Source organism: Monodelphis domestica, chromosome 5 (assembly GCF_027887165.1).
Source record: "Monodelphis domestica isolate mMonDom1 chromosome 5, mMonDom1.pri, whole genome shotgun sequence".
Lineage (NCBI taxonomy): Eukaryota > Metazoa > Chordata > Mammalia > Didelphimorphia > Didelphidae > Monodelphis > Monodelphis domestica.
This window is the reverse complement of record NC_077231.1, coordinates 25,412,713-25,638,058: the sequence shown is the minus strand read 5'-3', so window position 1 is coordinate 25,638,058 and position 225,346 is coordinate 25,412,713. Positions and strand designations below refer to the sequence as shown.

Genomic DNA, 225,346 nt, shown 5'->3' with positions numbered 1-225,346 from the left:
ATCTCCGGCGCAGACGGCCCCCAGGCTGGAGGACGGCCGGCCCCTCCCCCACGAGCCTCCTGGCCACCCCCTCCCCAACGCTAGCCCCCAACCCCAGACTTCTCCCTCCTGCTGGAGTTGGAGCTAATTTTATCCGCCTCCAACCCCTGCCCAGGCGTTAATTGGCGGCAGCTTCATTAACAGCTCTCCTCCACCCAAAGCCCCCGTGCCCTGGGGAGCTCCAGCCAGAAGCAGCAGGCAAGCTGAGGCGGAGCCCCCTCCCCGCCTGGCCTTGGGGCCCCAGGGACTCTCAGATTGGGGGAGCCACCCAAACCCAGAGGGCCAGCTTGAGAAGGAAAGGACCTAGTGCAGACCCGAGCTCCTGGGAGGGGAGTCAAGCAGGAGGAGACAGCCAGACCTGAGCTTCCTAGTTGGAGGGCTGTGAAAGTCCCGTCCCCTGTAAGGGTGGGGAGGGCCAAGAGATCTAGCATTGTGAAGAGGAGAGGCAGAGAGAGAGACAGAGACAGAGACAGAGACACAGAGAAAGAGACAGAGACAGGCACAAAGACAGAGAGAGGTACAGACATGACAGGCTCTTTGTATAGCTTTTTTAAAAAGCCTCACCTTCTGTCTTAGAATGGATACCAAGGAAGGGTTCCAAGGCAGAAGACCTATAAGGACTAGGTAATAGGGGTTGTGACCTGCCCAGGGCCACACAACTAGGAAGTATCTGAAGCCCACATTTGAACCCAGGACCTCCCAGAAAATTTACCCAGTCCCTGCCCTCAAGAAACTTGCAGTCTGATAGGAGAAGGTAGCTGCTCTCCCATAATGATATAAATCCCAAAGTGATTGGAGAGAAGACAAGCTGAGAAATTTGAAAAAGGGAAGAATTACTTTTCCCTGCAGGGAAGGGGCCCAGCATCTGAGGCTCCTATCCCCAGTGCCTCCTCCAAAAAAATCCCCATCAAAGCAGGAGCTTGTTCTCTCCACCCCCCCCCCTTTCCATGCCCCACCATTGTTCTTTTATTATTCCTCTTCCATTTTCAGGCTCCCTTTGATGGTCACAGGACCTTTGATGGTAAGAGAACTTCAGAGGCAGAAGAATCACAGAATTCTGGAGTGAAAGGACCTCAGGGGTCACTGAGTCTACTGGTACCAGAAGCATCGGCTCCCTTCTACAACATCCCTGAAAAGTGCTTTAGCCTTTGCTTGAACACCTCCAGTGATGGAGAGTTCATTACTTCCTGAACAAGGCATTCCATTGTTGGGCTGCTCTCTAGACTATCCCAGTGGAAAGGAACAGGAGAGATCATCTATTCTGACCCCATCCTTGTATGGATGAGGAGGCCCAGAGAGAAAGGGAGACAGCCTGATGCCTTGGAAAAGGGATCACCAAGTGCCTGTCTAATCAATCAAACAACTGGAAAAGTGGGCCTTAGCTGAAGGAAGTCAGGCAGTGAAGTGAATACTGCAATTCTGAGTTCAAGGCTGGCCTCAGATATTTGCTAGCTGCATAACCTGGATCCAGTTTGCCTCAGTTTTGAGGTCAGTGGATAGAGGCTTAGTGGATCTATCTGGTCCTTAAGTCAGGAAAACCAGAGGTCAAATCTGACCTCAAACACTTACTAGTCACTTAACCCTTGTTACAAGGGAATCACTTTAAAAGACTGATATATATTAATTTAAGGTCGCCAAGGAATCAGCTATGTAATTCCTAAATGAAAAACTCAAGTCAGCCGTCAGCCTTTTTTGGAGTTTAATTACAATAGGAGTAAGAAAGGAATTAGAGATAGAGAGAGAGAAAAACGGAGAGAAGGGAATAGGGCTTAAATACCCCTTCTGTTTAGGCTGGGCCAAAAGGCCCAAGCCCTTAGATAGCTGGGGCAAAGAAAAGAGATCAGTCCCTATTACTCACGTGTCCAAAATGGAGAAACAGTCTCAGAGGCCCCCACCTTCAGCTTCCTTCAGAGCAAGCCTTCTCAGAGCCCAGGAACCACACCGACCAAAAACCTCCCACCTCTCTCAGTCTTCAGACCCCCTATCTTTAAGGAAACCCTCCAAGTTGCCTCCCCTCAGTCCTCACATCTACCAATCACTGTTCATCAATTTCCCTCTCAATGGAGGCTCTAGCTTAACCCAGGACCACCCAGAGGTTTCTGGCTTTTGCACATGTCTGTTGAAGGTCATATTTTCAAATGATTAAATCTTTACTCCTTTGCTACAGCCCTTTCTAAATCCTGTTAACCTGAGTAGGGTAGATATTGGAATAATTAAATTTTGATCTAGGCTGCAGCCCTTACTCAATCCTGTTAGGACTGAATAGGGTGGAGATTTATTCCAAGTATCTCCATTGTATCAATTCTAAAATCAATCAAGACTCAAAGAAATTCCTGTTCTATGCTTAAGCATAGGTCAAAGTCCTTTCCATTGTTCAGCAAAGGGTTTCTGTCCTAAAGTAATCTTAAGAAGGGAAGAGAAGGAACCTCCCATGCCAATGGGGTTCCCATTCCAAAAGACTATCAGTAAGAAATTTTCCAAGTATGAAATATCCCAATGGTGAAATTTCCAACATTTATAAGTCTAAGGAAATTTGAGGTTTACACCCTGCTGGCCTCAGTTTCCTCATCTGTAAAATGATCTGGAGAAGCAAATGGCAAGCCATTCCAGTATCTCTGCCAAGAAAACCCCAAATGGGGTCCAAGTCAGACCTGATAAAAGCAGGTTGTCTAGAAGTTTATAGTTTAGCTGAGGGTGCTAGCACTATAAGTATAGAGATGTCTACAAAATCTACACAAAGGAAAATTGGGAGAGAGAGGCACTAGCAGCTGGGGCAAAAAGAAAAGTTTCCCAGAGAAAGTAGTATTTGAGTTGAATCCGGAAGGAGATTAAGGATTCAGAGACATAGGTGTGAGGAGAAAGGATAGACCATTGCAGAGATTCTGAGGTGGAAGATCAATCATGTAAGAGATAAAGAGGCTCATGTAAGAGGCTCCAGTTGGCTTGGTCCATAGAGTTCCCGGAAATGAGCAATGTGTATTAAGGTGGGGAAGGTCATTTGGAGCCTGGTCCAGAAGGGTTTTGAATGCCAATCCAACACATTTCCATTTGCTCCTAAAGAGATTAAGGAGCTGGTGGAATTTGTTGAGTAGGGCATTGGTACTTACAATCAGACTGGAACTTTGGGAAAGTCACTTTGGTAATTTGGTTGAAAGTGGTTTGGAGTAGGAAAAAAGATCTAAGTCTGGGAGACCAATCGGAAGGCTCTCCCAAGGTGGATGTGATGAGGGGCTGCCCTGTGAGTAGAGAGGAGGGGAAAGATGTCTGAAGTGTTATGGAGGGGAAAAGAATAGACCAGGCCACTGAACAATCCTGTGGGCTGAGCAAGAAATGGATAAGTTCAGGATGACCCCAAGACTGCCAACTTGGAAAGATGCTGGGAATATGGCGGAACTCTAAACCTAAGGAACAAGTTCAGAAAAGGAGTGGGTTTGGGGCAGGGGGTTAGATTTAGAAATGCTGAGTTTGAAGGACATCCCATTTTGAATGTCCAGTAGCAAATGGATGGTGCAAAATTTAAGTCAGGTTTAGAACCCAAAGAACCTGAAAAACGGCTTAGTTCAGCTCCATCATCTGTAGATGAAGAAAAGGAGGCCCAGAGAGGTTTGAGACTTGAGAAAAGTCATACAGCTAGCAAGAAGCTGAGGTTGGATCTGAACCCAGGTCTTCCTGATTTGGGGCACCCTAAGAATAGGGATTGGTTAGGGCCTGACCTGTGATTTTATTGGGAGAGGTGAGCTCCTAATCCATGAGATGGTACTGAAATAGAGATCTGGGAGACATCAATAGAGAGGAGAATTAGAGCCGGGGGTTGAGAGAGAAAGAGAGAGAAACAGCCAGAGGCAGAGAGACAGAGAGGAGGGCCCAGGAAAAGCCTTGGGATAGACCCCTAGATAGGGGCTAGGACATGGATAAGGGCCAAAGGGAGTCTGAAAAGGAGAAATTCTATGTGGAGGAGGAGAGCAAGAGGCCACCAAATCGAGAAAGGCTGGGCCCGGCGTCGGGGAGGTCCTGAAGAAAGAGATTGGCCAAGGAGAGCTCATCAGTGATGCACGAAAGAGCAGTTCCCGCTAAGTAATGAGATTTGAAGCCCGCCAGCAAGAACTTAAAAGAGACGGAGAAGAGAGAAGAACGCACACAACAGGCAAAAGGCCAGGAGCCCTTTCTTAAGAGTTTCGCTAAGAAAGGGAGAAAAGACAGAGGATCATACGGAGTTCGGAGGGACCACAGCTTCTGGAAGGTCCGGGTTGGATTTTGTGAGGATGGGCAACACTCTAGCATGTTTATAGGGAGCAGGTAAAGAACCCTGGTCGGAGACCCCCTATGGAGAAACTGAGGATGGGGGCTGGCCGGATAGGAGAAGATGAGTGGGGGGAGGGAACGCAAGATCTATCTCACACACACCCTAATCTGGCCCCCCACAAATTTCGAGTTTGTCTAGGCTGGAAACGAGAACGGAAAATGTCTACAAGACTACAACTCCCAGAAGGCCCTAACAGATCTCATTTGCGCAGGTGCAAGCACCGCCTCGCCTCTAAGCCGGGAGCTACGAGAAGGTCTATTTCTGGCGCATGCGCTACAGCATCCCTCCTCTTCCGAGCTTTTGGCTGCCGGGGGCCGGGGTGATTGGCGGGACTTGCCGAGTCTCGGAACTGCGATGTTACCCTTTCCCTTGCTCCGTGCATTCCGGGTAAGGCCAGGGGTGGCCGGGCCTTGGAGGCAGGTGGACACCGCACACACATTTCCCTCCCCCTGGGAGGACCTGTCCCAGGCCTGGGGCTTTTGCCCCGCAGTTTTGTAGCACATGGCCCGCGGGCTGGGGGGGGGGGAGGGGAAGCTCCGCGAGCGGGAGCCCCCTCATCCCACGAACGTGCATCGTGGGGTCCCGACCCCCCCAGCCATGGTCACGGGGCGTGGGGGGAGAGGAGTACCCCAACTTTTAGACTAACTAGGCTCGGTTCTCCCTGTTCCTTCTCACCCCGCACTCAGGAGTAGCGGATGGGTGAGGGCACTGCAAGGTTACAGGTGTCTTGGAGGGGCTGCGGGGAGTGGGGAGAGCGGGGAGAAGGGATCAGGAATTGGGTCTTCTCCAGGGCAGACTTGAGATCCACCCCCTGCAGAGTGCCCCATCCCCAGCCGTCCAGGGTCTCGTTTGGCCCCTCTGGCCCAGTACCCCAGGGGGACCCCCCTGAGCCTCCGGGAATGGGAGCTGCACAGTTAGCTCAGCCCAGCAGCAAAAGTAAAACACCAGCCCTGGACAGCCAGATGATGCAACTGGCCCCTGCTGGTTGCATCAGGGAACCCCCCTCCAAAAGAAAAGGGGGTGGAGGGTGGGTGGGATGTAACCCCGGTGTGGCCCCCTTGGCCAGATCCCCAGGGTGGAGCCTGGGCTCAGCATTGCCAGGCTCTCAGGGCTGGAGGAGACTTCCCTGGGCAGAGTCTTGATTTCCCCAGGGGGCCCCCTTCTCCCTGCCCCCAGCTGAGTAGAAGAGGTCAGCTCAGAGCTACCCCCCGGACTCTGGGCTGAACTTTGGCCTCTAAAGTGTCCTCAGGAATGGCCAGGCTGAGCTGACCTGAGCCACTGGGGGCAGGGCCGAGTGACTGCTCTGCTCTCCCTCTGCCGCAGCCCCTCCACAGAGGCAGCCCGCTGTTCCAGGTGGCTCTTCGGGCCCAGCATGGGGAGGCAGCCAAGGCCCAGGCTGGAGAGACGGCCAGAGGCTGGACAGGCCAGGAAAGCCTGTCTGACAGCGACCCTGAGATGTGGGAACTCCTACAAAGGGAGAAGGATAGACAGTGCCGGGGCCTAGAGCTCATTGCCTCCGAGGTAGGAGCACCCGGGGAGCAGGGAGGCTTCAGGGTGGGGGCCGGGAACCCTGGGCCTGCTCTGACTTCAGGGATGCTCTCATGGAAGTGGATCCAGGAGCAGTTGACTCCTCCGAATTAGCATTATCTGTGCTGCATTTTAATTGATTTTGTTAAACATTTGCAAGCTGTATTGGGGAGTGTTGCTAGCCTGAGTTCTGGAGGACGAGGCTCTGTCTGATGCTAGGCTCCAGGGGTAGGGAGGACCACCGAGCTGGTCTGGGACCGGAATTCCAGGGAACTGGGAGGAGATGCGGGGCTCCCTATATAATACCTCCCAATATCTGTCATTACCTTCATCTCAGAACTTCTGTAGCCGAGCAGCCCTGGAGGCTCTGGGATCCTGTCTAAACAACAAGTATTCAGAGGGCTACCCTGGCAAGAGGTGAGATGGGGGTGCCAGGGCCAAGAGGAGGCTGGAGCTGTGGGAGGGAGGATGGAGTGAACCTAGCCTTTCAGAGCCCACCCCTCCCCATTCTTTCTGTCTCTCTCCCTCCCCTCCCTTTCTTTCCCTCTCCCTTCTCTTTCTCCTTTTCCTCTCTCACTTCTTTCTCTTCCTCTATTTCTTTCTCTCTCCCCTTGTGTTCCCCCTTTCTTCTCTCTTCCACCTCTCATTCTCTGTCCCCTTTCTCTTTCTCCTTGCTTTCTCCTCACTTCCCTTTCTCTCTCCTCTTTGCTGTCTCCTCTCACTTTTTTCTCTTTAGCTTCTTTTCTCTCTTCTCTCACTTCTCTCTTCCTCCCCTTCACTCTTCTCTATCCCCCTCCCTCTCTTCTCTCTTCTCTTTCTCCCTTTCCTATTTCTTCTCTTTCTCTTCCTCTATTTCTTTCTCTCTCCCCTTGTGTTCCCCCTTTCTTCTCTCTTCCACCTCTCATTCTCTGTCCCCTTTCTCTTTCTCCTTGCTTTCTCCTCACTTCCCTTTCTCTCTCCTCTGCTGTCTCCTCTCACTTTTTTCTCTTTAGCTTCTTTTCTCTCTTCTCTCACTTCTCTCTTCCTCCCCTTCACTCTTCTCTATCCCCCTCCCTCTCTTCTCTCTTCTCTTTCTCTCTTTCCTATTTCTTCTCTTTCTCTTCCTCTATTTCTTTCTCTCTCCCCTTCTGTTCCCCCTTTGTTCGCTCTCCCACCTCTCATTCTCTGTCCCCCCTTCCTCTTTCTCCTTTCTCCTCACTTCCCTTTCTTCCTTCTCTCTCCTCTCACTGTTTTCTCTTCTCTCTCTTCTGTCACTTTTCCTCTCCTCCACTGTCTTCTCTTTCTCGCCATTTCAGTTGCAATTGAAGAGTACTCTAGGCACTTTGTGGCGTCCATTTTTAACCCTTTCTTTTCCTTCCCCTCCTCAATGACAGATACTACGGAGGAGCCGAAGTTGTGGATGAGATTGAGCTGTTGTGCCAGCGCCGTGCCCTAGAGGCCTTTGACCTGGACCCTGCCCGATGGGGAGTCAACGTCCAGCCATATTCAGGGTCCCCGGCCAATCTGGCTGCTTATACCGCTGTCCTGCAGCCCCACGACAGGATCATGGGATTGGACCTGCCTGATGGAGGCCAGTGAGTGTGAGGGAGGAGGGGGGAAGCCGCCCAGGCAAGCACACCTTCCTGGCCAACCCTGGGCTCAGAAATGAGATCTCGAGGGTTTAGGCTCTTGCTTTGGCTTCAGTGGAATTCCCCTGGGGTGGGGAGAGGGAATGGGGGGACCTGAGACCAAAGGAACTGGGGCTCCCCCTGAGAGCTGCTCGGCGTGTTTGACCCTCCTTCCCCAGCCTCACTCATGGTTACATGTCCAATGTCAAGCGGATCTCAGCCACGTCCATCTTCTTCGAGTCGATGCCCTATAAACTCAATGTGAGTGACCCGGGACGGGAGCAGGGCCATCGGAGGCGGGGGAGGGCAGGGAGGAGGAGGAAACGCGATTCTCCCCCTGCCAGAGCCTCAGTTACCCCTTTGTCCATCCCTTCAGCCTTCCACTGGCCTCATCGACTACGAGCAGCTGGCCGTCACTGCCCGGCTGTTCCGGCCACGTCTCATCATCGCGGGGACCAGCGCCTATGCTCGCCTCATCGATTATGCCCGCATGAGGGAGGTAGGTCACGAGCAGCTCGGCCTGGGGGGGCTTCGCCACCCCGCCCCCACCCCGCCTAGCCGAGCTCCTGTTCTCCTAGGTGTGTGATGAGGTCAAAGCCCACCTGCTGGCTGACATGGCGCACATCAGTGGGCTGGTGGCCGCCAAGGTCATCCCTTCGCCGTTCGACCACGCAGACATCGTCACAACTACCACCCACAAGACCTTGCGGGGGGCCAGGTCAGGGCTTCTCCTCTCCACATTCCAGACTCCCCCTCTGGGGGAGGGATGGACCACCCGACTCCCTCAAAGCGCTGATGGATGGTCTAACGGGGGCGGTATTAAGAGGCTCTCCTTGGGACCTGGGAAAGGGTCTGCCCAGAAGATTCTTATTTCCTCTTCCCACCGGATACCTTCTTCCTGGGCTCTTCTGTCCCAAGTTCTGAATTCCTAAATAATGCCCCTGTTCAGCCCCCCGTCACTGGCTGGAACTGCTCCCCTCAGCCCCAATCCCGTCGTGAGTCTCCCCTGCCTCGAAGACCAGGGCCCCTCGCCCCATGTCCTCCCTTCCGTCTTCTCCCACAGGCTGGGCCCCTCATCTCCATTTCTCTCCTCTTTTCCTAGGTCAGGACTCATTTTCTATCGTAAGGGGGTACAGTCTGTGGACCCCAAGACTGGCCGAGAGATCCCCTACACGTTTGAGGACCGAATCAACTTTGCTGTGTTCCCTTCCCTGCAGGGGGGCCCCCATAACCATGCCATCGCTGCTGTGGCAGTGGCCCTCAAGCAGGTAGGGGGGCTGGTTGGAATGAATGAGCTCCTCGTGCCTCCCTGGAATGGCCAGCCTGGGGAGAGCGGTAGGGAGAGGCAGGTATCATGCTGGAGCCAAGGACTGATTGCAGCGTTTGTCCCAGAGGGGCCTCCAGGGAGCAGGGAGAAGTGTGGAGTGCATCTGGGGGGGAGGCCTGTAAGCTGGTGGTTCACGCCCGACTCTGTGACCCCCTTGGGGGTCTCCTTGGCAAAGACTCTGGGGCGGTTGGCCATTTCCTTCTCCAGCGTTCTTTACAGATGAGGAAACTGAGGCCAGCAGGAGGAAGCGACTTGGAAGCCATCCAGCTCGGAAGTGTCCGAGCTCATCTTTTTGATTCCAGGCCCGGCACTCTCTACAGTGCCAGAGTAGGGGAAGGGGCTCTGGCCCTGGGGGAGGCCTTTGGGACCCTAAGGCCAGGGCCTCTGGGCTTTATGGCCCTCCTCTGAAATGGGGGAAGCCCCTGGGTCCATCTCAGCACCTGTTTTTAAGTGCTTAGAGAGTTCAGAAGCATCTGGGAGGTGTGGGTGACTCCGGGCGTCCCCTCTGTGCCCTCTCCAGGTCAACACCCCAATGTTCCGCGAGTACTCCAAGCAGGTCCTTCGCAATGCCCGGGCCATGGCCGATGCGCTTCTCCAGAGGGGCTACTCCCTGGTGTCCGGTGAGGGGTCAGGGGTGCGGGGAGGGGGGGGCATCTCCTAGGAGGACATTAGGGACCCACTCCTGCCCCTCTGCTCTCCTTCAGGTGGCACCGATAACCACTTGGTTCTGGTGGACCTACGACCCAAAGGGCTGGACGGAGCCAGAGCAGAGCGGGTCCTAGAACTGGTGTCTATCACTGCCAACAAGAACACCTGCCCAGGGGACCGCAGTGCCATCACCCCGGGGGGCCTCCGGCTTGGTAGGTGGGGAGGAGGGGCAGGCCCACGGAGCACAATCCCATCGGACCAGCCTTCTAATCCTGCTTTTCTGGCCGACCAGGGGCCCCGGCCTTGACCTCCCGACACTTCCGGGAAGACGACTTCCGCCAAGTGGTGAACTTCATTGATGAGGGCGTTCATATCGGGCTGGACGTGAAGAGCCGGACAGGTAAGGGAGCTCCCTGGTGGGGGGCGGGGAGGGCCAGGGCTCCCCCCTCCTTACCATCCCGCCCCCCTTTCCAGGGAAGCTCCAAGACTTCAAATCATTTCTCCTGAACGACCCTGAAACGAGACAGCGCCTGGCCGACCTCAGGCAGCGTGTGGAAGCCTTCGCGCGGGCCTTTCCCATGCCCGGCTTCGAGGAGCGATAAGGGCCGTTTGCCACCTGGGGGCGCCCCGCCCGTCCTGCTGAGCAGACTTGGGGGACCAGGAGCCTTCTTGCTGCCCCTCTTTGCTGGGGCCCACCACGAAGTTTGTAGCCGAGTTTTCTAACTCCCCGGAAGTGGGGGCTGTTTCCGGCCCCCTCTCCACCGCCTTCCTGCCTCCTATAGCCCCTGTTTGTATCGAATAAAGCTGTTGCCACTGGGCCTCGCTTGGTGTGTTCCTCCCCCGGGGGCCTGGGATGGCCAGGGCCGGCCTGGGCTGCCTCCCTTCCCTTGACTGGTGACTGATCAGAGCCTGGAGCCGACACCAGGCGTGATTAGCGGGCGCAGCAAATTCAATTTGTTAAATGAAATTGTATTTTGCCCACGGCTGCCTCTGCTTGGTCCCCCGAGGTCGGTCATGGGAGGAGGGAGGGAGGCATTGTGGGAGCTCTCCCGGCCCAGGTTGGGGCCTCCCCTGCATGGGGAGCGGCACGTCCCGGCGGACCAGGGGAGGGTGGGGCCAGCCCAGCCTGAGCCCATGCCCAGGGGAGACGTGGAGTCGGCCCGGCCTGGGCTGCACGTCTGACACGCCAGCTTCTGGCCCCGTGCCCCGGCCCGGGTGCTTTCGGGTGTTCCCCGCCTCCTCCCAGGGCCCCGGGGTCAGAGGTGCTTCCGCTGTCCGGGACGTGGGGGGGGGGGAGGGGGAGGAGCCCCCCAGAGCGTGGGAACAGGAGCGGTCTTGGCCTTTCGGGGTGTTTTATTAGAATGGAGCCCCCGGCTGCTGCCCCTCCCTCCTGCGCTCCCACTTCAGAAGTCGGGCCGGTCCTTCTTCAGTTTCTTGTAGTCCATGGAAACGGCCAGGAACTGCGGGAAGGACGGAAGGAGAGCCATTCGCCCTGGGCCACTGCCCACCCGCCCCCCCCCCCCAGCTCCAAGGGCTCAGGGAGGGAGCAAGAAGGGGCGTGCTGGGCCGGCGTTACCTTGTACTGGTCATTGGGGCTCAGGCGGTTCCAGGGTTCGGGATTGTTCTTCCTGTCCCAGCTGGGGGGGGGGCGGGGAAGAAGGGGGCTGGGTAAACGCAGCCCCGGGCGGAAGCCCCCTCCTCGCCCTCCCTTTGCCTCAGGCCTCCCTCCCTGGGGATCTGTGCTGCCGCACACTGATGTACGGGGGTGGGAGAAGCTGCCAGGGAGGGCGCCAGGCGGCCCGTCACCGCTGTCAGCATGGGGCTTCGGCTGACAGCTCAGTCCCCCGGCCGCCCCCTCCCCCTCCCGGCTTCAGGGGCTACCTCTGGCCCTTCTTCGCCGGGCCTCGGTGGCCACGTTGGGGTGGGGAGAGTAGTGCTGGGAATTTAGGGGATGGCTTGGAGGGCTGCCTGGAAGGGTACAAGGCTTGGAAACGGGCCCAGGAAATGGGCTGCGGGAGCCCTCCGCCTGCTTCCCGGAGTGAGGAAGGGTCCCATCCCCCGCGGCGGCAATTCAGCCGTCAGCCCTAACGCCGGGCCGCGGGCAGAGTGGCGTCGCCATGGCAACCGGGCAGGGAGCTCAGCGCGGTCACCCGGACCACCTGAGCTGGGCCCAAGGCTTATTATGTGGGATGCAGGGGACGGGGGAAGGGCGCAGGGAGAGCCGGGTTCGAGTCCTAAGCCTGACGCTTGTGGGTGGGTAGAACTGGTCGAGGGCGAGTCTGATCCAGGGAGCCCCTCAGCTGCTGCTCCCTGCTGGGTGCCAACACCCTCTTCCCCACCTCAGCTCGAACCCAAGCCTCCATAGGCCCTTCCTTACCTGACATCGGGGCTGCGTAGGGCAAGTCTAAGCAGGTAAAGGGCAGCGCTGCCCATCCCCAGGCCAATGAAGCTGATCAGTGGGATGAGCTGGGGGGGGGGGGGGGTCAATGGAAGAGCTGTTCAGAGGCAGACTCTTTCTCCCACCCTGGAGGAGAGTCAGGCCCCTTCCCTCGTCCTCGAACCCCGAACTTCCCCCTGTACGTACCCCAACCCCCCAAGGCCTCGATTCCCAGAGGCCCCTATGGGTCCCGGCCTCCCCATTCAATGGAAAAAGAACCCAAGGGACCCTTTTCTGCTTCTTTCTCTAGATTTCTTGGGCCCTACCCCGCTAGGGCCCCCACCCCAGTTAGATGGTTCTCCACCCTTGGCAGCATAGGCCCACTTCCCACAAGTCCGCTTGGGCTGCAGCAAAGGAGGGGAAATTGAGGAAGACTGGAGAAGAGGGCCAGTTCCCAGAGGACTCTGGAGCCGGCAGGATCAGAGCTGGGGCCCCGCGGACTGGAGGGCTACGGGAGGAGAGAAGCAGATCTGGGGACCCACAGCGGGCATGAACTCACTCCGGGGTTTCTCTTGACCTGTCTGATGAAACGGTCCCAAAATTTGGTTGCCAACATGTTGCTTCAGCGGTCGCCGGTGTGGTCCTTCTCCTCCGCTTCCACTCTCGCCTCTTGGGTCCCCACCTCTCCCCCACCCTGTTCGCCCAGGGCTCTGGGAGGGGTCAGTTCAGCCCAGCCCCGAGTGCGCCTCCACCCCCTCCACTTCGCCTCCTCTCCTCCCGCGAGGAACTGGAGCTAAGCTTGGAGAAGGGCTTGGGGGCTGGCGTCGCCAGGGAACTGCCCTTCCCGCCCTTCCCCTGCAGCGTCCAGTCTGAGCAATGGGGCGACGACCCTCCTGAAGCCTTCCCCCGCCTGCCGACGGACTATTTTTGAGTTTGGGGGACTAGGAAGAAGTTGGGGTGGAGGACAGGATATCCCTGTTTTTGAGCCGGGAAAACCGACAGGAGGAGGTGGCACTGGGGCGGAGATAGGTTGAGGCTGGAATCCAGGGGTTTCTGCCTGCGTCAGCCCCAGCTTCGGACGGACCCAGTACACAAGATCTGGGGTCTCCCCTTGTTTTATGTCCTGTCCCCCTTTGACAGCTGGAGAAACCCAGGCGTCCCTTCTCAGAACAAGGCTTGGGGCTTTTTCATCCCAAACTGACAATAATGGCGGACTTGCTTTCCCCTCCGAGTACGACCTCTTGAAATCTCCCCAGGGACTCCCGAGGGTCCTGGACCCCAGGCTGAGACTCTCTGGGGGGCAGAAGGTGGGCCTCTGGGCCAGCAGTAGCCGAGACTGCCCAGAACTGAAGCCCAGGCGGGAGGTCCATGACAAGGTCCGGACACCAGCGGCAGGGCACGGAAAGGCTTTGGAGAGCTTCAAGCCTTGGAAGGCTGGGGACCACGCCTCCCCCCACCTCCAGTCCGCGGCTTAGCTCCCCTTGCACCCGCCTTAGGACGCTGGAATGGGGCCCCCATCCCATTCGTTAAAGTAATTGCGCGGCAACATAGGCACCAGAGCAGAGCTTCCTTCTCCTTCCAAACTTTCCGAACCCCGTCCTAAGAACTTAGTGGGCAGGGGGCTGCCCGAGAGTGGCAACGGGAAACTTCTTTCAGAGGACTGAGTCCCAGAAAGTAGAGATTCCGGAGAGTCCCACTCGAAGGCTAGCTGGGGTCCGGCGGGGTCCGGATGCGAAATCCGGGGCGGCCTCGGGGCCAGCTTCAGTTTAAGGATCGGAAGCAGCCTCTTCTCCAGGGCCAGGGATCGGGCAGCGACGAGAACCGGCCATTCTCGTACTTTAGTGAAGATGATGGGGAGGGAGAGGAGGAAGTCACTAACAGAGGAGGGAGAAGAAAGGCGGCCCTGCGGAGAGATCGGGAAGGCAGGAGGGGGGAGGGAGCCCAGGGGCAAGAATTCACACTAGCACCTGGGAAGTAGACACAAGCTTAGAGGGAAACGGGCACGAATGGGGCCAGAGACACCTAAGGACAACAGCTTTGTCTCTGGCTGGCAGCAGGCCACCCATGGGCGAGTGCTGGGGCGGGGGGACGGGCAGAGAGACACCCTTCCCTCCAGGCTCTGCGTGTTCCTTGCAGATGGCCCTTGCAGCCGGGGATAGACAGACGCCTCAGTCCGGGTTGGCTGGCTGTTAGGGAACATTCTGCTATGGGCTTCCCCCATTGGAGCCAGGGATCATGCCCCGAAGGTCGGCAGTGTGCTCTCCAATAATCCCTTTTCGCCAGGGATCCCTACCACCCTCCAGACCCGCGCCAGCCCGCCAGCGCCTGCTTTTCCTCACCCCCACACCACCTGCAACTCTACTGACAACTTCCTTTCGTCGCCCCCCCCCCCCATCAATGACAGCAGCTAGGCTAGTAGGTAATTAGGCTGCGGGGTCCGGTTCTGTGAGCCTCCCCAGAGGATAATGAGATAAAATGTCAGAGACACAGAGAACAAAGAGATGGGGGGGGGTGCGGAGAGAGAGGGAGAGAGAGACAGAGACAGAGGAGGCAGGGAGAGGGAGAGAGCGAGGGGGGAGAGAGAGGCGGAGTGAGAGAGACAGAGGGGGAGAGAGTGAGGTGGGAGGAAGGGAGAGAGACAGAGGGAGAGGGGAGAGGGATAGAGACAGGGAGGGAGGGAGAGGGAGAGGGGGAAAGGGATAGGGACAGGGGGGAAAGAGGGAGGGAGGGAGGGGGAGAGAGGAGAGAGGGAGGAGGAGGGAGAGAAAGGGAGAGACAGAGATAGAGAATGAGAGAGGCAAAGAGAAAGAGATAGAGGGGGAGAGAGAGGAAGAGAGAAAGGGAGAGAAGGGGAAAGGAGAGGGGAGGGAGGGAGGGAGAGGGAAGGAGGAGGAGAGAGGAAGAGGGAGAGAGGAGAGAGGGAGAGACAGAGTGAGACAGAGAATGAGAGAGGCAAAGAGAAAGAGATAGAGGGGAGAGAGAGGAAGAGAGAAAGGGTGAGAGGGGGGAAAGGAGAGGAGAGGGAGGGAGGGAGAGGGAAGGAGGGGGAGAGAGGAAGAAGGGGAAGAGAGGAAGAGGGAGAGAGGAGAGAGGGAGAGAAAGGAGGGGCAAGGAGAGAGTAGGAGGAAAAGAGTGAAAGCAAGATGAAGGAAGGAGAGAGGAGGGAAGAGAGATGGGAGGAAGGGAGAGAGAGAGTGGGAGGAAAAGAGTGAAAGCAAGATGAAGAAGGAAGGAGAGAGGAGGGAAGAGAGATGAAGGGAGAGAGGGAGAGGGAAGGAGAAGGAGGAAGAGAGGGTGAAAGAGATAGATATAGAGAATGAAGAGAATCTCTTTATATCTTGGCCTTTGTCTTCTCTGATTTTAGCCTCCAGAGGTCGGGATAAGGAGTGGGGTTGAGCTCTACAAGGGCTCTCTCTCAGATCAGATGCCCCTGCTCAGTTTATTTCCTCCCTTCCCTCCCTCTCTCCACCCCCAACCTCACATTTGAGAAGGAAAAAAAAAATCAAACACTGCACTTCTGTCTGGGCCACAGCTGGACTGCACATCTGGTCCATCCCATAGCTGGGGGAAGGGCACCTATGTGGGGGAGGGGGTCCCCAAAATGTGTACTTATCCCCTCACTTCCTATCATGGAAGAGGGACTTGGCAAAATGCTCAAATAAAAATGTGGAGGAGACTGTGTTGAGCATTGAAGGAGGAAAACCACCACTTATTCTAATTCAGGGACAGAATATGATGAAGCCAGCAGGGTCCAGGCTGCCCAAGTCTCCTCTCCTGCTCCCCCTTTCTCAGTTGTTGGGTTTGGGGGATCCCATTTGATTTTTCCTTTAGCTTTGGCTTTTGCCCCCTCCTGGTCTTTCTAGTCACTCAAGGTCCCCGAACTGGTCGCTTTTAGGTCCCTTCCATCTCTGCAGCCATCTTCCCTTCAGCTCTATCTTTTCTTCTATTTCATTTTTCTATCTTCCACCTGTCTCACAGGAAGCTCTGGCTCTTGTTCCCTCTCCCATACTTTCTGATTTTCTTTGCCCATTCCTCTGGCCCTACCACCCGCACACGCTCCCCCCCCCCCCCCCGTTTTTGTCTATTTGTCTTTGACTCTTCTTGACGGGAGTCTTTCCCCCCTCTCCCCTGCTCTCGTTCTAGCTTCTCCAGCCTCTGCCCCGTCGGAGCCAGTCTTCTCTAGTCTCTCCCTTCCTCTTCTCCGGCTCTCTTGACCCTTTCTTGCTTTCCTTTGTCTCTGCGGGCCTTCGGTTCCTTTCCCCTTTTATTCTCGTCTCTGACCCTGGGGTCTTTTTCTCTCCCTGGCCTCAGGGCTCCCAGCTCCCCCCCCCCCCCCAACTCCAGCCCCCGGGCGCAGGTTGCCTCTAGGAGCCGGGACTTGGTCCAGAGGAGTCATTAGTTGTGGATTAGCTGGGAAAACTTGGGAGGGAGCGCTCGGACAACTCAATCTGCCTAATTAGCAGTGATTGGGGCTGCTCTAATCCACCCAGTCCTTCCAGCTCCGTATTAAAATTAGCTGGATCCGGCGGAGAGGTCCTGAGGCTCCAGGACCAACACAGCCCGGCTCCCCTCTCTGGCCTTTCCTGGTGCGCTGTTCAGCTTCCGGAAAGTCTGGGCAGAGCAAAGCCTCAGAGCTCCACCTGCTGGTCCAGATGGAAACTGCCCTCCAGGAGGTTCCCTGCATCAGAAAGGGGCGAGGCCCAGGGGCCCAGGGGCCCAAATTCTTGACAAGGACTAGAACAAGGCCACTCCAGCTGTCACCCACTCCTGTTCTTTGGGTGGTGGTGGGGTGTGTGTGTTTCCTGGGGCCTGGAATGGCAATATAGGAATGTGCTGGGGACTGGCCCTGGCACTGAGGGGCAGGGGCTCCCTGGGCATCGGAACCAGGACACTGGCCTCGTCAGCCTTGACCAGTTCTGGCCAAATCTGTGGGCGGGGAGGAGAGGTGGGTGGTAAGGGAGTTAATGGAGAAATGATGGCATCGGGGTCTCCCCCCTTCGGCTCTATACCGCCCCCCTCTAGGGCGCGCCCCAAACCACCTCTGAAGCCCCTCAATCATGCTGATTTCCACCTTTCGCGTCTCTGCCCATCGGTCTGTCTGTCTTTCTCGCTCTCCTCCCGCCCCCATTCCGCCCCCAGGATCCCCGAGTGGCAGCCCTCCCACGAACACCCCCTCTCCTTCCTCCTCTCAGCCCCTGCCTGGGCTGCTTTCCCCGCCGCAGCTGGAGGGAGGAGGTGGTGTCCAGGGAGGAAGACAAATCAGCATCTGCTCGGGAGCTGCTCCCCCCGCCCGCGCCCCCCGCCGTCCCCCTCTCCCTGACCCCCCTCTCCCGCTATTAAGGGAGCTGGGTCCCGAGGCTCCGAGATGTGCATTATTGCATCAGCCAGACAGGAGCGGAGACGGAGAGCGAGAGAGACAAAGACATCCGCACCATCTGTTTATGCAAAGCGCTCTCCCGCTGGGGGACCCAGGCATCCCGGCCCGCGGGCCCGGCCCTCCTCCCCTCCGGCTCGGGGCGCGAGGTCGTGAGCTCGATTCCCCCTTGCCCACGCGGCACGTCTTTGATCCCCCCTAACTCCTTGACTCCCCCTTCCCTGGTGAGGGGCTGCGGCGGGGGCGGGAGAGGGGTTGTTGATGTGATTGGAGCGGACACGGCTGTTTCTTCAATAATGGATGGAGATGATGGAGGCAGCGGAGCCGGGAGCCAGGCCCGGAGAGGAGACGAATAGAGACGGGGAGGAAGAGGGGGCGCCACACACACACACACACACACAACCGTCACTCTGTCACACGGACATAGGCAGCGCGTCTCACACCCAGGCACACGCCCACGCACTGTCACTGAGACCCAAACACGCCCGGAACGCTCAGACACACGCGCTCCCACGCCGCCACGCCGAGCCACACAGACAAAAGCCTTCCTCACCCCCGTCCCCCGTCCCCGCGCGCGCGCGCACACGCACACGCGCACACACTCACACAGCTAGCCAGCCAGCCCCGCCGGCCCACATCGCCAGGAGACCCCGCAGAGGGGGGCAGCCGGCCGGGATCCCGGGGGAGCGCGGCCTCGTTAGCGGTCTAATGAGGTCGTGGTGACATGAGGTGCCTCCGGCTGTTGACTTAACCGCTTCCCGCAGCCCCGGCTTAGCCCCGGGTCCCTGGGGGTCCCGGAGGAGCGGAGCCACACGAGGAGCTTCCCCTTGGTCTCTGGCAGCGGCTTTGGGGCTTCCGCGTGGGCTCTGCCTGGCGTGGGCCTAGGGCTTGCCTCCTGAGCACGCAGGGCCGTAGCTGCTTCCCAAATGTCCCCGCGCCCCTTCCGCACCCCCCACGAGGCAAGATGCAGATGGGGTTTATGCAAATGAGGAGCCTCCAGGGAGCTTGCGGGAAAGGCCCGTGGTCTCCGCCGGGAGGGGGAGGAGCATGGCAAGCCCCGGGCAGCTCTGGCAGGGGCCAGGCTCCCTAACTAACTTTGCCGAGTCTCGCCGCTCCGTTTTCCTTAAGAGAGGGGTCCGGGGTGACGACCCTGGAGCCCAGCGATGTCGCAGCTGGAAGCCAGCTTAGACTTTGTTTCCCGCATCAATTTGATAACAAGGGCTCTGGGGATCCCGGGTAGGCCTGGGATTCGAACTCGGTTTCCTGACTCCTAATTCCAATGCTAGCCTAGGAGGGAGGGTGGGACTCGTCGGGCCCCGCTCGGTCCAGGGCCTTGAGGACCCAATCTGCCCACCCTAGCCCCAGCCTGTTTTCAATTCAGTCCGCTTTCTGGGCTAGACTTCTTGACCTTTGCCGGAGGCGGCATCATTCATCATAAAGTGGGAGGTCTGGGCCTCACTAGAGGCGCTCCTCTCCGTGCCCCTTCGGGGGCCCCAGGCCCTCGGGACGTGGGAGGGGGCGCCGCCCCGCAAGAAGAATTGGGTAGCGGTTCGGAGTCAATGGACCGTTGAAACAGGTACGGTGAATCATGGTCCAGACTGCCCTTCCTCCTTTCCTTCCTAGCTTCTGCAACTGACCTCGAAGACTTTACCCCGCCCCCCCCCCCCGCACGCTCCTCCCCTCCCCCTCCCCTCTGCCTCTCGGGCCCTTTGCTTAATTTCCTATTAACTGCTGATAAATCCAATTAAACCTCCGCTCTAATTAGGGACAGCTGCTGGCTCCAAGAGGGGAGCGCCCCACCCCCGTGTAAGTGTAAGGGGGGGACTGCAGAACAGCAGCCCTCCCGGGTTTCCCGCCCCGCCCCGCCCCCCCCCCCCCCCCCCAGCATCAGAGCAAATGAGCCGGCAAATTGGTTTCGCTTCGGTGTGGAGGGGGCGGGAGTCAGCTCTCCCCCTCTACCGTTCTCCAGGACTCCCTTTGGGTCTGCTCTGACTCCCACAAAGGCTTCACCGCAGAGATAGCAGCAGGCCCAGGAGCTGGTGTGGAGGAGGGGGCCGGGGTTGGGAGAAGCAGTGACCGGCCGCTGTCATTTCCACTTCCCACGCCTTCTCCCAGATGACCGAAATGGAGCATCCTCTGGGCCTCTCCGCAGTGGGAAACTGGCCTGGGGCACTTCGTCGCGGGAGGCCAGCCTTCTCCGAGGTCCCTCTAGCCTCATCCGGACAGTCTAACGGGACGGGAAGGGAAGGGAAGGGGGTAGGGCGGAGCCTTTCTCAAGACGTTTGCCCTTTGGGCTCCCTCCAGTGGGGGCCCGGTTCGGTGCAGAGGCCTCTGGGAGCCAGGCCCCCAGACTCCACTGGCGACACCCTGGTCCTCTCCTCACTTTCATTCATGGCTGGGGAGGAGCTCCCCAAACATGTCCCAGGATCCCCTCCTCCAGCCCAGCTGAGCTTCCTCCTTCCCCGACTTCCTCACCACCAGCAGCAGATGGTGCCGAGGCTCCGGCTGCCAACCTTGCCAAGCAATGCCAACCTCAGGCCTAACAGACTGGACAGAAAAGGCAAGAAGTGGCAGGCAGACCCCCCCCACCTCTTTTTTCCTAGGCCTGAGACCCCTCCCCAGTACTCTGAAGTCTACCTCATTCTCCAGCATCCCTAGCCCCAAATTAAATTCCTGGCCCCCCTCATTCTCTCCTTACCTTTCCAGTCCCTGCCACCTGCCGCTGTGACCCGGCCTGGCGTATTTGCATATTTGCATATGCAAAGAATAACATTTGCATACAGCACTCGGCGGGAGGAGGACCCGCGTGGGCACACAATACACAGACACAATCCAGGAAGGTTTTGGGGTGAGGACCAGGAGAGACCTCCCCCCCTTCCGCCCTTCAACTGCCCCTGGCCAAGCTCTGTTCTTCCCTCTGGGCGCATCAGAGCGGTTGCTATGGAAACAGCACGCACCCCCGCCCCTTCTGCACACACTTTCACATCCACCCGGGGTCTCAGTACAGTACGCCTCGCTCTCCATTCCCCCCCCCCCCACCAGATCTTCTACCTCCCCCCGGGCAGCCTCTCCCGGGTAAGGTGCGGGGCAGCCACCACGTAAGGACCAGAGATGGGCAGCCCTCCCACGGCCGAGCCAAGCTGAAGGCGCCAGGGCACAGCCCCAAAGGCTTTCCATTTACGCTGCCAGGTCAACTTGGGAAAACGGTTTTTAATCGATTCTTGGTTTTACACTCCATGTCAGAAGAGCCTTCTTTCTCCCTCCCAGCCCCCCACCATGGCTGAAAAAGAGGGGCGCCCCTCATCTCCCCGGCTTTCCGTGGGGCTTCTCTTGGGAGCCCAGCCCCACAGGAGGCCCTCCTGCCTCTCCCCCACATCGTGGCCAGGGCAAGCTGGGGGAATGAGCGCCTGCTGGGGAGGGAGTTGAAGGGGGGAACCAGCCCCCGCTAGAAGAGCCCCGCGGCGCTGGAAGGGAGCTGCCCCCGGTGCAGCCTGGGAGCATCTTGGACCGCAGGGACTGTTCGGCTTTCCTTTTTATCGTCCCAGTGCCTGGTACAGAGGCGGGGCACGGGAGGAGATGCAGGGAAACTGCTGAAGCCCCGCCCCCTAGATTTCCTCCAGGAAGTCAGTGGGAAAGAGCCCCACCTTCCGCCCCGTGTAGACTTTCACGTAGCCGCCAGCTTCGTCCCCTTTCTGCACCACAATCTGGAGAAGACAGAACGGGATTAGGGAGACCGGGATAGGGGGAGGGGGTGCGGGGAGGGGGCCCAAACTGGAATTCGGGCGCCAGGGCTGGAGGGAGGGTCACCTGGTCCTTCTTGAGCGTTATCTGCCCAATCTCTCGGTTTCCCACAAAGGATCTGGTCACTCGGTGTACCCGCTCACCAGCCTTGACTCGGATGATGAAGTTTTGGGGGAAAAATCCCACTTTCTCCCCAATCTTGCCCTGAGGGAAAGAAGAAGCAGAACTGGGAGGGGGTGGAGGTGGGGCCCAAAGCTGGAGAGGGGGAGAGATGGGAGTATCCCCAGGTCCACCCCCCGCCCCCCTCTCACCCGCCACCACTCCTCATTGGAGTCATCGATGACTGTGATCTTCTCTCCAGGTCTAGAATAGACCAGAAAAGCCTGTAAGCCAAGGGGCTCTGCTGCTTCCAATGGCACCCTCATGACACCCTATTCCAACCTCCATCCCAGGCTGATGAGGGCACCCCCCACCCCCTGCACAGAAATGTGCAGTTTTCTCTCTCCCCTCCTTTGCCCTCACGGGAAGTCCAGATCATCCTTTTCCAAAGCCTTGAACCGATAGAGGGCCACAAAGTAGTGAGACTGCTGGAAGCCGGGCTGCTTGTTCTATGGAGGAGAGGACAAAAGGCTGTAAAGTATTTTCATCCCTCAGCTCCAAACCAGGGCTCGACCCCGCAGCAGCAGCCTCCAGAGTCTGGGGGTTGTGGGTGCCAGGGAGAAAGGGCAGGACTGAAGTGGCGAGATGAGGGCAAAAGGGGGGCCAAGTTGGGACAAGAGCAGACCCGGCTAAGGAGGGACAGAGAAAGATCCTTACTTTATCTTCGGCTGTCTTTCTGTCAGTCTTCTTGTCTCCCCCGGGATTTCCTGAAGCCGGACACAGACATCTTGAATACAGGAGAGCCTGGCCCTTTCAATCTGGTGCCAACCCCAATATTTCTTCCCATTCTGCCCCCACAGCCCGGTCCCCAGTGTTGGACCCCCCTCCCTCAGTGCCGTCCTTACAGAAGGGGCAGGGGCTTACTCACTGGCCTGGGGTTTTCCTTCCTCCGGTTTGGGGGCTTCTGGCTCCTCCTCCATCATGGCCGCTAGGGGCTAAAGGAAGAGAGCCCCAGAGTGAAGGAGTGAGTGAGGGGGGGCACGACCCTTACCTTTGTCCAGGACCTTGAATGATATTCCCAGTCTGTGGGGTTCCCCATAGTGAGGCCATGTTGGGAGCGCAGCCCATTCTGACAGGGCTGGAAATTTTCCTCGAATCTCCCTCTGCCTGTTGCCTCTCGGACCAGAATGGTCTCCCAGGCCATCTCCTGGGTCATCTTCCCAGGGGGCTCTGGCACCCGTCATTAAGCGTGTAATGAACTGGCAGTGCTATGGCTGCAGGTGCTGCTCCCCAAACTGTCTTCATTCTTTACCCTGGGAGCTCCCCTCCCACCTCCTCGGCCCTCGAGAAAGGGTGACTGCCCTCCGCCTGTTGTCTCCCAGACCAGAATGTAGGTGCCTTGGGGGCAGGGACTGTCCCAATTTTGTATCTGTATCCTGGGACATGGCTGGCACGCAGTAAACACTGGAACGCTTTTCATTCATTCAGGATTCTAGTTCTGTCCATCCTCCCCACGACAGTCAATAATCAACTACGGCAGTTCCATTTTCTAGGCCTTGGCCTTTCTAAGCAATTGCTCCTCATGTGACATCGCTTCAAGACCCCTTAGTCAGAATAACTGGCATTTACGCAGCACTCTGAGTTTTGTGAAGGGTTTTATGTTAACTCATTTATCCTAAAAACAACCCTCTGAGGTAGGGGCTAGGATTAACCCCCATTTTCAGATGAGGAACCGGAGCCTGGGAGGGGGTTTGCCCAGTCACCCAGCTATTCACCGGCAGAGGCAGGATTTGAATCAGGCCTCCCTAACCCCTGGGACAAAACAGGAACTTGGTTCATCTTAAGGGCTCTCCTTTTACCTGGAACCTTCCCATGAGGCAAAAGAGGAAAGGATGGGGAAAAGGGAATGGAAGAGAGACCTAACCGGAGATATGCATTCCTCTCCCGTCTCATCTGTCTCTGCCTAAAGGATGCTCCTAAATGATCACTCGACGGGTGGGCCCAGACTGAAGACGGAGCGCTGGGGCACTTGACAAAAGCAATGCCCTGCTGAACCGAAGACAACATGCCTGATCTCTTAGTCTAGTGGCCTTAGCAGAGAATGCACTTTCCTGGGGAAAGCCTGCTAGTCTTGGAGTTGGAAGGATCCGAGTTCACATGTGACCTTAGATACCTAGCTGTGTGGCCTGCCTCTGTGCCATCTACTAGACTAGGGTGATGATAACACTATCAAAACAACACGGGGGGGGGGGGGGGGGGCTCACATTCTTCTTGTCAGCTTGCCCCTTCTTCCGTTCTTTGTTGGCCATAATCACTCCAGTTCGAAGTGTCTCAAAAACAGGGTCATTTCGGTTGGCTAAGAGCAAAGGGGGCCAAAAACAATTAAAAAAGGGAAGCATTACTGACGTCAAGGAAGGGCTTATGGGAAAAGTACAAGATGGCAGGACCGAGTGGCTGGGGGGGGGGGTGAGAACAGGGTCTGAGAATGGAGGGGGGATGGAGGGGTGGAGCTCAGACCCTCTACCTTCTACTTAGCCCAGGGGTACTTGAGCCTAGATGCATAGGGCTGATGGCCAAGATGGGTGGGAGTTCTGGAGGAGAACCAAACCAGGGGTCTAGACCTTGGGCACCAACAGGCTTCTAAGTCCTAAGTTTCTGTTGCCCAAGTCAGGAGCAGGGCAGAGGCGGGGACCAAGAGGCTTCCAGACTGCAGAGCCATCAATGTCCTGGCAGATCGGCCTCAATCCCAACTCCTAGAGCCCAGCTAGGGCAGAGGAGCGAAGGAAACTCACAGAGTGGGTCCTTGACACAGGCATACTGCTGGTCGCTGTAGAGGGGAGAACTGTAAGCTCGGTGGAACCCAGGGGGCTGTGGGGGAGACGGGGAGGCGAGTGAGACAGGGCTCCTGTCTGCTCCCAGGAGCCTTCCTCCTTTCCTTATTCAGGGAGGTCTCTCCCAAGACTGGGCCCCTGGCACAGCGGCCTTCCAGGGGTTAGGGTCCTCCACACTTCCCTCCACCCCTGTGGGGCCACCAGACCCAACTCACAATCTTGCCGAAGCATCTCTGCATCTCCACAAAGGACTGGCAGTGTTCATGGATGTTGGTTTTGCAGTTCTTACATCGTAGCCCAAATTTGTTGTTGACTTGGTAGAGGGAAGAACATGGGGTGAGAGCCTGCCCCCTGCGGCTAGAATCGTCCCCTCACCCGGTGACTCCCCTTTTTCTTAGACCTCCTCAAGACACCCAGGTTTCTCCAACTCCACCTATCTGCAGTCCCCTCCCTCGGCTAAACCCTAGCCCCTCTGGGCCACAGTCCCGTGACACCCTCTACACATGCCATCTTCCTCCATTTCCCAGACTCACGAACAATCATTCTGGCACAGACATCACAGAATTTGGGCTTTTTGAAGAAATGATCTTTGAACTTGTGGGGCTTGTCATTGACAGGCTTAGGGGGTTCCGGGGGGGGCTCCTCCTCCTCCTCCTCTTCCTCCTCTTCCTCCTCATAGATGTAGTAGATGGGTCCCCCTTGAGCCCCCACTGCCTCCCCATTGGCCTGGGGCTCAGGGGGGAGCTCCATCTCCTTGCTTTCTACAGTCTCCTTCCTGAATAATTGCTTCAGCTTCTGTAGCTAGGGAGGAGCAGAGGGAAAGTTCACACAACAGTTCTACTTTCATCAAGCTAAAGCCACCTGGGAAGCGATCTGGGTTGGGGGACAGGATGTTGCCTAGAGGGGCGAGGGAGTGGGGGGCTGTACCGTAAATGGATTACATATAAACGAGATAAACCCCACAGCTGCTGGTTCTTTTCCCAGAAGGCTCTAGCACGCCCTCTCAGATATCAAAGCCCTGCATCACAGGCTCAAACTCACCCCACTCTTTGGTGTCCCTACTGGGAAGGATTTGGGGGAATCCAGCACCTCTTTTTCGGTCATCCTGTTAAGAGTGGGGGTCCTACTGTAGATTCTCCATTCTTCCTTGCCTTCCCCCCTCCCCTTCTTACTCCCGGAGACTCACCTTGTAGGGTGGAACGAATAGAGCTTTGGGAGGAAGAGAAAATTGCCGGGCTCTTAAGCTGAGAGCCTTTACATAAAGAGGGCCTCCATTCCCCTTTTCCAGAATGAGGGACTAAACAAAGGCGACTCCCCAAAAGGACCCAGCCTGGAAGATGACAGAGGCCAGCCTACAGAAGACCACCTATGCAAAGGCTGTCTCCATGCCTGGTGGAAGCTCCATCGAGGCAGACTTCTCACTTTAGTCTGGAGACCTAACACTTTGGGGCAGAGGGGCCAAGAGGCCTGGCCTCCAGCTCCTCTCTACACCACCTCCATGTCAGGTCCTGCCTCGGCCTGCCCTGGGTCTTGGCTATTTTTAAGTTTTCAATGTAATATGACCTCCCTTCTCTACTTCCCTGTCCCCTGGACGTGAATCCCCCAACCTCTTCCTGATCCCGGCCCTTTCTTCGGGGAAAGAAGTGCCTGGCATCCGTACCCCCAAAGTCCTTAACCGCCCGTGAGGCAAACGGGAGAGGCGACTGGCTAAGGGCTGTGGGAGCCCACGCACGCCACACTGGTAACCAGCAGGAAAAGGCAACTTACGTTTGGCATTCCCTAGGCCAGGCCAGTCAGTGGAGGAAGGAGGATGCCAGATTAGGAGGTCTGGTGGACGGGAAGGGAAGAGGAAGGCTCTGTCCTCCTGCCCAGGGGGCTTACACCCCCAAATACCCTCGGTGCTCCCGTCTCCCCAGCGGGTGTGCAGACCTCGCCTCTCCCAGCAGCGTCACAGCTTAAGTGACAGGCTAGAGGAGAGTGGACAGCTGAGCCACACAGCTGACACAGAGAAATTGGAAACTAAAAGGCCCAGGGCAGGGCTGGACCCTGCCCTCCCTCCCCCAAATCTCTGCAGCCCAGCTGCCTGCCCTCACCCCTTCCCCCAGGTTCAGCGTAGCGCTCTAGTTAGGCCTAACCCCATGCTTAGAGAAGGCCAATTCTGCCCGAACTCTGGGCCTTCTGGGGCTGACTGGCGTCCCCTGCCCTGTGGCCGCTTTGAGAGGGAGACGCTTCCGGGCCCACCCTTGGAAGCCCCGGGCTCCTGCCGCCATGAGCTGCCCACCATCTACTTTCTTCACGTCGCCGCCCCCAGGGCTTCGAGGGCCCCTACATCCTGAGTACTGAGGGTGGAATTTCGTACCTTGGGATGGAACTGTAGGTGAGGAACTGGGAGGGGGGAGTGCTGCAGGGTTACAGCTCTCTTTTTTAAAGAACCCTTATCTTTGGTCTTATTAAAATCCATACTAGCTCTTCTAGCGGCAAGGGCTAGGCAACTGTGGTTAAGGGACTCGTCCAGCCGCCCCGCTAGGAAGGATCTGAGGCCACATTTGAACCCAGGACCTCTGACTCCAGGCCTGGCTCTCTCTCCACCGAGCCACCTGGCTGTGCCTGCAGGGTTACTTTACTTCTCAACCAGACAGAGCTGCTTCCTCCTCCCTGGTGAGGGGAAGGGGACAGCCATGGAATGGGGCCCCCTTGAGTCATCTCTGGATATTCCCCCCCCCGGCCTCCCAGCCCTTCTACGCTGTGAGGGTGACCGAGTGTGACTGGCCCTGAAGGGGGCCGAGACCCATGTGTGGAAAGGACGCTACGGCAGAGTGCCAAGAGCGACCACCCCAGGACCAGGCCGAGGGAGGCTGTCTGTCCGTTTACCACAAAGCGCGAGAGAGAGATGGAAAACAGCATCCCGACCGGTTTATCCTGGGGCCTCCCGCACGCCTCTCGCCGATTCTCAGCACCCCGATCGCCCCCACCTCCCACGCTTGGACGCCCCGAGGGTGGGCTCAACACGGCCACTTTGTACCTGAAGCGAGTTCCACGGGACCAGAGAATAAGAGATTTCCAAAGCGGGAAGAGACCTGAACGGTCATCTATTTTACAGACGAGAATACGGATTCCCCGAGCCACGGAGATGTGCCCAAGGACACCCAGGAAGGAAGGAGCAGAGCGCGAGTCCAGCCCAGGGCTCTGGCTGCTGCAGCCGCCTGCCTTCTTCTACCTGTCCGGGTGGGGACGTGGCTGGATGCAAAGCTACTCGCAAGTCATCAAGGGTTCCAGTTTACCTCTCCCATTCGGACACCTCGAAGCTGGATCGGCCTGGAGGCTCAGCCAACACCCCAGCAGAGAAGCCTAGCGCCAGGACAGCTCCCCAGCCTGTTTGTGTCCTGTCCTGTGGGGGCCCCAGTGCAAGGTGGAGCTACGTCTAGGCACCTGGGTTCTCAGACATCTCAACACCGAGGCACAAGGGCCCCAGGGGGCACCTGGGGAGCCGGCACAGGGCTTTTCCACACCTCTTCTGCACGTAGGGAAAGGGGTTGCTGGAGACTATTCTGGCTGATGGAGGGAGTCCAAATCCCCCAGGCTCTGCAAATGCAGCTTCCATTTCAGGGGACACTTACTGCCCTATTACCTGCCAGCCCTGAATGAAAAAAGGCTTCAGGGGAAAAGTGGAAGCCAGGGTTGGGCCAGAAACTCAGTGGTGCTCGTGTCCTCACTCCATACCTGCCCCATCAGGACCCTGACGCAGAAGGTTCAGCCACCTACAGGAACGGGTGGAGGATGGAGGGGAGACTCAAGATGGCAGCAGGATCACATCCATCTGGAAGGCAGCCCCACTCTTCTCTATCCCAAATCCTTCCCTGCAGACCCCACCCAAGGGGCAGGAACAGAGAAACCAGGCCCGACGTCCAGTGACAGACGATTTTTTTTATATTTAAAAACAAAACAAAAATAAAATAAAACCCCCCAAACATCCCCCCAAAACAAACAAAAACCCAGATTAAATAAAATTTACAGTGAACATACCCAGCAAACATCTGTATGTGCAATTAAATACTGTGTCTGTTACTGCGGCACGAACCTCAAACAAACAATATACAAGTGTTCTGGGGGGCCGGGGTGGAGAGAGGAGGGGTAGGCACAGGTTTGAACTTATGGGATAGGGGAGACAAGATGGGAGGAAGTGAAAGGAGGGGGAAAATCAATTTATTTTTTTCTTCTTAATTCTGTCCATATAAATATATTCATAAAGACCAAAAAGAGGAGAGGCGAAGGGGTGGCCGGAAAAGGGGAGGAGTGGGGGAGTGTAGGACCCCTCCATGCCACCCCCCCAAAATGAAAGAAATGCACTGGGAGGCCAGGATGGGGGAAAGGGATATTCAAAAAAGAAGGGAGAGGCCTGGAGGCCGAGAGGAGAGGAGCCAGCCAGAGAAAGAGCGGAAAAGGTGGCAGAGAAAAGCCCGGACCGCGTCCGGTGCTTGCGTGTCTGCCCGTCTCGCTGTCTCGGTGGCCTCGGCCTCCCTAGCTCTGTCGCCGTGTGTTTCCACGTGTCGGGATCAGCGTCTCCGTCTGTGCTTTTCCTGCATCCCTCGCCCACACCCCCGTCCCCAACCCATGGTGCTGGCCTCTTGCCCTCCTCTGCCTACTGGGAGCTGGCCCGCTCCAGGATCCTTAGGTCATAGTTCTTTTTGGCCACTCGAAGTTTGAAGCGACTCACGGAGTTGTTGAGGCGGAGGGAGGCATTCTGGGCCGCCAGAGGGCTGGGGAACACAGCTACGATGGTGTATAAGGCAGCGAGGTCTGTGTGCCGGCCATTCTCGGCAGTCCCGTTGTTGTCCCCCCCGCCCCCCCCACTGCCCCCGCCCCCACCGCCTGGCAGCCCCTGAGCGTCCTTGAGCCACTGGATCTTGGCGCCGGACATGGCGAGCTGCGTGAAGAGTTTGTCGGCCTCTGTGCGGGTGATGCCCTCAGGGAGATCTGTCACCTCCAACACCCGCCCCAGGACTGGAAGGGGGAGAGAGGACGTGGCTGAGAGGGGTGGAGGGGGCAGGAGGAGGCGGGGACTGGACAGTGTCCTGGCAGAGAAGGATCCAACTGACCAAGTCCACATACACTGCTCCTAGAAGCCCCACCTCCCCCTGCCCTTCCTCTTGGCCCTCCCACCTTCCTCGCTCGGACTAGGGCATCGGAAGAATAAGATGAAGTCAGTCAAACCAGCAGGCCCCTTCTCTCCCCCCGCTTAACAAGGTACGGACTGGCATGGGCGCCCCGGGCTTTAGCTGGGGGACCCTGGTTCAAGGAAACGTAAGGAGTTTCTTTTTTATTCCTTTCTGACAATCTGGGGCTCTCTGGGGCACAGGCAGGCAGTCTACACCTCCACGTACACTGGCTGCTCTTAGGAGGAAGGCCACAGATAGGCAGAAGCCTCCTGGCCCTGCCCAGGGAAGGGCTTTCTTTGGGCCCCTTCATGAATCGGCCACAGCGGCCCTCAACGCCGAGAGCTCAGGCGTCCCGGGAAGGAAGGGGAGGACACCGTCCGGCCCTCTCCTCCTCGGCCTGTCCCGCCACCTTTCCTGGCGACTAGGTAAAGAGGGGCACCGAGACCCTCGTCTGTCCCGTCTCCTCCCTCCTCCCGGGAGCGCGGGGCCTGTGAGGGTGGGGGGCCGGCCACACGGACACTCACCGACATCCGCGGTCCCCAGGTCGGTGGAGGCAGACTTGAGGGCCTGCCTCTTCCCCCGGTTTCCGTGCTTCATTCCAGTCTGTCCCTTCGATAGTAAAAAGCCCATCAGTATTTCAGGCAAACAGCTGCTCCCCCACCAGTGTTTACAGGGCCGCGGGATCGGCACCTGATCCTGAGACCACCCAGCGGACCCCTCCAGCCCCCCCAAACCACGCGAGCTCGGAAGATCCCATTCCTCACGGCTGCCTCGGAGCCCGGGGAGACGGGGGAGGCGGGGGCCGGGCGTGCAAGGGAGGGGAGAAGTGAACCCACCTGGTGTGCTGAGTAAGTGGACTGGCCATGGAGCAGGGGCGGACAGATGGACAGATTGTACTGTAATGGCTGGCCCAGGAGGGAGTAGCGCCCATCACCTGCAGGCAGGAAGAGCCCGTTTTCTGGAGGCTTAAGGGAGGGGGGCTACATCTGCCGTGACTTCCTTGGGAGTTGGCCCCACTCCCCATACACTCCCTGCTCCCGGTTACTGACCACTTGGGCACTAACTCGGACGGCTGGCTCTGCCCTGGAAGAATTTTTACTGGGGTGCGGGCAGGGACAGGGGGCACGCCCAATTTCCCTTGTGTCCCTGCCCGCAGCTCTGGGGGTACATTCTTCTAGTCCAAGTGGGTCGGAACCATAGCCTGAGAAACGAGCGGGGAACGCTTCTGTTCCTTGGTCAATTCAGCTTCCTTATCCCATCTTCGGGCCAAGGCTTGCACAAGACACTGTGAAGGGGCACCAAGGAGCTCCAGGATGGGGACAAAGGCCCTGGGCCTCGGCAGGGACACTAGGATCCCAGGATGGGAGGGTGGAGGCATCCAAGAGACAGACGCCCAGGTGCCGAGAACGAGGGGCTGCCCAGAGTCCCCGAGGCCTAAGGACGCAGGGCACGCAGATTCAGAGGCCCTGCCTCGGAAGCCAAACCTCAGCTTGGGTGAGGAGGATGGCTGAACCCCACGGCCCTGTTCCTTACCCTGAGCTGGGCCAACAGGTCGGGGGAACTGTGTGAGGACGGGAAGAGGGCCGAGTCCTGTGCAGACGCTGCTGAGGCTGGTGACGGGAGACGGTGTCGGGGACTGAGTGGGCGATGTGAGAGGGCTAGTCATCTGGGTGTTGGCCTGTGGGGGAAAGAAGAGCACGTCCGTCGCGCTCGGGCCCCAGGCGGCCCAGGACACGGCCAGTGTGGGGCAGGCCCCCCACCCAACATCCCGCTTAGTGTTCTTCCCTGGTCTCATGAACGGGCACAGGCTCAAACGCTGCAAAGTCGCCTGGCCCCGCCGCCTTCCTGGGAGGCCAGAGTGGCAGAGCTGGGATGTGAGTCCAAAGCCAGGCTTCTCTCCCTGGGCCGGGCTTTTGAGGCACAGGTCCCTCCCGCCGGGAGCCCGGGCTGGCACCTCACCTGGGGGCTGCTCTCAGGGTTATACAGGTCTCCGGGCTTCTGCCCCCGCTGGTCCATGCTGTAGTATTTACAGTGACTCCACTGGACCATCGACGGGGTCTGCGGGGCCTGGGAACCATTGGGAACACTGGGGACGTTCAGCTGCATGACCACCACGCCTGGTCCAGATGGCGACACTCCTGAGGCAGGGAAGGCAAGTGGCTACCCAGGAGAAGCTCCCTGCTGGCCCTTCTAGCCGCTGCCCGCCCCAGGGCCACTCACGGAGCCGGAGGGGACCAAGGAGGAAAAGGCTCTACCGGCCATAACGGCAGGGTGACGTGGGTGCTCGGCCCGCCACAGGCAGCCCAAGGCTGGGAGGGCCTTCGGGCGCCCTGGACTGGCCCAAGGATGCCGCCAGAAATACGCCCCCATGCATGCGAACCCTTCAGACGCTGCTCTAGTCACCTACGGTTTCTAACCACCAGGAAGCTCCCTCCTGTATGCCCTACAGAGCAGGGCATCTTTAGCTACGGGGGAGAAAATCCAGCGTCAGTTTTTAAGCAGCTCGGGGCCTTGGCCTTTTAAGGGAAGCAGGGTGGGAGTGGGGGTAATTCTCAGCAGAGGCTTTAAAGAGGGGAGGGGCACCTGGCAGACAGGCCTAGGGACCCCCAGGACCCCCCCACTTGAGGTCATCCTGGGTGAAGGCCAGAGCTTCCTCTGGCATGATGGACGGGCCACGAGGGGGGGGGGGTTGGGGGAGGCTAAGAAGTGAGTAGAGAGGAGTTATAAGGCTGCCATTATCATGGCTCAGTGCTCTGGGGCCTGCTGCTGCTATTGCCATCACATCTTTCTCCATGACGGAAACTGCTGAAGCCTCTGCCCCAGGCACCAGTCATGCTGAGAAGGGAATGGGAGAGCTTCTTGGGTAGCTTTAACCAAAGCAAGGAAAAGGAATTGAGCAGAAAGGCTCCCTCCCCTCCTGGGCCCACCTAAAGAAAAAGCCAAAGAATTCAGGGACTGACGGATTTGTGTCTCCCTCAGACTCCCCCCAGGGGAGGGAGCCGACGTTGGGAGGAACCAAAACCGCCTCGTGTGCTACAAGGAACCCCCCTTGCCCCAGGAGCTCTGGGGATTTCACATTCCATTTGAAACTCTCCTTTCACCACTCTCCACCTGCTGACAAAGTGACAAGTGACCTTAGTCCAAAGGCCTACTGCGACCCAAGGAGCCAGGGCAAAGACTCTGACCTAGGGCCTTTCGGGGAGGAAGGCTCATAATCTGTGCTGAATGCCTTAGGCCAAGAGAGGGAGTCAGAGACAGGGACAGAGAGAGAGAGAGAAAAAGACAGAGACAGAGATGGAGAGAGAGAGAGACAAAGAGAGGAGGAAGAGAGGGACAGAGAGACAAAGAGAGAGAAAAAAGGGGGGATGGGGGAAAGGAGAGAGAGAGTCAGAGAGAAAGGGGAGAGAGGGGGAGAGAGACATACACAGAGGGAAAGGGAGAGACAGAAAGAGAGTCAGACACAGAGAGAAGAGAGGGAGAGAGGAGAGAAAGGGAAAGACAGAGAGGAAGGAGAGGGAGGGAGAGATAGAGAGGGAGGCAGAGACAGAGAGAAAAGAAAGGGAGAGACAGAGAGGACAGAGAGATGGAAGAGAGAGAGGAGAGGGAGAGACAGAGAGACAGACAGAGAGACAGAGTGTGTGAGTGTGTCTGTATGAAGGTGGGAGAAAAATAGGGCGAGGTAAGCTCTTCCCACCACCAACCTGAAGGCAGGAGATTGTTATGAAGGAAAAGGACTGACTCATATCACACGCAGAAAAACAAAGTCAAGCTTTTCAGTGGCTGCCTCTGTCCTGTGCTCACCCCCACCCAGAGCCCTCCCTCGCTAGCCCCAAGCATTGTTCCTTCACTCAGCCGAGGACACAGAGGCCAGCTCTGCTGATGAGCTGATTTTTATGCTTCCCCTCCTCGAGCCAAAAGCAGGTGGCATCCGTTAGCGGCTGAACTGTCGCTACTTCTTAATGGACATGGCAATAAAAAAAATAAAACCCCTACCGCCAAGCTACAGGATCTAATCGAGTTGGAAGAAGGGGTCCAAGGGAAGCTCAATGTTTGTGTGTGTGAGGGGGGAGGATAGGGAAATCAATTTCAGATTGAAAGCCCTGATAGGAGAGAGGACATGTGAATGGCTTTTTAAGTGGCATCATTAAACGCGGGCAGGAAGGTCGATGGGGCAGAGCAGGCTGCATAAATACAAACAGACGACGTTTATGTTTGGTGAAATTGGTTCCAAAAAGAAATCACTAAGATGGCAAAGCCCCGAGATGAAAAGGTTTCTTTCCAGGCCCCAGACATTAAGCCCATAGTAGTAATGCCACACAACCCACTTAAACCCAGAGGCTATCCTCCTAGCCATACCGGTCTGGCCGCCCCCATCTGCTTATTTTTGGTGTGTCTATGTTGAGGACAACAGCAGTGATCTACCCCCCAGCTTTGGTACCAAAGTAAGAACCTAGGAGAGTGCTTTCCTGTATTTGTGTCTTCCTCATGGACACATTGCTCTTGTCATACTACTGATGTGTCTGTGTCTACCCTTCCACAATTACAGGGCAACAACAGGAAGAGAGACATTCCTCCAACAGCACAGCAAGCATCCTTTCAGAATGGGAGAACAGAGAGGGACGGGGAGGGGGGAGGAGAGGAAGATCCTAAGACCCAAGGAGTGAAATTACCTGAGATTTCTGAACAACCCAAGCTGGATATATTCAAGTGAGTCAATCCTAGTTCCTGACTTTACTGTTACACTTGAGAAAAAGGAGGTGAGAGGCAGAGGGGAACTCTGGGGCCCACAATTCCTTCTACCTGCTTGAAGAGTTCCATGCTTAAAAGGAATTGTTTGAAAAATAAATGGAGAGAGCTATCAGAGATGTTCTACTGAGTACCCGCAGCACTGACTCATGGAGGTGTGGGAGGAGAGCAGAACTATCTGGTAAATAGTCCAAGTGGCCAGAAGTCAAGAATCAGGGCAAGGGAAGGAATTTCCAAGAGAACTAATGGGGCACTGCCATTACTTCCCTGAAAGGGTTGCCTGTTTTTGCCAGGCTGACTTGAGAAGGAGCTTGGTTTGAATCTTCTTGCCAATTCCTAGGTGTCTTCTGATGCCACCCACTAGTCTAGTCCAGTTCTGGTAATATATACTGCAGCAAGCACTCAGAAACACTTGCTGGATGACTGAGTTTGTTCCTAATCACACACACCCATCTGCAGACACACAAAAGGACCCCCATTCAGGGAGGCAGGCCAGCTTGGGTGTTCACATACCTACAAATGTTAGCAAAGAGGAGAGGAAATGCCCTGAGGTTCCAGGCACCACCACAGGCTACACTGGCTCCCAGAGTAGGTTCTTCCAATTTCCATAACCCCACTGGGAAATTTGAGGCCAAGTGCCCCTGGCTAACACTCAGGAGAAACAGCTAGTGAGAGCAGGAATGGAAAAAGGGGAAACACTGGGGGAGTGGAGATCTCCTTGGTGTTCATTTGGGCAGTGCATTACCATGGGAGGGTTCCCAGAGAGGCAGGGCCCATGGGGAAATGGGCAGACTGTGGAGATGCCCCCCTCTCACCAGAAGAGGGCACTCTCTGAACATCCCTAAAATGGAATGGCATGGGAAGCAGGTGGGCAAGGCTGGATGGGAACAAAACGAGGTGACATTCAACATGGAGAGGCCATAGTGGCGGACATGTAGAGAATGCTTTACAAAGATCTCATTTTATTCTCAGAAGCAGCTATTGTTATCCTCCCACTTTACAGATGCTAAGTAAGGTGAGATCTGAACTCAAGTCCAGCATCACAAAGCTGCCTCTCATTACCATCTCTGCTCATCGTGGCATGAACTTCCTTCACTTATGTTCTCTATCTCCCATAGTGAGACTTGGTGTGTTTGGGGGAAGGAGTTCCAAGAGAGAAGGGGAAACCGTGACAGCAGCTGCCTGGAAATGGACTTCTTTGTGAACAATTTTCAAAGCCTCCTCTTTCTCCTTTTAAAAAAATCCTTACTTTCTCCCATAGTAAGAACACAGAAGGGCAAGGGTTAGGAAAACAGGGTGAAGTGACTTTCCTAAGGTCACCCAGCTAGGAAGTGTCTGAGGCCAGATCTGAACCCAGGACCTCCTGTCTCCAGGCCTGGCTCTATCCACTGAGACACCTGGCTGCCCTAAGTCTTCTTTCCATTCCAAGGGGAGGAGACTTGGCAGGCAGTAAATGAAGTCTGTGCCTGCCTGTCATACCAAAGCTCGAGTGGAGGGGAACAGCAGTATGTTCACACTCACAGTTCCCTTTAGAGTGGATGCTTTCTTCACTGTAAGCATGGTGGAGAAGTTGTACGCTCAGCTTTCAAAAGAAGAAATGAAGGCTCAGAAGGTTAAATATGAAAACGAGTCCAAGTGGAAGCTCTCCTGGTCTGGCCTCCCATCTTCAACCTTCACCTGAGCTCCATGAATGAGACGCGGCCTCAGGAGGCCAAGTGCCTCTAACACGGGTGGCCTAAGGCCCTCCAAGCCCCCTTCTCTTACCTGAGTACTGTTGTGGCATCTGTGGCGGGCTGCAGGGGGAAGGAGACTGAGGCATCTGGTACTGCTCCGAGCCAGGGGGCTGCAGAAACCCCACCGAAGGGCTGCAGAGGCAGAAGGGAGAGAAATGATACGGGAGAGGGAAGACGGCTCCTGGCAAACAGCTGCTATTCCCTGATCCGCCCCTCTGGGAAGCAGCAGCAGCTCTGAGCCAGCCCCACACCAATTTGCCATGCAATTTCTAAAATCACTCATCAGTTCAAAGTTAATTATATATATTTGTACTTGATCATCTTTCAATTAGGAGGCTGCTAATCAGTGCTACAGATGGAATGTTAGCGACACACGCTCTTCCCGGAAGCCTGGAGTGATGGAACCATGGCCATCACACGTACAGAGATGTCCCCCAAAGCAGTTAGCCATTTGGAGACAGTGAGAAGGACAGGGCTATACCCAAACAGATGATCGAAATCTAGACAGACAGACAGACAGTGCTCTATGCAGAGAGAAACAGAAAGAACCCAAGAACCCAGAGCTGGACATCCAGGAGACCCAAGTGCTGATCCCGTCATCTTTTGGAGAATGGGACCCAGGCAGAGAACATGGCTCCTGCCCATTCGTCTCCTCTCCTTCTGACCCCTCCGACAAATACCCAGAATTCAAGAGTTCAGCCCCACTCTCCTGGACAATCTTGCAATGCCAACCCCCTCCCAAAGCCCTTGCTTGTCCCCCCAGGGCTCCACCTTGTGCCATTCTGCTGAGCTGGTGGGATCACACTGTAGTACACAGGCACACTCCCTGCCGGTAAGCCCCCCTGGACTGATTGGCTGGCAGGGACCAGCACAGGCTGCTGAAAGGGCTGCTGGACAACATTCTGGGACTCATTTCCCACTGGAACCTGGAGAAAGATGGGATTAACTGTAATCCCTTTGTTACTCCATCTTCCCCTCCAGGCTCCCTAGTGCTAACAAACTCAGAAATATGTACCCCAAGTGTCAAATGCTACTTTCTCCACCCTCCCCGCCCCCCCAGACCCCCAGGGCCACAAAGGCTGGACCCAGGAGGGAGAGAGAAGCAGAACTCCCTGCTTCTTTGAGGTCCACTGACCTGCCTTTGGGGAAGACCTAACAATTTGCACAGGAATGAAAAAAACAAAGAAGGATTGAAATCCACTCTAACAGATGATGGGATGATCTAGACTAGATCTTATCTTGAAAGGAAGACCTAAAAAGGACAGAGAGTGGTTAACATTCTAGTGAGGAAGCTCTGTGGACGGCCCTGGGGAAGACTGTCCTTTACCTCTTTCTGAGAAATGGAGACTGGTTATCTCTCCTTCCCCAGAGTAATACCTACTTGGTATGAAGACAGCGGAGTATACTGGACCACGAGGCCTTGCATCTGGCCCCCCATGCTGTTCCTCTGGTTGCTGAGAAGGCCTTGGTTCTGTGGCTGCTGGATCCCCATCAAGCCCTGGTAAGCTGCCTGCTGCTGGTTGGACATTATGGGCTGTAACCCTACAAGGCAGAAGAGGTGGTTAGGGTCAGTGTGGCAGACCTGGAACAGCAACTCTTCCACTTCACCTCCCCGAGGGACCGAGGCTTCCTTCAGACTCATCTGGCTCTGGCACCGTCGAGGGAGAAAGGGCTCTCCTGGTCCCAACCCCACTCCTCTTACCAGGCTGCTGGGATGGCTGAGGCAGCTGTTGACCACGCTGGGGGCTGTAGGCCACCGGGTGAGAAAGAGGTCGGTATTGCTGGTTGGAGTTGGGGTACTGCCCAGGAGGGTAGTAAGAAACCTGTATCTAGAGAGAGAATGGGCACCTGAGTAGACTTTTCCCCTCTCTCCCACATTTTCCCCTATCAAAAAAACTCCCAAGCTCCAAGCCCAACTAAATATGCAACATATTGGGACTGGGAGTCAGAGAGTAGAACTCACTTCTATCTTTGTGTCTCTAATTGGAGGGTCAAGCACCTGCCTGAAGTTGGCTTTAAATAAGAGCAGATTTATAGGATGGCTCTCAGGGATGGGAAGCGATATTGGGGAAAGTGCTAGTGAGGCTAAGAACAAAATTTATCAATAAAGGTAAGAGGACTGGCTACTGACAGCTTTCTGGTTGTCTATGTGGAATGGAGAAAGACAAGAGGAAAGATTTTAAGCCTATAACAGCCTAAAAGATCCAAACTAGGACAGGAGGTTTCCTACCTGTTGTGGGGGCTGCATGTAGCCCTGGGGCTGCAGGACTTGTTGGCTTGGGGGAGCATGGCTGGAGGTGGAGTAGTTGGAGGTGGGAAGAGGCTGGCCCGTGGAGGCCATGATGAAGCCAGGTGGTTGAGGGTGTTGGGAGAGGAGGGGGGGCTGGAACAGGGCGGAAGATGGATCGGCTGCCTCGGCGGAACCTTGTCGGCTAAGGCTCATCTGCCCAAAGGGGTTGCTGAGATCATCCGTCTGTGGAGACAGTGGTTCACCCAGAGACTTGAAGCCAGGCAGTCTTTCTTCCCTGGCTCAAATAAAGACAAAGACAGACAAACGCACACAGGGCAACCTCTCCTACCTCCCTTCTTTTACAGACTCTATAAAGGACCATGGTTCTGTGTTTTATGGATCCCTGAACCAGTCCTTGGACCCTCTCACAGAGCTGGAGACATTTTGAACTCTTTTAAATTGAAAACTTGATGTTTAAGGAAAAAATTGATTGCAATTAATACTAAGAACCCTCAACCCTAGAGCTACTCTTTCCACTAAATATCCAGCAACAATAACCACAGAAGCTGCAAACATGGCAGAGCAAACAGAAATTGGGGCCCAAGGTAGAAGGTTGCTGGAGATTTCCACATGTGGTGAGAATCAGACCAACTGATGCTGCTGAGAGAATCTAATAGTCCTTCCATTTCCTGCCTTCCTTCCCCCAGGCAATTCTTCTGAAGGCTGCCATCTTTAACACCATCTCATTGACTCCTTCCCTTCTGGCTTTAAAGCACTTCCACTGCCCTCAGCTCTGCCAGTGTCCTGAAAGGGCTGTCAGATGCTTTATTCCAGCTGCCCTCTTCCAAGGGGTCATTTCCACCTCAGTTTGCTGATTCTGGGTGATGGCTTTCTTGCCCTTCAGAAGCCACTTCCAATTCTCACCTCCGAAAGGAGGCCAAGGCCAAGTGGCTGAGGTGGGGGTGGGGCCAACATCTAAGGACTTCATCTCTAAAGTCTTCCTTCCTAAGCAGCAAGGGCAAGAGCATTTCATCTCTCACTCCTCACGTGAAAGGGCAAGGGCCACTCTCTCTTCTCTTTTGTTCCCTGGAGAGAAGACATCTACACTAACACATGCATGCACACAGACACGCACACACAGAGCAAGATAATGAACAAAGCAGGAGGTCTCTTGCAGAAGAAATCAGGGGATACCAAACGTCAATGCCCTCCCCCTCATCCCATCTTTTCAGATCCTCAGCTCAGCTGTCTCACTCTCCCTTCCACCTTCCTCTCCTTGGGCCACATTATGAGGAAATGGGCAAGAGGGTAAGATGGGATTGGGCAATAGTTTGAGGTCTGTGTCCCAGGACTTTTCAGAAGGCAGGTAGAGGAGAAGAGGTAGGTAGAACAGAGGGGATCCTGGTGAAAAAGCAGAAATATGGGATTAAAATCAGGGTCAGACTACCCCCATAACCAAGATGGGGAAAATCTGGCAGAGTGCTCAGAGAGCCCGGCTCAGCAAAGGGCTACTGGAAAACTGGTGGGAGCACTTTGTCAGGGATGCTGACCATGCAACGAAAGAAGGATGTGAACTACTCTCAGATACCCTCCCCCCCCCAGAGTCTCAGGAATAGAGATCCGAGAGTTCCCAGGGATCCTGGACAGGAACACCAGCCAAGACCTTCAGTTAGTGACTAGAAACAGAGAATGAGGCAAAAGGAAAAGACAATGTGAGGCAGAGTTGAAAATTATGAATTTTATTTTTAATCTTCTAGTTTGGGCTCGGTTATTTTGTGAGCTGTCAAGCCAGATCCTCCTTCAACTACTTCAGATTCACCATTTCAAAGCAGCATTCCCTAATGCTTTTTTCAGTAATCATGCACTTATTTTTTGTACCTCCCTCACTGACAAGAAGAAAAGTAAAATATTTGTAATAAATAAGCATAATCCAAAAAACAAATTCCCATTTTGGTCCAAAATGTGTTTTATTCTGCATCTCACTGACTGTTCCTTCTTAACTCTGATCATCCCTTTACTGTCTCCTCTGAATTGATGGGCTCAGTTTGTACCATATTCCTTTAAAATTTTTAACTCTTACTTTCTGTCTTAGAATTGGTTCCAAGGCAGAAGAGCAGTAAGGGCTAAGCAATTAGGGTTAAATGTTTTGCTCAGGATTACACAGCTAGGAAGTGACCCAGGATCTCTTGTTTGTCTCCAGGCCTAGCTCTCTATCCACTGAACCGCCCAGCTGCCCTTATTATAGTCAATTGTATTTGTTAATGTTGTTCTTTATTCTTGAGTAATTCTGTGTGCTTAGAAATGGAGCTAAGGTAGACTATAAGGGCATGTTCTCTCTCTGTGTCTGTTACATGGTAGGGCCTTAATATCAACTGACCAATCTTAATTACATTTCTCTGGTACTTTGCCACAAATTATAGTGATGTAAGATATAAAAGCAATGGGCTCTTCAGTGGAAAGTTAACAGAAAAAATCCACAGTTAGGCCTTTTCTCTAAAGAAATAAAGGGATGTTGTGTCCATGGGAGTTCTTGCCTTTGCCCTCCCAGAAATGGCTAGAAAGGGAAAGGGAGGTGCCAAGACCTGACAATACACTAGATTCTCATGGCTGGAGGAGGCTGGTCCAGAATCAGACCTCTTTTCCTTTCTCATATAGCTCTGGGGGTCAAATTCTGTTTCTCACTGTCACCTCAACAGAAGAGTCAGGCTGATTGGGTGGACACTGGTGGACAGCCTGGCCCACATCAATTCCTCAAGGGGACGTAGCTTTGGGCAACACTGCTGGACAGAAAACACATTGTACTAACAGCCAAGGAGATGCACACGCATGAATCTGTACAAGAATCCTGAGGCTAGCACATGGACACAGACATGTTCACATACAGGTAGGGACGAGAAAAGGAAACAGGGTATACCATATTGTACTGCTGGGGCGGAGAGACTGGCAGAAGGACCTGGGGACAGGAGCTTGGAGAGTACTGAACAGGCTGCGCAGAGGGCTGCAGAGCTGAGACTGGCTGTGGACCAGCAGAGAAGCATGCAGAGAAGGAGAGAGAAGGGCACAGGTTGGAGTGGAGAGAACACAGGGAGGGAAGAACAAGGTTAATCATAAGTGAAATTGCAAATGACCAGCAAGGGTACTGAGGAGGCAGCAAACGGGATCAGGGATGGCCCCTGGGAGCCATCTGCCTCTGTGACCAAAGGCTCATTTTACCTATGAGAAGGAACCTCTCAAAGGATGCCCAACTCTGCTGCTGGGGCAAATGTTTGTCTCCAGGTATCATCAAGTGTGTCCCTTGGGCCAGAGGCCAATTTGCTCTCTTACTATGGATGTTGCTTGCTTTCTCTTTCCCATACACTTTCTAAGCAAACAATTTCTGAGGAGCATTGCTGCCACACTTCTAGCTTCCCAAGTCTCCTCCAAAGAGGAGAGATTCCTATTTGGGCTGTCGTCACATGGCTGCAGGGAGCCTGATAAAGGGGACAGGAAGGGGGTTATTTGGAGTCTGGCCTGTCTCCCCCTGCTGTGTTCCCAATTTCACATCCCATCTCTCCTAAACAAACTGTTCATTCACAAAGATTAGCCCCCCACCCCTTTCTGAGAACAGAGAAGAAAAAAAAAACCACCCATTTAATGCTTGGATCGGGCTGCTTCCTTCTTTCTCCATAGCTGCCCTGTGCTCCAACTTGGGAGGTTAATATGAAAGATCCCCCAGTACACAAGCAGGGATCTAGGAATAAAATACAAAACAGCTTTGTTGAAATCAAACAGCTTTTGTTCCCACCGCACCTTTGCCGGCTTAGAATCAGGGGATTTGTTTGTCAAGGACAGATTATATTTCCAAACCATTTCTTTAAGGTTGGCCCTTTTTTTCTTTCCCTCTTTCCATCGGCGAGCTCCAATTATTTCTTCAGTTTCTTTAGCCACAATCTCGGGTAATGCTGGCACAGAGTTTGGAGAGATCAGGGAAGGCCAAAGGGCCTAAGCAGGTAGAATTCCCATGTCCCACACTCTTCCTACCCCAAGCCTCTCTCAGCAGAGGGTAGCATTTGGACACTGCAAACATTTCAGGAAGCTGGGCCAGGAGGACGATGGCGGATTTCAGAAAAGAAAAGATCTCCCTAGGCTTGGTACTTAGAATCTGAGTTGTGTCAAAGTGGCTAGGAAGGAATTCATCTGCTATATGGCCCATATGCAGTTTAAAGGCAAAGCCCACCCATTTCCTAACAAACATTGTGAATGCAGGCTCAGAAGCACGGAGTGTGGCAAGTGTGAGAGCCTTTTGGTGCAAAATCCTTTAAATGAACATTCTCCTCCAACTCAGCCCTAGTGGGAAATTTTATTTACTTATTATGACTGTGAACTTTGAGGTGGAGAGGAACACAGGGGAATCCTCTCATCCTGACAAAGAGAAATGGCTTCTAGTACCCTGCCTCCTTTTCAGAAGAATTCAGGTTCCCAAATCGTGGGAATCTGAAAAGCAGTCGGAGAACAATCCTGCCACCTTCTGGGGAATCCTGGTCAATGCCACCAGGTGCCACCTGTAACTGAACAGGACAAGGCTCCCCCTTCAAGAGCCCAGCACTCCTTCAGCACTTTGGCTGAAGTCCCTCCTCCTAAGCCCTAGCCAATGGGGCACTGGCACATGGTACATGGGTCCACTCTCCACCACCTTCCCCAGCATCCTGGGCTCCTAACTATCTCTCCACGCCCAAGGCCTGCCAATTTCACCTTTGGGCCATCTCCCAATACCCCCCAAGGCAGTGTGGGCCCTGGCCCCCTCACACCCATGCTGGGCCTGCCTACCTGTCTCCAGTCTCTCCCTACTTCCGTTCATCTTCTGTTTAGTCAATGCTTAGGAAGTGAGGCCATACACCACAGGTGGCCCCGGGGCCCAATGGGCTCTCTATTCCTCTGGGGTAAGATATAAAACTTTTTGACTTAAAAAGCCTATGAAGGCCTTCCAGGTTTCTTACACTTTCCTCCCCTCCACTATACTACAATTCCAAGCACAAGACAACCCCTCACCTGACTTCCTTCAAGTCTCAGCTAAAATACTACCTTCTGCAAGAAGCTTTTCCCATTCTTTTCTTTCATAAGTCCCTTACCTTCTGCCTTGGAAGTGACACTAAGCATCAGTTCCAAGGCAAAAGAGTGGTAAGGGCTAGACAATGGGGGTTTAAGTGGCTTGCCTACGGTCACAAGGCCAGGGAGTGTCTGAGGCCACATTTGAACCCAGGACCTCCCATCTCTAGAGCTGGCTCTCTATCCACTGAGCCCCTAGTTCTCCTTACCCATCCTGATCCTTCTTAATACTAGTGCCTGCTCTCTGAATGATCTCTAACTTACCTGCAGATAGTATGTGTGTTTATAATTGTTTACATGTGGTCTCCTCCATTAGACTCTGAGCTGAGGAGCAGAGATCAATCTTGTCTTTCTGTAACTCCAGCACACTTAATAAATGTTTGTTGACTGCACTCATGATTGGTGGGTAGTGCCCCCCCGGGAAGAACTATGAGATCTGCATGCAGGTCATCATCCTCATTTCATCTCCCACTCCTTTGCCTTATCTCACCTAGACCTCCAATGTACTTCTTGGCTACCTCCACATCATGGTCTCCCTGGAATTCCTCCCCAGCTCCTACAGCTCTCCCCTTTGTCTTGTGTTGTTCTATCCCATTAGATAGATGCCCTGGGATGGCAGACTATTTTAGTTGCTTGTATTTGTTTTTGCTTTTATTTTTTTGACAACTTTACCTTAGGTCTTTGTATTGGCTCCAAGGCAGAAGAGCAGTAAGGGCTAGACAATGGGGGTTAAGTGACTTGCCCAGGGTCACATAGCTAGGAAGTGACTGAGGCCAGATTTGAACCCAACATCTTTAGCCTCCATGATCTAGCCACTGAGTCATCTAGCTTGTACCACTAGGATTTAATCAAATCACCCAGAGAGAAACTGCTTTTCCTAAGACTATGCTATGAAGTCAGTTGGACAATTCATTGAGATGGCCTATCAGTACAGATATCTTGGGAAAGATGGACAAATGAACAAGGTCCAGAACTGGGCAGAGGAATGTGGGACTGAATTGAAGACACTGCCTAGTGCTTTTAATGAGCACAAAGCTTCTCCCTAAAACAGAAGTCACTGTCTTTAATAGTGAGATCATTTGGAGGTTGCAGTATGGGGACACATCATGGAAAACAACAATCTCCAAAAAATGAACGTCAGAAGTCAGCCAGAAGACAATGAGGTGTGTAGTGGGTGTGCCTGGGATGCAACATAAAATCAGCTGATGGTTCCAGAGGCAAATTCATTTCTCACTAGGGAACTTGTGTCGACACTACCACATGGAAAAAGGAGGCAGAGGCTGGCCATGCATGGAGAGCAAGGGAGAGCTCTTAGAGAGGAGATGTGGAGAAGGGGCTCCAAGGGAGGACTTACAGAGGATACACACACGAAGCCTGAGAACTATAAATGTTCTAGGACTGTGAGGAATACAGATATTAATAAGATCATTGATTCACTGAAGCACTAGATTTTACATATTTTGAAATCTATTCTTGTGAATGGAAGTAAAAATAAAGTTTCATGTTAAATAAAAGTGTCCCCCTACCTTAAGCCTGAGGAATTGTGCCCTTTCCCTCAAGAGTCTGCAATCTTGTACATGTGGCAGGCTAGGAACAATGACTTATTCCAGGGTCAGCAACCACTTTAGCTCTGGGTGTCACCAACAATGTCATATGATGACTTGGCACACCAGTTGGGGGGGGGGGGAGGAAGAGAGTGGGTGAGATGGAAGGAAGATGGGAGAAAGGAAATGGAGGATATATAAGGAAAAGTGCTAGGACCACAGGTGCCATCCAGAGGCAAAATTCCACAGGCTTTTTAAGCCTGATTTTACAGGAGATTTCATCTATCCCAGCTAGCATTTGTGAAATACCTACTATGTATCAGATCCAAAGGATATCAAAACAAGAGAAACAATTGTCCCTGCCCCTAAGGAATTTACATTCTGTTGTGAAGATACATTATATAAACAGATAAATATATACGTGAAAATCTGAGGAATGAATGAACACTAACAGCTTAGGGAAGTTTCTGGTGTTAAATGGCACATAGAATGAGCTGGGAGGGGAGCAAAAGGCCAGGAGAAGGCAAGGGAGAAATGCATTCCAGGGCAGCCTGAGCAAAGGGACAAAAGAAACAAGTTTGGAGATTGTGAAAGAGGTCTAGAGAACCTGATGTGCAAATCTGAGTCATCTGCACTGACGTGATGCCCACAGGAGTTGCTGAGATCAAAGCTGCCCAAAAGCTTGAGAGGGACCCATCCAACAGGAAGGCAGAGATCCATGACATAAGTGTTCTAAAAACCCAGGAGGGAAAGAATATCTAGGAGGACAGGGGAATTAACAATACTGACTGATTTGAGAATGGACCTTCCTGAGTGCAGCTTCAGCAGAAGTGGTGGTGGTGGTGGTGGTGGGGAAGGGGGAGGGGGGGGACAGAAAGCCAAATTGCAAGTTGAGGAGTGAGGAGAAGGTGTAAAAGTGGAAGCAAATGAGTGTAGTCTTTTCTAAGAGTCTGAATATGAAAGACAGAAGAAATATAGGAAGGTAGCTTGAGGGGTCTAAGGGAAGGTTTTTTTAAAAGGTTGGAAGGGAATCCTGCTGTGTCTGTAAGCCCAGAGAAGGAGCCAAAGGAAAAGGAGGGATTTAAAATTTGGAACAAAGAAAAGAGGCCTCTTCATCAGAGACAGATGCAAAGATGGAAAGGACAGAAAATAATGTTTAGGTGATTGGAAGTGGGGAACTGGAGAGAAAAGGAAGGCCATGGATGGCCTAAATTGGAGGGGAAAGTACATGGCTTCAGAAGAGAAGAGAAAGTATGGAATCTCACCAGTGGGAAATATAGTAGAGTCAATCAAAGACAACTCAATGCACTGGAGTGTAGAATAAGGACCCAGTTGGGAATAGATAATGAAAGTCTGTAGTGGACCCAATCAGCACAGCAATATGACTTCCTCTAGGTTTTCAGCAGGAGTAAAGAAGGTGGCTGTATGAGTAATCTAGGGTTAAAGCATGAAAAAGATAATTAACCTTGATCATATATTTATATACACACATATATGTATGTATATATAAATATAAATTATATCTATGGAGAGGGAGGGAGGGGGAGGGAAGGGGGGAGAGAGAGAGAGAGAGAGAGAGAGAGAGAGAGAGAGAGAGAGAGAGAGAGAGAGAGAGAGAGAGAGAGAGAGAGAGAGAGAGAGAGAGAGAGAGAGAGGGAGGGAGGGAGAGAGAGAAGGAGGGAGGGAGAGAGAGAGCGCAGAGACAGAGACTTTAAAGTTTGTAAAGCACTTTGTAGATATTTTTTCATTTAGCCTCACAACAGCCCTAGTAGGTAGGTAGGTGCTATTATCTATCATCTTCATATTTGAACCCAGGACCTCCTATCTCCAACCCTGGATCTCAATCCACTGAGCCATCCAGCTGCCCCCCTGCGGCCCCCCCCCCCAATCTATTTTGGCAGCTGTGGGGTATAAAATACCATGCCTGGAGGGGGGAGATTCAATGCAAGTAATCTAAACAGAAGGCCACTGCAGTGGTCTAGATGAGACTTGATTAGAGTAGTAAACGTGTAGTGGAAAAGAGACAAATCAGAAAGTGAAGGTAGAGTGAAGGCTCGGTAAACATCAACAGATCGATTCAGGCTCCGAGGACTGGGCTGGGACAGAACTTGTACAGAGTCGACATTCGAACACTTTCTCAGACCCAATACAGATACTCTCTCTTTTTATGTCTCCCCATCTTCTATTTAAAGGGATGGCTGGAGGCAGAAGAGAGGATGAAGTTTCATCAAAGCACACATTCTGAATGAGATTACACAAACAGAGAGGAAGATGAGCAGGGATGGTGCTGGAAAGAGTAAAGACTAGAGAAAAATGGAAGGACTGAAACCACCAGCTAACAGACATCCACATAAAGGAGGAGAGAAGTTTTTCTAGATAATCAACTTCCCAGGCTTGGGCTCACCGACAGGAAAGCCCAGAATCCCCAAGCTGGTGGGGCCCTCGAAGGTGAGACTCTCCATGGCCTCCCTCAATGGCAACTGAGTCTCCACTCAAAGACTTCACCTGAGAACTCTACTTCTAGTTATCAGCTGTGTGGTGTTTTTTGTTTGTTTTAATAAAACCCTTACTTTCTGTCTTAGTATCAATTCTAAGACAACAGAATGATAAGGGTTAGGCAATGGGAGTTAAATGACTTGCCCAGGGTCACACAGCTAGAAGTGTCTGAGGCCAGGCGTGAACCTATGACTCCAGCCCTAGTGTCTACCTGCTGTGCTACTTTGCTGCCCCCTAAGTGTTAGTTTTTCCTTATACTAGGGACAAGTTGTGCTGGGGCCAAGCAAACCGGGCCTAAAGGACCGCAGAGTATTCCAGCTCTAGCAGGGGGAGGAAAAGAGCTTCTGGGGTTTGCCTTTAAGTACCTAGAGCAGATATGCATGGCATCTCTGTCCTCTAGACAAGTTTCATTTTCTTGAAAACGGGTTCTTGGCCTTGAGAAGATGGGAGGAATGGGAAGCCTGGGAGATGAAAAGGAAAAACTGTCCCAAAGGAGATGTAGGCAGCTGCTCTTGGCATCTGGAAGGCCCTAGTGTGAATCCTGCTCCAGAAATGCCCTAGGCAAGTTACTTCTCATTTCTCAACCTCTGTTTCTTTCTATACAAAACAGAACGGTTCCAAGGAACGATTGAGAGAATGTATGGAAAGCACTCTGCAAGCCTCAAAGCCTGGTGTAAATGCTAACAGACACAAGAACATCCCACACCAGGGAGAAAATGGCAGCAGAACACGGCAGGCAGGGTCTTTGGCCCCAGACACTGAAAGTGTAACAGATGCTGGCTGGCCTCGGTACAAACATTGGGGGGCATCTACAACACACAGCAGATCTGGGAGAGCCTCAGGGGACGAGTGGGTCAGAGAGTCAGAACTGCAGGGGCTCCCACTGGCCCCAATGACATCCTAATTTAACCCCAGATTTGCCCAAGAGGCAGAGTTCAACCCTTCCTTTGACAGAAGCTGAGGCCCAGGGAGCTGAAGGGGTTCAAAGGCAGTGTCTGGGGTGGATCTGAATCCGAGGCCTCCGGCCATGCTGCCGTTACTGTCCCATCCTCCTAGGGGCGGAGGAAACAGAGAAGGAGAGAGAACACACAAGCTGACAAACAAAGGGAAGCGCCACCCTACGAAAGGCTGGTCCAGGGCTCGGAGAGCTGCCAAGGTGCCACAGGCTTCTCTCCCAGGTAGTCCTGGGGAGGCTCTGAGCCCCTGATGGGAGGGGGAGGCTGGGAGGAGCCCAAAGGGAGCCTCACCTGGGAGATCATGTGATTGCTCAAGGGTGGCTGCTGTTGGGGTGCGGGTGGGAGCGCCGGATGCTGCTGTTGCTGCTGCTGCTGCTGGGGGGCGCAAGGGAGGAGGCCCCGCACGGGCTGGGAGGAGGCAACCTGGCCGCACACTTCAGGGGCACCTAGGGTAAGACCTGGAGCACAGAGAGACCCACTCATTCACAGATAGAAATCAACCCGATACCTGCTCAGCTCCAGCCTCCCCTCCCCAGGGGGGGAACCAGCCTGAGGCTGGTGGGGGGATGTCAGGCAGCCCTCGAGGGCTCCAGCCTCTCCTGGCCTTCCTCTCTGCCCTGAGCTGCTTAAAGAAGCGCTGCCCAGTCCCCGCTACAAATGTGTCCCATGTATGCACAGTGACCCTTCCCCAAATTCTTTCTCCATTTCAGATTAGCTCCTGTTGGCGAGACACGGGCCAGAGCGTGAGCTCTCTGTGAATCTGAGGTCCACGTCAGACCTGGAGAACACAGCTCGGGCCACAGTCACAGCCAATGCAGGCTCCCACCAGACCCAGGGAAAGGGAAGGCAGGCCAAGGGGGCTGTGGGCGAGCAGGGCCTGCATGGCAAGTGCTGGGGGTATGAGAGAACGTGAGCGCTTGGGGCTCTTCCGGTCTGTCCCAGGGAAGGGTGCTCAGCGCTCCCAAGAGACACATGTGCGAAGCGATTGACGAGACCGCCCAAACCAGCTGGACGCCGGCCTGGCCGAGGGCAGAGACCAGGGAGGGGCTCGGAGGAGCTGACTCTGATGTAGTACCTGGCCTGGAGATCCTTCCCGAGCTGCCTCCTTTATTGCTCCCAATGCTGTCGCCCCGGGTGAGAATGGAGATCCCACTGAAGCTGCTGGCTTTGGTAACGGGTGGCCGCATACTACGGACAGAGCCATCTGAGTCTGTGCTGCTCCAGGGCCGGGGCTCCAGGGATTTGATCTCGCTGTCTGTGCTGCTCTGGCGGCTGCTCGAGGTACGGCTCAGGCCCTCACGGTTCCCCCTGCAGAGACCACAGTGGTCAGAACGCCCCCCACCCCACCACCTTGGCATAAGAGCTAGGGGAGAGCTTATTTCGGTTCTTTGAGAACAATGAAGGCGGGGCACACTGATTTCTGGTGAGCTGGCCAGCTGATTGAGCTTGATGGGAGCAGACAGAACAAGACCAAGAGTGGCAACAAAGAGCAGAAGGGCAAATCTGGGAGAGAGAGAACTGGTGACTGATCAGACCCAGAGACTGGCTTCCTGTTCCTTTTGGGAGCCCACAGTGGGGCTAGTCGGCCAGGGGAAGAGCTCTCCCATGTGGAGGTGGGCCAGGCCAATGATGCAACAGAATAAAGTGCTAATGGCTTCCTCATGTAACTCATAGAGTCAAGCCCAACAAAAGTCCGCATTGTGACCACTTTTGAGGGAATGGGAAGATTCCTACCAGTCTGACAATAGAGGCCTTGGCTTAATGACGCTCGATATCCATGGAGGTTTGGGCATAACTAGTTCTAACAACTTCTGGCCAAGCAAAATCAAACCTGTCTGGGACCCCAAACAATGAAAGAGGAAACACTGCAACTATATCCTCCATGTTCTTTCATATAGATTCCCAGGTAGGTAAAAGAACAAGGACAGTAATGGGATTCAACTCTAAGAGATGGAGAAGACAGGGCTTTCTTACCAGTCTGAACTGCAAAGTTGAGACTGAAAAGCCAATTTCCTGCCGACCCCCCACTAACTAGATACCGGAAGTCCCCTATCATTAGACTTCCAAATGCCAGGGATTTTCTTCTCATCTCCAACAGTATATCTGAATTGGTGATAACAGATAAGAGTAAATGGGAGGACATTTGTCCTCAACCAAAATATATAGTACCAAACCACTGGTACCCAAGAAATGGCCTCACTTTAGGGCACAAAACCTCTAACCCCAACTCTAAAGCATTATACAAATGACCCCAACTCTCCCCTCCCCCAGATATCTAGTACAGTCAACAGTCCTCTCCTTAGTTTGGCCATCTGTTAAAGTAGATATGCCACAAATGGGAATGGCCCCAGCCAGACACCAAAGACTGAGAGGCTTCTAGTAAAATTTTATCTCCCAGAGAGTTTTAATATAATTCAAAAAGATCTCCATGTCCCTTGAACATCTGACCCCAGAGAGGGCCAGGCTTGTAAAACAGGGCCTGTTTTATCAGGGCTTCCCTGTATGCCAGGGAGAGTCAGGAAGAACTGAAAAGAGAGAAATATAATCAGTGTGGAGTGATATGTCAGGGGCAGAAGCAATGTCAGATTTGAGAGAAGAGTCGATAACAAGAAGTCTTGGGGTTCTGATTGAGGGAGAGAAAAAAGGAGGGATAGAACAGAAGGAGGAAAAGAAGAAAGCAGAAAGAAAGGGAGAGAGGCAGAGGTAAAGGTGAAAAAGAGAAACAAAGAGAGAGATGAGAAGGGAAGGGGGGAGGGAGAGGAAGAGACAGAAGGAAAGGAAGATGGAGAATGGAAAGGGAGAGGGGAAAGAAGAAAGGAGAAAGAGAATGGAAGAAATGGAAAGAAAAAGGGAGAGAAAGAGGGAACAGAACAGAGAAAAAGACAACGGGAGATGGAGCAGGAGGGAAAGGAAGAGGAGAGCAGGAGAGAGAGAGAGAGAGAGAGAGAGAGAGAGAGAGAGAGAGAGAGAGAGAGAGAGAGAGAGAGAGAGAGAGAGAGGGTGAGGAACAGAGGGCAGAAAGCATGTACATGTGAAAGCATGTTGTGTAGGTTCTAGGACACTGGCTCTCACATCTGTGTCCATCTGTAGAGGCTCTGTGTCCACCTACCTTCTCTGTGTGAAGCTGTTCTCAGAACCAGGGAATATCTGAGTGCTACAATGAGGCTAGTGTTGGGGGAGCCTGGTGCCAAGCTGAGTAGAGTCATTACGATTTCTTGGTAGCAGCCCCAGCACAGTGCTAGGCACACGAGTGCCAGACAACCTGAGCTCTAACCAAGTCCACTGAGGGTCAATGAAGCTGGACTGTAGCCAGGCCATGGTCTCAGTGTCTCTCTCCAACTGGCCCCAGATGCAGAGCCGTCAAACATTCAGGCAGAGAACGAGGCTGATAACCACAACAAGGCCATGATCCTGTAGTTTGGGCGTGGGCCTGGGGATCATATTTTTTTTGGGCTACATAAGGTGGGTTTAATCTCTGGAAATGGCTTTAATGTCCATGTGAACAGTTAGGACCACAGGGTAGGGAACAGGAAGTGTTTGGAACAGAAGCTGGGAGGACCCTAGCACTAATAGTGCCTATGAAGTCAGAGTTAGGATAAGAAGTCAGCCAGAAGCTTGGGGAGTTGCTCCCATTACTGCTCATCTGGATCAAAGACTGGGCTCTCTGCACTTATTTCCTACTTTTTTGGAGGTGGATAGGGCAGGGAGACCATGGGGAACAGGGAGAAGGGAGGCTAATAGACTGAAGCTTTTGAGGTAGGCAATCTGCACATCATTGCTGACATCGAGAATGGGAAGAAGTCCCCTTCTCAAAATCTATAAGACTGTAGTACATGCCTAGGATCATAAATCCTTCATCAAAGTTCCAGATAAAAAGTTATAGCTAGGGGGCATCTGGGTAACTCAGAAGACTGAGAGCCAGGCCTAGAGATGGGAAGTCCTAGTTCAAATCTGGCCTCAGACACTTCCTAGCAGTCACCCTTAGGCAAGTCAATTAACCCCCATTGTCTAGCCCTTACCACTCTTCTGCCTTGGAACCAATATATATTATTGATTCTAAGATGAAAGGTAAGGGTTAAAAAAAAACCTTATAGCTAGAAAACTTTTGGTAGGGAAGTCAGGGTCTATGCCTGCTTATTAGGTTCATCTTTCCTGTACAATGTCTTGCCACATGGCACCAACTCATAGTTTTAACCAGTCAATCTTAATTAGATGTCAGAAGAGAAACATTCAAAGAGGAGACTTGGCAGCTTGGAAGGCACAAAAGGTTGTAGTATAAAAAGTCCTCAGCCGTAGTCAGGAGACTTGGATCAAGTAACAGTTCTGTCAATTTAGGCAATAGTAACAAAACACTGAGCCTCAGCTTCCTCACCTGTAAAATGCAGACAATATCTGCTTTGCCTAATTCACCACATTGCTGAAATCAAATATTAATGTATTTTGAAAATTATGCATTGCTACACAAATGTAAGATAATGTTATTAAACCCCACTTCATCCAAAGGATTTGCAGTATCTTCTGGGAAGTCACGTAGGACATCCAGATCCCAGAACCATCAAGGGTTAGAGGCTCTCACGCTTCTTTGGTGAAAGATAACCTTGAGTAGGAACCTGTTTTATGCAGGAGCTAATGAATTTGAGTTAATGAGGAATGGAGCAGGAGCTAGATAAAGGAACCCCACTCCCAATCCCCAACATTATTCAACAGCCTTCTATGCATGGAGGCTTTGGAACAGACCTCCATGTACTGCAAGAATGGGATGGTCTGGAAAGGGTACACATCCTTTCCATTCCACTTCAATTATGTGAATTCTATCTGCTTTGGTTCCATTTTGTTATGCAGCTTGGACCTGATTGGAGTGGAGGTACCATTTGGAAATTGTCTTTGCTTCATGTCTAACTTTATAGTGTTGTATATGAAGAACCTTACTCTAGAATGAATGTTCTCATTTATAAAAAGGGGAAAACATACCAAAAGATAATGAACAAAAGCAACTGGCTGAATCCAGTAGCCAATCCTCTATGGGAAACACCCAAACTAGAAATATTGACTTATCTCATTACCCTTCCCATGAATGGTCCTTGTCGGGGTAAGACTAAGATCCATAATGAAGGGGAGAAATTCATGCTGAACCTGTTCTGCGGACTAAGGGAGGGCAACAGACTCTGAAACTGCCAATCTGACATCTTTCACCAGCCCTAAATGCTATTGAGAAAAGAGAACCATATAAAGAATAGGTTCCTAGCCCCCACTGGGGGAGGCAGGTTCTTCTAGAGGTTATTTGATCTTCCCATGCCTCCTGGTGGAACTATTCATAAACAATCCCAAATAGAATGATTAGAAGGTGGGGGTTCAGAAGTTTCTTCTTCTTAAAGACTATACAACCAAGAATACACTACACAAATCCCTCCACAATTACAAGATTGGTATCTATAGAAGACACAGTTCATCTTTCCTCAAGGAAATAAAAGTGTTCAGTGCATCCACTTCACCCAATTTCTTTTGCTTTTCTAGGGACAGAAGAGAGGCCAGAGACTTTTCTGGTACCTTTTACCTACCTATGCAAGGCTCAAAATTTAATCAGAAATAATAGAATTTAGCAGGAATTGTGTCAGTGTGGTTTGTTCGGTTTTTTGGGGGGGAGGGGGAGGGAAAAGGAAGGAATCCAATATTGCAAATACCACAGGTTGAACAATTCCACAAGCAGCCATGCATGGTGCAAACTCACTCTGCTGAACAGATTATGGCAAAAAAGGGGGGGAAGGAGGGGACACACAAAGGTACCTAAAAATCTGCCTTCTTTTGTGAGAGCTAGAAGAAAAGGCTTCTTTGGAGAGTCTGTTGGTTAACATCAAAGAAAAGCATCATTATGGGATTACATTCTCCTTGCTGACAAAGCTCACTGTGAAGCAGGGAACATGCTCAGTGGTACTAACCTGATGTCATTTAGATATCCGTTCTGGCCAGTCTAGGTGGGGGAGGAGAAAACGGAAAATCACTTATAAGAAAACAGCATGGCACATTGGAAAAAGGGCGTCCAAGACACTCTGAATACCCAAGGTTCTCAAACCAAAGGAGTTCACCCCCACCAGTTGGATCTTAGATGAGAAAAGGGGGCAAAAGAACCCTTACCCACACACCCACTCTAACTTTGTATCTCTAATGGGAAAGAGTTTTTTTCAGATCTGGAATGCTTCCCTAAGCATTTGTTTGATGACAGAGGTTGGTGAGGAATAGGAATGGGAAAAGGGAGAATAGGGAAGCAAAACTAACTAGCTAGTTTTCTTTCTCATTCTGGCATTTGATCCCCCCGAGTTTGCTAAGTGGGGCTCACTAAATTAGAGGTCTGGCTATTATGGTGAGTCATGGAGAAAGACTTGGGTGATTTGGGAGTAACCTCAATGGCCACTCCATGTCCATCTACTACACTGACCCAAAGGAAGTGGTCCTGATGACACCCAGAGAGGCTTAGTGGAGCAAGGGAAAGGAGAAGTTACTTTCTAACATCTAGAGAAAATCCTAAGTCAAATAAATAGCATCAAGGTGGACTCCCCTGGACATGAGATCCGCAGTGGTATAGAAAAGTACTAACAATGTCTAGCCACTGAGCTGGGTGGGCACTGGAGAGAAACCCAAGCAGGATAGCATTCCCTTTCTAGAGCATGGAAGCTCTGTTGAAGGTGGCAGCAGCAGCGGCAGCAGCAGCGGTGGCGGCGGCGGCGGCAGCGGCAACAGCAGCAGCAGCAGCAGCAGCAGCGTTTCCATCCAAACAGCCTTCTTGCCACCTTACTTTCTTATTTTCAGGCTCCCCCTTACCAGAATCCACAATGCCAACTTAATCAACTTCCCCTGGCTGGTCAGGGGTCCCTTGCAATTGGGAATCAAGCAACTTCTTTCCTGGGGCTTTTGGGCTGAATCCAGCTTTCTCAGTCTGGAGGTTCAAAGCTTCCTAACTCCTCCATCACAGCAAGAAGTAGGAGGATCCAACATGAAACTCAGAAATCCACGGAGATTTGACAAAGACTCTGGGCCTCAGTAGAGGCAGGAAAAGACAAGGGGTTTTGGAAAAAAAAGGGACAGAAGGTTTCTAAACTATTTTCCTTAGCTTTCATTGTATTTCTATTTTCTAGGTATTTCTGATAACCAAACCCACACAACTATTTAATTTAATTAAGAAAAACTTCTTATTCTTTCATAAAGTCTGTTGATTTGGCAAAGGCTAACATGGTGGGTGCTTTTCTTATCTGTGTGGTTAATGAAGCCAACAAGGACTGGAGGTCAGTGAGGAATAGCATCTTGTCCACATGATGCTAAGGAATACTACTGATCCCAGCCATGTGCAAATAGCAGCTCTCCTTAAATTTCATCCAGTCACTGGTCAGGATGGCAAGCTCTCGTCAGAATGTTCACTGAATTTCTGAAGGGTTATCTTGACTTGGGAGGTGAGAGCCCATACAGGCACAAGGTAAGATGATTATTCCTCCTTGGGCTTTGGGAAAGGAAACTTATTGTACACCTGTTCCATAACAGTCCTGTAGAAGGACTTGGGTCTTCTGAGGCAATGGAGAAAGCTCAATTTTACTGAAATGCCCTTCCTATCCCACTTGATTCTTTTGAGCTGTGACAGGAAGAAGCAGTATTTTTGAGGGTGGGGAGAAGGGTAATTAGGAGGAGAATGGGAAAGGAGTCAGGAAGTGAGGGTTAGAATGGGTAGTGGGGTCAGATCTAAGCATGTCTTAAGTGACCATTCTATTGACCAGAAAGGGATGTTGGTTCTTCATCCTAAGTATGACTAGCAACTGTTAAAGTTTTCCTTTCTTGACTAAAAACTCTCCTGAATCCCTACTGCCCTTCCTTTTCTCCCAGTACACCAAGGCAACATAACAGAATGTTGGGACCAAGGAACACTGGACATGGCCCAGCTGCCTTAGAGAATGATGTTGCCCCCGTGATTCTAGGTGCAAAAGGCCCATAGAGCCAGCTGTGTTTCAAGAAGTATGAGGCAAGAAACACAGGTAGAAAGAGGCTCCTTGTTTCAAAGGGCAGTGTGGGGTATTGAGTGGGAAACAGCAGTATTCTCTATGCTTTTGGAAATAAGGAGCTCAGAGAGAATGGACACCAGTCCCGTGTTTCTGAAATCACCAACATCCTTAAAACTAGAGTGACTAAACAAGACAGATGTATTAGCCACACGGATAGTAAATCTGCCCCCTGGGGGCAATGACGCCTAAAACTGGGAAGTAGAAGTTGGAGGGGTGGTGGGAAGGGTGGGATGGGCAAAGTTTAGGGCCCTCCCAGATGCCCTGCTCAAACCAATTCTATTTTCAGTCTATCAGATCTACCAAACTCAGCCAGCTCCAAATTTCAGCTCTCCTTGTGTACTGCACAACAAATATACACTGAGAATAATGGCAAATCAAATCTGTAGCTCTTTTGACAGACAATTTTAATTTTAGAGGTCAAATCTGGAGCTGGGTGATGTTGGTTTTTTCAACATTTATTTATGGAAGATTCATTCCATTCACAGTATCAAAGATAAAGCACTAAGAACTATGGGCTGACAACTCTCAGAAGCTACACTTACCTCTCGGGCAAATATTCTCTCTCGAACCCTTTGATATTCCTCCTCTCTCTCTTCTATTGACTTGCTCCTCCTTCCATCCTGTAATGGAACTCTGATCTAGATCGATGAGCAGAATTAAGCTAGTTAAGTTCTCCTCGTACTGCGAGCTCACTGCACACCAGCAAGGAAGAGAAACCGGGAGAGTTTAGAGTTGCCATCAAAAAATTGGAAAAAATCTAATCTTGGACAGATTTCACTGGGTACATCTGACCATGCAGTTTGGGAGACAGAGATTTGGGCAGAGGGGAAAGGAGGGGAAAGGGATGGTAAGAGGCACTCTCTTTACCTCCCAAAGAATCAAGAACAGCAACCACTGACATAGGTCAGGCTGCTTCTCTACAATAATCAGGGACCTCTCTCTCCACCAGTGAGAGCCTAGAAAAACCCTGGAAAATAAAATACTGTCTTGGAAGGAGAGTGAGGAGTAGAAAGAAGTCAGATAAGGAAGAGAAATAATTAGAACCTTAGTAGAGTTTAAGGAGAAAATTTACACAATGGGCTAGTTTCAATCTTTCCTTTCTAAATCACGATTTTCTCAACCTGAAGAAGTAAACTACGTATGGTTTAGGCAACAAGACACTGAAAATGAATTCTAAAGCAGAATCGTCATCTCAGACTCAAATCTTGTAGTTAGCTATGGCCATTAGAGGGAGAAAGAGAGAGAGAGGAAACTAGTATGAGTGTATATATGCATGTGCGTGCAGTTAAAGAAATAGCAAAATAAAGGACAAAGGAAAAGAAGAAAGAGAAGGCACAACAAGAAGGCTGGATGGGCAGAGGGAGAGAGAGAAGAAAGAAAGATGCATACTATGCTGCCCCAGGGGCTAAGAACCAAGCAAAGACTTATTTCACAAATGTGGAAAGAATCCTCTTTTATAGCAAAGGGTATGCTTGGCAGAAACATCACCCCTCCGCCTCAGGTCAGAACTCCTATCTTTTTTCCAGCTCCTTGGCACATCTAGTAATGAGCTTGAGCAATGAACACCGTCCTGTTCTGGAGACTATAGGTCATCTTTTCCTAGACTCTCTTAGAAGGTAAAGGACTTTGGGTGAGATGAGAGGGGAACCACTAAGAGAATCTAACTTCTAATTCAGTGACTTGGAAAGGTATAGATAAAGTACCCTGGAGAAGAGGGTAGCTGCAGTGAACTATTCATTCTGACCTACCAACCCCCAGTGGGTAGTTGTAAGCATCAGGAGAGTTACACTTTGATTTGCTGGGGGGTCCCTGTAACTAGGTTCCTTAAGAACCAGCACTCCACCAGATGTCCTTCTCAAGTCCAATTCCAATTAGACATTAGAACCTCAACTGTATAAGCCCTACTCACCACGTACAACTGATGAGGAAAGGCCTAGAGCCTGCTCTGAGAGGTATATATATAAGCTAGAGATCATTGGTTTCCTCTAACTCAGTTTTGTCTCTAGGCCTGGAAAAATCTCCTAATTCATATAAAATAGGCCACTGGAGATTTGGAAAGAAGGGTATTGGCATGGAAAGGCTGTTGTGCTTTTTTTTTTTCCCAACCAGGCCCAGTTTGTTTGTCCACGACCATCATGATGCTCTAACCTAGTCATATCCCTTACATATGCCTACAGAAAAGGCTCCTGTTTTTTTCACTACAAGGAATAAAAATGGGGACACTCTACAGACTTGGTAGAATTATATCAACTGCTCTCTAGGGCCTCTAAAGTCCACATAGCTTTCCTTTTTTTTTTTTTTGCTTTCTCCCTACAACCCCATTGGAGATTACATCAGAAACAGAGTTCTCACTTAGCTAAGCTGATCAACTCAGAAAGAAGAGGGAAAATAAACCCAGCATAAGCAATCACTGCCTAAAGGATACTGTGAGGTCAAGGCAGTAGCCAGGCCATTAAATAAAACCTGGAGTAAATTAACTGGGAATTCAGTAGGGCAAGGACAGTCCTCCCCATGAGTGGGCTCTAGAGGGGATATTATTTATGGAACCCAGCATCAAAAGTCAATGTAACTAACTCACCTTGAGTAGAAAAGGGTAGAAAATGATTAAAAGATTGGGAGAAAAGGGATCAGAATCACCTTTAAATTGGGTAAATTATACCACTACCTACCTCCATGTTTCTCTAGAGTTCAGGATCATATCTGACTGGGGACAAGCAGGAGAGGGAGAGGGTTGGTTTGGGGCTGCCCTGAACAATCCCCCATTGACTATAGATATATCTATCTGGAAGGAAGCTGAAGAAGCAGGAAGGGGCTGTGCTCTGTCACACAATACTGTCAGGGAGGGTTAGGGAGGCATAGGGATGGCTCTGAAAAGAGTACAGGAGTTCCATACAAAAATGAGAAAACCTGGTAAATCTTAATCCTGTCTCTATGGGGCTCAAAAGGTAGCTTCCAGATCAACAAATGCAGTCAAATAGCTGAGTAGAGGTATGTTCCATGTGGTTGGACACAGGTTCTAAATCTTTCCTCTATTTTATAAAAATTCCCCTCTCTTCCCAGTTTCTCTCTCACTGAAAACTTTCTCTGTAGACCTGCCCCTCCCCTCTTGAGTCTTCACCTGGTTATCATCCCGGTCCATGCTGGTGTCATCTCTCTTCAGGATGAACCTCTGCTGAAATTCTACATTCTTCTCATCTTTGATATGCTCTGAGAACCTCTGTTCAGGGCTGGGGTTGTGAGAGAATGTCAGGGAAAGAAAGAGACCCTTCCGTTAGAAAGTTCAATTGGGTTTATTATTCTACAACTCTCAACTGAGTTGGTGCTTGTTAGAGGTGAGCCCAGGGAAGTAATCCTTCACTACAAATTTAGGGATATCCTTAGAACATTTAGAAACCATTCTTTTATCCCTGTATTGCTTTTCTCATCCTGGGGTTACACCTGTAATATCACAGGAGAATCTAGGCTAAAAAGTGTGGGTCCATCTTCTAAAGAAAGTTCATTTATGTTATATACTCTGCCTGCTACTTGCGATGTGGCTCAAAAAGTTCAAACTAAAACAAGACTACTGAAAACTCTACAGAACCAAAACAAGGGAAAAGGAGCTTGGGAACAGATGTGACAGGTCCAGGCAGGATTGACAGGGTGCCCTTCTCTTAACACACAAACACCCTGACCCTATGTCTGTCTTCCCAGGCAAAGAGAGCCTTTCTAGTGTTTGCCCCCTGCTTACATCCTTGTATTACTGGTTTTGTTGATGATGACAGCTTTTCCAGTTTGGTCAACATTGTGGTCCATTCCAAAGTAGGCAGCAACCCGGTGTAATAGCATCCGGTGATATGAGGTCATCTGAGGAAATTTCTTGAACTGGTTACTGGGAACAGTCCCAAGGTAGGGAAGAGAATAAAAGAACGCAAAAGGGGAAAAAAATCAATTTGAGAGATGTGACTTTTTGTTTTAAGTATCAGAACCAGCTAGTTCTCTAAGAAAAAGAAGAACTATATTATAAGGAGAGATACATTCAGTGTGAAATAATAGGCTCTTCCTACATCTCTTTTGCCAAAACACTTTACTCTATGTCAATATATTCAAGATTGGGGCTCATTATGGCAAAGGCCCAGAGAAAAAGCATATTCAGGAAACAGAGAGAAGCCAACTAATAAAAGCTCAGTAGAATACAGGGCAGGGAATGATGAAAAGAAAGAACTGATTTTTGTTTCTGGTCTATGTTGTAGCTGGAAAAAGGGGCAAAAAACTTTTGGTGGCCAATACAACATATTTTGGCTGCTTCTTCCCTTTGGGTGGTTAGTGAGCAGCTACTTTACAATTCATATTTTAAGGTTAAAATATAGCATCCAAAGAAGTGGTCTAAGACTTTTTTCCTCCAACGACCTCCTCCCCCCAACACAAATGTTATTCATACATATGCTACTTACTTGTTGTCATTAATAAATTCCAGAATCTCTTGTTCTAACTTTAGCAGCATCATTCTGTCCCTGTATAAGAGATTTTTATAAAAGATTATAATTGTTTAAAAGAAAGAAAACATAACTCTCAGAAGACACAGATGATGAACATTTTTCAATCCTCCTTAGCAGGTGAAGACACAAAAGCTATCCCAGGTTTCACCAGTCTATGCTACTGGGTTTAAAAAATAAAAAAAGTAAAACCACCTAATATGTTCACTTTTTTTTTTAACCTTACCTTTCATCTTAGAATCAATACTGTGTATTGGTTCTAAGGCAGAAGAGTGGTACGGGCTAGGCAATGGGTGTCAAGTGATTTGTCCAGGGTCACATAGAAAGGAGGTCTCAGAGGCCAGACTTGAACCCAGGAACCTCCCACCTGCAGGCCTGGCTCTGAATCTACTGAGTCACCTAGCTGCTCCCTTTACTTTGTTTTTGATGCCAGTGTTAATGTTCTTTTGGGATACATAATTTAATCCTGCTGGTGGCCAGATGAATATAAGCACACATTTAATTATTTTATAACATTGTTCTACATTGCTTTGATGGTTATTTATAGGATTTTTATTCAATTAAAGAGGCCCAACTTGTCACATAAAATCATTTTTTAAAAACGTCTATGTTCTCTGTGAAAGTTCTATGACTTTATTTTTACTCTTCCCTCTTAAGTCACACTTCCTCCATAGATTTCCTTCCCCCCCAAAATCAGTAATCTCAGGTTGGTAATTACAAATTCTTCACAAAATTCAACTTCATTAACTCTACTCTAAAGAGATTCTGGACTCAGTTTCTCTATTTTTCCTCCACCACGATGGCCCACCCCTTACCCTAGTTCTACCCCATCTTCAAACACTCTGGTTACCTTGGGTTTTTTTTCAGTGTATTTACTAGAAATTCATGTAGGTCTATTCCAGTGGAGTCTGTATATTCTTGACTGGAGTCTGGAATCACAATAATAAAAACACATAAAATAAGAAACAGACCATTGACTCTATATAATAGCCCTTACTAGGCCAGGTGAGAAGGCTTATACAGTGAAGGATTAAGAACAGCAAAACCAAAGAATACAATGTTTTGGTTTTCCAACAGGCTGGCTGGTCGGAGATTTTCTGTGACACGAATGAAATCTATACCACAGTGTTGTAGCCCTGTCAGACAAAAACACCTCCTGACTCCTCAGTATGTAACCGAATGTCCCGAACACTCCAGAATAGGCTTTGTTTCCAACTTGGGGTGGGGAGTAGATCGGTGTTCCAACTTCAGAGTCTGAGCAAATAAACAATACTGAATAACTGCACATAGTTCATTCACAAAGTGGATCAACAGAACATTTTTAATCTGGAATGCCTTTTTCTTATCACTTAATAAGCCTTGGGAATACCTTATCCTCAGGCAAGAAATTTAAAAGAATAGAATAATTAGAAAGGTAACTTTACTTAAAGTTTCATATCATTCATTCTGCATTCAAAAATCAAATGTAAATAATTCTATGATTACCTGGCATCATTCAGGTTACTGTTATTAGTATTAGTATAATATCAGTACTAAAACATAAATCAGAATTTCCTGAAACCTCTTCCTCTGAGGTAGTCTCCTTGCAGGAGGCCTGAAATTTAGGGGTAGTAGAGTAAGAGAAGAAGGAAAAGAAAGTAATCTCCCCCAAAGGAGCCATGTAGTTGGCAGGATACTTCAAATTGAGCACATAATGCCGGTTGAGATCAAGGCCTTAGAAAGAGAGGAGCCAAGTTGTGAAGGGGAAGACTTTTTCAGGCAGTTTCCGAGGAAGGAGAGAGAATATCTCACCTCTAGACAGCATTTTCCTTGGAACCTTTTCTTTATTTTTGTCTTTGTCTTCCTTTTCAGAGCCATCTTTCATGGACTTCTCTTCCTCTTTGTCAGAGGGGCAACTGATATGCAATTGAATTATATCCTGGGAAGAAGGATGAAAAGAGCATAGTCAATGAAGGAAAGGACTCTAAATTGAAGATTTTGACAAAAGTTAATCTGAAAGTGATCTTTCCTATAGAAAAGAGTATGTTTATCATTCTTTTTTTCATTCTATTAAGAAACAATCCCTCTTAGGTTTAGGGTTGAAGCCAAGTTCTTCCTACTGGTTATCTCTGTCTTCTGCTAAGGCAGTGGTTCTCAACCTTTCTAATGCCGTGACTCCGCAATACACTTCCTCATGTTGCGGTGACCCCAAACCAAAAAATTATTTTGGTGGCTACTTCAAAACTGTAATTTTGCTACACTTATGATTCGGAATGTAAATACCTGATATGCATCATGTATTCTCATTGCTACAAATGGAGAGGTTGAGAACCTCTGTGCTAAGGGAAGAACTCTGGGTATACACACGGTCCTTATTAACTGCAATTGAATGAAGAAGGCCCTAACTGCACAGGGGAAGGAGAAAAGATTGTTGGCAGGAAAACTTGTCTCCTAACTCTGAGATTTCCTTGACTTGAACATCCTGGGTGGTCCATCCACTCTGCTTAGTAAGTATGGCTACAGCAGCTGCAGAACATCTCCTCCTTCCTCTGACTTTCAAGTTAGACATTCACATTAATTTCTTGGCCTAACTAAGAAGTTACCAAATTCAGAAGCTATTCTTCTTCCTGGAGAGAACCTACCTGGGTTTCCAGCGATCCATCAACAAAAGGGGCAGAAGATTCCTCACAGACTGCCAGGCTCCGTACAAGCTTCAGTTTAGAGTTAGACTATAGAAAAAAATCAAGAAATGCACAATCTGAGACCCAGCCCACCAAGAATTGAAGGGTGCTGTATGGTTTTATCAACACCTCATAGGCAAAATCTTTTCACAAACTAGCTCCTTTTTGTACAAGTCTGTACAGGTTTACTGCTTTTAAGGGCCACTTCAGCAATGACTACAGCAATGGTTGAGAAATAACTTAATCTAATTATCTGTGCCCCAAATCCAGGCCCACAAAGAAAAGTCCCAAAATGCATACAGTCTGAGAAGTGACCAGAGGATAATAAAGAACAGCTAAAGGAAGGTATGAATGACCTCCACTCCACTGCCATGTTTAAAAATTCTAGGCTGCCTGGGGTAGTTTATAAATTGGATAGCCCCGGATTCAAACAATTTATTCTGAAAACCATTTCTCCAAATCACTGTTCTCCTATGGGTTCTCAGCAAGAATATAGGAAGGTGGCCCATGTGAAGTAAGCTCTACACCAAAAGATATTGCAATGGATCTATGATTTAATCAATGGGTACTTCTTCTAGTAATACAGGCTGCAATCTGTTCATCCTTCCTAAATCCATTTCATCTTGTCATGTGTTCATTTTCCTTGTGCAAATCTGAAAAAGAGTCTACCCAATACAACTCAACAAGTTCTATTAAGTCTCCCTACTCCACCCCACTGCTGGTATTGCTAGGCTGTAGGGATAGAAATATTAAAACCCAACAATCCCTGTCCTTAAGAAGCTTACGCTGTGGGGGCAGCTGGGTGGCTCAGTGGATTGAGAGCCAGGCCTAAAGACGGGAGGTCCTAGGTTCAAATCTGACCTCAGACACTTTCCAGCTGTGTGACCCTGGGCAAGTCACTTAACCCCCATGGCCTAGCCCTTACCACTCTTCTGCCTTAGAGCCAATATACGGTATTGGCTCCAAGATAGAAGGTAAAGGTTTAAAAAAAAGAAGCAGCAGCAGCTTACACTGTGAGGTGTGGAGGGAGAAAACACAACCTGGATAAAAATAAGCCAATATAAAATGTTTATAAATTAATTTGAGAGAGAAGTAAATTAGAGCCAGTTATTGTAGCAATAGGAATGAGGAGTCCCTGGGATTGAGATGTTTTAAAATGAGGTTACTAGATCAAGGCTGCCAACTCATTCCAATCTTTTTATTTGGTGGCAACTCCTTCTTCAAATGAATGTCTATGATAATCCAAGCATACTGGGGCCAGGAGATGGAAACCCACACACATTCAAAAGAAACTAAAGAATATTCTTTACACTTGATGGAGACCCTGGGAATAGGATACTATGGGCCTCTAAATCTATATTCAGATTCCTATAGAGCTGTAAAAGATCCCTCCTAGAAGCCACCAAGCAGCACAATGGATAGAGCAATAGAACTGGAGACAGGAGGACCCAAGTTCAAATCCTGTCTGAGAAGCTTACTGGCTGTGTGACCTTAGGTGTCTCTTCACCTCCATCTGTCTTGGTTTCCTCAACAGAACCTTGTTGAGAGGATCAAATGTGGTATTTGTAAAGCACTTACTTCGCAAAGTTCTGGCAGCTTGTTTGTTTCTTTCCTTAGGCAGCTTTAAAGATAGCTTCCTAAGCTTTAATGTCTTCTTTACTATGTATTACAGACATGACTTCTTTTTCAGAGGTTCCAGCTCCATGGGGACCAAGGTGTTACCTACTACCTCCGAGTCCAGCTGATCTTAGACAAGTCATTTTTTGAGGGTCTGTGAGCCTAAGGGTTTTAGGGTCTATTCAAAGTTCACTAACAAGGAAGATCTGAAGATTCCTTTAGGATGTGTGTCTGGGAACAGATGGCCACTTACCTGTGAAGGTATCAGGAAAAGACGGAGAGAGCTCAGCTGGTTTTAGAGATAAAAGTAAGAAACACTTAAAACCAGATGCTGGCAGATCCTTGCGGACACGGCACTCAGGGAGGTCAGGAGGAAGAGCAGGGTGGTGGCTGTGAAGCACACTCGCAAGTGAGGAATCAGAGTCCTCCATGGGTATCCCCACCCTAGTGAGGCTTGTCCTCTGGGCCCAGCCTAGCTGCCCCTGGAGTACCCAGGGGATCTGCCTGACGTGGAGGATCACTGCCACCCTACTTCCTTTTTCTGTCATCCAGGTCTGTGATAACTTTTAAGCCTCCTTTGAACAATTTCTCAATGTTGTATGGTTCTGCAGTATGCTAATATCTAGCATATGTTTTTCCACTCTCCTTTGGGAGACTCAGAACTCATTCTTCATTAACTTTGTCATTCCACACTTCTTAATTATATGGAAAAATGCTGTTGTTTTAAGAAGCAAGGCTCTGTTTTAAGGGGAAGCTGGAGTAGAAAAGCCCTGCATATTTTCCCAAATGCTATCTTGCTCTTCCTACTCAATTCTAAGCCTATTCAATGTCCATATGTGTTTTAATTCATAATGTGTACCTATGGAAGCCTCTCTACTCCATTTAGTGCATGGTGTTACAAGCTGTCCATCCAACAGCATATCATTGTCTGGACAACAGCTGTGCATTCTTCATCCACTTAAGTTCTCCTGTGTAGACAGTTGTGACAAACTCAGGAGTAGTTATAAGATGGAGGTCACAATGGCCCCAACAGAGAACATCTGGAGGGCCTTATCTACAGGAAACCCCTTGACTATCTGTACTGCTAGATGTCCTGGCTAACACCTCCAACAGCTATGTCTCACTTGAAACTTATAATCACAGCTGCTGAACAAAGTGATTTCTGTTTCTCCATCTTTCATGACCTCCAATCTTGTATGTTCCTAACTTAAGCATGGGAAACACCCTACTGGAATAGAGTTGTTAAAGCAACATTCTGCACTAGAATCAAATGTATGTTTGTTTTTTTATTGTTGTTTTTTTTTAAATATAATTAACAAGAAAAGTGAAAATTGAACCTTCCAGACAACTGTGTGACCCTGAGATGTCATGTTGTAGATTGAGGACCAATCTTGACTGACATTAAGAAGACTTAGGTTCAAGTCTTCAACTCTTTTAACATATACTGGCTTTAAGGTAGTCATATGCAGGGGTACACTAGTAAATGTTTTACAGCTGTTTCTGCCCCCCCCCATTCATGCTGGCGAACCTATGAAATGTGTGCCAGAGGGGGAAATATTCCCCACCCCTCTGCCCAGTAGCCCAATGGCAAGGCTTCCTCCCTTCCCTGTTCAGGGTAAGGGGTGGCTCACATATGGCATGAAGGTTGCAGTTTGGGCACTCAGCATCCTAAAAGGTTCATCATCACTGCCTTTTATGTATATACAATACACATTTAAGTTTAGTTTATATTAACATTTGCTCCATCACTTTTTCTCAAGTCTAGACACTCAAGGGAAAAACAAATCAAGTCTCATTTTGTGGTATTTACCAATTTCTAAGGTACAAATGCTCACACTGAATATTTGACAATCAGTTCTCATGTGTAGATCTAAGCTGGTTCTAGTATACCCCTAGCAAATCACAACCACTTAGTACTCCAAATATTCTCTAAGACTATGGATTCAAACGAATTTTTGTTTTATATTGGTAGAGAGAGCTTCAATATTAAGAGTTCATCACAACACATAGGGCTGGAGCAAAATATATTATCACCACCCTTATCACTCTTATGTAGTCTGCTACAAAAACCAATTTGTTCCATTCTTCAACCTGTAGCAAAAAAGTTATGTACTAGCTTTTTTTTTTTAAATAGTAAAAAAAACCTTACCTTCTGTCTTAGACTCAATACTCTGTATTGGTTCCAAGGCAGAAGCGTGGTAAGGGCTAGGCCATGGGGGTTAAGTGACTTGCCCAGGGTCATACAGCTGGGAAGTGTCTGAGGCCAGATTTGAACCCAAGACATCCCATATCTAGGCCTGGCTCTCAATCCACTGAGCTACCCAGCTGCCCCCTATGTATTAGCTTTTAAAATAAAGATTTAATGTCTTTACTTTTTTATACCAGCCAATTCCTGGTCTAATTCCATGCCCACCCTGAAATCCTCCCTTATAAGAAAGCCAAATAATTAAATAAAACCAACTAGTACATTACCTGGCTTGTGGACATGTACATGTACATGTACACCCCCACTTACAGAAGCATGTATGTTCTCTCTCTCTCTGTCTCTCTCTGTCACTCTTTCTGTCTGTCTGTCTGTCTCTCTCACACACACACACACACACTCCCTAATAATCTCTATATCACTAAGACATTTAAAATTGTTGACTCTTCTCTTATAAAATGGGGACATGATTAATTGCAAGGAAAAATGTATGTAGCTACCATATTCCTGAAGGCCACTGGTGAGATGGAATTCCAAAAGAACCAGCACAACTCACTCTAGCTCTGTGGAGGTTGGTTATTGGTAGGCTGCTTCTTCTCAGCAATGGAACAATACTCTAACTATGCCAAGATAACAGAGAACACCAAGAGCTACAATATCCTGGGCATAGCTGGGGAAGCTTAGAGAAAAGATGAGAAAGCTTTCCCCAGGACAACTGAAAAATAGCTAGTTGTGATGAGGTGAATGACAGTAATGGAGATTGATGCCCTTGGAAAGAAGGCAGCAGCTGTGGCTCTCTCACCTTGGCTCTTTTTCTGGCATGTCCATGGTTGGAAGCCCGTCTCTGCAAAAAAGGCAGAAAGAAATCATTAAAGCCAGAACCAGTGGAATTGTGTGTCAGCTATGGGAGGGGTGTGGGGAGGGTAAGGTAAGAACATGAATCATGTAACCATGGAACATTAATTAATTAATTAATTATTAGATTTTAAAAAGCCAGGGGAAAATAAATCAACATGTGGGCATCCTCCTCTTGGGTCAACCAATACAATCTATAGCTGTGGAACCTATTTAAAAAGCACCTAGGGCTGTGTAGCCTTGGACAAGTAACTTAACCCCAATTGAATAAGTCATCATGAGAGTCAGAGATATTAGAATGATAGTTATAGCACGTTCTCCAAAGGCACCCAGAGCTGACTGGCAACCCCACAGTGCCAAGAGTGACCAGCTAAGTCATTGAACCTGTCTGAACTTGAGGAATCAAAATGATGACTCCAGTAGTATACTGATTACTTGGGCCTAGCTTGGTGGTGATGGCCATGGCCATGTACTTGTCCTACCACTGGTACAGGACATCTGACCTTGAACAAACAAAAGTGAACTGAGTTGCTTTCCGCAGCTGGTGCTCATGCCATATAGATTTCATTGCTTTCTTTTGTAATTTAAAAAAAAATCTATAGTTTTTAAGAACATATATTAATCCAAAGAAAATGTGTAAAAGCCATTGCTTTAAAACAGCACACTTATTATAATGACTGCTAAGAGATATTGCTGCAGCTGCTGGTGTGGGAAAGTCAAGCTCAAGTATCATTCAAGTCTACAATGAGCCAGAAATAGCTGAACTGAAGCATAGAGGAAAGTATGGTCAAAAATGGAGGTAAGGAGATAGTGAGGGGGGTGGACACAATGCCAAGGACTGAAAAACTACCACTGTAAAATAGTTTAAAGAATCCTCAACAAAGAGAAAGTTTTTGACTGCTGGAGAGACTGCTCCTCATTCCTCTACAGTACATTGTAGGGTTCCTGAAGATGGAACAATATCAAGAACAGTTTTTTTTTTAAAGCTACTCAACATAACTATAAAGAAAAAATGCTTGTCATAAGTGAGACCAAATAAAGATTGTTGCACTGAAGATAGGAAAAATGTAATTTTTACTGACAAAACTCGTGTTTTTATTCAATTCTAATACCAAAATGATCAAAAGTAGTCCAGGTGAACCTGTGAAATATGGGTATGATACCAAACTATAAACTATTCACACACATAAACCCCTAAAATATTTTGGAGACTTTTTTTTACATTTATTGGTCTTAGAAATCTTATCCCCATTGAGAGAATGAACTATGATAAATATGGGATCTGTTCCAGAATTACAGGAATTCACAAATAAAAATGGAATATATCATGGTAATATACCCTCCATACAACATGAAAGAGAAAAAAATCTACCCAAGTGAAAAAGATAAATGTTTCAGTGGCCTGGAAATAGGTCTAACTTAAACCCCACTGAAAACTTATAAGCTAAAATCAAGGTTAAATCTGGAAAAGTAGACAGTTTATCAAAGGTATATTGGAGATTTACTATACAATGTGACAAGAAGTGTGGTTTTATGATTAATTAAAAAATGTCAAAATCTTGTCCATTTAATACCAAATCATATAAAACACAGATTCAAAATTTTAAGAATAAAAGCCTTTTCCCAATTGACAGTCAAAGGAAATAACAGGCAGTTTTCAGTGGAAGAAACCCTAGAACTCAATAGTCATATTTTTAAAAATGGTCAAAATCACTGATAATTAGAGGAATACAAATTAAAACAACTCTGAGGTTTTGCCTCACATCCATGAGATTGGCAAAATTGACCCAAAAAAAGGGGGGGGGGAATGACAAGTTTTGGGGGGGGGTGGCGCTATGGAAAAACAGGTATACTGATACATTCATAGAAGAGCTATGAATTAAACCAGACATTCTACAAATTTAAAATTAAAAACCAGAAATTCTACAAATTCTACAAAAATATTTGGAACTATATCCAAAAATGTACTATGCTGGACATGACTTTTGCCCCAGAGATACCACCGACATTTCGAAGAAATAAAAAAATGAATAGGTCTCTAATGTACAAAAATTTTAAAAACATTTCTTTTTGTGGTGCCAAAGAAGTGGATACATGTCAATGTAACAGAATATTATGTCATAAAAATTACAAGAGTTTCAGAGAAACTTGGGAAGATTTTTATAAACTGATACAGAGTGACATAAACAGAATCAGGCGATTATTTACAAAATAGCAAAAAACAACTTTTTGTCATTTTGTAAATAATCTTCTTAAGTGAACTATTACTAACACATTAACCAATCACTATTCCAAGATTGATCATAAACCATGCTAACCAATTCTAGACACAGCAAAAGGAGGTCATATTATATAATAAAAGCTTTTCTAAGATGTAAAAAGTCATAAAGTTTATCATATAAGTTAATACATTTAATTAACTATGTCATACTTAATTTGCATTAATATATTTTGCAATAATTTGTAATACCATTGCACTATTTTTAGATGGTTGTTGCGAGTTTCAAGTAAAATTATGTATATAGAATCAAATGGCTATTCCATGACTCCAACAATTACAAAAAACTCATTTTTCTTCTCTGAAGTCTGAGATTCTACAGCTATAAGATGGAAATGATAATACTACCTATACCTCAAAGATTGGTTTTGGCCAGATGCTTTATAAATGTAAAAAAAATCAACCATATAAATGTGTTTTTTGTGTAATGAAAATTGTGAATTTTACCTTCTACATTCTCTGTTCCTAAATATGAGCATGTATTTGTTTGCCCAGGTTATTTATTCACACATAAATAGGGCTCGGCTTATCTTTTAGGGACTCATAAATTTTGGTTTGATTTTGTAGATTCCAATCTATTGATGATTATAAAATACTTGTTTGCAACCGGAAATGCATTTTCCCCTAGAAACAATGATATTATGCTAACCCATAAAAGCCTATCAGTTTAGTTGTGTTCAACTTTGTGACTCCATTTAGGGTTTTCTTGGTAAAGATATTAAAGTGGTTTGCCATTTCCTTTTCAAGGTCATTTTACAAATGAGGAAACTGAGGCAAACAGGGTTAAGTGACTTACCCAAGGTCACATAGCTAGTAAATATCTGAGGCTATTTTTGAACTCGGGTATTCCTGACCCCAGGCCTAGGGTTCTCTATGTATTGTGCCACCCAGCTGCCCCTAATATGTCTGAAGTATAGCATAAATAGTATTGAACTTAACCAAGAATTATGGCAATACTTCTACGGGAAACCTTTTTTGTGGAAGATAAGAGGAACAAAGGAGGCATCCATCCATGGTGAAATGGCTAAATAGACTGGTGCAGAGACCATGACTTTGTGGTGAAAAAAGTGATAAAGAAGTCACAGAAACATGGTAAGATTATGTGAAGTGACGTGGATTAAGAGCCAGTCCTAGAGACGGGAGGTCCTAGGTTCAAATCTGGCCTCAGACACTTCCCAGCTGTGTGACCCTGGGCAAGTCACTTGACCCCCATTGCCTAGCCCTTACCACTCTTCTGCCTTGGAGCCAATACACAGTATTGACTCTAAGACGGAAGGTAAGGGTTTAAAAAAAAAAAAGATTATGTGAAGTGATAAAGTGAAGTAAGCAGGCTCAGAAAAATAGTAGACACAATCACTATAAAATAAATGGGATGAACAATAAAATGACACTGAATGCTAAAATAACTGAAATGAGCAAGCTTGGCCTGGAGGTAGACAGTAGAAAGGCTGAGAGCTATGGGTATACATTTGCATATACAGTTGAATTAAGTTGGCTAATTTGGCATTCTTTTTACATAGGATGTATTTCTGTGAAGGAAAGGGGTACATCTGAAAAAGAAAGTGGTACAAAAACAAGATTCTTAAATGTACAGAGATTAGGACAGAGCTTTACTGGAACAGTGGAACTGAGCTGATGGTAGGGCAACAATTGTCTCTATGAAAGTATGTTTAATACAAACAGTCAAATAAAAATGTCAAAAAAAATTTCCAATAGTCTCAAAACTGAGGGGGTATTGCCCTGTTCGTTACCCTCTGTACCATACTGGCTCCTGTAAGGGCAATCAAATAGAAGAGAGAGGGACTATTTCCACAGAGGTCCCAATGTTAGTGGGAAGTCTCAATTATTCCCATTGGAATACAGGCTCCTAAGAGGGGGTAGCAAGTTCCTACAAGAAGCAATGATAGAGGGCAGCCGGGTGACTCAGAGGATGGAGAACCAGGCTTAGAGATGGGAAGTCGTAGGTGCAAATCTGGCTTCTGACACTTCCTAGCTATATGACCTTGGACAAGACACCTCACCCCATCTGAGCAGCACATACTGCTCTTCTACCTTGTAACCAATACTTCCTATCCATTCTAAGCCAGGAGAGGGTTTAAAGAAGAAAAAAGAAGTGGCAGCAAATGCTAACGGCTCTGATACAAAAATGTCTGCATCTCCACCACAGTATAAAAAGGAGTTTCCACAGAAGCAGAGGGAAGAAGACAGCGGGTACCTACCCATGGTTAGATTAGGCCTCAGATGAGCTTTTTTTTTTAAATTATATTTTATTTGATCATTTCCAAGCATTATTCATTAAAGACATAGATCATTTTCTTTTCCTCTCTCCACCCCCCATAGCCGACGCGTAAATCCACTGGGCATTACATGTTTTCTTGATTTGAACCCATTGCTTTGTTGATAGTATTTGCATTAGAGTGTTCATTTAGAGTCTCTCCTCTGTCATGTCCCCTCAACCGCTGTAGTCAGGCAGTTGCTTTTCCTCGGTGTTTCCACTCCCATAGTTTGTCCTTTGCTTATGGATAGTGTTTTTCTCCTAGATCCCTGCAGATTGTTCAGGGACATTAACACCGTCACTAATGGAGAAGTCCATTACGTTCGATTATACCACAGTGTATCAGTCTCTGTGTACAATGTTCTCCTGGTTCTGCTCCTCTCGCTCTGCATCACTTCCTGGAGGTCGTTCCAGTCTCCATGGAATTCCTCCACTTTATTATTCCTTTTAGCACAATAGTATTCCATCACCAACATATACCACAGTTTGTTCAGCCATTCCCCAATTGAAGGGCATCCCCTCATTTTCCAATTTTTGTCACCACAAAGAGGGCAACTATGAATATTCTTGTATATGTCTTTCTCCCCATTATCTCTTTGGGGTACAGACCCAGCAGTGCTATGGCTGGATCAAAGGGTAGATATTCTTTTGTCGCCCTTTGGGCATAGTTCCAAATTGCCCTCCAGAATGGTTGGATCAGTTCACAACTCCACCAGCAATGTATTAGTGTCCCCACTTTGCCACATCCCCTCCAGCATTCATTACTTTCCTTTGCTGTTATGTTAGCCAATCTGCTAGGTGTGAGGTGATACCTCAGAGTTGTTTTGATTTGCATCTCTCTGATTATAAGAGATGTAGAGCACTTTTTCATGTGCTTATTAATAGTTTTGATTTCTTTTTCTGAGAACTGCCTATCCATGTCCCTTGCCCATTTATTAATTGGAGAATGGCTTGATTTTTTGTACAATTGATTTAGCTCTTTATAAGTATGAGTAATTAAACCTTTGTCAGAGGTTTCTATGAAGATTTTTTCCCAATTTGTTGTTTCCCTTCTGATTTTAGTTACATTGGTTTTGTTTGTACAAAAGCTTTTTAGTTTGATGTAGTCAAAATTATTTATTTTACATTTTGTGATTCTTTCTATGTCTTGCTTGGTTTTAAAGCCTTTCCCCTCCCAAAGGTCTGACATGTATACTATTCTGTGTTTACCCAATTTACTTATGGTTTCCTTCTTTATGTTTAAGTCACTCATCCATTTTGAATTTATCTTGGTGTAGGGTGTGAGATGTTGATCTATTCCTAGTCTCTCCCACACTGACTTCCAATTTTCCCAGCAGTTTTTATCAAATAGTGGATTTTTGTCCCAAAAGTTGGGATCTTTGGGTTTATCGTATTCTGTCTTGCTGAGGTCGCTTTCCCCCAGTCTATTCCACTGATCTTCCTTTCTGTTTCTTAGCCAGTACCAAATTGTTTTGATGACTGCTGCTTTGTAATATAGTTTAAGGTCTGGGACTGCAAGGCCCCCATCATATGTGGTTTTTTTTTTCATTATTTCCCTGGATATCCTTGATCTTTTGTTCTTCCAAATGAACTTTGTTATGGTTTTTTCTAAATCAGTGAAGAAGTATTTTGGTAGTTCAATGGGTATGGCACTAAATAGATAAATAAGTTTGGGTAGGATGGTCATTTTTATTATATTGGCTCGTCCTATCCATGAGCAGTTAATGTTTTTCCAATTGCTCAAGTCTAGTTTTAGTTGTGTGGAGAGTGTTTTGTAGTTGAATTCATATAGTTCCTGTGTTTGTCTCGGGAGGTAGATTCCTAGGTATTTTATTTTGTCTAAGGTGATTTTGAATGGGATTTCTCTTTCTAGTTCTTGCTGCTGAGCTGTGTTGGAGAAATATAAAAATGCTGATGATTTGTGTGGGTTTATTTTGTATCCTGCAACTTTGCTAAAGTTGTTGATTATTTCAATTAGCTTTTTGGTTGAATCTCTAGGATTCTTTAAGTAGACCATCATGTCATCTGCAAAGAGTGATAACTTGGACTCCTCCTTGCCTATTTTGATGCCTTCAATTTCTTTTTCTTCTCTAATTGCTACTGCTAGTGTTTCTAGTACAATGTCAAATAGTAGAGGTGATAATGGGCATCCTTGTTTCACTCCTGATCTTATTGGGAAGGCTTCTAGTTTATCCCCATTGCAGATGATATTAGCTGATGGTTTTAGATATATACTTTTTATTATTTTTAGGAATGACCCTTCTATTCCTATGCTTTCTAGTGTTTTTAATAGGAATGGGTGTTGTATTTTATCAAATGCTTTTTCTGCGTCTATTGAGATAATCATGTGGTTCTTGTTGGTTTGCTTGTTGATGTGGTCAATTATGTGGATGGTTTTCCTAATGTTGAACCAGCCCTGCATCCCTGGTATGAATCCTACTTGATCATGGTGAATGATCCTTCTAATCACTTGCTGGAGTCTTTTTGCTAGTATCCTATTTAAGATTTTTGCATCTATATTCATTAGGGAGATTGGTCTATAGTTTTCTTTCTCTGTTTTTGACCTGCCTGGTTTTGGAATCAGTACCATGTTTGTGTCATAAAAGGAGTTTGGTAGAACTCCCTCTTTGCATATTATGTCAAATAGTTTGTATAGTATTGGGATTAACTGTTCTCTGAATGTTTGATAGAATTCACTGGTGAATCCATCAGGCCCTGGGGATTTTTTCTTAGGAAGTTCTTTGATGGCTTGTTGGATTTCATTTTCTGATATGGGATTATTTAAGAATTCTATTTCCTCTTCTGTTAGTCTAGGCAGTCTGTATTTTTGTATATATTCATCCATATCTCCTAAATTGGTGTATTTATTGCCATATAATTGGGCAAAGTAATTTCTAATGATTGCCTTAATTTCCTCTTCATCGGAGGTGCTGTCCCCCTTTTCATCTTTAATGCTGTTAATTTGCTTTTCTTCCTTCCTTTTTTTAATTAGATTGACCAGTACTTTGTCTATTTTGTTTGTTTTTTCAAAGAAACAGCTTCTTGTCTTATTTATTAAATCAATAGTTCTATCACTTTCGATTTTATTAATTTCTCCCTTAATTTTTAGGATTTCTAGTTTGGTTTTCTGCTGGGGGGTTTTAATTTGATTGCTTTCCAGTTTTTTCATTTGCATTTCCAATTGATTGATCTCTGCTCTCCCTAGTTTGTTAATATAAGCATTCAGGGATATGAATTTACCTCTGATTACCACTTTGGCTGCATCCCAAAAGGTTTGAAAGGATGTCTCACCATTGTCATTTTCCTCGATGAAATTATTAATTGTTTCTATGATTTCTTCTTTAACTAAACGGTTTTGAGTATCATATTGTTTAATTTCCAATTGGTTTTAGATTTGGTTTTCCATGTACCATTACTAATCATTATTTTTATTGCCTTGTGATCTGAGAAGGCTGCATTCATTATTTCTGCTTTTCTGCATTTGTGTGCTATGTTTCTGTGACCTAATGTATGGTCAATTTTTGTGAATGTGCCATGTGGTGCTGAGAAGAAGGTGTATTCCTTTTTATCCCTATTTATTTTTCTCCATATGTCTATTAATTCTAATTTTTCTAAGATTTCATTCACTTCTTTTACCTCTTTCTTATTTATTTTTTGATTTGATTTATCTAAATTTGATAATGGTTGGTTTAAGTCTCCCACTAATATGGTTTTACTGTCTATTTCTTCCTTCAATTCTCCATTAGAAATTTGGGTGCTATATTATTTGGTGCATACATGTTGATTAATGATATTTCCTCATTGTCTAAAGTCCCTTTTAACAAAATATAGTTACCTTCCCTATCCCTTTTGATCAGGTCTATTTTTGCTTTGGCTTTATCAGATATCATGATTACCACTCCTGCCTTCTTTCTGTCAGTTGAGGCCCAGAAGGTCTTACTCCATCCTTTAATTCTGACCTTGTGGGTGTCAACCCACCTCATGTGTGTTTCTTGAAGACAGCATATGGTAGGGTTTTGGATTCTAATCCATTCTGCTATTCGTCTACGTTTTATGGGTGAGTTCATCCCATTCACGTTCAAAGTTATGATTGTCATTTGTGGACTCCCTGGCATTTTGATAGCCCTTCCCTAATTCTAACCTTTTCTTCTTCGGCTCTACCTTTTAGTCCAGTGATTTACTTTGAATCAGTCCCCCTTGTCCCCTCCCTTGATGTTTCCCTTTTTAGTCCCTCCCTTTTTGTTCCCTCCCCCTCCCCCCTCTCTTTCCCTCCCTTTTTGTTTTCCCTCTCCCCCTCCCCCCCTTGGTTTTCCCTTCTCCCTACCCTTGTTGGGTAAGATAGAATTCAAGATCCCAATGGATCTGGATGTTTTTCCCTCTCAGAGTTGATTTCCCTGAGATTAAGGTTTAAGTAAAAAACCCTCTCTTCCTCTCCTTCTTATTGGAGTTTTCTTCCCCTCCCCTTCCCATGTGAATCTTTGTGTGAGAAAGATTATTCTATTTGGTCTTTCTTTACCCCCTATTTATACATTGCATTTTCCCCACATGTTAGTATACATAGATTGATAGAGATGTAGTCCTTATAGAAGAGAGTTTGAGTAAAAGAAGAAGATAACATTTTCCCCCCTTTCCTTAATATTTACCTTTTCAGGTATTCATTCCTTGCTCTTTGTTTTTCGGTATCAAACTTTCCACAGAGCTCTGGTCTTTTCTTTGCAAAAAGTTGGAAGTCTTCTATTTTGTTGAATGCCCATACTTTCCCTTGGAAGTATATAGTCAGTTTTGCTGGGTAGCTGATTCTTGGTTGAAGACCCAGCTCTCTTGCCTTTCTGAAGATCATGTTCCATGCCTTACGATCATTCAGAATAGAACTTGCAAGGTCTTGTGTGACCCTGATTGGCATTCCTTTATATCTAAATTGTCTTTTTCTGGCTTCCTGTAGGATTTTTTCTTTTGTTTGAGAGCTTTGGAATTTGGCAATTACATTCCTGGAAGTTGTCTTTTGGGGGTTTAGTGTAGAAGGTGTTCTGTGACCTCTGTCAGTGGCTGTATTACCCTCTTGTTCTAGAATCTCTGGGCAATTTTCTTTGATTATATCTTGTATCACGATGTCGAGTTTGGTGTTTATTTCTGGCTTTTCTGGAAGTCCAATTATTCTTAAATTATCTCTTCTCCCTCTATTTTCCAGATCTGTCACCTTGTCGGTGAGATATTTTATGTTCTCTTCTAATTTCTTGGTATTTTGGCTTTGCTTTATTAATTCTTGCTCTTTTACACGATCGTTGTCTTCCAGCTGCCTGATTCTGGCCTTTAAAGCCTGGTTTTCCTTTTCACTTTGGTCAAACTGGTTTTGTAGATCCTTGAATTTCTTTTGCATTATTTCCCACTTTTCCTCCCAGAAGGCTTCCATCTTTTTGGTCATTTCTGATTCAAATTCTTCATGGGTTTGTGGAGAGTTTCCATTTTCTTTGGAAGGTTTCGGAGCATTTTCTTGTGCATTGTCTTCTATCTCCTCTGTATTTTGTATTTTGGTTCCATAGAATGTGTCCAAAGTCGCCCCTTTCTTCTTATTTTTCTTGGGATTTGGGAGCTTCTGTGCTTCTGTGGAGTTTGCCATCTCTGAATGGGGAGGATTAGCTTTTCTTATCTCTGTCTGGTGTTCAGAGGCTTTAGTCCTGGGCAGATTGTCGGTTCTATGAGCTTTCCCTGGGTTAAATTGAGTATGCCTTCCCGCAATGACTTTCACTGGACCTGGAATGGAAGGGTCGGACCTGGGGGCCACACTCTCCCCCGGCTCTATCTGCTTCCTTGCTGCTAAGGTGCCCCCTCGACTGGACTGGGTCGGGTTGCTTTCCGGAAGTTGCCTTCAGAATAGCTGGCCGTGAGGCTGTTTTGTCGGCCCTGAGGGTTGCTGTTGTTTCAGACGACCCTGCTCTCTGCTGGGGAAGGAGTCGCGGCTTCCCGGAGCTCCGAGGGCAGTGACTTTCACTGAGACTTGGATAGCAGGATCCAGCTGGTGAGGCTGTCTTGCCCGCCCTGAGGGTTGCTGTTGTTTCAGAAGACCCTGCTCTCTGAGCGGGGTGGGGCCGAGGCTTCCCGGAGCCTTGGACTCGGCGCTCCTACCCCTTAGATCTGAGTGATCTCGGGTTCTGGCTTTTGAGGGGGGCCGTACCTTTTGATCCAGGTCCAGGTCCAGGAGGAGGATTCCCAGGGTCTATGCTGTTGATCGTTTTGAATTTCGGCGCCTTAGGAGCTTATAGTTTGAGATCAGTCAGGAAGGGTTTTCCGGAGATCTGAACTTTAGCTTTCTCTAAGCCGCCATCTTGACTGGAAGTCAGATGAGCTTTTTTTTAAGGAAAAGACTATGCCAGCTACTCCCAATGCCTGCTTTGTAGGCCCACGGAATAAATCACTGCCTTGCTGACAACGAGCCCCACAGAAAAGAATCACTAAGTCATTAGAGCTCAGTAGCAACATCTTTCCCCATTAAGGACAGGATATGATTCACAATTCATGGCTTGAGTCAGGAGTCAGGGACCAGAGGACCATGAGCAGTTATGGAACCACAGTCAGGGAACAGGGAGATGAGGTAAGGAAGATGAAAGGAGAACAGAGCAGGAGCCTGGCCCACACCAGATAATTTCACAGGGAGAAATGTAAAGCTTTCAACTTGAGAAGTATAGGCTGAGAGAGGAATAGCTAGAAAAAGATCGGGATGTCTCAGTGGACTGTAAACTCAATGTGAGGCAAGAAAGACAGCAGATGAGAAAGCTTGTGATTGCAATCAGAAAGAGTTAAGATGAATAAAGAGGTCAGATCATACCTAGAGTCTTCAATTGGCTGTGGGAACCATATTTTAGGAAGGAAAATAGTAACTTGGAGAGTTTCCTATAGTGTGAATGGTGGTGAAGGTCTTCAAGTCCATGTCCTATGTGAAGCAGTTAAAAGAACTGGGAATTTCTAGCCTGGAGATGATTAGACAAAGAGGACATATAAGAGTAGTCTCTGAGTAATTACGGTATTGCTGTGTGGAAGTAGTCTTTACTTGTTCTGCTTAGCTCGAATAGACAGAAAAAAGAATAATGAGCAGGAAGATGAAAAGAGGAAATTGAGGTTTAAGTAAGACCTAAAGGAGGGGACACCTATGAAGGCAATAATAAAACAAGTTGACACTTATGAAATCACTTTAGAGTTTGCAAAGCACTTTACAAATATTCTTACATTTCCACAATTACCCTGAGAAGCAGTACTATTATTATTCTCATTTTACTGATGAGGAAAGTGAGCCTGAGAAAAGTTAAGTGCCTTGCCCAGAGTCCCACAGGTAAAGTATCTGAGGCTAGATTTGACCTCTGACCAGGTCTGGTGCTTAGCCACTGTGTCACCTAGTCGCCTCTAAGGCAGTGGGCTCCTACTACTTGAGGTATTCTGAGCTCTTTAAAGATGAAACATATTCTTTTTTGAATATGAGTTAGATTAGATGGCTACTGAGATCCTTGCATATCTGAAATTCTCTTTAATTATTAGTAAAAAAGAGAGAAAAGGCTAGTGAGCCAAAAAGTCTTCAAGGACATTTAGATCTTTATAAATGTTCAGAAATTGTTTCTTAGTACTTAGAGGTTCTTAGTTCTTCTAAGTTCTTCTAAAGGCTTCCTCCTTTTCTCTTAATTTTAGACAGTATTCGGAGTGAGTAAAAAAGATGTTTCCTATCCTTTATTAAAAGCACCATTTCTCCCAGGCAGTAAAGGAAATGGCCGATTTTAGTTGGGCTTGGTCAATCAATCAAAAAGCATTTATTAAGTACCACTTACATGCCAAGCCTGATTTAAGGCACTGGAGCTACACAGACAAAAATAAAACAATTTCTGCCCTCAACAAACTTACCTCAAATTGGGGAAAAGAACACAAATAACCCATAAAGATATACAAACTAAATAAAAGGTTATGCTAGGGAGAAAACATGAGTAAATGGGCAGCTCTTGAACTAAACTTCATAGGAAACTAGGGATTCTGTGATGCAGAGGAGGAGGGAGTGCATTCTAGACATGGGAAACAAGCATGGGCAAAGGCACTGAGACAGTATTTGAGAAATAGCAAGAAGCCCAGTTTGGCTGGACCAATGAGTACATGCAAGTGAGAAACATGGAATGAGGCTGGTTGGAGGCAGATTGAAAAGGCCTTTACAAGCCAAACAGAGGAGTCTGTATATGTTTCTAGAGATAAAAAGGAGCCAATGAACATATTTCTAGAGAACATGTTTCTAGAGATAAAAGGGAGCCAATGAACAATAAACATAATTAAGCACTCTCACAGGCCAGTGAAGAGGAAAGACTTAGGACAGGGAGCCCCATTAAAAGACTATTTCAATAGTCTAGATTCTAGTCCCCAAACTCTGGCCCTTGGGCCACATGTGGCTCCAAGGCCACGTATGTGGCCCCTACTGCACTTCCGGAAGGAGCATCTCTTTCATTGGTGGTCAGTGAGAGGAGCACTGTATGTGGTGGTGCTGCAAAGCGCAGTGTTGCTCATGTACAGTACTACTTCCGGTGACATAATCCTTTGCGTGGCGCCTTAGAACGAGGCATCGCGCAAAGGATTATGTGGCTGCACAATGGAAGATGTCAGCATGGTGAGCGGCACTGTATATACTGCTGTCTGGTTAGGGTTAGAGTTAGGCCATAGTCTGACCCTCCAGTGGTCTGAGGGACAGTGAACTGGCCCCCTGTGTAAAAAGTTTGGGGACCCCTGGTCTAAAAGATAAGTGATAAGCACCTTAAAAAGGATGATAGCCATGTGGACAGATATGAGAGATGTCACAGAGGCAGAAACAACAAGACTGGACCAAACTGACATGGGATACGGGATGAGGAAGAATGAGAAGTGAAGAATGACTTCAAGGCTGTGAAGCTGGGGAATTTAAGAATAGTAGTATCATCAACAGTAAGGTGGAAATTAGGAAGAAAAGTAGCATTGGGGGGAGAAGAGAAGACAATGATTTCTGCTTGAGATTTCTTGAGTTAGAGATAACAATAGGACATATAATTTAAAATATCAAATAGTCAGTCAGTGATCCTATGGAGTTCAAGAGCTAGATCAGGATCGAATCTATCTATAGCTATGGGAGTCATCTGTAAAGAAATGAAGCCCTAAGAGCTAGTATAGAGTATATAGAGAAAAGAGAAGGTCTCAGACAAAGCCTAGGGACATATCCAAGGTTAAAGGGAGAAAAATCAACAATGATTCAGAAAGAATGCTGAGAAGAATCAATGAGACAAGTAGAATAACCGGAAAAGAGAAAGTACCTAGAGGAAAAGGATGGTTAGCAATATGGGTGCTGCAGAAAGGTTAAAGATAAAGACTAAGAAAGGCCATTGGATTTGGTAATTAAGTGAACATTGGTAATTTGAGAAAGTAGTTTCACATAAATGATGTTAGAAGCCAGGAGCTACAAGGTGCTGAGAAGAGAATGAGAGGAGAGGATGTAGAAGAGAGATTTTTCTACAACTATGGCTATGAAAGGGAAGAAAGATACAGGATGACAGTTTAATAGGACAATAGGAAACTCTGAGGGCCCTGGAATATCTTAACACATTTGTAGCTATCAGCCAGAAGAGAGGAAGAGATTTATGTCAGTCGGTTAACACACATTAAGTTCCTACTATGTACCAAACACTGTACTAAGTTGTAGGAACACAAAAAGAGGTAAAAGACAATCTCTGTCCTCAAGATGCTCATACTCTAATGGGGGGAGACAATAGGCAAACAAATATGCACAAACAAGATGTGTATGCAGCATAAATAATTTAAAGAAAGGAAGGGACAAGTATTAAGAGGACTTGAGGAAGACTTCTGATAGAAGATGGAATTTTAGCTGGAACTTAAAGGAAGCCGGGGTGCCACGGGCAAAGTCCACCCTTGTCCAAGATTTCAGGGTTTCCCAACTGGTGGGGAACAATCAGTCAACAAAAATAACAAACGGAAGACAGCTTAATCATTACAGCCATGGGATTGTTTTGCATCTGAGAGCTGCTCCACTATCCCAATGTCTGATCTTTATACCCATTTTTTTGGCATGCAGATACACAAAATCAAAGAGAGATCACTGGAAAAGTGATACATTAACTTTTAACAAATCACTTGATTAACATTCTATATTTTTGTATTGTGATTACAGACAGAATACAAGATAAAGGATTTTGTCATAGGTGGCTTACTAGGGAGTTTGAGTTACTGATTTGTGTAATTGAGTTACTGAGGCATATTGAAGCTTAATGTACTTGTACATATTGTATGGGCCTCTATGATTGATTTGTGTGCTGGCTTCATGAGAAAATTTTGGGCTTGGTTTTGCTGGGAATTATGTACTGTAAAAAATAGACTTGAATACAGGACTACAATCCCCACGAGCCTTTGCTCCACTTCCCCAGAATGCCTTGTAATCTCACCTGGGCCGAGATCGAGAAGGTATTTAAGCTGATTCAAAGGCTTTTGAGGGCTCTCTCTCTCTCTGGGCTCTTTTTGGACTTCCATTTTGGAGCAGGCTCATCTCTTGCGTGATGTGAGGTTATTTTGTCTAGGCCTCTGGCCTAGGCACATGTTTCTTACTTGTATATTCTTTAATCTTTAGCCTTTAATAAACCTCTAAAAAAATATAATACTCCTTGCAGAGAGAAACTCATTTCTACCTGCCTCAGTCTCCCCATCTCCCCTAAATTTTAATCTTTACAGTACCTAAGTAAAAGTTAACTCGTGATAGTCTTTTTTAGATTAGGTTTAAGGGTCTGATTTTTTGGTGATGTTTTGGAGAATTAGGTACAGCTGTTTTGCTCTTGCAATATTTCTTTTGAGACTAGGGGGAATAATAATCATGTCAATTCATAGGTAAGGGGCATTGATGAAAGAGGGGGGATAGTGTGGACAGTCACATCTCGCCAAGGACCACTCTGTGGTCTCCCCAGCTACCACCCGTGACTCTGTCAAGGCGTCGTGGACTGATGGCCTCCAGCGCCAGGGAAGCCAGCAGATAGAAATGAAGAGTAAGAGAATTCAAAACAAGGGGACAGACAAAAAGTCCAGAGTCAAGAGATATAATGTCTTGTTTGAATATCAGAAGAGATACCAGTGTCACTGGATCAAGGAGTACATTTTGGGGAATAAAGTAACTGGAAAGGAGGGAGGACAGGCTCTGAACACCAAACAGATGATTTTGCATTTGACCCTGGAGACAACATGGGAGCTGCTGGAGTTTACTGAGTGTGTGGTGGTGATGGTGTTAAGACATGGCTGGACTTGAACTTTAGGAAAACTACTTTGGTGGTAGAATGGAGGATGGTTTGGAGTGAGGATGGATCTGTGGCAGGCAGACCTATCAGCAGGTTATAACAATAGTCCAAGTCTAAGTTGATGTGGCCTTGTGCCAGAACAGTGGCAGATCAGAGGAGAGGAGGCATACTTGAGAGCTGCTGCATTAATGAAATCAACAGGCTTTGCCAACAGAGTAAGAAGTGAAGGATGACATCTAGATTGTGAGCACAGGGGACAGTGAGAGTGGTATTGGGATATCTGAGAATCACAATCACAGAAATGATCATTAAATCCATGGGAGCTGATGAGATCATACAGTATAGCAGGAGAAGAGCAAAGGGTCAAGGCAGAACCCTGTGGGAAACCAATAGTTAGAGGGTAGGACCTGAAACAGGATGTGGTAAAGAAGACTGAGAAAGCATAGGCAGATAGAAAGGAGGAGAAACTAGAGAATGCGGCCTGAAAGCCTAGAAAAAAGAGCATCATGGAGTAGAAAATGATTAACAGATCAAAGAGTGAATGCAGAGATGACTGCTGCTGGAAGGGCTTGGATAAGGATACAAGTAAATGGATTGGCCTGCATGAGGAGAAGAAAATGGGAAATGATGGCCAGAGAAGGGGTAAAGGATGAAGCAGAGTTGAGCAAAGGATGAAGAGAAGCAAGAGAGGGGGAAGAAGTTGCTGAGGAATATCTGGTGAGCAAAATAGGGCTGCTATAAGGAGTAACTGGAGAGAAATAAAAGAAATATCTGGCTGTTGTGATGGTCCAGTAGAAGACAGACTACATAAATTTGTAGTGGACCCAGTCAGCACACTTGTGTAACCTTTTCCACTGTTGTTCAACAGCAAATAATTAGAAATAGATGAGACAGATGATGAGATACAGGGATATTGTATGACACAGCTTGAACAATGACAGGAAAACTAGGCAAGGCAAGCCAGAAAGCATACTGAGAGGTCAAGGGACTAAAGGTCATGTTTCATATAAAGAACAGGCCTAGGAATAATCAGGAATAGGATGATGTGGGATGATAAATGGTTATAGTCCACACTCTCAGAATTCTTTAACATGAGAGTAGAGCATTGATGATCAAAGTATGGGAATTCCTGTGTATGTCTGAGGATCATGGCAATGCAGATTATGGGAAATAAGAAAACTGAAGAACTTGGAGGCCAGGTTATTTAAAGAAATATTAGTCAATGTATTTGCTGAAATTTAGGATTACTCTTTGTAGGGGAATAGAAGAACATTCTGGGTTGGCTGGAATTGATTCTGATGCCAGGTAAGTTCACAGAAGAAAAGGCAAATCCTGAAGGAAGAAATATTGTCTGGTCATAGAACTGCCTTCTTCTCTACTCTGCAGTTTAGACTTGGGCAGAAAACAACATGGCCGCTAAGGTGTGAAACACTGCTCAATCACCTACACCAAGTGGCAATTTCAGAGCCTATTTTTGACCCACTAAATGCTGATTGCTTTAACACAACCAGGATATGAATTTTAACACTGTGCACTAGGACAGATGCACAGTTTTGGTTGCGAGATTTTAATGACTGCAACGTTTCATGACTTGCCCCATCACATGCTTGTGATTCTATTTTCTTTCTTCTCTTCCGAAAATCTGAAGTATATTAGGATATGGCTACTAAGTTGATATTATTAGATCGAGATCTGGAGTAAAGAGTTAAGCCATTTACATGCACTGTGATTCTGAGGTGAGGAATTGTGTTTTGCTCTATGTCTGGAAGGACTTTATTATTTTAAAGCCAAAGGCCTTTTGAAAGAAAATGAAATTAAAATATAAAAAAAAGGAAGTTTGAGACATCTGCCAAAGGCATGCAACAGGAACCCTTCCAGGTAGAGCTGTGGTGTGCTTTTCTGATCACTTACCTGTGTCTCCTGCCGAACATTAGTATCCTCCTCAACCTCTTTCTCAATTTCTTCTTTACTCGATGCCTTGGATACAAACTTATTTTTGCTCACAGACTCTTCTACCAGTTTTTTTTCTGATTCTTTCATTATTTCCAGGGTCTCTTGAGTAGTGTTACTGTTAGACATCTTCAATAGAATATAGCAGCGTCTGTAGACACCTACAGCAAGAGAAAAGTATAAAGAAAGTAAGGGTGTTAGACAAATCCCCCACATACAGACCTCCATTTCATATTTTGGTGTCTCTGTTCTTCTGGACAGAAAAAGCTGGCTCAGTGCAGCTTTCTGGGCTTCCTCTCATGAAGGCCTTCCCAAACTCTAACCTGGCTTCCCATAGAAGGCTCTGCTGGGACAAGACTTAGTGAACTCTTTCCAAAGCCCCAGGGCACTTTCACGGCATCAGGACAGATTTGCCCCTGCTCATTCCAATTCCAAAGAAGAAGGGAATCTGCTTTGGTGCCCCTTGTGACTCATCTCACATCCCTCAGAGGGACTAGTTACTATCATGGAAGCCAGCACTGTTAAAAAAGTAGACAGCTAGAAATAGAAATATTACTTCCATGAAGACTCATTTCTTCTCCCCAAAACAACACTTGGAAGTTAAACATGTTTGGCACCAATAATGGTTTGGAGACCTTTTCCCTCTCATGGATCACTGACTGGACTTCAAGTCTTAACTACTCTTCTTCTGAAAAGATGAGTTTGAAAACTCTCTAATTCCATATCTATCCCCAGTACACTCTTGAAAACAGAACATACTAATAGGGGATAATGTTTCCCAACAATAGTCAACATAGACACTCCCTTCCCTTCTTAGTTCAATTTAGAAGAGAAGATATACAAGATTCTTGAGATATGGGGGAGGGGGGGGGAAGAATCAGTGCTACATGAGTTCTTAGCTTCCAGACACTAGGATCCCAATCAATAAATGAAAAACAACTTTTAAAAACGGTTAACTGACCAAAAAAATGGCCAATGAGTCCATGTTTATGTCTTCTACAAAATACAAAAAAAAACACACCACAGATTTATAGGCTCGGCACAGAAATTACAAATATGTGATCACAAACTGATTGGTGCTCTAAATTTGAAGCACTAGTAAAACATGAAATTTATGTCATGAATGACAGTTTTTTAAAATTTTATTTAGAATATTTTTCCATGGTTACATGATTCATAATTCCCCCTCCCCTGCTCTCTCCTCCCCCTTCCCAAAGCTGACAAGCAATTCCACTGGGTTATCCATGTATCATTGTTTAGAACCTATTTCCATGTTATTCATATTTGCAGTAGAGAGATCTTTTAACATCAAAACCCTAATCACATCCCTATTTGCACTATGTGATCGAGCATATATTTTCCTAATGCATTTCTGTTTTCACAGTTCTTTCTCTAGATGTGGACAGTGTTCTTTCTCACAAGTTCCTCTGGATTGTCCTGGGTCATTGTACTGCTGCTGGCAGAAAAGTCTATTACATTCGATTGTGCCATAATGTCCCTATGTACAATGTTCTCCTGGTTCTGCTCCTTCCACTCTGCATCACTTCCTGGAGGTCGTTCCAGTTCACATGGAATCCCTCCATTCCTTTATTCCTTTCAGCACAATAATATTCCATCACCAACATATGCCACAATTTGTTCAGCCACTCCCCAATCGATCGACAACCCCTCATTTTCCAATTTTTGCCACCACAAAGAGCACGGCTATAAATATTTTTGTACAAGTTTTTTTCCTTATTATCTCTTTGGGGTACAAACTCAGCAATATGGTATGACTGGATCAAAGGGCAGGCATTCATTTAAAGCCCTTTGTGCATAGTTCCAAATTGCCCTCCAGAATGGTTGGAGCAATTCACAACTCCACCAGCAATGTATTAGTATCCCAATTTTGCCACATCTCCTCCAACATTTATTACTTTCCTTTGCTGTCATATTGGCCAATCATCTAGGTGTGAGGTGGTACCTCAGAGTTGTTTTAATTTGCATTTCTTTAATCAGGAGGGTTTTAGAAAACTTTTTCATGTGCTTATTGATTGTTTTGATTGTCAATTGGGGAATGGCTTGATTTTTTGTAAATTTGACTTAGTTCCTTATATATTTCTGAAATTAAACCTTTGTCAGAGTTTTGTTATAAAAATGTTATCCAAGTTGCTTTCCTTCTAATTCTGGTTGCATTGGTTTTGTTTGTACAAAAGCTTTTTAATTTGAAATAATCAAAGATAAATGACAGTTCTTGGTTGAGATACCTCAACAGAAACAAAGAATCATAGCATTTTGGATCACCCATTTGTGTTCACTTGAATTCTTTTGTTACAGCTATCTGTATACATTTCTCCTATTAAATATGAAGCACCTTATGGCAAAGGATCACATTTTAACTCATCTTTGTATCCCTTTTGTTGCCTAGCATGGTGCCTTCCATACATAAGATGATAAATAAATGTTATCTTGAATTAATAAAATCTAAGATTTGAAAGAAACCTCAAAGGTCATTGGAGTTAACCTCCTTTTCAGTGAAGGAATTCCTTTTAATAATATTTCTAAAGTTGGTCAGTCGCTTTTTGAACAATTCCAAGACACACAGTTTACTACTTTGTGAAAGCCCTTTCCACTCTAACTTTTAGAAAGTCCTTTTTTATAGCAGCGAAACACAGATCCCTTTAACTTCTACCCATTGGCCTTAGTTCTACCTTTCTAGAGCAACAAAGAAAAAGTGTAGTGCAAATGTTTGAAAACAGCAATCATGTTTCCTCATCACAAAAGTTTTTTTTTCCTCAAATTGCTGTTTCAAAAACTAAGGGGGGGGGGAGATAAAAAGCAGCTATTTTCTAAAACTAAACCATCAAATAAGTATGAAAACTTAATTTGTAAGTCATTTTCCTTTTTCTCTGTCTAGAAGAGGATCAATAATCTAGATACCTGATATGATATTACATTGTTTGACATTCCCTAAATGTCTAGTCCAAAGTACCAAACACACAATTGTGATTTCATTGGCACAGAGATCTCCCTAGACACACACACACACACACACACACACACACACACACACACACACACACAAAATATCAAATTGTCTGGAGGAATGATGTCTATGCACTACTTTGTCTTGGGGGTTATAGTTTGTTTAGTCCTCTCTTCCAGCTCCACTTCAAAAGAAAGAAAGAAAAAAAAATAACCAGAATGTAAAAAAAAAAAAACTAAGTCCTATTGTCTCCTTAATGGATATCCTAGTCAGAAGAGCCTAGGGGATAAGAGGACCAGGCCTGGAGTCAGTTAGACATAAATTCAAATCTGGCCTCAGACACTTACTAGACCCTGGGCAAGTCACTTACCTTGTTTGCCTCAGTTTCCTCATTTGTAAAATTAGTTGGAGAAGTAGATGGCAAACCACTTCAGCATTTTTCCCAAGAAAACCTACTAAGCTACTGAACAATAACATTCAGAAGACCCACTCTGTTAAGCATGGTTATCAGGCCCTCCTATGCTAATCAAAGTACCTTAGAAATAAAATCATTTTTAGCTCAAAACTTCCTTTTCTATATTTCCCATCCTAATCCTGGTATATTAGGGTCTTAAAATATTGGCATATTTCAGTATTAAAATAAAAATGAAAGGTATACCTTAAAACTGCATCTATGTGACCCTGGGCAAGTCACTTACTACCAATTGCCTAGCTTTTTACCATTCTTCTGCCTTGGAACGGATACTTATTTATTCTAAAATGGAAGGTAAGAGTTGGTTTTGTTTTTTTAACTGCACCTAGGTAATAAGAGAGGTTATTATTCAAAACATTAGTTTTAGAAAAAGAAAGGAAACTGAAATAAGGGTAAAAATACCAAGAAATTCTTTTCAAGCTTCATGACCTATTTGGGAAGAAAGAGGACAGAGGAGGGAAGAGTAGTTCTAAGAGGGGAAAGGGACAAAATAAAATGCAACCACAAGAGAACAATGCATAGCTATCAAGTCCCCAGGAGGGCCTATATACATATCTCTTGCATCCTACGTTATACACATTTAACATTTCAGCCAGGCAAGCTGTATAATTTCTAAAGCTGAATGTCTCCTGAGGACACTCAGTAGCTCAAAAGTTGCTCACAAGGGACTGCCAGACTGCTGGGGCCAGAAGATGGGATGATAAGCGGGTAGGTGATCAGAAGCCAAGATAGAGCAATCTTTTGTCAGGGAGACTGCTGCATATTCCCTATAAATTTCTGGTCTGCCAAGGTAAATGCATTCCAGAGCAGAATGAGATTATGTATTCTTCCATCAATTCTATAAGCAACTTTTTAGGCACTGAGCCAAAAGAACATTACACCAGAGGGCAGTAGGGATGGTCTGGAATTGTTTGCTTAAGTCTATCGATCCAAGAAGAAAACAAGAATAGTGGCTTGACAAATAAACAAACAAACAAAAACCTCTGCTCTATTCTGCTAAATGGGTTATGGCTTTATAACTCACTATAATCTTTTCAGACCAAATGGAAATTATTCTCCAAATAGCCACCATGTTAAAGAGGAGAAAAACCAGAAAAACTTAGTCACTAATGCCTTGTTCTTGAATAGCCCTTGACCTAGAGATAGAACACAGGTGGATTTAAGAACCAAATCTAGAGGTAGTTTCTGTTTAGTTCATGGGGTTAGGTGACTATAAGAAAACTGAAATAGGGGAGTTCCTTTATGGACCTTCTTCACTTCGAAGCTCTGAAAGGGAATAAAGTATACTAGGGAGAGGTATAAAGTATTAATGGAATATGGTCAGTTAGAGCATGTGCCAACTCCTTGAGGACTATAGAAATCAACCAAAATAGACTTCATCGGCACTCATTCAACTGATGGTGATGATGGCCCCAATTTCAAATCCCAAAAACAAAAACCATCTTTCTCTGTAGCTGCAAAGAAGCCACTAACTTGTGGGGAAAGCCCACAGGAGCTAATTTCTATCCACAGCAATTCTCAGGAAGGAATGAAGAGGGAGTAACTCCATTAAAATGTTCTGGAAATATTCCTGCTTTCTTTGCTCAATATCTACTATGGTGATACTTGCTCTAAAATAAGAACTGCAGGTGCCTTGCTTAATGGGCTGATTCGGCCATCGAGCTTTACTGCAGTTTCTGACAGGTTCTCTGCATTACTGGCCAAAATGGCATTTTTCATTTAGCAAAAGGATCAAACCTTTGCCTCCCTCATGGACAGAGCACCAGAGGTGGTTTTCTCTCTGCTGCTTCTATTCGTACTGCTTCATTCAGAGTCCCAGAATAAAGGAGGAAAAGGACAGAATCAAAGGCATGGAAGAGATCTTAAAGGTCATCTACTTCTCTCCCATCCTTCCAAGCACAACCCTAACATAAACTATTTAATAGAGAAGAATATATCACCTCCTTATCTTTCATAGCATAGCCAAGATGCTCTTGGTGGCCATTTCAAATGGTATATTGAAGCCTAATTCTTCCTACTCTGTTCTTATTAACCAATGTCATAGGTATAGCACAGTAGCTCCTATTCAAGGTAACCATCTCTGAAGTAGAGCCAGTTCTATTATAATAATTCAGAACAACAAATCAGTCAAATCAAAAAGCCTTTTTAAAGCACCACTTGCATGCTGGACCCAATTTAAGGCACTGGAGCAAAAACACAAAAACATAGTTCCTTCCCTCAACAAACTTACCTCAAATTGGGTGAAACAATATGTACACACCATAAGGATATACAAACTAAATAAAAGGGAGAAAACATGAGTAAATGGGGAACAGACAGCTCTTGAACTAAGCTTTGAAGGAAACTAGGGATTCTGTGATGCAGAGGAGGAGGGAGTGCATTCTAGACATGGGAAACAAGCATGGGCAAAGGCACTGAGACAGTATTTGAGAAATAGCAAGAAGCCCAGTTTGGCTGGACCAATGAGTACATGCAAGTGAGAAACATGGAATGAGGCTGGTTGGAGGCAGGTTGTAAAGGCCTTTACCAGCCAAACAGAGGAGTTTATATATGTTTCTGGAATTAGTAGGAAGCCATAGTGGACTTAATTAAGTAGGCAAGTGAAACAGTCAGAATTGTGCTTTAGGAATAAAACTATGCCAGCCCCATGAGTATGAATTAGAGATGGGAAAGACTTGGGGTAGGGAAACTCATTAGGAGATTAATACAACAGTCCAGAAGAGGGGTGATGGATGTCAGCTGTGTGTTTGGAGAGAAGGGGTCAAATTTTTATTTTATTTTATTTGTAACATTCTGAATTTAAACACCAAAAACAAAATCACTGCCACCACAACAAAACCCAACCCAGAGAGTTTCCACATACACAGAACACAAAGATTATATATGAAATCATGAATCTCCACTTCATAATGATTGTCTTTCTTTTTGAAAGCATGTTTTTATTATATTATATTTTATTATAACACATTATTTTTAAAATTGCCCAGATGGTCTGATTTTCATACTGAAATTTCTTTGGGTCCCTTCTGCCCATTTAAAAAAGTTTCAATGTTCTTTTCTTGGTATCATTATTGCTAACCCTTCTCCTCCATTCTACCCAAATCCCATTAAGAACTAAGACAAGGAAGAAAAAACCTCTTGTAACAAATGAACATAGCAAACCCAATCCTCAGTGGCCATCTTCACAATATAATCTCCCTTTGTATCCTTTCCCATCAACCTGTTAGGAAACGAACAACTGTTCATCATAGAACTTATGGAAATATGGTTGGTTATTTTACTGCTCAGAGTTCTTTTAAGTTTTTCAAAGTTGTTTTTCTTTATAATATTGCTTTCCTTAATTCTTAAATACACACACATACATAAAGTCCTTAAATAAACAATTGTTGGTCTTTTTCAACTCAGTATCAATTCATACTACTCTAGATTTTCTGAAATTTGTCTTTCTTCTTTTCTTACAGCACATTAATTCCACTGCATTTACATAACACAGAGGTGATATAAGGCACCCACTTGGATTCTAGCTCTATTTATTTTTTTCTCTTTTAATATACCCTTCAGCAGGGGTCCCCAAACTTTTTACACAGGGGGTCAGTTCACTGTCCCTCAAACCGTTGGAGGGCCAGACTATAAAAACCTAACCCTAACTTGTATACACAGTGTGGAATTCCCTCCCCCAGATCACCACTCACCATGTAGATGTCTTCCATTGTGCAGCCACATAATTCCACCACCACATTTCTGATGGAGAAACATCAGCATGTTTCTCCTTTTATCCTTCCTTTTTTCCCCCTTCAAATCCTCATAACAGAACCAAGATATCTGTCCCAGCTATGAGAGATGTTGTGGAGGTTGAATGAATAAGACTTGACAAGTGATTGGCTATATGAGGTGAGGGAGAGTGAGGAGTCAAGGTTGACTGAAGCTGCAATCCCTGGGGTGAATTTAAGAATGGTGGTATCCTAAATAGAAATACAAATACTAGGAAGGACTTGAGAAAAGGGGAGGGGGGAAGATGAGGGAGTGGAGATAATGAATTCTGTTTTGGTCTTCTGGAGTTAGAGATGCCTATTCCAATTTGAAATATCCAATAGTCAGTCAATGATCCTATGAATGGAGCTCAAGAAAGAGACCAGGACTGGATCTCTAAGATATGGGGGCTATCTGTGCAGAGGCGAACCTACAAAAGCTGATATGATCCTAAGAGAATATCTAGAGAGAGAAGGTCCAGGATATAACCTAGAGGCATACTGACATATTGGTAGTTAAAGGAAGGAATATCTACAATGATTCAGAAAGAAGGCGGAGAAGGATCAGTCTGATAGGTAGCAAGAAAACTAAGAAAGAAACCCAGAAGGGAAAAATTATCTAGGGGAAGAGGGTGGTAATCACTGTCAAATGCTGCATATTGGTTTAGAAGGAAGAAGACGACTGCGAAAAGGCCATGGGACATGGTAATTAAGTAAACACTGGCAATGGTGGAGAAAGCATTCAGATTAACTATGAGATTAGAAATCAGATTAAAAGCAGCAGAAGAGTGAGTGAAAGGAGAGGAGTGAGAAGAGAAAATAGCATTAAAATTTTTTAAAAATAATTTTGAAACTCTCAGGGATATTAACTAGGTTGGAACAAAACATTTCTAGAGTTGTGAAATTATAAGTATAGGTTTGTTTTAAGAATTTGGTGACTTTTAATGACTGGGAAAGACCTGATATCTTACTCATATAATTCCACAAAACCCCCCATTTCTCATAAGCAAAGTACAGTTCAGTGACATCATTAATCCATACCTGTGTATCTGGGTCCAAGCAGTCAGAATTAATAGCAAAATGGAGGGAGAAAGGCTATCATTATCTTGGGGCTGATCAATACTTAAGTAGGAATAGATTAAAAAAATAATCAACCTACTTAAACACTGCAGAGAGATAGGAATATTCTTTCATATGTTTCTAATAGTTTGCAATTGTTGTGAGCATTCTTCATATTCTTTGACTGCTTGTTTTTTGGGGTACTGCTTCTGATCTTACAGATCATTTTAAATACTTTGGATACCAAATCCTGAATGTGATAAAAAGATTTCCCCTTCATTTGACGCCTTTTGTGCAGAAGTTTTTCAGTTTCAATATAAACAAAATTGTCATTTTTATTTTTAGCAATTTGCCACCATCTCTTGTTTAGTTAAGACTACATCTCTTACCCATATCTGTAAAAACTATACAGTCTTTTTCTCTGCTTCAATATTAGTCACAAATCTTAATAGAATTTATTGTAAAATATGGTATGACTTGGTCTAAGTCTAAATTTAGTCCAGATCTTTTCCAGTTCCTCAGCAATTTTTATGAAATAGATCTTTCTTTTTTAGGTAATTTAGGTTTTATAGGTCATAGAACACTGAGTTGGGTCCCATTAGTTTTCATTTTCATGTATATATGATCTGTTCCACTGATTTACCTCTTTTTTTAGCCAATGCCAAATTGTTTTGATTATTACTACTTCGTATGAATTTTTATTACTTTGGTTAAAAAATAGAGGTAAATCAGTACAACTTAATAAAACAATAAAATTCATTTAGAAAACTAAAAGATCTAGAATGAAATAAGTGGTAGAGATAAAGGAAGAGTAGTACTTGCAGACTTCAAAACATATAATCAATTGCCAATTCTGTCTACTTCTGGCTTACAGGATTTTGCCCTGGGGCTAAGTCTTCACAGCTGCTGAGTAGAACTGAGAGGGCCCAATGCTTTGGACTTCCTGGATTTGATGCCAGGGCCTGGGGCTTCAAGGGGTAGGTCTGAAGTGCTCTTTTGTTGGTGTAGCCCACGTCCCAGGATCCCAAAGCTGGCCTCTGCCCAGGCTCTTGGCACAGGAGGGGGTAAAGGGGTGTTGAGTCAGCCAGCATTCCTCTGTGTGTAGTTTTGCTTCCTGTTCCCCCTTATCCCATGAAAATCAGCTCTCTTTCTCTCTCTCTCTGCCTACCTTCAAGTTGTGTTCAATGGGAAAGCCCCCTCACTTGTCCTGCTTTGACTCTTGTCCTTTTGAGGTGCCTTTTAAAGACTATTTTGGAAGGATAGTTAGAGAGGTTCCAGGCTTTTGCTGCTACTAAGCCGCTATCTTGGCTCTGCTGCTTGTGGTCACTCAAAAAACACAGTACAGGCCAGCAGAGCAGTGACCACACCTCACTCTGGATCATACCCACCTTGGAAGGATTAAAAATTTACAGAATTCCAGAACTAGTTCTGAAGCAGTAGCACAAAAAAAATCAAGTTTGGGACAGTTCCCTCCTCCACCCCAGGAACAGAGTCCAACTTTTACATGAAATTAAAAGTCAATAAATAGGCTGGGGAAATGAGCAAATGACAAAAAAAAGAACCTGACCAAATAAAGTTACCATGGTGAAAGGGAAGATCAAAACACAAATTTAAGAAGCCAACAATTTCAAAATAGCTACATCTAAAGTCTCAAAAGAAAAATATAAATTTGTCTCAGGAAAATAATTTCTGGAAGAGCTCAAAAAAGAATCTTAAATCAAATGGGGATAACTGGGAAAAGAAATGAGAGTGATACAAGAAAATTATTTTTTAAAAAGTAGTCAATATCTTGGTAAAAGAGGCACAAAAAGTACTGAAGTAAAAAAACAAACCATAAAAACATGTATTGGTCAAATGGAAAAAGAGGCACAAAAATCCAATGAAAAGAAAAATTTCTTAAAAAGTAGAATTGGCCAAATGGAAAAAAGATGTACAAAAATTCACTGAAAACAAAGAGCATCTTATAAAATAATTGTCCAAGTGGAAAAGACGGCACATAAAGTCACTATAAATAAATCCTTCCTTAAAATTTAGAATTGGGCAAGTAGAAATTAATAACTCCACGAGACAGTAAGAAACTGAAACATGTCAAAAAAAATAGAAGAAAATGTGAAATATCTCAGTGGAAAAACAGAGCTGGAAAATAATTTTTAAATTGTTGTACTAACACAAAGCCATGATTAAAAAAAAAAAAAGAGCCTATATATCTTTCAAGAAATTATCAAGCAGTGCAGCTGGGTGGCTCAGTGGATTGAGAGTCAGGCCCAGACTGGATGGGAGGTCCTGGGTTCAAATCTGACCTCAGACAGTTCTTAGCTGTGTGACTCTGGGCAAGTCACTTAACTCCCATTGCCTAATCCTTACCACTCTTCTGCCTTAGAACCAATACCCAGTATTGATTCTAAGACAGAAGGGTATGGGTTTAGAAAAAAATTATCAAGGAAAACTGCCTTGATATCCTAGAACAGAGGGTAAAATAGAAATTGAAAGAATTCACTGACTACCTCCTGGAAGAGATCCCCAAATGAAAATTCCTAGGAATACGAGAGCCAAATTTCTGAATGCCCAGGCCAAGGAGGAAAAATTGCAAGCTCCTTCAGAAAGAAAAAACTAAAATATCATAGAGCTACAGTCAGGAACACACAAGATATAGCAATTTTACATTAAAGGACTGGAGTACTTAAAAGATGATATTCTAGAGGGCAAAGAAGTTAGGATAACAACAAAGATCACCTACCCAGTAAACCAGTGTATAATCCTTCAGGGAAAAAGTAGATATTTAATGAAATAAGAGGACTTTCAAGCATTCCTGATGAAAAGACCAGAGCTGAATAGAAAATCTGACTTTCAAATACAAAACTCAAGAGAAGTATAAAAGGTAAACAGGAATGAGAAATCATAAGGGATTCAATATGTTTCAACTGTTTCTATTCCTATATGGTAAGAAGATACTTGCAACTCCTAAGAACTTTATCATTATTAAAGCAGTTAGAAGTCTATATAGACAGAGGGCTTGAGTATGAGTTGAATATGATGGGATGATATCTAAAAAAAAATTAAGGGATGAGAGACGTACTGGGAGAAAACAGAAAGGAGAGGTAGAATGGAGTAAATCATCTGCAAAAAGAGGCATGAAAGCACTTTTATAGTGGAGGAGAAGATGGGTGGGGATGGTGTCAGACAATACTGAAAACTAATTCTCATCAAAATATACACATGCTCAGAGAGGTATAGAAATCAACCTTACTCTATAGGGAAGGAGGAGAGAGAGGGATGTGAGAAGAAGCAGAGGAAAGAACCTAATAGAAGGAAAGGTGGACTGGGGGAGGCAGTAGTCAGGCAAAAAACTTTTTGAGGAGGGACAGAATGAAAGGAGAAAGAGAGAAGGATAAACAGGAGGGGGAAAGGAATAGGGTAGAAGATAATACAAAATAATAATTAGTGAAAAAAAATTTACAGTGAGTTTCTCTGATAAAGAGCCCCACTTCTCAAATATATAGAGAAATGGACAAATGTTCTGAATACAGGTCATTCCACCCAATGATATATGGTTGAAGAATCTGAACAGGTAGTTTTCAGAAGAAATTGAAACTATGTATGGTCATTTGAAAAAAATGCTCTAAATCACTCTTGATTGAAGAAATGCAAATTAAAATCATTCTGAGATACTATTTCACACTTATCAGATTGCCTAATATGATAGAAAAGGAAAGTGATAAGTGTTGGAGATGTGGGAAAATTGGGACACTATAGCACTATTTGCAGAGTTGTGAACTGATCCAACCATTCTGAAGAACAATTTGGAACTATGCCCAAAGGGCTATAAAACTGTACACACTCTTTGACCCAGCAATACCACTACTAGATAAGTACCCCAGAGAGATCGAATGAAAAGGGAAAGGATCTATGTGTTCAAAAATATTTACAGCAGTTCTTTTTGAGGTGTCAGAGAATTGAAAATTGAATGGATGGCAATTAATTGAAGAATGGTTGAACAAGTTGTGACAGATTGTGATGCTATAAGAAACAACAAGCCAGATGATTTCAGAAAAACCTAAGAAGACTCATATGAATGGATCAAAGTGAAATGAACAGGACGAGGAGAACATTACATACATAGTACAAGTCATATTATATGATTATCAACTGTGAATGATTTGGCTATTCTCAATAATAAGATGATCCAAGACAATTCCAAAGGACTGATAAGGAAAAATTCAACTCATCTACAAAGAAAAAACTGATAGAGTCTGAATGCAGATTAGTTTTTTAACAATATGAATATGCTTTATGTGACTGTGCATGGCATGTATGTCATGCATGTGACATCTCAATGAAGGGTGAAGGGACAGAGAAGTTGCAACTGAAACATTTTTTAAAACTCTTACCTTCTGTCTTGGAGTCAATACTGTTATTGGCTCCAAGGCAGAAGAGTGGTAAGGGCTAGGCAACTGGGGTCAAGTGACTTGCCCAGGGTCACACAGCTAGGAAGTGTATGAGGTCATATTTGAACCCAGGACCTTCCATCTCTAGGTCTGAGCCACCCAGCTGCCCCCAACTGAAACATTTTTAAAAGAAGGTTAAAAATTGTTTTCAATTGTATTTGAAAAAGTTTTAAATTAAAATTTTAAATGATAATTCTGAAAAAGGAAATAAGTAAATTGTAAATTATTTACAAAATGTTGTCTAAGTTTTAGACACAGCCTAAAAGAAGAAAAAAGGATAGAAATATTACCAAGTAATCTTTGGCTTCTTTATACTCTCAACTCTCTAGTGTGGTTGGTAAGTTGCTTATTAATACTCAATATAACATTTACAAAACATCTATACTGTGTAAGGCTGAGGATACAAAAACATATATGATACAGGCTTACCCTCAAGAACTTTGTGGTCAAAAAATATTTATAGCTGCACTTTGTGGTGGAAAAAATTGGAAAATGAGGGGATGTCTATCAATTGGGAAATTGCTGATAGTGATGGAATACTATTGTGCTGGAAGTAATGATGAATTGGAGGAATACCATGTGAACTGGAACGACCTCCAGGAATTGACGAAGATCAAAAGGAGAACCAGTAGAACATTATACAGAGAGACTGATACACTGTGGCACAATTGGATGTAATGAACTTCTCTACTAGCAGCAATGCAATGATCCAGGACAATCCAGAGGGACTTAGGGGAAAGATCACCATCCACATCCAGAGAAAGAACTGTGGAGCCAGAAAAGCATGAGAAAAATACATGCTCGATCACATAGTGTGGTAGGGATGTGATTAGGGCTTTGATGTTAAAAGATCACTCTATTGCAAATATGAATAACATGGAAATAGGCTTTGAACAATGATACAAACCCAGTGGAACTTCTTGTCGACTTTGGGAGGGGGAGGAAAGAGCAGGGGGGTAGGGGGGTATCATGAATCATGTAACCATGGAAAAATATTCTAAATAAAATTTAAAAAAACAATAAAAAAAGAACTTTGTAGTCACACAAGCAATTGTGATAAGAAATAAGTGCAAAAGGAGTCAAGGCAAACTAGGATAATTTTAATAAGGAGAGAGAAAAATCGCTTTCAACTAGGGAAGTGAGGATATAAAAAGTACTTTGAAGAAGGTAGCATCTCAGTTGGACCTTGAAAGAAATAACTTCAACAAAGAGACTGGAAGAAGAGAAACAAAGAGATGGAAAGAGTAGAGTTCATTCTGACAACACCAAGATAAGTAAGACCCAGAAAACAGACAAGAGTTTTGGGGGGCAGGGGTGCACTGGCTCAGACTCCACCTCTGAGAAAACCTTTGTTGGTACGAAAGGATCAGAATCACTTTTTCTCGATTTTAAGACCAACAGTTTTCTTACCCATTCTTAAACCCTACAACTATTTGGTCCAAAGACAAGTCCACTATCCAGAGAGGATCAGAGCTTATGACCTGGGTCAGTCAGGCTTTGTTTTGATTCTTTCTGCCATTGCTGTGGACTTATACATTGTTTTCTCTTACCCAAACCCCTCCCTAATATTACTCTGAAACCAATTAATATGGAAAGGGTCAGCCAATCACAATCTACTATCTTTATTTCATTAAGATTAGACAACTATTGGGGTCACCTGGGTGGCTCAGTGTATAGAGTCAGGGTTCTGGGTTCAAATTTGACCTCAGGCACTTCCTAGCTATGTGACCCTGGGCAAGTCACTTAATCTCCATTGCCTAGCCCTCACAGTTCTTCTGCCTTAGAACCAATACAGAGTATTGAGTCTAAGATGGAACGTAAAGGTTTAAAAAAAACCCGATAACTATCAGTGCAAATATTCTTGAAAACACAAAGGCACATGTAAAATCCAGTGGAATTTCACATCGGCTACGGGAGGGGGCTAGAGGAGGGGAGGGAGAGAACATGAATCTTGTAACCATGGAAAAATACTCTAAATCAATTAAATAAAAAATTTGTAATTAAAAAAAAACACAAATAGACATTAAACAGATTTTATGCTCTGGGAAACTTCTAAAATTTAATGGATTAACTGAATTATGAGGTGGTAGAGGTGAGGTTTTCTTTCCTTTAAAAAAGACATTTAATGTTAAAGGATCTATTCTATAGACTCAAGCAAGCATGGGTTAAATCTTGAAAAAGCATTATCATTCAGGAAGCATCTAGGCTTTTCTTGCTAACCCCTAAAATTAGCTAGAGGACAGATAAGATAACCTTATAAGATCATTTTGATTCCATAGTTTGTCAAATTGATAAGAAATAAAAGGAAACAGGACTTTTTCTGTGTCATTTCTGATCTCTCTACATGATATAAAATTTTTGCCCACCGTTTCTTCCTCTTAGGCTTCAGGGACACTACAACTTTCAATTTTCTTCCAATCTTTCTCCTCCTCCTTCAGTCTTCTGAATATAGGTATTCTGATCATTTTTAAAACCTTACTTTCTGTCTTAGAATCAATACTAAGTATTAGCTCCAAGGCCAAAGAGGATTAAAGACTAGGCAACTGAAATTAAATGACTTACCCAGGGTCACACAGCTAGGGTACTCTGTTTTTTAAAAACACTTCACAGAAAGTTCAAGTATAAATGGGAATGTAACAAGGAGGGAAAGGGCAGACTTAATTCAAGAGCTTTTCTTCTGTTTTGGTCTTTGCCAACCTATTCTCAAACATCTTTTCCCTATATTCTCTCCTCTGGTATTTCATCAATTTGCAGGGCTATAACTATGACTTTTTTTTTGGACTATTGAAAACTTTTTTGTTTCAATTACATGTAGAAACAATTTTTGACAATTGTTTTCTGACATTTTGGGATTGAGATTCTCTCCTTCTCTTCTCCTGCCTCCCCAAGTTTAATTATGACTCTTTTTTTGTCTTTTATTTATTTTTTAAATTAAAAAAAATTTTTTTAATTTTATTTTTTCTGGTTACAATCTTCACTTTATTTCCCTCCCTCCCCTCCACCCACCCTTCCCTCAGCCAATGCTCAATTTCATTGGGTATTACTTGTGTCCTTGATCAGAACCTATTTCAGTGATGTTGTTTGCACTAGGATGTTCATTTAGAGCAGTGCTTCTCAATCTTTCTAATGCCGTGACCCCACAATACAGCATGTTGCAGTGACCCCAAACCAAAAAATTATTTTGGTGGCTACATCAAAACTGTAATTTTGCTACAGTTATGATTCGGAATTTAAAAACCTGATATGCATCATGTATTCATCACAAAAACAATATTTAATTATATGTTGAGAAATATTAATCCAGCAGGAGGCAGCCTGAGCGCTGGGGCGGGAGGTAAGTCCTGCCAGGGGAGGGGGTCAGCAGACGCTGCCTTCTTCTTCCTGTTGTCTCCCTCCAACCCGAGCTGAGGCTTCACTTTGCTGGGGTTACTTGGCTCTGTTATCTGCTCCAGGAGTTATCCACTCAAGGACTCGTTCTTAACCCCTCAGGAGCCAGTGCCCGGGTGCTCTCTCTAGGTCTCTGTTTGAGTCCAGTCTCCAGGCAACAGGGTAATAAATCCATCGCCCGTCATAGGGGGAGGGCTGCTGATAGGTAACTAATATTAGTACAATGTGTGGGCAGCAGGGTCCCCGTTCTTTCCGAGATCTTGCTGTAAAGTAGCACGATTTCTCAGCGGCTAAAGCCATCAGAAATATGTATTTTCCGATGGCTTTAGGCAACCCCTGTGTTTTGGTCGTTTGACCCCCGCCCGGGTTGCGACCCACAGGTTGAGAACTGCTGATTTAGAATCTACATCCCCAACCATATCCCTTCAACCCATATACTCAAGCATTTGTTTTTCTTTGGTGTTTTTACTCCCACAGTGTTTCCTCTGAATGTAGATAGTAGTTTTTCTCGTAGATTCCTCCAAGTTGTTCAGGGTCATTGCAATGCCATTAATGGAGAAGTCCATTACATTCGATTATACGTCAGTGTATCAGTCTCTGTGTACAATGTTCTCCTGGTTCTGCTCCTTTCGCTCTGCATCACTTCCTGGAGGTTGTTCCAGTCTCCATGGAATTCCTCCACTTTATTATTCCTTTGAGCACAATAATATTCCATCACCAATATATACCACAGTTTGTTCAGCCATTCCCCAATTGAAGGGCATCCCCTCATTTCCCAATTTTTTGCCACCACAAAGAGTGCAGCTATGAATATTCTTGTACAAGTCTTTTTCCTTATGATCTCTTTGGGGTTAAAACTCAGCAGTGCTATGGCTGGATCAAAGGGCAGGCAGTCTTTTAACGCCCTTTGGGCATAGTTCCATATTGCCCTCCAGAATGGTTGGATCAATTCACAACTCCACATCCCCTCCAGCATTCATTACTTTCCTTTGCTGTAATTATGACTTTTAAAGACTCCCCAAACATATATTTTAGTCCTTAGCTCTACTCTGGGCTCCAGGCCTAAATGTCCAACTGTTTGCTAGACAATACCTGAATGACCCATCAGCATTTAAGCTTAACACAAATCAAATAAATGCTATTATCTTTGTTCCAAAACCTGCCCTCCTAATATTCCTATTTCTAATAATGTTCCTCTAGTCACCAAGACTGGAAACCTCTCGTCTTTGTCTTTCTCATCTTCATATTCATTTAGTCATTACAACTTACTGATTCTACCTCTGAAATACCTCTTTTATCTACTCATTCTTTCTACTTCACAGGATCTTAAAAACTATGATTTTCAATCCAGTTCCTTTGACTTAATTCTACTGTTCCTTTCATTAAACTACACTGCCTTCTACTATCACCAACCTAGTTCATATCTTTTATTACATTTCGCTAGAATTATTCAACTAATTGCTCTAGGACCAACTGATTCTTATTTTCTCATCTCTAATCCATCCTACAAATCACTGCTAAAGTAAGATAAATTTTATTTCATGGTTCTCTATCTCAGTGGCTTACCATGACTATTTTATAGGCTGTATAAAGCCCTCCATGTACTATTTCTAGACCACCTTTTCAGCCTTACTTCACATTATTCCTTTCAAATATTTTACCCTCTAGCCAAACTAAACTATTTACCACAGTCTAAACATTCTTTCCCTTTTTTGGGTACTTTTGCTCAAGGTACCTTTCTTTGGTATCATTATAACTGGAGTGCATTTCTCTAGCATTTCTCCTACCTGCTGAAATGCTTCTTGTTCTAAGACCCAGCTTTAATATAGTCTCCTGCTCCTCTCCACCAATCTTGGCCCCTGGCCAGAGGGCAGAAGTGTTCCCCCTCCTCTGGGCAAAGTATGTGTTTGCATCTTGTATGCTTATGCATTTTGTTTTTTTTTTAAACCCTTACCTGTGTATTGGTTCCAAGGCAGAAGAGTGGTAAGGGCCAGGCAATGGGGGTTAAGTGACTTGCCCAGGGTCACACAGCTGGGAAGTGTCTGAGGCCAGATTTGAACCCAGGACCTTCCATCTCTAGGCCTGACTCTCAATCCAGTGAGCTACCCTATGCTTATGTATTTTAACCCTCCCCACATACAAACACACACACACACAAACACACACACAGAGTAGAGTTACATAGATGTCTTACTTCCTCTACTCCTTGAGAACTGAGATTTATTTTTATCTCCTGTAGTTTCATATTCATAGGGTTTAGAATAATCTTACAGCTATGCACAAAAGTAAAAAAAAACAAAAACAAAAAACCCACCTTCCTTTCATTTAAAAGAACTTCTAGAAGAGTTATGAATATCTTCCATATATGAATGAATTCTTTTTTGTCCCTCAGGATGGCAGGGAAGATGAGAGAGGCAAACATTTAGATCTGCTGTGATAAGTAAACAAGCAATACAGTGAAAGTTCAGCAACCTATTCAAGAAATATTGGGGGAGTTAGGGAAGTGAGGAGATAAGGACAACCAAGAGGGAATGGGGAAGAAAGAACAGCTAAGTTGTTTTCAATCATTCCTCTCTTAATAGACCAACAGTATACATTAGCAAGGAACCACAAGATCCAGGCTGGAGGAGGATGAGGAGAAAACAAGTAAGAGACAAACTGCCAGTTTCTGACTCAGCTTTGAGGGTACAGAGGTAAGCAAGCCAGATTCAGAAATAAAGGGAGAGCTCCCATTGACCTGAGGTTACTACTTGACCTGGACCTAAAAAGCCACTAAATTTATTAAAGAGAGAGCAGTAAGTCCACAAAGAGATTTAGGAGTCAGGATTGAATTATGGGTACCTCAACCTTAGAAACAGACTGCAGGTATTTCCTACCACACCTGCTGTCTTTCTCCTCCTACAAAATCACATAAACTAATACCCATCATCATTTGTATGTTAAACAGTAAATCTTAAGACAGAAAAAAGGGATCGACCTTATGCCATTTTTTGAGCACTTCATTTCACAGTTCTATATCAGGCATTGGTATTAATGTCATATATCACTGAATAAGTACATTCTGCAAGGTTAAATGATGATGTGTTTATATTCTATCTGCTCATTGGCCTCTGGGTCAGCCAATCTGAACCAGGGCTCCGTGGCAACAGGCTTTATCACTAAGAGGTAAAATGAGATTCTCCCCCCCCCCTTTTTTTTAATATAACATTTTACAGAAACTGCTGCAAATTCTGGTCAGAGAGAACACTTTCCACAGATATACAAGATGTATATTACCAATCTGATATACTAAAAAGCTCCTGGCTCTGGGTGGATCTATACAAATAACCACTCATACAGGCTATCTAAATTAACACAAAGGCTTGAAATATTCAAAACAAAAGCCTTGGAAATATTCCCATATTTCAACTCACTGAAGATGTTAATGAACCCCTAAACTATAGGAAAACCAATTCTAGAATCTATTAAGGGGTTAGTCCTATTGACATTATAATTTCATGATCCCTACATGAAACTATCTAAAGTCAGGATTATAACTCCTGATGAACATTCTCTTTCCTCTCTTTAAACACTTCTACATAACCAAAATTCCTTTAAGAGTTAAGACTCTTAATCTACCATTAGGTATATACTATAAGTTCAAACCAGAATGTTACATCTACATTAAAGTACTCATTATGGTATTATTCTTTTTGAGCTAGTAAAAAACTAGAAACAAAGTATGGGCCCACTGGTTGAAAAATGGCTAAACAATGTGGAGTACATTAATGTAATGGTATCTTACTTTGTTTCAAGAATTACCATTTCTGTAGAATCCAGAGAAAAATGGAAAGGTTGACCCAGAATTGATGGAGAGTGAATAAACAGGAGTAGAAAAAAATAGTAAATGGTTATGAAAATATAAATGGAAAGAACAAAATGAAACTGATTACTATGGAGCTAAGCTTTGCCTTGGAGAAGTTAAGAGAAGGTACCTCTATCCCTCGTTCTATGGACTATGAGTATGTAATAGCACATATACTGTCACACTCGGTTGGTGTGTTGATAAGCTCTGGCAAACTTTTTTTCTCATTTTATTTTAAAATATCTGTTAAGAGAGGAAGGCTTCTGTTACCTAATTTCAAGTGGGTCTCATTGCAAGGTGATACTACCTCTCCTCCCTAATTGATTCTTTATTCCACTCACCAGAGAAACTACTCAAAACTTTTCTTTTCAAGCCACCCACAGCAAAAATAATTGAGGCCATTGGGTGAGTCCCTTTTTCTCTACTCTGATATCTTCCACTATCCCCTTTTTACTCTAGTCTCTGATGAGAAGGTGGCCCATCTCTTGTCAAAACAAACACTTCTAAATGCACCCCTGATCCTCTCTTCTCTTCTATCCTCCAGAAGACTGCCTCCTCTTTATCATCACTTCCATTTTTCTAATCGATAATCTCTATTTGCTGGTTTCTTCTCTGCTGCCTAAAAGCAAGACCAAGTCTTCCCCAACTTGTTTAAAGCAAAACAAAACAACAACCAAGCCCTCACTTAATCCTCCCACCCAGGTTACCTATCTTCCTTTCTCTTTGTCTCAACTAAGCTCCTTAACAAAGCTGAGTATCCACCTGGCTGGGTACAAAACTACTCTAACTGAACCCAGAACCAGATCCCTACCCAAGCCTTTGGCATACAACCCTGCTGTTGCTTCTGTCCTCTCATAGCTATTCTTTCCTACCTTCAGAGAAGAATGGAAGTAGAACAGATTAGACTGCAACCCCATGAGCTTCAAAAGGTCTGGCAAGCTATTAGCACTCTAAGGCTGGGAGAACATGTCATAGCTTACACATAGTACTGACCTAAGGAAGCACCTAAGGAACTCAACCCACCAGTGAATTTGAGCCAACAACTGCACCAGTGTTTTCTGGATTGACTATCTGTTGGCTATGTATTTGGAAGTCAACTCAGAGGGGGAAATCACTTTGTAATAAACACTTTTGGTTTAAGTTAGCTCTCCCCAAGGCCCAAAGCCATATAAAAAGAGTATAACTCTGGATATTTGGGGGAAATGTTTGTACTTCTGTCCATGCTATATATTGACTCTATAAGTATCTCTATAAAGGGGGGAGGGGAGAACAGGCCTAGATGCCACCAAATCCTCTACTCTCAGTCTTCTAAACTCAATGGAATCTGGTTTCCATTCTCATTATTCAACTGGAACTGCTCTCTTTAAAAGTTACCAATGATCTTATCCAATGGCATGGCCTTTTCTCATTGTTCTTGATCTCTCTGCAGAAACTTAGCACTGCTGACTACATGCTCTTCCTGAATTTTCTCTCTAGTTTTGAATGGCACTGCTCCCTCCAGATTCTCTGACTACCTGTCTGAGTGCTCCTCATTTCCTTGGCTGTTATGACCACAGACAGCGAGTATTAACTGAGACTCTGTCCCAGGTTCTCTTCTCTTTTCTCTATATACTCTTTTAGTCTCATTAGCTCCCATGGGTTCAATTACTGTCTCAATATGAAAGATGTCCTGATCTTTGAATATAGCCCTAGTGGGTTCTACTCCTACATCACCAATTACTTATAAGGCATTTCAAATTTGGTGTCCTCTATACACCTCAAATTAACCATGCCCAAAAGAAAATTCACATTTTTCCTCACCAAAATCTACCTCTCTTCCAAACTTAGCATTATTGTCCAGGGTCAAAGTTGATGTCATCTTTAAATACTAATTCTCATCTTAGTTGCTATATCTTAACTTTTTTTTTTAAACTCCACAACATGACATACATTATATCCCTTATACAGCTACCACACTAGTTCAGGCCTTTGTCTTTCTCATTTGGGACTACTACTATGTCACCTCATTAGTCAAATTCCAGGGCTTCTCTATTATCTCTGGGATCAAATACAAAAGTCTTAGAATTTGCATTTAAAGCTCTTCACAACTTGGCCCTGCCTTTTAGTCTTCTTACTTTCTGCTGTATGCCTTTGCTTGTTTCAACTGTCCCAGACTCCTTTCTCAGATTCCTCAAACAGCCAGTGCCTTTTCTACTATGTCCATTAAAATTAAACTGCCTGAAGGTAAACTTTAGTCTCTTCTATTTTCTCTTTGTATACCTAGTACATGGCACAATATGAGGCAGGCAGTCAACAAGCATTTAATTAAGCACTTGTTATGTGTTGGGCGCTGTGCAAAGTGCTAGGGTTACAAAAAAAAAGGTAAAAATGGTCTCTGCCTTCAAAAAACTCACATTCTAATGGTGAAGTCAGCATGTAAATTAATTTTAAGGCATTAGCATTAGTGGAACTAGGAAAGACTACATACAAGAGAGATTTGAGCTGAATCTTAAAGAAAGCACAAGAAATTAATAAGTAGAGGTGAAAAAGCAGACTATTTCAAGTATGAGAGGGGTAGAGAGGGAAGTAATCGGTGAAAATGTAATTAGAAAAGAGATGGATGTTTTAATTTGAGTAACTTCAAGTAGGCCAGCCCTACTGTATTGTAGAGTGCACAAAGGAAAGTAAAATACTAGACTAAACAAATAGGAAGAGGCCGATTTATAATGAGCTTTAAATGCCACATAGAGGATTTTAAAATTTTATCTCCTAAATAAATGAGCCCCTAGAATTCATTGAGGTGAGGGTGGGGAAGGGAGTTACATGAATAAACCTATGTGTTAGAGGAAATTATCAGAATAGACTAATGGAGAATGAATTAGAATGGGAAGAAATCTTAGAAGCTTATTGATTTAGTCCAGATAAGAAGTGATGAGGATTTAAACTAGAGTTGTAGTTATATGAATAGAGAGAAAGGAACATATACAAGAGATGCTGTGAAGGTAGAAATGATCAGATTTGGCAATAGACTGAACTTTGTGGAGAAAGTGAAAATGAGAAGTCCAGCATGGCAGAGGTTTATAAGACTGGGTGACTGGGAGGATAGTGATGTCCTCAACATAGGAAAACTACAAGTAGTTTGTGATATACTGAAAATTCCATTTTGGCTTTTCTGCCCTTTCCCCAAAAACAAATACTCAGAAAACTAGACTAAAAGATTATCAGGTCAACTCATAAGAAAAGAATCTGGCTACATCCTAATGAGAAATGACCCACATGATTTGCTTCTTGGTATCAATCAAGCAGACATCCTACTTATCCTACCTCTCTTGCTTGAGAATGTCAGGCTGCAAAAATGATAAGCTCTTATAATACTATACCCTTGCCAATAGAGCCATTAGCAAGCTATAATCCACCTGGCAAAATATGAAATGTCTCCTTATCCTGGCATGCATGTGTTTTCTTAATACTTAGCATAACAATAGTGGTTTGTAACAAACAATTGTGATCCTCACTATCAGATATCACTGCAAATGAAAAGCAACAGGCAAAATAATAGAGAACACAGGCTCAGTGAATCAGTTTGGAAAAGGTGGCTATTTTCAATATGGCCACCAGTAAAACAAAAACCCACATCAGGAGGGAAATTGGTCTCAGTGTTGCAGTATATTCATTAGCTCAACAAGTATTTACCGAGTACCTAAAATGTTTAGAATATTTGAAGTCAAAAAAAAGGTTAAAAACAACCTCAGAGCAGAAATAGCAATCAGGCAACTCCAAAGGACAATTCTCAATAGATCTACCATAGGTTTTTAATGCTGATCAAAGGAATATTCAAGAAAATGGAAAAGCCTTGTCAACATAAAACTTGACTCTAGGGAAAATCTTGATGCAAGTTATCCCTAAGCACTAAGTTTTCTGTTTCAGGTTTTTCTTGGTTCTCAGGTTCTTACTAACCAAAGTTTGTAAAGTGTTCCATTTGAGTCACACTAATCTGGTGAGGCAAAAAATCCAAATATTATTGTCCACAAGCTATAGGTAAAAAAAAATTCATACTAGGAGATGTTAATTTGCCAGGGTCACTCAGCTAGTAACCATTAAAGGTGGATTCACACCAAATCCAGCACTTTATCCAAATGTACCTTGGTATATGTGGTACAAGTTACACCCTCACAAATGTAACTGGGAAGAAGCAGCGGCATATGATTGAATTGAAATATAAAACAAGAGTGGACATAGGGGAGTGGCTCAGTGGATAAAGCATAAGGTCTAGAGTCAGGAAAACCAGAATTCAAATCCAACACTTGTGTGATCCTGGGCAAGTCACTTAACTTCTGTTTGCCTTAATCCACTGGAGAAGGAAATGACAGACTATTTCTGTATCTTTGCCAAGAAAATCTCATATGGGGTTACAAAGAGGGCTAAACAACAATTTTTAAAAAGACTTTAATAACAAAACAAGAGCAAAGGAAACTAAATTTCAGAAACAAATACAAAACCGATAATTATCAAAGCTAACCCTAAAGTTAAGAATATGTACCTCCCTTTCCTTTTCTGGGTACATGACTATGGGTATAGACTATTATACAGATTTTCAGAGATGTCAGTGGGTTGGTTGGTTTTGTGAACTGTCTTTTGCCTCTTTCTGTTACAAAATTTTTGTTGCAAAGAGATTCATTGGGGGAAGTGGAAGAATATTCTAAGAAATGAATATAATGTACTGTAACAACAGAAATCATCAACAAAACTGTTTACTGTGCTGCTTTCAGTATAAAATTTTGAATTATACTTGAATCATTTTTTAAATTCATAACCTATGTGGATGTTCTTCTGGTCCCTCCAACATAGCACATGATGAGAAATCACCAAACACACTCGTTTAATTCCTATAGAGAAATTATAAGACTTAAATACAACCCTGAAAGAAGCACATCAAAATGAAGAAGAGAGGAATTAAGTAGCAGTAACTTTTAAGCACTCGATAATGTGGGGATAACAAATTATTTTCAGAAAGTCATCCCAACAGAAATGATAGCTTTGATAAAAAAAAATACATTTCACTTAAAGGGCAGAGGGAAAGAGAAGCAGTCCAATGGATACTTATGGTTTGATTTCCCATCTAAAATAATTTCACTGAACTTATAGGGTAGCTTAAGGATAATTATAACATCTATCTCCCAGGGATGATGGAAGGAAAAAATGAGATATTATTTGTAAAACACTTTGTAAACCTTAAGCCACGGAGAAATACTAGCTACCATGGAGGAAGTTAGGTGACACAGTGTGTAAAGTGCTAGACCTCAGAGTCAGGAAGACCTGAGCTCAAATCTGCCTCAGACACCTACTAGCTGAGCAAGTCACTAAACCTCTGTCTGATTCAGTTTCCTTCAAAGTGAGGAGTCTGTAAAGTAGCACCTAACTCCCAAAGGATACAATATTTGTAAAAATGCTTTACAAACTTTAGGTGCTACAGAAATGTTATCTACAAGGGTGATTATAGCTAGCCTAAGGAAGTTGAAGATACAGGATCCCAGTTCTACAACTAGTTGTGATATCTTTATTACTTACCTCCATGGACCTGTTTCCTTGTCTGTAAAATTAGGTGGATATACTAGACGAACTATAAGGACCTTTTCTACTCTAACAGACCATGATTCTATGAATTCTAGTATGCCATTAAAATCCTACTTGTCCAGCATCTCACAAAAGACTTCCTTCCCTTGACCTTTTCTAAAACCTTGGTGCTTTTTGTCTTGTTTTGTTTTCTAAAAGACTAAAAAAAAAAAGAAAGAACTATGTTTGGGTGCTAAGAAATGAAATGGGAATTAAAACAAATTAAAACCCAAATCTTAAAAAGAACTTTCCTCTATAATACCCGAAACATTTAATGAGGTCCCTGGATTTATTCACCCACATCTCAAGTGGGAAAAAAACACACCAGTCAACAAACTCTCATCTCTCAATTTTAGAGCAATTTCCCTTATCCCCCTCACAGGCTATTCCTGTCTTTGCTTGCAGACAGGGAACTGCTCCCAGTGACGTCAGACCAGTCTCCCAGCAACGATTAATGAGGGTTGTCCACCACAGGGGTTTCCTGAAAAGCTAGCAAGAAATTATCCACGTATTTGCTGCAGTGTCAAGATGCAGGGATGCAGGGGAATTTCTCTTAACCCTTGCAACACCAGAATGACAAGATTCTCGACTAGGATGTTTTTCTTTAAGTACAGAAATAACCCTTTTTCCCTTTTTCACCCCACCCCGAAAAGAAGCAAGCTTAATTACTTGCCTGATGCAACTGACTACTAGGCATTAAAGGTGTCCTTCCTAATAAACTGAGAAGCTAGAAAATGTGCAGAGTTCTTTTTATTGTTCATATCAGAGAACTACAAACTCACATGTACAGAATCCTGGGGAAAGGAACAAAAGGGCCAAGAATAAGGTCTTATTCTAAAAATAGTAAAACAATAGGAAGGAAAAGAAAATCAGGCATATGGCAGGTCCCTGAATATCTCTCACCAGAACTTCTAATATAATCTTCTCCGTTAAAATATCTCAGATTCTCAGAGCTTGGACTTCTGTAGATCTGTAGATCCCCAAAGATCTGTAGCACACAAAAATAATTGAAAACCCAAGCACTCCAACCAAACTCTGGCAAATCACCGTGGCTTTGAGTCCCCAGCTAAAAGAAAATCCAACATGACTACTAAAAGCCTCACTACAGCCTCATTCTTCCTATAATCAAATGGAATAGCAATATATATATTCTTGCAAACACCTATAACGTAAGCCTGAGGTTGCTTCACCCAAAAAAGTGAATTTATGAATCCTAGAGCTCAATAGCACTAACAAAACTCCAACATTAATGGCTGCTGGGTTTCAGATGTCAGATATTGTTGCCAACGTTTGGGTTTGTAGATGAACTGGGATGAGGGGAATAGGGTTTGGAAAATTAAGAAAGAGTAATAAGGGAACATTTCCTTCCCTTCTCCCAACCTGACTTCATCATTTTTGAAACAATAAATTAAAAAATCATATCAGCAGGACACATGGGGTTAAAGCCAAGCTTGATGCTTTAGCAGCTCTGACTCTGCCTAGATCCTTTTCCAAAAAAGAAAAGAAACAAACATCCAACTGTATCCTTATTATTAAAACATTCTGTTTTGACTTCAACTCCATTCATTGTCACCCAATTACCACCATTAAGACACAAATGTCAAAGTGCCACTTTGAATGGGCTTTGCCTCCTCGTTTCTCAGCCCCCTCCCTTTCAGGAGAAGAAAAGGACTGCAAACAAAACCAGTACGTACGTCACAGGAGGTGAGGGGAATCCCATCTTTACTCTTCTGAAACCAAGACTAGCAAACAAAAAAGCAAGCTAATTATAACCAAAAAATATATAAAAAGAAACATAAAGCCCAATGGAACTCAAATTACAATCTTAATATGTCAAAAAGAATCCAATGTAAAATGGTTAGGAGAATGCTTTTTATAGAATATGGCTTGGGAAACTCCAATGCAAAACATCCCCCTAAATGCAGCAAGGGGACTATCTTTCTTCTTGACTGCCCAATTAAAAGCTGAAGATTGGTTACATAAAGATATCCAGGGCACCTGCCTGGTGTAGAGAGCTCTGTAATGACATGGAGGAGGACGTTTACAGGGGATTCCCTCTTGTGAAAAGGTACGTCAACAGGATTGCGCCCCCCTCCCAAAAAAAAAAAGAAATGAAAAGGGAAAGGAAAGGGGAAAGGAAAGGGGAAAGGAAAAAGGAAAAAGGAAAAAGGAAAGGAAAGGAAAGGAAAGGAAAGGAAAGGAAAGGAAAGGAAAGGAAAGGAAAGGAAAGGAAAGGAAAGGAAAGGAAAGGAAAGGAAAGGAAAGGAAAGGAAAGGAAAGGAAAGGAAAGGAAAGGAAAGGAAAGGAAAGGGGGAAAAGGGAGAGGGGAGAGGGGAGAGAAGAGAGGGGAGAGGAAAGAAAAACTCAAACCAGAAATCACTGTTTTTACAAGCAAAATCTGAATGAAGCACTGCTGGAAATGGTCACAAGAAAAGCTGAGGCTGAGCACAAAGCATTTCTAGCTTTTAAGTTATTAAAAAAACATTTTTAACCTATTACATATATTTACCATAAAATTTATTTTTTTAATTTCCTGGCCCAAGAGAGTTTAATTATCCAAAAAAATTTAAATTTAAATTAATAAATCACTCTAGTTCCTCTTTCCACAGGCTCTGGATTTCAATGGTTTTAAATAAAACAAGAAAATTTCACATAAAAACCTCACCTTGGATCTTCACTTAGACCACCAGCTAGTTCACATTATTAATGGAGACCTCATTGTAAGGATCTGCTGGAATTTTGCCGGAAGAGATTTCTTCTGGGAAACCTGTCTCTCTTCTCCTCCACCACCCCCCCAGCCCGCCCCCTTTCCCACCTCCTTCACCCTTGAATGAAATGTTAGTGATCTTCACTGCTGCCTCTCCAGCAAGCTAATTGCTTTGACAAGCAGCTCAGAAACAGACCATGGCCCAGCTGTTCCGGGAGATGTCACCCAGAGCTCTGCCAATAGTCACACACATACCACCACCACCCCCTTTCTCTCCGATCTCATTCAAATACTTCAATGGTATGGTCTGCCTCCACAGAGCTCTGAGAATGGCTTTTAAAGACACAGTAACACACACCCCACTTTTTTCCCCTGCAAATTCTAAGCTGCCATGAGAGATTAGTATTTACAGTTTACAATGCGGTGGAGGCAATGGAATTGGGGGGGGGGGGGGGGGGTGAAGGAAATATAAGTTAAAAGGTCACCTTTCAAACTGTAGTACCTTTACTCACCAGGAGCCAGTGGAACAGTCTTTTGCTTAAAGCCTTTAGGCTAGCCTTGAGAAATACTGCAATTACTAAATCCAAACATTAGGAATTTTTTTTTCAGCTATGTTTAGTAAAATCACTGTTTTCATTTAGAAAAGGAGTGGTGGAAGGCAAGAAGAAGGGGAGAAGCAATGTCATTTCCTTATCCCACAGATGCTCCAGAAAAAGGGCAAAAACCAGAGATGATCCAGCTATGGCTGAATATGAATTCTGATAAAGAATGACCTGACTGTCATACTGTCTCTAAGGAGTGTTAATAATAAAAAAGTTCAAGTTATAAGAAGGAGAGGTGGAAAAACAACATGGGAAATAAAAATACTAAACAAAGCAAGAATGGAAGTAGTCCTAGGTGCTCTAGATTGCTCTTAGGAATCCAAGTCTGGAGATAAACTTCAGGTTCTAATTTAAAAGCAGGCCAGGGAAAGTAAATAATTCTGTTGTAGAGGAAGGACAAATACAGAAGACATCTGGATTAGCCATAGAGGCACCTTATGTATGATACTGATGTCTAATAAATAAACAAACAAACAAATAAATAAATAAATGCAGCTAGAGCTAGGTCAAGAAGAATCTTTACAGAAAGGTGACAAGGATAATCAAAGAAAAAATGCTTGAGAGAGAAAATGAATTAAAATCACAATTTAATTCTACCCTTTAATAATATGGTAAATAGGAGGTCAGCTAAGTGGCTCTGTGGATAGAGAGTCAGGCCTGGAGACAAAAGTCCTGTGTTCAAATATGACCTCAGATACTCCCTAGCTATGTGAACCTGGGCAAGTCACTTAACTCTAATTGCCTACCCTCGTACTGTAATTCTCCCTGAGAACCAATACTCAGGATCAGTTCCAAAACAGAAGCTAATGGTTTTAAAAAGGAAAAAAAAAGCAAAACAAAACCATACAGTGAATATATTGACTAGACTTTAAATATAACAGCTGATTATGATTTTTTAAAACAAAACTGATTTGAAATACATTCCCTGCAGCTAAAATGTCAATATGTTCACATCTTAAGAAATCTATAATGTCTTTTCAAAGCCTTTTATTTTGAATAAATTTCTCAATAGCTAACAGTTTCTTTTTCTGAATCAAAAGTGTCCATGTAGTTTTTTGTTCTTCAAATTCTCAAAGCCTAACTACTTTTTGTCACCCTCCATATTATTTTTGTAATACACATGGGGGATATATGTAGGGTTCCAATGAATGTCTTCAAAAGTCATAATTAAGAGCAGCTGAAATTAAATATACAAAAGATGTCCTTCCCCAAACTGTAGCATAGTTTCTCTTTTTTTTGCAATATGATTTCTACATAACAGGAAGATCAGATAGATTCCTGTTTACTAACCTAAAATTCATAGAAACGCTTCTCAAATCAAGCAAAAAAGAAAACAGAAGAAAAACATAAAATTTAATAAAAAAAATGTATGTACCTAAACGTAGCTTCCTAAGACAAACTGTTTCTAGATCAAAAGAGTATAATGTCAGTCCTTTGGTTTTTCCTTTTAAAGATTCTGGGCAAATCATTTAACTTCTTTCTGCCTCAATTTTCTCATCTGCACAATGGTGCTTAACAATAGCAGTTACTCAGCTCTGATGTGAGGTGAAAACCTCACATCTCTCAGATTGGCCAATATGACAGTAAGGAAAGTGATAAATGCTAAAGCAGATGTGGCAGAATTGGGCCACTAATGCATTGTTTGATGGAGTTGTGAAGTGATCCAACCATTCTGGAGGGTAATTTGGAACTATGCTCAAAGGGCCATAAAACTGTGCATATTCTTTGATCCTGTAATACCACTACTGGGTCTGTATTCCAAAGAGATCATTAAAAAAGGGGGGAAACCTAATTTCACAAAAGTATGTATGACAGCTCTTTTTGCAGTGGTGAAGAATTGGAAACATAGGGGATGTCCATCAACTGGGGAATGGCTGAATAAAGTGTAGTATATGTTGGTGATGGAATACTATTGTGCTATAAGAGATGATAAGCAGGATGATTTCAGAAAAAGTTGAAAAGATCTACATGAACTGATGCAGAGTAAAATAAGCAGAACTGGAAGAACATTGTACATAGTAACAGCAATATTGTACAATAAACAACTGGGAAAGAATTACCTACTCTCAGCAATACAATGATCTGGGACAATTCTGAAGGACTTATGACAAAAAAAATGCTAGCCACCTCCAGAGAAAGAACTCTTGGAATCAGATGCAGATCAAAGCAGACTATCTTTCACATATGGTTTTATTTTGGGGTTTTGGTATTAAATGAGTATTCTCCTATAACAATGACCAATGTGGAAGTATGTTTTGCAAGATAATACATGTATGATATCCAGGTCAAAATTGCTTACCATGGGGGGGGGGGCCAGGGGGAAGAAGACAATTTGGATCTTATAATTACGTCAGAAAACATGTAAAAACTTGTTGTTACATGTAATTGAGAAAACAAAATATCTTTGAATAATAATAATAATAATATCAATTGTATCCAGAGTTGTTATGAGAATAAATGAGATATTTGTAGTGCTTTGCAAACCTTAAAAGATTTAATAAATACTAGCTTTTATTTTTATAATTTGATTGAGCCACATATATCATATAGTACAGTATTCACATATAGTGTTCAAGAGGAAAATACAGGGGGGCAGCTGGGTAGCTCAGTGGATTGAGGGTCAGGTCTAGAGACAGGAAGCCCTGGGTCCAAATCTGGCCTCAGATACTTCCCACCTGTGTGACCCTGGTCAAGCCATTTAGCCCCCCTTGTCTAGCTCTTACCACTCTTCTGTCTTAGAACCAATACACAGTATTAATTGTAAGGCAGAAGGTAAGATTTGTTTTTTGTTTTTTAAGAGGAAAATATAGGACTGAAAAGTTTCTTCAAACTTTATGTGTTCTTAATAATGAAATATAAAAAGAAGTTTTACCCTAAGAAGGGATTTTTCCAAACTTATTTATCTATTTAGTGCCATCCCATTGGACTCCCCAAAAATTTCTTTACTGATTTAGAAAAAACCATAACAAAGTTCATTTGGAATAACAAAAGATCAAGGATATCTAGGGAAATAATGAAAAAAAAACACAAATGATGGGAGCCTTGCAGTCCCAGATCTCAAACTATATTACAAAGCAGCAGTCATCAAAACAATTTGGTACTGGCTAAGAAACAGAAAGGAGGATCACTGGAATAGACTGGGGGCAAGAGACCTCAGCAAGACAGTATACGATAAACCCAAAGATCCCAGCTTTTGGGACAAAAATCCACTATTCGATAAAAACTGCTGGGAAAATTGGAAGACAGTGTGGGAGAGATTAGGTTTGGATCAACACCTCACACCCTACAACAAGATAAATTCAAAATGGGTGAATGACTTAAACATAAAGAAGGAAACCATAAGTAAATTGGGTAAACACAGAATAGTATACATGTCAGACCTTTGGGAGGGGAAAGACTTTAAAACCAAGCAAGACATAGAAAGAATCACAAATTATAAAATAAATAATTTCGACTGCATCAAATTAAAAAGCTTTTGTACAAACAAAACCAATGTAACTAAAATCAGAAGGGAAACAACAAATTGGGAAAAAATCTTCATAGAAACCTCTGACAAAGGTTTAATTACTCAAATTTATAAAGAGCTAAATCAATTGTACAAAAAATCAAGCCATTCTCCAATTGATAAATGGGCAAGGGACATGGATAGGCAGTTCTCAGCCAAAGAAATCAATAGTATTAATAAGCACATGAAGAAGTGTTCAAAATCTCTTATAATCAGAGAGATGCAAATCAAAACAACTCTGAGGTATCACCTCACACCTAGCAGATTGGCTAACATGACAGCAATGGAAAGTAATGAATGCTGGAGGGGATGTGGCAAAGTAGGGACATTAATTCATTGCTGGTGGAGTTGTGAACTGATCCAACCATTCTGGAGGACAATTTAGAACTATGCCCAAAGGGCGACAAAAGAATGTCTACCCTTTGATCCAGCCATAGCACTGCCGGGTCTGTACCCCAAAGAAATAATGGGGAGAAAGACTTGTACAAGAATATTCATAGCTGCCCTCTTTGTGGTGACAAAAATTGGAAAATGAGGGGATGCCCTTCAATTGGGGAATGGCTGAATAAATTGTGGTATATGGTGGTGATGGAATACTATTGGGCTAAAAGGAATAATAAAGTGGAGGAATTCCATGGAGACTGGAACAACCTCCAGGAAGTGATGCAGAGCAAAAGGAGCAGAACCAGGAAAACATTGTACACAGAGACTGATACACTGTGGTATAATCAAATGTAATGGACTTCTCCATTAGGGGCGGTGTAATGTCCCTGAACAATCTGCAGGGATCTAGGAGAAAAACACTATCCATAAGCAGAGGATAAACTGTGGGAATAGAAACACCGAGGAAAAGCAACTGCCTGACTACAGCGGTTGAGGGGACATGACAGAGGAGAGACTCTAAACGAACACTCTAATGCAAATACTAACAACATGGCAATGGGTTCGAATCAAGAACACATGTGATACCCAGTGGAATCACGCATCGGCTATGGGGTTGGGGAGGAGGAAAAGAAAATGATCTTTGTCTTTAATGAATAATGCTTGGAAATGATCAAATAAAATATTATTTAAAAAAAAAAGAAGGGATTGTTGCAGGTAAACATGAATCTTTTCATTCATAAACTTTTAGAAACAAGAATATGTTCAAAGTAATAGAGGAAACCCTCAGCATCAGGGTGCACATCAGAAACCTGGTCCTGATATGGACAAAACCAAAGCATCATGACTATAATAAAAAAATCAATAGCCCTGCCAGTTTCCATCACACACAATCCTACCCCAATGGCACATCTGTGGCCCCAGGCTGAATATTTACAAGGAATGAGAAAAATATTTGAGGATTTTTAGATTCACTTTTTGAGAAGCTCAGGTAAAGGGGAAAAAAGATTCTCTACAAAGTCAAGGGTTCACAAAGATATCTGTAATAACAACACCTACCTCCTAAATTTTTCCACAACAACCCTATGAAGGGAAAACATTATTTCCATTTTACAGACAAGGAAACAAATCCAAAGATTAAATATACTTTTAGGTATTACTCAAATATTTTGAAAAACCATAAAAGAATGTTTCCTCTGTACCCTACCTTGCTCTGAGACATTGTTCAGTATGTTAAGAAAATGAGAGGGACAGCTAGGTGGCTCAGTGGATAGAAAACCAAATCTGGATACAGGAGAAAGTCCTAGGTTCAAATCTTGCCTCAGAGACTTCCTAAGCTGTCTGACCCTAGCTGAATCACTTAACCTCCATTGCCTCTTTTAGAATCAATTCTAAACAGAAAGTAGGAGTTTTAAAAGAAAGGAAAGGGGGGAGAGGGAAGGAGAGACCTTCAGGGCTTCAGAAACTAGATAAATCCTTAACTGTTTCTTCCACCCTTTGATATGAAAGAAAACTAAATCAGATGCATAAGGATTCATAAGAGAGATGCTAGAGTTTAGGAATACCTCATGACATGGGCAGATAGAAAAACACTGTGCAAAGCACAAGAAACCAATTGAATCAGCCCATTATCAAGGTAAATCCAAAAAAGCAGTAACAGTGTGTTCATTCACACCAATAAGATGCAAAAAAGGAAATGGATAACGTCTGTGGCAGGGAGGTGCGATGTAGGACAGGGCTGGTTTCTTCAGCACATGGCAGACTGTGAGTGCACAGATGAAAAAAGCTCCAACATTTAATTTTAGTTGAGTTTCAACCTCCTCCCCCACTTAGATCTTTTCCTAGAACTGCTTGCAGGGAACAAAAAAGCTGACAGATTTGCATTCTACCACCTTTCTTCTTCCTTCTCTCAACTCTGATAGAGACAATAACAAAAAATATCATGGCTAAAAGGAAAGGGAAGAGAAACAGATACTTGAATAAACCTCAAAACAGGTAATTACAGCAAGACCAAGAATGGAGTGGAGGTTAAGTAAAGAATGCTCCACAACTAGGGTCTCTGAAAGCACCAGGGGCTGGATTGCTAGGTAGAGTCTTGTGGATGCCAACCAAAAGTGCCCCAAAAGAACCTGATTGTACTAAGCTTCCTAAACTAGATCCTAGGTTAGAGAGTGAAAGCATTCTAGGTCATCCTTGCTTTAACGATTTCGTTTGTGTTATGCAACTTAAATCACAGAAAGAGTTGGAAAGGTCCTGGGAGCCATCTAGTTCAACTAATATGAAAAGAATCTTTGCTTTAACACATTTGGCAAAAGGTTGTCTAGTCTGCTTCAAAACCTCCAAAGAAGAACTCACCACTGCTTAAGACCATCCTACTTTTAAATGACTCTTAATTACTCAAAGATAACTATCATGGTCCCCTTGCCTCCCCTCAGCCACGTCTTCTCATTGTCAGATTAAATATCACCAGTTCCTTCAACTGATCTTTGTATGACATGGGCATAAAGACTCTTCATCATTCTGTTTGTTCTTTGGACACTCTTCATCAATGGTTTTCTTAAACTGTGAAGCTAGGTGGTGCAGTGGATTAAGAGCCAGGCCTAAAAAGATGTTCAAATCTGACCCCAGACACTTCTTAGTTGTGTGATCCTGGGGAAGTCACATAACCCCCATTGCCTAGCTCTTACAACTTTTGATAGTAATTCTAGGACAAGGGGTAAGGGTTTAAAAATGCATTTAAAAATTTTTTTAATTTGACATAATAAGCAAAGAGGGAGTTCTACCAAATTCCTTTTATGATACAAATATGATACTGATTCCAAAACCAGGCAGGTCAAAAACAGAGAAAGAAAACTATAGACCAATCTCCCTAATGAATATAGATGCAAAAATCTTAAATAGGATACTAGCAAAAAGACTCCAGCAAGTGATCAGAAAGATCATCCACCATGATCAAGTAGGATTCATACCAGGGATGCAGGGCTGGTTCAACATTAGGAAAACCATCCACATAATTGACCACATCATCAAGCAAACCAACAAAAATCACATGATTATCTCAATAGATGCAGAAAAAGCCTTTGACAAAATACAACACTCATTCCTATTAAAAACACTAGAAAGCATAGGAATAGAAGGGTCTTTCCTAAAAATAATAAACAGTATATATCTAAAACCATCAGCTAATATCATCTGCAATGGGGATAAACTAGAAGCCTTCCCAATAAGATCAGGAGTGAAACAAGGATGCCCATTATCACCTCTACTATTTGACATTGTACTAGAAACACTAGCAGTAGCAATTAGAGAAGAAAAAGAAATTGAAGGCATTAAAATAGGCAGGGAAGAGACCAAGTTATTGCTCTTTGCAGATGACATGATGGTCTACTTAACGAATCCTAGAGAATCAACAAAAAAGCTAGTGGAAACAATTAACAACTTAAGCAAAGTAGCAGGATACAAAATAAACCCACATAAGTCATCAGCATTTCTATATATCTCCAACTCATATCAGCAGCAAGAATTAGAAAGAGAAATTCCATTTAAAATCACCCTAGACAATATAAAATACTTAGGAATCTATCTCCGGAGACAAACACAGGAACTATATGAACACAACTTCAAAACACTCTCCATACAACTAAAATTAGACTTGAGCGATTGGAAAAGCATTAATTGCTCATGGGTAGGACGAGCCAATATAATAAAAATGACCATCTTACTCAAACTTATCTATTTAGTGCCATACCCATGGAACTTCCATAGAAATTTTTTACTGAATTAGAAAAAAACAATAACAAAGTTCATTTGGAAGAACAAAAGATCAAGGATATTATCCAGGGAAGAAAAATGTGAAGGAAGGAAGCCTTGCAGTACCAGATCTCAAACTATACTATAAAGCAGCAGTCATCAAAATAATTTGGTACTGGCTAAGAGACAGAAAGGAGGATCACTGGAATAGACTTGGGGTAAATGACCAAACCCAAAGACCCCAGCTTTTGGGACAAAAATCCACTATTTGTTAAAAACTGCTGGGAAAACTGGAAGACAGTGTGGGAGAGATTAGGTTTGCATCAACACCTCACACCCTACACCAAGATAAACTCAGAATGGGTGAATGACTTGAACATAAAGAAGTAAACTATAAATAAATTAGGTGAACACAGAATAGCATACATGTCAGACCTTTAGGAAGGGAAAGACTTTTAAAACCAAGCAAGACTTAGAAAGAGTCACAAAATGTAAAATAAATAATTTTAATTACATCAAATAAAAAAGTTTCTGTAAAAACAAAACCAATGTAACTAGAATCAGAAGGGAAGCAACAAATTGGGAAACAATCTTCATAACAAAAACATCTGACAAAGGTCTAATTACTCAAATTTACAAAAAGCTAAATCAATTATACAAAAAAATCAAGCCAATCTACAATTGATAAATGGGTAAGGGACATGGATAGGCAGTTCTCAGCCAAAGAAATCAATAGTATTAATAAGCACATGAAGAAGTGTTCAAAATCTCTTATAATCAGAGAGATGCAAATCAAAACAACTCTGAGGTATCACCTCACACCTAGCAGATTGGCTAACATGACAGTAAAAGGAAAGTAATGAATGCTGGAGGGGATGTGGCAAAGTTGGGACATTAATGCATTGCTGGTGGAGTTGTGAATTGATCCAACCATTCTGGAGGGCAATTTGGAAGTATGCCCAAAGGGCAATAAAAGGCTGTCTGCCTTTTGATCCAGCCATAGCACTGCTGGGTTTGTACCCCAAAGAGACAATAAGGAAAAAGACTTGTACACGAATATTCAAAACTGTGCTCTTTGTGGTGGCCAAAAATTGGAAAACGAGGGGATGCCCTTCAATTGGGGAATGGCTGAATAAATTGTGGTATATGGTGGTGATGGAATACTATTGGGCTAAAAGGAATAATAAAGTGGAGGAATTCCATGGAGACTGGAATGACCTCCAGGAAGTGATGCAGAGCGAAAGGAGCAGAACCAGGAAAACATTGTACGCAGAGACTAATACACTGGGATACAATCAAATGTAATGGACTTCTCCATTAGTGTCAATGCAATGTCCCTGAACAATCTGCAGGGATCTAGGAGAAAAAACACTACCCACAAGCAGAGGACAAATGGTGGGAGTAAAAACACGGAGGAAAGGCAACTGTTTGACTACAGGGGTTGAGGTGATATGATTGAGGAGACTCTAAATGAACATCCTAATGCAAATACCAACAACATGGAAATGGGTTCAGATCAAGGACACATGTGATACCCAGAGGAATCATGCATCGCCTATAGGAGGGGTAGGGGTGAGGAGAAAATGATCTTTGTTTCCAATGAATAATGTTTGAAAATGACCAAATAAAATAATGTTTAAAAGAAAAAAATTTTTTAATAAAAAAAACTGTGATGCTCAGAACATAACCCAATACCTCACATAAGGTCTGATAAGGACAAAATACAGTGGGACTACAGTCTATTCTATCAATACAGTTCAAGGCTGCATCTGCCTTCAACACTGCTATATCATACTGTTGACTCACACTAAACTTGGAAGCCCACTAAAACTTTCAAATACGTTTTCAAAACAGCTGTCTAGCTATGTCAATCTCATCGTCTACCTGTGAAGTTAATTTTTTTTTAATTCAAGAGCAATATTTACATTTACTCCTATTGAATTTCATCAGATCATATTCTGCCAGTCCAAATCTTTTTGGATCCTGACTTTTGCACATGAACTATGCCTCCTTGAGCATTTCTTTGCAAATTTGATGAGAATGCCATCTAGGTCTTAAGATAAGTGATTAACAAAAATGTTTAAAACATTAAAAAACAAAAACAAAGAAGTGCCAGCAAAGGGCCAAGCAAATATCCCTAGGGTAATTCAATAGCAATTTCCCTCCCAACTCCTCTTTGAATCCAGTCATTCATCCAATTCTGAATCTGTCTGTTTTATCATCTAATCCATATATTTTCCATCTTTTCCACAAGAATAGTAATAAGATAATTTATGAAAAAACTCACTAAAACCTTAGTAACTTATACCCGTAGGATTCTCCATATCTTTTAGTTATGTAATCCTATCAAAAAAGGAAATTAAATTAATAATCTAGGCCAGTGAAGGTGAACCTTTTCTAGCCCAAGTGCCCAAACTGTAATCCTCATGCTGCATGTGAGCCCCCTGTTTTACCCCCAGACAGGGGAGGGAGGAAACACTGCCATTGGGCTGCTGGGCAGGAGGGCAGGTGATGTGAGGAATGGCCTCAGGCATATTGGAGAGGGGGAAGAGAGGCTATGGCACAGATGCCAAAGATGGCACGCAGAGTGCTTTCTGTGGGCATGTGGCTGTCCCCCCTTGCCCCCCAGTTTATTACTAGAAAGGCAGAGGGACTCAGGCAGAGCTGTTCTTTTCCCCCTCTCTCCAACATGCCTGACAACATTTTTTCACATCAACCATCCCTCTGCCTAGGAGCCCAATGGGAGCATGTTCTCCTTCCCCTGTGTGTGGGACGGGACGGGACGGGGGGGGGGGGGGGGGGGGGGGGGGGGCAGCACACATGTAGCACTCAGTGGGGGGAGGCATAATCAGGGTACTCTCTCTCTAAAAGATTCACCATCACTGATCTAGGCTAGGCATGGGTATCACCTATTTCACAGGGTTGTTGTAAGGACTGAATGAGAAAATATATAAAGCACTTAGCAACTCTTAAAGTTCTACAAAAGTGCTAGCATCCCTGCCTTGTATAAGTTAGACTACAAATTCCTCAAAAGGAGCCATACTTCTATTTCTTTATTCCCATTACATATAGTTGAGAGCATCATAAAAAATTATAGGCACACAAAATTCACTGGTAGCTATTGTAGAATTTAAAATAGTTGTCTGCCATAAACTGTGGCAGTTAAAAGAGTTGGGGTCATAAATTATAGTAGATATAAGAGTGGGTAAGTAAATTGTGACTGCAGAAAATATGTTTCACTACAGTGTCTTGGTTTTAAATCAAATATAAGGTGGTCGCCAAGGAAATATTGCCAATTATGAATATACTCAAGTCAACTGGGTTTTATAGAGAATTTAATTAATAACACAATGAGGAATTAAAGAAAGAGAGAAAGAGAGAAAAAGGAAATAAGTATGAAGGGCCTTAAGCCAACATGGCCTAGCCCTGAGTCTTAAGAGAGAGAGATCAGTCAGTCAGTCTTTTATCACTTACCACAAGGTCTGTCTAAGCAAGGATTCTAGTGACAGAGTCTCCTCAGAGAGAGTTCCAGCCAGAGTCCTCCTCAAAGAGCCTTTCAGCCAGAGACTGTTTCAAAGGGCCTCTCTCAAGAGCCTCCAGAGGGACAGAGTCCCCTCAGAGAAGCTCCAGCGAGACCTCCTTAGAGATTGTCCTCCAAGAGCTTCCCTTCTCCAGAGCCTCTCTCAAGAGATTCTCCAAAAGGATTTTCCTTAAGTGATCGCTTTTCAAGAGATTCTGCTTTTTCTTATATAGGTGGTTTTTTCCTATGTCATCTCCCCTAAGTCCTTACATCTACCAATCACAGTAGAAGTTTTTCCAAAGGACAATCCATTCTGAATTCACTGCTGGGTCGACTAATCCCTTTAGTAAGTTTGAACCAGAAAAAACTTCTGAATAAGTTTTTCACCTCTTTGCTCCTGGCAAGTTTACAAGTTGCCTGACCTTTAATAGGTACTTAGCATCCCTTTGTATTACTTCTAAAAATAGGCAAGGCTTAAAGAACTTTTTGCCTCATTATAAGTATGGGTTTAAGTACTTTCATTGTTTAGCAAGGAGTTCTCTCCCCCAAAGCAGTCCCAAGTAAGGGTGGAGCAGAGGTCCTCCCATTTCTGATCTAAGTAGAGTTCTCACTGTCAAAACTGGGAATGTTCCCAGTAGGGAATTGTTCCAATGGAGCATTCCCCAATGTGGAAATTTTTAACATTCACAAGTCTGAGAAATTTCAAGATTTACACTATCAACTGTAGGTAGCTGTCAATTGAGATCATAGTTATACTCTTTGTTCCCCACAAATAAAACCTGAAGTGAGAATCTTGAAGATATTCCACCAGAAATCATCACTCTTTTCTAGAAAACTAATTTTCATCTCCAAAATCAGAATTGTAACAAACTTTTAAGGAATCAAAATTACAAGTCACCCAAAGGGCAAGCAAATAAGCTTCAGCATATTATCCACCAACTGTGCAAAAGAACATAAACATGTTATCCAAAATGTGACATATATATAAAGATACAAAATATACAACATAAAATATATTATCCAAAAAAGTATTTCTAGAAAAGAGGCTGGGCCAACAAAGGATTAAAAGTAGGAGACAGCTAACAGTCCTGGATATTCAAACAATGTTAAGAGAACTAGAGAAAGGCCCCAGACATGTTGAGTGGACTCCCTATGCAGGATTTTTGAGAGTATATGGCCAAGTTACTCTAAAGGAAGAGACACGAAAGATTATGATCTCCACTGTTGGAAGAATATTCACAAAGATGAGATTAAAAACCTGTTGAAGTACTGAAGAAGCTAAGTTTACCATATATATGTGTGTGTGTGTGTGTGTGTGTGTGTGTGTGTGTGTGTGTGTGTGTGTGTGTGTGTGTGTGTGTGTGTGTAAATATATGCAAGTTACTTGGAGGAGAGAGATATTAGAAATGAACTATTTAGCTATAATTCTCAAATTAGGGAGCCTTATTCTGACATCTTTATGATTCCAGAATCATAAAATCTACTTTAAGAATTTTTCTAATTTATCCTTTCACTTACAAGTGGAACTTTGCCTAGACACTCAATCATTCAACAAAAATTTCAACGTGCTACTTATACATTGGAGAAGATACAAAGATACATAAAATAAAGCCCTTACACCTTCAAGAAAATTGTAGTTCAGTGGAGGTGACAGGACATGTATACAGATAGAAAAATATACTTCAAATATGACAAGTGTATAAATAGATCATAAAATAATAGGAAATCAAATAAAAGATCAGTTTTTGCTTAGAGCATCAGTAAAGGTTTCACAGAAGAGGTAAGAATCTTTTAAAGGATAGGTTTCACATTGCTATATGCAAGTCTCTCTTGCCTTATTTTGTCAAACTTTACTAGCTATCCTAGTAAGGTTTCATCACAGAAAAGACAACTTATCTCTACCAGTAATTTTTCACAAAATGAGTGCTAAAGTGCTGAGGGATCATGGAATTGAGAACTGAAAGTAATCTCTGAATATTTTCTACTCTAATCTCATTTTATGAGTAATCTTAAACTAAGAGAAGTTAAGTGACAATCCAGGGTGAAAGATTTAGAGTTAGTGTAATGAATTAAGAAAAACCTCTTAAAGGGGAATATAAAGATAAAGGTGATTTTCCACTGATACAATGTGATCATCACAGTGCACTTTAGATAGTTATTCATTTCAATATCTCAGAAAACCAGTATGACCAGTAGTGAATGACCACAAAAGTAGGATCCCAATCAGGAGTCCTTACCCAATAAATTAAAATCTGCTGACAGATCCTGAAGAATTAACACTACAACTTTAAGAAAGATTATTCTTCCATCCCTACCATTTGCCAACATTCTCAGTGGAGAAGAGGGGGACAGGTGGCAGGATTGCCCTTTCCTCATCAGACATCCAAACACCATCAGAAATATCAAAGCTTTAAAATGATAAAGTGTTGGGGGGGAATGTGGCAAAATTAGTACACTAACGCATTGCTGCTTGGAGTTGTGAACTGATCCAACCACTCTGTATTGCAATGTAGAATTATGCCCAAAGGTCTATAAAAGAATGCATACCTTTTATCCAGTAATACTACTAATAGCCCAGAGATTTTTTAAAAAATGGGAAAGTATTTACTTGGTTTTTAGAATTTTTTTAAATTTTAATATTAAATTTCCACATGTAATACATGTATCATCATGCAAAACATACTTCAATATTATTCATTTTTGTAAGCAAATAATCTTCTAAAACCAAAGTCCCAAATCATATATCCAAATAAACAAGTGATAAATCATATGTTTTCACATGCATTTTTTTTAAACCTTTGCCACCTTCTATCTTGGAGCCAATACCGTATATTGGCTCTAAGGCAGAAGAGTGGTAAGGGCTAGGCAATGGGGGTTAAGTGACTTGCCCAGGGTCACACAGCTGGGAAGAGTCTGAGGGCAGATTTGAACCTAGGACCTCCCGTCTCTAGGCCTGACTCTCAATCCACTGAACCACCCAGTTGCCCCCTATCATCCGCATTTCTACTCTTAACAGTTCTTTCTCCAGAGGTGGATAGCATTCTTTTCTGTAAGTCTTCGGAATTGTGAAAGGACCTAATTGTACAAAAATATTTATAGCTGTTCTTTTTGTTGTGACAAATAATTGGAAATTGAAGGGATGTCTATCAATTGGGGAATGGCTAAACAAATTGTGGTTTATGATGGTGATGGAATTCTAATGTGCTACAATGAACAGGAGGATTTCAGAAAGAGAAGGGAAGACCTTCATGGACTGATGCAGAGTGAAATAAGCAGAACCAATAAAATATTATACACAGTAACTGCAATATTGTGGAATGATCGATTGTGATAGAACTGAACAACTATCAGCAATACAAAGATCCAGGAAAATTCTGAGAGACTTATTATAAAAAATGCTATCCACCTCCAGAGAAAGAACTGTTAAGAGTAGGAATGTAGATGAAAGCATATGATTTTTCACTTTTTTATTTGGGCATATGTTTTGCAGTTTGATTTTACAATATCATTTACTTAAAAATGAACAATATGGAAATGTTTTGCATGATAATACATGTATAACCCAGATTGAATTGCTTGCCAGCTCCAGGAAGGGGAGGGAAGGAGGAAGGGAGACAATTTGGATCATATGACTTTGGAAAACTTATGTAGAAATTTATTACATGTCATTAGTTAAAAAAAAAAGAAAAAGAAACTGAAATGAAAAATGGCTCTCCTACCCTCACACAAAAAATTGAGGATATTGCTCTAGTTTAAGGCCACCAAGACAAAATGTCTGTGTAACATTATGGGTTTAAAAGAGATGGCTAAAAACACTAAAGATAAACCCTCAGTTCTAAAAATCTCAAAGGAAACACACTCAGAATTCAGATCTATAAGTTACATAGCTATTAATTGTCTTCAACATTTCATAATTAACTGGAAGATCCAGAGAATGTAAGATCTCACGGTACTTACTACTTGTAGATTACACAAAAGCATTTGATTATATGAAATAAAACACCACCTCACAGCCTCTGTTACAAGTTACCACCCATATACACATCAAGAATCATTCAAGATTCGTTGGAAGATGAAACAATAGAAATAACATTGTTCAGGTGAGGGATAGAACTGTGAAGGAGAAACACCAATAAGAAGTCCAGGTCAAAAAAGTATTCCCACTGGATAATGAAGGCCTCTAGATGGCTCTTGTTGTGGATAATGTTGGGCTGAATACATTAAATTCTATAAGACTGCAGGACCTTTAAGAAAAGATATGTAAAAAATAAGTTTATATTTTAGATATCTTTAAAGTAGCAACGACCTAGGGCAGCTAGGTATCACAGTAGATGTAGGGTCAACCCTGGAGTAAGGAGGACCTGGATTCAAATCTGGCCTCAGATACTTCCTGGCTATGTGACCCTGGGCAAGTCACTTAACTCCATTTGGTCTAGCCTTTGGCCTGTCTTAGTCTTGTCACTAGAGCTTGTCGGATATGGGAGAGGTGGGGGGTGGGGAGGGTGGGGAGAAAAGAAAATGATCTTTGTTTCCAATGAATAATGTTTGGAAATGACCAAATAAAATAATATTTAAAAAAAAAAAGAAAGAGAAGGGAAAACAGATTTCTCAATTTCCTGTGACCACATGAATGAAAGTCTAGTTTTGATAGTCATTGCCCTCCCTGTCTATCCTCATTCCTTTCCATTCAATACACCAGACTTCCTCTATCATTTTTTTTCATCCTGAAAGCCTCACTCCAATCCTGGAATTCAGTGGAGTGCCCTTCAACTTGGCAACCTCTTCCTGTGATTGGATGGCTCCTCCCAAAGTTCTGCCCTCCATCTAAGGTGGGCATTCAGGCCAGACCTGTCTCATTTCTTTTCAGGCTGCACACCTAACTTCTCCTATCACATCCGTAGCTGGGTACCCCTTGGGAAATTTTCCCCCGCCCATCATCAGCTTTCTTTTGTGTCATCTTTCTCTATTAGAATGTAAGGTCCTTAGTGACAGAAAATTGGAAAACAAGGGGGTGTCCCTTGATTGAGAAATGGCTGAAAAAATTGTGGTATATAATGGTGATGGAATACTATTGTGCTGAAAGGAATGATGACCTGCTTGATTTCTATATGAACTGGAAAGACCTACATGAATGGGATTTGAGGGATAATTTATGTACAACAGGGTAAAATTGCTTGTTAACTAGGGAGGGGCAGGGGAAGAGACAATAAGAATTATATAACCATGGGGAAAATTTTTTTAAAAATATATTTTTAAAAAGTAAGCTCCTTGTAAGCAGTGATTATCTTTCTTTCTACTCACATTTGTATTACCAGCGCTTAACGCAATGCCTAGCACATAGTATGCACTGTTAAGGGGTAGCTAAGTGGCTTAGTGGATAAAGTACCAAGCCTTGTTGTCAGGAGCAATTGGTTTCAAATCTAGCCTTAGACATTTCCTAGCTGTGTGATCCTGGGCAAGTCACTTAACCCAAATTGCCTACCCCTTACCATTCTTCTGTCTTGGAACTAATACTTTAGTATGGATTGTAAGATAGAAAGTAAGGGGTTTTTATTTATTTGTTTCCATGACTCATGATTCCCGCTCCCAGAGCTGGCAAGGAACTCCAATGGGTTATACATGTATCATTGTTCAAAACTTATTTTCATATTATTCCTATTTGCAGTAGAGCGATCTTTTAACATCAAAATCCTAACCACATTCCCACTATCAATCCTATGTTTTTCTTCTGCATTTCTATTCCCACAATTCTTTCTCTAGAAGTGGAGAGCGTTCTTTCTCCTAAATTCCTCTGGATTGTCCTGGATCATTGCATTGCTGCTAGTAGTCTATTACATTCGATTGTACCACAGTGTATTGGTCTCTGGGTACAATGTTCTCCTGGTTCTGCTCCTTTCGCTCTGCATCACTTCCTGGAGGTCGTTCCAGTTCACATGGAATTCCTACAGTTCATCATTTCTTTCAGCACAATAGTAAAGGTAAGGGTTTTCTAAAAAAAACAATAGTTAACAGGCATGGGGGTTGGGGGGGGGGGAGCAGAGAGAAGGAGGACTGATACAACACACTACTAAGAGAAATGAAAATTAAATAAGCTCTGAAGCCCAAGACACCCAAAGGTAATAAAAGATAAGAAAGAGTTAAAGATAAAGAAACTTTGAGAAGCTGGGCACACTGATATACAGTTGGTGGAGCTGTTAATTATCCAATCGTTGTGAGAAACCACCTAGAATTATGAGATATAAATTACTAAACTGTGTATACACTATAACTGTATACCCACTACTGGGATATAATCCCAAGATGGTGAAAGGTATAGAGCAAAATATTGTAAAGTGTATTTTTTCTAGTTAAAACATGGAAATAAAATAGATGCCCTTTGACTGGGGAATGACTGAACAAATTGTGATATATGAATATATGAAATACTTTTGCAGGAAAAAGAAACAATATGAGAAATTCTGAGAAACACTGGAAAACTACCAATGAATACAGAATGATAAAAACATGCAAACAAAAATACCACTAAAAAAAAACAAAATAGAACTTTAGCTGAAATGTAAAGACTATTCTTAATTACAGAGAACTAAAAATACAACAAGCTTCCCTCCAGGGAAGAGGTGGACTTCAGGTACAGAATGCTGTGTAAAGCTGCCAATCAAGATCCCATGACAGGTGCTTTGCTTAGGGTTTTGTTTTTTTTTAATTTATAATATATTTTCCCATGGTTACATGATTCATGATCCTGATCCCGATCCCCCTCCCCCTCCATTTTCTCCTCCCTCCTCCCAAAGCTGACAAGCAGTTCCACTGGGTTATACAAGTATCATTGTTCAAAACCTACTTAGTGTTTTTTATGTTACAAAGAGAAGGAAGAGGGAGAAGAGGAAGGAGGAATTGTGGAGAATGACAGGAGGGTACACTCTACATTTTATCCTGTGTCCCAGTTCCATAGTCTTTGAGGAGATGAAGGAAAGAAAGGCAATGTAATGAAAATCCCCCAAATAAAATGGAATAGTGACCTAAGAACCCAAACTCTTTATCACAGAAGTTCAGAATATTACAGAATTAAGGGTTTGCATTTCTTTTTTTTTTACTTTCCACATTTTATTTACATTTTAAGACTAACTTTTATCTCAGAATCACATATCCATACATCCATTTCCTTTTTTTTCACTTAAACTTAAATTCATGGTTTATCAGAACAAAGACTGTAAACAAATATTTACCATGTCTGTTAAATGTAACACACAGGAGCTGCTTTAAAACAGAAATCCATCTCCCTCCCTTACTCCCTCCCCCCTTTTTTATAAATACAGGTTTCAAAACAATCCTGAACGTATTTTTTGTTACTACTAGTAGTCAGTACCCACACCTCTTCAAAAATTAAACAAAATTAGTAACAGTATTTATTGTACCTGCTACTTTAAACAATTTATATTGCAGCTCTTTCACTAAGCAAGATGGACCAAGCATGCCATTTATAATTTTCCTTCTTGAGAAATTAGATTCCTGAAACATACATTACTCCACAGCAATCTGATACTTCTTGCCATGCTTTCATCTTGTAAAACCTGAATTCCATTCGGAGTACTCCAGGTTTATGCTTAAATGATAGTGCCTTGATAAGAGGGGAAAAAACTGTGCTGCATTTTTCTTCCCATTGTGCCTGAAAACATAATGGGTGTACATATATTAAATATATTCTTACAAATGTCCAGGTCATGTATACCAGATGGAATTCTTTTAATGTGTGGGTTCTGCATTGTGAGATTTAATCAAGACATTAACATGAGTAGAAGGTTGTTGGTTTAGATAAGTTTGAGATTTGTTAAAATTAACTGCTGTATGTTTATCCTTTTGGAGGTGGGGAAGCTTCATGTTTTCTTTGGACATCATTAGACACCTTAGCTCTTGAAGTACAACTTTAATGCTATAAAAATTTTGCCATTTTGCTAATACTGGTATTTTCCTTGCATCTACCATTCCATTAGAATTATTTATCCCATTCATATTAATTTTTGTTACAAATCTAACTGTTGGAGGTGCTTCTGGGTATTTAAGGTCCACACTCTACTTTCAGACTGTATATTCTATTTTCATAGTTTGTCCTTGGTGGCCCAATAATCATGCCTGTCCACCTTGTAAGTGTCATATCTTCATCGTCTTCAAGTCCCCAGCTAAAAAAGCCTACTCCTTTTTTGGTCTTCTTCAAGTTCTTCTAACAAGTGAAAATTATGTGGAACTTTAACTCCTTTGGAGACTGGCGTCTTCTCCAGCAACTCCAGACTTCTGCAGAGGTTTTGCATTTCTAACCAAAATAAATCCTTAACTTTTTGTTTTTGCTACGTTTTATTAAATGGCTATTTCTTTCTCCCTTCAAAATATAAGCATTCCATTGCAAAAGTTAGCATGTGTCTCTAAGAGTTGAGGCAATATAGCATCCCTTTGATCAGTTTATATGACTGTCTCTTTTTTACCTCAACCTTCACCCCCAACCCAGTCACATATTGCTACTCCAAACAAAATAACAATAATCTAAGCATTATTACAGATTGTAGCTAGTTCCCATAATGCTTTGCTGCTTTCCCAAGAAGAGGCCAGTGAGATTTGACATGAACTAAATCTGTCAACACAGTTGAAGACAGACACGTGGGTTCTAATGAGCAGTGGTGGAAAAAGGATACAGCTCCATTCAGCGCCAAACAATGATAAATAATTCAAGAAAAGAACTGCAGCAATAGAGAGCGCAGCAGCAGGATTTAAAAAAAGATTGCAGGCTAGAGTCTGGGTGTGGAAATCAGAAGTCAAAGAGAAAATGAATTTATGTCAACAAATTCCTAAGCCCATGCAGGCAGAGTGCTACAACAACTGCCGCTCAAACAAAAAGCAAAAATCCATCAGTGAATCAATCAGCAAGGACTTAATAAATAAAACAACAACAACAACAACAAAGCAGGCCCTGCTCTCAAGGAGCTTACACTCAGAAACTTGCCTTACTTGGTGATGAAAGAGCTGATGATCAAGTCCTGGTAGTTTGATAAGAACAAACCCCACAGAGAAAACAGGCCCAAATGACATAAGGAGGTGATATATTTTAAGAAATTAGGAGTCAATTTTCCACAGAACTCATTTCTAAATCGAGCTTCAATTCAGACCCTGCTTCATGTATTGTGCTTCTAGCACTGAGGATACAATAAGAACTCGGAATTTTTTCCGTACATTTTTTTTTGCATCTCATGAAATTGTATATGGACATGTATGATTTACATCCCTCAGCACAAAGGCTGGCTCAGATACAAAGCAGTAACTGTGACTAAGGCTTTCTCAGTTTTAAATTAGACTTGTAAAGTTATTCTAACAGAGCTATTTATAAGTATATGGGCATAGTTGAGGTTCATTTAGGTCTTGCTATTTTACCCCACCTCAAGAGAAATCCAGATCTGACATGAGAACTTACTACTAGAAATCAGGAGGTATGACAAGTCCCAATTCAAGAATGAACCAGTATCTGAGGTTAAGACCTAAAGGAATGACCATCATCAATAGAACTAAACTGTGACTGCCTAAGTAGATCCCCTCATAACAAAACTAGCCACATGAAGAAGAATGGACCATTCTATAATCAAGAAGACTCTCTTTACATTTACCTCTCAATTTTTCTCAGATTGAGAATTTTTCTGAACTATGATAATCATTGGCCATTTGTGGAACAAATGGTCTCATTTATTTATAAAGGGCTGAAAGATATTTCAAAAGAAATCCCAATGTATTTTTTGCTTACTTTGCTTTGCTCCGACCAAACAAAATGAATGAAAACATAATTCATTTTTGGTCTATATCAATCATAAGCGAATATATAAGCAATTGTAATTAGCACTGTTCCTGCTCAGGCAACATGAATTGTACACTTGGTTGGGTCTGCACAGGATCATTCAACATATTATACACACTCACCAGAATGTCTTTTTCTTATAAGAGGATACTTTATAGATTATTTTTTCTAATATGCTAGATTCTGGAAACAGATATGAACAAGACTTCCAAAGTTAAAAAGAATGGTCCACTTACAAATGGACCCACTCATTAAGCACATTCTCCCATAACAATGACACAGAGTAGCCCAATTTCCCATCCTTATTATACCATTTGCTCCCATTATGAGCTTCTAGAGAACTCAAATACTCCCAACCATCTACTTCTTAGCAAGTACAGAGGAGAGCAAAAGGAAAAGGGACCAACACAGAATCCTAAGATTTAGAGGAAAGACCTCTAGAAATGAGCTAGTTTGGGAGCCAAAGGATATGAGTAAACTATTGGCACCACCACTTACTGTATAACTTATCCTCTCTCTAGAACCTCACTTTCCTTATCTAAAATAAATGGGTTAGCCTAGAAGATCTCTAAGGGGCCTTCCAGCTCTAAATCTGCAGTTAGCCCTAAGACTATAAAATCTAACTCTCTCATAATGTTTCAAGAAATCTTTAACACAAATATAGCAGGGTGGCAGGATTTATTTTAAGAATTTCTCTTACTTATCAGTGACCAAGTATTTAATAAGTGCCTTCTATAGGCAGGCAGTGTGCTAAAGTCTGGCAAAAAGTCTCTGCCCTCAAGAAGCATACTTTCTACAAGCCATTGACAAATGGTCAGAGCCACAAATGACTACAAGCCCCAACTGACAAATGGTCAGAGGATATGAACAAGCAGTTTTCAGATGAAGAAATCAAAGCCATCAATAATTATATGAAAAAATGTTCTAAATTATTCTTATTAGAGAAATGAAAATTAAAACAACACTGAGGTACCACCTCACATCTATCAGATTGTCAACTATGTCAGTAAAGGAAAGTGGTAACTGTTGGAGGGGATGTGACAAAATTGGGATACTAATGCATTGCTGGTGGAGTTATGAGCCAATCCAACCATTCTGGAGGGCAATTTGGAACTATACCCAAAGGAGTATAGAATTGTGCATACCCTTTGAACCTGTAATACCACTACTAGGTCTATATCCCAAAGAGATTTTTAAAAAGGGGAAAGGATCTACTTGCCTTGCCACTCTTCTGCATTGGAACCAATATACTGTATTGATTCTTAGGTGGAAGGTGGGGGTGTTTATTTATAGCAGCTCTTTTTGTAGTGGCAAAGAAATTGGAAATTGAGGGGATATTCATCCACTGGAGAATGACTAAACAAACTGTGGTATATGTTGGTGATGGAATACTAGTGTGCTCTAAGAAATGATAAGCAAGATGATTTCAGGAAAAGCTGGAGAGATCAGCAGGAACTGATGCAGAGTGAAATAAGCAGTACTAGGAGAACATTAAGCGCAGCTGGGTGGCTCAGCCAGGTCTAGAGATGGGAGGTCCTGGGTTCAAATCTGGTATCACACTTCCTAGCTGTGTAACTCTGGACAACTCACTTAATCCTCATTGCCTAGCCCTTACTGCTCTTCTGCCTTGGAACCAATATAAAGTATTGAGTCTAAGATGGAAGGTAAGGGTTTAAAAAAAAGGAAGAACTGAGAGAACATTCTACACAATAACAATATTGCATGATGATCAACTGTGAAAACTTGGCTCCTATCAGCAGTGTACTGTTCCGGGACAATACTGAAAGATTCATGGCAGGGAATGCTAGAGAAAGAACTATTGGAGTCATCTTTCACATCAGTGTATTTATTCATGGTTTTATTTTGGGGTTTTGGTTATGTATAAGTGTGCTCTTATAACAATATCCAATTTGGAAGTGTGTTTTCCAGGACAATAAAAAATAAAATAAAATAAATAATATAAATAAATATTTATTATCAAAAAAAATAAATAAAAACTTTAAAAAGCATACATTCTAATGGGAGAGACAATATGTAAATAGCTAGGTTTATATGAGAGAACTAGATGGCTCAATGGATAGAGTTCGAGGGCTGACAGGAGACAGAATGACTTCTGTGTGACCCCAGGCAAATCACTTCACCCTGTTTGCCTCAGTTTACTCATCTGTAAAAAGATGGAAACGGCAAGGGGGCCCAGAGTCAGACATGACTGCAAAATGACTAAACAAATGAGATATATACAGTATAGACAGAAAGTAGAAAGTTCCACCTGGATGACCTCAAAAAACTTTAATTACACCTTAGCAGGCTGGAATGTGGCAAAATTGGAACACTAATGCATTGATGGTAGAGTTGTGAATTGATATAACCATTCTGAAAGGCAATTTGGAGCAATGACCAAAGGGCTTTAAAAGAATGCCTGCCCTTTGATCCAGCCATACCACTGCTGAGTTTGTACCCCAAAGAGAAAGGAAAAATACTTGTACAAAAATATTTATAGCCATGCTCTTTGTAGTGGCAAAAAATTGGAAAACAAGGGGGTTCATCGATTGGGGAGTGGCTGAACAAATTGTGGTATCTGATGTGATAGAATAGTATTGTGCTGAAAGGAATAATGAACTAGAGCAATTCCATGTGAACTAGAACAACCTCCAGGAATGGAAGCAGAGGGAAAGGAGCAGAACTAGGAGAACATTGTACACAGAGACTGATACACTGTGGTACAATTGAATGTAATGGACTTCTCTACTAACAGCAATGCAATGATACAGGACAATCCAGAGGAATTTAGGAGAAAGAACACTGACCACATTCAGAGAAAAAACTGTGGGAGTAGAAATCAAAATTCCTTGATAAAAAAGATAATTGCAGATGCCTTAGAGATTATAAAATTATAGCAATAAACTAAAAAAAGATTCAAAGGCAAAATACAACTTTGCACAGAAGTTATTACAAATAAAATTAGATAAAACATATTAAAGTTCTCAAAGCAAAACAAAAAAAAGACAAACAGCAGGGATAAAAAAATGAAGTAAAAATAAAATATCATCAACAAGGGCAACAAGGTTGCAAGGTGCTAAAGATTTAAGGGGATCTTAAAGAATTAGAGGAACAGGGAAAAGAGCTATATTATTCATCTATAGACTGAATCCCTAAGCTAAATCAACATATTTTGGAAGAAGGATAACAAGGGGAAGCAGTACAAATGCTAAGAAGGGAGGTAAAAAGAAGAGGAGCTGAATATATAACCCCCAACATACAGTCTGCTTGCCTCCACTCTCTACCCACACTCCAATCTGTCAAAGTGATTTTTCTAAAACACAGGTGTAACCATAACACATAGCGTCTTGCTCAGTGGCTCTCTATAGCCTCCAATCAAATACAAAATCCACTGCTTGATGTTCCAATGTCTTTCATAACCTGGCCCCTCCTACCTTTTCATTCTTCTTTACTACCCATTCCAGTCCTCTTCAATCCTGAGACACTGTCCTTGCTGTTCCATGAACAAGACAATTCATCTCTCAGATGCTAACATTTTCTCTGGCTGTCTCCCAGGCCTAGAATTTCTAGCTCACCATGCTCATCTTTGCCTATGGCTTCTCTGACTTCCTTCAAGCCAGCTTCTAAAGGTAACCTTTCCCAATTTCTCTTAATGTTAATGTCTTACATCTTTTAATTATTTATCCTGTAGATAGCTTCTTTGTATATATTTATCTGCTGTATCCCCACTAGCTTGTGAGCTTCTTAAGGGATGGGACTGTCTTTTGACTCTTTCTGTAGCCCTAGTACTTAGCACATTTCTCGTCACAAAGGAGGTGAGGACACTAATAGATTAAGGTAGATTGGAGCAGCAAGTAATTGTAGGAATTGAGTGAACCACATTGACTCCGTCTTCTAACTTAGTTTTGGAGCTAGCTCAGTTTACTTTCTATTAAATTATGAGTCTAGTCCAATTTCTGTCCTGTAAGAAAACTGTATTTAATTGTGGGAATTGGGAGAAATCTCCGTTCCTTTGTTTGAACCTAACCCCACATGGTTAGAAAGCTGAGCCACATCTACCTGCTGCCTAAGGACCCTTAACTAAGGACCTGGGTTTTGCTGACCAGAAATCAGATCCGAAGACTAGGGAAGGGAGTTTTCTCACAGTTGTACATCTCAAGCAATTCATATGATTTATCTGAAAACTAATCCCCTCCACTGATCAGTTAGTTAATGTTTTTCCATATTCCTTTGATTGTCTATACACTTGAGAGGAGTAAGACATCATCTCTTTTTCTGAATTTAGATAACTGTATCTGTTCACGCTTCCCCTCCTAACTTGGAAAATCCCGAATCTTTCATCAAATTAAAAATCAGATTATCTAATGTATCCTGATTAGCTGTCTTCTTTTAATTGATCGTATTAAATTAAATTAACTGTAATGTGTAAATGTCAGTCTCGCCCTGTATTCAGGGTCCAGACCTGAAGTTTCCAAACCTGAAGTTTCAGTTTTTTGGGCAATTGCCATGCACTACTCAATGAATCCATATGCTCAGATGATAGAACCTTTGTTTCCTCATGCATTTAATCTTTCACTCTCTAAATAGGTGCTTAACAAATGTTTACAAACCAACTAATTATGACAACAATGAAACAACATGCAAAAATCTTGGGAATAGAGTCAAAATAGTACTTAGGAGAAACTATCAATAAATGTTTCCATCAATAAAAGAGTGAAAGAGCAGATCTACAAATTGGGAATACAACTAGAAAAACTAAAAAACAGATTTAAAATTCCCAATTAAACAACAATTTTGTTAAACAAGAAATTCTAAAAAATTGCAGGAGATTAATATAATTTAAAGTAAGAAAAATTTATTGAATAAGACAAGAGCTAGATCTTAAAAATAGATAAGCCTATTAGCTCTTTTGATTTTTTTTAAAAGAAGAAAAACCAAATGACAAGTATACAAATTTAAAATGTGAATTTACAACCAATGAGGAAAAAAATTAAGGCAATTATTAGGTGCTATATTGTTCAACTATATGCCAATAAACCTTAACATCTATATGAAATGGATGGAATATTTGCAAAAAATAAATTTTAGAAGCCTTTCCAAAAAGATCAGAGGTGAAGAAAGGATGTGTTATCAAGATTACTATTTAATATTGTACTATAAATTCTAGCTATAACAATAAGACAAGAAAAACAAATTGAAGGAATAAGCATAGGCAACAAGAAAACAAAACTAACACTTTTTGCAGATGATATACATGCTGGCTTACTGAGAGAAATATGTTAACTTTAATTTATTTCATCAACCAAAAACCTAATTCAAACAATTAACTTCTGAAGAGTTGCAGGATATAAAATAAACCCACATAAGTCATCAGTATTTATTATACATTACAAAGAAAATCTAACAAGAGGAGATAAAAAGAGAAATTGTATTTAAAATAACTTCAGACAGCATAAAACATTTGGTAAACTACCTACCAAGACACACAGAGGAACTCTATGAACACAATTATAAAACATGCTTCACACACAAAAAAGATATCTAAATAATAAGACAAATAACTGCTCATGGATAGGTCAAAGTAATGTAATAAAAATGACAATGCTTCTTAAATTTACTTATCCAGTGCCATATCAAACAAACTACCAAAGACTATTGAGATTGGGAAAAAAATAATAAAATTCATCCAAAGGAGCAAAAGATCAAGAATATAAAGGGAATCAATTGGGGAGGGGGGGCGGGAATGGGAAGGAAGAGATCCTAGCAGTATCAGACCTTAAACTATATTACAAAGCTGTAATTATCAAAACAATTTGGGATACATGCCCAGCAGTGTAATAAGTGAGGCAAAGTAGTATATACAATTTAAAGCCTTTTTGCATATAATTAAAAATTGCCTTCCAGAATTCCAATTCACATCAACACCAACAATATATGAATGTTCTTGCCTTCTCAGAGTTCCTTCAACAACTGTCATTTTTCTTTATATCATTTTTCTCAATTTTATAGGTGTGAGATGGAATCTTAGAATTGTGTTCATTATTAGTGATCTGGAGCCTTTTTTACAAAAGCCACTCCTAATTTAGTTGTTCTTTTGATAAAAGCATATTCATATGCTTGAGTATTTACTATAAAACAGTTCACTCTTTTGTATTTGAATGGGTTCCCTATATACATATCTAGATATAAATATATCTTGAGTATCCGACATTCAGAGAAATACATTACTAAGATTATTTTTTCCCAATTGACTAGTCCTCTTTGAATTTTACCTGTTCTGTTTATATAGAAGTTTTCAATTTTATATAATAATAAAATGTTCACTTTTATCTCCTATGATTGATCTACTGTATTCCTTGTTTGGTCAAGAACCCTTTTCCTATCTATGATTGTGAAAAGTATTTTCCTTGATCCTGTCTCTCTCTGTCTCTCTGTCTCTGTCTCTCTCTCTCTCACTAGTTCACACCCTCAAAGGCCACAAGCACTGCCCCCCACCTTGGGCAGTGTTAGGCAAATTAGGAGACTGAAATTGGTTTCTGTGAAGAGGGGAAGAGACAGGAAATGACATGGAAAAGGGGGGTATAAAAGAAGAGATCAACATGGTCGGGGTCCTTTGGCTTCCTTGGTTTTGGAGAGATTGGTTCCTTGAAGAGACTCTTCCCTTAGATTCCGGAGTTGGTGAGAGACATGATTTTCCTTGGAGTCATTCTGCGTTGGTGGAACACTGGCTGAAGACACCACCAGGACTTCTGGCTGAGGATTACCAGGAAATAAGTAGATGGAGAAGGGGACTTGAGGAAGCCTCTGCCAGCGGCTAAACCAGACTATACAAAAGCAGCACTTGGGGCTGTAGGCTAGACCAGGCTTTGTCTCCTTCCTACATTTCCCACTTTCACTATCTCTACCTTGTTGTAAATAAAAGTTGCTAACAGTCATTTTGACTTAGGGGCTAACATTTTATAAATAGCGACCATTTTATAACTCATATAGAGTAAAACCTAAATTTAATTGTTACAGCATGGAATAACTAAATTTAGATAGAATTGCCATTTTTACTACATCAGCACAGAACAAATGTGAGCAATTATTCTATCTCCAATTATTTATGTCCATTTCATTTTTTTTAAATGTACTTGTATTTATATATTCCTATGTCTCTTTGTCAGGTGGGCTCTGTGATATTTTATATACACTGTGTAGTTAGTCTGAAGGTAATTTCTCTTTCTCTTATTGATAATTTGTTGAATATAGAATACACCTGATGATATCTATGGATTTTATAAACATTTTATAAATTGATACTTTTCTGGTTATTTCAATTAATTTCCAGTTAAATTTCTAGATTTCTCTAAGTAGATCAGGAAATTGAAGGTGGAAATAAACATTTATTACAGGCCTACCATGTGTCAAGCATTGTGCTAAATGCTTTGTGAATACCTCATTTGATCCTATTATCTCATTGAATGATGATTTTATGTGTAAAAAGCAGTCATTTTATTTCTTCTTTGCCTGTGATTATTTCTTTTTCTTGTCTTATAGGTTTATAAAATCATATATTTTAGCTATAAGGGACCATTACATCCCACAATCTCATTTTATATACAATGAAATAGATTTCAGAGAGGTTGTGACTTGTTGGGGATGACATGCCTATTAAGTGTCTCAAGTGGGACTCAACCCATCCTGACTCTGTGTCTAGTTCTCTATCCATAGTGCCTTGGTATTTTAACAATTACAACAATAATAGCTAACATTTACACAGCACTTCATATAATGTGCCACAGCTATAGTGTTACATATCAGAACTATGACGTACGAAGCATTTTACAGTTACAAACACATTTGATCCTCACATAAACCCTAGGATGTAGGTGGTATTACTATATTCTTTTTACAGATGGGAACCTGAGGCACACAGAGATTAACTGACTTTCCCAGGACCACACAGCTAGTAGGTGTTTGAGTTCAAATTTGAACTCAAGCCTTCCCAACTCCAAGCCCAGTGAACTCTCTACTGTGCCACTTTGCTGCCTCCTGACTTAATATTCATGAGGAATCTTGGTCTATAGTTTTCTTTCTCTGCTTCTCTCACTCTATACGTAGATAGCAAGACTGTACTTGTACTAAAAATTAGCAGGATCCTGTCTTTTCCTATTTTTTGCTAATAATTTATATACTTGTATTATTTGAATATTTACTAGAATTCAATTATAAACTCCTCTGTTAGGAGGCTTTTTTCTTTTTATTCATTTATAACCTGTTCAATTTCTTTTTTCAAATTTGGGTTATTTAAATTCTCTTATTTCTTGTTCTGAGAATCTGAGTCTTTTATATTTTTTAAGGTATCTATTTCAAAAAAGAAAAGAACCAGCTATAAAAAAATATTTATAATAGTCCTTTTCAGTTTTTATTTTCTTATTTATTTTAATAACAAATTTCCACATAAATTTTATGAAGTTATATGATCCAAATTGTTTTCCTCCTCCTTCCTGGAGCTGGCAAGCAATTCAATCTGGATTATACATATCAGTTCTTTCTGGGATGGCAAAGAATTGAAAATTAAAAGAATGTCCTTTAACTGAGAAATGGCTGAATAAGTTATGGTACATGAATGTAACAGAATACTATTGTGGTAAAAGAAATGACAATCAAAAATACTTTCAGAAAAACCTTGAAAGACTTCTACAAACTGATGCAAAGAGAAGTGAGTGAACCAGAACACTGTACATAGTAAAAGTAATATTAAACAATGATCAATCGTGAATGACTTAGCTATTCTCAGCAATGGAATGATCTAAGCCAATTCCAAAGACCTCAAAATGAAAAATTATATCCACTTCCAGAGAAAGAATTGATGGAGTCTGAATGCAGATACTATTTTTCATTTTATTTTCTCCTTTTTTAAAAATGAATCTTCTTCCACAATATGACCTATGTGAAAGCATGTTTAGCATGACTATATACATAGATCAAAAGGAGAGGGGCAGGGAGGAGAGGGAGAGAATTTGGAATTCAAAATTTTAGAAAACGAATGGTGAAAATTATTTTTACATGTGATCAAAAAAATTTAACATATTTCATTTATTGATTTTGTTGGGAAATAACTGGGTAAAAATTGTTTTTAAATTATTTTATTATCTTTTTTTTCCTTTTTTTTATATTAGCATTTTCCCTCTCTCTTTTTAATCAGATTAGCTAATGATTTATCTATTTAAATGATTTTCTTTTTTAAAAAACCCTTGCCTTTTGCCTTAGAATCAATACTGTGTATTGTTTCCAAGGCAGAAGAACATTAAGAGTTGGTAATAGAGGTTATGTGACTTGCCCAGGGTCACACAGCTAGAAGGTGTCTGAGACCAAATTTGAACCCCAGACCTCCCTTCTGTTGGTCTGCCTCCCAGTCCAGTCAGCTGGATTGAATCAACTGAGTTACCTGGCTGCCCCTGATTTGTTTTTCTTTAACATACCTTCTAGTATTACTTATCAATTCCAGGGATGTTTTTTCACTTTCTATTTTGTTCATTTTTTTAAATTTCATGATTTTGATTATGGTTGACTTTTTTGGGTCTATGTTGCTTTTCCAATTTTATGCAATTGCATGCCCAATTCAATAATATGATCTTTCCCCCTTCTAAATATCAAAGTTTTTAGGTATAAAATTTCCCCTAAAAACTGCTTTGGTTATATCTAAAAAATTTTTAGTATACTGTCTCATTGTTGTCATTTTCTTTGATCTCCCAATACTTTTAAATTAGAATCCATTTAATTTGTCCTCTTTTCTTCCTAGGCCCTTTATTAATTATAACTTATTGTTTTATGGTCAGTAAATCATGAGTCTAATATTTCTATTTTGTTTATGAATGTTTTATGCCCTAGCACATGATCATATGCTGAGAAATACATATGCTCCTTTTAGTTCCCATTTGTAATCACCAGAGATCCCACATAACTACCTTTTCTAAAATTCTGTTCACTCTTGAATTGTGTGTGTGTGTGTATGTGTGTTTAAAGGGCATATTGAAGAACCTGAGTTTTGCTTTTGATTTCTTCCTGAAGTTAGATTAACTTTTTCTTTTTTTTATTATTATTATATTTTATTTGATCATTTCCAAGCATTAATCATTAAGGACATAGATCATTTTCTTTTCCTTACTCCCCTCCCCCATAGCCGACGTGTAAATCCACTGGGCATTACGTTTTCTTGATTTGAACCCATTGCTATGTTGATAATATTTGCATTAGAGTGTTCATTTAGAGTCTCTCCTCTGTCATGTCCCCTCAACCGCTGTATTCAGGCAGTTGCTTTTCCTCGGTGTTTCCACTCCCATAGTTTATCCTTTGCTTATGAATAGTGTTTTTTTCTCCTAGATCCCTGCAAATTGTTCAGGGACATTACACCGCTACTAATGGAGGAGTCCATTACGTTCGATTATACCACAGTGTATCAGTCTCTGTGTGCAATGTTCTCCTGGTTCTGCTCCTCTCGCTCTGCATCACTTTCTGGAGGTTGTTCCAGTCTCCATGGAATTCCTCCACTTTATTATTCCTTTGAGCACAATAGTATTCCATCACCAACATATACCACAATTTGTTCAGCCATTCCCCAATTGATGGGCATCCCCTCGTTTTCCAGTTTTTGGCCACCACAAAGAGCGCAGCTATGAATATTTTTGTACAAGTCTTTTTGTCCATTATCTCTTTGGGGTACAAACCCAGCAGTGCTATGGCTGGATCAAAGGGCAGACAGTCTTTTATCGCCCTTTGGGCATAGTTCCAAATTGCCCTCCAGAATGGTTGGATCAGTTCGCAACTCCACCAACAATGAATTTTAACTTTTTCTTTTAAGTACCTAGGCAATATGCCTTTTGCTACACATATTAAAAACTGATACCCAATAAACTCCACTCTACCCCTTCACTTTAATTCTGTATATATCTTTCTTATAAATCTGTCCAGCAACAAGATATTGCTGGTTTCTGCTTTCTAATATATTCTGTTATCCTCTTCCATTTTATGGGGAGTTCATCCCATTCATGGTTCTGACTATCAATTACATATTTCCCTCCACATACATCATTTTGTATGATTTTTATATTTTTTCCTCTTATTACCTATCTGCTACCTTTTTTACAAAGGAGATGAAAGATAAATGTGATCAATACTAGTTATCACTGAACCCATCTGCTTCTAGTTCCCTACATTCCTATTCTTCTCCTTACCCAAACCACAATAACTGGTTCATATCCTTCCTTCCTTCATTTCCTTTTAATCTCCCTTCAGGATCCATCCTCCAAAATATATAGGGTTATAATTATTCTTTCCTACTTCTACCTTCCCTCAACCTCTTAAATCCCCCTTTTGCCATCTCCCTGTCTTTTTTTTCTTATGTCAAGTTTAATGTATTTCTACAACAAATCTATGTTTTCAAGAGAGCACAAATCCATAGCACAATGGCATGTATGTGTTCAACTTCCTTTTCCTTAGGTTCAGAGAGAATGAAGTTTATGTGGTACTCATTCTTCTCCTCTTCTACCACATTTGTATACTATTTTTATGTTCATCTACTATGGCTTACTGATTTTTAACCCTGAGCCTGTCTTTAATTAATTTGCAAACTTCTGAAAATAATTGGGTTTAGAAGTAGCTAAGAGATAGGATATTAGACTTGTAAACAAAAAGAGATAGGTCATCTTGCCTCAGTTTCAATGCAAGTGTGACCTTAGGAAAAGTCCCTTAACCTCTCTTTGCCTCCATTTTCTCATCTGTAAGATTAGAAAGGGAGACTCAATAGCCTCTAAGGACCTTCCAATTCTAATCTACAAATATATGATTGTTTTGGGATTGAGCTCCTTTTTATCCTGACTCCCTACATCTCCATATCCTTTTCCCACTTACCTAAAGACAAAAAGAACTACAGGGCAACAGTCAACAGCAACTGAGATTTTCTGCTATTTATCAAAGAAAATTTTCAAATTCAAGGGGACAGGAAAAGGCAAAGAAGAAAGCATCACAAAGAGCAAAATGGCAAAACTACTGTACTGGGCTTCTGATGAACCTACTTAAGCAATGAAAAGAAGGTGGAAGAGGGGATCTGATGAACCTACTTAAGCAATGAAAAGAAGGTGGAAGAGGGGAGCAGCTTAGCTCAATGGATTGAGAGTCAAGCCTAGAGATGGGAGGTCCTAGGATCAAATCTGGTCTCAGCACTTCCTAGCTGGGAGACCCTGGAAAGTCACTTAATCCCCACTGCCTAGGCCTTATCGCTCTTCTGCCTTAATTTTAAGATGGAATATAAGGGTTTTAAGAAAAAAGAAAAGCCTTTATTTACATACAAGTTTGCAAAGAATACTAAGGCAGTACAGGAGGTTGGGCCAAAGGCTGAACTATTTATATATTCCTTAACATGATTTTAAATCTAAATTTCCATAAATCACAAACTATTTTACATTGGCTTTCACAACAAAGATACTTTGCTCATATTTCACAGATTTCATTGGACAGTGACAGGCACTCTGGAATCTCCCTACTGCCAGTAGTACTTTAATGATGTACAGTCAGTTCTGTTCTAACAGTATAACAGCATTTCCAAAAACCACCATACTATGCAAAGCTGCACAAGGCTTATGGAAAAAAACATTCAAAAATTCGTGACACTTAAAAAAAGATAGGAGCCTAACCAAAATAGCAGAGTGTATTATACATGCTAAAAGGTTAAGAAATACATAAACACTACAATAATAGTAATAATGTCCATAGCTTCAGGCTACTAAATAAGCTATAAGTTGACAAAATTTTTAAGCAAGTGAAGGCAGGTTAGAACTCTGGGCTGGGGTCACAGACCATGCAGAAGAAGGGCAGTGTGGAGTAGACAAGCCTTTTCCCACCCACAGCTCCTAGTAGCACCAGAAGATATAGAACAGATATGGTACTTTACCTTGTTGTTCAGTTGCTTCAGTCATGTCCAACTCTTTGTGATCCCACTTGGGGTTTTCTTGGCAAAGACAATGGAGTGATTTGCCATTTCCTTCTCCATTGCATTTTACAGACAAAGAAACTGAGGCAAACTGGGTTAAGTTATTTGCCCTGGGTCACACAGCTCTTAAATGTCTGAAGCCACATTTGAACTCAAGAGGATGAGTTTTCCTGACTTTAGGCCCAGAACTCTTTTTTACTGCACTATCTAGCTGCTCTTTACCTTAATAAAGACCCAAAGTTTGCTTGTAGAAGTGGGTGTTGGAAAAATGGAAGCTTGATTTGTTATTGTGAAATGGTGTGGTTTTCTGTGTTCATAATTTTTTCTTAGTTGTAATTCTCATGTTCAAAATGTTCCCTAATATATCAACCCCACTGGAATAAATTCATATTTTCAAAATCAAAGTTGTAATAGTATTCAGTATTCTTTAAAAAAGGTCATATTCATACTTTGGGGCAGTTTTAATTTTTAAGAAGTTTTTTGCCTTAAACTTAAAACAAAATCTGTCTCCCTCTACCATATATACCATAAATAAGGCTGATCTATCAGCCTTATTTCTCCCATCTAGGAGCAAATAGAAAAAGTTTAGCCTTGTTCCCCTATGAAAAGACTTCAAATATTTGAATATGGCCATCATGACTCTTCTAAGGCGTATCTTTCCCAAGCTAAGGATCTTTGGTTCCTTCACTAATTCTTCTACAACATAATTTTTAATTCACTCCACTGAATATGTTCCAGTTTATCATGCTTCTAAAAATGTAGTACCCAGAATTAGCCAAAATATTCTAGTATGTAATCAGATTAGAGCAAAGTGAAATGGAATTAATTTTTTTGTTTCAGGCCCTATATTTCTATTTGCACATTTTAAAAATCAGTTTTTGTGATTGGACTGAACTCTTGGCTAATATTGAGCTTACTAATTTTACTAAATTACCACTAAAACTGGTCATCTTTTTCACATGACTTGCTAACAATTCTTCCATCATTTTTACTTATAATCTGATTTTTTTAAAGATGGAACGATGTCTTTTACATTTGCCCCTATTAAATTTAATCTACTAGAGTTGACACTTTAATCAAAATTATGAAGATCTTTTTAGGACCTTTGGTCTGTCATGTACTATGTTTGCTGTAGTAAAGGGGGAGGAGGAGGAAGAGCTGCAGCAGCTACAATAGAAGAGTAATCATTTGTATATAGTTCATAAAGTAGCTTCCCCTATATTAGCTCCTCATTTACCTTATCAGGTAAATAGTGCAAGTGTTATCCATATTTTACAAATGAAGAAAACACAAGCAGATAAGTTAAATGACTTTTCCCCAAGTTACACAACTCTTGTCACTTGAATCTAGTTCTTTTAAGTCCAGGGCTCTACATACTTCCTGTAATAGAGAACTGAAAACTAAAACTTATGTGCACTGAGAGCAGCTAGGTAGAACAGTAGATAGAGACTCAGGCCTGGATTCAGGAGGTCCTGAGTTCAAATTGCCTCAGACACTTCCTGGCTGTGTATGCCTACCTGGACAACTCACTTAACCCTGTTTGCCTGCCTTTTGCCCTTCTGTCTTAGAGTTGTTGCTAAGACAGAAAGTAAGGGTTTTAAAAGTTAAAAAAACAAAACAACTTAGAGGCACTAAAGAAATGCTTCTATTAAGAAACACAACAGTGAATCCTTTTGTAAAGCAAGAAATGTTTGAAATAACCTATTCTTCCTTAAATTTTCAATCAACCTAAGAAATAATATAGGTACATTTTAAAAACTTTTCACTGAGCAGAGACAGGTACCCTCACACACCCTGCTACCAGTACTTTCTCATTTACATGCTTTATAAACTCAGAAGACAGATTTTCTTAAAGCTGAAAACCCTTGGGGAGCTTAACCCTATCATCTTTTAGGGTCATATGTTCAATTTGGAGCTTGAAAACCTTAAATGAATTGTGAAAAACTATGAAAAGAGGTAAAAAGAAATAATATAAAACATGGTTAAAAGGGAGAATTGGGAAGAAACAAGGAAAAGAGTGTTTTTTACAATGGAGACTAGAATGAAAGAAGCCTTAGTAGCATTAAGTCTCTTCCATTCTTTCCCTCCCTCCCCCCCCCCCAAAAAAAAACCTCTACGGAAATCTTTGTATTCATACTGTTCATTCTTATCTCTCAGTAATGATGGCAGAGAAGTGTAAAGAATGCTGAATGCTTCCCTCTGGAGTAAAATGGATTGTTTTCAGTAAGTACCAGCAGTTGCTGCTGGATGGAACAGTGGGCTGGAAGACTTGGCTTACAGACTTATGTTTAGAACCCACCTCAGATAAATTCAATATCTGTGTGACCCTAGGAAAATCATCTTACCTCTCAGTCTTAGTTTGCTCATCTGTAACATGAGAAGAAAAACCCTCCAAAGGTTATTAATAAGGTTCAAATGAAATAACACATGAAATAACAGGGCTCTGCAAATCTTCAGGAAACCATATAAATGTTGGCTATTCTTCTGCCCAGCAACTAAGACCCTGCATTTTATCCCTCTAACACCGCTTTACCAACATCTTCTCAGAGGGTTCTCTTCCTCTTCCACAGTTAAAAACATTTGCTCCAAGAAAATGGGATAATAAATGTAACTGGTAACACTGTACTATAGGTTTAAGGGGCCCAAATCTCATTTTCTCTTTGGCAATTGTCTCCAAAGGTCATGTTAACCTTCACTGTAAATGGAGGGGGGCCTCGGGGCTCAAGAGAACAGCTTTGTTAAATTGTCCTTGGTTGCCAATATGATAAAAATGACAATACAAATTAAATTAACTTATAGAATCAGTGTCATATCAATAATACTACCAAAGCATTACTTTATAGAATAGGAAAATAATACCAGAATTCATTTGGAGAAATACAAAATGAAAACTTTTAAGGAAAATGATGAAAAAAGTGGGAAAGGGACTGAGCAGTACCAGCACTCAAGCTATATTACAAAACAATAAACCTCAAACTCATCTATTTATTTTTAATCTGTATTAGTGTTTTTATTATATACAATATGTTACATATAATATATAAATATATACTATATAAATATGTAATATATTAAAATTATTTGATTTTATCTGTATTATTTACTTATGCCCAAAGGCCATAAAACTGCATATCCTTTGACCCAGAAATACCACTACAGGACCTGTATCCCAGAAAAATCAGAGATAAGGGAAAAGGACCTACTTGTACAAAAATATTTATAGCTACTCTTTTTACAGTGGCAAAAAATTAAAAATTAAAGGATGTCCATCAATTGGGGAATGGTTGTACAAGCTGTGCTATGTGGTAATGGAAAACCATTTCACCATAAGAAATGAAAGACAAGATGACCTGAGAAAAACCCAGAAAGACTTATATGAACTGATGCAAAAGAGAAAAGTAATGTAGTAACAGAAAAACTGTACAATGACCAACTGTGAAGGACTGAACTATCATCAGCAAAACAAGGTCCCAAGATAATCTCAAGGGATGCATAATTTAAAAAAAAAAAAAAAGCGATCCATGACCAAAGAAAGAACTGCTGGAATCTGACTGCAAATCAAAGAATGCTCTTCTTCACTTATTTCCTTCATTTGTTGTATATGTGATGGGTCTCCAGTCACAACATGGGGAATATGGAAATATATACTGCATGAAAGCACTAATATAACCTATATTCGACTATTTATTGGGGGGGGGAAGAATATGAATCATAAAATGTCAGAAAACAATCATAAAAAATTATTTCTACATGTAATGGGAAAAAATTCAATTTAAAAAACTTTGGTACTGATTAAAAAAGATAAGATGATTAGTGGTAGACAAGACCTTGTATTCTTGTTTAGCTGTCCAACTCTTTGTGATCCAAATTGGAGTTTTCTTGGCAAAGATAATGGAGTAGTTTACTATTTCCTCCTCCAGCTCATTTGACAGATGAGGAAACTGAGGTAAATAGGCTTAAATGACTTGCCCAGGACCACATGGCTAGTATATGTCTGGGGTCAGATGTGAACTCAGATCTTCCCAACTCCAGGTCAGTGCTTTATCTATAGCATTCTGCTGACCAAGAAGCAAACAATGTTTAATAAACCAAAGACTAAACTTCTAGTGCAAGAGCTTATTAATGGACAAAGACTGCTGGGAAAAACTGTAAAGGAGTCTGACAGAAAATACAGTTAGCTTAACAACTCACACTGTATACTAAAACAAGTTCCAAATGGATGTAAGAGTTAGGTACAAAGGTAACATTTTAAACAAATTAAAAGAACAGAAACCTCTTTGTAACTACAAGTAGGAAAGAGTTCCTCAAAAAACAAAGGATAGAGAGGATCACTGGAGAAAAAAAAATAGGATAGTTTTTATTACATGAAACTGAAGTTGATGTATAAACAAATCAATCGAGTTAGAATTAGACATAAAACAGTTAACTGGAGGAAAAACTTTGCATCAATTTCGACTGAAAATATCTGATATCCAAGATATAGCAGGAACTGATACAAATATTACTTCAGAAAACAGGAGCCTTTCCCCAATAGACAAGTGTTCAATTGGCCAACCATGACATCAGAGGGCCAAGGATGAAACATACTACCCGCTGCCTGATATGATGGCACTGAAATACAAAATTCAAGAGATAATTTCTGTCAATAGTAATGACAAGAAAGAGATTGAAATCCTTTGTTTAAATGCAGAGACAATTCCCAATTACTAAATAGACAAAGAGTTCGAACGGGCACTTTTCAGAGGAAGAAAGTCAAACTTACCTTGAACTATTTGAGAAATCTAAATCACAAATTATTAGAGAAATACAATTCAAATCAACTCTGAGGTTCCACTTCACAGCCATCTAATTGACAAAGTGACAAAAAGGAAAAATGACAAATGTTAAGAGGAGCTATGGGAAGACAAGCACATTAATGCCTTGTTGGTGATACTGTGAACTAGTCATTATGGAAAACAATTTGTAACTATGACCCAAAGGTTACTAAATTGTAAACATACTCATTAACTAGTGATCCTGATATTGGGTCTATACCCCCAATGAAGGAAATGGGACCTATTGTACAAAAACATTTATAGCAGCTCTTTTTAAATGGCAAAGAACTATAATCTGAGATGTTTATCAATCTGGGAATGGCTGAATACATTATGTGATTAAAACATAATAGAATACTATTGTGCTATTAAGACATGATAAAAGGGGATCTTTTCAGAGAAAACTGAGAAGACTTGTATGAACTGATGAAGAGTAAAATGAGCAAAACTAGAACAATTCTATAACAACAGTATTGTAAATACTTTGAAAGACTTCAGAATTTTAATCAATGCAATGAATATCCATAATTCTAGAGGTCTCTTTATAAAATACATTAGCTACCTCCAGTCAAAAAGAAGATGAATTCAGAATGCATATTGAGTCATATTTCTTTACGTGATCAATGCAGGAAATTGTTTTACTTAACTATGCATTTAGAAAGGAGGCTGTTTTTCTTTCTTTTTCAATGCAGATGGGAGGTAAGCAGGTAGAAAAAGTGGATTTTCTTGGAAAAAAAGATTAACTTAAATCAAGGGTACCCAAACTATACAACCCATGGGCCACATGCACCCCGCTGAGGCCATTTATCTGACCCCCCCCCAGTTCCAGAAGGGGGACCTCTTTCATTGGTGGTCATGAGAGGAGCACAGGATGCGTATGTAAGAGGATGTCATCAACCAGAGAATGGCTGAAAAAACTGTAGTATATAAACTTAATGGAATATTATTGTAACATAAAAAAAATGATAGAGATCAATCAAGAAAACATGTTTGAAGTATAACGAGTGAACAGAACCAAAAGAACAAGTCATATAGTGAGTAGGGCATTGTAAAGAAAAATGAAGTACTGTATGTGGCGGCACCTCAAAGTGCAGCATCACTCACGTACAGTACTACTTCCGGTGACATAATTCTTTGTGTGGGCCTTGTTCTACAAGGCACCATGCAAAGTATTATGTGGTTGCACAATGGAAGACAGCATGGTCAGAGGCAATCTGGGGGAGGGGATTCCGCACTGTGTATACTGCTGCCCGGTATAGTGGTGGCGGGGATGGGCCTCTGCAAAGCGTTATACAGTGTCACAGGCCCAGCATCACCTCCATTACTGTATACAGGCATCGGATAGCAGTGATCTGGCCTGTGACATCAGCGGTGGGCCTCTCCTGTGAGAAGCCCACCACTGCCACTAGGTGTTTTATAAGACATCCCCTGTTTTCTTGGAGGTCAGATTAATATAAGACAGTGTCTTATTTTCGAGGAAACACAGTAGTACAATGGCCCCCATACTCCCCCAGATGTACAACATAATGTCGTATTATGTTGTGGATCTGGGGGAATATGGCTGCCATTGTACTATGTGGGGGAAGTGAGACGTGTTTTTCGTATTACAGTCTATAATTACAGATCCATAAATACAGACCACAAGAGGACACACACTAGTGTCGTGTGAACTGGAAAGGTGGTGGAGGAATTGGCTCTAATCATGCTGGTTACCACACCACACCAGTGTGAGCCTGAGGTAAAAGTGGAGTTCCACCAGCATGGCCACTGGTGAGGCTGAAATGATGTGGACTGGAAAGGCTGCACTGATGGACATAGATCAGACTGCGTCGATGGGCAGTATAGTCTGTACGCCTATGTAGCATAATTATTATTGGTATGTTGTTTTTGTAGGGCCATATATATGTATGTATATGTATACATGTATATGTATACACACACACACACACACACACATATATATTACTAAGAGCAATTTGGAATCCCTAGGAAACAATGATGTCAAGAAAGAGAAAAATTGACTTGGAGTGTAGAATAGTCAAAGAACAGTGGACTTATGATTACTTTTTTGTCTATGTTCAAAGAATACAATTTGTGTCGACACTATCAAACTCCACATAAAGATAAATATTATTGTTTGGTCAGAGATGTGAGAAAAGATAAAATATTAAAACTGAAAAATACATTGACAACTCAGCAAAATACTTTTGTGAAGCAAAAGCAGCTAAATATTTCATCACTGGGAGCAAGTTTTCAAGTTGCCAAGCATGCACTGGCAGATTATTTGTGGAGGGAGAATTTGTTTAGAGTGCCTTCTTTCTGTTGCCGAAAAGATGTATCCAGAAAAGGCAGACTTATTTAGTACAGTTAATCTTTCAGGATCTACAATTACACAAAGGACTGAAGAAATGGGAGACAATTTGCATGAGCATTTGCAAAACTCTGCAAGAAAACTTTCTTATTTTTCCTAGGCACTCGATGAGAGCAATGATATTCATGATTCTGCACAAATTCTAATTTTTATTCTTGGGACAAACGACAATTTCAAAGTCACAGAAGAGCTTGCTGCACTGCAAAGCATCAAAGGAACAACTACAGGAGAGGATATCTTTGAAAAGTTCTCCCAAACTGTGCAGGATTTGGAGCTGGACTGGGCTAAACTAGCCAGTGTGACAACTGATGATGCTCCTAGCATGGTGGGGTCTGAGAAAGGAGTAATTGTTCGCATTAACCAAGAGATGGACAAACGTAACCATTCTCATCCAATAGCCATACACTGCCTCATCCACCAAGTAAATCAATAAAGTGGGACTCTGTTATGAAAATTGTGGTATCTTGTGTTAACCTCATTAAAGCTAATGCACTAAATCACAGACAATTTCAGCAATTTCTGTCTGAGCTAAATATTGCCTATGAAGATGTTCTGTACCACACAGAAGTCCATTGGTTGAGACAAGAGAGTTTTGAGACATTTCTATGACTTATTTCCACAGATTACAACTTTTATGCTTTCAAAAAACAAAGAAGTATCAGAGGTCAATGATGCAGAATGGAAATGGCACCTCATCTTTCTGACAAATGTAAGAGGGCTACTCAAGAGTTTCAATGTGCAACTTCAAGGAAAAGGGAACCTCATCTGTGATATACAATCACATGTGAAAACATTTGAAGTGAAATTAGGCCTCCTTATCAAACAAGTGAAGAAGGAAAATTTCTGCCATCTCTCCTTAACTCAAAATCTGTTAGCAGAAAATCCCTTGATTGTAGTCCCAAAAGAAACGTGTGTGGATTTACTGGAAAAGTTGCAAAAGGAGTTCCAATTCCGATTTAAAAAGCATCATAACAGGATATACAGCTTTTCCATAACCCATTTTCTATTGACATTGAAAATGTGGATACAATTTGCCAAGTGGAAATGGCTGAACTGCAGAATTGTGACTCTCCGAAAGATACATTCAAGTCAAGCAGCTTGCCTAATTTCTATGCATCTCTCCCCTCTGAGCCATATCCTAATCTCAGGGACCATGCATTCAAAATGGCAACCATCTTTGGCAGTACTTATGTCTATGAACAGACTTTTTCCAGAATGAAACATCTAAAGTCTCCAACCAGAACTAGACTAACTGATGCACACTTGCATCACTTGTTACGGCTAGCAATGATAAATATGGAACCGGACACTGACCATCTCATTAGCCAAAAGCAGGTCCATAGTTCCCACTGAAATACTGGTCAGTTTGTTCATTTAAATTTACTTGCTCTTTATTTTAAATACTGTAAATATTGTATTTGTTCCAGTTTTGTTTTTTTACTTTAAAATAAGATACGTGCAGTGTGCATAGGGATTTGTTCATGGCTTTTTTTATAGTCCAGCCTGTGAATTTTAGATTTTCTATGGCCTGATTAGTTTTTAAAATACTAACAAACAGGAATGTCTACATCCCTACTTAAGGATTAAGTGTTAAGGAGGATAGCCTATGACAGACATGTGCTAGCAAGTGACAAATAAGAAACAACTGACAGACCCCCTGGGCTGTCCTAAATTAAGCTTAAGCTACCATTGGTACATGTGAGATGCAGGAAGTGATGTAAAAAAAAGGCTACACATTTGTGTCACTTCCTCTTGCTGGTCTCTCTTTGGCGGCAGAGGCGTGGAGGTCTGGCTCTCTTTCGCAGTGGAGATGGGGCTCAGGCCTTTCATGGAGAGGTAGCTCTGGCTCTTTGTTCTGGGCAGCATTTTGGCATCTTGGTGTGCCTGAAGCTCTTGTCCGAGTTTGGCAGTGAGTGTGCTATGTGAGGTTCAGTATCATGGGTCAGGTGAGGCATCTTTCCTGAGCTCTCTTGGAGTTTAGGTTGATTCTTTTTTTTTCTTTACCTTTCCAATACACTATCCTCTTAGGAAGCCCCTAAATCTTGGAGGAGGCCTCGTGGCTGAGGTCTCTGAACTCCCCTTGGCCTAGGCTAGGCTGGAGAAATCTTATACCCCTTTCTCTCTCTCTTGTTCTTAATTCTTTCCCTCTATATTAATTAAACCACCATAAAATTCCCAAACTGATGAGTATTTTTATTGGGATTTTATTAAATCCCTGGCGACCATTAGTATAAATATATTAGTCAAAACCCCTAATATTACCTCTAACAGGCCCTCCAACTGTCTGAGGGACAGTGACCTGGCCCCCTGTGTAAAAAGTTTGGGGACCCCTAACTTAAATAATAAACAGAAAAACACAGTTTCAGAAGGTCCAGAAAAAAAAAAGCATAAGCAAGATGCTATTTGCAAATAACATGTGGAATTACATATATTTTAAAGCAAGAGGTATGAAATGGAGATTCAGTTTCATATAAAATACACTTTTGGTGTTTAAGATCAGAATAAACAAAAAATAAGAAATTCAAGCTATCAACAGCTATATACAAATTAAGACAATTCTCAGATTTCCTAACAAAGATGATCAAAAAGGAAAGTGAAATTGGAGTAGTTGTGAGAAGTCAGGCCCAATAATGCATATTTGATGGTGATATAAACAGGTCTACCTGTTTTGGAAAGCAATTTGGAATTATACCCTGAAAAAGTAACTAAACTACAATTATACCCTTTAACTTGATGATATTACTCCTATGCCAGGAACCATCAAAAATCACACTATTTAACATAGTCACACATGAAAACCAGGGACTGCAAAGCAGCCCCCAGGAAGGATGGAAACACCCACTGAAACCCCTCTAAGTGACATTCCTTATTAAGATCCCCTTATTATTGGAATTGCTATGATTATTAGTCTTACTTAGCCCCAGGAAAAATAGATGAGAACAACATGCTTGAAGGGTTAATACAGATGTCCCCTTCTGTACCCCCAGAATATCACCAGGAGATCCCACTTACAAAATTAAACCTAAGGATTCTTATATATCCACTTAGATAAGACCCTCTTTTCTAGGCATAAAAACTTCTGGCAAATCTGTGCTCTGAATTCCCCAAGCTATATCTGGGTCATATTGATTCTACCCTCTGACCCTGCACTTAGTAACAATGTTTTGTTGACTATCTCCTTGGGCTTCACGTCTGTTGTTAGGTTCTATGGAAACATGTATGTTGAGAATGAAATTGTGTGCCAGAAAAGCATGTACTCACTGAAGCTATAAAATAAATGCAAACCCTGTACAATGGCAGAATAGCTTCATGATGCCTAAGACAGGTCTGAGCACTTATAAAAGAAAGAGAGAAAGGATGATTAATGTACAAAATATTTATAGCAGCATTTTTTATTGGAGCAAGTAAGTGAAAATAAAGTAGAGGTTCATCAATTAGGAAATGGCTGAACAAATTAGGGCATGTATACATAATAGAAAGTTAATGAGGGGTAAAAAAAAGATAAAATGGATGAATTCAGAGAAACCTGGGAAGACTTATATGAACTGATTCAGAGTAAAGTCAGAAGAACCTGAACAATTTATACAATGACTACAACACTGTAAAGGAAAACAACACTGAAAGATTTAAAAACTCTGGGGATGCCCTCTGATTGGGGAATGGCTGAACAAATTGTGGTATATGTTGGTGATGGAATACTATTGTGCTCAAAGAAACAATGAACTGGAGGAATTCCATGTGAACTAGAATGACCACCAGGAATTGATGCAGAGTGAAAGGAGCAGAACCAGGAGAACATTGTACACAGAGACAGATACACTGTGGTACAATTGAATGTAATGGACTTCTCTACTAGTAGCAATGCAATGATCCAGGACATTTCTGAAGAACTTATGAGAAAAAACACTATCCACATTCAGAGGAAAATCTGTGGGAGTAGAAACAGAAGAAAAACAACTGCTTGATTACATGTGTCAATGGGGATATGATTGGGCTTATAAACCCTAAATGATCACCCTAGTGCAAATATCAATAATATGGAAATAGGTCTTGAACAAAGACACATAGAAAACCCTGTGGAACTGTGCATTGGATATGGGAGGGGTTTGAAGGGAGGGGAGGGAAAGAACATGATTTTTGTAAACCTGGAAAAATGCTCTAAATTAATCAATTAAATAAAATTAAAAAATAATTTTTTAAATTTTAAAAAAGATTTAAAAACTCTAATTCTGTAATCAATTATGACTAGAAGAATAATGGAAGAATCAGATTTCTCATCTCTTGACAGAGAAGTGATGGGCTAAAGTTGGAGAATAAGATATATGTATTTAGACACAACGTATGGATATGTTTTGCTTAACTGTATCTATTTAAAAGAAAATCTTTTTTTGGAGTGAGAAGAATGATAGAAGTTGGCTGGTAGTGCTAGTGATACCAAAAAATGGAAGGAAAGAATGTCAATGAAACATTAAAACAATACACCAAAGAGAGAAGAAGGAATTTAGGAGAAGACACAGACAAGTAGGGCAATGATGGAAGAACAATGTTAAATTATATAAATATGTATATTTATATGTATTTTATATAATATTCACAGTCTCTTAAGACAATTATCTTATTTTTTTCACTGTACACAGGAATGTTTACATTTGTCAAATTCATAAAGTATTTTTAAATTGACCTGGTTACAAAAACTTACAAGACAATAACTGATTACAGAGTAAGTAGGTTTAGTTTATAGCAGTCTAACAAAGCATCTTACAGGGCTTTACTTATAATAACCCTGATACAACCAGAACAGATATTTTGTCCTATCCTTATAAGCCACTAGTATTCACAAACTAATATCTATTCTTCACAATAGAATGCCATCTCTGGGATTTTATTCCTATTAAAAAAAAACACTAAGTAAAAAATAAAATAAAAAACATAGTTTAAACAAATTAACATGCAGGGGTCTCAAAATAATTAATTAAACTTATTTAGAGAAGTTGAAGATCCTCTAGTTGTCCAAAAAAAATGAAGATTCTAATAATTACAATAATCTAAAAATATTCAAAAATTATTTTCAATGACTTAGTTAACTGAGAAGGGAACTCCTCTTCCAAAATAAATAATTTTCAAGTTATACAAACCCTAAGCCATTAGTCTGACTTCTCTCTAAGATAACAGCTATGACAGCTCCCTTAATGAGAGGACTCTCTATGATGACAATGTCACCTCCACCAAGGCTTTCTACTGATCCACCTTGATAAGCTGACAGGTTACTGACAGGTGTTCCTTGCCCCAAGGAGTCTTGTTTATTTTAAAACTTACTGTCCACTCAAAACAAATGCAACTAATACACCCTGACCTGCTATATAGTTCTTTTCCACCTCTGGCAACTCTAAACAATTTATTATTTCAAGATCAGATGAGTAAATCTATATAAATAAAACAATTCTGCAAAAAAGCCTAAAGAAAAGTGCTCAAGAAGCCAGTTTATCAGTCAACAGAGATCTCTGACTTTAAAATTATTACATTAAGTTAGGAAGGAAAACCATTTTGTCTTTCTACTGGAGAAGCAGAAACAACTGCAAGGTGGTCTTATAATTACTTATAAAATCCTTGAAGAGGCAGCATCCTAAAAAGTAGATTTCTAGTCAAATCAGGCCCCTCTACTTAAATCAAGTGAGCCTCTATCTAACAGCTGACCTTAGGAAGACAGAGGCATGACTACCAATTCAATTCAGTAAGCATTTCTGAAGCACTATGTGCCCAGCACTGTGCAGGTACTACAGATACAAAGACAAAAATAAAACAGCTCTTGCCCTCAAGGACCTGACATCCCACTGGGAGAAAACAACAAACATTCAGAACAAGAAATCCAAAATCTATAAATCATTTGAAAGTGGAAGGCACGAGAACTAGGGGGATTATTACAATGTGTAATTGTAAACACTTGAGCTTATTTTTTGAAAGAAAAAAAAAACCTTTCAATTCTATGAGGCAGATGTGAAACAAGCTAATTCCCTCTTGGGCTATGTTGAGAGAGGGACTATATCCAAAAAGAAGGATATTCTAATCCCATTTTACCATGCTTCAGTGGAACCTCATGTAGAGGAATGTTTTCAGTTCTAAGCAACACATTCTAAGATGTAGTGACAAACTAGAATGTTCATAAGAAGATATCAAAGATGGTGAGGAGTCTTTTTAGACAGAAAGGAGTGCAGGAAGCCCACAGATGACCCACAGTGAGACCAAACAGAGTAGATGACTTCACAACCAAAAGTGCAGCCAGTAGTAGTCAGGACCCACACAAAATCCATTTCAAGAACTGAGGTCGGAGAGATTAGTAAATTTAAAACAATAATATCAGCAATGCAGTGATCCTGAACAACTAGGAGGAATCTATGAGAAAAACCACTATCCACACCCAGAGGAAACACTGTGGGAGTAAAAACACCGAAGAAAAACAACTGCTTGAATACATGGGTCGAAGGGATATGGTTGGGGATGTAGACTCTAAATGAACATCCTAGTGTAAACACCAACAGCATGGAAATAGGTTCTGATCAAGGACACATGTAGTACCCAGTGAAACTGCGTGTCGGCAACAGGAAGCATGGGGGCAGGGGAGGGAGAGAAATAATATGATTCTTATAACCAAAGAGTGCAGGAAGAGTGGGAGGAGGGGAGAGAGGGAAATAATGTGATTATTGTAACCAAGGAATAATGTTCTAAATTGACTAAACTTATACAAATGGAAAAAAAAAAAGATGAGTAATAAAAGCATAGATTTACAGATTAAAAAACAATAATATCAATAATTACTGGAAATCTAAAATCCCACAAAAGAATGAACCAACATAAATGCAGCAAGCAGAGACTCAAAGGAAAAAAATACTTTATACAAGTAAAAGTATATGAATACCAAGAAAAAATGAAGCAAGGCAATAAAAAATGAAATAGAAACTCTGGAGGAAAGAACTGAAAGTAAAATAAAGAGCTTAGATGAACATCACCCAAATAACAGGCTTCCCCACAGCAAGAAAAGATCAAACAGAAATCAATAATTTTGGAACGGTTAGGTGGCTCAGGGGGTAGAGAACCAGGCTGGGATACAGGAAGTCCTGGATTCAAATGTGGTCTCAGATATTTCCTAGCTCTGTGACCTTGGAACCTCATTACTTCAGTTAACCCCAATTGCTTAGCCCTAACCACTCTTCAGCTGTGGAACCACTTAATATCAATTCTTAGACAGTAGGGGGGGAGGGGTACGGGGGAAAGAGACACAGAGAGGAGGGAGGGAGGGAGGAAGGAAGGCAGGGAGGAAGGAAGGGAGGAAGGAAGGAAGGAAGGAAGGAAGGAAGGAAGGAAGGAAGGAAGGAAGGAAGGAAGGAAGGAAGGAAGGCAGGAAGGAAGACAGGAAGGCAGGAAGGCAGGAAGGCAGGAAGGCAGGAAGGCAGGAAGGAGACTCCATGAAACAAGAAATATTAGAAAAAATTCAAGACAGAAAAAAATATAGAAAACATATCAAAAACAACTGTCCTGGATAAAAGGTGAAGGAGAAATAAAAGTATTAATTTTTTAATTGAACACTATTTTCCAAGAAATTGCAAGCAAAAACTATTAATTTATTATGCATTTAACTCCAGAGCTAGGTACAGTGGAAAGAAGCTAGAGAAAAAAAAAACAAAAAACAAAAACCTAAAGCCAAGGAGTTTCCATCCTAGTGTGGGAGATATTTACATAAATGGGTATATATAAGAAACCTATAGGAAAGGCCTCCTGCCAGAAGGTTTTATTTATAAATACAAAGAGTTACAACTATAGATAAAGAGATGTATTCTTGACCAAACAAGAGAAGCAATTACAAAAGGTAAAATAAATAATTTTGATAACTTGAAACCGAAAAGATTTAGCATTAATGTATCAGATAAAAAGGGAAGTGATCAAATTAAAAAAATGTTTTTGAATTAAACTTCTCTGATAAGGGTTTGGTATCAGAGATATATAAACGATTAATAAGTCTAAAAGCCATTCCCCAATAAATAAATGGTCAAAGGATATGAACAGTTTTCAAAAGAACTGCTAAATATTCACAGACAAATGAAAAAATGCTCCAAATCACTAAGTGTGAGAGAAATAAAAAACAAATAACTCTAAGGCTTCATCTCAGACATTGCAAATTGGCAAAAATAACAAAAAAAGATAACAGTCAATGTTGGAGGGGTTGTGGAAAAATAGGTACACAATACATCCTTGGGAGAGCCATGAAATGGTACAAGTACTTTGGAAATCAATTTGGAAACATACAGTTATTAAAATGTTCATGTTTTCTAAACCAGAGACTATTACAGGGCTTAAAACTCCAAGGAAGTCATCAAAAAGTCTCCAAATACTCCAAAATATTTATAGCAGTATTTTTTGAGATTACTAAGAATTGGAAACAAAGTAGATGCCCATTGACTGGGGAATAGTTGGGATATATATGTAATGGAATGCTTCTATGGTATAAAAAATAATGTTATGTGAAATAAAACGAAAATCATATAAAGATCTATATGAGCTAATGAAGAGTAAAGTAAGCAGAGCCAAGAAAACAATATACACAGTAGCCAAACAAAGTAAATGGAAAGAACAATGACCAAAAACATCAAAAGTAAATATAACAAAATTATAAAGATCAAGCAGGATTCAAATGAAGAGATATGAAAAGACATGTCTCACCTACCCCTTAGTGGAGGTGGGAGGTCCACAGGTGTTACACACTGCACATGTTTTCAGACTTTCTCTATGAATCGATCAGTTTATGCTGATTTTTTTTCCTGTCTAAAAAAACAAACACACACCATTTGTCATATGGAGTGAATCCTGTAGGGAGAAGTATACACAGGATAACTGTAGTGACATAAGAAACAGAAAAAAAGCAACAAAAAAAATTTTTAAGTAAAATACTTAAAGCAGTTTTTAAAAAATAGTCCTTGCCCTCAAGGAGCTTACAATCTAATGAAACAACATGCAAACAAATATAGACTAAGCAAACTGTACACAGGATAAATAAGAAATAATTAATAGAGGAAAAGCAATAGAATTAAGAAGGGTTGGGAAAGAAGTTTAGTAAAAGATGGAATTTAGGCTAGGATTTGAAGGAAACAAGGAAAGTTGGAAATTGAGGATGAGAAGGAACAATGTTCCAGGCAAGAGGCATAATCAAAGCAAATGTAGAGATGGAGCATCTTGTTCATGGAAAGGCAGGTCAGTGTCACTGGATCCAAGACTAGTATCAGGGAATGAGGTGTAAGAAGACTGAACAGGTAGAAGGGGCTGTAGCTTTTTGTTTCTGATTCTGAAGACAATAGAGAGCCACCAGAGTTTATTAAATGGGGCAGGGGAGCAAGGAGGAAGGGTGGCATGTTCAGGTCTGCACTTTAGGAAAACCTCTGGAGGGGCTCAATGGAAGATGGATTGGAGTGGGGAGAGGCTTGAGGCACGAAGAACCACCAGCAATTACTGTAATAACCCAGGTGTGAGGAGAAGGTACCTGCACCAGAATGGTGGCAGAGTAAGAATCAGGAAGGGGGCATATTCAAGACATGTTGCAAAGGTTAAATCAATAGGCCTTGGCAATAAATTGGATATGGGAAGGGATGAGAAATAATGAGGGATCCAAGATGACTACTAGGTTCTAAGGCTGAAGGACCAGAAGGATGGTGATTCCCTTTTGGGGGAAAAGATGAGCTCCTAAGCAATATAAACTCTAAGAACATATAAAAAATATTTACAGCTCTTTTTGAGGTAGCATAAGATGGGAATCTGAGAGGATGCCCAATAATTGGGGAATTGATATAAATGTAATATAAATACAATTGTATAATAAAAAATGACGAATAGAGAGAACTTCAGAAAATCTGGGGAAACTCATGAACTGATGAAGAGTCAAGTGAATAAAAGTAAGAGAACAATTTATATGATGATAAGCATAAAAAGTCAAACAAACTTTAAAAGAATTAGAGACTGATCAGCATAATGTCCAACTAATAGCTAATAATGAAACACTACCCATCTTCTGATAAAGAGCTGAAGGTCTAAGTGAAGAATTAAACCATTTTTTGGACATGATTTATGCTGAAATTTGTTTTGCTTGACAGGTTCTAAAAGGAGCTTTCTTTTCTTTTTTACACATGGGGAAAAGAGAGCAGGAAGGAGAGTAGATTCTTTCTGACTAAAAAAATAAAACATGATTTTAAAAAGAAGTAGAGGTACCAAGCAGAGCTTTTTCAATAAGTTTAACTGTAATGGATAATAGAAAAATAGAAAGTTACTCCTGGTAGCATAGATGGTAAGAGCAAGTGAGGGTTTTTTAAGGGTGGAGGAGACTTGGCCATGTCTGTAGTCAGAAGGGAAAGAGCCAATAAATAGGGAAAGACTGAAGATCATAGAGATGATGGGGGATATACTAGTTAGGGCAACCTGCTGGAGAATACAGGAGGTGATCAAGGGTTTATGTAAAGAGGTTGGACTTGTCAAGAGCCAAGTTTTGAACAGAAAACAAACAAACAAAAAAAAACAAAGGTGATAGTAGATAATGATGTTGAAGTGATATGAGAAGAGAAAAGAAGAGTTCTCATTACATGGTCTATAGGTAAGGACCTTATTTTAGAGAGTAGGGGGAGGAGGTGCCATTATGAGAGGCCTGAGGAGTGAAGGTTTGGAACAGCCACAGAGGTGAGTGGGATAGAGAAGTGATTAGGGAGAAAGACTGCCTTGCATGGTTGGGATTCTACTGAGACTAGGTAACAAATATGAAAGTCCATCCAGTCAACAGTTTCATGATTTTCCATAGCTCTATTGATCAGCATATGAAGAGTAGCCAAGGATGCAGAGAGTAGGAGAAATACAGGTTGGGGTTTGGCAATGTCTGATCTTCAAAAGGAAAAGGAAGAAAAGAACTGAAAGGAGAGGACAAGTAATACAGTCAAATGGCTCATCCAGAGGTGGAGATTGGGAAGGAAAGAACAATCAGAACAGGAATCATAGCCCAAGGAAAAGGTGGAGGATCTGGAGCAGTTAGGTAGCATAGTACCTGCTAGGCCATGGGGGTTAGGTGACTGGAACCAATACTTCTAAGACAGAAGGTAAGGGTTTTTTAAAAGTGGAAGCTCTGAGGTCATAGTAAGGACAAAGGTTAAGGGATAGAGGTAATTAGGTATAAGAAAAAAAGGTGTTAGCAGCCAGGTGTCTAAATGGATTGTTGAACATGGAGTCAGGAAGAATCGAGATCTTGAATACTACCACTGGCAATGCATGTCAAAGACACACACTAGAAGGCCCATATAAATAAATCTGTTTAAGGCAGAAGTGCTGCCATCAAATTGTCTAGTGAAATCCTGAACAATGTTCTTCGAGATCCAGCTCATGTCCTAGTTCACTAAAGTCCTTCCATGTTAATCCCTCCTTTTGCAAGTACTGCCTATAAGCACAATTAGAATCTACTCTCCAAAACATCAACTCAGTGGCTTGTTCTTATCATTGTGCTTATTGCCTAGAGATGTGATGGTGAACCTATGGCATGCAGAGCCCTCTGTGGGCATGTGCACCGTCCTGCCAGAGTTAATTACTAGAAAGGCAGAGGGTCTCCCTGAACTGTTCTCCCTTCCCTCTCTCCACCACCCAATGGAAGTGCTTACTCCCTCCCTTTCTCCCTGTCTGGGGCAAGGCGGTGAGCTGGGGAGAAGTGACACAATCTCTAGAAGGTTCACCATCACTGGCCTATAGGATCAAAGAAAACTCCATTTGTCAACTGAAGGCCTTCACCAGCTGGCTCCAGGTTACCTCTTTGCCATGCCCCCAACACATACTATGTTCCAGTCAGGTTGGTCCATCTCCCCCTCCTGTCTTTGTACAGGTTTTCCTGTGCCTGGAATATACTTCTTCTTCAGCTCCCAGAATCCCCAGGTTCTTTCAAAGCTCAGCTCAAGAGTTCCCTCCTCCCTATATCTATCATGCGTGGCCTAATTCTCACACCCTGTGTGTGTGTGTGGTTCATTCCTGTACCTTCCCTCCAAGCATGAATGCTTCCATTTTGGGTTCTGCACCCCCCCCAACTCATCTCACAGAGCCCGGCTACAGTTGTTACATAAAAACTGATTGAAGAATGAAGCATATGCTATCGTCTTCTCTAACTATTCATTTGAATAACTGCATTCTTAACTGGATTAGAAGATACTTTTGGGCAAGAGCTATATTTTACATCACCTAATAGAACTAAATATATTGCTAAAGAAATCCAGAACTTCAGAAAATAAGATATTGTCCCTTGTTGCCTAAAGAGACTCTTTTATTTTTCTTTTTAAAGTAGTTCTTGGGGCAGCTAGGTAACACAGTGGATAGAGATCCATGCCTGGCACTGGAAGGACCTACATTCAAATATGGCCTCAGACACTTCCTGGCTCTATGTCCTGGGATTAAAAAAAAAAAAAAAACCTCCTGTTGAAATTACTTGCCTTTATTAATTCATTTAGTGTCAAGTACCTATTTTTTAAATTTTTATAAGAACCCAACACAAATCATCAAAATAAGATCACAGCAAAATCTAAAGTCAAAACAATCAATCAATGAGCATTTATTAAGCACTATGTGCCAAATACTGTATTAGACACCAGGAATACAAAAACAAACAAAATTATTTTGTCCTTAAGGAAGTTACATTCTATAGGGTTAATAACATAAACATGTATAGGTACATACAAAATAAAAACAAGGTCATTTTAAAGGGAAGGCACCGGCATCTAGAGAATCAAAAAAAGTCTCACATATGAACTAGCCTTAGGTGAGCACTTTGAAGAAAATGAGGGAATCTAAAAGGTAGAAGAAGGGAGTCCATTCCAGGTAAAAGGAACTAAGAAAGCCTGTGCAAAGGCATGGAGTAGAGAAATGGGACATTCTGCATACAGAGCAAGATGGCCAATCTGACTGAACCAAAGAAAATATGAAATAAGAGTTAGGCTAGAAAGAGGTTGTGAAAGACTTTCAACACCAAACACCCCATCCAAACACAAACTTCTATTTCTTCCAGTTTCTAAACAGACAAATTATTTACATTTTTTGTTGAAATCTGCTGACTGATCTTGATAACACTTGTTTCCAAATACGTTCCAACTCCATCCCCTTTTAACAAAGATTAAAAAAGAAGAAAGCAGTACAGCAACACTGACCAAGAATCAAGGCTGCCTGACAGTGTAATGTAAGGAATCCAAATGTATCTTACACCCAATTCAGAGACTGAATTAGCTAAATTTTTATGAATCTGTATATTCAAAGTCCAACATTATTAATCTAATGACCACCAAAATTATAATTCAAAGGCATCAGTTTGCTTTTCAAAAAGCCTTTAAGGCCAAGAAATAAAGCCCTCATCATCAATCTCCAGTCTTAATTAACGAGAGCTGAAGACTAGCAAGAAGGAAATCTATTTGAAGGGTAGAAGACATACTCAATTTATATCCTTTTAAATCTTACTTTTTATCTTGTGACTCAGGCAAATCACTTAGTTTCTCAAAGCTCTACGCAGGTAAAACTATAAATTGTATTGGTAGAAGGAACTGTCAGAGATGTCTGGAAGTTCTTTATAATCACAGGTCCAGTCTCAAAGAGAGGCAACATGTTTCCAAACAGAGGACATTTTTCTCCAGGCTTCAAGCTGTACTTTCTCTACCAAGACCCAGAAACTTCTTCATTCTGTAAGTCTACCCCCACTCAAAAGTTCATACAAGGAATTCACACCCTGCACTTCTCTGGCCTTTCCTGCTCATTGGATGGCTCCTCCTACAACTTTCATTTGAGGAAAGAACCCAGACTATACTCTGGACTTTCTCTGTCACTTTGGATGTGGCCTTTTCACCCTCCCCCACCCCTGATTTTTAGTTTCCATAGAATGTCAGCTCCAATAGGGCAGGAGTTGTCTTTCAGCTTCCACTGGTGCTGGGGGAAAGAAAGGGAGAAAATGCACCACAGAGAGCATTTAACTAAAAATAAAAAGTTCATGGGTACCAGCCCAAGGAATTATGGAGAACATTTGATAAATAACTATTATTCATATTAAAATATCCCCAAAGTAGTAGTTAGTGAAAAAGGCCAACATGTACCAAATAGTTTTCTTTATGAAAAATCAGTATAGTTATTTCTTATCTAGGTAGCACAGTAGATGGCAGACACTAGCTTTGTGACCCTGGGCAAGTAGCTTAAGTGGCTTAACCTTGTTTGCCTCAAGTACCTTATCTGTAAAACAAAGTGAAGAAGGAAAGAGCAAACCATTACGGGGTTAACAAAGAGTCAGAAGAGACTGAACAACAACAAACTCAACCTATTAAGGCAGGTAGATGGCTCAGTGGATAGGGGGAGTGGGGAGGCCTGAAGTAAGAACTCATCTTCCTGATATCAAATCTGGCCTAACACTTACTGTGTTGTGTGTTGTGTGTCCCTGGGCAAGTCACTTAACCTTGGTTTGCCTCAATTTCCTCTTCTATGAAATGAAGTAGAAAAGAAATGGCAAACCACTCCAGTATCTTTGCCAAGAAAACCCCAAATGGGGTCATAAAGACTCAGATACAACTAAAGAATAGCAGCAGATACATGCACGATAAACACTAGAATTTACTTCCTTTCATACTAAAACTTGACCTGAAGCCACAAGAGAGATGGTAGACTCAAGAAGCCTGGGAGGACAGAGCTACCCTTGAAATCTTGGAGGTCCAGGCCAACCCCAGAGCTCTGGTCCATTTAGTCACTTCAAGGGTAGGAGAGTGACTAAAAAGTTCAGTGCTCTGAGCAACCCTGTAGATCAACAGACCATAAAGTAGCCCCTGAAATTGTTGAGGGAAGTCCTCCTAGAGTCCCTGTGGGAGAAAATCACAGACTTGGGCCTAAACTCCTAGTTCACAGGCAAATGATTTCTAATAAACACTTGTCTTTCTTCTGCTAGAACTGATCGGTGAGCAGCACCTCAGTCTGAAAAAAAGTGATTCACAACCTAGTCCACAATGACTAATTTAATTGCTAAAATTTCATCATTTATATGAGTCAATCAAGGGATTAGATTAACCAGATATGGGGGGGGGGGGGGGTAGTAATGGTTTATGGTGTTTTTTCCTTAGTGCCCTTGAATTTCTTACCAGAATAGCATCAAGCCTCTTTCCAATTTACAAATCAGATTACAAATTCATAATTACACAAAAATGCTATTTTTTTTCACTTTCAGTTCACTTTCAGTTCATGTTCAATTAACAGGTAGTTAATTTGCCAACTTAAGTTTGTTCTTTATTTACCAATTCAATTCTTTTAAATATTGAGTTTCAACAATGAAAATGCTCTGACCTATTTAAAGACCCTTCAATTGAACCCTACAGTAATTTAGTAAAAATTGAAAGTTAATACTAAACTATGTCCAGTACATAATGTAACTAAATTTTCCCCTTAAAAGAATTCTGCCTAAAACTTCACAAACATGCCCATCAATGCCAAAGTAATAAAAATCACCCACAAACCAGCCAGGTATAATATCTAATATTCTCTGCCACCTTTCCAAACTAAAGCATAGGTGAACTCTAGTCAACATATATGGTTTTCTCTTTATTTTATTCCAGTAACAAATTTGCACATGAGTTTTCCATGGTTACATGATTCATGTTGTTTCCCTCCCCCCTCCTGAAGTTGACAAGTGATTCCACTAGGTTTTATATTCAAATATGTATGATTTTAAGTGAAGGTATTAGAAAGATGCTAACTGGCATCCTCTAGCAATTCAACAAAGAAAGATTATCTTTTCATGATCATAATCCTAACCTGATCCCTGACAGTTTGCAGGGACAGACTTATGAAATAGGATAATTCTGATTTTTTTCTGGACCCTACACCTCAATTAAGTAATTTGGCTGACAAATGCAAAATACTACCACCTTTCTTCTCTACTGCTCTGGAATGATGGATATTATCAGGCTTGCCTGTTAAAAAATCCCAAGAGAGGGGGCAGCTGGGTGGCTCAGTGGATTGAGAGCCAGGCCTAGAGATGGGACGTCCTAGGTTCAAATCTGGCCTTAGACACTTCCCAGCTGTGTGACCCTGGGCAAGTCACTTGACCCCCATTGCCTAGCCCTTACCACTCTTCTGCCTTGGAGCCAATACACAGTATTAACTCCAAGACGGAAGGTAAGGGCTATTAAAAAAAAAAAATCCCAAGAGATCTCAATTCTACTGAAGCTTTGCTTGGGTCTAAATTTAGCTAAATAGTTGGAAAACATACAATCCATTTTAAGATTTGTGTTTTTATGTTGCTGGGCAGGTAATTTCTTCAGTGATTATAAAATTGTCATCAGCAAAAAAAAATAAATACAAATTATATAAGTAGGTTGATAACATTCATGACTTCTGGACATGACCGGTTTTCACTCACTCAAAAAACAGTATTCCAGCTTTCTTTCACAGGAAAATATGGGCAAGCTTTTAAACATATAGGCAGCTCCATCTTAATAAGCAATAACTTCCTAACCAGATTATTTACATGTTATCACATTTAAAGAATACACAAGGAGGTTGACCAAGTTACCCCTTAAATGCCAAGTATTACTGCAGGAGGGGATGGCACATTCTACCTCATATAGAGCACATTCTCCAGCTATTAAGCTATGTCTAATGTCCCAGATCCCAACCAAAATATCAGATCTTTTGAGTCCAGGGAACATAACATTGCGAACAATTTGTAATATTAATCCGAAATGCAATATTGTACAAGAGGCAAGCAACAAAAAAAAAATCCCAAAGAAGAGTAAGAAAGCAAAACTGCTATTAGATGAAGCATTACAAATAGTTCAGGAAATAAAGCAAAAGATAGAAGAGAAAGGGAAAGCTATATCCAAATGGAGGAAGCCAGGTGACTTAGTGGATAGCACACCAGGTCTAAAAGCTGATGCTCAGATACTTTCTAACTGTGTGACCATGGGTAAGTCATTTAGCCCTAACTGCCTAGCCTTTAAACTGCTCTTCTGCCTTGGAACCAATACTTAGTATGGATTCTAAGAGAGAAGGTAAGAGTTAGAAAAGAAAGATAACTATATCCAAATGAAATGCAGATTTCCAGAAAATTGAGATTGAGAGTCAGATCTTGAAGAATGAAGTCAAGTGGGCCTTAGAAAACCCTGCTAAGAATAAGGTCGGGGGAGGTAAAGGGATCTCAGGTTGAGTTATTAAAAATCCTAAAAGAAGATGCCATTAAAATGCTATACTCAATATGACAGCAAATTTTGAAAACTCAACAGTGGCCACTGGATTGGAAAAGATCAGTTTACATCCCAATCCTAAAGAAGAGCAATGCTAAAGAACATTCAAATCACCAAAACTGTACTCATCTCACATGCCAGCAAGTTCTCCTTAAGATTCTACAAGCTGTCCAACCATTCTGGATGACAATTTGGAACTATGCCCAAAGGGCGATAAAAGACTGCCTGACCTTTGATCCAGCCATACCACTGCTAGGTTTGTACCCCAAAGAGATCACAAGGAAAAAGACCTGTTCAAAAATATTTATAGTCACATTCTTTGTGGTGGCAAAAAATTGGAAAATGAGGGGATGCCCTTCAATTGGGAAATAGCTGAACAAATTGTGGTATCTGTTGGTGATGGAATACTATTGTTCTAAAAGGAATAATGAACTGGAAGAATTCCATGTGAACTAGAACGACCTCCAGGAATAGATGCAGAGCAAAAGGAGCAAAACCAGGAGAACATTGTACACAGAGATGGATACACTGTGGAAAAATTGAATGTAATGGACTTCTCTACTAGCAGCAATGCAATGATCCAGGACAACTCTGAGGGGCTTAGGAGAAAGAACACTATCCACATGCAGAAAAAGAACTGTGAGAGCAGAAACCCAGAAGAAAAACAACTGCTTGCTCACATGGGTCGATGGGGATATGATGAGGGATGTAGACTCTAAATGATCACCCTACTGCAAATACCAATAATATGGAAATAGGTCTTGACCAATGACCAAACCCAGTGTAAATCCACATTGACTACGGGAGAGGATGGGAGGAGAGGGAAAAAATATGAATCATGTTACCATGGGAAATTACTCTAAATTAATTAATTAAATAAACTTAAATAAATAAATAAAGAGAATCTGCAAGGTAGGCTTCAGGACTATATGAACTGAGAATTACCAGAAGAACAGGCAAGTTTAAAAGAGGAAGAGGAACCAAAGAACAAAATGCACTCACAACATTATGGAGAAAGCAGAAGAGTACCAGGAAAAACATCTACTTCCGCTTCAAAGACTGCCCTAAAGCCTTTTACTGTTGATCACAAAATGGGGCAAGTCTTCAAAGGGAAGGAAGTACAAGATCACCTTATTTGTCTCCAGAGGAACCTGTATGCAGGTCAAGAAACAACATTTATAACTGAACATGAAACAACTGGTTGATTTAAGACTGAGAAAGAAATGAGACAAAGCTGTATTGTCACCTTACTAATTTGATTTACAGTAGGACTTTGTTGTACATGAATTCAACATGTGAATTCAGGCATACTTGACTGGCAAATGAAAAACAAAGGCAAAAAAATACATGAAATAAACATTTTTAATTAGGTGCTGAATCAGCATCATTTCCCAAGCTGCTCACAGAAGTTTTTCCAATTAGCTCATTCTGGCTCTGAGAAGCATTAACATTGAATCATTACACTGTTCTGTGTCAAACATTAGTTCCTACATTAATCTTTTGTCTAGAGATCTCTCCAAGCCCTGCGTGCCGTGCCATCAGAGCAGTGCTTCTCTGTTTCATTAATGCTATTTAGTTATTAATAATGCCCCAAAGTATGCAGGCAACTCTGATAAACATAAGAGAAGTCATAAGGCGCCTAGGCATGTTCATACAAGAAATACTTATTAATAATAAAGTTTGCTATTATGTGCAATTTTCCAGGGTCTTAGAATATATTGGTTGTATAAAATAAGGCTGTATATGTAGAGTGCATCACGTAAAATGCCAGGCTAGACAAATCAAAAGCTAAAATTAAGGTTGCTAGGAGAAATATCAACAATCTCAGATATGCTGACAATTCGAATTGAAGCCTCTTGGGGGCAGCTGGGTAGCTCAGTGGATTGAGAGCCAGGCCTAGAGATGGGAGGTCCTGGGCTCAAATCTGGCCTCAGACACTTCCCAGCGTGTGACCCTGGGCAAGTCACTTGAACCCCATTGCCTAGCCCTTACCACTCTTCTGCCTTGAAGCCAATACACAGTATTGACTCCAAGACAGAAGGTAAGGGTTTTATATAAAATAAAATTCTAAATAAAAAAATTTTTTTTAATAAAAAAAAGAAGCCTCTTGATAAAGATGAAAAAGGGGAGTGCAAAAGCTAACTTGAAGCTTAATGCTTAAAAAAAAAAACCACACAACTAAGATCTTGGCAACTTGTTCCATCACTTCCTGGCAAATAGAGGAAGAAGAAATGAAACCAATGTCAAATTTTATATTCTTGGGCTTAAAGATCACTACAGATTGCAACTATATCCATAAAATCAAAAGATGCTTACTTAGATCTAAGGAAAATTATGGCAAATCTGGACAGCATACTAAAAAACACAGGCATCACCTTACCTACAAAGGTTTATATAGTCAAAGCTAATAGCATAGTATAGCTATGAGATTTGGAATATAAGGAAAGCTGAGTGTCATAGAATGAGCACTTTTGAATTGTGATGCTGGAGAAGATTTCTGAGTCCATTGGACAGCAAGGAGATCAAATCAGTCAATACTTAAAGAAATTAATTCAGATTACTCAGTGAAAGGGCAAATGTAGAAAACAAGACTCATTGGAAAAGACCCTGATAAAAATAACTTTGATGCCACTTCACACCGATCATACTGGCTAATATGACAGAAAAGGATAATGATAGATATTCAAGGGGATGTAGAAAAATTGAAATACTATTACATTGTTTGTGGAGCTGCTGAAAGAAGGAATTTAGAATCATGCCCTAAGGGCCATCAAACTGTGTATACCCTTTGACTCAGCAATACCACTACTAGGTCTATATCCCAAAGAGATCAAAGAAAGTGAGAAAGGACCTACTTGTAAAAAAATATTTATAGCATCTTTTTTTTTTTTGGTGGTAGCAAAGAACTACAAAACTGAAGGGATGGCTGCTATTGGTGAATGGCTGAATAAATTATGGTATATGATTGTTAATACATTGCTCCATAAGAAATAATGAATAAGATGATCACAAAAAACCTGGAAAGATTTATATAAAGTGATGCAAAGTGAAGTGAGCAAAACCAGGAGGTTGTACACAGTAACAACAATTTAGTATGATGATCAACTGTGAATGATTTCACCATTATCAACAGTACAAGGATCCAGGACAACTCCAAAGGGGCTGCATGAGGGAAAAGGCTATCCACTGCCACAGAAGGAACTGACAATTTCAGAGTTTGAATGCAGACTGAAGTATAACATTCTTCACTTCATTTCCTCCATGAGTTTTTCTCTAGTGTAAGTGATATGTATCTTCTTTCATGACATGATTAACATGGAAATATGGATTATATAATGGTACATGTACAACCTATATCATAATAACTATAGTCTTGGGGAGGGAAGCGGGATGGGAGAGAGGACACAGATCACAAAATGTCAGAAAATGTTTACTAAAAATTGTATCCATATGTAATATGGAAATTTTTTTATTTTTAAAAAGACTCTGATACTGAGAAAGATTGAAAGCAAAAGGAGGAGATGGCAGAAGATAAGACAAATTGTTAAAAGTCACGGAAGGAACCAACATGAGCTTAGGCAGATCTCAAAAGATAGTGGAGGATAGAAAAGTTTGGCATATCATAGTCCATGGGGTCATGAAGAATCAGACATGGTTGAATGAATGAATACTTTATTATTCTATCCTGGTGAACCTATGGCACTCGTGCCCAAAGCAACTGCTCCCCTCCCACTCTCCACATGCCCGTGAGGACATTTCTCACATCACTGACCCCTCTGCCCAATGGGGTAAAAGGTGGGGCAGGGCTCACACATAGTGTGAGGGCTGCAGTTTGGGTGCTTGGATCTCTAAAAGGTTTACCATCACTGCTAGACAATACAATATACTGAATAGTCATCAGTCTCCTATAAATTAGTTTTGTATCATTACTGAGAAACACACCAGTAAGCACACTGAAAGATTTTTGTACACATTGGTTCATGTTACAAATTTTTAAGAGATTTTACTTCAGATGGCATGAAAAGCTACAATGGAGATGTGATAAATGGGAGTAAATGCTATAGGAAAAAAGTCACCTGGGGGTAAGTTGGGGAGAGTAGATAGAACACCTCCCAACAGGATATTCAAACCTATTTTCTCACATAAACTGTCTCCAAGCTATTTTAAGAAAGTGCTACTTTCTGACTTTGTTTGAAGTTTGTAGGTTTTCAATGGCAAAGATAAATACAATGGACTTTCCCCAGAACACACACTGCCTAAATGCCTTATTTCCCATCCACAATTTGCCTAAAACCAAGAAGAAAAACTAAGAATTAAAAAAAAAAAAGCAACTGGGGATGAATCCCAGAGCAGTTTGTGATTATTGGGCAAGTGGCCACTGGCCTGCAAAAATGAAGATTTGGAAAATGTACTAGTTATCACAAATTGGAGTGATGTCTATCACTGAAGGTACAAGTCCTAAACCAAGAAGAGTTAACTCTGCTTCCCACCCTCAACAAAAAGGAAAAGTTACACCAAGTTATCCCCCCCCAAAAAAAAAAAACTTCAGGGTCTATCTTGGGGAGTTAAAACTGAAAAAGTTTCTGCCCATTTCAAGCTAAGGATTTCTGTGCTTTCTGGAAGACAGCAAACACTATGCCAATTGAGAGCTTCAGCTGAATCTTAAATGAGAAGTGGAAGAAAATACAAGCTGCCTCCAGAAACAAGCCCATCAGAGAGAAATAGCAGCCCAGGGAGTCCTGCAAATCAATCCATCCAACTGGGACATCACGAATACTGAGAAGCTAATCCAGGCCAGCAGCAGAATGACCCACCCTAGAAAGTCATTTGTCTAGCTGAAATGCCATTCCCAGAGGCGAATTTTGTGAAATGAGCTTGAGAAAGGGTTCTGGAGAAGGAAGGGACATTGTGGCCCTGTAGGTCCAGTGTAGTGTGAGTTACCTTGGTCCCGTGGTCCTGGACATCATTATGCATTAAACTTGTGCAGACTGTACTCCCAGTTTCTGGGAGGAATGTTTTCTAATTTTTGTTCTTGCTTTCCCATTAGAGTAAATGCCTTTACAACAGGAATTCTTACCCTGGAGTCTGTGAGCATGCTTTTTCTTTTTAATATTCTGATAACTGTAGTTCATTATTCTGAGAAAAGATCCACTGGTTACACAAGACTGTTAAATGAGTCCAAAACACAAAAAAAAAGGTTAAGAACCCTTACTTAAAAGAATTAATTGAAGCTGGAAATAAAGCAGATATCCATCAACTGGAGAATGACTAAACAAATTAAAGTGTATAAATGTAATGGAATATCACTAGGCTTAAGAAAATCATTAATATGATAAATATTTGCATGAACAGAGTAAAGTAAGCAAAATCAAGAAACAATATACACTATAACAACACTATAAATGGAAAGAACCATCACCATAAAACAATGGAAAGCAAATGCTGAAAAATTACTAATGAGTCTGGCCTAATGGGAAGACACCTCCCCCTCCTCCTTTACAGAGCTATAAGGTCTTTGGGTGTGCAACACTGAATATATTTCCCTTTTATTCCCCCAATACTGGTTGATTTTGCTGTTTGTTTTTTTCCTTCCTCTTTTTCTTTTGAAAAATAGTTTTGGTTATACAGGAGGAGGTCAGGGAAGGATAGTGGAAGAAATTTTGGTAATGTAAAAACCAAAGATATCAATTAAAATTTATTCTAAAAAACAAAGAGTTGAGTCTACTGGCTGAATGCTAATGGGAAACACATGCACACGGGTAGGGGCTTTAGCAGACACCCCTAGAAACTCTGGAAGATGACAACCTGAAAATGAAATCTGGGGGGAGAGAAATGCTACACTAGGGAAAACCAGCACAAAGTCCCTCCCTGCTTAAAACAGGATCTCCCGTGGTAAAGCCAATATAGCTTATAAACCAGCAAAGAAGTCAAAGTCCACACTAGTATGGTTCCTTTCTTTCTCTTTTCCCAGTTATTCTACTGTACAGAGAATGCCGATGTCAAACTAAACTAGGGAAAGTGGGTTGATAAATCAACTAAAGGAAGAAAACAAATGGATACTTATTCACCATATTTTAAAAACTGGAATGGAAGTCACCAAGATATCACCACCAAGAGCAGCATTCTGACAGAAAATCAATGTTTTTAAGCAGTGTGATCCTGAGCAAGTCATGTACTCTCAAATACCTTGCCCTTATCACAATACTTGGTATCCCTTCTAAGACAGAAGATAAAGGATTAAAAAAAAAAGAAAAGCAACATGAACCCATCTACAGCCAGACTTTTCCTATAGACTGAAATCATTCTTTCAAGTTCCTTGTATCAGCACTTTCTTCCTCTGAAAGGATATAAAAGTCAAATTTGGGGGGTGGACGGAACAACTAGATCTACAATTTCAATGGCATATCAGTAGTGTCAAATTCAAACAGAAATAGATTCCTATTGGCTGCAGTAATTTAAAAAAAACACAAATTAATATCATCTATGTTATGCTGTATTTTTCTTTACGTTGTTATACATTTTCCAATTACATTTTAATGGTTCAGGCTTCGACAGTTTGATACAGCTGGTATGGGTAATTCCAAGTAAATAAATTGTCTTTACTAATATAGCCCTTGCAACAGTATGGGAGAGATTAAGTATAGATCAACATCTCACACCCTACACCAAGATAAATTCAGAATGGGTGAATGACTTGAATATAAAGAAGGAAACTCTAAGGTAAATTAGGTGAACACAGAATAGTATACATGTCAGATCTTTGGGAAAGGAAAGATTTCAAGACCAAGCAAGAGTTAGAAAAAAAATCACAAAATGTAAAATAAATAATTTTGACTACATTAAATTAAAAAGGTTTTGTACAAACAAAACAACTGAAACCAAATTAGAAGGTAAGCAACAAATTGAGAAAAAATCTTTATAACAATAACCTCTGACCGTGGCCTAATTACTCAAATATATAAGGAGCTAAATCAATTGTATAAAAAAATCAAGCCATTCCTCAATTGATAAATGAGCAAGGGACATGAATAGGCAATTTTCAGATAAAGAAATCAAACCTATCAATAAGCACATGAAAAAGTGTTCTAAATCTCTTATAAAGAAATGCAAATCAAAACTGACATGACAGCAAAGAAAAGTAATGAATGCTGGAGGGGGTGTGGCAAAATAGTGACATTAATGCATTGCTGGTGGAGTTGTGAATTGATCCAACCGTTCCGGATGGCAATTTGGAACTATGCACAAAGGGCCCTAAAAGATGGTCTGCCCTTTGATCCAGTCATACCACTGCTGGATTTATACCTCAAAGAGATAATACGGAAAAAGACTTGTACAAAAATATTTATAGCCACTCTCTTTGTGGTGGCAAAAAATTGGAAAATGAGGGGATGCCCTTCGATTGGGAAATAGCTGAACAAATTGTGGTATCTGTTGGTGATGGAATACTATTGTTCTAAAAGGAATAATGAACTGGAAGAATTCCATGTGAACTAGAACGACCTCCAGGAATAGATGCAGAGCAAAAGGAGCAGAACCAGGTGAACATTATACACAGAGACTGACACACTGTGGTACAATCAAATGTAATGGACTTCTCTATTAGCAGCAATGCAATGATCCGAGGGACTTATGAAAAAGAATGCTATCCACATCCAGAGAAAGAACTGTGAGAGTAGAAACATGGGAGAAAAACAACTGCTTGATCACATGGGTCTATGGGGATATGATTGTGGATATAGACTCTAAATGATCATCCTAGTGCAAATATCAATAATATGAAAATAGGTCTTGATCAATGACACATGTAAAACCCAGTGGAATTGCATGTTGGCTACAGGAGAGGGTGGGAGGAGAGGAGGGAAAGAACATAAATCATATAACCATGGGGGAATTCTCTTAATTAATCAATTAAATAAAATTTAAAAAATAAAATTGAGGACCTCAAAAAAAAAATATATATATAGGACTTACAGCAAATACTCTATATAGTTTAAGAGTTCCTAGGGGGACTGAGAGATCAAGTGAATTACAAAAGATCAAAGGTGGGACTCAAACCTGGTGCTGGTCTTCAGGGCAGTTATCATCTAAATGCCCAACTATGTACCCACACCAGCAGCTGTGCATATACCAATGGGAAAATTCTTTCCCCCTCCAACATACCCAATCTGTACACCCAGGTCATGGTGAATTCTTCTGGGAAAGTAGGCTCTCCTGAGGGCCAGTATCAGTAGTAAGACCACCTTATGGTGATCTCTCATGCTCAGAATGATTTCCCACTTTGTTTCCACCTCCTGGCTTCTGTGGCTTCAAGTTTTAATTAAAATTCAGCCTTCTGTGAGAAATCTTCCCCCACACCCTATGAAGCTAATGTTTTCCCTCTGTTGTTGATTTCCAACCTATCCTGTAGGTAACTTGCTTGTACAGTGTCCTCATGCCATCTGATCAGAAAGTTCCTTGGGGTCAGAGCTTGGTTTTTATTTTTCCTTTTCTTTGAATCCTCAGTGCATTGGCACACAGTAAATACTTAATAAATGCTTGCTGAACTGCTGGGTTTGTACCCCAAAGAGATAATAAAAAAAAGACTTGCACAAGAATATTCATAGCTGTGCTCTTTGTAGTGGCAAAAAATTGGAAAATGAGGGGCTGCCCTTCAATTGGGGAATGGCTGAACAAATTGTGTATATGTCGGTGATAGAATACTATTGTGCTAAAAGGAATAATAAAGTGGAGGAATTTCATGGAGACTGGAACAACCTCCAGGAAGTGATGCAGAGTGAAAGGAGCAGAACCAGGAGAACATTGTACACATACAATTGAATGTAATGGACTTCTCCATTAGTGGCAATGCAGTGATCTGAACTTGGAGGAATCTACGAGAAAAAACACTATCCACATTCAGAGGAAACCACAGTAGAAACAGAAGAAAAAATAACTGCTTCAATACATGGGTCGAGAGGATATGGTTGGGGATGTAGACTCTAAATGAACATCCTAAGGCAAACAAACACCAACAACACGGAAATAGGTTTTGATCAAGGACACATGTAAAACCCAATGAAACTGCGCATCAGCTGCAGGAAGGGTGGGGGGAGGAGAGGGAGGGAAATAACATAATTCTTGTAACCAAGGAATAATGTTCTAAATTGACTAAATAAGTTAACTTAACTTTAAAAAAAAAATGCTTGCTGACTTTAAGAGGTCTATTATCCTTTTTTGTTTTGGGTGAGACAGAGTGAGCTGCCCAGAAGGAAGAGGAACGAATGAGTTACTTTCTTGCTACTATCTTTTCTCTCAAACTCAGCTCTCTGAAAATTCCTATCCAGGGCAACATCATCCTTCCAGTTATCCAGGTGAGCAACTTTAGTGTCACCTTCAACTACTTGATCTCCTTCATCTTGAGCATGAGATCAACTGCCAAACCAAGTGGTTTCTATCTCCACACCATTGTTCTCTAGCCTCTGCTCTGTCCTCATAGAGCCACCACCTTAGTTCACGCCCTCATCAACTTTCACACAACTACTTCTAGGAGTGCCTCTAACTGACCTCCTCCCTGCCTCAAGTCTCTCCCCACACTGATTCATCCTTCACTCAGCTGCCTAGGAATCTTTCTAAAATATAACTCTGATCATGTCAGTTCTTGAAACTCTAATGACTTCCCAACTGACTGTGTCAGTTTTATAATGTACACACATATTAGTACGATAATGAGATCCATTATTGGAGCAAATAAGTAAATGTGCACACATTGGGGATGTATGCTCAAATACTTTTTATTGCTAAGGTTGCATGAACAAAAAGTTTGGCGAACATTACCCAGTCTACTACATAGCATAAATGGTGGATGAAAAAGCTTTCTCCAGCTTATATTTGTTCTTTCCCTAAACTCATGGATCTACTTTTCTCTTTGAAATCGTGTACCAATCATATGTCAAAATACTTATAACATCACTTTTGTTGCAGTCGAACACTTTGGCCATCAACTGCATAATGGCTAAAGAAATTGTGGAATGTTAGTATTACTACTATGTTATAATATACAACAAATATGAGAAATTTGGAAAAAGATGAGAAGCTGCATGTCCTATATCTGACCCATATAGTTGTGTGGCCAGGGGAAGAGACAATCTCTCTGTGCCCCCAGAGTACATGGTAAGATTACATTCTGCAGGGAGGGGAGGAAAAGAATATGATTCTTGTATCCAAGGAAAAATGTTCTAAATTGACTAATTAAATAAAATTTTCCAAAAAAAAAATTACATTCTGCAAAGAAGGGACCTAGCTATATAGAGAGAAAGTTCCTAACCTGGAGATCCCTACCTCAAATTAAGTGTAAACATTTTTTTTTAATTCTAAACATGGGAAGGCATGAGGAAAACAATATATATGACAACAATATAAATGGAAAGAACACAAAAACCATATAAAAGTTACAGAATGAAAATGACCAGGGCTAGCCAGAGAGAAAGAGACATCTGGCACGATAGCAATTGTACTTCTTTTCACTACAGATGGGATGGAATCCTGCATGTGCTGTTCTATATGGCAGACACACTGACTGGTTTATCTGAACTGGTGGGGAGGAGGGTAATTTTGTTTTAATTTTTGTCATAAAGAAAGTCTCTCAGGTTAGGGGAGGTAGAAGGTATATATTCAGAAAAGAACATAACAAAAAGCAAAAGGCAAGGTTGATACTTTTTTTTTTTAAATCACATACATTTCTCGGTTTTTCTCATTTCTTTCTGTCTCTTTCTGCCTCTTTTAATAAATCATTTTCAGTAAAGCAAAAATAATTTTTTAATCATATACATTAAATCCAAGACCATTTCTCAGGCTACCATGCTAGGTGTCAACTTTCTTCATAGACTGACTTTCCTAATGCTAGAAAACACTGGAATTTTTACAGTTGTAAAGTTTTCAAAGTGCCTTATATATATTAGGATTACAGATTTAGAGCTTAAAGGCAACTCAGAGACTATTCCTTCTTATTTTACCAATGAAGAAACAGACCCAAATAGGTAAAGTGACTTGCCCATGATTGCAGGCAATCAGGGCTGCTATCTGAACCTAATTGGATACTTGGACTCTAAATCCAGTGTTCCTTCTATCATACCACCTATAACTCATTTGACAGCCACAATTAACTTCCCTATGATACAAGTATAAGTATTATTATACCCATTTTATGAAAGAGGAAACAAAGGCTCAAAGAGGTTGAGGAGACACACAGCCAGTATTGTCTCCACTATATCCTACACTAAGGTTCATTTCCCCTACAATTTCCTTGATTTCTTTGCTCTCCAATATAAGAATCACTCTGGAAGTGGTTTTATTAAAATATGACTTGGGAGATCTTGTTTTTTTATGTCAAGCTAAGAAAAATACATGATCTAACAGAGACATGTCAATGGGAAGACAACTGCTTACACTTTCAACTATAATACTAGATCTCAAAATGGGCTAGCTTTTACAGTTGGAAGATTAAGAATAAGAGAATTTCTTGGAGGGGCAGCTAGATGGCTTAGTGGATAAAGAATAAGCTCTGGAATCTGGAGGTCCTGGATTCAACATTGTCCTCAGACACTTCCTAGCTGTGTGATTCCCTTACTGCTCTTCTGCCTTAAATTCAACACTTAGTATCCAATTCTAAGACAGAAAGTAAGGGATTAAAAAAAAAAGTCATTCTGTGAACTATGAGGAAGAGCCACAGAGATCAAAATTGTTGACAGGATCTCAACAGTATTATGTGAACAAAGGTAAGAGAGTACAATAAGAGTAAATGAGTAGATTCAATATAAAACCCCAAAAAACCAGAATCCTAATGTGGGCCTCATCTAGCATATCTATGGCAAAGGGCACTAATAAAACTATACAGCTAAATTTTTCTGCCTTCTCTGGAGAGGAAGGAGACTTTGGATGTGGAACACTGCAAATCCTGGCAGACACAGCTGATAGGGTTGGATGATTCTTACTGAAATGTCTTTTTGAATCTTTGGAAAGGGAGCAAGGAGACATATTTCAAAATGAATAGGATATTAAACAGGTTATCAACAAAAATAAGAAATTATTTTTTTAAATGTATGTTCTTCTATGGAAAAGCAAGTTAACATTGAAAAAAATGGATGCAAAAAAGAAGGCATTAAAAGCACTTTATATTCTGGAACATTGAAGGGTCTGTTCTATAACCAATAAAATATAAACTAATTGAATCACTTCTAGAGCTAAATCTTCTTAGCCCACCAAAGACAATGAGAAGAAAAAGAGAAACATCTCCATTTTCCAATCTATGGGAAGCTAAGATATAGAAAATGGTTACTGAGAGCAACATTCATTCCAGAGAGAAAAAAGATAGGGGATTGGGGTGAAGAAAAGGGAGAAATAAGGCACTTCCTTCTCTCTATCCATAACATCAATCCTGAAGCTGCAATCAGTTCTTTTAGTAGCACCAGAGGGGAAGAAGAGAGGGAGACAGCATGAATCATATAACTTCAGAAAACTTTATGTGGAAATTTATTAAAATAAAATAAAGATAAAAAAGATAAAAATAAATAAATAAAAGAGAGGGGGAAAACTAATGTATATTGTATATAATAGTAGCACCAGAGAACATTATTTAAGGACACTAGTAATCTGAGAATGTGTAATAATCTTCTTGGTAGCATCCACAGAGAAGTCCAGTGACATGGAAACTACTCAATATTTACAAATATCTAGAGGGAGAAAGAGGGGATTGTACTTTTCTGAATTACTTCTGATAAAAAAAATAGCCACAACAAAATAATGCATCTAATCTAAGAGCCCATTAAGTGCATCAAAAAGGAAGTTTTTACATTTTAATTAGAAAGTTTTTACATTTTAAATCAACACTCCTGTATTCAGCCCCGCAGCCATACTGTATCTCTTGGAAAAGTTGTGCTGAGCATGAATCAAGCCCTCACAATTCAGAGAAATACAAAGAAATGGCATTACCTTCATTTTATATATGGAATAACTAATCCAGAATCTTATGAACTCAGGCCACAGTGAATTCAGCATCAGAAATAAGATTAGTTCACTGAAATTTCCCAGTTCTGTAGCTCTGACTTTACTCCCTCAATAAGCCTGCTTGAAAACCAAAAAGAGTGGATACTCTTAGAACAAAGTCTAACCTCAATACTTAGATGAGGAAGAAAGGAAAAGAAAGGTAACTAACTGCACTCTCTCAATATCACAGGCATCAGGATTTAGAACAATCTGAAGGGAAAGCAAAGGAAATGGGGTAAAAAACCCTGATTGTAATCTTTTAATGTTAATTGGCTTGTCCACAGAGGGAGTCACACAATCACAGCTGTACAATTCTTAAAGGTACAAAATAATGATGGATGGACATATACTTCTATTATATGTTAAATATATTACTATTTTAAATTAAATGATAATGGATGGAAGAGATAGGTCCCAAAATGGTTTCTTTAGTATAGAAATTATTAGCCCAATGAAAAATAAGCCCAAATGGGCTTACATGTATATAGCACTTTGAAATATTATCTCAGATCTAGGAAGTAAGTTGTATTACGCCCATAAAGAGGTTAAGTGCCTTCTCCAGGGTCATACAGCTGAGAAGTGGCTGAGACTAAATTTGAGCTCAATTCTTCCTGACTCCAGACCTGGTGCTAGATTCATTTTAACATCTCACTGTCTCTCAGTCCAAAATAATGTTTCACACAAGGTATAGAGCTAGTCTGTAAGCAAAACAACCAGCAAAATCATTATTTGGAGCAATGTCTTCAATTAAGTCTTTAGTGCTCCTTCTTTCTTTCTTTTCTCCTGAGACAGTCTCTTCGAATGCCTCAAGGAGAGAGAGAGAGAAAGGATAGTAGATTGGATTGGGGGGGGGGGGGGGGGTGACGGAGCCAGGTAGGAGATGGCAGAAATGAGTCAGAAACCAGGCCGTATTGATTACAATGGAGCCACAGCAAAACTCCGATCTCTGGACAACTCAAAGGCAGGATCCATCCAGTGATCCAAAATTAACCACCACTCAGGTCGGAGACATGATAGAGAATTTAGCTGAGAGAATTAGCCTAGGTTCCTTGGGCTAATAGCCAAACAAGAACCTTACCCCTGAGAGAACAAAGTGAAGATAATAGGATGAATTAGAAAGAGCTAGGTATTAGCATAGGAAAAGAAAGGTGCCTGGCCCAAGGCCAGGTCCCAGGTGAGAGAGATAGAGAAGGAAAGAAATTAAAGATGGAGCTTGGCCCTCCAGCAAAGACAGGCATAGGTGAGAGGTGAGATTGAAGAGAGGGAGGTGACTGCTGTGGCTCTCCTTTTAATGTCTTTGATACTCAAATATACACAATACAAAGGGATGATTATCATTGGTTAACAACAAGGTATAGGTGTGGTTTTTCTTAGCCAGGTGAACACAAAGAAACCTGATTTTGCACCTAACCTGGGGGAAATTGGGATTATGGGTTAGAGGCTTTACTAGCCATGCGCAAGACTGAGACTCTTCTAATACAATCTTTACATTTCAACTATTTCCCTTGTCCATAGATAGGTGCAGACTGCTACATCTCCTTACAATTAATATAGGAATTGGGTCAGATGAGCTAACATAATAAAAATGACAATCCTACCCAAACTAATTTACTTATTTAGTGCCATATCCATTGAACTACCAAAAATCATTTTTACTGAATTAGGAAAAAACCATAACAAAGTTCATTTGGAAGAACAAAAGATCAAGAATATTATCAAGGGAAATCATGAAGAAAAATATGAAGGAAGGAAGCCTTGCAGTACCAGATCTCAAACTCTATTATAAAGCAGCGGTCATCAAAACAATATGGTACTAGCTAAGAGACAGAAAGGAGGATCAGTGGAATAGACTTGGGGTTAGTGACCTCAGCAAGACAGTCTATGATAAGCCCAAAGATCCCAGTTTTGGGGACAAAAATCCACTATTTGATAAAAGCTGCTGGGAAAATTAGAAGACAGCATGGGAGAGATTGGGTTTGGATCAACATCTCACACCTACACCAAGATAGACTCAGAATGGGTGAATGACTTGAATATAAAGAAGGAAACTATAAGTAAATTAGGTGAACATAGAATAGTATACTTGTCAGATCTTTTGGAAAGGAAATATTTTAAGACCAAGGAAGAGTTAGAGGGAAAAAAATCACAATATGTAAAATAAATAATTTTTATTACATTAAATTAAAATAGTTTTGTACAAACAAAACCAATGCAACTAAAATCAGAAGGGAAGCAACAAATTGGGGGAAAAAATCTTCATAATAAAAACCTCTGACAAAGGTCTAATTACTCAAATTTACAAAGAACTAAATCAATTGTACAAAAAAAAATCAAGCCATTCTCCAACTGATAAATGGGCAAGGGGCATGAATAGGAAATTTTCAGACAAAGAAATCAAAACTATTAATAAGCACATGAAAAAGTGTTCTAAATCTCTTATAATCAAAGAGATACAAATCAAAACAACTCTGAGGTATCACCTCACACCTAGCAGATTGGCTAACATGACAGTAAAAGGAAAGTAATGAATGCTGGAGGGGATGTGGCAAAGTTGGGACATTAATGCATTGCTGGTAGAGTTGTGAATTGATCCAACCATTCTGAAGGGCAATTTGAAACTATGCACAAAGGGCCTTAAAAGACTGTCTTTGATCCAGCCATAGCACTGCTGGATTTATACCCCAGAGATAATAAGGAAAAAGGCCTGTACAAGAATATTCATAGCTGCGCTCTTTGTGGTGGCCAAAAATTGGAAAATATGGGGATGCCCTTCAATTGGGGAATGGCTGAACAAATTGTGGTATATGTTGGTGATGAAATACTACTGTGCTCACAGGAATAATAAAGTGGAGGAATTCCATGGGAACTGGAATAACCTCCAGGAATTGATGCAGAGTGAGAGAAGCAGAACCAGGAGAACATTGTACACTATGGTACAATCAAATGTAATGGACTTCTCCATTAGTGGCAATGCAGTGATCCTGAACAACTCAGAGGGATTTACAAGAAAGAACACTATCCACACATTCAGAGGAAAAACTGTGGGGGTAGAAACACAGAAGAAAAATAACGGCTTGATTACATGGGTCAAAGGGGATATGATTGGGGATGTAGACTCTAAAATTTAGAGTCTAAATGATCATCCTAATGTAAACATCAACAACATAGATATAATAGGTTCTGATCAAGGACACGTGTAAAACCCAGTGAAATTGCTCATCAGCAGGAAGGGGTGGGGCGAGGGGAGAGAAAAAATATGATTCTTGTAACCAAGGAAGAATGTTCTAAATTGACTAATTAAATAAAATGTAAAATAATAATAGATAATGTAATAATAAATAAAATCCCATAAAAAATAAATAAAAATAATAAAATATTTTTAAAACAATTAATATAGGAATTTAACAAGAATCATACTGAAGAGACTGCAGTCCTAGCAAATTTTACTTCTGAATGAACTTTTAATTTATAATGAAGTAAAGAGGGAAATAGGATAAGAATGAAGATACAAAGGAAAACCTCAAATTTTTAAAACCCTGAAAACAAGGGGGTTGGACAAGAACAAAAATAAAGGCAGATTAGGGAAGTCAGGTGGGTTGACAGCCAGACCAGAAGACAGGAGATCCTGAGTTCAAATGTGACCTCAGACACTTTATAGCTGTGAGACTCTGGACAAATCACTTAATCCCTAATGCCTAGCCCTTATCTCTCTTCTGACTTGGAAATGATACTTAATATTGACTCTAAGACAGAAGGAAAGAGTTTTTAAAAATTAAAATAAAATAAAAATAATAGTAGATCCTAGAGAAAGAACAGCAACCTACAGCACAGTAGTCCAAATTAAATGAGAGCCAATTTTCCTTGACATGTGGGTTAAATGCTGCTACTATGTTACTCAACTCTTCTAACATAGGTTATACCAGGTAAAACACATTCATAATTAAACTGTAACTAAAGGTCAAAAAAACGCACAACTCATAATTAAAATATATCCCCTTCCGCAGAGGGGATATGACTGAGGAGAGACTCTAAATGAACACTCTAATGCAAATACCAACAACACAGAAAAGGGTTCGAATCAAGTACACATGTGATACCCAGTGGAATCGTGCGTCGGCTATGGGAGAGGTGGTGGGAAGGGGGGGAAGAAAATGATCATTGTTTCCAATGAATAATGTTTGGAAATGACCAAATAAAATAATGTTTAAAAAAATATATCTATATCCCCTTCCAAGAGTTTATTTTCAGTTGTCAGAAAAATGGAAAAAACTAACTTGTGGACCTGGGAAAACCAATCATTTAGTGAAATCAATGATCCCACCTTAAAAAAGGAAGTACCCTATGAAAAGAAAAGTGATTGAGACACATTATTTTTAAATATTATAATGAAATTATGAGGACAGGCTCTATGTGATTGGGGAACTCAGTTTTCTTTTCAAACAATTTCTCTCCATCTGTACATAAGAAGAAAAGTGTATTGTATGTCAGAGCCCACCTCCAAGGACTCAAACCATTAGCATGTGAGTGGTCTCTTGATCAAGTGAAATTTTGATAAGGTTCTTCTTTTCCTCACCATCACAAACTCATTCATCAGTATGCAACAGACCTCAGCAAATAACCAAGTCTTTGATCTTTCCTACTTAAAAGCTTCCTGCTGTGACATCTAGGACCCAAGTATTTCTAGGCCCTAACCCAGCTATAAAATAGAGCCAGAAACCATGAAAGAAACTGCAAATTCCTAATATTAAAATCTATAAGGGGATGATGGATAAGAACTGCACATGGCAGCATATTTTTTACAGGTTTGTTAGTTTTGCTGTATTTTTTTTCTTCCTCTTTCTTAGTATAAAGTGATAGCTCTCTGGAAGGGGCTGGAAGAAAGATATAATAGAAAATGTAGGTGATATAGGTAAATCTAAGTGAAAAAATATCAACAAAATTCTATTTTTAAAAAACCTATAAGAATTTTGAATTCAAATAAGCCTGAAGTATTAAATGGTTTTATATTGCATTTTCTGTACCATTTTCCTACTGAAAACTGTTTCAAGAGAATATAAGAGTTCTACTATTTTTTTAAACCCTTAGTTTCTGTCTTAGAATCAGTAAATTACAAGACATTGTTAAAGAGTAGTAAGGGCTAAACAATGAAGATTAAGTGATTTGCCCAGGGTCACATGATTAGGAAGGGTATGGAGCAACATTTGGACTGAAGACCTTCAATCTCCAGGTCAAGTTCTCTATCCATTAAGCCATCTAGCTGCCCCTAAAAGAATTCTACTATTCAGAAGGGTCACACCATGACAGGTAAGCAAAGATTTATAAAATCTAAAAATCAAGAACATCAAATACCATCAACTGGGGAAGATTGTAAAAAAGGTCAGAATGAAGTATACTGAAAAGCTCTCTAGATTAGGTATCAAAAAAAAGATATGGCTCCTTCACTAACAGCCTGTAATCTCAGGAAAGTCAAAATCTCTGACTTCCTCATGTGTAAAATTGTAGAGGTTAGTAAGTGGTTTCAAAAACTCCCAAACCTAAAATTTCATCAACTAGTATCACAGACTTGGAACTAGAAATGGACCTTAGAAACGGTCCATTTAATACTTCCACAAAGATAAAATTATTACAAGACATAAACTCTGTTTTCAAAGAAAGAAACCCAAGCTATCACTCAACAGCAATATGAAAAAAATTCTCAAGTCACTGATAAAGAAATGAAATCAAATAACTCCAAAGTTCTACTTCACATGATCAGATTGGCACAGATGACAACAAAGGAAAATGACAAATGCTGGAGGGGCTGTATGAAAATAGAAACATTAGTACACTGTTAAATAAAGCTGTGAATCAGTCTAGTCATTCAGAAAAGTAATTTGAATAATGTCCCCCAAAATTACTCCACCTTACCTCAGCTATTGTAAATCTTGAAATTTCTCAGACTTGTGAATGTTAAAAATTTCCACATTGAGGAATCCTACATTAGAACAAATTCCCTACTGGGAACATTCCCCATTTTGATGTGAGAACTTGCCAGGATCAGAAATGGGAGGACCTCTACTCCACCCTGCTTTAGGGGAGAAAACTCCTTGCTAAACAATGAAAGTACTTGGACCCATGCTTATAATAAGGCAAGGAGTTCTTTGAGCCATGCCTGTTTTTTAGAATTGATCCAGTGAGATGCTAGGTACCTAAAAGGGTCGGGCAAGTTTTCTCTTAATGAGATTAGTCGACTGAGCTGTGTTTTCACTGGTTCAGACATACTGAGGAGATTAGTCGACTTAGCAGGAATTCAGATGGGCAGTCCTTTGGAAAACGTCTACAGTGATTGGTAGATGTAAGGACTTAGGGGAGGTAACATAGGAGAAAAACCCCTATATAAGAAAAAGCAGAATCTCTTGAGGAAAAAAATCCTTTTGGAGGATCTCTGATGAGGATCACTTGGGAGAGGCTCTGGAGAAGGGAAGCTCTTGGAGGACAATCTCTAAGGAGGTCTCGCTGGAGCTCCTCTGAGGGGACTCTGTCCCTCTGGAGGCTCTGGAGAGAGGCCCTTTGGAACAGTCTCTGGCTGGAACTCTCTCTGGTGAAGTCAGCTGAGATGGAGCTGGCCTGGTGTCACTAGAATCCTTGCTTAGACAGACCTTGTGGTGAGTGTTAAAAGACTGACTGACTGACCTCTCTCTCTTAAGACTCAGGTCTAGGCCATGTTGGCTTAAGGCCCTTCATACTTATTTCCTTTTTCTCTCTTTTCTTTAATTCCACATTTGTATTAATTAAAATCTCTATAAAACCGAGTTGACTTGGGTATTTGAATAATTGGGAATATTTCCCTGGCGACCACCTTATATTTGATTTAAAAACCAAGACACTGTAGTGAAACATATTTTCTGCGGTCAAATTTTACTCACCCTCTCTTATATCTATCACAATTTATATCTTCCACCATGTTAACTCACTACAGTTTACAACATCACTCTTTTAACAGTTACAGTTTAAGGCCTTCAACCATTTTAAATCTAACACTATACACAAAGATGGTCATATCCTTGACCTTGTCATTCCTCACAAACACACCCCTTCTAAGTTCATGAATTTCAAAATCCCTGTATTTGACCAATCAGTTGGTTTTTCTACCTACCTAGGATTTCTTTTACCCTCTCTCTCTGTTCTCTCCCAAGCCTTCTGCCCTGCACTAGCCACTCCTCTTTCCTACATCTTGACCCCTGAATAACTCCTATCATCCCCCACCTTCACTTCTACACACATTCTGCTGAACACAGGTGAAGAAAATCAAAAAACCTTTCGCCCACATTGCACAAGAAAAAGTGGCCTCTCTTTTTATTTAATTTTCAAATTCTCCATGCCTCCTCCCCACCCATTGAGGAAGCATGAAATACAGGACTCATTACACATGTGAAGTCATGAAAACCATTTCCACATTAGTCCTGTTGAGGAGGACAAAAAGGCAAGAAGAATAAAGAAGAAAACAATAAGCTTCAATCACACTTAAGAATCCATCAGATCTATATCTGGAGGTGACTGGAATAAATATCCATCATCAGTCCTTTGAAATTGTCCTGGGTCTCTGCTACTCGAAGCTTCTAAGTTTTTCACAGTTCACTACCATTGCAATAGTGCTGTTCCAGTGAATGCTGTTCTCCTAGTTCTGCTCCCTTCACTCTGCATCATTTCTCAGCACGACATATTCCATCACAGTCATATCCCTTAACTTCAGCCATTCTTCAACTGATGGGCATCCTCTCAGTTTCTAAATCTTTGAGCTGTCTTACTCCTTATCAAGGTCCATCCCTCCACCTGCACAAACAATCCCATGCCATTCTCTCCTCTAACAGATTTCCCCACTGTCATCCTTACACTATATCACTTACCCTCAGACTCCTGGTTCCTTTACTATGCCTATAACCATGCCCAAGAGTTGTCCACCTCAAAAACCCCTCACTAGATCTTTCCATCTCAGCCTATATCATTTCTGCCCTTTGTCGCCAAACTCCTTGAAAAGTCCATCTACAATAGGTATCTCCATTCTCTTTCCTCTCGTTTAACCCCTTAAAATCCAGCCTCAATGTTCGCATTCCACTGAAACTGCTCTCTTCAAAGTTACCAATGACCCCTTAACTGCAAATCCAAAGGTCTTTTCTTAATTCTCATTCTTCTTGACTTTTCTGCAGTCTTTATTGATCACCCTTTTTATTTTGATATCACTCTCTCCTGGTTCTTCTCTTTGAAAATATCTGGATTCCACTATCTAACCACTCCTCAATCTCTTTTAATGGATGATCCTTATCCAGATCACACACACCCTTTTACCAAAGGTATCCCACAAGTTTCTGTGGTAGACCTTCTTTTCACCTCTCTCTTCAATTGGTGGTCTCATCAACTTCCCTGGACTAATTATCAACTTTATACTGATGATTCTCAAATCTACCTATCCCGCCCTAATCTCTCTACTGATTCCCAATCTCATATTTCCATCTCAAACTAGGCACCCAGAAATCTTTTCTTTTTTTAAAAGTCCTTACCTTCTGTCTTAGAATCAAAAGTAGGTACTAGTTTCAAGGCAGAATAACAATTAGGGCTGGGCAATTGGGGTTAAATGACTTGCCATGGGTCACAAAGCTAAGAAGTATCTGAGATCAAATTTGAACCCAGGACCTTCTGTCTCCAGCCCTGACTCTTTATCCACTGAGCTATCTTGCTCTCCCTAGAAATCTTCAAGAAATCTTAAACTCAACATATTCAAAACAGAATTCATTATCTTTTCCCCTGAACCTTCTCCCACTCCTACTTTCTGTATTAGTGTAGAGGGCAATACCATCCCTCCCTGTTCTTCAGGTTTACAATAGGAATAATCCACAATTCCTCACTATTTCCTGTCCTTATTTAATTTGTTGCCAAGGCCTGTCAATCTCACCTTTACAATATCTCCCCAACATGACCCCTTCTTTTCTCTGATATTTCTACCATCCTGGTGCAGGCTCATATCACCTCACACCCAGATGATTGCAACAGCCTGTTGGTGGAGTCTACCTGCCAAAAGTTTCTCCTCGTACCAATCCATCCTCCATTCAACTGCCAAAATGATTTTCCTAAAGCACAGGTCCACGTCACCTCCCTCTTCAATGAATCCCAGAGGCTCCCTACCCCCTCAGGATCAAATACAAAATCCTGATTGCATTCAAAGCCCTTCAGAACTTAGGTGCCTCCACAACCCCCACACCTTTCTAGTTTTCTTACATCTTACTCCCCCCCAGTTATTCTTTGATCCAGTGACACTGGCCTCCTTGTGGCTCTATAAACAAAACATTCTACCTCTTAGCTCCCCGCATTTTTTTTTGGCTGTTCCCCAAGGCTGGCATACTCTCCCTCCTCATCTCTGCCTCCTGGCTTCCCCAGCTTCGAGTCTCAAGTAAAAGTCTCCAGCAAGACACTCCCAACCCCTCTTAATTTTAGAGCTTCCCCTCCCAAATGTTTCCTATTTTTCCTGCATATAGGTTGTTTATACAATAGGGCCCTATATCTGTGGGGGATACTTTCCAAAACCTACAGTAGATGGCTGAACATCTCCTGACCCTAATATAATGGACCCTCTCTCTCTTTCTGTTCATATCCCTCAGCTTCCAACTGCTTGACCAAAAAACAAAACAAAACAAACCCTAAAAACTAAAAACTGAAAAAAAATTACATGTGGAAGCAAACTAAGGAGGTGTCCATAAATTAGAGAATAGCTAAATAAAATGTAATAAAATATAAATGAGCCATTATTGTGTCAAATGATGGAAAGGATAGATTCAGAAAAACCAATACTTATTTGAACTGACAGAGAGTGAAAGAACCAGGGATATATATATATAATAACAACAATGTAAAGAAAAAAAATAATTTTAAAAGCCCATAAAAACTGGTCAATGTAATGACCATCTATGATTCCAAGGTATTGATGATGAAGTATGCTCCTGTCTCCTGAGAGAGAAGTAATGGACTTAAGATGCAGGCTAAGGCATACTTTTTTTTTGTATGGCCAGTACTTTTCAACCTATTAACACTCTTCCTTTCTGTTTCTTTCCTAACTCCAGGCTATGCTCTATGCCTGAACTCTTTCCCTTCTCATCTCTACCTCCCAACTTCCTTCAAGGTAAAGTCACATCTTTTGCAATAACCCTTTCTCAAGGGCAGCTAGATATGTTTAGTGAATAGAAAGCCAAGCCTAGAGACGGGAAGTCCTAGGTTCAAATTTGACCTCAGACTGACACTTCCTATGTGACCCTGAGCAAGTCACAACTCTAATTTAGCCTAGCCCTTACCTCTCTTCAACCTTGGAACCAATATCTAACATCATTCCTAAAACAGAAGGTAAGAGTTTTTGTTTTTAAGTACTTTCTAAGATTATCTCCAATTTATTATCTATAAATATGTGGATATGTATCTTGTTTGTACATTAGTTGTTGACATGCTGTTTCCCCCTCCCATTAGATTTTGTGCTCCTTGAGAACTGGGCCTATCTTTTGCCTAGCTTTATATCTTCAGAGCTTAGTCAAATATTTGGTACATAGTAGACATTTAATAAATGCTTCAATAAATGCTTCTTTGACTTGACTTAGGAATTGCTTTTATTGATAGCACATATCATCATTTTACAAAGGTTTTGTTTTCCTATTTATTTTGGTGGAAGGAGAGGGTGAGAGAGATAAGGGGGAGAAGCAGGAGAGGGAAGGAGATTAAAAAAAAAGAAACAGAAAACAGGAGGGATTACAGATAAACAGGATAACTTTAAAAGTTACAAGATACATTTATTATGTACTTGAAAAGCAAGTTCTCAAAAAAAAAAAGGAAGTTCTACATACACAGTTTCATGTATAGAAACAGGCCCAATTATACTAAGTGACTTGCCCAATGTCACAACAGTAAATAAGAAAAACAAAATTTGAACCTCAGTCCTCTTACTCTTTGTCTAGCCTTTGTTCCAGCATACTACAATACCAACTCTGGATTACTATATGATTTAAATCCAGGTGAAGCTGGTTTGACTATTGTAAATTTCTAGCCTAACATGTGAATGGTCAAACCATATCCTTTTTCTCTGTAAGTCTAAGTTCCCAATATCAGTTCCTTCAAAATGAATGGGAGAAGACACCAGAAAAGAGATCAGAAGAAATGTAGAACAGGGATAACCATCTGGAAAATCTCAAACAACCTTGACAACACAAGAGACTTTAGAGATAAAAATGCAGAGAAACACAGAGTACACCTGGATTTATGTAGGACCACAATTTTTTTTCCTTTTATAAGCTTCACCTCAAAAAGAGGGGCTAAAAAGACCTCAGGAGGTTGTTTTAATTAAGGGCTACCAATTTAAAAGGTATTAAGGAGTGGAGGAAAGATATGTATGCTGGGAAAAATCTAACAGAACTCAAAAAGATGTCAAAACAGAATGAATTACAGGTCTAATGGATATTTTCTATCCAAAGCTGTTTTAAGGATTGGGAAACAGAGCCAAGATGGCTGCGTAGCAGGAATCGGTACAATGAGATTTCACCCCTAAACTTCTCCACATGAACTTAAAAATGTACCACATCGAATTCTGGTAAAGAAATCCAAGAAAATACCAATGAGACATTTTTCCAGTCCAGGTCAACATAAAGAGATCTGCAGGTACTGGGGATAGGAGGCCAAGAGTCTGTGCACAGGGTCAGAAGAGCCAAGACTCATGCCAATGTGCCCCAAGATATACATACCAGAGTACTTTGAACAGAAAAGGTGTCAACTGACAACTTTGTCAACCACTACCCAGTGTGAAGTCACAGATCCACAGCAGCTTTAGAAAGGGACCTGTCCTCAGAGATGGCATTCTGGGGTAGGGAGCTGCTGGCCTGCCTACTGCACTGAGAAGGAAGTAAATTCAGAAGCAGTAGCAGTGTGGGTCAGATCCCAGGAGCAGAGCAAGGTCTCATTTATAGCTCCTAGCCTGAAGCCTATGGTTCTGTTACTTTGAACCAGCAGAACTTCCCAACTGACTAACAGGGGATGAGTCCACTGTACTCTACTATGGCTCAAACCTAAATCCAGGTCAAGAACTTGGACAGTTAGAGAAGGACGAGGAATGAGATCATTCAGATGCTCTCTTGGATCAGATTTCTTTAGGAATGTTAAAAGCTTGCAGGGCTCCAGACTAATCTGTTCATGAGTACCTGGAATAACACAATGCTCAATACCCAAGGAAGCAACAAAAGAAACAGCAGTGACCTTCCCTCCAGAAGTATGCAGAGCCCAGCTATAGAATCAAGTCCAAAGTCAAAAGGTAGAAAAGAAAAATGAAAAAAAAAGGAATCCCATCATAAAAACCAATTATGGTGATAAGAATGCTCATAATCCAAATCCAGAGGAAAAGAATGATTCCAAAACATCTACATTAATTAAAAGCCTCAAAGAAAAGCATAGCTTGAGCACAAATTCAACTAGAATTCTGGAAGGATTGAATGAATTAAGAGTTTAAAATTTTAGTTAAAAGATGTTTTTATTTTTTTAATGGGAGAAAAATGTAAAAAAAAAATAGAGCTATGAAAGAATTGGAAAGGAAATTAACACCTTGGCACTAGAAGTATAAAATCTTGCCCACACAACAAACTCTGAAATTTCAAGTGAACCAAATAACAGTCAATGACTCCATGACAAAAAAAATAATAATCAAAGAAAGAAAGAGATTGAAAGCAACCATAATGAAAGAATTCAAATACTAAGCCAGGATCACATACAATTTAGGAGTCACCACTATAACAGAGAGCTTCGAATTGTGTATTACAGAAGACAAAGCTTATAGGCTTATGGCAAGAATAATAATTTACTCAGCAAAACCGATTATAATTGGGGGGGGGACTTTTTAATGAAATAGAGAACTCCCAAGCAGACCAAAACTGTAGAAACTCTGAAGTTCAAACACAGGAGTAAGAAGAAATATCAGTGAACAATCATAAGGGACTTAACAAGGATAAACAACTTATATTCAAATACGAGGTAATACATGTGTCCTCTCTGAAACTCATCAACATCAAGTGTCACAGAGGGAGTCTGACAAATTAGACAATGCCTGGGAGAGGTTCTGTTATGTCTTCAGGGCCTTAAGAAAAGAATAGAAAGAAAGGAAAAGAAATACCCTTGGGATGATAGGAAGGGCAAGAAATGTTGGGAGAAATTATCACACATGATCAGGGTGCACAATTATACATCTCAAAAAAAAAAACAGGGCAGGGTGAGGGCAACAGATGACACTTGAACCTTCCCCTCATATGAACTGGTCAAAGGAGGAAAGAATACATATACATATGTATATAATTGGGTATGAAAATACATTTCATTCAAGAGGGAAGAAAGAAGAAAAAAAAAGAATTAGAGGGATGGTAGATTAAGTAAGAAATTAGTCCTAGAAAAAGCAAATTATAACAAAAGATAATACAAAAATATTTATAGCTCCTTTGTAGGTAGCAAAGAATGGGAATCTGAGGATGTACTCATTAACTGGAGAACAGATAAACAAGGTTATTGTACATAAATGTGATGGAATACTATTGTAGATTTAAGAAATAATGAAGGGGACAGTTTCAAAGAAATCTGAAGTCTTATTATGAACTGAAACTGACTAAAGCAAACATAAAGAGAACAAATTATACAATGACAATAATATGGCAAAGACAAACCTTTGAAAGAATTAAAACTCTATTCAGTGTAAGGACCACTCATAATTCCAGGGGCCTAATGATAAAACCTGCTACCCACTTTTTGATAGGAAGATGGACTCAAGAGGGCAGAATGAGACTTTTTCTGGTCATGGCTAGTGCTAAAATTTGTTTTGCTTAACTAAGAGTTTTGTTTTTCTTTTGCTCTCATTTTTGGTGGGGAGTTGAAGTGAGAGGGAGAAAAGATTTATTTTTCGCTCATTGAAAAAATATATTGTATATGTAAATAATTAAAAAAAAAGAAATAATTGACAAAGGAACTTTAATGAAGAGAAGGATAAAAGCCTCAAAACAGGTGCCATAAGACCGAATTGGCAACAACTGTAAGAATTAAGGCCAACTATTAAAGGAATTTATGTGGAATTTTTTTAATGGGGGGTGCTGAAGAGGTAGTTGAAGGAACACACCAAAACCAATGGCTATAAGGGGAGTTTCTAAAATTAGATTCACCAACTGTGCTTGAACATATACATACAACCATCTTCCATTTTCTAATAATCAGTATGTAGCACTTTCAAGTATTACTTCCTAGATTATAGATACTGTCAGTCATAAACTCTTCTAGCTCACTCTGCAAATAAGAAAACTGAGGCCCACAGGGAACTAAAAATCACACAGCTACTGTTAAATGCAAAAGCCAAGACTCAAAACTGACAAAATTTAGAGTCCTTGCCAAGCAGCCTCTATTTATCTCTGGATACCTTTCTCATAACATCTCCAATCTTCATCCTGAATACTTACATAACCTTTCATTTCTGGTTTGAATAGGAAAGTGCTTTATGAAACAGGCCAATAGGTACCATCTATATGGTAAAAAGAATAGAAATCCCCTTTTAAACAAATCTGATTATGGAGTGAAGAAATTCAACTTCTGCATATGGTGTAGGACTTTAAAACATTTAGCCCCTAAGCTAGAGAGAAGTTCCAATTCATTTTCAGAAACTGAGAAGACATCCTTAGGAAATAAATAGGACAACAGGTTGATGTCCTTACTACACTTTAATATTTAAATGGATTTATTTTCTCACCAGTGAAGATATTCTCCCTAAAGAAGCAGATCACAATCTATTTTCTAATCCTTGGACTCTTATCCATGTCCTCTCATAAACCCTAAAGTCCATTCAACATGCTGAGGACCTTTAGTTAACCTGGCATCACATGGAGCATATATACAGGCTATCTATTGGTTATCATTTGATCTGTATTATTTTTAAACCTGCACACAGAAATAATGCTTATTTTTTTAAAAACAACTTTAATGTTTGCAAGGCACTTTAAATATATTAGTTAATTTGAGCCTCAAAACAACTGAGATAGGTGCTGAAATCATGAGTATCCCCGTTTTCCAGAAAAGAAAACAGGTTCACAGAGGTTACACAAATTACCCACATTTCTACAGCCAGGGATGAAATCTGAAAATGGGGCCACTTGACCCCAGATCCAGTAATCTAACTATTAGACAACGTATCTGCTTCCTCTTTACAATAAAGATAGCCTCTACACCAGTCATTTTATGAATAGAAGGAATTACTGGATAAAGAAACTCCCTCTATCAATGTGGAATCAATCTTCTCTTCCCCTTAAAGCCTTATAGACCTGCCTAGAGCACTGAAAGGGTTTAGCAACTTGCCCAGGGTCACACAGTCAAAAAAAGATAAAAGCATTTATTAAAAATAAAGTTGTACTCATCACCCATCCTTTTTCCACAAAAGGTGCCACATAAACAGATCAATGTTGCCTTATGCTCTATTTTGTATCATTATGATCTGTTATTTGTACATATATCCCCACTAGACTGTGAGCTCCATGGAGACAAGGGCTGCATCTTAATGACCTTAGTATCTATCTCCCTTAGCATAGTGCTCAATATATTGTAAATGCCTAATAAGATGATGGATGAATTTACAACAATATAAGATAGCCTTATTTCAACTGCCATGGAAACATCATCTCATTGGTCTCCTGGAATGGATTTAAAACAATCTAAAAATCTGTAGTCTCCAAACTTGTTGGATTGTGAGGATCCTAGCACACAGCTTTTCTTCCTCTTCCTTAAAACATAACTTTCTCAGAGCAGCTAGTTAGCTCAGCATATGGAAAGCTAGGCCTGGAGACAGGAGGTCCTGGGTTCAAATTTAGTCTCACACTTCCTAGCTCTATGTCCTTTGGCAAATCACTTAACCCCACTTGCCTAGCCCTTACTTCTTTTCTGCCTTGGAAGTGATACTTAGTATTGATTCTAGGACAGAGGTTAAGGGGTTTAAAAAAGGGTTTAAAAAAATTCTGTTTAAAACTGCTTTGATTACCAATTATTGCACAACATCCCACAAATTCTATTCGCACATCCCCAACAGTCTTCACTGTTGTATAGTTTCTCCAAAAGTCTTTGATCTGCTCCTAGAATCTCTACAAAGTGTTGAAAGCTGCTTTCCTCAGCAGCAGGAGGAAAGGTTAAGGTAATGACAAGTCACCAAAAGGAATCTCATTCAGTTCACTCTAGCCAGGCCAAAAAAAGGTAACAGAGGTTTTTATCCAAGAGCCAAGAAATAAAATAATAAATTCAGGATACCCCAAAGTACTCAGGAAGCCTTCTCTCCTTTCCATTCTTATAAACTGAATGGAAGTTGTTTATAAAATATTTTTTAAAACGGGTACGGAGGAGACTGAGAAAATGAGAGAGAAGTAAAAATTGCTAGATATCCATTCATAGTGGTATTTTTAGGGAAAGCTGTTCTTAAAAGATAAGGGACATGAGGAAATGAGGAAGGAAGCTGTAAAGTTTCTGAGTAGTTGTCTCCAAATGAGCCAAAAAAGACTAACATATACATACTTCACTGGAAATCTGCACATCTTCCTTCTACTGTAAAACTCAAATTCTAAATTAAGAAAGTCAGCCTTTTTCAACAGTATTCACCCCACATTGCCATTACTACCACCACCACTACTGCCACTATCACTAAATACCCTTCCGACACTAGGAAGTGAGAAGTGTTATTTTTCTTATTAGAGAATCCAGCAAGGTTCAAGGGAAGACCCTGAGGCTGGGAGTAAAATTCTAAATCTTGAGTGATGGAAGGCATTCTGCCCCTAAAAATACTACCACATTCACCTCTTTTGCCTTGCAACCACAAAGACCTGAAAGCATTAATAGACAACCCTAATAGTGGCAATACATTTTTTTTAAACCCTTACCTTCTGTCTTAGAATCAGTTCCAAGGTAGAAGACTATTAAGGGCTCAGGAAATGAAGTTGGGTGTCTTGTCCAGGGTCACAAAGTTTTGAACCCAAGACCCAAGCTTGGTTCTCTATCCATCTAACTTCCCTGATGGCAACCCATTCTTTAAAATAGCAGTCCAAGATTTCAATCTCATGACTAGAGTTCTAAGAAAGTAAACTCATTTTTATGCATTTAGGTCAATTTGTCCTTTGTTGTTATAATCCCACTTAACAGCAAAACCTACATGTTGAATTTAAGTTGAATTTTCAAAATTGCTTATTACTACAGAAAAAAGTTAGGGGACCACATCTCCCAATGTAGTAATAATACTTTGCATCATATATAGTAAACATTCAATAAATACTTGCTGAACACATGTATGAATGGCTCTTAGTGTCAAACACAAGCAGTTGGGCTATCAGCCTTGAAATTAAAGATTCCCTGTCCTGAACTGCCAGCAAAAGGGGATGAATGCCACTTTAGCATCAATTGATTAAACAATTTTCCACTGTGATTTTTCCTCTCCTTGAATACTACTAGAATTATTTGTTTTTTCACCCTTACCTTCCATCTTAGAATCAATACTCTCCTTTGGTTTCAGGCAAAAAGAACAGTAAGGGCTAGGCAATGTTAAGTGACGTGGCCACATTTGAACCCAAGACCTCCTGTCTTGAGGCCTGGCCCTCTATCCACTGAGACACCTAACTGACCCTGGTTTTAGTATAAATGGATCATTATCCGCCTGAAGAGAGGTTTTTAAGTTTTTTAAAAACACATTTTATTCTTAAAATCAATACTTAGTGTTGGTTCCAAGGCAGAGGAGTGGTAAGGGTTAGGCAACAGAGGTTAAGAGATTTGCCTAGAGTCAGTCACAGCTAAAAAGTATCTGAAGCCACATTTGAACTCGGGACTGCCTAGCTCTCTATCCACTGAGTCACCCAGCTGTCCCTAGTTTCAGTATTAATGGATAGCTATTAACCTGAAGGTTAAAAAAAATTTTAACTCACTTTCTTTCTTAAAATCAATAGTTGTTGGTTCCAAAGCAGAAGAATAGTAAAAATTAGGTAATGACGGTCAAGTGACTTGCTCAGGGTCACACAACTAAGCAATGTCAGAGGTAACACTTGAACCCATGACCTCCCTTCTCTAGGGCCGGCTTTTAATCTACTGAGCCACCCAGCTGCCCCCAAAACCACTTGTAGTATTAACAGGTGTAAGACATAGGGCAGTAAAACAAGAAGAGTATGTATAGGTTGAGGAGTAAAAAGTCACCAATTGTACCAGGTGGCACCAATGCCAAGAGTTGCCTATCCCACACAGATCAAAACTATCAGACTACTGAACTTTTTCGGGGATGCCACAAGTCCCAACAAATGGGAGGGGGACTCTGGAGTCCCCTAAATGTTATTAAAGCTCAATGTGTCCTCTAATTTTCTTGTTGCCTACCATCATCAGACAAGAATCAGAAGGATTTCCCCATGAAGAAAACACTAACCTGAATCCGATTTAGATATGAATTTTAAAATCTTTTCGGAGTTTTCAGTGTGCCTTGGAAGTTGGCTATTTCTCTCTATGACTAGATTCCTATGACCTTCGCTTGAGCTGCAGAAATAGCCGGTGGGGAATATTTAAAGAACTCACTTCTGACCCTGAAGGGGACAAAAATGTTTTTAGAAGAGTCTCATAGTGAATTCCACTAGCTGGAAGGGCCCTTGACGGCTTGGGATTGTTGGGCCAGTGTAGACGCAGCCTTTTCTGCTGCCCCTATGCACACACCACTTTGGAAAACTCTCCCTGACGCCGGAGGACCTGCCAGCACTCAGATCCTCCAGGTCCCAATTCTTACTGGGCTCTGCCCAAGGGGGAACAGGACGGGGAGGAAAGAACCCCCCCTCCCCCACGGGGGGGCTCTTCACAAGGGAACAACCCGCCAGTCCAGCCACAGGTGCCCTCCCCCCCGCCCCGCGCTGAGGATCCCCTCCCTAGACAAGTCCCCGTCCTCACCTGCCTCCGCCCCCGGGCCCCCACCCTCACTGTTGTGGCCCCAGGGGCCGCACGCGCTGCCCCTCACTCACGCTTACTCACCCACCCGGGAGGGGGTGGGGGTGCGGCACGCCGCCCCCTCCTCACTCCTCCCGTCCCTTCTCTCCCTCCTTCCCCTCAGCCCCGTTCCGCTCCCCTCCCGCGGGCCCGGGCCCTGCCGGCCTCCTCACCGGGCTCCGGCTCCGGCCCGTCCGGGCGGCGCGCTCCCGGGGGCGGGTTCTTCTTAGCGGGGTTTCCCCCGGGGCCCGGGGCGGGGGGAGGGGGCCGGGCCAGGCCGGGCCAGGGAGGGGGGGAGGGGAAGGGGCTGGGGGAAAAGGGGGGGAGGGGAAGAAGGGGGAGAAAAGGGGAGAAACCAAACCCGGAAAGGGGAGAAAAGGGGGGGGAAAAACCAGAAGGGGAAGAAAGGCCCAGAGTCCGCCCCCTCCCCCCCGCTGCGGCCTGCGCGCTACGTCACCGCGCTCTGCGTCCTCGTCACCGCGGCCTGTGGTCCGCGCGTCACCGCGGCCTGCGTCTCCCTCCCTTCGCACCTCCCCTCCCCCAGCCCCCCGGGCTCCCACTCGCACACCTGCTCTAGCCTCCGCGGTGCCGCGCCACCCCCCTCCCAGCCCAGGCGTTGCCTTGGGAACTGTAGGGTCAGACCAACTTTAAGCAGCCCATTGGGGTCCCAGAAACCCCCTAAACACCTGAACCCGCCGGGATCTATGCCTCGCTCCCCTCCCTCCCAGAACCTCGGTCCTTTTCCCACCCTGATCCGCCTGCCTATTCCACCCTGATGATGCTCCTTGGGCGTCCGGGCCCAAGGCTTTCTCCCTCTCCTCCCCTGACTGCCTCCACATCTCCACCTCCTAGCTTCTCAGGCTGGCGAAAATCCCACCTTCCACTGGGAGCCCTTCCCCAGCTCCTTCCATTCTTTTGATCATCTCCGATTTATCTCGTCTAAAACTTGTTGGTCCCGGAGCTGTTTGCGTGGTGACTCCCCCATTGGACGGTCAGCTCCTTGAGGACCCGGACGGTCTTGTTCCCTTTCCTTTCTAGCCTTGGGTCTTAGCCCCGTGCTGGGCACATGGAAGACGCCCCTTTAGAGCAATGCATGTGGTCCAAGTCAGTCATTTCCGAGGCTCAGCTCAAATCCCGTCCTCGGTTCCAAAACCCTTCTTTCCCAGACTTGCTCCTTAGCGCCTCTCCCCCAGATTACCTCCTATTTGTCGGAGGCACATCGAGGTCTCCCGTTAGAATGTGAGCTCCTGAAGAGCAGGGATCGGTCCTCGCCTTTTATGGGTCTGGCGTGTAGCAGGCATTAGTAAATGCTGGTTAAGGAGCGCGTGGGTGCTTCAGTGGAGAGATGAGAGGTCCTGGGTTCAAATGTAGCCTCAGATGCGTCCTAGCTGGTCACTCAACCCAGATTGCCTAGCACTTCCCTCTCTGTCTTGCAACTGGTGCTCAATATAAATTCTGACATAAAGGAAGGGTTCAAAAAAGTAATAAACGCTTATTGACTTTGTTGATGGCTGTCTTATTCGTTGCCTGAATTCCTCTCTTTGGTAGGTTTGGCCAAATGAATGAACAAATAGGAAAAATATTATTGTAGGATAGTAGAAATACCAATACCTAGAATTTTATAACACTTTAAGTCAAGTCAACCAGTATTTATTAAACATATATGCCAGGCACTGTGCTGAGCCCCAAATTAGATACAAGAAAACAGTTTTTGCCCTCAAGGAACAAAAAACCATAGATAAACAAGCAAATATTGGATAAACTGGAGATAAACTCAGAGGAAAGGATGCTTGATCTCCATTGATCCTGTGAGGTAGGGCTGAGTCCTCCCTGCCTCCTTCCATTTCCAACCATTATTTTCATTTCATTTGAGAGACAGTCGGATAAAATTGTATCAAATTCTATTAGAGGAGGAAGACCCAGATTCGAACCCACTCATACCTTTACTCTGCCCATTCTATTAACTAGTTATGTGACTTGGAGAGAGTGGTCACCTTTCAGCTGTGGCTTGCTCAGTCTGGAAAATGGGAATAGACACCTACCTTTGCCTATGTTGCTGGGTTGTGGTGAAGTTCAGTTGAAATGAGAAGTGGAAAAGCTGCTATCAATGGCTTTGTTAAAATGTCCATATCCACCAGGGAGTCCCAGAGGGAGAAGAGCGAGCCTTGGGGCTGAGAGTATCTAGGGGTGGCATTCTCTAGAGTTAGGATTTATTAGATAACTAAGAATTCTGAGAATAGAAAAAAAATATTTTTTTTCAGTTGAGCAAAACCAGGGTGAAGTCTGGAGGAACATCTGCTCTTTCTTGCCCTGAAACCCTGCCAAAGGGATAATTTGAGAAGTGTAGGCTAAGCATATCCCTCCTGGTTAGGGAACCATGGGTCAAGGAAATCCTCAGCCTTTTTTGGTACCCTGAAACAAAACCCTAGTTACACCATCCTAGAAACAGCTTTGGCTGTGAGAAAAACAGTGGATCTTCCATCCAGAAAGAAATTGTGTGTGTTGGGGGCTAAGGGAGAAAAAGAAAACTCTAGGAGTCCTGGAAGCAGGACAGTGTCTGAGTTCGAGCCATCCCCAACATAAAAACCCTTTCCTAGCACACAGTTGCCCTACCTGAGACATTTTCTGCTTAGCCTCTCTCCCATCCCATGCCTCTCCAAACTGAGCCCACTGTAGAAGTGGCTGGCCAGTGTCTAACTCTTTCCAGAAATGCTTAAGCTACCGCAGGGTTCAGAAATACTTAGAGAAAGGGTCAAAAAGTGAGAGGAGAGATTTCAAGGAAGGGAGCTGGAGAGGCCAATGAGGGGCTAGAGAAGCAAAGATGAGGCTTGATGTTACAGGCAAAAAGAAGCCATTTCAACAGGAAATGAATGGCATGCAAGTGAATAAATTTTATGCTGTGTATTCCCAAGACAGTCCCTCCTCATCTTCAGTGATCTTATCAATCAGATCCCATATGCTCAAGTATCATCTTCATTATCTCGGTGGTCTATATAGCCAGCCCTAATCTCTGTCCTCAGCTCCAGTTTGTCATTACCATCTAACCACTATTTGGATTTCTCCAACTGAATATTTTATGTGCAATTCAAACTCAATCTATCTGGAATGGAACTCATTATTCTTTTCCCCAGAACCCATCCTTCTTCCAAACTTGTTTATTTCTGTTGAGAATATCACCATTCTTCTCCTCATCCTACATGTTCAAAATCTCAGAGTACCCCTTGACTTGCTCATCCTTCACATCTGTTCATTTACCTTTTTCAATCTACCTCATCTCACATCTATTGCCTTCTCTCTTTTCCTCTTGCCACCATCCAGGTTCAGGCCCTCATCGCTTCTTTTTTGGCCCATTATAATTGTTCGCTGAATAATTTCCCTGTTTAAACTCTCTTGTCTCCAATCCACCTTCGACTCAAATTTTTATACTACTCGGATTTGGATATTTCTTCCAATGATTCACAATTATAGACCGTCCAAGCCTATGTGACTCTTTTTCATGTCTTCCATAAATAGCTAAAGAGGATGCATTCAACACCTCTGAAGCTTTATTCACCTTTTCCTAACATGGGGAGGATATCAATGGAATATTGCAGCTGTTCCTGCCTCACCCATAACATGTGATGGACGCAACTTCTTGTATTTTCCTAATAACATCTTAAAAAAAAACAACTCCTACCTTCTGTCCTAAAAATCAATACTAAGTATCAGTTCCAAAGCAGAGCAGAAAAGGGTAGGCAATTGGGGTTAAGTGGCTTGTACAGAATCCACAGCTGGAAAGCTTCTGAGGTCAAATTTCAATCCAGGACCTGCTGCCTCAAACCTAGCCACTGAACCACCCAACTGCCCCTTGTAACATCTTTTTTTCCCCCTTTTGTTAAATGTTTTATTTTTTCCAGATTACATGTTGATGCAATTTTTCAGTAATTGTTTTCTGGCAGCTGAAGTAGCAGCAAAGGCTTCCAGAACTCTCAGCTACAGACAGTAAAGGGTAGGGGATTGAACAACTGTTCAGAAGGATATTGTGGGGGTCCCATTGCTGGCTCTAGGTGCAAACCTCCTGTTGCATTGCCCATTCACAGATCCAGGTAACAGTCCTGGAACTTTGACTCAGAGTGAGGAGGAATACTAGCACACACCAGGGACTGGGAGACCCTCCTTAAAGTTCCTAGAGGGAGGAGTTTGTGGTTACAGAGCACAGGCCTGGGGGGGTATTAAACACAAATCTCCTTGTATTATATTGCCTTGCAAGAACTGAAAGCAGATAAATTACCCAAAGCCAGCTCTGAAAGCAGCAATGAAAAGAACCTGAAGCTTAGAACTCCCTTCACCACTGTTACACAGCTCAATTTTAACAGGTTTTTTTTTTAATTAGAAGAAAAGAAAAAGGCTGGGAAATGAGCAAACCACGAAAGAAAGAAAGAAAGAAAGAAAGAAAGAAAGAAAGAAAGAAAGAAAGAAAGAAAGAAAGAAAGAAAGAAAGAAAGAAAGAAAGAAAGAAAGAAAGGAAGGAAGGAAGGAAGGAAGGAAGGAAGGAAGGAAGGAAGGAAGGAAGGAAGGAAGGAAGGAAGGAAGGAAGGAAGGAAGGAAGGAAGGAAGGAAGAAAGAAAGAAAGAAAGAAAGAAAGAAAGAAAGAAAGAAAGAAAGAAAGAAAGAAAGAAAGAAAGAAAGAAAGACCATAGAAAATTATTTTGGTGACAGGGAAGACCAAAATGCAAACTCAGAAGATGACAAAGTCAATACTGTTTCATCTAAAACCTCCCCAAAAATACGAATTGCTCTCAAGCCAAAAAAGAATTAATGGAGGGACTCAAAAAGGATTTTAAAAATCAAATGAGTGAGGTAGAAGAAAATTTGGGAAAAGAAATGAGAGTGATACAGGAAAATCATGAAAGGAGTCAACAGCTTGGTACAGGAGGCACAAAAAGTGCTGAGGAAATTAATATCTTAAAAAAAGAGAATTGGACAATTGGTAAAAGAGGCACAAAAATTAAATGAAGAGAAGAACTTTAAAAAAAATTGGCCCTATGGAAAAAGAGGTACACAGATCCATTAAAGAAAAGAACTCTTTGCAAAGTAGAATTGGACAAATGGGAAAAGATACGAAAGCTCATGTAAGAAAATCATGCCTTAAAAATTAGAACTGGGCAAGTGGAAGCCAATGACTCCATAAGACATTAAGAAACAATCAAACAAAGTCAAAAGAATGGAAAAAATGAAAATGTGAAATATCTCATTGGAAAAACAACTGATTTGTAAAAACAAAAAATAATCTAAGAGAGAGAATCTAAGAATTGTTGGATTACTTGAAAGCCATGATTTTAAAAAGCACTTAGATATTATCTTTCAAGAACTTATCAAGGAAAGCTGCACTGATATTCTAGAACCATAGACTAAAATAGAAATGGAAAGAATCCACTGATCACCTCCTAAAAGAGATCCCAAAAGAATTATTCCCAGGAATATTATAGCCAAATTCCAGAACTCCTAGGTCAAAGAGAAAATATTGTAAGCAGCCAAAAAGAGACAATTTAAATATTGTGGAACCATAGCCAAGATTTAGCAGCTTCTACATTAAATAATTAAAGGGCCTAGAATATGATATTCCAAATGGCAAAGGAGCTAGGACTTCTACCAAGAATCACTTACTCAGCAAAACTGAGCATAATCCTTCAGGGGGGAAAATGGGTATTCAATGAAGTAGGGAACTTTCAAATATTCCTGATGAATAGATCAGAGCTAAATGGAAAAAAGAGAAATATGAAGAGGTAAACAGGAAAGAGAAAGAGAAATTTTAAGAAATAAGATTAAATTGTAGACATGGGGAGATAAATTTTGTAACTCCAAAGAACTTTATCATTATTAGGACAGTTAGAAGGATTATATATAGATGGACAGCAAGGATATGAGTTGAATATGTTGGAATAATATATGAAATAAATCAAGGTATGGGAAAAAAGAAATGCATAGGATGGTGAAGGAAAAATAAAATGGGGTAACTTATCTCACATAAAGGAAGCATAAAAGAGCTTTTACAGTGGAGGGGAAGATGGGGGAAGCAGAGATGGGAACACATAAATCCTACTCTCATCAGAATTGGCTCAGGAAGAAAGAACATATACAATCATTTGGGTATCTTTATGTAACTATATATATATTATATATATATATATATATATATATATATATATATATATATATATATATATATATAGGTATATACCTTACTCTAATGGAAAAGAGGAGGGCAAGGGGATAAGAGAAGGGAGGTGGAACTGATAGAAAAGATGGCAAATTGGGGAAGTGATAGTCAGAAATTAAATGGGGAATTAAGATGGAGAGTAAGAGACAGCCATTATAATGGTGCAAACATTTTTTACAAGTCTCTAATAAATACCTCATTCCTCAAATACATAGAAAAACGAGTTGAATATATTAAGAATGTAAATCTTCAACTGATAAATAGTCAAAGGATACAAACAGGCAGTTTTCAGACAAAATAATTAAAGCTCTCTATAGTAGTGCAAAAAAATGCTCTAAATCACTATTAATTAGAGACCTGAAAAATTAAAACAACTCTGAAGTACCACTCCATATCTATCAAATTGGCTATTATGACCAAAAAGGAAAATAACAAAACTTGGAAGGAATTTGGGGAAATTAAGTCATGAGTGCACTGTTGGAGGAATTATGAACTCATTCATTCTGGAGAGCAATTTGGATCTGTATCCAAAGGGCTTTAAAGCAGTAAAATATCTTTTGACCAGCAAGTTACTAGGCTTGTATCCCAAAGAGATTAAAAAAAAACATAAAGGGCAAGGACCTATAGGTACAAAAATATTTAAAATATCTCTTTTTGTGGGGACAAAGAATTAGAAAGTGAAGGGATGTCCATCAATTGGGGAAGGGTTAAGTAAGCTACAATATAAGATTATAATGTATTGTGCTGCAAGAAATGACAAGCAGGAAGAGCTGAGAAAAATCTAGAACAACTTAGATCTGAACTGAAGCAGAGTGAATTAAGCAGAACCAGAAGAATGTGTTCCTCTAATTTGTTCATTTATGGTTTCACCTTTTATTTCTAAATTATCTATCCATTTTGTCTTCACTTTGGCATATGGCATGAGGTGTTGGTCTGTGCCTTGTTTCTGCCATAATGTTGTCCAGTGTTTCCAGCAGTTTTTATCCAATAGTGAGTTCTTCCTTCAAAATCTTAGATCTTTGGGCCTGTCAAACACCAGCTTACCATGGTCATTTACTTCTGAGTATTGAGTGCCTAATCTATTCCATTAATCCAGAGCTCTATTTCCTTGCCAGAAACAGATTATTTTCATGGTTGCCACTTTATGATGTAATTTGAGATCTGGTCAGCTAAGCTACCTTCCTTTGTATTTGTTTTTAATAATTCTCTTGATATGCTTGGCCTTTTGTTCTTTCAGTTGAATTTTATTATCTTTTTCTAGCTTTATAAAATAATTTTGGGCAGTTTTATTGATATAGCACCAAATAGGTTAATTAATTTAGGAAGAATTGTCATTTTTATCATATCATTCTATCCATGAGCAATTAACATTTTTCCAGTTGTTAAGATCTGACTTTATTTGTGTGAAAAGTATTTTGTAGTAATCACATAGTTCCTGGGTTTGATTTGACAGGTGAACTGCTTAGGTATTTTTTATTATCTATACTTATTTTATGTGGGATTTCTCTTTCCATCTCTTGCTTTGGACTTTATTGGTAGTATAGAGAAATGATGATGATTTATGTAGGTTTATTTTATGTGCTGCAACTTTGCTAAAGTTGTTCATTGTTTCAATAAGTTTTTGGTTGATTCTCTAAGATTTCCTATGTATACTGTCATATCATCTGTGAAGAGTGATAGCTTTGTCTCCTCATTGCCTATTCTAATTCCTTCATTTTTTTCCTTTTCTTACTATAGCTAGCATTTTCAGTAAAATATTGAGTAGTAGTAGTAGTGGTAGTCTCTTGGTAACCGAGGATGACGATTGTCTTTGTGCATTTTCATCTATGATAGATGAAAAGTCGATGCACAGAGACAGTCCCACTCTCTCGGCATTGGAAGCCTGGGTCCATTGGCACGAAAAGTCGTAACACCTGGAGACTTCCTCAGCTGCATTGTATGGCCGTGTTGTCTTTTGTGCTCCAACATGCCCTAAGCACTCCACAGTGCTTTGCTGCGTCGCCCTCTCAGCCGTTGAACCCTTTTATTGTTAGTAATGGTGATAATGGATATCCTTGCATCACCCCTGATTTTATTGGAAAGGCTTCTAATTTATCCTCATTGTAGATATATTTGCTGATGGTTTTAGTTAGATACTATTTGTCAACTGGAGGAATATTCCATTTATTGCAGTTTTCTCTATTATTTTTAATAGAAGTGTGGGTTGGATTTTCTCAAAAGCTTTTTCTGCATCAATTGAAATAATATTATTAATATGGTCAATTATGCTGATTGTTTTCCTAATGTTGAACCATCCCTGAATTCCTGATATGATACTCAACTGGTCAGAATATTGTGGCACATTGCTGTAATCTTCCTGCTAGAATTTTATTTAAAAATTTTGCATCAATATTCATTAAGGAGATTGATCTATAGTTTTCTTTGTTTTTTTTTCTCTTCCTGGTTTAGGTATCAACACCATATTTGTGTCATAAATGGGATTTGATAAAGTTCCTTCCTCTGATATTTTTCAAAATTGTTTATATAGTATTGGAATTTATTGCTCTTAAAATGTTTGGTAGAATCTACTTGTGAATCCATTTGGACTGGGGCTTTTTTTCTTAGGGAATCCACTGATGGCTTGTTCAATTTCCTTTTCTGAGATGGAGTTGTTTAAATCTTCTATTTCCTCTTCTATTAGTCTGAGCAATGCATGTTTTTAGATACTCTTATTTCACTTATATTGTCAGATTAATTGACTTATAACTGGGGGAAATGACTCCTAATAATTGCTTTAATTTTCTCTACATTGGCAAAACATTTTTTAGAACAAGTCTCTCTAATAAAAAACTCATTTCTCAAATACAAAGAGAAATGAGTTGAATGTATAAAAACACAAGCCATTCCCCAGTTGAAAAATGGGCAGGCAGTTCTCAGACAAAACAAAGTTTCTGTAGTCATACCAAAATAATGCTTTAAATTACTATTAACTAGAGAAATGAAAAATTAAAATAACTCTAAGGTACCACCTCACACCTATTAGATAGGCTATTATGACAGAAAAAGAAAATAATAAAGCTTGGAGGGAATGTGGGGAAACTTAGACACTAATTCACTGTTGGGATTGTTGTGAACTGATTCAGCCATTCGGGAGAACAATTTAGATTTATGGCCAAAGAGCTATAAAGCAGTACATACATACCCTTTGACTCAGCAATGTCATTACTACGTTTGTAGATAAAAAAAGAAAGAGATAAAAAAAAGGGGTGGTGGTGAAGGACCTATATGTACAAAAATATTTAAAACATCTCTTTTTATGATGGCAAAGAATTGTAAAATGAGGGGATGTCAATGAATTGGGGAATGGCTGAGTATGTGATAGTATAAGATTGTAATGTGTTATGCTGCAAGAAATTATAAACAAGAGGAGCTCAGAAAAACCTAGAATGACTTACATGAACTGAAGCAGGGTGAAGTAAGTAAAATCAGGAGAACATTGTACACAATGACAGGAATATTGTAAAATGAACTACTGTGAATAACTTGGCTATTCTCAGCAAAACAATGATCCAAAACTATCCCAAAGGACTCATGATATTAAAAAAAAAAAAACTCCTTCTGCTTTCAGAGAAAGAACTGATGGGGTCTGAATCCAGACCAAAGCAACTTGTTTCATTTTCTTTTTTTGTTGTTTGAGTTTCTTTCACAAAAGGATGGAAAAATGTTTTATATAATTGTACATGTATAATCCAAATCCAGTTGATTACCATCTTAGTGGTGGTGAGGAGAGAGGAGAGGAGAGGTCAGGCCTCAAAATACTTTTTAAAATGTTGGAAAATGTTTATATGTAATTGGGGAAAAAATTAAGATGCATTTTTAAAAATTTCCTCTTCATTGGTTGTGAATTCATGCTTGTTTGTTTTTTTTCATTTTTGATGCTGGTATTTTGGTTTTCTTTCTTTTAAATCAAATTAATGAATGATTTATCTATTTTGTTGTTTGTTTTCATAAAATCAGCTTCTTGCCCTACCTATTCAATAGTTTTCTTCCTTTCAGTTTTATTAGTTTCTTCCTTGATTTTCAGGATTTCCAACTTGGTCTTTAATTGGAGATTTTTAGTTTGTTCTTTTTCAGTTTTTGTACTTGTTCAATTCATTGATCTGTTCTTTCTTTTACTGATGTAAATATTTAGAGATATAATTTTCCCTGTAAGTATTGTCTTCACTGTATCCCAAAAATTTTGATATCTTTTCTCCTCATCACTATTATGAATTAAATTGTTGATTGATTCTATGATCAGTTTCCAATTAATTTTTAGTATTCTTTTCTGCAGACATTTGTTGAGTATAATTTTAGAGCATTATGACCTGAAAAGGATGCATTTAATATTTCTGCTTTTATGCATTTAGTTGTGAGACTTTTATGGCCTTTAATATGATGAATTTTTGTAAAAGTGCCATATTCTGCTGAGCAAAAAGGTATATTCCTTTCTCTACCAATTCAGTTTTCTCCAAAGGTCTATTGTAACAGCACCAGAGGGGGACAGGACTGGGACCAGAGTTCCCCAGGTAAGAATGAGGGAAAAAATAATAGAGGAATACAAAGGTGGAAATTATAAGGACCTTGCCTGTAGGTAAGGACAAGGGAAAAGATAAGAATCAAAAGGTAACAGATACAGGGTGGAGTCACCTTGCTGATGGCAGGCAAATACTGTTTATTGCATGCTGCTAACAACTTTTAAAGGTATAGATCACAAAGAATGAAAGCAATCCTTTGAGATAGGTCCTTGGGAAAGGGCTGAGACAGTCTTTGGGGAAGTGCAACAAGGATGGTAGATATGACACCTAGTGAAGGATAAGGATTCCAGGAATTAGGGTGAAAGAATATTTCCAAGAAATGTAGATAGGCACTTGGGGTAAGATTATGATTCAAGTACCATCCAAGGTTCATGGAATGGTCTGCAACAGAATGTCTGCCAACAATAGACATGTATTACTAGGAGAGGTCAAAAGAAGGGGAGGGAGAGGACACTTAGGCTCATTCTCAGACAGACTCTGAGTTTTGACTTCTTGACAGAGGCCACTCAGATCTTTATCTTAGATGGGCACCAAGTTATCAACCTCTGATAGTCTATCAAATCTAACTTAGTTAAAATTCTATTCACTTCCTTAATTTCTTTCTTATTTATTTTTTGGTTTGGTTTATTTTATTCTGATAGAAGAAGGTTACTGCCACCTACAAATATAGTTTTATTGTGCATTTCTTCTTGTTATTCCTAAAAATTCTCCTTTAGGAATCTGAGTGTTATGCCATGATGCATGCATGTTTTCTAATATTACTAGTTCTTCATTGTCTTCATTCATCAAGATGCAATTTCCTTCCTTCTCTTTTAATTAGATCAACTATTTGTACTATATGTCCCAGATATAAATACTGATGGACAAGTTCTATAGATGGTCTTCTATGTGAGCTCTACAAGAGAGGACACAAAATATCAAAACTAAACTTCGATTGTGTCTTCCTCATGTAGAGTATTTAGGGTTTGTGCTGTCTGAGGGGTCCAAAAGCATTTCCCAAAAGAGAGTAGCATACATACAAAAGCTGAGTGCCCCTAAGACCAAACAGCAACTCAGAGCCATCTCAGGAACGACAGGTTTTTGCAGACAATGGATACCTGATTATGGTGAACTTACAAAACCACTGACTGCTTTAACAAAAGAAACTGAGAAAGACCCACTGAAGTTAAAACCAGAGCATTTGCAAGCAATTGCAAAGTTAAAGGAAGCAATATTATCAGCTCCTGCTCTTGGTATCCCTAATTATTCAAAAGCATGCTCACTCTATGTCCATGAGCAAAAGGGAGTTTTGACACAGAGTTTAGAACCAAACCAATGTCCTATTGTATATTATTCCAGTTGACTAGATCCCATAGCCGCAGGAATAGCTCCATGTTCACATGAAGTCGAGGCACTTCTGTGAAGGTTCAGAACACAGGCATTTTTCAGAGCAACGCCTGGAAAAATATGACATAGTGTTTTTGGGAAATGAACATATAACACTAAAGAGATTCAACACCTTAAATCCAGCTACATTATTACCTGATTTACCAACACAAAGGGAACCATTGCATGATTGTGAAACTAATAATAGAAATAATATAATATATTAATATATTGTAATATTATATAATATATATATAATACATATATATATATAATATATAATAATAGAAAGACATCTAGAAAATCTGCCAGACGCACCTCTTGACAATTTTTTTAACATTATTTTATTTGGTTATTTCCAAACATTATTCATTGGAAACAAAGATCATTTTCTTTTCCTCCCCCCCCCCCCCATAGCTGACACGCGATTCCACTGGGTATCACATGTGTCTGTGATTCAAACCCATTTCCATGTTGTTGGTATCTGCATTAGAGTGTTCATTTAGAGTCTCTCCTCAGTCATATCCCCTCCACTCCTGTAGTCAAACAGTTGCTTTTCATCGGTGTTTTTACTCCCACAGTTTATCCTCTGCTTGTGGATAGTGTTTTTTAGATCCCTGCAGATTGTTCAGGGACATTGCATTGACACTAACGGAGAGGTCCATTACGTTCGATCGTACCACGGTGTATCAGTCTCTGTGTACAATGTTTTCCTGGTTCTGCTCCTTTCACTCTGCATCACTTCCTGGAGGTTGTTCCAGTCTCCATGGAATTCCTCCACTTTATTATTCCTTTTAGCACAATAGTATTCCATCACCAACATATACCACAATTTGTTCAGCCATTCCCCAATTGAAGGGCATCCTCCCATTTTCCAAGTTCTGGCCACCACAAAGAGTGTAGCTATGAATATTCTTGTACAAGTCTTTTTCCTTATTATCTCTTTGGGGTACAACCCCAGCAGTGCTTTGGCTGGATCAAAGGGCAGACAGTCTTTTATTGTCCTTTGGGCATAGTTCCAAATTGCCCTCCAGAATGGTTGGATCAATTCACAACTCCACCAGCAATGCATTAATGTCCCAACTTTGCCACATCCCCTCCAGCATTCATTACTTTCCATAGCTGTCATGTTAGCCAATCTGCTAGGTATGAGGTGATACCTCAGAGTTGTTTTGATTTGCATCTCTCTGATTATAAGAGATTTAGAACACTTTTTCATGTGTTTATTAATAGTGTTGATTTCTTTAACTGAAAATTGCCTGTTCATGTTCCTTGCCCATTTATCAGTTGGAAAATGTCTTGATTTTTTGTACAATTGATTTAGCTCTTTATAAATTTAAGTAAGTAGACCTTTGTCAGAGGTTTTTGTTATGAAGATTGTTTCCCAATTTGTTGCTTCCCTTCTAATTTTGGTTGAATTGGTTTTGTTTGTACACAACCTTTTTAATTTGATATAATCAAAGTTATTTATTTTATATTTTGTGATTTTTTTCTAACTCTTGCTTGGTTTTAAAATCTTTCCTTTCCCAAAGATCTGACAAGTATACTATTCTGTGTTCACCTAATTTACTTATAGTTTCCTTCTTTATATTCAAATCATTCACCCATTCTGAGTTTATCTTGGTGTAGGGTGTGAGGTGTTGATGCAAACCTAATCTCTCCCATATTGTCTTCCAATTTTCCCAGCAGTTTTTTATCAAATAGTGGATTTTGATCCCAAAAGCTGGGATCTTTGGGCTTATCATAGACTGTCTTGCTGAGGTCACTTACCCCAAATCTATTCCATTGATCCTCCTTTCTGTCTCTTAGCCATTATGTTACTGTTGCATGTAGTATACTTACCACTACTTCAAATCTTTCTCTTTTCATCTCAGCTTGATTGAAGAATTCTTCTTCTCCAAATCCATGATAGTAAATATATTTAAGAATGTTTGTGAATATGTGTTATGTTGTTTTGTTTTATAATACATTACCCCAAATTTTTAAGCCATTACTCCATTACTTCATCCTCTTCATTGAAAATTTCCTCAAAGTCTTTGTCTAAATATTTATGTCTTTACAGCCTTTTAAAAATGTCCATTAATTTCCTGAATTCTCCTCTTCATCTGCATTGTCCTCTTCCATCCGAATGTCCTCTTCCACTGGAATGGTCTTCTCCTTGCTGATCTTTCTGACTGCAGACTCAATTTGAATGATGATTCTCACTTTCTACAATCTCTTCTTCTTCATTTTCTTCCTCAATAATATGTACATTTTCATTATTAATATCTTGTGCTAATTTTATATGTGAACAATGATACCATGAATCTCTACCTAAAACTTTTACTGAAGATGGAGAAACTAACACAAGTGTGTAAGGTCCTAACCAACTCTCTTGTGTTGCTAATATTTTACCAAAATTTTTGACATATACCATGTCACCTGGTTGGAAATCATGGAGAGAATATAATCCAATGGACCAACTTGGATCAATACTCCCATGTCATGTATTTCTTTAAGTTATTATTGTAAAGCACTTAAGTATGAAGCAAGTTGACAATCTCCTCCTAAGAGATATGTATAGACTGTCTTACAAGTTTTTGCTTGTAGTGGAACATGTCCAAAGAGCATTTCATAGGATGATATATGCAGATCTGCTCTTGGTCTCCTATGTAGGTAAAAAAAAGGTAGGGGAAAAATGTCTGGCCATTTTAAGTGTGTTTCAGCACAGATTTCCCCCACCATAGTCTTGAATTCCCTATTTACATGCTTCTCTTGACCTGAACTTTGTGGGTGATACGGAACATGATATTTAGGTGTTATTCCTAGATTCTCATAGACTCTTTTCAGGACATCTTGAGTGAAATGAGATCCTTTGTCAGAATCTATGGTAAGTGGTACACCAAATATAGGAATAATTTCCTTAAAGCTGATTGTATTTGTAGTTGATGGAAATGCTGCAGACTACTTAGTTAATCTATCCACAATTACCAAACAAAACTTGTATCTTCCAGTTTTTGGCATGCCAATGTAATCAATTTGCAGACTTTCAAATGGACAATATGCTAAAGGCTATCACCTAAACCTTTATGTCTGAATGCCCCTTGGTTGAATTTTTGGCAAACAGAACAGCTTGTACAGATCTAATTGGCTACAGTATTTATTCCAGGAACTCCCCATTGTCTCTTTACAGAGTCAACTACAGCTTGAGTACCAAAATAACCTTTTGTGTGAATGACTTGACACAAATAGGTATACATGTCTTTTGATAACAGCAGTTTTCCAGTATCTGCAACCCATATTCCATGTTCTTTCCTTGCTCCAAATTTCTCCTTCCACTTCTGAATTTCTGAGTCTACACAAGCTTTTTCTAGATCATCAGATTCAATAGTTGACAAATTCATTACATACACTGGAGCATTCCTGGCTGCAAATTTTGCAGTTATATAAGCTTTCCTTTAGAGAATGAATCTCTGCCATAAGTATGACTTCTACAATGGATCACTGCTTGCTATTTAGGTTTTTGGATAACATCCAATAACTCATTTATTATTTCTGCATGAGCAATTGGTTTTCCTGATGCGGTAATAAAACCTTGTTTCCAGATCTGTCCTGTAGCATGACATACATAAAATGCATAATGAGAGTCTGTATAAATATTTGCACTTTTACCATCAGCTAGAAGACATGCTTGCTTCAAAGCAACCAACTATTCCCCTTGAGCACTAAGGTTACTAAGTAATGAGCCATACTATAGTGTCTCAAATTCTGTGACAACTGCAGCACCTGTACATCTAATTCCATTGCACAAATATGAAGAACCATCAGTGAATAACACCAAGTCTGTATTTTCAATTGGAGTGTCTTTCAAATCCATCCTAGGCATATCCACTAGATCTACTACTTCTACACACTCATGTAATGGTTCACCATTCTTTAGCAAATCAGGAAGAAGTGTAGCTGGATTTAATACACTACATCTCCTTAACTGGATGTTCTCACTACCTAGGAGTACAATTTCATACTTAGATATTCATTGAACTGAATAAGCTTGAGTATGAAATTTCCTCATTAGTGCTTCTATTTGATGTGAACAATATACATCAAATTAATGGACATCCCAAAACTAAGTCTGCTGACTTCTGGACTAACATGGCTGCAGCTGAAACACCCCTTAGACAAGGAACTGTACCAGAAGCTATTGGATCAAGCTGACAACTATAATATCCAAATGGATGTTAACTTTATCCTAAAGTCTGTGTCAGTACACCAGAAGCAATACCCTTAGTTTCATTTACAAACAGTTGAAATGGTTTTGTATATTCTGGGATACCCAAAGCAGGAGCAGATAAAATGGCTTCTTTAAGTTTACTTAAGGCTTGCAGATGTTCAAGTTTTAGTTTCAGAGGTTCTGGTTCTGTATTCCTGGTTAAGTCTGTTAAACACTTTGTTAATTCACTATACCCAGGTATCCATTGCTTACAGAAACCAGTTGTTCCAAAATCATCTCTGAGTTTCTTTTTGGTCTTAGGAGCACTCAGTTTCTGGATGTCTGCTATTCTTTTCTGTGTGATACTTCTGTGACCCTCTGATAACACAAATCCAAGATATTACACTTGAGGCAATACTCACTATAATTTTGCCTTGGAGATTTTATTCCCACATTTATATAATTCTATCAAAAGAGTCTTGCTATCTCTGAGACATACTTTAGCATTTGGGAATGCAAGGAGAATATCATCCACAAAATGCACTAATTTACTTTCTTTGGATGTTATGGTTTTTAGATCTCTATTTAAAATTTGTGAAAATTGGCTCAGTGAATCGGTATACCCCTGGGGCAAACAAGTCCACATCCACTAATTTTTTCCCCAGGTAAAAGAAAAGATCTTTTGAGAATCCTCATGGACTGGTATTGAGAAAAATGATAAACATAAATCAACCACAGTGAAATATCTTGCCTGACTTAGAATGGAAGAGATTATAGCAGCTGGACTTGGTACAATTGGGTGTGTCTTTATCACATAATCATTTACAGCTCTTAAATCCTATATGAATTTATATACCACTTTGCCATTTTGATCTAGCTTTGGCTTCTTGATTGGAAGAATAGGTGTATTATATTCTGAGAAGCAAGGTTATTATGATCCCTTGTTGGTTTAGGGATTCAGTGATTCATCTGATACCCTCTATTGCTTCTTTATTTAAGGGATATTGAGGTACACAAAGAACTGGTCCTTCCTTAGTCCTCACCCTTACTAGAGTAGCTGATTTCAGTAGACCTACATCTGTGGAAGACTTTGACCATAAACCTTCAGGGATATCCTCAGGTATAGGATAGATAGAATCTAAGTCATTCTCTGTACTGACTGAAACTAAGAACAGCAATGGAAAAGCTTTCAGAGATTCTTCGGGTAGATGTAATAATATATCACCAGTATCAGTACATTGGATTGTTGCTCATAATTTACATAATAAATCCCTACCTAAAAGATTCATAGGACAATCTGGCATACAAAGAAATGCATGCTCCACAGATAAAGGACCCAAAGTAATCATTTTAGGTTATAATTTTGCTACTGTCTCTGGTTTACCAGTAGCTCCTATTACTTCCATTGTACCAACGGCTCTACAATTCTTAGGAAGACTTTGAAAAACTGATTTACTGACTCCTTTATCAACCAGAAGATCATAAATCTGATCACCTATAATGACAGATACATATGATTCTGTACTATTTGGAGGCTAAAATGTTTCTAATACTGGTGCAAGCACAGTAACATCAGAACAAAGCTCAGTCATTTCCTGTCCGTCCAAGTTTACATCTGCTTCAACTACATGATATTCCCAGGATTTTGCATTTTTAATATCATCATCAGCTTTATCACTCTTCTCTTTGGTCCTTATACTCTCTACCTTGGAATCATTGCTCTTATTTACAATCACTTTATCATTATCCAGTTTACATTCTTCACTATTTTGCCTTATTTTACATTAATTTACATACAAGATATTTCACTGTGGCTGATTTATGCTCAGCATTTTTTCTCAATACCAGTACACTACATTTACATACATACATACATTTACATTCATTATATTACACTATGATATTACATTTTCCCTTGATTCAATCACATCATCTATATCTTCATTAACCTTATTACCATTACAATCACTTTCATTTACTCTCAATTCCCTTACTATCCCTTGATTTAAGTACAGAAGAACACTGGGGAAACCTTCATAAGGAACAAGCCCCTTTGCTTTGATCACCCTTAACAACCTGACTATATTTAGGCCTTGCTCTAGACTTAACTCAGTCCTGCATTGCGCTCATATCTGGTGCTTGAGCTCCCTGACAGCAGGCATTCTGACATGTATTTCCATTATTCCTTCTTGAGTAATTATTCCCGCTATTATTGTTGGTGTTGTTCCTTATTATTGTTGTTATTCCAATTATTATTTTGCCTACTAAATCCTCCATACCTGTACAGTTGTCTGGAAAACTGACCTATGCATCTACATTTCCTAACAAAATTGCCAATTCTATTGCAGAGGAAACACTGTTGGGGACCAGATCTTCTATCGCTAGGCTTATAATATTGTTATTAGGTTTCATAGATCTTATTGCTGCCACTGCCTTAACCTCTTTAATCGCACTTTCTCTGACTTTTTCTTCTGCTTCCTTTAATTTTCTTAAGATCTCCTATAACCATATCCCTTTCCTCATATTTATCCTCAGTATCTGTGCATAGGTATGTTGCCTTCCTTCTAATATCCTCCAATTCCATCTCCTCCCAATCAGGGTAATTGTTTTTAAAGAATAGTTTTATTTAAAGGATAGCATTTTTCACAAATATTCTTCTTACATGTGCTATTATTACCTCTTCCACAACATCCATGTTCAGGTATGTTTTGGCTGCTTCGTAATATGGTCAAGGAATGAAGTTAGTGTTTCAGTTGCTTTTTGCTTTATACTTTCAAACTTAGACTATGCATTTGGTCTCTTAGTGTATCTACCCATAACCTCTATTATTGTTTGTCTAGCTTCTTTCATCCTGTCATATTGGGCTTTATTGTTCATATCAATGTCATTATAATGTTCCAGCCATGGTGTTAATAAGGGATCCTGCCTAGTTTCATCTATGAACTTGTTTCTTTCCCTTTTTGTCAAAAGTTCTTTCATTAGTAGGACAAAGACATTGTAATCAGGATCAAACAGATCAATGGCTCTCTTCATTTCTTTGATTACCTTATTAGGTTTGTCTACAAAGGCAGATGTTCTCTTTTTTATGGATTCTAATTCTTCAGGGGTAAATCTCTTTTGGATTTTTACCTTGAATATCTCATCCCTAGAAACTACTGGGAGATCTCTTAATGGGAATAAGGTAACCATCCCTTCAGCCTCTTCCTTCTGCAGTCTATTCAAATTTTTAGATGTACCATCCTTTCCTTTGCCTCAAACCCATATTCATTATTCATATTTGCTTAAGTTCAGAATCCTTTGTTACCCATACCATTGTTTTCTTCAATCATTTCCAAGAATAAATAACACCACTCTACACTTATACACAATACAAATACAAATACACAATATGGGGACATGGGACAAAACAGCTCATACAGTCATTTCCATGCATGGTTTCATCCACTGAGTTATTCACCCAATAACATATAACACAGTTTAGGGAACAGGGTAAAAACAATGTATGGGATGTGTAGAACACACTCCCACATTACATAGAAAAAATCCATTAACATGTCTCCAGACATGTTTACATTCATTAAGAATCAATTATTTATAAGGAAATGGATCTTGATTGATGGCACATGTTAAACCCAGTGGAATTGTGCATCAGATACAGGAGAGGGGGTGAGGGAAGGGAGGGAAAGAACATGAGTCTTGTAACCATGGAAAATTATTTAAATCATCTAAATAAAATTAAAAATTTTTTGAAAGAATCTATTATTTACAATTGAATTAGTAGTATTATAATCCATGTTGATCAGCTTTTATATATATATATACATATACATATATATATATATATAAGATTAAAGAAAGGAAAAAAAATTTTAATTCCAATATGGCCATCTAGTCCATGTGGCAGGGGATTTAAAGGATTAAATGTCTCTCAGTGCTCTCAGGATTCCGTTGCCCCCACCTGTGGAATGTTCCACTTGCTGAGAGCAGAATGGAATCTTCCCAGCCTGTAACTGACTTTCCCTATATCAACTACTTTTCTTACCTATAAAACCTAATTTCCTAAGTTTTTTTTTTTTTTTACGTAGCTGGCTCTGCCATAACTGTTATAATAAATTTTGTAAGGGGAGGGGGGAAGGAAGGTTATATACAAAGGATAAAATCACATATAAATAAATCGAATTTATTAACAGTGAAAGGAAGGATGGGAAAGGAATGAGGGAGAGGTTTGCATCTGACTAGAAGCCACTATATTTACCCACTATAATTATTTTCCTAAGCTAACCTGTCTAAATAACTCGACTACAGATTACTAAGGGGTAAATCCAACAGGGAACCC

The 225,346-nt window shown here is 41.7% G+C and overlaps 4 protein-coding genes, 1 long non-coding RNA gene and 1 pseudogene across 25 annotated transcripts; 2 read left to right on the top strand and 4 right to left on the bottom strand.

Annotated features, from left to right (window-relative positions):
- Positions 1 to 4,571: 4,571 nt before the first annotated feature.
- On the top strand, positions 4,572 to 10,269 carry SHMT2 (serine hydroxymethyltransferase 2). The gene is made up of 12 exons (XM_056797806.1): positions 4,572 to 4,729; positions 5,666 to 5,863; positions 6,207 to 6,286; positions 7,243 to 7,443; positions 7,656 to 7,737; positions 7,853 to 7,975; positions 8,055 to 8,194; positions 8,579 to 8,744; positions 9,324 to 9,423; positions 9,508 to 9,663; positions 9,744 to 9,851; positions 9,926 to 10,269. Exons 1-12 carry the CDS (start codon positions 4,697 to 4,699, stop codon positions 10,051 to 10,053), a joined length of 1,515 nt encoding a protein of 504 aa, XP_056653784.1. The 5' UTR covers positions 4,572 to 4,696; the 3' UTR covers positions 10,054 to 10,269.
- A 517-nt stretch (positions 10,270 to 10,786) lies between these two features.
- On the bottom strand, positions 10,787 to 14,148 carry NDUFA4L2 (NDUFA4 mitochondrial complex associated like 2). 2 transcript variants are annotated; one of them, XM_056797814.1, is made up of 4 exons: positions 12,388 to 14,148; positions 11,829 to 11,917; positions 11,028 to 11,088; positions 10,787 to 10,911 (listed from the first exon to the last, which is right to left on the bottom strand). In XM_056797814.1, the coding sequence occupies exons 1-4, from the start codon at positions 12,442 to 12,444 to the stop codon at positions 10,855 to 10,857; spliced, it is 264 nt and encodes an 87-aa protein (XP_056653792.1). In that variant the 5' UTR covers positions 12,445 to 14,148; the 3' UTR covers positions 10,787 to 10,854. The 2 variants fall into 2 exon arrangements, with proteins under 2 accessions (XP_056653792.1, XP_056653791.1); XM_056797813.1 differs by having other exon boundaries at positions 10,787 to 11,088; positions 12,388 to 13,664.
- Positions 14,149 to 17,295: 3,147 nt separating this feature from the next.
- Positions 17,296 to 22,525, top strand: LOC130454327 (uncharacterized). The gene is made up of 2 exons (XR_008911978.1): positions 17,296 to 18,778; positions 19,172 to 22,525. It is a non-coding gene; the product is annotated as an uncharacterized LOC130454327 (long non-coding RNA).
- On the bottom strand, positions 20,393 to 27,622 carry STAC3 (SH3 and cysteine rich domain 3). Of its 5 annotated transcripts, none has more exons than XM_056797808.1 (13): positions 25,641 to 27,622; positions 25,060 to 25,203; positions 24,915 to 24,978; positions 24,407 to 24,674; positions 24,089 to 24,186; positions 23,835 to 23,910; positions 23,307 to 23,398; positions 21,971 to 22,037; positions 21,760 to 21,809; positions 21,466 to 21,551; positions 21,255 to 21,306; positions 21,010 to 21,147; positions 20,393 to 20,906 (listed from the first exon to the last, which is right to left on the bottom strand). In XM_056797808.1, the coding sequence occupies exons 3-13, from the start codon at positions 24,975 to 24,977 to the stop codon at positions 20,808 to 20,810; spliced, it is 1,089 nt and encodes a 362-aa protein (XP_056653786.1). In that variant the 5' UTR covers position 24,978; positions 25,060 to 25,203; positions 25,641 to 27,622; the 3' UTR covers positions 20,393 to 20,807. The 5 variants fall into 5 exon arrangements, with proteins under 5 accessions (XP_056653786.1, XP_056653785.1, XP_056653787.1 ...); XM_056797807.1 differs by having other exon boundaries at positions 25,060 to 25,082; XM_056797809.1 differs by lacking the exon at positions 25,060 to 25,203.
- Positions 27,623 to 27,777: 155 nt separating this feature from the next.
- R3HDM2 (R3H domain containing 2) lies at positions 27,778 to 205,917 on the bottom strand. Of its 16 annotated transcripts, none has more exons than XM_056797792.1 (26): positions 205,579 to 205,917; positions 164,141 to 164,238; positions 85,418 to 85,617; positions 67,619 to 67,660; positions 62,958 to 63,044; positions 62,128 to 62,254; positions 61,187 to 61,265; positions 60,295 to 60,354; positions 59,592 to 59,732; positions 58,980 to 59,088; positions 56,404 to 56,499; positions 53,756 to 53,787; positions 53,604 to 53,657; positions 48,895 to 49,127; positions 48,111 to 48,277; positions 40,653 to 40,754; positions 37,739 to 37,981; positions 37,211 to 37,337; positions 36,890 to 37,050; positions 36,280 to 36,434; positions 35,540 to 35,640; positions 30,989 to 31,167; positions 30,563 to 30,707; positions 29,866 to 29,963; positions 29,554 to 29,638; positions 27,778 to 28,874 (listed from the first exon to the last, which is right to left on the bottom strand). In XM_056797792.1, exons 3-26 carry the CDS (start codon positions 85,583 to 85,585, stop codon positions 28,513 to 28,515), a joined length of 3,153 nt encoding a protein of 1,050 aa, XP_056653770.1. In that variant the 5' UTR covers positions 85,586 to 85,617; positions 164,141 to 164,238; positions 205,579 to 205,917; the 3' UTR covers positions 27,778 to 28,512. The 16 variants fall into 16 exon arrangements, with proteins under 16 accessions (XP_056653770.1, XP_056653767.1, XP_056653771.1 ...); XM_056797789.1 differs by lacking the exon at positions 205,579 to 205,917 and adding an exon at positions 204,875 to 205,132; XM_056797793.1 differs by lacking the exon at positions 205,579 to 205,917 and adding an exon at positions 204,875 to 205,106 and having other exon boundaries at positions 164,137 to 164,238.
- Positions 130,023 to 150,324, bottom strand: LOC130454326 (ubiquitin-conjugating enzyme E2 variant 2-like; annotated as a pseudogene).
- Positions 205,918 to 225,346: the final 19,429 nt, after the last annotated feature.

Coding starts and splice junctions, on each gene's coding strand:
- R3HDM2 (XM_056797792.1), bottom strand. CDS start 85,585: ATGTCTAACAGTAACACTACTCAAGAGACCCTGGAAATAATGAAAGAA. Junction 67,661..85,417: donor ATGTTCGGCAGGAGACACAG/GTAAGTGATCAG, acceptor CCTTTTTTGCAG/AGACGGGCTTCCAACCATGG. Junction 48,278..48,894: donor GGGAAGGATCTCCAGGCCAG/GTACTACATCAG, acceptor TCTGTGCTCCAG/GTCTTACCCTAGGTGCCCCT.
- NDUFA4L2 (XM_056797813.1), bottom strand. CDS start 12,444: ATGTTGGCAACCAAATTTTGGGACCGTTTCATCAGACAGGTCAAGAGA. Junction 11,918..12,387: donor AGGTCAAGAGAAACCCCGGA/GTGAGTTCATGC, acceptor CCCCCCCCCCAG/CTCATCCCACTGATCAGCTT. Junction 11,089..11,828: donor CTACGCAGCCCCGATGTCAG/GTAAGGAAGGGC, acceptor CCCCCCCCCCAG/CTGGGACAGGAAGAACAATC.
- SHMT2 (XM_056797806.1), top strand. CDS start 4,697: ATGTTACCCTTTCCCTTGCTCCGTGCATTCCGG. Junction 9,424..9,507: donor GGGCTACTCCCTGGTGTCCG/GTGAGGGGTCAG, acceptor GCTCTCCTTCAG/GTGGCACCGATAACCACTTG. Junction 9,852..9,925: donor GGACGTGAAGAGCCGGACAG/GTAAGGGAGCTC, acceptor CCCCCTTTCCAG/GGAAGCTCCAAGACTTCAAA.
- STAC3 (XM_056797807.1), bottom strand. Junction 22,038..23,306: donor GGCAAGCTGACAAGAAGAAT/GTGAGCCCCCCC, acceptor CTCTTCCTTTAG/CCCCTAGCGGCCATGATGGA. Junction 20,907..21,009: donor TAACGCTCAAGAAGGACCAG/GTGACCCTCCCT, acceptor TGTCTTCTCCAG/ATTGTGGTGCAGAAAGGGGA.